This window comes from Pristiophorus japonicus, chromosome 8 (genome assembly GCF_044704955.1).
Source record: "Pristiophorus japonicus isolate sPriJap1 chromosome 8, sPriJap1.hap1, whole genome shotgun sequence".
Classification (NCBI taxonomy): domain Eukaryota; kingdom Metazoa; phylum Chordata; class Chondrichthyes; family Pristiophoridae; genus Pristiophorus; species Pristiophorus japonicus.
Window position 1 is genome coordinate 54,350,130 of NC_091984.1, and position 288,358 is coordinate 54,638,487.

General features: G+C 44.8%; 3 protein-coding genes and 1 non-coding gene across 10 annotated transcripts; 2 read left to right on the top strand and 2 right to left on the bottom strand.

Moving 5' to 3' along the window:
- Positions 1-41,940: 41,940 nt before the first annotated feature.
- trnav-aac (transfer RNA valine (anticodon AAC)) lies at positions 41,941-42,014 on the bottom strand. Its single transcript has one exon. It is a non-coding gene; the product is annotated as a tRNA-Val (tRNA).
- A 19,088-nt stretch (positions 42,015-61,102) lies between these two features.
- LOC139268527 (dual specificity testis-specific protein kinase 2-like) lies at positions 61,103-178,422 on the top strand. 4 transcript variants are annotated; one of them, XM_070886799.1, is made up of 11 exons: positions 61,103-61,247; positions 95,450-95,737; positions 101,413-101,534; positions 115,352-115,400; positions 132,146-132,292; positions 142,754-142,833; positions 149,089-149,173; positions 154,055-154,138; positions 155,714-155,800; positions 159,397-159,538; positions 168,938-178,422. In XM_070886799.1, exons 2-11 carry the CDS (start codon positions 95,525-95,527, stop codon positions 169,978-169,980), a joined length of 2,052 nt encoding a protein of 683 aa, XP_070742900.1. In that variant the 5' UTR covers positions 61,103-61,247; positions 95,450-95,524; the 3' UTR covers positions 169,981-178,422. The 4 variants fall into 4 exon arrangements, with proteins under 4 accessions (XP_070742900.1, XP_070742902.1, XP_070742901.1 ...); XM_070886801.1 differs by lacking the exons at positions 61,103-61,247; positions 95,450-95,737 and adding an exon at positions 101,702-101,782 and having other exon boundaries at positions 101,464-101,534; XM_070886800.1 differs by lacking the exons at positions 61,103-61,247; positions 95,450-95,737; positions 101,413-101,534 and adding an exon at positions 109,990-110,260.
- A 2,713-nt stretch (positions 178,423-181,135) lies between these two features.
- toe1 (target of EGR1, exonuclease) lies at positions 181,136-193,213 on the bottom strand. 2 transcript variants are annotated; one of them, XM_070886808.1, is made up of 8 exons: positions 193,083-193,213; positions 191,288-191,461; positions 191,163-191,203; positions 189,081-189,177; positions 186,199-186,357; positions 185,111-185,370; positions 183,191-183,362; positions 181,136-182,047 (listed from the first exon to the last, which is right to left on the bottom strand). In XM_070886808.1, the coding sequence occupies exons 2-8, from the start codon at positions 191,396-191,398 to the stop codon at positions 181,346-181,348; spliced, it is 1,542 nt and encodes a 513-aa protein (XP_070742909.1). In that variant the 5' UTR covers positions 191,399-191,461; positions 193,083-193,213; the 3' UTR covers positions 181,136-181,345. The 2 variants fall into 2 exon arrangements, with proteins under 2 accessions (XP_070742909.1, XP_070742908.1); XM_070886807.1 differs by lacking the exon at positions 193,083-193,213 and adding an exon at positions 192,891-193,057.
- Positions 192,949-226,117, top strand: LOC139268528 (adenine DNA glycosylase-like). Of its 3 annotated transcripts, XM_070886803.1 has the most exons (16): positions 192,952-193,417; positions 195,825-195,944; positions 197,872-198,005; positions 198,123-198,162; positions 199,042-199,115; positions 199,212-199,253; positions 209,050-209,121; positions 209,497-209,610; positions 210,376-210,473; positions 213,551-213,695; positions 214,910-214,997; positions 215,610-215,801; positions 216,330-216,475; positions 216,735-216,902; positions 218,090-218,140; positions 223,862-226,117. In XM_070886803.1, the coding sequence occupies exons 2-16, from the start codon at positions 195,833-195,835 to the stop codon at positions 223,997-223,999; spliced, it is 1,614 nt and encodes a 537-aa protein (XP_070742904.1). In that variant the 5' UTR covers positions 192,952-193,417; positions 195,825-195,832; the 3' UTR covers positions 224,000-226,117. The 3 variants fall into 3 exon arrangements, with proteins under 3 accessions (XP_070742906.1, XP_070742904.1, XP_070742905.1); XM_070886805.1 differs by lacking the exon at positions 215,610-215,801 and having other exon boundaries at positions 192,949-193,417; XM_070886804.1 differs by lacking the exon at positions 218,090-218,140 and having other exon boundaries at positions 192,953-193,417.
- Positions 226,118-288,358: the final 62,241 nt, after the last annotated feature.

Here is a 288,358-nt window from a genome sequence, read left to right on the forward strand (position 1 = left end):
GTTCGCAACCTAGGCATCATATTTGACCCTGAAATGAGCTTCATTTCATTATCCACCACATATCTGCGGCATAACTAAAACCGCTGATTTGCACCTCTGTAACATTGCCCGCCTCCGCACCTGCCTTAGCTCATCTGCTGCTGAAACCCACGACCATGCTTTTGTTACCTCCAGACTAAACTACTCCAACGCACTCCTGGCTGGCCTCCCACATTCTACACTACGTAAACTTGAGGTCATCCAAAACTCGACAGCCTGTGTCCTAACTCGCACCAAGTCCCAATCACCCATCACCCCTGTGCTCGCTGACCTACATTGGCTCCCGGTTAAGCAATGCCTCGATTTCAAAATTGTCATTCTTGTTTACATATCCCTCCATGACCTCGCCAGTGCTCCCTATCACTGTCATCTCTTTCAGCCTCACAACCCCCTGAGATGTCTACGTTCCTCAAATTCTGCCCTCTTGATCATCCCTGATGATAACTGCTCAACCATCGGTGTCCAAACCTTCAGCTACCTGCGCCCTAAGCTCTGTACCTCCCCCCCAAACCACTTTACCACTCTACATCTCTTTCTTCCTTTAACATAGAAAATAGGTGCAGGAGTAGGCCATTCGGCCCTTCGAGCTTGCACAACCATTCGATAAAATCATGGCTGATCATTCCCTCAGTACCCCTTTCCTGCTTTCTCTCCACATCCCTTGATCCCCTTAGCCGTAAGGGCCATATCTAACTCCCTCTTGAATATATCCAATGAACTGGCATCAATAACTCTCTGCGGCAGGGAATTCCACAGGTTAACAACTCTCTGAGTGAAGAAGTTTCTCCTCATCTCAGTCCTAAATGGCTTATCCCTTATCCTAAGACTGTGTCCCCTGGTTCTGGACTTCCCCAACATCGGGAACAATCTACCCGCATCTAACCTGTCCCGTCCCATCAGAATCTTATATGTTTCTATGAGATCCCCTCTCATCCTTCTAAACTCCAATGTATAAAGGCCCAGTTGATCCAGTCTCTCCTCATATGTCAGTCCAGCCATCCCGGGAATCAGTCTGGTGAATCTTCGCTGCACTCCCTCAATAGCAAGAACGTCCTTCCTCAGATCAGGAGACCAAATCTGAACACAATATTCCAGGTGAGGCCTCACCAAGGCCCTGTACAACTGCAGTAAGACCTCCCTGCTCCAGTACTCAAATCCCCTAACTATGAAGGCCAACATACCATTTGCTTTCTTTACTGCCTACTGTACCTGTATGCCAACTTTCAATGATTGATGAACCATGACACCCAGTTCTCGTTGCACCTCCCCTTTTCCTAATCTGCCACCATTCAGATAATATTCTATCTTCGCATTTTTGCCCCCAAAGTGGATAACCTCACATTTATCCACATTATACTGCATCTGCCATGCATTTGCCCACTCACCTAGCCTGTCTAAGTCACCCTGCAGCCTCTTGGTATCCCCCCTCACAGCTCACACCCAGTTTTGTGTCATCTGCAAACTTGGAGATATTACACTCAATTCCTTCATCCAAATCATTGATGTATATTGTAAAGAGCTGGTGTCCCAGCACTGAGCCCTGCGGCATTCCACATGTCACTGCCTGCCATTCTGAAAAGGACCCATTTATCCCGACTCTCTGCTTCCTGTCTGCCAACCAGTTCTCTATCCTCATCAGTATATTACCCCCAATACCATGTGTTTTGATTTTGCACACCAATCTCTTGTGTGGGATCTTGTCAAAAGTCTTTTGAAAGTCCAAATACACCACATCCACTGGTTCTCTCTTGTCCACTCTACTAGTTACATCCTCAAAAAATTACAGAAGATTTGTCAAGCATGATTTCCCCTTCATAAATCCATGCTGACTTGGACTGATCATGTCACTGCTTTCCAAATGTGCTGCTATTTCATCCTTAATAATTGATTCCAACATTTTCCCCACCACTGATGTCAGGCTAACCGGTCTATAATTATCCGCTTTCTCTCTCCCTCCCTTTTTAAAAAGTGGTGTTACATTAGCTACCCTCCAGTCCATAGGAACTGATCCAGAGTCGATAGACTGTTGGAAAATGATCACCAATGCATCCATTATTTCTAGGGCCACTTCCTTAATACTCTGGGATGCAGACTATCAGGCCCCGGGGATTTATCGGCCTTCAATCCCATCAATTTCCCCAACACAATTTCCCGCCTAGTAAGGATATCCTTCAGTTCCTCCTTCTCACTGGACCCTCGGTCCCCTAGTACTTCCAGAAGGTTATTTGTGTCTTCCTTCGTGAAGACAGAACCAAAGTATTTGTTCAATTGGTCTGCCATTTCTTTGTTCCCCATTATAAATTCACCTAAATCCGACTGCAAGGGACCCACATTTGTCTTCACTAATCTTTTTCTCTTCACATATCTATAGAAGCTCCCTCCTCCTCACGCCTGCTGGGCCTTAAGTAGGCCTCCCGAACTCCCTGGACTCGCGCTGCTCCGAGCTCCCACCTCCTCACGCTTGCTGGGCCTTTATAGGCCTCCCGAACTCCCCGGACTCGCGCTGCTCCGAGCTCCCGCTTCCTCACGCCTGCTGGGCCTTAAGTAGGCCTCCTGAACTCCCCGGACTCACGCTGCTCCGAGCTCCCATCTCCTCATGCCTGCTGGGCCTTAAGTAGACCTCCTGAACTCTTGGACTCGCGCTGCTCCGAGCTCCCTTAGACGCTCCTTAAAACCTACCTCTTTAACCAAGGTTTCGGTCATCTGTTGTAATTTCTTCTTATGTGGCTCGGTGTCAAATTTATTTGTTTTGTCTTATAACAGAGCTGTGAAGCGCCTTGGGACGTTTTACGATGTTAAAGGTGCTATATATGCATGACGACAGACAAAAACTTAAAGCAGATATCATCGAAAAATCGGAACTTGGCAAGTACTGTAAACAAGATTGTATCGTCGTTTGGCAGAACTGCATATGGCAGGGCTTACTCGACTGCGTAGGCGAAATCTGTGGCTGCCCAAAGTCCGCCAACGGGAAAGAATCCGATTTCACCATGTTGGCATTGTGGGGGCAATCATCGACCTCATCAGTGTCGGTTTAAACAGTACATTTGTAAAGGCTGTTTGAGACGGGAGCATCTCCAGCGCATGTGTCCGCAACTGAGCATGCGTGCTACGACACACCACGTGGAGGATGATGACCAGTCTAGTGTGGATCCGGATATTCAATCCGAGATACCAGAGGGGGAAGTGTATGGACTGTATTCATTCCTAACAAAGAGCCAACTGATAATGATTAATGTGAAACTTAACGGTGTGCCGGTACCGATGGAATTGGACCCAGGTGCGAGTCAATCAATAATGGGCCAGAGGACATTCGACAAGCTGTGGGATACTAAGGCTGTGAGGCCTAAGCTGAGTCCAGTCAATGCCAAGTTGCGTATGTACACTAAAGAACTCAGAACGGTGATTGGCAGTGCAGTAGTCAAGGTGTCGTATGATGGTGCGGTTCATGATTTACCGTTATGGATTGTTCCAGGTAATGGTCCAACGTTGTTTGGCAGGAATTGGCTGGAAAAAATCAAATGGAATTAGAACGATATTAAAGCATTGTCGTTGGAGGAGTACTCCATGTGCTCAAGTGCTGAGCAAGTTCCCCTCGCTGTTTGAACCAGGCATCGGCAATTTCACGGGAGCCAAGGTGCAGATCCACGTGGACTCGGATGCAAGACCTGTCCATCATAAAGTTCGGGCGGTTCCGTACATGATGAGGGAGAAAGTCGAAATCAAACTGGACAGATTCCAGCGTGAAGGGGTCATATCACCGGTCGAATTTAACGAATGGACCAGCCCCATTATTCCTGTGTTGAAAAGTGATGGCACTTGTCAGGATTTGTGGAGACTACAAGGTTACAATCAACCGAGTTTCGAAACAGGATCAATAGCCGTTACCGAAGGCTGATGACCTGTTGCAACGCTAGCCGGGCGAAAGTCGTTCACTAAACTGGATCTGACGTCGGCCTACATGACACAGGAGCTGGTCGAGACGTTGAAGAAACTTATGTGCATCAACATAAAGGACTGTTTATCTACAACAGGTGTCCTTTCAGAATTCGCTTGGCTACAGCCATATTTCAGAGGAACATGGAGAATCTACTGAAGTCCGTCCCTAGAACCGTTGTGTTCCAAGATGACATCCTGATCATAGGCCGTGACACCGCCGAACATCTAAACAACCTGGAAGAGGTTCTACATTGTCTGGACAAAGTGGGACTCAGACTGAAACATTCGAAGTGCGTCTTCATGGCACCAGAAGTCGAATTCCTGGGGAGGAAAATTGCTGCTGACAGCATCAGGCCTACGGACTCGAAAACCAAGGCCATCAAAAATGCACCCAAGCCTCAGAATGTGACGGAGCTGCGTTCGTTCCTTGGTCTACTCAACTACCTCGGTAATTTCCTACCTAGATTTAGCACCTTATTAGAGCCACCGCACATGCTGCTAAGAAAAGGCGACAACTGGGTTTGGGGTGCACCTCAAGATAGAGCTTTTGAGAAAGCTACTAATCTGCTTTGCTCCAATAAGCTGCTGGTACATTATGATCCGTATAAGCATCTAGTATTGGCCTGTGATGCTTCATCATATGGAGTTGGTTGCGTGCTCCAACAAGCTAATGAGTCAGGTAAATTACAACCTGTTGCGTATGCTTCTAAAAGTTTGTCAAAGGTGGAAAGAGCCTACAGCATGGTAGAAAAAGAAGCATTAACCTGTGTCTATGGGGTTAAAAAGATGCTTCAGTACCTGTTTGGTCTTTGGTTTGAACTGGAAACAGATCACAAGCCACTCATTTCATTGTTTTCAGAAAACAAAGGTATCAATACCAATGCATCATCCCGCATCCAGAGGTGAGCGCTGACATTATCTGCTTATGATTATGTCACTTGCCATAGACCTGACACCGAGAATTATGCCGATGCACTGAGCCGTCTGCCGTTGCCCACACCGGAGGTGGAGACGCCACAACCTGCAGACCTGTTAGTTGTGGATGCTTTTGAAAGTGAAGGAACCCCTGTCACGGCTCAACAAGTTAAGACCTAGACCAGCCAGGACCCGATATTATCGATTGTGAAACGTTGTGTCCTTAGTAATGATTGGTCTGTCATACCCAAGCAAATGGGTGATGAGACCAAACCTTACTACCATCGCAAAGACGAACTATCCATTCAGTTAGATTGTTTACTGTGGGGTAATTGCGTTGTTATGCCGAAGAAAGACAGAGAGAAATTTGTACATGATCTACATAGAACTCATCCCGGTATTGTCATGATGAAAGCCATTGCCAGGTCTCATGTATGGTGGCCTGGAATTGACTCTGATCTGGAATCATGTGTGCATCAGTGCAACACTTGCATGCAGCTAAGTAAAGCACCAGCGGAATCGCTGCTGAGTCTGTGGTCGTGGCCATCTAAACCATGGTCCATGATCCACATCGACGTTGCAGGTCCCTTCCTGGAAAAGATGCTTTTAGTTGTGGTGGATGCACATTCCAAGTGGATAGAGTGTATAATCATGTCATCCAGTACATCCACAGCTACCATTGAGAGCCTTTGTGTCATGTTTGCACCCATGGTCTGCCCGACATCGTTGTAAGCGACAACGGATCATGATTCACTAGTCTGGAGTTTCAAGAGTTCATGAAACTCAATGGTATCAAACATGTCAGGTCAGCACCGTTCAAACCCGCATCTAATGGTCAAGCAGAGCGTGCTGTCCAAACCATCAAGCAGAGTATGAAACGTGTAACTCAAGGTTCATTGCAGACTCGCTTATCATGCATATTGCTTAGTTACAGGACAAGACCCCACATGTTTACCGTAGTCTCCCCTGCTGAACTATTGATGAAGAGAGGTCTCAAGACCAAGCTCTCTCTTGTCCACCCTGACTTGAATGATCATGTTGAATACAGATGTCAAAGTCAGCAGTGGTATCATGATCACGCTGCTGTGTCACGCGACATTTCTGTTAATGATCCTGTGTATGTACTAAATTATGGTTAAGGTCCCAAGTGGATCACTGGTACTGTTACAGCCAAGGAGGGTAACAGAGTGTTTTATTGTCAAGCTCAAGAATGGGCAGACATGCAGGAAACATGTTGATCAGATGAAGCTGTGGCACACGGATGAACCAGAACAGTCTGAGGAAGACACAATCGGTGACCAACCAACCTACCCTCAGTCATCAGAGGACTCCTCTGTCATCAATGAATCTGGACTTTCAATCACTGACGTGGTCATTGCCACTCCCATCAGATCGGTTACCCAGCCCCCAGTCATAACAGACTCAGAACGCTCGCCCAAGGCTGGAGTTGAACTGAGACGATCAACTCGGGAGCGGAAAGCCCCGGACCATCTCAGTTTGTAAAAAGACTGTTACTAATATCTTAAAGGGGATATTGTCATGTATGTATGCTTGGGGTTACTAGCCACCAGGTGGCGCCACTGTCGAAGGTCATTGGACTGTAAGCACGTGTGGGCGGCCCAGGTATAAAAGGCAAGCCATCAAGTAATGTAATCACTTTGTGTCCTAATAAAGCAGAGCCAGGTTTGTACCTGTGTTAGTTTACAGTATTCAGTCTATCGATTTATTACATACACAACAGGAACTAAATTATGTCGAGGAACGAGTGTTGGCTCAAATTGGAGTACCAGCTCGGGCAGTTGTCTGGGGCGATGCTGAGCCCCCTTCGGGTCGTGAGGGTATGTAAATGGATAGGGCGCCTGAAGAGTCTGCATTGAGACATCTAATGAAGTGGCAGCGGGCCTTCAAATGAACATGTACAGTGCCATCCTCCTCATGTCACCTTTCCCCCTCCCCTGCTGCTAACCACACGTAGGTGTTTTTGTACTTGCAAAAGATCAGCCTCAATCACGGCAGCATTCCTGGGATGCATCGACATTTGGCATTGGCGGTGATGATGAGGCAGTGGACACAATGAACATAACTGAGCTGCAGAGCCCACCAGTTGCCCCATCTCAACATTCGTCATCTGGCGGCAATGAGATTTTTGAGGGGTTTGCATCTTCGAAGGCTCATGGTCCCAGTCACCTACAGCAACGCAGTGCGAGAGGGCAATCTCGCAGGCCAGCTCTCTGGAGGGTGAGTCGGCAACGTCGGTCTGCTTAACGACAGGCAGACATGGAACTGGACTTGGTGGAAATGTCCAGGGAAACCACAGGAACACACCGTGAGCTTATGGATGCATTGGGCCAGATCCCAGAGAGCATCGACAAGCTTACTGCGACTGTTGCGGAGGCAGCGCCACAGATTGTCAGTGCGACCCAGGAGTTCAGCGAGGACATCATTGCCCACATACAGAGGTTGGTGGCCTCGAGCAGCGACAGTGGCATTCCAGAGTGTGTGGCGTGTGCCCTTGGACATGTTGCAGCATTGATCGCATCGCAGGCACAAGCTATGCTTCACCTTGGTGATGTGATGCAGTCGATAACTGGTGCCATCCTCTCTGCATTCCCCACTGTCCAATGGGGAAGGGACGGTGCCAAAGCAGAGCAGCAAGTTATGGAGACACATCGTGCTTCGGATGCTGAGGCCCAGCCCCGTCGGAGAGTCAGTGGCTCCCAGGAAATGCAAGGTGCTGTCCTTGCTCAGGATGATAGCATTCCGGCTCCCACCACTGATTCGCCAACCATGCACCAAACATGGTTGACATCCTAGCCATCAATGACTGCTCCCGCCGATGATGAGGCACAGCAGTCCATAGCCGGGCCTTCCAGGCAAAGAGCTGGTCCAGGGCGTCCTCAGACGCCGTCTGCATTATCTGCCTCCCCGCAACACAGCAGCCCTCTAGCAGCTATGCTGTAGGCACTGAGGCCTCATTGAGAAGGAGCAGCAGGCATGTGAGGGGGCTGACAGGCAGGGGGGTGGGGGTTAGTGTTTCTAAGAGGCATTAATGCCTGGTGCAAGTTTGAGCTCATGTGGAATTGTTAACATTGCAAATAGTTGGATCTTAAGAAATGTGTTTGTTTGCATTGACTTGCTGCAGGAAGCAGTTTTGCATTTATTTCGTTTTGGTTTTATGATTGTATCATTTTGGATTGTTGGGGGGGAGGTATTGTTCCTTATTAATGTTCATTAAAATGTTTCTTGCACCTTTGCCATTGGTGTCTTGTGTCTCATTGCAGAATTCATTGTCGATGAGCCGTCATGGTGGCACAGAGTCGTGAGTCAAAGCTGCAATCCCACCTTCCCCATTCAAGCAAACCGGTCAATGATGAGCGAGCAACGTAAGGCTCTTGCTGTGGCCACATCTCCATGCTGCCTCCCCTGTAGTTGTGGTGGTTCCACAATGGATTCTTCGCCAGGCTCCTCCTGAGGTGGTCCTGCAATCCCCACTGGCAATGCCTGGCCCCTCATGATGACTAAGTTGTGTAGCATGCAGCACACCACTATGAATTCAAAGACCTGTTGAGGGGAGTTTTGAAGGCTCCCCCAGAGCGGTCCAGGCATCGGAAGCACTGCTTAAGCACCCCAATTGTCTGTTCGATGATGTTGCAGGTGGCTGCATAGCTGTCATTGAAGCGCTGCTCGGCTTCTGTGGCGGGGTTCCGGAGGGGGGTCATGAGCCAGGTGGCCAAGCCATAACCTTTGTCCCCGATCAGCCAGCCTTGCCCTTGTCGCTGAAACATTCATGAGAGGAAAGCATCATATGCGCTCTCTGGATAGCGGGCATTCACTGTGAGGATGCGCTATGTGTGGTTGCAGACCAGCTGTACGTTTAGGGAGTGGTATCCCTTTCGATTTCTGAAAACCTCGATGTTGTGTAATGGTGCTCGCAAGGCGACGTGTGTGCAGTCAATGGCTCGTTGAACCTGGGGAAACCTGCAATTCTTCCAAACCCCAAAGCCCTCGCATTCTGGCTGTCCCTGCTTATTGGGAACTTAATGAAGTCCATTCTGCATGCGTACAGTGCCCTTATAACCTGGCGAATGCTGCAATGTGCAGCGAGCTGAGAGATGCGGCATATGTCCCCTGCTGCTGCCTGAAAGGAGCTGGAGGCATAGAAGGCCATTGCCACAGTGACCTTCACCTCGACGGGCAGCGCAGTCCTGTTGGTGCTGGTAGACTGTAAGTCTGCCTGTTGGAGCTGGCATATCTAATTAGAACATAAGAACATAAGAAATAGGAGCAGGAGTAGGCCATATGGCCCCTCGAGCTGGATCATGGCTGATCCGATCATGGACTCAGGTCCACTTCCCTGCCCGCTCCCCATAATGCCTTAATCCCTTATGTTATGTCCTTAGATGCTCTGATATTGACTCCACGAGATAATGTGTTGTACTTGAACTGTAGTGACCTTAGTCCTTTATTGATAACTTCAGAGTGAGGATCACACCTGCCTTTTTTATACTAGGCCAGGCACACCTATACAGGTAATCTACAAGTCTCCCACTGCTGTGTCCTCTGGTGGCACACCTTGTGTTAGTACAAACAGTAGCCATGTAGGATACATGACATCACTCTCTCCCAAGCCGTTAGTGCAAATCGCCTCTGCATTGACTGTGCTCCGGGCTTAGCTCTATCTGGTTGACCCTTGGCGCGTTGTTTCAATCTTGGGTGAGTGGTTGGTGGTTGCTGTTTGTGTGTGTCCCTGACCACTCCCCTACATATAGATTATGCCAGAGGCTCATTGCATTCATATACATTCAAGTCCATAAAAACACGTTTGCATTACATTTGTGGTTCAGTTGTGAGACAAGTACGTTAGAATGGTGAGATACACTATCGATGCGTACTGGGGATCGGTAACCAGTGCGTAAGGACAAGCAAGTTCCAGAACTGCTGGATGGCGTCCAGGCAGTCTGGTGGCGGCGTGGTGCCCAGTGCTGGCAGTGGGAACCCAGTTGGCTCAAGTTGCGGACAGGTTCACAGACGCCTGTGACCTCCCTGTCCTTTCTTTGCGCCCTGGGTCACTGCTGCTCCCTGAGGAGCTGTTGTCTAGCAGTGCACAGGGAACTGCTGACTCGCTAGCCTGGCGTAGTTTGGTTTGGGATCCTGTCTGGTCCCAGTCCCCTTTAGGAGGACTGTTGTGGGTGACCTTTCGTTCCCGGGTATGGCCTTGGTGGCGATGGGTCATCCCAGCTGGATCATCTCCACGCAGTCGTGCTGGGTGGTCTGTGCCTCGGGTGCTGTGCTGGTCTGCTCTCTGGTGCTGGATTCAACCTCAGGTGAGGGCTTGCTTTGCCTCTGAGCGCGGAGGACGTTGATCGCTGGAGGGGTGAAGTCTTCCCACTTCCAATGGATCTTCTCCATCCACCTTCTTCCGAGTAGCGTTGGTCCATCGCCTGCAACAATCCACAGAAGTAACTTGTGCACTGCGCCATCATGGAGTACCTTAACATCCGCACTACCAACGACTAGGATAAGTTCATCGATGTAGGTGCCAGCTTTGCCTGAACCGGGACCAACTTGGGTCGTTCAGTTTGATTGTCCCATAGCCTCTGAAAGGCTTCTTGATTATTACTGACTGGCTCGCCCCCATGTCCACTTCCATGAAGACTGGAACGCCATCTATCTCGACTTCCATCCTCAACGGGGAACACTCGGTGGTGCAGGTAAACATGCTATATACTTCGTCGTGGGGCTGAGCTGCCTCTCTGCCTATCATTTCATAATCCGCGCTGGATTCATGGCCATCTGCAGACTCTTCATCGACACAGTGCGTCATATTTCTCTTACACATTCGCTGGAGGTGGCCCTTTGTGCTGCAGCCTTTGCATATATAGTCTTTAAAATGGCACTGGTGAGCTTTGTGATTCGCTTCACAATGCCAGCATGGAGCTACTCGATTAGCCCCCCTCGGCGGACTCTGAGTTAAGGAACTCGGGGGCCTGTTCTCTCTTCCCTGAGAGGTTTCGTGTTCTACAGTCCAGCCTCTAAAAGGCGCCACTCTGTGCACAGTACTTGCCGGGTTTGAGTCCTGAGGGTGAGTCATCTGTCTAGAGCCGCAGGTTGAGGTCATGAATGTCCGGCTCACAGAGATGGCCTTCTGCAGTGTGACTGTGGTATCCGCCGACAGTAGCTTATGAAGAAGGCCCTCGTGGCCGATCCCAATGACAAAAATATCCAGCAGTGCTTCGGTGAGGTGGTCGCTGAAATCACATTGTGCCGTCAGCCTCTTGAGGTCTGCAGCGTATTTCGCGATTTCCTGGCCTTTGGGCCTTCGGTGGCTATAGAACCGGTGTCTGGCTGTGAGGATGCTCTCCTTGGGCTTGAGTTGCTCATGGATCAGTGTTACGAGCTCCACGTACATCTTGGTCATTGTCTTTGTTGGTGCTAGCAAGTCCCTGACGAGGCCATAGATGGTGGGCCCACAACTGGTTAGCAGGATAGCTCTGCGCTTGCCAGCCAGTGTGGCCAGATTGTCTCCTGTCAGGTCGTTTGCAGTGAAGAAATGGTTGAGCCCCTCCACAAAGGCGTCCCAATCATCACCATCGGCGAACTGCTGCAACGTACCATGGGTAGCCATTTAGCCATTTTCTCGTGAAAGTCCGTAATCTCGTCGCCAATTGTTATGTCCTTAGATGCTCTGGTAATAACTCCACGAGGCAATGTGTTGTACTTGAACTGTAGTGACCTTAGTCCTTTATTGGTAACTCCAGAGTGAGGATCACACCTGGTGGCCTGCTTTTTTTATACTAGGCCAGGCACACCTGTACAGGTAACCTACAAGTCTCCGACTGCTGTGCCCTCTGGTGGCACACCTTGTGATAGTACAAACAGTAGCCATGTAGGATACATGACACCTTATCGGTTAATCTATGTCAGCACTTCTTTTCGAAAGAGCAGCCTTCTAACTCACTGTGCCTCAGAGATCTGGAGGTATGAGCGATGTTCCCTGTAAACCCGTGGAGAGATAGGCCTCCTCCCCATACGTCTGCAATCTCTTCGAATCCGTGGTCCAACATGGCCATGAACCCTTCTTCCAGCTTGAAGCCGCCTGCCAATAGCAATCAGTATGATATGCTGGCGAACTAGTATTGCCCCCATTGAAATCTCTCATTGACCTTGTAAACAAAGGGTCATGGCACATTAAAGTGCCGTTTGCAACTCGGAGCCTCACGCAGCGTTCTGCGCTCAACTGTAGCAGTCACTGATAACTGCGATATAAGATCCTCCAGCTTCCCTTTAAATATGTTGCCAATAGCGCCTGCTGTACCCTGGGACTGCCTGTTTTTTTCAGCCGTTTCCTGGGGCGGGCATTAAATGAGGTGTGAAGGCTGATAGTTCCATCCGGGGTGCTAGCGCAGCCTAGCATGACAATTGATGTCATAATCACGCTGAAAACGGAGGGCGGGGCGGTAAGTTTTTGTGCTGGCACAAACCAATAGCTGAATCTTATGACTGGGCGTTAAATCCTGGATGCCCGGCATAACGCCCAAAAACAGCCGGGACGTTACCCGGTGCAAATTAGCCAAAGATCTAGCCCAAAGGGGTCATTTTCAGGTTGGCAGGCTGTTACTAGTGGGGTGCCCCAAGGATCAGTGATTGGACCTCAGCAATTTACAATCTATATTAATGACTTAGATGAAGGGCCTGAGTGTAATGTATCCAAGTTTTCTGACGATACAAAGCTAAGTGGGAAAGTAATCTGTGAGGAGGACACAAGAGGGCCAATTTTCATTAAGGCCTCCGCCGGCCCAAAGTGCTGCCGATGGCCGCCGAGATACTGTACTTTGGGCGGGATATTCATGGCCGAGGTCCCTCGAAGGTTGGCGGGCAGCAAATCAACGACGTAAGCTGCCAATCTGGGCGGCAGCGGGCAGAAGGTCTCACTCTCGGCGGCAGAGGCGCTTGCCGCCCAAGTGCCGCCGAGGATGGAGTCGGGCCCCCGGAGGGTGGAAGACCTGAAAAAAAAAATCAACACTAAAAAATTTAAAAAACTATCCGAAGACCTTCAGGGGATCCCACACAGGTAAGTCGCTGTTGACATTTTTTTTATTAAACGTTCACTTACATTTTTTTCAGGTTCTTCCTACTTACCGTCGGGACAGACCAGCCTCCAGCTAGCGGTCCACTCCCCTTCTGCCGTTGAGTCTTGCCGACTCCCGCCCGCTGGACTCTGGGAGCTCGGCGGGTGGGAGCTCAGTTGCATCACTTGGCCATCCGCTGACGTCAGCGGGCGGTTCCCGGCGGCTCTCCCCTCCCGCCCATTCTAGCCCAAATGGAAAATGGTACTGGACGGATCAAGAAGAGCAATGTCGGCGGCAGTGGGCGGCAGCGGGCGGCGAGTGATTAATTTCAGCCCCAAGTAGTCTGCAAAGGGATATGGACAGGTTATGTGAATGGGCAATAAGGTGGCAGATGGAGTATAATGTGGGGAAATGTGAGGTTATTCACTTTGTTAGGAAGAATATAGAAACAGAATATTTTTAAGTGGCGAGAAACTATTAAATATTAGTGTTCAGAGGGATTTGGTTGTCTTACATAAACACCGAATAGACAAGCGGTTACAGCAAGCAATTAGAAAGCAAATGGCATGTTGGCCTTTATTGCAAGGGGTTAGGAGTACAAGAGTAAGGAAGTCTTGCTGCAATTGTACAGGGCTTTGGTGAGACCACACCTGGAGTACTGTGCACAGGTTTGGTATCCGTACCTAAGGAAGGATATACGTCCCTTAGAGGGGGTGCAATGAAGGTTCACTAGATTAATTCCTAGGATAAGAGGGTTGTCCTATGAGGAGAGATAGAGTAGAATGGGACTATGCTCTCTGGAAGAATGAGGTGATCTCATTGAGACATACAAGATTCTGAAGGGTAGATGTTGAGGGGTAGTTTTCCCTGACTGGAGAGTCTGGAACTAGGGGGAATAGTCTCAGGATAACAGGTCAGCCATATAGGATTTAGGTAACAAGAAATTTCTTCACTCAGAGGGTTGTGAATCTTTGGAATTCTCTACCCAGAGGACTATGGATGCTCAGTCAGTTTTCTGGCTCCCATAATAGCTGACATTGTTTATGGTTCTCTCTCCTCAGGTACTGCACCCCCCTGTTCCTAAAATCTGCCGTCCACTCCTCTCCTCAAAAAACCAACCCTCAAACCCTCCGTCCTTGCAAACTACCACCCCATCTCCAACCTCCCTTTCCTCTCCAAAGTCCTTGAGTGTATTGTCGCCTCCCAAATCCGTGCCCATCTTTCCCACAATTCCATGTTGGAATCCCTCCAATCCGGTTTCCGCACTTGCCACAGTATTGAAACGGCTCTCATCAAAGTCACAAATGACATCCTTTGTGAATGTGACAAAGGCAAACTATTTCCCCTCGTCCTTCTTGACTTGTCTTCAGACTTTAACATGGTTGACCACTCTATCCTTCTCCAACGCCATTCCACCATCGTCCAGCTGGGTGGGACTGCACTTAACTGGTTCTATTCTTATCTATCTAATCGTAGCCAGAGAATCACCTGCAACGGCTTCTCTTCCCGCCCCCGCCTCTTTACCTCCTTGGCTCCTCCTATTTCTCATTTACATGTTGCCCCTTGATGACATCATGCAAAAACACAGTGTCAGTTTCCACATGTACACTGATGACACCCAGCTCTATCTCACTATCACTTCTCTCAACCCCTCCATGGTCTCTAAATTGTCAGTCTGCTTGTCCAACATCCAGGTCTGGATGAGTAGAAATTTTCTCCAATAGAATATTGGGAAAACCAAAGCCATTGTTTTCGGTCCCTGCCAGAAACTCCGTTCCCTAGCCACTGACTCTATCCCTCTCCCCAACTTCTGTCTGAGCCTGAACCACACTGTTCTCAACCTTGGTGTCATATTACACCCTGAAATGAACTTTTGACCACATATCCACAGCATAAGACCATCTATTTCCACCTCTGTAACATTGCCCATCTTTGCCCTTGCCTCAGCTCATCCGCTGCTAAAGTTCTCATCCATGCCTTTGTTACTTCTAGTCTTGACTATTCCAACGCACTCCTGGCTGGCCTCCCACATTCTACCCTACGTAAACTAGAGGTGATCCAAAACTTGGCTGCCCCTGTCCTAACTCGCACCAAGTCCCGTTCATCAATTACCCCTGTGCTCGCTGACCTACATTGGCTTCTAGTTAAGCAATGCCTCAATTTCAAAATTCTCATCCTGAATTTCAAATCCCTCCATGGCCTCACCCCTCCCTATCTCTGTAATCTCCTCCAGCCCCACAACTCTCCGAGATGTCTGCGCTCCTTTAATTCTGCTCACTTGAGCATCCCTGATTATAATCACTCAACCATTGGTGGCCGTGCCTTCTGTTGCCGAGGCCCCAAGCTCTGGAACTCCCTGCCTAAACCTTTCCGCCTCTTTATCTCTCTTTCCTCGTTCAAGACACTCCTTTAAACCTATCTCTTTGACCAAGCTTTTAGTCACCTGCACTAATTTTTACTTATGCAGCTCGGTGTCAAATTTTTTATCTGATAATACTCCTGTGAAGCCCCTTAGGACGTTTCACTATGTTAAAGGTGCTATATAAATACAAGTTTTTGTTGTTGTTATATTCAAGGCTGAGATCGATAGATTTTTGGGGCTAGAAATTGTGTAGCGCCCCGTTTGGGCTGATAACTTTTCAGGGAGCGCAAAAGTATCGGCAGACGACAAAGAATTTTTGCTCTCAGGAACTTCCGTTTTAGCACTCCAAGAGGGAAGTGGACCACTAAATCAAGCACTGTCCCTTCTCTTAGAATGCTAAAGTGAGTGAGGGGGCAGTATCGGCAGAGCGCTTTGCAACGTTTGGTGCAGTGCTGCCGTCTTTACAGGCTCCTTTCCTCGCTTAAAGAGAAGGGCCAATGTTGGTTTTGAATCAATCCTCATGTTATCTCTGTGGGGCACAGGGCCTGCACTACGTGTGTAACAGCGCCAAGCTCGCTAAGAGAGTACAGTGCTGAGGAATTGCGGCTTCAAAACAAATCAGGAGGCACCAGAATGGGGAGATAAATATATTTTGCCCTACCTGACCACCACTGCCTTTAAATATTGATCCCCAAGTGGCCAGCCAAGGTGACAACGCCTCCTGCAGCTGCAGTTGTTGCTGCAGGAGGCGGGAACGAATATTACATCCGGGACGGTAACAGGGTGCTGCGCACCAGATGACATCATGATCTACAGGTGCAAGAAAACGAGGTGGCAAGTGTTAGCACCAGCGCAAAACTGCCAGGGAAGTTCCCGGTCGGTAACCCCTTAGTGCCTGTTACCATCCCCCGCAGACGCTAACGGGAGGCGCAAACCAAGCCAATTTACCCCCCTTGGACTCTAAGGGAATCAAGGGATACGGGGATAGGGCAGGAAAGTGGAATTGAGGTCGGAAATCAGCCAAGATCTTAATAAATGGCAGAGCAGACTCACGGCTCCTATTTGTTGTGTTTTGCTGAAAAGTTTTTGTTAAAATTGCCACTCAGATGGATTTATATGAGTTAACAGATACAGTTGAGAATGATGCACGCACCTGTGCCACTGAGTGACTGGAAATATGATCACCAATTTTATCTGTTTAAAAAGCTTCACATTTGGCAATAACTTCATCCCACAGATCTTTTAACAATTGTGAACATTCTGAAACTTACATCTAGTGCCAAAATAGCTTTTAATATTTGCCACACAGTACACTTATCAGCAAATCATATTGCATTGTTCATTATCCTATGCATTCAATGTGACTTGAATACCTTTGAAAAATGCCTAATATACAATGTGTGCTGTAAAGAATCAAAACTAAATCAAAAGTATCACTTGGAATTACATAGAAAATACAACATGGAAACAGACCATTTGGCCCAACTGGTCCAAGCTGGTGTTTATCCTCCACACGAGCAGTAGTCCTAATCCTATGTGCTTGCTCTGTTCTCATGTGCATTTATCCTCCTTTTGTTTAACAACCTATTCCTAAAAACCGACATGGGGCTCAATTTCCCTCTTTGTTGATTTTTGGCACCCAAGAGGATTAATGGACGATTTGTTTGTGCCCCATTGCGCCGGAAAAAAATGTTGGAACTTTCGCCAAAGTAAAATTTCATTTTGGCGCTGCGGTACCCGAAGTTAAATCTGGGGGTGGAGCTTCAAGTCTGTGCCAAAAACTGAGGTGGCCAGGGTAATGAGAGACACACTGAGGGCTGAAGCTCCACGGCCAGGGCTTGCAGTGACAGGGGAGCAGGGGAGTGGGGGTGGGGGGATTGCGCGGAACTGAAGTGGGGCCAGGAGCGGGGGGGCCAATCGGCCCGGGATTGGAGCAGGGCCGGGAGCGGGAGGGGCCATTCGGCCCGGGATTGCAGTGGGTCCTTTTGGCCCGGGATTGCAGCGGGACCGGGAGTGGGGGGCCAACACCAAAACTAGTAAGTAATCTTTAATGTAAAGACATGCAAGGAACGTACTAAACCTGGTCATTATAAACTATCTTTATAAACAAGACTAAAATGCAAAGAAACAGCTCCGATACAGACCTGAATTCCGATTTCCTTCACTTAAGGTACGGTTTTTCTGATCGGTACTTAAGGCCACTCTGCGCCGTCCATAAAAAAATCAGTATTGGGGAAAATCGCTTAAATGGCCAAAAATGGCCAAAAATGGCACGGAAATCAGGTTTCATCCAGACCTGCAGCAAAAAATCTGGCGTACAAAAAATCCGGCGCTGACAGTTGCCGCCGGCTTACAAACTTTGAGGAAAGTTGCAAAATCAAGATTGCTCAAAAAAAATCAGCGGATGTCAATAAACGGCGCCCACTGGTGGCGAAAATTGAGCCCACTGTCTCTAGTTCAATCATTAACTCTGGCAGTGCACTACATTTTGTGTAGAAAAAAAATCTTCTGCTCTCTGTCCTCAACCTGTTACATTTTTAACCTTGTACCTATGTCCCTTGTTCTAGACCCTCAACCACTGTTTCTATCTACTCTTTCTTCATAAATTTTCTTCATAAATGTATACATTGCTATCAAATCACCACTGAATTTGCTCTGCATCTCTGGAGGGTGCTCCTAAGCAGCCTGGTCGTGCTTCCCACGTTCCGCTGTCATGGTGCTCTGAGAGGGAAGGCTGGAGTCCTAGCATGCACTGTTATCTTGAGAGACAGCAGTATCAGGCTGCTGCAGTGAAAATTAAAATCCTTATATGTTCTCATCAATTTTCTAATCATCGTGTGGCTGATGTTAGGTGTTTCCCCAATAGATACTTCAGACTTGTGGTAAGCAATCTTACAGAACTCCAAACAGATACCCTAACTTTCATTTGATGCTTCCTTAATTAATCTTAAGAGAATAGAGAAAATCTTCCATGATTTGACAAATTTTGTTTTGTAGGAAACTAGTAAACTGTTACAATGTATGTTCTTAAACACCTAGGGGCCGATTTTCGGCAAGGCCTCCGCCCGCCCAAGTGCCGCCCAAAATGCCGCCGATGGCTGCCGAGGAACCGGACGGTACTTTGGGTGGGATTTTCAGGAAGAAGGTCCCTCGAAGGTCGGCGGGCGGCAAATGGAAGACGTACGCCGCCAGTCTGGGCAGCAGCGGGTGGGAGGTCGCATTCTCGGCGGCAGAGGCACTTGCCGCCCAAGTGCCGCCGAGGATGGAGTCGGGCCCACGGAGGGTCGAAGACCTGAAAAAAAAAACCAACAGCAAAAAATAAAAAATGTATCCGAAGACCTTCAGGGGACCACATACAAGTCAGTCGCTGTTGAAAAAAAGTATTAAAATGTTCACTTACCTTTTTTTCAGGTTCCTCATACTCACCGTCAGGGATGGTCCAGCCTCCAGCCAGCGGTCCACCCCCGTTCTGCCGCCAAGTCCCGCCCACAGAAATCTGGGAGCTTGGCGGGCGGGAGGTCAGTTGCACCACTTGGCCGTCCGCTGACGTCAGCGGGCGGTTCCTGGCGGCTCGCCCCTGCCGCCCGCTCCAGGCCGCCCTGAAAGTGGCACTGGGTGGATCTTCAAGAGGAATGTTGGCGGCAGCGGACGGTGAGGTGCTGAAAATCGGCCTTCTAGAATTAAATTTAAAAAGGTTAAGTTAATGTTTGATGCGGTCTCACCAAAATTATTGGTTCTGAAACACCGTGGATCACATTCCCAATGTGACCCATAGGATCACAGCCACTGGTGCCTTCCAGAGCTGTTCCTACTGGAGTTTGTGGGGGCAACAGGACAACAGCTCATTTACATAGGATAGGCGGGTACGAGTGCTACTTTGGGTGTAACTTCACCTCCCTCCCCTACCCATGATTGCCAGATATTCCAGGGCCCACTTGCCCTCGCGAAGGATTTGCCCAAGCCCCTTCCAAATCCATCCATGATTCCCTCAACCCCCTGGTCAAGGGGCTTGATTTGCAAAAATGTACAAAAACTTCTTTGCAGTCGAGGCTGCTGCTTTGGGGCCCACATCTGTTCTTATGGAGGTAAATGTGTCTCCACTGATATGCTAGATCTCAGCGAAGCCGAAGGAACGGGAACTCCTGACATATGGATTCCCTGTCCACCTGTCATTTGCCTTGTAGGGACTGTACGGAGGTTTTGATCCTTTCAAGGTAATTGGGAAACTTCCAGAAACAGTGGAGATAACAGATCCCCAAAGGAACTTCAGTGCCATATTGTTTAAAGTAATTCAGTTGTTTCACGAGAAAGCTCATTAATTTGTATTTATTGATATTTAGTGCATTTTGTTGTGCATTTTAAAGTTAATTTTTCATCTCTTTTAGTTTGCACCTGTCCCACTCCCTGACTAGCACCAATCTTTAAGGGGAACAGATAGGTTAGATAGAAACTATTTCCGCTGATTGAAGAGTCGAAGACTAGGAGGCATAGTCTAAAAATTAGAGCCAGACCTTTTAGGAATGAAATTAGAAAACACTTCGACACACAAAGGGTGGTAGAAGTTTGGAACTCTCTTCCGCTAGACCAATTATTCATTTCCAATTGGAGATTGATAGCTTTTTGTTAACCAAAGGTATTAAGGGATATGGGCCAAAGGTGCAGTTAGGTCACAGATCAGCCATCATTGAATGGCAGAACAGGCTCAAGGGATTACTCCTGTTCCTACGTTCTCCCAATATAATTTTTAAGTCATCCACTCGGAGATGTATGAGAGCAGCTCAGAGAGTGGCTGTCTCTCAGATTTTCTATTTTCCCTTTGTGGGGAGGTCCTGGCCTCAGCTCATTATATCCTCCTGCTGGCAGGTCTTGCATCCTACAGGTCCAAACCTGTATCATACTGCTGTGACAAAATGTGTTGCTGCACTGACCTGCCTGCCATTACTTCATCGATTTTACATTAAAAACTGAGCAGTGTCATATTTTTAATGATATTACACATGTAGATGGCACATTGAGTGTAACATTGTGTGACTCATTAACTTGAGTGGAACTCCCCCTAATGTCATGTGACAGTCTCTCGTGATCTCCCTCCATCACCCAGACATTTGAGAATCTTTATTGATCTTTGCATTTATAAGTTATAGTGGAAATCCCTAACCTTATGTTGCATATACAATTGCCCTCGTAGTTTGGGATAGGGGGGGGTGGGGGAGGGAGGGATGGGGAGAATCCTGTTCACTGAACTCGGTTGAAATGTGCAAATGTGTAATTGTTGGGTACCATTGTGATACCTTTCATAGTCAAATAACCCAGCTCCAGCCATCATCTAGGCTAATGCATGAAGAATGGTCACGCGGGAGAGGTACTGGAGAGCGACCAGACTCTATGGAGCCTTGATCGAAAAAAAGTCAGATAAACTGCCTCAATAATTTCATTTTTTACTTTAAAACATTTTTTTTGTTAAATTAAGATTTGTAAAGTTGCTTTAAAAAATCCTGATGCTGAAAATTACTAAACGCAATCACTGTACATCACAATGATGTATTTACCTTGCTTCCCCTTAAAGGCATGATGGAGAACGGAATAGAAGCATATGCTGATAGGGTTAGATGAAGCAGCATGGTAGGTGGCTCGTGTGGAGCATTAGCACCGGCACAGACCAGCTGGGCCAAATGACCTGTTTCTGTGCTGTAAATTCTATGTAATTCTATGTAAAAGTTAAAATACAAGTTGACCCTATTTCTTTTACTGCCCCTCTCCAATTCTGTGAACAGCACCAACCTATGTGCCCCTCCTTTCCCTCTCCCCCATTTCCATTTCTGTCCTTTCCTCTCTTCTGCTGGTCTCCTCCCTCCTCCTTCTCTATCCCTACAACCTACCTCGTCCCTACCATCCCCTTTCCTGCCTTGGTCCAATTTCCCCTATGTCATCTAACCCTACTTACATGAGCCAAACCCCCTTGGGTTTGACTCCCTGTATGCAATGTCATGGGAGATTGACTAGTGGTATTGTATATTTCAGTACAACACCCAACTCAAGTCATATGTCAGTTTTCCTTATTGAGAAAGCTAGGTGAATGGCAGGTATACTGACCAGTAGAAACTTGCTTGTACGATTGTCCAGTAAGTCTTTCCTTGGCCATTTACTTTAAAGGGAGCAAGGGTTTACATCTTTCACACTCAAGGCTTGACACTGGATGAGAAATGCTCCATTGCTTTCTGTGACATTATAAGAATGCTCCGATAAAGAGGTTGAGTGCTGAAGCGCTAGGTTTCAGCATCCAGACTTGGGGACAGCACAGAATTGTGACATCGTCAGGGCAATCATTACAATATTAAAACACAAATCCTTCTTAGGTTTTAAGTAAGATTTGAAAACAGTAAAGAAATGAACAAATTGAACAAATATTTAAGGATAGGTGTAATATTTCTTTAAAATAATAATAATTAAAGAAAGTTAAAGCTAAATATTCATTTCCACAAAGGTGGAGTGATAACGAACAGTACGGGGAGATGGGAGTTAGATACATTCTGTAAAATTTTGTAGTACTCAAATAAATTCAGCTGCTGTCATATTTAATGGATTTATTTTTAATTGAAGTATCAATTTTTCCTCTTTCCCCTCGGTAGTCTTTCTGCTCAACACACCATCTTCAACTGAAGGATGGGCAGGCAATAGTCTCCATGCCCAAAAGATACCCATTACATCAGATCCCCTGATCACAAAACTCTGTTCAACCATCTTTTGGGTGCTTTCCAGCCAGATGAGAGTTTAAGGTAGTTAGACAGATTGACACAGGCAAAGTAACTTCATAAACTGTTTCACTGTAAGGTAACAGATTAGTAGAATGCAGAACTCATGCTTGCAGTTTCTAATCTTGATTGACTCTTTGTCAGTGGGACTGGGCAAAGGTGAGGCATTTCCCTGTGAGGGCACTCATTTTTCCTGAAAGCATTCAGTGTGGAGCAGAAATAAAAACAGAACATGCTGGAAATACTCAGCAGGTCAGGCAGCATCTGTGGAGAGAGAAACATAGTTAACGTTTCAGGTCGATGACCTTTCGTCAAAACTTGTCAGTTTGGAGCAGGATTGGTGGAGACCGTGAGCAGGTTTGAGGTACCCAAAGAAAGAAGAAAAAAAAAATTAAATGGGTAAAACAGCGGAGTGGAAAGAGAGGAAATTAAAGGGAAAGTCCAGGGAGACTCCTGGTAATGATATTTTTAGTTCAAAGCTTAGTTTTTATGGAAGGAAATAATCTTATCATAAATGTACTTGATTTTTTTTTCAAATGTTATTTTCTTAACATCATCCTTCTCTGATAGGTCACAGTGGTGATGTCAATTACAGGAAACTCCCTGTGTATCATAGATTTACTCTATTGGAAACAATGATAAAAAGACTTCAAACTCACCTGGGAGCTGCTGCAGTGTTACCTGACCTTGGGAGACCACCCCACAGGATAGGCGTTCTGCATTTCTAGATTTTCCTCCCCATTTAAGGTTAAGCAAAAATTAAAATTTCTTCAATGTTCACATGTAAAAATATTTGATGTCAGCACTAGATGTTCCTGTTATCCTTTAGATCTGAACTCAGTGTTACATTTCAAGGAAAACATCCCTTTTCTACATATCTTAACATTTATTACAGATACTGTGTACCAAAGCAAGGAAAACCTTTTGTAAACAAATAGGTCACCGAACACTAAGTGAACCGTTTTGGAACTTTGCTTAGCCACGGACAAGTGGCAAAGTGTAATTTTGTCTCCAGCACCGGAAAAGCAACACTTGATAGCTAGAAGTGAATAGCAATACATGGGAAGTTCTGATAACATCGTCACAAACTGTTGGAGTGAAATTGGTACTTATTCCTTGATCATATATTTATTATTTTCCTTCTATGAGAACACAGACAGGCGACCTACTCTTGGCTCCTTGCTAATGCCACGTGTGACTCAATACTTGGAGTCATGTGAGAGTGATTTGGAGTAACCCATTCACCCTACCTCTGTGAGGAAATACAACCCTGTCCGTAGGTCTCCATTGATACTGCAGACCCCCACCCCACCATTCTATTGCACAGTGCATTGGTATTCATTGGTCTTGTACAGTCTGTGTATATTATTTCTGCATATACTATAAATTCCTGTAAAACTACATTAATATGTTAATGAAGCATAAAGAACTGATTAGTAATGTAGTCCAATTTAAAAGTGTTCATTTTCGGCTGGTGATGGGCTGAAAGAAATTCTGAAATCCTAGACACTTTGGATTAGACCAGTGATTCCGTGTTTTAATATACAATGGACCAGAAATTGCTGCAATGGTGCATCTCATGGTGAATGCCATCACTTGGACATTTTACCTCACCGTTCACATTGCATTATTTTTTGCAGCAAACTTCTGGGACGCCAAAACAATCATGGTGCAGTGATGTTACTGTCACATCTGGGACCTTTTGAACGTTAGGCCTAATGGTCTATCTCAATGACCAACCACATGGCATGATAAAAAGCTGAAAACAGACGACATAACTCAGTTAAGGTGTGGTATTGAGAGGTGAGTAACCTGTAACTTCTGAAATGACCGTAAACCAAGTTGAAAAAGTTGCTAATTTTTTTTTTAACTTTAAAAAAATCTTTCTAACAAAGCAGTAGAAGGTAATTAACAGTGGTTTGCATTTACACTTTTTCACAGAAAAAAAATGTCTCAAGAAGGGGTTCCACAACTTTTTGGACGGGGACCTGCGACGAAGTGAGAAGAAGGTGTGAGCATCTGGTGGAGATGGAGAAGGCAATTTTAAAACTCAAGTCTATCTGCCTTTATACAGTGCTGGGAGTTTTTTTGGCTGACTAATTGTTTGTTCAAGGTTGAAGGCAACAGCAAGAAAGTCGTAAAAATCATTTGCTGGGGCAGTCAGCCTTTCCAAAGTAATGAATTTCATATGTCTGCTGAAGAGAGAGCTGATTTGAATGCATGAAATAAAACCTTTCACAGAAAGCAACCCATATGATGGTTTCTCTGTTTTCTCCACGTGGGGCAAGAAGTCCCGTCATTTCACACTCCAATTGTTGTTTCCACAACTCTTCCTGGAAGTTGTTTCCATAAGTTGATAACTCTTTGTATGAAGAAGCATTTCCTTACTGTAAAGACCTGTCCCTGCAGTACAGACTTACACGAGGCACATGCTGAAGTCAAGGTCACTCTGGACCTGCACCTTTATTTCACAGCTCTGGTGTGCCTCACTTGCCTGAGACCTGCCTTCATATATCTGTGTGGAACAGGTATGCAGTGTCTCCTGCAAGAGCACCCCTGGTGGTAAAGGATGCTTGTGGTTACAGGTCAGAGGGAAACAAAAAGGAGACAAAAGCAAAAGACAGAAAGGAGATGAGTAAAAGTGGAGGGCAGAGAAACCCAAGGCAAAAAACAAAAAGGGCCACTGAATATAAAGGGGCTGCAGGAGGGGTCAAAACTAAAAATCATGGTTTAAAAACTAGGATTAAAACACTCTACCTAAACGCACGCAGCATTCGAAATAAAGTAAATGAGTTGACGGCACAAATCATTACAAATGGGTATGATTTGGTGGCCATTACAGAAACATGGTCGCAGGGTGGCCAAGACTGGGAATTAAACATACAGGGGTATCTGACGATTCGGAAAGATAGACAAGAAGGGAAAGGAGATGGGGTAGCTCTGTTACTAAAGGATGATATCAGGGCAGTTGTGAGAGACGATATTGGCTCGAATGAACAAAATGTTGAATCATTGTGGGTGGAGATTAGAGATAGTAAGGGGAAAAAGTCACTGGTGGGCGTAGTTTATAGGCCCCCAAATAATAACTTCACGGTGGGGCGGGCAATAATCAAGGGAATAATGGAGGCGTGTGAAAAAGGAACGGCAGTAGTCATGGGGGATTTTAACCTACATATCAAATGGTCAAATCAAATCGCACGCGGTAGCCTGGAGGAGGAATTCATAGAATGCAAACGGGATTGTTTCTTAGAACAGTATGTTACAGAACCTACAAGGGAGCAAGCTATCTTAGATCTGGTCCTGTGTAATGAGACAGGAAAAATAAACGATCTCCCAGTAAAAGATCCTCTCGGAATGAGTGATCACAGTATGGTTGAATTTGTAATACAGATTGAGGGTGAGGAAGTTGTGTCAGAAACGAGCGTACTATGCTTAAACAAAGGGGACTACAGTGGGATGAGGGCAGAGTTGGCTAAAGTAGACTGGAAACACAGACTAAACGGTGGCACAATTGAGGAACAGTGGAGGACTTTTAAGGAGCTCTTTCATAGTGCGCAACAAAAATATATTCCAGTGAAAAAGAAAGGCAGTAAGAGAAGGGATAACCAGCCGTGGATAACCAAGGAAATAAAGGAGAGTATCAAATTAAAGACCATTGCGTATAAGGTGGCCATGGTTAGTGGGAAACTAGAAAATTGGGAAAATTTTAAACAACAGCAAAGAATGACTAAAAAAGCAATAAAGAAAGGAAAGATAGATTACGAAGGTAAACTTGCGCAAAACATAAAAACAGATAGTAAAAGCTTTTACAGATATATAAAACGGAAAAGAGTGGCTAAAGTAAATGTTGGTCCCTTAGAAGATGAGAAGGGGGATTTAATAATGGGAAATGTGGAAATGGCTGAGACCTTAAACAATTATTTTGCTTCAGTCTTCACAGTGGAAGACACAAAAACCATGCCAAAAATTGCTGGTCACATGAATGTGGGAAGGGAGGACCTTGAGATAATCACTATCACTAGGGGAGAAGTGCTGGACAGGCTAATGGGACTCAAGGGAGACAAGTCCCCTGGTCCTGATGAAATGCATCTCAGGGTATTAAAAGAGATGGTGGAAGTTATAGCAGATGCATTCATTATAATCTACCAAAATTCTCTGGACTCTGGGGAGGTACCAGCGGATTGGAAAGCAGCTAATGTAATGCCTCTGTTTAAAAAAGGGGGCAGACAAAAGGCAGATAACTATAGGCCGGTTAGTTTAACATCTGTAGTGGGGAAAATGCTTGAAACTATCATTAAGGAAGAAATAGCGGGACATCTGGATAGGAATAGTGCAATCAAGCAGACGCAGCATGGATTCATGAAGGGGAAATCATGTTAACTAATTTACTGGAATTCTTTGAGGATATAACGAGCATGGTGGATAGAGGTGTACTGATGGATGTGGTGTATTTAGATTTCCAAAAGGCATTCGATAAGGTGCCACACAAAAGGTTACTGCAGAAGATAAAGGTACGCAGAGTCAGAGGAAATGTATTAGCATGGATAGAGAATTGGCTGGCGAACAGAAAGCAGAGAGTCGCAATAAATGGGTCCTTTTCCGGTTGGAAATCGGTGGTTAGTGGTGTGCCACAGGGATCGGTGCTGGGACCACAACTGTTTACAATATACATAGATGACCTGGAAGAGGGGACAGAGTGTAGTGTAACAAAATTTGCAGATGACACAAAGATTAGTGGGAAAGCGGGATGTGTGGAGGACACAGAGAGGCTGCAAAGAGATTTGGACAGGTTAAGCGAATGGGCTAAGGTTTGGCAGATGGAATACAATGTCGGAAAGTGTGAGGTCATCCGCATTGGGAAAAAAAACAGCAAAAGGCAATATTATTTGAATGGGGAGAAATTACAACATGCTGAGGTGCAGAGGGACCTGGAGGTCCTTGTGCATGAAACTCTTTTGGAGTAAACAAAAACATTAAACCGCGGCCCCCCGATCTGGGGGACGCACCAAACATTTACAACGCCCATTTTTCGTTTTGTTTTTTTTTTTGGCACTAAAATAATATTATTTTTCTAAGTGCCCCCTATAAAAGGGGAGGAGGACACTAAAAAAACACCGGCAATTAAAACAAATTAAACTTTAAAACATAAAATCAAATTAAAATTTGGTTGCCGGGCGTGACGATGCACTCCAGTCCCTCCGCGAGCGTACCGGTGGACACCGTGTGCTCCATCTCCAAGGACACCCTGGACCGGATGTACACGCGGAAGAGAGGCAGGCAGTCAGGTTGAACGACCCCCTCGACCGCCCGCTGCCTGGACCGGCTGATGGCACCCTTGGCCGTGCCCAGGAGCAGTCCTACGAGGAGGCCCTCGGACCTACCCGCTCCCCTCCGCACAAGGTGCCCAAAGATCAGGAGTGTGGGACTGAAGTGCAGCCAGAATTTCAGGAGCAGCCCCTTTAAATAACAGAACAGGGGCTGCAACCTCGTGCACTCAATAAAAACATGGAACACGGACTCTTCCAGACCGCAGAAATTGCAGGCGGCCTGGGAGACCGTGAACCGGCTTAAAAATTTATTGCACGGCACTGCTCCGTGCACCACCCTCCAGGCCAAGTCCCCGACAAATACTGGGAGGACTCCCGCGTAGAGTGCCCTCCATCGGGGACCACCGCCTTCTCCGGACGGCAAGATGGTACGCCATGGCGTGTCCGGACGGCAGGCGAGGATGGCAAAGTTGAGAGTGTGCAGGAGCAGTCCGTATAGGAAACCCCTCCGCGCGGAACTGAAAGGCACGGAGGGGATTTCCTCAAGGCGGCTCAAGTTGTGAGGCGCCGGCTCCCGAGGGAGGTTCCGGGGTTTGGCGCCGATGAGGAATTCCGTCCGGACGGGGGTCAGTTCGGACGGGATCTCCCCACGTGCGTGAGCCTCCTCGATGCACCTAACAGAGTCGGGGCCCAGAGCTGTTTTTAGCAACTCGATGGCATCGGCCGCGCGGCGGACGTTGGCAAAATTTAGGCGCCGCGCCAGCGTGTCTGGCGCCATCCAGCCCGCTCCTCCGCCATCGAGCAGGTCCCTGACCCTGGTCACCTCACCAGCCACAGCCCTCTCGTCCGACCGCCACCTAAAACCTCGGTCGTGGAGGTACGGATTCCCGAGCAGCGGCTCCTGCAGGACAGCCACCACTCCAGCCGGTGGAGAGCTGCGCTTGGTGGAGACTTTGTTCCAGACCCTGATGAGTTCCTTGTAAAAGACAGGCAGCTCCCGGAGGGCGGTCCTGACGCCCCCCACACTCACAAACAGGAGCTGCGTGTCGTAGTTGAGGCCGTGCTGCTGGCGGAAGAAATACGTCGCCAGAGCACACCACTTAGGAGGGGGCTCGACGTAAAGGTATCTCTGCAGGGTCTGAAGACGGAAAGTCGCGAGCTGGGTGCTGACGCACACCAACGACTGACCTCCCTCCCCAAGCGGGAGACTCAAAACCGCGGCAGAGACCCAGTGCTTCCTGTTGTTCCAGAAGAAGTCCACCAGCTTCTTCTGTATCTTGGCGACAAATGCAGGGGGAGGGTTCAAAGTGACCAGCCGGTACCACAACATGGCGGCCACCAGCTGGTTTATGACTAGCGCTCGACCCCTGTAGGACAGCACTCGGAGCAGTCCTGTCCAGCGCCCTAGGCGAGCGGCGACCTTGGCCTCCAGCTCCTGCCAGTTCGCCGGCCAGGCTTCCTCGTCGGGGCTAAGGTAGACTCCCAGATAGAGGAGATGGGTCGTGCTCCAGGCAAAAGGCCTGAGCTCCTCCGGCAGGGAGTCCACCCGCCACTGACCCACCAGGAGTCCGGAACATTTCTCCCAGTTGATTCTGGCGAAGGATGCGGCCGAGTAAATCTCCTGGCACTCACGCATCCTCCGCAGGTCAGCGGGATCCTCTACCGCGAGGAGCACGTCATCGGCGTAAGCCGAAAGGACGACCTCCACGCCCGGACCTTGCAGAGCCAGTCCCGTCAACCTCGTCCGCAGGAGGCGCAGGAAAGACTCCACGCAGACGGAGTATAACTGGCCGGACATGGGGCATCCCTGGCGCACCCCTCTCCCAAAGCGAAGGGGCGCCGTCAAGGACCCGTTAACCTTTATCAGACACTCCGCGGCGGCATACAAAAGTCGGATCCGGGCGACGAAATGCGTCCCGCACCCGAAAGTGCGAAGAGTTCCGAGCAGATAGTCGTGATCCACCCTGTCGAACGCCTTCTCTTGGTCGAGGGATAGGAAGGCGACCGACAGACCAGCCTCCTGGGAGTAATGGATGAGGTCCCGGACCAGATGGATGTTATCGTGGATTGTCCGGCCCGGGACCGTGTAGGACTGGTCGGGGTGGATCATGTGGTCCAGCACGGCACCAAGGCGAGCAGACATCGCCCTGGCGAAGATTTTGTAGTCCGTGCTGAGGAGTGAGACCGGGCGCCAGTTCTTAAGGAGGCGGAGATCGCCCTTCTTAGGCAGCAGGACGATGACTGCCCTGCGCCAAGAGAGGGGCATCTCCCCGGTCGCCAGACTTTCCCCCAGGACCCGCGCGTAGTCGCCCCCCAGGACGTCCCAGAACGCCCTGTGGAACTCCACGGTCAGCCCGTCCAGCCCCGGGGATTTTCCCCTCGAGAGCCGGTTGAGGGCGCCGGTCAGCTCCGCCAGGCTTAGCGGAGCTTCCAGATTTTCGGCGCACTCCGGGCTGACCTTCGGCAGGTCCTCCCACAAAACTCTATGTGCTTCCTCGCTGGACAGCTCCGGAGAGAACAGGGCCCCGTAATATTCACGGGCCCTGTTGTTGACGCCCTCCGGATCCGAGACGAGAGAGCCGTCGTCGGCCAGCAGCGTCAAGAGCTGCTTACGGACACCCTGTCTTTTTTCCAGCGAGTAGAAGAAGGGGGAGCCGCGATCCAGATCCCACAGGAACCGGATCCGCGACCTCACGAACGCGCCTCGGGACCCGACGAGCTGCAGGTCCTTCAGCGCGGCCTTCTTCGCTTCGTACACCGTCCGCAGGGCCGGGTCCCCAACGACTTGACCGAGACGGGACTCCAGGTCGAGCACCTCTTTTTCTAGGCGCCCGACCCTGGCCACCCGCCTCTTGGTCGACCCCCTCGCGTACTCTTGACAGAAGACGCGGACGTGAGCCTTGCCCACGTCCCACAATAGCCTCAAGGAGGGGAAGCCCCCCTGCTTCCTTCTCCAGTCGGCCCAGAATCGACGGAACGAGTCCTGGAACCGCACGTCCTCCAGCAGCCGGTTGTTAAAGTGCCAGTACCCGGACCCCGTCCTCGCGCGGAGCGAAGCGAGCTCCGCCCACACCAGGTGGTGGTCCGAACACAGCACCGCCCGCATGGAGGCCGCTGGGACGCAGGAAACGTATGCCCGAGACACGTAAAGGCGGTCGACTTTGGACCATCCTACTCCAAGCCTCACCCAAGTAAAGGCGCTGGAGTCGGGATGGAGATTTCGCCAGACGTCCACCAAGTCGAAGGACCCGACCAGGTCCCTCAACTTCTCCATCGCTGTCATGCTCTGCGGGGCACCGGAGCGGTCCCTCGCCTCGAGGGTGCAGTTAAAATCCCCCCCGAGGACAATGCAGTCGCCGACATCGACGGAGCCAAGAAGAGCGGACACCTCTTCGAAGAAGCGCGTTTGCTGCGGGCCGGGCTGAGGGGCGTACACGTTCACGAGATGGAGCGGCACGTCCCCCAGGCGAACCGTTACGTGCAGCAAGCGGCCTGGTACGGGCTCCTCGACCCCCAAGATCTCCGGCTGAAAATGCGGGTCCAGCAAGATGGCCACCCCATTAGAAGTGGCGGTGAGGTGGCTCATGCGGACCTCTCCTTGCCATTCCAGGAGCCACGTGGCTTCGTCTCCCGGAACGGTGTGGGTTTCTTGCAGGAAGCACACCGCATATTTCCCCTCCCGCAGGAGCGAAAAATTGTTAACTCTACGGTGTGCCTCTCTGCTGCCGTTGATGTTGAGGCTGGCTATGGTTATCTTCATGATAAGGGCCCGCCCGCGGCCATGGTTTTAGCGGCGGCGCGGACGGAAGCGATGAGCAACACCGGCTCAGACCATCTTTCCAGGGCCAGACGGGCTTGGTCGCGGCGACCCCGGCACTGGACCAAAAAGTCCCGGAGTTACTCTACGGGAATGAGGAGGGTCTCAGCGGCAGACGCGAGCAGATCCACCGCCTCACTGGCGATGGACTCTAGATCTTCTCCCGCGTCCCCCACCGAGTCCCCGTCCTCCCCCGGGAGGTCGCCGCCAGCAGCCGGCCCATCGACCGCACGAGGTATGGCAAACGGCCCGGCCGCTCCATCCGGCCCTGGCTCTACCCCGATCCCACCCCCAGGATCGTCGGCAGAGCAGTCCCCACTGGGCTCTTTTAAAAGTGGTGCTGGGTCGGGAAGCCACAGGGGAAGGGGGTCCTCCCCCGCCCCAGGAGCCGGGGAACACGGAGAGACCTGGTTTAGGAAATTCTCCAGGTCCACCAAGTCCCTCAGCTCCAAAGTAGGGGGCGAGGGTTGTTGTTCTTCCCCCTCCCCGCCGCCACCCCCCGGCCCAACGTGTGGATGTATATTACAGTTTTCTGCAGTGTCATTTTCTGCCGAGTCGAGCAAGTCCCGGGGGAAGTCGGTTATTGGCTGTGCGGGCTCAGGTGCGGCCTTTTCGGCCCCGCCCACCTCAGTGCCCGGGACGCTCGACCCGGTGGCAATGCATTCCTCCGCTGGCCCCACGCCCCCCATGAAAGGCAGATCTTCCACGCCATCTCCGGGAGGCAGAGGCTGGGCAGCCTCGACTGCATCACCCTCCCCGGGGACAGATTCCTCGTGCCTATGGCGCAGTTTGGGGGCGCCGGTGGGGGACGCGGGACACGCGGCGGGCACCGACTCCTCCGTGGAGGGATGTTGTTCCCCCCCGCCTCATTGGAGCGGCGCCTCCTTTTGTTCCTGGGGGTGCGCGGAGGCAGGGAGACCTCCATGTCTGCCGAGGTCTCTCGCTCCGCCCCCCCCTTTTTCTTATCTTGCCCGCGCCCGAGCCCCTCTGCGGTATTGGTCAAGGGCTCGGGCATGGGCTCAGGGCTCCCCGCGCTCGCCGATGACTGGGTTGGGCTGAGCGCGGTAAACAAATCGTCTGGCGCACCGAGGGGACCCGCCTCGAGATGTTTCGCCTTCCTCCGCGCCTTCTTTCCGATCGGACGCTCTCCCTCCCCCCCTTGAAAACAAAGGCCCCCGACGATGCCCGCGCACCCACAGCTCCCGGCACGCGGACGCTACTAGGGGGAGGGGTGGCGGCGGCGCCAGCCTTGGCCGCCCTCAGTGGTTTGGCGGCCTTGGAGGCGGGGCAGTTCTTACGAACATGCCCCACCTCCCTACAGGCATGGCACCGCACGCCGTCCGACGTCCAGAAGACGCGGTAGGCAGTCCCCTCGTGCACCACATTAAAATTTCCCTCCGTCGTCTCCTCCCGCGCCAGCCGGACAAAAAGCTGGCGGCGGAAGGAGAACACGTGGCGCAGGCTGCTCTGCCTGAGGCCGAGCGGTATGGGGTTGATCCCTGACCTTACCTCCCCCAGTTGGTGTATGTGAGGGAGGAGGAGCCCAGCGGGAACAAAGGGCGGGACGTTCGATAGAATGACCCTCTGCACGGTGGCCTCGAGAGAGAGAGAGAGAGTCCACCGGCAGGAACGCCCCGCCCACCGTGAGCCCCTTTTCAATGGCCAGGGACACCGCTCGCTCCGACCCCAGGAAGAACACAGCCTTCCCAGACATATTGGAGGCTGCGACAATGGCCGAGGGGCCGACTACCCCAGCCATCGCCCGCATGCACTCCTCAATGCTCATTGTGGGGTGAGTGTAGCTCTTGACCCCGTTTTTCTTTGTAATGAGTCTGAAAGGTGGCAGGGCAGCAGGAGGCGCAGGACGTGCCGTGGATGTGGACGCCGCCTGCGCATATGTCCTAGCTGGCCCTGCCACCGGCGTAGATGGGGTCGCCATCACGGGGTCCCTTTAAGGGCCACACCCACCCCAAAGTCACAGGCCTTAATGGTCTTAAGTGGCCTCGTTTGAATGTATGAACAGAGGGAGCTCTGAAAGAGGCATACCTCTCCCCTAGTTGGCAATTGGGGAGGGGCCTTGCTCCCTCTGCTCAGTTGTTTTAATTGTTTTTTATTAAAAAATTAGGAGGAAGGGCTCTCAGAGAGAGAGGGGAGAGACAGAGAGAGAGATAGAGGGAGGGGGTGTGGGAAAGAGGGAGGCTGCGAGGGCAGGTCTCCCCTCACAGCAATGGGTGGGTGCACTCCCCAGATGGCAAACAAAACACAGTCTTTGGGGTGGTCTTCGGGTGGGGGGAGAAGATGTCTTCACCTGGGGCAGCTGGAGCCACACAGGCACACACTCCCAACGATGTTAACCAGGGTAATCAATAGTTATCAGCCTGGTAGCTCCAGCTATCCCAGGCTAGGCAATGGGGGAGGGGTGCTTCAGTGGTGTGTGGGGCCTAGTTGTAAGCAAGACCCCCACACACACTTCCACACACACACACCCCCTGCGATGTTCCAGCCCTCGAAAGGTCTTCCTTTCTCCCCCACCAATAAAACAATGTCTTTCGGGGAATGCACCAACACCCACCTGTAGAATATTGCAGAATCTTCCTCCTTCCACACAGGTTGTTGCTCTTTCCACTCTCTCCAACTCTCTGTAGCAGTAATAAAGTTGGTAATTTTCCTGCGCTCCACCTCTCCCTCCGGATGTTGATTGGGTGGCAAGCCAGCCCTTTTCCTCCTATTCCTGGGCTGTTCTCAAGGCTCACTCCAGGCTTTCGAGACAGGAGCTAAAGCAGGGAGTTCCTTCTCTCTCAGCAGCACAGCTCCAATTGAATAGGCCACGCCTCCACTGCTCCACCATTGGCCCTTGTGCATGAAACTCTTTTAGGAGTAAACAAAAAACATTAAACCGTGCCCCCCCGATCTGGGGGAAACACCAAACATTTACAGGCTCTTTTATTTTTTTGTGGTATTTTTTGGGGGGTTTTTTTTGGGCACAAAAAACATATTTTTTCTCCAAGTGCCCCCTATAAAAGGGGAGGAGGACACTAAAAGCACCGGCAATTAAAACAAATTAACTTAAAAACATAAAATCAAATTAAAATTTGGTTGCCAGGCGTGATGATGCACTCCAGTCCCTCCGGTGCCCACCTCTCGCGGAAGGCCGCGAGCGTACCAATGGACACCGCGTGCTCCATCTCCAAGGACACCCTGGACCGGATGTATGCGCAGAAGAGAGGCAGGCAGTCTGGCTGAACGACCCCCTCGACCGCCCGCTGCCTGGACCGGCTGATGGCCCCCTTGGCCGTGCCCAGGAGCAGTCCTACGAGGAGGCCCTCGGACCTACCCGCTCCCCTCCGCACAGGGTGCCCGAAGATCAGGAGTGTGGGACTGAAGTACAGCCAGAATTTCAGGAGCAGCCCCTTTAAATAACAAAACAGGGGCTGCAACCTCGTACACTCAATAAAAACATGGAACACGGACTCTTCCAGACCGCAGAAATTGCAGGCGGCCTGGGAGCCCGTGAACCGGCTTAAAAATTTATTGCACGGCACTGCTCCGTGCACCACCCTCCAGGCCAAGTCCCCGACAAATAGTGGGAGGACCCCTGCGTAGAGTGCCCTCCATCGGGGACCCCCGCCTCCTCTGGACGGCAAGATGGTACGCCATGGCGTGTCCGGACGGCAGGCAAGGATGGCAATGTTGAGAGTGTGCAGGAGCAGCCCGTACAGGAAACCTCTCCGCGCGGAACTGAAAGGCACGGAGGGGATTTCCCCAAGGCGGCTCAAGTTGTGAGGCGCCGGCCTCCGAGGGAGGTTCCGGGGTTTGGCGCCGATGAGGAATTCCGTCCGGACGGGGGTCAGTTCGGACGGGATCTCCCCACGTGCTTGAGCCTCCTCGATGCATCTAACGGAGTCGGGGCCCAGAGCTCTTTTTAGCGACTCGATGGCATCGGCCGCGTGGCGGACGTTGGCAGAATTTAGGCGCCGCGCCAGCATGTCTGGCGCCATCCAGCCCGCTCCTCCGCCATCGAGCAGGTCCCTGACCCTGGTCACCTCACCAGCCACAGCCCTCTCGTCCAACCGCCACCTAAAACCTTGGTCATGGAGGTACGGATTCCCGAGCAGCGGCTCCTGCAGGACGGCCGCCACTCCAGCCGGTGGAGAGCTGCGCTTGGTGGAGACTTTGTTCCAGACTCTGATGAGTTCCTTGTAAAAGACAGGCAGCTCCAGGAGGGCGGTCCTGACGCTCCCCACACTCACAAACAGGAGCTGCGTGTCGTAGTTGAGGCCGTGCTGCTGGCGGAAGAAATACGTCGCCAGAGCACGCCACCTAGGAGGGGGCTCGACGTAAAGGTATCTCTGCAGGGTCTGAAGACGGAAAGTCGCGAGCTGGGTGCTGACGCACACCAACGACTGACCGCCCTCCCCAAGCGGGAGCCTCAAGACCGCCGCAGAGACCCAGTGCTTCCTGTTGTTCCAGAAGAAGTCCACCAGCTTCTTCTGTATCTTGGCGACAAACGCAGGGGGAGGGGTCAAAGTGACCAGCCGGTACCACAACATGGCGTACACCAGCTGGTTTATGACTCGCGCTCGGCCCCTGTAGGACAGCACTCGGAGCAGTCCTGTCCAGCGCCCTAGGCGAGCGGCGACCTTGGCCTCCAGCTCCTGCCAGTTCGCCGGCCAGGCTTCCTTGTCGGGGCTAAGGTAGACTCCCAGATAGAGGAGATGGGTCGTGCTCCAGGCAAACGGCCTGAGCTCCTCCGGCAGGGAGTCCACCCGCCACTGACCCACCAGGAGTCCGGAACATTTTTCCCAGTTGATTCTGGCGGAGGATGCGGCCGAGTAAATCTCCTGGCACTCACGCATCCTCCGCAGGTCAGCGGGATCCTCTACCACGAGGAGCACGTCATCGGCGTAAGCCAAGAGGACGACCTCCATGCCCGGCCCTTGCAGAGCCAGTCCCGTCAACCTCGTCCGCAGGAGGCGCAGGAAAGGCTCCACGCAGATGGCATATAACTGGCTGGACATGGGGCATCCCTAGCGCACCCCTCTCCTAAAGCGAAGGGTCGCCGTCAGGGACCCGTTAACCTTAATCAGACACTCCGCGGCGGCATACAAAAGTCGGATCTGGGCGACGAAATGCGTCCCGAACCCGAAAGCGCGCAGAGTTCCGAGCAGATAGTCGTGATCCACCCTGTCGAACGCCTTCTCTTGGTCGAGAGATAGGAAGGCGACCGACAGACCAGCCTCCTGGGAACAATGGATGAGGTCCCGGACCAGATGGATGTTATCGTGGATTGTCCGGCCCGGGACCGTGTATGACTGGTCGGGGTGGATCATGTGGTCCAGCACGGCACCAAGGCGAGCAGACATCGCCCTGGCGAAGATTTTGTAATCCGTGCTGAGGAGGGAGACCGGGCGCCAGTTTTTAAGGAGGCGGAGATCGCCCTTCTTAGGCAGCAGGACGATGACTGCCCTGCGCCAAGAGAGGGGCATCTCCCCGGTCGCCAGACTTTCCCCCAGGACCCGCGCGTAGTCGCCCCCCAGGACGTCCCAGAATGCCCTGTGGAACTCTACGGTCAGTCCGTCCAGCCCCGGGGATTTTCCCCTTGAGAGCCGGTCGAGGGCACCGGCCAGCTCCGCCAGGTTTAGCGGAGCTTCCAGATTTTTGGCGCCCTCCAGGCTGACCTTCGGCAGGTCCTCCCACAAAACTCTACGTGCTTCCTTGCTGGACGGCTCCGGAGAGAACAGGGCCCCGTAATATTCACGGGCCCTGTTGTTGACGCCCTCCGGATCCGAGACGAGAGAGCCGTCGTCGGCCAGCAGCGTCAAGAGCTGCTTACGGACACCCTGTCTTTTTTCCAGCGAGTAGAAGAAGGGGGAGCCGCGGTCCAGATCCCGCAGGAACCGGATCCGCGACCTCACGAACGCACCTCGAGACCCAACGAGCTGCAGGTCCTTCAGCGCGGCCTTCTTCGCTTCGTACACCGTCCGCAGGGCCGGGTCCCCAACGACTTGACCGAGACGGGACTCCAGGTCGAGCACCTCTTTTTCTAGGCGCCCAACCCTGGCCACCCGCCTCTTGGTCGACCCCCTCGCGTACTCTTGACAGAAGACGCGGACGTGAGCCTTGCCCACGTCCCACCATAGCCTCAAGGAGGGGAAGCCCCCCTGCTTCCTTTTCCAGTCGGCCCAGAAACGACGGAACGAGTCCTGGAACCGCACGTCCTCCAGCAGCCGGTTGTTAAAATGCCAGTACGCGGACCCCGCCCTCGCGCGGAGCGAAGTGAGCTCCGCCCACACCAGGTGGTGGTCCGAACACGGCACCGGCCGCATGGAGGCCGCCGGGACGCAGGAAACGTACGCCCGAGACACGTAAAGGCGGTCGACTCTGGACCATCCTACTCCAGGCCTCACCCAAGTAAAGGCGCTGGAGTCGGGATGGAGATTTCGCCAGACGTCCACCAAGTCGAAGGACCCGACTAGGTCCCTCAACTTCTCCATCGCCGTCATGCACTGCGGGGCACCGGAGCGGTCCCTCGCCTCGCAGTTAAAATCCCCCCCGAGGACAATGCAGTCGCCGATGTCGACGGAGCCAAGAAGAGCGGACACCTCTTCAAAGAAGCGCGTTTGCTGCGGGCCGGGCTGAGGGGCGTACACGTTCACGAGATGGAGCGGCACGTCCCCCAGGTGAACCGTTACGTGCAGCAAGCGGCCTGGCACGGACTCCTCGACCCCCAAGATCTCCGGCTGAAAATGCGGGGCCAGCAAGATGGCCACCCCACTAGAAGTGGCGGTGAGGTGGCTCATGCGGACCTCTCCTTGCCATTCCAGGAGCCACGTGGCTTCGTCTCCCGGAATGGTGTGGGTTTCTTGCAGGAAGCACGCCGCATATTTCCCCTTCCACAGGAGCGAAAAATTGTTAAATCTACGGCGTGCCTCTCTGCTGCCGTTGATGCTGAGGCTGGCTATGGTTATCTTCATGACTGGAGCATAGTGCAACCTCTACCTAACCTATTGTGGGGGGAGGGGAGTGGAGTCGTTTGTTGACCTCCACTCCTTCAGCAGCCCAGCGAGGAACTTTTTGAACCGGCGCAGCTCAAGACCTTGCGCCTTTGATAAGGGCCCGCCCGCGGCCATGGTTTTAGCGGCGGCGCGGACGGAAGCGATGAGCAACACCGGCTCAGACCATCTTTCCAGGGCCAGACGGGCTTGGTCGCGGCGACCCCGGCACTGGACCAAAAAGTCCCGGAGTTCCTTTGCAGGAATGAGGAGGGTCTCAGTGGCGGACGCGAGCAGATCCACCGCCTCACTGGCGATGGTCTCGAGATCTTCACCCGCGTCCTCCACCGAGTCCCCGTCCTCCTCCGGGAGGTCGCCACTAGCAGCCGGCCCGTCGATCGCACGAGGTACGGCTAACGGCCCGGCCGCTCCATCTGGCCCTGGCTCCGCCCCGATCCCACCCCCAGAATCATCGGCAGAGGAGTCCCCACTGGGCTCTTTTAAAATTGGTGCTGGGTCGGGAAGCGACAGCGGAAGGGGTTCCTCCTCCGCCCCAGGAACCGGGGAACACGGAGAGACCTGGTCAAAGTAATGTTCCAGGTCCACCAAGCACCCCAGCTCGAAAGTAGGGGGCGAGGGTTGTTGTTCTTCCCCCTCCCCGCCGCCACCCCCCAGCCCAGCGTGTACAGATTCATTAAAATTCAAAATTTCCGTTTCTGCCGAGTCGAGCAAGTCCCGGGGGAAGTCGGTTATTGGCTGGGCGGGCTCAGGTGCGGCCTTTTCGGCTCCGCCCGCCTCAGTCCCCGGGACGCTCGGCCCGGCGGCAATGCATTCCTCCGCTGGCCCCACGCCCCCCACGAAAGGCAGATCTTTCACGCCATCCCCGGGAGGCAGAGGCTGGGCTGCCTCGACTGTTTCACCCTCCCCGGGGACAGATTCCTCTCGCCTACAGCGCAACTTGGGGGCGCTGGTGGGGGACGCGGGACATGCGGCGGGCACCGCCTCCTCCGCGGAGGGATGTTGTTCCCCCCCCGCCTCATTGGAACGGCGCCTCCTTTTTTTCCCGGGGGGGCGCGGAGACAGGGAGACACCCGTGTCTGCCGAGGCCTCCCGCTCCACTCCCCCCTTTTTCTTGTCTTGCCCGCGCCCGAACCCCTCTGCGGTATTAGTCAAGGGCTCGGGCACGGGCTCAGGGCACCCCGCGCTCGCCGGTGACGGGGTTGGGCTGAGCGCGGTAAACAAATCGTCTGGCGCACCGAGGGGACCCGCCTCCAGATGTTTCGCCTTCTTCTGCGCCTTCCTTCCGATCGGACGCTCTCCCTCCCCCCCGCCGGAGGCCGTGAAAACAAAGGCCCCCGACGAAGCCCGCGCACCTACGGCTCCCGGCACGCGGACGCAACTAGGGGGAGGGTCGCGGCGGCGCCAGCCTTGGCCGCCTTCGGTGGTTTGGCGGCCTTGGAGGCGGGGCAGTTCTTGCGAAAGTGCCCCACCTCACTGCAGGCATGGCACCGCACGCCGTCCGACGTCCAGAAGACGCGGTAGGCAGTCCCCTCGTGCACCACATTAAAATGACCCTCCGTCGTCTCCTCCCGCGCCAGCCGGACAAAAAGCTGGCGGCGGAAGGAGAACACGTGGCGCAGGCTGTTCTCTCTGAGGCCGAGCGTTATGGGGTTAATCCCCGACCTTACCTCCCCCAGTTGGTGTAGGTGAGGGAGGAGGAGCTCAGCGGGAACAAAGGGCGGGACGTTAGATATGATGACCCTCTGCGCGGTGGCCTCGAGAGGGTCCAACGGCAGGAACGTCCCACCCACCGTGAGCCCCCTTTCAAGGGCCAGGGACACCGCCCGCTCCAACCCCAGAAAGAACACAGCCTTCCCAGACATCTTAGAGGCTGCGACAATGGCCGAGGGGCCGACTACCCCAGCCATCGCCCGCACGCACTCCTCGATGCTCATTGTGGGGTGAGTGTAGCTCTTGACCCCGTGTTTTTTCGTAATCAATCTGAAAGGTGGCAGGGCAGCAGGAGGCGCAGGACGTGCCGTGGATGTGGACGCCGCCTGCGCATATGTCCTTGCTGGCCCTGCCACCGGCGTGGATGGGGTCGCCATCATGGGGTCCCTTTAAGGGCTACACCCACCCCAAAGTCACAGGCCTTAATGGTCTTAATTGGCCTCGTTTAATAAGACTGAGCAGAGGAGCTCTTAACGAGGCACCTCTCCCCTAGTTGACAATTGGGGAGGGGTCTTGCTCCCTCTGCTCAGTTGTTTTAATTGTTTTTTAAAATTAGGAGGAAGGGTTCTCAGAGAGAGAGGGGAGAGACAGAGAGAGAGAGATAGAGACAGGGGGTGTGGGAAAGAGGGATGCTGCGAGGACAGGTCTCCCCTCACAGCGATGGGTGGGTGTTTTTCTTGGGGTGCACTCCCCAGATGATGGAAAAAAAAAGAAACACAGTCTTTGCGGGTGGTCTTCGGGTGGGGAGAGAAGATGTCTTCACCTGGGGTAGCTGGAGCCACCCAGGCACACACTCGCAACGATGTTTAATTCGGGTACTTAAATATTCTTCAGCCTGGTAGCTCCAGCTATCCCAGGCTAGGCAATGGGGGAGGGGTGCTTCAGTGCTGTGTGGGGCCTCGCTGTAGGCAAGACCCTCACACACACTTCCACACACACACACACCCCGCGATGTTCCGGCCCTCGAGTGGTCTTCTTTCCTCCCCCCATCAATACAACAAAGTCTTTTCGGGGGAATGCATCAAAACACACCCACCTTTGGTTGTTGAAGTTTCTCCCTCCTTCCACACTGGATGGTGTTCTTTTTCCTCTCTCTCCAACTCTCTGTAGCAGCAATAAGGTGGTTGAATTTGCAGCTCCCCTCCTCTCCCTTCAGATGGATTCGAATTGTAGAAAGCCCCTTCTCTCCTTCTCTTCCTGGGCTGGTCTCAGGGCTCTCCAGGCCTTCCTAGGCAGGCGCAAAGCAGGTAGCTCCTTCCCTCACTGCAGCTCAGCTCCAACTGAATAGGCCACGCCACCACTGCTCCACCATTGGCCCTTGTGCATGAAACTCTTTTTGGGAGTAAACAAAAAACATTAAACTGTGCCCCCCCGATATGGGGGAAACACCAAACATTTACAGGCCCTTTTATTTTTTTGTGGTATTTTTTTGTTTTTTTTTTGGGCACAAAAACATATTTTTCTCCAAGTGCCCCCTATAAAAGGGGAGGGGGACACTAAAAGCACCGGCAATTAAAACAAATTAACTTAAAAACATAAAATCAAATTAAAATTTGGTTGCCGGGCGTGATGATGCACTCCAGTCCCTCCGGTGCCCACCTCTCGCGGAAGGCCGCGAGCGTACCGGTGGACACCGCGTGCTCCATCTCCAAGGACACCCTGGACCGGACGTATGCACGGAAGAGAGGCAGGCAGTCTGGCTGAACGACCCCCTCGACCGCCCGCTGCCTGGACCGGCTGATGGTCCCCTTGGCCGTGCCCAGGAGCAGTCCTACGAGGAGGCCCTCGGACCTACCCGCTCTCCTCCGCACAGGGTGCCCGAAGATCAGGAGTGTGGGACTGAAGTACAGCCAGAATTTCAGGAGCAGCCCCTTTAAATAACAGAACAGGGGCTGCAACCTCGTGCACTCAATAAAAACATGGAACACGGACTCTTCCAGACCGCAGAAATTGCAGGCGGCCTGGGAGCCCGTGAACCGGCTTAAAAATTTATTGCACGGCACTGCTCCGTGCACCACCCTCCAGGACAAGTCCCCGACAAATAGTGGGAGAACCAATGTTACCGCCCGGTTTCGAACCGGGGGCCTTTCGCGTGTTAGACAAACGTGATAACCACTACACTACGGAACACTGTGGCAAAATTTCACGCAGCAAGCTCAGTTGACCGCGGCAGGACTCAAACCTGCAATCTTCTGATAACTTCGCGGTTATAATCGAAGTCAGACGCTTTATCCATTAGGCAACGCGGCCTCTTGTGCATGAATCCCAAAAAGTTAGTTTGAAGGTGCAGCGGGTAATCAGGAAGGCAAATGGAATGTTGGCCTTCATTGCGAGAGGGATGGAGTACAAAAGCAGGGAGGTCCTTATGCAGCTGTATAGGGTATTGGTGAGGCTGCACCTGGAGTACTGCATGCAGTTTTGGTCACCTTACTTAAGGAAGGATATACTGGCTCTGGAGGGGGTACAGAGACGATTCACTCGGCTGATTCCGGAGATGAGGGGGTTACCTTATGATGATAGATTGAGTAGACTGGGTCTTTACTCATTGGAGTTCAGAAGGATGAGGGGTGATCTTATAGAAACATTTAAAATAATGAAAGGGATAGACAAGATAGAGGCAGAGAGGCTGTTTCCACTGGTCGGGGAGACTAGAACTAGGGGGCACAGCCTCAAAATACGGGGGAGCCAATTTAAAACTGAGTTGAGAAGGAATTTCTTCTCCCAGAGGGTTGTGAATCTGTGGAATTCTCTGCCCAAGGAAGCAGTTGAGGCTAGCTCATTGAATGTATTCAAATCACAGATAGATAGATTTTTAACCAATAAGGGAATTAAGGGTTACGGGGAGCGGGCGCGTAAGTAGAGCTGAGTCCACGGCCAGATCAGCCATGATCTTGTTGAATGGCGGAGCAGGCTCGAGGGGCTAGATGGCCTACTCCTGTTCCTAATTCTTATGTTCTTATATCTAGTTACAGTCATGTATAGCATGGTAAGATACAGTTATATACAGTAGTGTGAGATACATGACATCACCCTCCCCCAAGGTCTTATAGTCTTTATAGATTCAATCTCTCAAGTGGTCTACGCTCTCGCGTGGAGCGTCTTAGTTGTGGTTCAGTTGTTTGCCTTGGTGCCTATTTTTCTTTTGGTGTGATTGCTGGAATCTCGCCTGGGCTGTCTGTTTCATTCAGTATGATTGATGGTATCTCGCCTTGGCTGTCTGTTGAGACTGCCCTTTCCTCAGGTTGTTCCCTCTGTCTGTCCACCAGGTGTGGTGTGAGTTCCACATTGTAGTCTGCCTCTGGTTCTGCAGTGTTGTTGGTGAATCTACTTTTGACTTGGTCTACATGCCTCCGGCAGATTTGGCCATTGTCCATTTGTACAACCAGTACCCTGTTTTCTTCCTTGCCTGTTACTGTCCCTGCAAGCCATTTGGGAACCCTGCCATAGTTTAGCACAAACACTTTATCCTCTATCTCATTCCACCTCTCTCTCGAATTTCGGTCATGGTACTCAGTAAGCTTCCGGCGCTTTGCCTCAACAATTTCATGCATGTCTGGGAGGATTAACGAGAGCCTAGCCTTTAAGATCCGTATCATCAATAGTTGCGCGGGGGGAGCCCCAGTCAACGGATGCGGACGAGATGTGTATGCCAGCAGCAGTCGCAACAAGCGGCTCTGCAGCATGGAACCTTGGATTTTTAGCATTCCTTGTTTAACGATTTGCACTGCTCGCTCCGCCTGGCCATTGGAGGCCGGCTTGAATGGTGCCGTCTTAACGTGATTTATGCCGTGGTCAACTATAAAATCTTGAAATTCTGCGCTGGTGAAGCACGGACCATTATCACTGACCAATATGTCAGGGATTCCGTGCGTTGCAAACATGGTTCTAAGACTCTCCACAGTGGTGGAGGTGGTGCTCGAGTTTAAAATGGTGCACTCAATCCACTTTGAAAATGCATCAACGACTACGAGGAACATTTTGCCCATGAATGGGCCCGCATAGTCTACATGCACCCGCGACCACGGTTTGGTGGGCCAGGGCCAGGGGCTTAGGGGGGCCTCCCTGGGGTCATTGCTGAGTTGGGCACAAATGGTGCACTGCCGGACGCAGAGCTCCAAGTCCGCGTCAATGCCAGGCCACCAGACGTGGGATCTGGCTATGGCCTTCATAAGGACGATCCCCGGGTGCTCGCGGTGGAGCTCCCGGACAAATGCCTCTCTGCCTCGCAAGGACATAACTACTCGGCTGCCCCATATCAGGCAGTCTGCCTATAGTGATAGTTCATGCATGCGCCTATGGAAAGGTTTGATCTCCTCGGGGCAGGCATCGCGAGCCTCTGCCTAGTCACCAGTTAAAACACATCTTTTGACGAAGGATAACGTGGGGTCGCTGGTCGTCCAGGCTCTGATTTGGTGAGCTGTCATGGGCGAACCTGTGAATTCAAAGGCATTGATTGCTATGACCATCTCACAGTCCTGTTCGTCGGACCCTTCCGTGGTCGCCAGGGGTAGCCTGCTAAGTGTATCGACACAGTTGTCTGTGCCTGGTCTGTGCCTTATTGTGTAGTCGTAAGACGCTAACATGAGTGCCCACCGCTGAATGCGCGCCGAGGCGTTGGCGTTTATTGGCTTGCACTCGGATAGCAGGGACGTGAGGGGTTTGTGGTCGGTTTGTAACGCGAACTTGGTCCCGAAAAGGTATTGGTGCATCTTTTTGACACCGTACACGCACGCAAGCGCCTCCTTCTCAACCATACCGTACCCGCGCTCCGCCCGCAAAAGTGACCTGGAGGCATAAGCAATGGGTTGTAATTTACCCACATCATTGACATGCTGTAAAACGCACCCGACCCCGTACGCTGACGCATCACGTGTAAGAACTAGCTTTTTACTTGGGTCAAAAAATGCTAAAACACTGTTGGAACACAGAAGGTTGCGTGCCTTATTGAAGGCGCGTTCTTGGGCGTCCCTCCAAAACCAATCGCACCCCTTTCTGAGGCTCCAGCAGCCTGCTCAAGTTCTGCATAAAGTCCCCAAAGTAATTGAGTAGCCCGAGAAAGGCGCGCAGTTCCAAGACATTCCTGGGCCTGGGTGCCAGACGAATTGCTTCAGTTTTGGATTCTGTTGGGCGGGTTCCATCAGCGGCAATCCTTCTGCCCAAAAATTCAACCTCGGGCGCGAGAAACAGACACTTGGATTTCTTAACTTTTAGGCCTAACCGATCCAATCAACTTAGTACTTCCTCCAAATTGCGGAGATGGGAGTCGGTGTCCCTGCCCGTGATGAGTATGTCATCTTGAAACACAACCGTCCTCGGGATGGACTTGAGCAGACTCTCCATGTTGCGCTGGAATATAGCAGCTGCCGACCTGATGCCAAATGGGCATCGATTGTACACAAAAAGGCCTCGATGTGTGTTGATGGTGGTGAGCAGCTTAGACTCTTCGGTCAGTTCTTGCGTCATGTATGCAGATGTGAGATCTAGTTTCGAGAAAAGTTTTCCTCCAGCCAATGTGGCAAATAGGTCCTCCGCTCTGGGCAGCAGGTATTGATCCTGTAGGGAGACTCTGTTTATGGTAGACTTGTAATCCCCACAGATTCGTATGGATCCACCAGGCTTCATGACGGGGACGATGGGACTTGCCCAGTCGCTAAATTCCACGGGTGAGATAATGCCTCCCCGCAGAAGCCGGTCCAGTTCATGTTCAATCTTTTCCCTCATCACATAAGGCACAGCTCTAGCCTTGTGATGGACCGGTCTGGCATCCTGTGTGATGTAGATTTTAACTTTGGCCCTTTGAAGGTGCCCACACCTGGCTGAAAGAGATGTTCAAAATGACTTAGAACTGTTGAGCAGGAGGTCCGTTCCTCTGACGACATGGCGTGAACATCATCCCATTTCCAATTTAGTTTTGCCAGCCATCTTCTCCCCAACAGTGCTGGGTGATCTCCGGGGACAATCCACAGGGGAAGTCAGTTCACCATCCCTTTGTGTGTGACTGAGAGCATGACGCTGCCGAGGACTGGGACGATTTCTTTGGTATAGGTCCTTAGTTTGGTGTCGATCCTTGTGAGTTTTGATCTGTTGCTTTTGTGCGGCCACAGCTGTTCAAATTGTTGGACGCTCATGAGCGATTGACTAGCTTCCATGTCCAGTTCCATGTTCACGGGTATCCCGTTGAGTAGGACCCTCATCATTATTGGAGGCGTCTTGTTGTAAGAACAGTGGACATTGATCGTGTTGACCCGCTGTACATCGGCGTCCCGGGCACCGTCCCCACCGTCTTCTGGCCCGCTTTCCGACCCTTCCGATTCGTATACCAGCCGAGCTGCTGTTTTTCTGCACATGCAAGCCAGATGCCCTGTATAGTTGCAGTTTCTGCAAACAGCATGCTGAAATTGACACCCCCTTGTTGAGTGCCTTCCCCCACATCTCCAGCACAGACCGCTTCCATTGTTTCCAAAGGATGAACTGCGTCTGGCTGATCTCTCTTGAGCTTCTCTCAGTCTGTAATTGATTGCTCACATTGTGGGTTGATGAGGTGTGAACGGCCGTTCTTGTGGCCCTTGATGGCTTCTGGCGCCACTGCCTGCTGTTGAAGGCCTGCTCTCCTGCCTTTGCCTGTGTATGGGGGTAGCGGCTTGTTTCACGCTGTGAACTCCTTGTTCCGATGTTTTGTTAGTTGTCGTACCCGCAGTATAGATCAACCTCGTTTCTTCTTCTCCTGCCAAGAATGTCTGTGCAACCAGTGCTTCTGCCTCTAGGGTCAAGTTCTTGGTCTCTATAAGCTTTCAGAATATGCCTGCGTGGCCTATTCCTTCAATAAAAAAGTCTCTCAGTACTTCTCTCCTTAGTTCATCGGAGAACTCACATAAACTAACCAGCCTCCGAAGTTCCGCCACAAAGTCGGGTATGCTCTGGCCCACACAGCGTCTGCAGTTGTAGAACCTGTGTCTGGCCATGTGTAGGCTGCTCGCTGGCTTCAGGTGGTCTCTCACCAGTGTGCTCAACTCCTCAAACGACTAGCTCGCTGGTTTCTTGGGTGCCAGCAGATCCTTCATTAAGGCGTATGTTTTCGAGCCACAGCTGGTCAAGAGATGGGCTCTTCTCTTGTCTGCCTTATCGTCGCCCAACCGGTCTTTGGTTACAAAGCTTTGCTGGAGCCTTTCTATAAAGTCCTCCCAATTGCCTCCAGCATTGTATTTCTCATCTGAGCCATTGGTAGCCATTCTGTGGATTCTGTGATCCCGTAACTCATCGCCACTGTAAAGTCCTGACCCTGCAGTACAGACTTACATGAGGCACATGTTGAAGTCAAGGTCACTCTGGACCTGCACCTTTATTTCACAGCTCTCGAGTGCCTCACTTGCCTGAAACCTGCCTTTATATACCTGTGTGGAACAGGTATGCAGTGTCTCCTGCAAGTGCACACCTGGTAGTAAAGTATGCTTGTGGTTACAGGTCATATCTAATTACAGTCATGTATAGCATGGTAAGATACAGTTCTATACAGTCGTGTGAGATACATGATACTTACATGTAAATGTAACTTTTACTATTTTGAATCTGTGTCTCCGTGTCTGACTCTCACAGTTTAATTCCCAGAGAATAGTAGCCCTCTGGAACAGGCTCTCTGCTCATGTAGTGGGCGCCGATTTGCTGAATTCCTTCAAGCGAGAGCTGGACCAGTTTCTGGCTGGGGTGGAGATCACTTACAAAAGGTAGATACTGCATAGCGTATCTAGGGCCAGGCTAGTTTTGATCACCAAAGGGGCTCGGAAAGGAATTTCCCAGATCTTTTCCCTTCCAAATTTACCTGGGTTTTGATCTGTTTTTTGCCACTCCCAGGATATCACATCCAGTTATATCATCCACGATCTTATCTCAGAGGTGAGGAGGGAGCGGGGTGTGGCGGTGGGGGTGGGTGGGGCAATTTTGTGATCAGGAACCAGGAAGAACAGGTTTCCCTGAGGTCCTGATGAATTTCCATTTCCTGAATGCAGCCAGCCAGATTGAGAGACTGGCTAGCTGATAGGCAGGTTAGCCTTTGGCACCAGGCCGCAGTCAGAAAGCCGGTGGGGGGGGCGGGGATGGGAGGGGCGGCGGTAGGAAGATCGACGGTAGGAAGATCGAAGGTCAGAGGGGAGATCGGGGTCTGGAGCTACAACAACAACTTGTATTAATATAGCGCCTTTAATGTAGTAAAGCATCCCAAGACGCTTAACAGACAAAAAATTTGACACCGAGCCATATCAGGAGAAATGAGGGCAGGTGACCAATAGTTTAGTCAAAGAAGCAGGTTTAAGGAGCGTCTTCAAGGAGGGGAGAGAGGTAGAGAGGCAGAGAAGTGTAGGCAGGGAATTCTAGAATTTAGGGACTAGGCAACAGAAGGCACAGCCTTCTGATTATAATCAGGGATGCTCAAGAGTGTAGAATTAGAGGAGCACAGATATCTCGGGGGTTGTGGGGCTGGAGGAGATGACAGAGATAGGGAGCAATGAGGCCATGAAAGGAATTGAAAACAAGGATGAGAGTATTGAAATCAAGACATTGCTTATCCGGGAGCCAAAGTAAGTCAGCACAGGGGTGATGAGTGAACGGGACTTGGTGCGAGTTAGGACGCAGGCAGCCGAGATTTGGATGACCTCAAGTTTATGTAGGGTAGAATGTGGGAGGCTAGCCAGGTGTGCATTTGAATAGTCAAGTCAAGAGGTAACAAAGGCATGGATGAGGGTTTCAACAGCGGATGAGCTGAGGCAATGGGCGGAAACGGGCGATATTATGCAGGTGGATATAGGTGGTCTGAGTTCTGTGGCAGATATGTGGCCAGAAGCTCTTTTAAGACTCAAATATGAAACCAAGGGTGCCAACAGTGTGGTTCAGCCTCAGACAGATGTTAGGGAGAAGGATGGAGTCAGTGGCTATGGAACGTAGTTTGTGGTGGGGACTGAAAACAATAGCTTCGGTATTCCCAATATTTAATTGGGAAGTGTTTACATATGTGCCGAGTGGATGATCCATATCGGCTTCCTCCTGAGGTCGCCATCATCACAGAAGCTAGTCTTCAGCCAATTCGATTCACTCCATGTGATATCAAGAAACGGTTGAGCGCACTGGGTACAGCAAAGGCTATGGGCCCCAACAACATCCCGGCTATTGCGCTGAAGACTTGTGCTCCAGAACGAGCCGTGCCCCTAGCCAAGCTATTCCAGTATAGCTGCAACACTGGCATCTACTCGACAATGTGGAAAACTGCCCAGGTATATCCTGTCCACAAAAAGCAGGACAAATCCAATCCGGCCAATTACCACCCCATAAGTCTACCCTCAATCATCAGCAAAGTGATGGAAGGTGACGTCAACAGTGCTATCAAGCGGCACTTACTCACCAATAACCTGCATATCGATGCTCAATTTCGGTTCCGCAAGGACCACTTGGCTCTAGACGTCATAACAGCCTTGGTCCAAACATGAACAAAAGTGCTCAATTTCAGAGGTGAGGTGAGAGTGACTGCCCTTGACATCAAGGCAGCATTTCACCGAGTGTGGCATGAAAGAACCCGAGTAAAACTGAAGTCAATGGGAATCAGAGGGAAAACTCTCCACTGGCTGGAGTCATACCTAGCACAAAGAAAGATGGTTGTGGTGGTTGGAGATCAATCATCACAGCTTTAGGACATCGCTGCAGGAGTTCCTCAGGGCAGTGTCCTAGGCCCAACCATCTTCAGCCGCTTCATCAATGACCTTCCCTCCATCATAAGGTCAGAAGGGAGGATGTTCGCTGATGATTGCACAGTGTTCAGTGCCATTCGCAATTCCTCAGATAATGGAGCAGTCCATGCCAGCATGCAGCAAGACCTGGACGACATTCAGGCTTGGGCTGATAAGTGGCAAATAACATTCGTGCCACACAAGTGCCAGGCAATGACTATCTCCAACAAGCGAGAGTCTAACCACCACCCCTTGACATTCAACAGCACACACCATCCTGACTTAGAAGTATTTCGCCGTTCCTTCATCGTCACTGGGTCAAAATCCTGGAACTCTCTCCTTAACAGCACTGTGGGAGTACCTTCACCACATGGACTGCAGTGGTTCAAGAAGGCGGCTCACCACCATCTTCTCAGGGGCAATTAGGGATGGGCAATAAATACTGCCTTGCCAGCGACGCCCACATCCGATGAAATAATTTTTTAAAAATTGGAGAAAATTTCTGCTCATCTAGAACTGGATGTTGGACAAGCAGTCTGATAAGTTAGAGACCCTGGAAGGGTCGAGAGAAGTGGTGATGAGGTCGACCTGGTTGTCATCTGTGTACATGAGGAAATGTGTTTCCGGATGATGTCGCCAAGGGGCAGCAAGTAGATGAGCAATAGGATAGATCCTTGGGGGACACCAGAGGCAACAATGCAGGAACAGGTGGAGAAGCTGTTGCAGGTGATTCTCTGGCAACTATTAGACAGATAAGAATGGAACTAGGTGAGTGCAGTCTCACCCAGCTGGACGACAGCGGAGAGGCGTTGGAGAAGGATGGAGTGGTCAACCGTGTCAAAGGCTGCAGACAAGTCAAGAAGGACGAGAAGGGATAGTTTACCTTTGTCACAGTGACAAAGGATGTCATTTGTGACTTTGATGAGAGCTGTTTTGGTACAGTGGCTGGGGCAGAGACCTGATTGGAGGGAATCAAACATGGAGTTGCAGGAAAGATGGGAATGGATTTGAGAGACGACAACACGTTCAAGGACTTTGGAGAGGAAAAGGAGGTTGGAGATGGGGCGGTAGTTTGCAAAGATGGTGGGGTCAAGGGTTGTTTTTTTGAGGAGAGGGGTGACGGCAGATTAGAGGGAGAGGGGGACAGTTTCAGAGAAAAGAGAACCGTTAACAATGTCAGTTAACATGGTATGGGAAATGGTCCACGTTGACCAGGGCCGCGCCGTGGATCTTGATGATTGGGCGGCCTCTTATCAACCAGAGCAGACATTGATGACGAGATTCAACACCGCCTCCAGTGCGCCAGTGCAGCCTTCGGCCGCCTGAGGAAAAGAGTGTTCGAAGACCAGGCCCTCAAATCTGTCACAAAGCTCATGGTCTACAGGGCTGTAGTAATACCCGCCCTCCTGCATGGCTCAGAGACATGGACCATGTCCTGTAGATATCTCAAGTCGCTGAAGAAATACCACCAACGATGTTTCCGCAAGATCCTACAAATCCCCTGGGAGGACAGACGTACCAACATTAGCGTCCTCGACCAGGCCAACATCCCCAGCACTGACCACACTTGATCAGCTCCACTGGGCAGGCCACATTGTTCACATGCCAGACACGAGACTCTCAAAGCAAGCGCTCTACTCGGAACTCCTTCACGGCAAACGAGCCAAAGATGGGCAGAGGAAACGTTACAAGGACACCCTCACAGCCGCCCTAATAAAGTGCAACATCCCCACTGACACCTGGGAGTCCCTGGCCAAAGACTGCCGTACAAGGAGGAAGTGCATCCGGGAGGCCGCTGAGCACCTCGCTGAGAGCATGCAGAAATCAAGTGCAGGTAGCGGAAAGAGTGTGCAACAAACCAGGCTCCCTGCACACCCTTTCCCTCAACGACCATCTGTCCCACCTGTGACAGGGACTGTGGCTCTCGTATTGGACTGTTCAGCCACCTAAGGACTCATTTTAAGAGTGGAAGCAAGTCTTCCTCGATTCCGAGGGACATATGATGAGGAACATAGGAACCAGAAAAGGAAGTTGGGTGGTCAGCAGTTTGGTGGGAATAGTGTCAAGGGATCAAGAAGTGGAGCAGGGGGGAGATCAGAGGCCAGAGGGCAGGTCGGGTTTATTAGTGATAGGATTTATTAGTGACTATCTTATATTTATGGGCTCTCGTGGAAACATTTTCTCCACGTCTACCCGAACAAACTCTTTCATTATCTTAGAAACCTCTCTCAAGTCACCCCTTAGCCTTCTCTTTTCCAGGAAACAAGGCCCAGCCTGTTCAGTCTTTCCTGATAGTTCTAACCTCTCAGTTCTGGCATCATCTTTGTGAATCCTGTTTTACAGCTTCGTCTTTTTTGTAATATGGAGACCAGAACTGTGCACAGTACTCCAAGTGTGATCTAACCCAGATTCGATACAAGTTTAATATGAATTCCCTGCTTTTCAATTCTATCCCTCTAGAAATGAACCCTATGTTTGAATCTCTCCAATCAGGTTTCTGCCCCTGCTACATATCCGTGGTATAACTAAGACGGCCTATTTCCACCTCCTCAGCATTGCCCATCTCCGCCTTTGCCTCAGCTCATCTGCTGCTGAAACCCTCATCCATGCCTTTGTTACCTCTAGACTTGACTATTCCAATGCACTCCTGGCTGGCCTCCTACATTCTACCCTACGTAAAATTGAAGTCACCCAAAACTCATCTGCCCGTGCTCTAACTTGCACCAAGTCCCGTTCACCCATCACCCCAATGCCCGCTGAGCTACATTGGCTCCGGATTAAGCAATGCCACAATTTCAAAATTCTCATCCTTGTTTGCACATCCTTTCATGGCCTCGACCCTCTCTATCTCTTGTTATATATGTAAACTTGTACTCATCCCCTGGTGTCCCAAGGGATCCCATAATTCCTTGGGAGCACAGGTATTTAACGAGGCTTCACAGGTTGGAGAAGCACTCTCGAGACCTGCAATAAAAGACTACGGTCACACTTCACTTTGAGCTCACAGTGTTCAGTCTGACTCTTTCTCCATATACAACAACTGGCGGCGAGATACAGATAGTGAACCCAAAGATGCAGAGAACAGTGGGAATCCTGGAGAAATTCTTGGAGGGAGATGATTGGGAAACTTTTGTGGAGCGACTCGACCAATATTTCATGGCCAACGAGCTCGATGGGGAAGAGAGCGCTGCCAAATGAAGGGCGATCCTCCTCACCGTCTGTGGGGCACCAACATATGGCCTCATGAAGAATCTGCTCAATCCAGCGAAACCCACTGAGTAATTGTACGACAATTTGTGCACACTGTTCCGAGAGCATTTGAACCTGAAGGAAAGCATTCTGGTGGCGAGGTGCCGGTTCTACACCTACAAAAGGTCTGAAGGCCAGGAAGTGGCGAGTTATGTCACCGAGCTCAGACGCCTTGCAGGACATTGCGAATTTGAAGGACATTTGGAGCACATGCTCAGAGACTTTTTCGTACTTGGCACTGGCCACAAAACCATACTTCGCAAACTTTTGACTGTCGAGACCCCAATCTTGAGTAAGGCCATAGCGATAGCCCAGGCGTTCATTGTCACCAGTGACAATACGAAGCAAATCTCTCAGCACACAAGTGCTGCTATAAATACTGTGAACAAAGTGATGTTGTTTTCGAAATGTAACATACAGGGCTGCAGCTACACGTCCGCAGATGTCTCAACATCAAGGGTGATGAATGCAAGGCCATTAACACCTTGTTGGCGCTGCGAGGGTGATCATCGTTTCCATTCATACTGATTCAAAGAGTACGTTTGCAAGGGCTGTGGAACAATGGGACACCTCCAACGAGTGTGCAGGCGAGCTGCAAAGACTGTTAAACCTGCAAACCACCATGTTGCAGAGGAGGACAGATCCACAGAGGATCACGGTGAACCAGAGCCTCAGATCGAGGAGGCAGAGATACATGGGGTGCACACATTCACCACGAATTGTCCCACGGTAATGCTGAATGTTGAACTAAATGGACTCCCGGTGTCAATGGAGCTGGACACGGGCGCAAGCCAGTCCATCATGGGCAAAAAGACATTCGAAAGTTTGTGGTGCAACAAGGCCTCAAGGCCAGTTTTAACTCCAGTTCGCACGAAACCAAGAACTTACACAAAAGAACTGATTCCTGTAATTGGCAGTGCTACCGTAAAGGTCTCCTACGATGGAGCGGTGCACAAGCTACCACTCTGGGTGGTACCGGGTGATGGTACCACGCTGCTCGGCAGGAGCTAGCTGGGAAAGATACGCTGGAACTGGGACAACGTCCGAGCGCTATCGCCCGCTGACGACACTTCGTGTGCCCAGGTCTTAAACAAATTTCCTTCGCTGTTCGAACCAGGCATCGGGAAATTCCAAGGAGCAAAAGTGCAGATCCACCTAATTCCGGGGGCGCGATCCATCCATCACAATGCGAGAGCAGTACCGTACATGATGAGAGAAAGGGTAGAGATCGAGCTTGACCGGCTGCAAAGAGAGGGCATCATTTCACCGATCGAGTTCAGCGAGTGGGCCAGTCCTATTGTCCCAGTCCTCAAGGGAGACGACACTGTCAAAATCTGTGGTGATTACAAAGTAACTATCAATCGTTTCTCCCTGCAGGACCAATACCCACTACCAAAGGCCAATAACCTCTTTGCAATGCTGGCGGGAGGAAAACCGTTCACGAAGCTGGATCTGACTTCAGCGTACATGACGCAGGAACTGAAAGAATCATCGAAGGCCCTCACCTGCATTAACACGCACAAAGGTCTTTTTGTTTATAACAGATACCCATTTGGAATCCGATCAGCGGCGGCGATATTCCAAAGAAACATGAAAAGTTTACTGAAGTCGGTCCCGCACACCGTGGTCTTCCAAGACGACATCTTGGTCACAGGTCGGAACACAGTCGAGCACCTGCAGAACCTGGAGGAGGTTCTTAGTCGACTCAACCGCGTAGGGCTCAGGTTAAAACGCTCGAAGTGCGTTTTCCTGGCGCCTGAAGTGGAGTTCTTGGGAAGGAGGATTGCGGCGAACGGCATCAGGCCCACCAACGCGAAGACGGAGGCAATCGAGAACGCACCAAGGCCACAGAACGTGACGGAGCTGCGATCGTTTCTGGGACTCTTGAACTACTTTGGTAACTTCTTTCCGGGTCTCAGCATACTGTTAGAAACACTGCATGTCTTACTACAAAAAGGGGGCGACTGGGTTTGGGGCAAAAGCCAAGAAAATGCCTTTGTAAAAGTGAGAAAACTATTATGCCCAAACACTTTGCTTGTGCTGTATGATCCATGTAAGTGTTTGGTACTAGCATGTGATGCGTCATCATATGGCGTCGGGTGAGTATTGCAACAAGCTAATGATTTCGGGAAACTGCAACCGGTTGCTTATGCATCTAGGAGTCTGTCTAAGGTTGAGAGAGCCTACAGCATGATTGAGAAAGAAGCGTTAGCGTGTGTCTATGGGGTAAAGAAAATGCATCAATACCTGTTTGGGCTAAAATTCGAATTGGAAACTGACCATAAGCCACTCATATCCCTGTTTACCGAGAGTAAAGGGATAAATACCAACGCATCGGCCCGCATCCAGAGATGGGCGCTCACGTTGTCCGCCATCTGCCACAGGCCAGACACAGAAAACTGCGCCGATGATCTCAGTAGGCTGCCATTGTCCACCATGGGGGTGGAAATGGCGGAGCCCGCAGATCTAGCCATGGTTATGGAAGCATTTGAGAGTGAGCAATCACCCGTCACTGCCCAGCAGATCAAAATCTGGACAAGCCAGGACCCCTTATTATCTCTAGTCAAAAGCTGTGTACTTCACGGGAGCTGGTCCAGTGTCCCACTGGAAATGCAGGAAGAGATAAAGCCATTCCAGCGGTGCAAAGATGAAATGTCTATATAGGCAGACTGCCTTCTGTGGGGCAATCGAGTAGTGGTCCCCAAGAAGGGCAGAGACATCTTCATCAATGACCTCCACAGTACCCACCCAGGCATCGTAATGATGAAAGCGATAGCCAGATCCCACGTATGGTGGCCCGGTATCGATGCGGACTTAAGAGTCCTGCATTCACAGATGTAATACATGCTCGCAGTTAAGCAATGTACCCAGGGAGGCACCGCTAAGTTTATGGTCTTGGTCCTCCAAACCATGGTCTAGGGTACACGTCGACTATACAGGCCCATTCTTGGGTAAAATGTTCCTTGTGATTGTTCACGCATATTCCAAGTGGATTGAATGTGAGATAATGTCGGCTAGCACGTCCGCTGCTTATACTGAAAGCCTGCGGGCCATGTTTGCCACTCACGGCTTATCCGATGTCCTGGTGAGCGACAATGGACCATGTTTTACCAGTGCTGAGTTCAAAGAATTCATGACCCGCAACGGGATCAAACATGTCACATCTGCCCCATTTAAACCAGTGTCCAATGGTCAGGCAGAGTGCAAACCATCAAGCAAGGCTTGAAGAGAGTAACTGAAGGCTCACTGCAAACTCACCTATTCCGAGTCCAGCTTAGTTACCGCACAAGACCCCACTCACTCACTGGGATCCCACCTGCTGAACTGCTCATGAAAAGTGTACTTAAGACAAGGCTCTCGTTAGTTCACCCTGATCTACATGAACAGATACAGAGCAGGCGGCTTCAACAACGTGCTTACCATGATAGCGCAAATGTGTCACGCGAGATTGAAATCAATTATCCTGTATTTGTATTAAATTATGGACAAGGTCCCAAGTGGCTTCCCGGCACTGTCGTGGCCAAAGAGGGGAGCAGGATGTTTCGGGTCAAACTTTCAAATGGACTCATTCATCGAAAACACTTGGACCAAATCAAACTTAGATTCACAGACTATCCTGAGCAATCCACTTTGGACCCGACCTTTTTTGATCCCCCAACATACACATTAGTGGCAACCGGCACTACGATTGATCATGAAGCCGAACCCATCATCCACAGCAGCCCAGCAGTGCCCAACACAGCAGGCAGCCCAGCAAGGCCAGCTGCACAGCAGCCCAGCGAAGGCCTAACAAATGATTCAACAATACCAGCTTTCATACCGAGACGATCAACCAGGACAAGAAGGGCACCAGATCGACTCACATTGTAAATAGTTACACTATAGACTTTGGGGGGGAGTGTTGTTACATATGTAAACTTGTATTTATTATGTACAGCCACCAGAGGGTTCATCCCCTGGCGTCCCAAGGAATCCCATAATCCCTTGGGAGCACAGGTATTTAAGGAGGCTTTACAGGTTGGAGAGGCACTCTGGAGACCTGCAATAAAAGACTGAGGTCGCACTTCACTTTGAGCTCACAGTGTTCAGTCTGACTCTTTCTCCATACACAACATCTCTGTAATCTCCTCCAGCTCCACAACCGCGCCCACCCCCCCCCGCCCCCGAGATATCTGCGCTCCTCAAATTCTGCCCTTATGAGCATCCCTAATTATAATTGCTCAACCTTTTATGGCTGTGCCTTCAGCTGCCTAGGTCCTAAGCTCTGGAACACCTTCCCTAAACCTCTCCACCTCTCTAAATCTCTTTCCTCCTTTAAGATGCTTCATAAAACCTACCTTTTTGACCAAGCTTTTGGTCATCTGCCCTAATTTCTTATGTGGCTTGGTGTTAATTTTTTTCTTATAACATTGCTGTAACGCGCCTTGGGACGTTTTACTATGTTAAAGGCGCTATATTAATAGAAGTTGTTGTTGTTGTTGCTGATACCCGAGACAACGAAAGAGACCAACAGATAGAAGCAAATGTCTTTCCTCATTCTAATTTGATATCTTTAAAAATTAGTGAGGGGGCATTGGCAATGGGGTAGGGAATAAGATTGGGGAACACAGTTTCCTTGCAATCTCTGCTGGAAAAGTAACCTGCAGCTGTCAATTCCTCCTTCCCCACTGCCCACCAACACCCATCTAAAAGAAATACAAATGAGAGAGAAGCAGAAGAGGATGGAGAGAAAAAAAGTTAGGGAGACAGAAATAGAAGAGAGAAAGAGAGACAGAAGCAGAAGAAAAAAAGACAAAACAGCAAATGAAGGCGAAACAATTAGAGAGGACCATATTTTCTGACACGCAATGTGCAATGTCACAGGAGATCCACTAGTATTATTAAAAATGTTTTATAGGGCATAGCTGCCTGCCCACAAATCTTACTTTTTGCAATCACTAATTTTGGTCAAGCTTTTTTGTCAATGTCATCCATTCAATTGTACTATTTCAATTGTCACAATGTAATTGTAGACTCTAGCTACTAGATGACTCTGTGGAACAAGGTTCTGACGTCTCTCTCCCAAGTCGATTGCCATCTTGTATATAAAATTTCTTATATTCAGCAACTGACAGTTGCAATATGTAAATGTGGATTCTACATAATGTAATGGGGATATGTCAAAAATGATATAATCTGTAAATGTACATGAAATATGATATATTAGCATGGATAGAGGATTGGTTAACTAACAGAAAACAGAGAGTCGGGATAAATGGGTCATTTTCCGGTTGGCAAACAGGTGCCGCAGGGATCGTGCTGGGTTCTCAACTATTTACAATCAATATTAATGACTTGGATGAAGGAACTGAGTGTAATGTCGCCAAGTTTGCTGATGATACAAAGATGGGTAGGAAAGCAAATTGTGAGGAGGACACAACAAATCTGCAAAGGGATATAGACAGGCTAAGTGAGTGGGCACAAATTTGGCAGATGGAGTATAATGTGGGAAAATGTGTGAGGTTATCCACTTTGGCAGAAATAATAGAAAAGCAAATTATAATTTAAATGGAGAAAAATTGCAAAGTGCTGCAGTACAGGGAGACCTGGGGATCCTTGTGCATGAAACACGAAAAGTTAGTATGAAGGTACAGCAAGTAATCAGGAAGGCAAATTGAATGTTGGCCTTTATTGCAAGGGGGATGGAGTATAAAAGCAGATAAGTCCTGCTACGACTGTACAGGGTACTGGTGAGGCCACACCTGGAGTACTGCGTACAGTTTTGGTCTCCATATTTAAGGAAGGATATACTTGCATTGGAGGCCGTTCACAGAAGGATCACTAGGTTGATAGGTTGAGTAAGTTGGGCCTATACACATTGGAGTTCAGAAGAATGAGAGGTGATCTTATTAGAACTTATAAGATAATGAGGGGGGTCAATAAGGTGGATGCAGAGAAGATATTTCCACTCATAGGCGAAACTAAAACTAGAGGACATAGTCTTAGAATAAGGGGCTGCCCATTTAAAACTGAGATGAGGAGAAATTTCTTCTTTCAGAGGGTTGTAAATCTATGGAATTTCTGCCCCAGAGAGCTGTGGAGGCTGGGTCATTGAATATATTTAAGGCGGAGATAGTCAGATTTTTGAGCGATAAGGGATTAAAGGGTTATGGGGAGCGGGCAGAGACATGGAGCTAAGTCCATGATCAGATCAGCCATGATCTTATTAAATGGTGGAGCAGGCTCAAGAGGCCAAATGGCCTTCTCCTGCTCCTATTTCTTATGTTCTTAAATCTTGATGAGAAGTATGTATAACAAAATATGTTTCAATCTGCACCCTACCTTCGACTCCAAAAAATGAATGAAAAAATAACTTGCATTGATATAGCAAAGGCCATCCCAAATTGCTTTCCACCGAATGGATTATTTTTGAAATGCCGCTATGTATGTGTACGCCTGTGTAAAGGCCCGATGATCCCAGGGATGCAGGTGGTTCGGAAGCACTCCTGGGATTGCGTGGGCCAAGTCCTCCACTGAGAAAGGAGGATTCCATTGCTGTCATTTCCGAATTGAATCCTCTAATGACAAGGAATGGAATCCCCAAATAATTACAGAATTTAGACAACTTTAATAAAAAATAAATGTTCCCATTTTTAAATTTAATTAAAAGTGCCTTCAATACATAGAATACAATAAAAAATTAAATTTTTGAAAAGTATTTTTAAAGATTTTAACCCTGGCCAAAATTTGCATAAAGTAATTTTAAATGTTTGTGCATTTAAGATTTATATTAACCCTTACGCTGGTGAAAGCAAACACTACGCATGCTTTTCTCAGCCGTAAGAGTTTTGTGGACATTTGCGTCAGAGAAAGCGATTTTACGCTTGGTTCAGTAGATCTGTTAAGGCATACCTTGGCAGATCGCAAGTTCTGGGTTATGCACATGCGCAACACATGCAGAATCCCGGAACTTGTGAGACCTTTCTGGGCCATTATCTGCTTTTGGTGGTATTGGTTGAGTTAGGAATGTTGGCCAGAATATTAGGAGAATGCTTAACATCTTCTTCCAATAATATCATGGGACATCTTTATGACCACCTAAGAAGATAGACAGGGCTTTGATTTAAGATTTCACCTGAAAGATGGTGCCTCCAACAATGCAACACAATAATGATCAACAGGAAGGCAAGGTATTGTATGGGTGCTGGTGCCTGTGGAATTGTATCCCACTGTCAGTTGCTGCTTTCAGACTGGAGTTAAAAGAAAGGACATTCCTAACATTTTCACAATATATTAACACTTCTGGCCCACAGCTGGGCCTTGGGGCCTAACGCCCAACAACAGCCCTCATTGCTCTAACAGTTCCCTCTCTGCAGGGCGCTGTGGAGCCCCGCTCCTTTCCTGCTCGTCACTTTATTTTACTGCCGCACGATTCCACCGAACTTGTTGGCTCGCGCAAGCTCTCAACTCTTACCGGTGGGCACCGGAGGGGCTGGAGTGCATCACCATTCCGGGGAATAAAATTCTGATTTAATTTATTAAGTTTCCTTTTAATTTTGGTTGTTACAATTTTTGGGGATTGTTCCCCTTTAAGAAGGGGAAACATGCTTCCCTCTAAATTGGTGATGACACAAGCCATTAACCAGTGCATAAGAAGACAATCCTGTTACTTGAAGGGGTTGCTCCTCAATTTTCAGTTGCACTTCAGTCCCATACTCTGATCTTTGATCAACCAGTGTGGGGGGTTGAACAGGCAAGTCAGAAGATCTCCTCGTAGGATTGCTCCGGGGCCTGGCGAAGGTAGCCATTACCAGGTCCAGGCAGCGGGCGGTCGTTTGGCCCGATTGCCTACCTCCCTTCTGCGGCTATGTTCGCGCCTGGGTGTCCCTGGAGATGGAGCACGCGGAGTCCATCGGCCCGCTTGAGGCCTTCCGTGACCGGTGGGCATCGGAGGGACTGAAGTGCATCATCACCACCAGGGAATAGAATTTAAGTTTCCTTTTAATTTTGATTATGTTAGGTTTTTTGTGTGCCCCTTTCGGAAGGGGGAACATGCCACTTAAATTTAAATTGGTGCTGGCACCAGCCATCAACCAGTGCAAGAAGAGTGAGGTCTTCTTGTTGCTCCATATATTGGGAGAAACGGGCGGGGCACGTGGTGTATATTGCCCCGCGTGGGGGCGTGGAGAAACGGGTGGGGCACATGGTGGAGAGTGCCCCGCTCACCTTCGCCCCCTCCGCTTGGGGGGAGAAGCGGTTGGGTCACGTGGTGTAGAGTGCCCCGCCCACCTTCGCTCCTCGCTTGCTGAGTGGCCGAGGGCCGCTGGTATTGGACTGTGCGGTGGGCGCGGGCAGAGAGAAGCAGTTGCGCAGCCCAGCGACAAAAGTACCCCCGGAAGGGCTGGGACACATAAAGAAACAGTAAGGTGAGAGCGAGTCAGGGGGGGTGGGGTCCCTGGGAGCCTCGATTAAAGGCCCTCCGTTTGGGCTGCTGGCGAAAAGGGTCCGTTTGTTTATTGCGCTGTGTCCGGTTCTCCTCCGGGAGTCAGTCCAGGGCCCGGGGGCCGAGCCGCACTCTCCAATCGGGTAACATAGGCAGCCGCAGTTCACACTCGAGGAGCCGGGGCCCGGGCGTCACTGGCTTCCTATTTACACTGGGATCAGGGAGGTGGTGGAGGCGGAGTTGCGGGTCAGGGGTGATTAAGCTTTCTGGTGTCTGAAGTGTGAATTGAGAGGCCCCGAGTGAGAGCCCATAGCCGCCTCCGCCGTTTGTGAATGTTTACATTTGTTGTGAATTTCAATATTTCAGCAACAAAAAAGGTGAATGTTTTTAAGTCCTACGTTACCGGGTGTAATGAAGGCAACTTCTGTTTAAATATCTAATGTTGGCATTTTTTTAAATTTAATTTTCCAATTTTCAAGAAGCTGTAGAGATTTTTTGGGTGGGCGAAGGTTGTATATTAGCAGATTGTCGATCACTTTGTCCCTCCGACCTTTGTTCTGGTAATTATATCACGTTATGTTTTGTGTCACTTGACAAGAAAAGTTGAAATTTTCAGCAACACCCGCATTCTATCTAGTCTAAAAGATGAGATGTAGGTGGCAGTAAGTTGATATGTGTTCAGTTGATATTTACGAGGTTTGCTTTTCTGCTGTGACCTCTGAACTGTGAGTGGAGTGCTGGCATCTGTGTCTGTCCCATTGTTGTAAACAGTAATTTTGCTGCCCAACAATGTGATAATTCTTGTAGCGAAATAAAGTGGCCTTCAAGTTTCAGAGATTGCACTTAGATTTCAGATAGTAAGATTTCAGATAATAAGATTAATAAAAAATAATTTGGACACTTTGACATGGGAAATTTTATTTCAATGTAGAATACCTTGTGACGCTGGAAATGAAGCATGATACTTTACTGTTGCAGAGTTCTAACTGAATTGAAAGGGTGCTGATCTTCATCATAGGCAGTTCCTTGAAATCGAGGAAGACTTGCTTCCACTCCAAAAGTGAGTTCTCAGGTGACTGAATAGTCCAATACGGGAATTACAGTCTCTGTCACAGGTGGAACAGATAGTCGTTGGAGGAAAGGGTGGATGGGAAGACTGGTTTGCTGCATGCTCCTTCCGCTGCCTGCGCTTGTTTTCTGCGTGCTCTCAGCGACGAGACTTGAGTTACTCAGTGCCCTCCCGGATGCTCTCCCTCCACTTGGGGAAGTCTTTGGCCAGGGATTCCCAGGTGTCTGTGCGGATGTTGCACTTTATCAAGGAGGCTTTGAGGGTGTTCTTGAAACATTTTCTCTGCCGACCTGGGGCTCGCTTGCCATGTAGGAGTTCCGAGTACAGCCTATGGCATCTTAAAGTGTGCAAAAATATTTTGAGTGGTATGTTAATTGTCATCTGAACCCCATTAAACACTCTGCTACCCATAATAATCCATTATATTTTACCTGTGTTGTGTAATGATTGGTTAAACTGCATAGCCAGCAGTGTTTGCAGAGAATGTTATTGTTGCCTCTGTAGTAACGCAATGCATAATAACAATATAAAGCAAAAGTTAATGTCTGTCCCAAACTGTGTGTCTCATTGACAGTTTTAAGATTGCTTTTATTTAAAAACCCCTCTAGTGATGCTGTTTGTATATCCTGTGGCTACAATTAAAAGTTGGTTAGCTAATGTAAATTATTGACCATTTGAAAATTCAACAGGTCCCAGTATAGGAATATATTTCAGAAGTATTTTTTGTGCGCTGTGCTGGATTCAAGGTGAAGCTGTTGCTCTGGAGCTTTCACAAAAACTGAGGGTTTTGCTGTTTTGACAATTTAGTCTTGGTAACGGGCTGAATAATATTCACACAATTATTTCCTTACTGCAGTTTGTCTTTGCGTAGATTACAAAGACATCCATAAACTTGGAAGAAAAGAATAGGGTCAGCCATGGTGCGATGATAACTGATTTAAGCTCAAAAGTCACAAATGTGTTGTGGTCAGCCTTGCGAGTGGAGCTATTTGTTGTATCTTGCTACTGATAACAGTGTTGTTTTCACCGCATTTTGACAAGTTCTCTTTTTATTTAATCAATTAACCATTGTGTAGATTTATTTCCCAGAGCATTGATGCAGTATCCTATATTTGGAGTACATCTTTTGTCCACTGCTTCAATATGGCACAGCAAAGAAACAATTATTTTTGACAGTTGCATATAATATTTTGGGAAGTGGTTTAAATGCCATCTACAAGTGACGTTTATTTCTCCTAGTGTTGCTGCCATTCTTGAATTCAGTTACTTAGATTTGAATAATGTTAAATTGGGTGGCAGCTTTAGAAGGCCTTCCCCAAATGGATATTCATCATGTGTGAACCTTGTCAAAGTATTGCCAAGTATCACAGCAATCCTTATAAAAGAATTACAGATGTATTTTCAGGAGGATAACCTCTGAATTATTTTCCCTTATACTTTTGTTATCTATCCTGTCTTCTCAGCAATGAGGAACTTCAGTTATGTGGAGTGACTGGACAAGCTGGGATTTTTCTCCTGTAGAGCATAGACGATTAAGGGGAAATTTAATGAGCTGCTCACAATTAAGAGGGTTACAATAAAAGTGAATAAGGAGAATCTGTTTCTACTGGTTGATGGGTCATTTGCCAGAGGACACAGATTTATGATCATTGGCAAAAGAACCAGAGACTTTTATGCAACAAGTTATGATTTGAAATATACTGCCTGAAAGGGTGGTGGAAGCAGATTCAATAGTAACTTTAGAAAGGGAATTGGACATGCATTTGAAAAGGAAAACAATTGCAGGGCTGTGGGGGTGGGACTAATTTGGATAGCTCTTTCAAGGAGCCTGCACAGGTATGATGGGCTAAGTGACCTCCTTCTGCGCTGTATGATTCTTCTCTTTCTCCCCACGCTCCCCCCTAAAACCCCAGAAGAAGGTATGTGGAATGCTGTTGGAGTATCCCTGGAAGATACCCAGCTGAGAATGACTTGACATAGCAGGAATTGAACTTTGGACTTTTTTGGCCTTTATCCATACCATGCAGTGCATTTAATCACAACGATCAGTGGACTACACCATTAAAACAAGTCGACACGATGAATCATTGCTAGAAACTATTTATGTTGCATTCATGGCATTCCATAACCATTGATTATTACGCAGAATTACATCGAATATACAGCACAGAAACACGCCATTCAGCCCAACCAGTCCATGCTGGCGTTTATGCTCAACTCTAGTCTCCCATCCTTTCTCATCTAACTCTGTCAGCATAACCCTCTTATTCCCTTCTCCCTCATAGGCTTATACAGCTTCCCCTTAATTGCATCTGTACTATTTGTTTCAACTATTCTGACCGAGAGTTCCAAATTCTCACCACTCTCTGGGTAAAGAAATTTCTTCTGAATTCCATATTTGACTTCTTGGTGACTATCTTATAATGGCCTCTAGTTTTGCTCTTTCCCACAAGTTGAAACACTTTGTCTAGTCTTTCATAATTTTAAAGACCTTTTTATTGGGTCACCCCTCAACCTTCTCCAAGAGAAGAGACCTCCAGCCTGTTCATCGTTTCCTGATAGCTATAACATCACAGTTCTGGTATCCTCCTTGTAATTTTTTGCACCCTTTCCAGTGCCTTTTAATGATATGGCAAACAGAACTGTACACAGTATGTTGGGGTATGCAGCCAGAGAAGCTGTAGCAAGGAGAGATGCATAATGAGTTTGGTGGTGTTTGTTGCTGCAGTCACAAAGATTAGAATAAATTGTGCTGGAGTATCCTACAGCTTAATGCACGCTCCAGCTAATGTTTCAACATGTGATTAGCTCTGCATTTGAACTTTACAAGGGACAAAGTTTCAAGCATTAATACTATTGCACAATTGGAGAAGCAGTACGTGAAGCTCTGCTGCTGGCAATTCTTTGCAGATCTTTTTGGACTGAATGTCAAGCTGGTGTAGTCCTTATTTTTGGAAGCACTAAGCACCTTTACAACAATGATCCAATTGTATCCTTGTAGATATTTGATTGCCCAGCTGTGTATGCCTAATGATTAGAACGTCTACTGGCTTAGCACTATACAGGAGCAAGGGATGTCCTATCCACTCTAGCATAGAACCCCTGTCTTTTTGCAGCTCCTTGCCCATCTTTTCCCTGTTGCCCCCCCCCCCCCCTCCCCCAAACCCTCTGCAAACTCATCTCATCCAAGTAACTCACTTCTTGCTCACTGATCCTCCAAATTCATCTCTTCACCACTCAAATCCCTTTCACCGGCCCACATGCTGACTGACATCGGCAACAGTTTGTTTTTCTTGGGTGTTGTCCCTCTTCACAAAACCCATTCTCGACGCATGTGTCCTCTGCAACTATTGCCCCATCCTCCACTTTCCTTTCTTCTCTTTGGGTCTTTGATGGTATTGTTGCTTTCTAGCTCTGCCCCTTCCAAAATGAATTGTTCAAATTCCTTTAGTCTGTCTTCTGGTGTTCTCTCCTCCCACATTATTGCCTCCAGGGATCTCTCCTTGTTTCCCTCTTCCTTATCTCCAGGCAGCATAATTTGCAGCCAGGCCTTTCACATGTTTGCTGATAATACCTGGTCCAGCTTGTCAGACATGTTCTGGATGTCAGACCTTCCTCCAGCTTAACATTGGAAAGACCAAAGCCATCATTTGGGCTGCACCACAAACTCTGCTCCATTGTCACTGATACTTTCCTGCCCATTTGTACCAGGCCGTTTGCAATCTTGGTGTCCTGCTTGATCCTGAGCTGAGTTTTAAATCCCACGACTTATTTCTATCTCTGCATATTTCCTGCCTCTGCCCCATTTCAGCTAGTCCACTGCTGAAACCCTTATATCTGTCTTTATTATCTCCAGTCGCAATTACTCCCAACATTCTCCTTGCTAGGGGCCTGCCATTCTCCACCATCTAAACTCAATCTGTGCCTCCTGATCTGTTTTCCCATCCTCCTGACTTTACTGGCTCCCTTTTCCTCAACTCATTATAATTAAAATTATTATTTTTCTCATTTTATAAATTCTTTAGTAGTTTTGCTCCACCCAATTTCCTCCAGGCCTATATCATCTCTTGAACACCATGTTCCTCTGATTTCAGCCTTGTCTGTCTTAGTTTAGTTGTAGTCTTCTAACTTCTGAGTCACAATGTTGTGGGTTCAAGCATCACTCCAGAGACTTGTGTGTAATCTAGACTAACACTTCAGTGCTGCACTGTCTGATGTGCTGGCTTTTGGATAAGGTGTTTAATCAAGGCCCTGTCTGCCCCCTCTGATTCCATGACACTATTTGAAGAAGTGCAGGAGAATTCTGGCTAATATTTATTCTTCAACCAGCACCATCAAACTAGATTACTTGGTCATGTATCTGATTGCTGTTTGTGAGACCGTTCTATGTGCAAATTGACTGCTGCATTTGTGTACATTAGCGAGGACACTTCAAGATTGCCTAGGAACATAAGGACAAGAGTAGGCCATACAACGCCTTGAGAACCTGTTTGCCACACTATTAAATTATAGCTGATTTTATACCTAAACTCCATTTACCCACTTTTTTCCATATCACTTGATTCCTTTTCAATCTTAAAAATTTCAGTTGATTCAGCATCCACATTGAGAGTGTTCCAGATTTCTACTACCCTTTCTAATTTTAAGATTGAGGGGCAAAGAGAGCCACTTTGAACTTGGGGTTGTGGGAAGAAGAATTTGTGAATTTGAGGATGGAAAAGGGCAGAAAAGTGCCAATACAATTGGGCTGTATTTTAAAATGTAAATTTTAATTTAAAAAAAATTGCTTTTAAAGATATTCCTTGATATATTTAAGAGTGGTAACTTAATGCAATTTGATTAATACAGCTGAAAATAGGTTTAATCACAAAATAAGCATTTTAACTGTCAGTCCACTACCTGTGAGTAACCTGGTTTATAAATTACTGAAAGATTTTTTTAAACTGGTACATAACAATTGGAATCATAGAATAGTTACAGCACAGCAGGAGGCCATTGAGCCCATGTTGGCTCTCTGCAAGAGCACTTCAGTTAGTCCCAATTCCCTGCCTTTTCTCCAATAGAATCATAGAATAGTTAAATAAATGTTGCAATGGAATTTAAACCCTTGGGGATCAGAGGTGGGAGAGTCAGATCAAAGTCAATCATAATGAATTATTCTCTGATCCCTTCAATGCTGAAAATAAATGCTTGCTGTTCAGTTCTATCCATGTCAGTCTGCAGTGATTAAATTATTGCTTGTCTTTTAGGTGGGGCATTAACTACTTTGCAGAGGGAGTTTTTGTTTTGTTACTTTTCATGATCACTAAGTGACTGAAGGTGAGAAACCAATTTGATATAAGTATGCTTCCTTCAAGAGCTCCCCTGTCAGTGGTGTGATAAGATACTGAACATATTTTTGTCACAATCTGATATTTATACGAAGGAAGTTATACATCCAGTCTGCAGCTTACAGATATGGTATCAAGAGGCAGCTTCACAGTGAGACCAAGAAACTTTAGCCTACCAAACACTGAAATATTCTTGATGTGTTGTGCCTTGGGATGCTTTTCTATGTTAAAGGTGGTACAGATGCAGCACCTAAAATCTGGAATCCTTAGAATCGAGGCGGTTCCGGATTCCGGGCTTTCGATTTGGTTTCTGACGTCACTAATCCGGAAGCACCCGGGCCCAGGTTCAGGTATTTCTGGATTTTGGAAAGGTGTGGGGAGGGGCGTGGATTCCCGCCGAGAGGATGTCGTCGGGCCAGTGAGGAGGCCCCGAACTAAGGGCAGTGGCGGTGAGGCTCGAGGTTAGCAGGGTCGTCTGTTCTGGATTCTGGAACATTTTACGGATTCCGGATGACCCTGCCACCGATCGTCCCGGATTCCTGATTCTCAATGCTGCACCTGTATATAAATACAAGTTGTTTTTGTATTCTTTGCATTTTTGAGCCAGTATGAACAGTAGTATGTTTATGCTGGGGGTGGCGGGGGACTGTTTATGCTGGGCGGGGGGGTGAGAAACTCGTGTGGTGTCATGCGAGTCCTAAGTTTTCCAATTCACATTCATATGAATGACTTTATATTTGACAATAGAAATGTTAAATCAAAATTAGCTTCAGTTATGCTATGTTTAGAATAAACTGAGATCAGCTGATATGAAACAATTTTGGGGCTTTTGTTGACAACAGAAAATTAATGTATCTGCCTGAACCTAAAATAAAGGGCTTTTGTTAGATCCCATTTGCTGCATCCAGAGGTAGGATGATATTTTAGTTCAGATTTTTATAATTCATTGCGAAAACATGTTCTGTTTTAAGTCAAAATAAACTTCTAGATTTGGTGTACCTGCTGAAGAGAGTTTCGAGACATGTTGAGGTGAGACAGGCAAAAGTAAATCAAGAGTTTTGAAATGCCCCCTGTGGATCACATTCTGGTTAAGTAAACAACTTCTCAATACTGTTGAGGTGCAATGCTGGAGCAGCAATGCACGGTGACACCAAGTGGGCAGATAAAAATCGTTCTCAATTAGAGATGTACTTGTGGATAGCAGGTGAAACGGTTGGTATAAGCCTGATTGTGTGACTAGCTCCATTACATTTTCTTTTGTGGGGGACAGTAAATGGGGGGGAATAGCAATGCCGTAAGGTCTCATTGGGCTGTATTTCAGCATAGTTCAGCACTATGGGGATAAACATGACAAATTCAAAAATGATTAGGTGAAAATTGGAGAATGAACATAAATAGGAGAAGGTCATTTGGCCCCTCGAGCATGTTCCGCCATTTAATAAGGTCATGGCTGATCTGATCATGGACTTAGCTCCACTTCCCTCCTCGTTCCCCATAACCCTTTATTCCCTTATCGCTCAAAAATCTGTGTATCCACCTTAAATATATTCAGTGACCCAGCCTCCACAGCTCTCTGGGGCAGAGAATTCTCTAGATTTACAACCCTCAGAAGAAATTCCTCCTCATCTCCGTTTTAAATGGGCGGCCCCTTATTCTGAGACTATGCCCCTTAGTTTTAGTTTTCCCCCATGAGTGGAAATATCCTATCTGCATCCACCTTGTCGAGCCCCCTCATTATCTTATGTTTCAATAAGATTATTCTCATTCTTCTGAACTCCAATAAATATAGGCCCAACCGATCTTCATAAGTCAACCCCCTCATCTCCGGAATCAACCGAGTGAACCTTCCCTGAGCAGCCTCCAATGCAAGTATATTCTCCCTTAAATATGGAGAACAAAACTGTACACAGTACTCTAGGTGTAGCCTCACCAATATCTTGCACAGTTGTAGCAGGACTTCTCTGCTTTTATACTCTATCCCCCTTGCAATAAAGGCAACATTCCATTTGCCTTCCTGATTACTTGCTGCACCTGCATACTAACTTTGTGTTTCATGCACAAGGATCCCCAGGTCCCTCTAATGCAGCACTTGGCAATTTTTCTCCATTTAAATTATAATTTGCTTTTCTATTTTTTTTTTCTGCCAAAGTGGATGACCTCACATTTTCCCACATACTCCATCTGCCAAATTTTTGCCCACTCACCTTAGCCTGTCTATATCCCTTTGCAGATTTTTTGTGTCCTCCTCACTATTTGCTTTCCCACCCATCTTTGTATCATCAACAAACTTGGCTACATTGCACTCTGTCCCTTCATCCAAGTCATTAATAACTGCAGATAGGTTACTGGAGTATGCTAATTGTTTTCTTGCATTAAAATTATATTGTGCTGGTGTGCAAGTATTAGCTGTTCAATTACACGTACAGTGAAACTAAAACTATCTTCTGCAGGAAACCAAACCATCCGATGAGCAATTCATTTCTGTTGCCGTTCACTACATTCAGCTCTATTTCAGTCTTTTTGACTTGTCACAGAAAATGCAGAGATAAGAGTGAGCAGCTGACAAGAGGCAAATATCCTGGCAATAGTCCTGTATTATAATAGGAGGCACAATTCTAAAACTGTTAATGCAGTACGTTTTGCTGCTGTGCCCAAACTAGATACTTGGCTTAAATAAAACACTTTTGTCATACTTTTTTGTTATAAAATGGTACAACTTTTGGTTTCAACTTGTATTTTCAGCTTTCAAACGACATGTTTCTTTTATCGAACTAATTTTCTGCAGGTTTAAGATGAGTGTTCTGAAATCGTATTCATGATTAATGGTTTCCCTGTGCCATGACCTGAAAGATGCATAACCTGTGTTAAAAGGCCTTCCCGTAGTGAATATTTCATTGCTGAAATTTGGTCTAGTCACAATTTCTCTGCTTAACATCAAATTTTCTTGTTCTTTTATTATTATTCCTGTAGATTTGTGTGGTTGCTTTTCTATCCTAGCCTCCCCACAACTTCCATGCAAAAAATCTCTCTTTAAAAGTTAACAACCAATGGAGTTTTGGTTCAGGCAATGCCTGTAGAATTGGAGAAACATAGGGGGGAAATTGCAGTCAGAGGCTTCCTTCGGACAAACGCCTTCGACCTAAAATATTTTTGCAAAAATACCTGATGGTCCCAGAGGAACGTTGGATTCCGGTCGGAGGCCTAGATTCGATGTGCAGTGTACGGGGCGATGACTTTCCCGTACGTAGGAAATGCTGGAGTCATGTGGGCCTGGACCACCAATCGCTAGATAGTATTCTTATTGATAAGAATGAGAACTCTTTTTATGAGTTCCCATTACTATCAATGAGAAGACCCTCCTAAAACAAGAAACACTAAATAAAAAAAAAACACCTCGCATATTTAAAATTAATTGTAATTAAATGTTTTAGGAAAAATATATATTTTTTGAATGTGTTTTGATAGGGTTAAAAATTACCTTAATGGACAGGGTTTTTAACATAACAATGAATGATTAAATTAAATTTTTATGTTTTAAAAGTTTTATGCTGGTAAAAGTAGACTATACGACTACTTTTACCAGGTGTAAGAGTTTGAAGTACATTCGCTGGGCATGAGATGGGCAAATAGCCCAATCTCTGCCGTGCAAATGTCCTTCCTGCGGGGATGCGTTTGATCTGTCAAACGCAATCTTGACAGATTGGAAAAGCCAGTTTTCGGCGCATGAACATCGCGCCCCAAATATCAGCTTTTGCGAGGCCTCGCTGGGGGCGTGCGTACTTTGTACGGACCTGGCGAGGCTGCAACTTTTGGCCCATAAACAGTGTGCCTGAAGAACTAATGAATCTCAGGACGTTGGCAGAAGATTATTGTATTAAACATAGCTTGTTTTTTAATGTGGCTATTTTCTTGGCTAGTTGCAACCAGGATAATGGTGGTAAACTTCAAAATGCCTCCAGATTGCTCTTAGGTGATTTGCAGATAAATGAAATGTTGCAGATAAAGTTGAGAGATTGCATTAAGTAAGTAGCAATTTTTCAAAGTTAAGGATTAGTTTAGCCTGAGCAAGGGTTAGGTGTAAGTAAATACAGGTTTTAATGGAATAATTTGATATGGGAAGCATTTAAAAAAGAAAAATCGCATTTGTGTTATTGGTTCCTTCCTGCACCACTACCTTTTTGAAGTCTGTGTCCCCAATAAAACCCTTGCTCTGTTTCCTGTGGTTGTTTCCCCACGGTATATCACCGATGTTATCATCTTATTCCAATAATGTCATGGTGTATCTTATGTCCACCTGAGAAGACAGGGCATTGATTTAACACTTCATCTGAAAGATGGCATCTCCAACAATGAAGCACAATAATGATTACCAGAAGGGCAAGGTATTGTATGGGTGCTGGTGCCTGTGGAATTGTACCCCACTGTTAGTTGTTGCTTTCAGGCAGGAGAAAAAAGAAAGGTAATTTCTAACATTTCCGCAATATAGTAATTCGGGCACAGCTAGGCCTTGGGGGCCTAGCGCCCAACAGCTCTACTTGCTCTAACAGTTCCCCCTTTGCAGGGCACTGTGGAGCTTCGCTCCCTGCTGACTCCCTTCCTGCTTGTTACACTATTATTGCCACATGTTTCCACCGAACTTGTTGGCTCGCGCGAGCTTGAGACTCTTCTTGCTCCTACTATTGGCCAGGAACGGTGGAAGAGAACACACGGGACACGTGGTGTGGAGTGGATTGAGCATAATCTGAGTAACAATTTGAGTTGGTATATTGTCACTTGAAAGAATGAATGCTGACATGTCGACATGTTTCTGCTGTTTTGTTTTCAGCCAGTAGAGAGAGTTGGGTTTTGGTCAGATAGAGAAGAGGGAAGAAATTATCTGGCATGAGTTCTGAAAAGAGCATGTGGAATTAATTTATTAATTTCCACTCAGTGGCCCCAAGTTTCCACATGTGGCAAAACAGGTGCCCCTCCGAGCTGGGCGCCCGTTTTTCGCGCCTGAAAAAAAACGCGCTATTCTCGAGCGCTTTGCAGCTCGATGTCAGCTTGGCGCGGCGCCTAGGGGGCGGAACCTACCACTCGCGCCGATTTTGTAAGTAGGAGGGGGCGGGTACCATTTAAATTAGTTTTTTTTGTGCCGGCAACCCTGCGCGTGCGCGTTGGAGCGTTCGCGCGCGCGCAGTGTGAAGGAAACATTGGCACTCGGCCATTTTTGTAGTTCTTTGTAGCTGTTTAATATTTTAACATTTTTTAATACAATCACATTGCCCTTCCATGATCAGCACTGAGGCTTCTTGCAGCAGTGAGAAGGCTGCAGGAAGCCTCAGAAGTTGAGGCAGCCGTTTCCCGACTGGCCCGACCGACGGCAGGGCACCCCCCCTGCCGTCGGGAACGGCTGCTGCCGTCGGTTGGGCCCTCATGCCCCCCCCCTGCCGCCGTCGGGAATGGCTGCTGCCGTCGGTCGGGCCCTCACTGCCCCCCCCCCCCCCCCCCCAGCCCATCGGTCGGGCCCTTACTGCCTTCCCCCCCCCCTCCCCCCCCTGCTGTCGGGAACTGCTGCCTCAACTTGAGACTTCCTGCAGCCTTCTCCCTCCCTGAAAGGCCTGCCTGAAGCACTTTCACACAGGTAGGAACATGGTTTATTTAATCTTTTCTTTGCTTATAAATTTTTATTCAGGTTGGAATTATTTGTATAAGTATAACTAAGGATTTATTGCAGAATGTAATGACTTCCCCCCCCCCCCCACACCTCGTTCCGGACGCCTAATTTGTAACCTGCGCATGATTTTTTTTAATGTGTAGTCAAGGTTTTTTCAGGCCTACAAAAATCTTCACTTGCTCCATTCTAAGTTAGTTTGGAGTACGTTTTCACTGGAAACTTTCAAATCAGGTGTCAGTGGCCGGACACGCCCCCTTTTGAAAAAAAAATTCTGTTCAAAAGTGAAACTGTTCTACATGACTAGAACTGCAGAAAACTTAAATGTGGAGAATTGCGATTTCTAAGATACTCCGTTCTCCACCAGTTGCTCCTAAAAATCAGGAGCAAATCTTGTGGAAACTTGGGGCCATAATGTGCATCTGAAGAGGATGAGAGGAACAGCACTTAAAGGAAGATGAAAGCTCTTCAAATAATTTCCCTCTCTTGTTTGTTTTTAATCAGGATGTTAAAATGGCATTCTTGCATACTTGTGCTGCCCCCAGAGTATTTTTTAAGGATTTTTAATTTATCTTATGGGTCTTCAGTAATGAATGGTTTGTTACTGTGTTTCTTTAATGGTTGAAAAATAACAATCTATATAAATATCAAAGGCAAGGAATTACTGCAGCTTGTCGTGTCAATTCATTTTTGACTAGTGGCATTTGTTTTTGTGCATTCAATTTTATAGAGCAAAGTTGCTTTTCAAAATTTTGGTGTTTTACATTTCTATTAAAATAGTTTTACCTGCTTAAAACGTAGGGTCTCAGAAAACCAATAGGGACAATGGGTTCTAAGTTATGGCTGTTGATGTTGGCAATTGGGGATAAAAATCGTTTGTTACTTTAGTTTTATGCGTCTCTAAAAGTCTACATCAAAGATATTTTGAGGGCATGTGTGTATTTAAAAAAAAAATGTGGACATTATTCCTGTCCACTCTACTCTGATTAGAATTGCATTCATATAAAACAGACATCTATTAACAAATTTGAAATCCAACACCTTGTGGATATGAGTGAACCAAATTTTTTAATGAGATAAATCTGTAGATGCTGGCTTTTTTCAAAAAAAGTACAGATGTTTATAGTAAATCCATTCTTTGAGCAGGTTTGTTGTTGAGACCTATGGTAAATGTTGGGTTTGGGTTTAAAGAATGTTTAATTGAGACTACTTTCTTTAGCATGTTTTTTTAAAATAGGTATTTTCTTTGGCGTGGCTCCTTGTGCTGCATACCATATTTGTCTGAGATAGTGGGCAGGTGACATGACCTCAATGCTAAATTTTCTTTGCTCTGTATTGTTGCTCTTCATTAAAATAAAGTAACTGGGTGCTGTTTTGTCAGATATTTAACGCCCAATTTATGTTCCAGAACAGCTTCAAGTTATGAACTGAATCCTATGGTGCTGAATTCACTCGGTTGAACATAAAAAGAAAAAAAGACTTGGATTTATATAGCGCTTTTCATGATCACCGGATGTCTCAAAGTGCTTTACAGCCAATGAAGTACTTTTTGAAGTGTAGTCACTGTTGTAATGTAGGAACACTAGTAGGCCATTCAGCCCCTTGAGCCTGTTCTGTCATTCAATTAGATCATGGCTGATCTGTATCTTAACTCCATCAATCACCTTGTAGGGCAAGTGGATTCAGAAACATACTACAAAATTGCTTTTTCAACTTTATTCTCCTGACGTCAAAGGGAGGTCCATATTGATGATATCTAATTGCATTGTTGATCTGTGTGAGTGGACTGAGTTCAGCCTGCCGATGGCCGAACATCAAGTATTAAGGTTAAGAAAGCATGTGGGATACTTTCCTTTATTAGCTGAGGCATGTAATATAAAAGCAGGGAAGGTTAAACTTGAACTGTAAGATGCTAGTTGGGGCCACAGCTTAGAGTGTTGCGTGCAATTCTGGTCACTACATTACAAGAAAGATGTGATTGCACTAGAGAGGGGGCAGTAGAGATTTACAAGGATGTTCCCAAGACTGGAGAATTGTAGCTATGAGGAAAGATTGGCTAGGTTGGGGTTGTTTTCTTTGGAATAGAGGAGGCTGAGGGGAGAGTTAGAGTGGAATATTTTCCTTAGCAGAGAGGTCAATAATCAGGGAGCATAGATCTAAAGTAATGGGTAGAAGGATTAGAGTGGAGTTGAGTTTTTTTTTTCACAGAGGGTGGTGGGGGTCTGGAACTCGCTGCCTGAAAGGGTGGTAGATGCAGAAACCCTCATTGCATTTAAAAAAAGTACTTGGATATGCATTTGAAGTGCTGCAACCTATTGGGCTATGGACCAAGAGCTGGAAAGTGAGATTGGGTTGGATAGCTCTTTTTCTGCCGGCACACACAATGGGCAAAATGGCCTCCTTCTGTACAGTAAATTTCTATGATTCTATTGCTGTTTTTACCTTTACTTCCAGAAAGCCCCCTTTGGCATAACATAACAAATAGGAGCAGGAGTAGGCCATTTGTCCCCTGCTCCATGCTTCACCATTCAATAAGATCATGGCTGATTTGGTCATTGACTCAGCTCCACTTCCCTGCCAGCTCCCCATAACCCTTTATTCTCATCGCTCAAAAGTCTAAATATATTCAATGACCCAGCCTCCACAGCTCTCTGGAGCAGAGAATGCCATAGATTTGCAACCCTCATCTCGGCTTTAAATGGGCGGCCCCTTATTCTAAGACTGCGTCCCCTAGTTTTACATTCCCCTATGAGTGGAAATATTCTCTCTGCATCTACCTTATCGAGCCCCCTCATTATCTTGTATGTTTCGATAAGATCACCTCATTCTTCTGAACTCCAGTGTGTATGGGCTCAACCAATATAAGTCAACCCCCTCCTCTCCGGAATCAACCTAGTGACTCTTCTCTGAACAGTCTCCAATGCAAGTATATCCTTAAATACAGAGACCAAAACTGTATGTAGTACTGCAGGTGTGGCCTGACCAATGCCCTGTATAGTTGTAGCAGGACTTCTCAGCTTTTATACTCTATCCCCCTTGCAATAAAGGCCAACATTCAATTTACCTTCCTGATTACTTGCTGTACCTGCATACTAACTTTTTGTGTTTCATGCACAAGGATCCCCACGTCACTCTGTACTGCAGCACTTGCCAATTTTTTGCCATTTAAATTATAATTTGCTTTTTTCTATTTCTGCTAAAGTGGATAACCTCACATTTTCCCACATTATACTCCATCTGCCAAATTTTTGCCCACTCACAGCCTGTCTTGTATCCCTTTTGTTTTCCCATCCATCTTTGTATCATCAGCAAACTTGGCTACATTACACTCGGTCCCTACATCCAAGTCATTAATATAGATTGTAGATAGTTGAGGACCTAGTATCGATCCCTGCGGCACCCCGTAGTCACTGTTTGCCAACTGGAAAATGACCCATTTATCCCAACTCTCTCTTTTCTGTAAGTTAGCCAATCCTCTATCCATGCTAATATATTGCCCCCAACCCAGTGAACTTTTATCTTGTGCAGTAATCTTTTATGTGACACCTTATCGAATGCCTTCTGGAAATCCAAATACACCACATGCACTGGTTTCCCCTCATCCACCCTGCTCATTACATCCTCAAAGACCTCCAGCAAATTTGTCAAACATGATTTCCCTTTCATAAAACCATGCTGACTCTGCTTGATTGAATCATTCTTTGAATGGGTCTTGTACCATTGTATAATGCCTCATTTATATTGCACTATTGTAATATAAATAGAACCTTAAGTCACATTGATGGCAAGCCTCCCAAGGCAGTTAATGTGCATAGCACTTTTCTCTCATTCTTTTATTCTGTATTTGCTGTAGTAACTGACATGTTTTCACTTTGTGCCAGTAGTATAAAACCACAATTTTAAATTTTGAGTAAATTGTTAGGATGGAGCAGTGCTGCTACGTAATACTCCGCAAAATCATATTTGATTCCAGCTCTGGAACAGCTTGTATAAATACAAGCTTAACTGCTGAATGGAGCACAAAATGTTAGCCATAAATAGTAAGTTATTCTGTGCTACTTTATAAAAAAAAAACTTTGAGTAGAAAGTGAAAAAAGCAGCCTTTGGCATTTTTTGCTTTTGACAATTTAGCTGTACAGAAAGAGTGATTATTTGCAAGGTCTTCTGCGTCCTTCTGCTCATGAGTACCATATTGAGGTGGAGTCTACACACTACCACCCTCCCCCCCCCCCCCCCCCCCCCCCCCCCCCCACCCCCAAAGGAACCGGGCATGCACACCCGATGTTTCGGCTGTGTATGTATACCAGAGGGGATATCGGGGAGGGTTGGGGTGAGGGAGAGGGATTGGGGATGGAAGGAGGAGGGGGTGGGGGGGAATGATTGGGGGGGTGGGGGGGGCGAATGAATGAGGGGGATGGGGGTAGGAGGAAGGGGAGGGGGGTGAAGGGGAGGAACAGGAAGATGTGACTGCGACTCTGGCAGGGAAGGGAACTCCAGGTGCAGTGTTGGAGGAGCTTCAGCCTTTGCTCTTGTGCAGCAGGTATGAGGTTCTTGCTGCCTGTTTGCATGGCAGCAGAATCTGCAGGATGGATGAGCAAAATGACCATGGCACTGGTACAGGAAGTCATTCAAGTAGGGGGAGTGAAAAGGAATGTTGTAGTGGTAAGGGACAGTATACTCTGGGGATAGCGACTGTTCTCTGCAACTGCGACCGGGAGTTCCGAAGGCTGTGTTGGCTGCCCGATGCCCGGATTAAGGATATCTCCACGAGGCTCGAAGAATTTGGAGTGGGAAGAGGAGAATCCAGTTGTCATGGTCCAGGTAGGAACCAATGACATGGGTAGAACTAGGAATGAGTTCTGCAGTGAGATTTAGAGGAACTAGGGTTGAAATTTAAAAAAAAAACAGATCCTCAAAGGTAATAATCTCTGGATTGTTACCTGAGTCATGCACAAATTGGCATGGGGATAAGCAGATCAGAAAGTTAAATGTGTAGCTGAGTGGTGTGGGACACTGGCACCAATACTGGGGAAAGAGGGAGCTGTTCCATTGGGATGATCTCCAGTTGAACTGGGCTGGGACATGTGTTCTGCCAAATTAAATAACTAGGGTTGTAGATGGGGCTTAAACTTTAAAAAAAAAAAAGTGGCCAGGGTGCGTGTGGGAGGAAGGAAGGAAAGAGCGAAGGGTCAGGTGAGGGGAAATTTAGAAATCTGAAGCAAAAAGTCAAGTCAATTAAGCAGTGTAGTGATTTTTGGGTGAAAATAAGCAGTGTGTGAGACAGGAAGGGACAGAGTTTAACAGTAATGGTGCATCGGTGAATAAAGTGAAAGCAGGAAATAATGGTGAAAAGTTAAAATTAGTGGCACTAATAGAGCTAAATGGATTTGATCTAATAGCCTTAACAGAGACGTGGTTGCATGGTAACCAAGGTTGGCAACTAAATATTCCAGGGTACTTGACGTTTTGAAAAGTCAAGCAGAATAGAAAAGGAGTTGGGGGCTAGCCCTGATAAAGGCTGACATAAGGACAGTAGTGAGAAAGGACCTTTGCTCAGATGATCAGGAAGTAGAATCGATGTGGGTGGAAATGAGAACTAACAAGGGACAGAAAGCATTGGTGGTGGTAGTTCATAAGCCCCCCAGCAACAGCTACAGTTGGGCAGAGTATTAATCAACAAATAATAGAGATTATTACAAAGGTAATGCAATAATTATGGGGGACTTTAATCTTCAAATTGGCAAAGGTAGTCTGGAGGACAAGTTCATGGAATGCATTCCAGACAGTTTCCTAGAACAATATGTTGTGGAACCAACTAGGGAACAGGCTATTTTAGATCTTTTATTGTGTAATAAGACATGGTTAGTTAGTAAACTCATAATCTTTCATCTACAGAGAAGGTGGCAGCATCTACCATGACCAACTCTGAGGTGTTTAATGGTTTCCACTGTTTGCGAGGAAGGTTTGATCCTTCAGGTTGTACTGTGCGATCCTCTAAGGAATCCATTCCATATGTCCCAGTTCTTCCAAGCATTTCGCCATCAGTCAACAAGGCTGAGGGGAAATCACCTGAAGGGCTTTGGCGACGGTCCAAAATGGCTTTCTAGATTTGAGACTGATTGGTGGTACGTTGTTCAATCCTTCTTGAACAACCTAAGAGCCGTGCAAGTTCTGGGTTTTCACGTGCAAAGTGCATGCGCAAAAAGATCGCAAGTTCCGGATATCAAGAATTTTCTTGCGGAGTCTAATATATCTTTGGGAAAAGGACGACGAGTTGGGCTGTTTTGTTGAGATAAACTTATCTGTAGTCTTTCAAATAATTAGGATCGAGTGCAAGCCAATATGGTGGGTCTATTGTGTAATAATCTAAGTTTAGGACTGAATATAACACTCGTAATAAGCAAAAATATATGACCGCGACAAGTAGCTGGTACCGGACCTGATTGGACAGACGACTGGCGTGCATGAACAACTCTTATTCATTCTATATCTTGTCTTGTGTGTGTCTCTTCTTGAACTACAGAGTGTTAGACCAGGGTCAATATGGGTCCACCCTCGGAAGAGTGTTAGACCACCTGATCCATTCTTGGGAGCTCGCCGCTCCACTGTCTAAGAGTTCTTTAGGTCTTCCTTTTATTCCCTATTTAGGGCTGGTCCTGAGGTAGAATATGAACAGGACCATTTAACCCCTTACAACAAGGTGTCCAATGGCATGTAGAATTCTTTGTCTAAACTTGTAGATAAAGACCCTCAAGGGGTGGTCTTCACAACCATTACACATGCTTCCTTATTGATACATTTTGAAGGCCAATCCATCTGGATCCCTCTTAGCTCGTCTGGCCCCCTCCTTCCAAAGCTATAATCTCTTATCTCAGTTAATAGCCCATACACACAAAGCTTGACCTTCAGACTCCTTCAATCAGAGGCTTCATTGTTCGTAACTAGTTATCAGTTGTTCATGTTCATGCAGCTGGTCGTGCACACTAACTAACTATTTCATTTCATTATCAGACTGTTGTATCATGAAATAAATCATTAAATTCTATTCTATTCTTACACACTGGTTAACTTGTGCATCTTAGCAAGCAATTCTGTTGAACAAACCCCAATTCCTAACTTAGCATTATAATATGGCTATTAACGATAATAGAAGAAACATGGGTTGGACCTTCATTGGCCAAATTAAAACTACATTAAACAAAGTCAGAACCTAACTTACAAGCAACAGGCAGCTAGCCTGGAAGAGTAAGGCTGTGCTATTGGCCTCCATGTAGAATGTCATGCATCATCTAATCTAACTAGCTACAACACGGTTATACTTGTAATAAATGGTGAGACTGAGTACTGTGTAATGAGCAAGTGTGACCTTGGCTCCTTTATTGTAGTTCGAGTGCAGGTACCTCGTGGGTGGCCTGCTTATATACTGTACTCCCAAGGGATGCTGGGATCCCTTGGGACTCCAACAGGTGGGCCCTCTGGTGGACAGATGTGATGCAGGTTACAAGGGGTTAAATACACAACAAACACTGTCTGAAATTCTGATACAAGTTTACCCAGAAATTAAACTTGCACAATTCCATTAAGACACAACTTGTACATTAGCCCTTTACTTGTCTCGAGCATGAATACAATCATTTAAACACCGTATTGTTCGTGTCACGGCTTCATTCACATAACCCTATACATATTTAGGTACCCCTAATTTCTAACAGTTTGCCTAACTTCTGCCTGGCGAATGCCGGTTAAATTCTTACTCCTGGTAAAAGCAGGCATACTTTTTACCAGCGTAAGAGTTTGAAATTATTTTTGTTCTTTTAATCATTTATACATTAATTAATAAACCTGTGGAAAAAGTTTATTTTTAGCCCCATTAAAACATTTACCTTTATTTTTCAAAAAATTTTAATTTTTGTCTTAAATATTTAATTAAATGGCATTGGAATTCATTTTAAATATGTAATTTATTTATTTATTTTTGTGTAGATGGATTTTTGGGGATATTCCCATTCATGCTTATGGGGTTTCCATACGTACAGAATCCCCATAAGCATGAATGGGGATTCCCTTTTATTGGTTGGGTTGACCAATGTGACCACGGGGGCGCTTGCGAATCATCGGCGCCCCGGGATACGTGGGCCTCTATCCTGTGGGGACCCGGAGAGGCCCAGGACTGGGACTCTCCATACCTCCTGGACTACAAAGTACGGGCATTTTATTTGCGGATCGGAGGCACTTCCCCGCGGGAAGCCTCCGACCACAATTTTAGGGCCAATGTAATAGAATTTCACATTGAGTTTGAGAGTGAAATACTCAAACTAAAGTCTTAACTTCAAGCCAATTACAAAGGTGTGAGGAGCAAATTTGCTAAACTATATTGGGAAATTAGATTAATAGGTATGATGGTAGATAGGCAGTGACAAACATTTAAATACATTTTTCTAACCGTCTCGATGAATATACATTCCATTGAGAAATAGAAAATCCATGGGTAAAATGATCCATCTGTGGCTAACTAAAGAGGTTAAGGATGGTGTTAGATTAAAAAAGGCTTATGTTGTGAAGAATAATAGTAAGCCTGAGGATTGGGAGAGCTTTAGAAACCAGCAAAGGATGACGAAAAAATTGATTTTAAAAAAATTGAGAAAATAGAATGAGTAAATGAGCAAGAACTAAAAAAGCAGATTGGAGGAGCTTCTGCCAGTAGGCAAAAAGTAAGCATTGGTCCCTTAGATGCTGAGACAGGTGAAATTATATTGGGGAGTAAGGAAGGTTGTGAGGTTGAAGGAGGTTAGAGGTGGGGGGGTGAGGCCATGGACGGATTTGTAAACCAGGGTGAGAATTTTGACATCGAGGCTTTGCTTAACCAGGAGCCAATGTAGGTCAGCGAGCACAGGGGTGAGTTGGACTTGGTGTGAGTTAGGACACGGGCAGCCAAGTGTTGGATCACCTCTGGTTTACATAGGGTAGAATCTGGGAGGCCAGCCAGGAGTGTGTTGGAATAGTCAAGTCGTCATCATAGGCAGTCCCTCAGGAGTGGAAGCAAGTCTTCCTCAATTCCGAAGATAGAGGTAACCAATGCATGGATGAGGGATTTCAGCAGCTGAGGCAGGGGCAGAGACGGGCACTGTTACGGAGGTGGAAATACGCAGTTTTAGTTATGCTGCAGATATGTGGCCGGAAGTTCATTTCGGGGTCAAATATGACACCAAGGTTGCGAACACTCTGGTTCAGTCTCAGGCAGATGTTAGGGAAAGGGATGGAGTTGGTGGCTAGGGAACGCAGTTTGTGGTAGGGACCAAAGACACTGGCTTTGGTCTTACTAATATTTAATATTAACCCAAGGGGCTAATGAGAATGAAGAAATTAAAGTAATTAATATCAGTAGCGAAAAAGTACTCGAGAAACTTGTGGGACTAAAAGCCACCAAATCCCCAAGATCTGATGACCTACATACTAAGGTTCTAAAAGAAGTGGCTGCAGAGATAGTGGAAACATTGGTTGTGATCTAGAATCGAGGGAATTTTGGAAGAACAGTCCCAGTGGATTGGAAGGTGGCAAATGTAACCCTGCTATTCAAGAAATGAGGGAAAGAGAAAACTGGGAACTACAGGCTAATTAGCCTGATATCCGTTGTAGTGAAAATGCTGGAATCCATTATTTTGGAAGTTATAAACGGGCATTTAGAAAATCATATGATTTAGGAAGAGTCAACGTGGTTGTCTGAAGGGGAAATCGTGTTTAACAAATTTTAGTTTTTTGAGGATGTAATTAGCATGGTAAATAAAGGGGAACCAATGGATGTAGTAAATTTGGATTTTCAAAAGGCATTTGATAAGGTGCCACATAATAGGTTGTTAGGCAATATAAGAGCTAATGGGGGGGAAAATATATTTGCATGGATAGAGGATTGGTTAACAAACAGAAGAGAGAGAGCAGGGATAAAAGGGTCAATTGGCAGGACAAGGATTCAGTGCTTGGGCCTCAGCTATTTACAGTTTATATTAATGACTTGGATGAAGGGACTGAGATGAGGAATTTATTCAGAGTTGTGAATCTTTGGAATGCTCTACCCCAAAGGGCTGTGGATGCTGAAGCGTTGAGTATATTCAAGGCTGAGACAGATATAGATTTTTGGACTCCAGGGGAATCGAGGGATATGTGGGCAGAAATGTTAAGGTCGAAGGTCAGCCACGATCTTACTTTATGGCGGAGCAGCCTCAAGGGCCGTATGGCCTCCTAATGCTTATGTTCTTATGAATGTTGGCATTTATCTCAAGGATGGAATACAAAAGTGAGGAAGTGATGATTTAGTTGCACAGAGCCTTGGTCAGACCCCATCTGGAGCACTGCATTCAGTTTTGAACACCAAATCTCAGGTGAGATGTATTGGTGTTGGGGAGGGGTTACTTCTCCAATTCACCAGAATGAGACTGGGCTGAAAGGGTTGAATTAAGGGGGACAGATTGCATAAATGTAGTTTGTATTCACTCTAGTTTAGAAGGTGGAGGGGTGATCCAATCGTGGTATTTAAAATGATACAGGGATTTAGAAGGGTAGGTACAGAGATGCTATTCTTAGATGGGAGAATTCCAGAACAAGAAGGCATAATCTTGAAATTAGAACTAGGCCATTTAGTAGTGAAATGAGGAAGCACACTTTCCACGCAGCGGGTAGTGGAAATCTGGAATATTCTTTGCCTAAAAGGCTTGGATGCTGAATCAATTGAAATTTTCAAGACCGATCGATAGATTTTTGTTGCACAAGGGTATCGTGGGATATGGAGCAAAGGCGGTTAAAGTTGATGTTCAAATCAATAGCGGAACAGACTCAAGGTGCTGAATGGTCCAGTCCTGTTCCTATTGGCATGTGAGTTATTACTGAATACTGCCTTTGATTTCATAGAATAATACTGCACACAAGGAGGCCATTCGACCCATCATGCCTGTGTTGGCTCTTTTGAAAGAGCTGTCCAATTAGTTCCATTGAGTAAATCGATGGACAGCATCTATTGTATTAAAGAGTAATTATGTAAGCCGCTGAATAACATTCATTTGATGTTTTAGCTTATGCTGGCATAAATTTTCAAAAATATTACTTGAACAATCTTTGTTCATTCATGGGATGTGGGTGTTGCTGACAAGCCCATTCCTAATTGGCCTTGAAAAGGTGAACTGCTGCAGTCCTTGTGGTGAAGGTACTCCAAGGGAGTTCCAGGATTTTGACCCAGTAACAATGAAGGAACGACGATATATTTCTAAGTCAGGATGATGTGACTTGGAGGGGAACTTTCAGGTGATGGTGTTTCCAATCATAAGAGCATAAGAAATAGGAGCAGGAGGAGGCCATTTGGCCCCTTGAGCCTGCTCTGCCATTTAATAAGTTCATGGCTGATCTGAACATGGACTCAAACCACTTCCCGACCCACTCCCCATAACTCTTTATTCCCTTATCACTCAAAAATCTGTTTATCTCCGCCTTAAATATATTCAATGACCCAGCCTCCACAGCTCTTTGGGGCAGAGAATTCCATAGATTAACAACCCTCAGAAGAAATTCCTCCTCATCTCAGTTTTAAATGGGCAGCCCATTATTCTGTCCCCGAGTTTTAGTTTCCTCTGAGTGGAAATATCCACCTGCTGCCTTTGTCCTTCTAGGTGGTAGAGGTCAACGGTTTGGGAGATGCTTCCAAAAAAGCCTTCATGAGTTGCTGCAGAGCATCTTGTAGATCGTACATACTGCAGACATGGTGTGCTGGTGGCGGAGGGAGTGAATATTGAAGGTGGTAGATGGGGTGTTAATACAGTGGACTGCTTTGTCTTGGATGGTGTTGAGCTTTGAGTGTTGTTGGGGGTGTACTCATCCAGACAAGTGGAGAGTATTCTATCACATGCCTGACTTGTGCCTTGTAGGTGATGGAAAGGCTTTGGGAAGTAAGGAGGTGAAACATTTGTCGCAGAATACCCAACCTCTGACCACCTCTTGTTGCCACAGTATATATGTGGCTGGTCCAGTTAGGTTTCTGATCCATGGTGACATAGAAACATAGAAAATAGGTGCAAGAGTAGGCCATTTGGCCCTTCGAGCCTGCACTGCCATTCAATTAGTTCATGGCTGAACATGCAACTTCAGTACCTCATTCCTGCTTTCTCACCATACCCCTTGATCCCCCTAGTAGTAAGGATGACATCTAACTCCTTTTTGAATATATTTAGTGAATTGGCCTCAACAACTTTCTTTGGTAGAGAATTCCACAGGTTCACCACTCTCTGGGTGAAGAAGTTTCTCCTCATCTCGGTCCTAAATGGCTTACCCCTTATCCTTAGACTGTGACCCCTGGTTCTGGACTTCCCCAACATTGGGAACATTCTTCCTGCATCTAACCTGTCTAAAACCGTCAGAATTTTAAACGTTTCTATGAGATCCCCTCTCATTCTTCTGAACTCCAGTGAATACAAGCCCAGTTGATCCAGTCTTTCTTGATATGTCAGTGCTGCCATCCCGGGAATCAGTCTGGTGAACCTTCGCTGCACTCCCTCAATAGCAAGAATGTTCTTCCTCAAGTTAGGAGACCAAAACTGTACACAATACTCCAGGTGTGGCCTCACCAAGGCCCTGTAAAACTATAGTAACTCCTCCCAGCCCCTGTACTTGAATCCCCTCACTATGAAGGCCAACATGTCATTTGCTTTCTTAACCGCCTGCTGTACCTGCATGCCAACCTTCAATGATTGATGTACCATGACACCAGGTCTCGTTGCACCTCTCCTTTTCCTAATCTGTCGTCATTCAGATAATAGTCTCTCTCTGTTTTTACCACCAAAGTGGATAACCTCAAATTTATCCACATTATACTTCATCTGCCATGCAGTTGCCCACTCACCAACCTATCCAAGTCACTCTGCAGCCTCATAGCATCCTCCTCGCAGCTCACGCTGCCACCCAACTTAGTGTCATCTGCAAATTTGGAGATACTACATTTAATCCCCTCGTCTAAATCATTAATGTACAATGTAAACAGCTGGGGCCCCAGCACAGAACCTTGTGGTACCCCACTAGTCACTGCCTGCCATTCTGAAAAGTACCCATTTACTCCTACTCTTTGCTTCCTGTCTGACAACCAGTTCTCAATCCACATCAGCACACTACCCCCCAATCCCATGTGCTTTAACTTTGCACATTAATCTCTTGTGTGGGACCTTGTCGAAAGCCTTCTGAAAGTCCAAATACACCACAGCAACTGGTTCTCCCTTGTCCATTCTACTGGAAACATCCTCAAAATTCCAGAAGATTTGTCAAGCATGATTTCCCTTTCACAAATCTATGCTGACTTGGACCTATCATGTCACCTCTTTCCAAATGCGCTGCTATGACATCCTTAATAATTGATTCCATCATTTTACCCACTACCGATGTCAGGTTGACCGGTCTATAATTCCCTGTTTTCTCTCTCCCTCCTTTTTTTAAAAAGTGGGGTTACATTGGCTACCCTCCACTCCATAGGAACTGATCCAGAGTCTATGGAATGTTGGAAAATGACTGTCAATGCATCCGCTATTTCCAAGGCCACCTCCTTAAGTACTCTGGGATGCAGTCCATCAGGCCCTGGGGATATATCGGCCTTCAATCCCATCAATTTCCCCAATACAATTTCCCGACTAATAAGGATTTCCCTCAGTGACCCCCACGATGTTGATGGTAGGGGATTTGGCAATGGTAATGTCTTTCAATGTCAAGGGGGAGTGGTTAGACTCTCGCTTGTTGGAGGTAGTGATTGCCTGCCACTTTTGTGGCATGAATGTTACTTGCCACTTATCAGTCCCAGCTTGAATGTCATCCAGGTCTTGCTGCATGTGGACATCGGCTGCTTCATTATCTGAGGAATTGTAAGCGATCCTGGAGGAACCATCCGTGCTAACTAAGGAAATCCAGGATGGTATCAAATTGAAAACAAGGGCAGACAAAGTGGCCAGGACCACTGGGAGGCCAGAAGATTGGGAAACTTTTAAAAGTCAGCAAAGAATGACTCAAAAAAAATGATGGAGGGGGAAGATAGATTGATGAAAGCAAACTAGCTTGAAATATAAAAACAGTAAGAGTTTCTACAGGTACATAAAAAGGAAGAGTGGATAAAGTAACTGTTGGTCTCTTAGAGGATGAGACTGGGGAATTAATAATGGGGAACAGGGAAATGGAAGAAACTTTATTGGTCTTCAGGGTAGAAGGCACTAATACATCCCAATAGTGGATAATCAAGGGGCTATAGGGAGGGAGGAACTTAATACAGTCACCATCACTAAAGAAGTAGCACCCGGTAAAATAATGGGACTAAAGGCAGATAAATCCCCTGGACCTGATGGTTTGCATCCTAGGGTCTTAAAAGAAGTGGCTGCAGAGATAGTGGATGCATTGGTTGTAATCTACTAAAATTCCCTGGATTCTAGGGAGGTCCCAGCGGATTGGCAAATCACAAATGTAATGCCCCTATTTTTTTTTAAAAAAGGCACAGAAAGCAGGAAACTATACAGCAGTTAGCCTAACATCTGTCATTCATTAAATGCTGGAGTCCATTATTAAGGAAGCAGTAGCAGGACATTTGGAAAAGCATGATTCAATCAAGCAGCCTCAACATGGTTTTATGAAAGGGAAATAATGTTTGAAAAATTTGCTGGAGTTCTTTGAGGATGTAACGAGCAGGGTGGATAAGGGGGAGCCAGTGGATGTGATGTATTTGGATTTCCGGAAGGCATTTGATAAGGTGCCACAAACGGTTACTGCACAAGATTAAAGTTCACGGGGCTGGGGATAATATATTAGCATGGATAGAGGATTGGCTAACTAACAGAAAACCGAGTCGGGATCAATGGGTCATTTTCTGGTTGATAAATAACTAGTGGGGTGCCGCAGCGATTGGTGCTGGATCCTCAACTATTTCCAATCTATATTAATGACTTGGATGAAGGGACTGAGTGTAATGTAGCCAAGTTTGCTGCTGATACAAAGATGGGTGGGAAAGCAAGTTGTGAGGAGGACACAAGAAATCTGCTAAGGGATATAGATAGGCTAAGTGAGTGGGAAAAAATTTGGCAGATGGAGTATAATGTGGGAAAATGTGAGGTTATCCACTTTGGCAGAAAAAATAGAAATGCAAATTACTATTTAAATGGAGAAAACTTGCGAAGTGCTGCAGTACAGAAGGAACTGGGGGTCCTTGTGCATGAACCCCACAAAGTTTGTAGGCAGGTACAGCAAATAATCAGGAATGCAAATGTAACGTTGGCCTTTAGCTTGCAGGGAACATAAAAACTGACTGCAAAAGCTTCTATAGATATGTGAAGAGAAAAAGATTGGTGAAGACAAATGTAGGTCCCTTGCAGTCAGAATCAGGTGAATTTATAATGGGGAACAAATACTTTGGTTCTGTCTTCACCTAAGGAAGACACAAATAACCTTCCGGAAATACTAGGGGACCGAGGGTCTCGCAAGAAGGAGGAACTGAAGGAAATCCTTATTAGTCAGGAAATTGTGTTGGGGAAATTGATGGGATTGAAGGCCGATAAATCCCCAGGGCCTGATCGTCTGCATCCCAGAGTACTTGAGGAAGTGACCCAAGAAATAGTGGATGCATTGGTAGTCATTTTCCAACATTCTGTAGACACGATCAATTCCTATGGATTGGAGGGTAGCTAATGTAACCCCACTTTTTTTTTAAAAAAAAAGGAGGGAGAGAGAAAACAGGGAATTATAGACTGGTTAGCCTGACATCGGTAGTGGGGAAGATGTTGGAATCAATTATTAAATATATAATAGCAGTGCATTTGGAAAGCAGTGACAGGATCGTTCCAGGTCAGCATGGATTTATGAAAGGGAAATCATGCTTGACAAATCTTCTAGAATTTTTTGAGGATGTAACTGGTAGAATGGATAAGGGAGAACCAGTGGATGTGGTGTATTTGGACTTTCAAAAGGCTTTTGACAAGGTCCCACACAGGAGGAGTGTGCAAAATTAAAGTGCATGGTATTGGGGGTAATTGACTTGGATAGAGAACTGGTTGGCAGACAGGAAGCAAAGAGTAGGAATAAACTGGTCCGTTTCCGAATGGCAGGCGGTGACTAGTGGGGTATTGCAGGGTTCAGTGCTGTCACCCCAGCTATTTACAATATACATTAATATTTAGATGAAGGAATTGAATGTAATATCTCCAAGTTTGCAGATGACACTAAGCTGGGTGGTGATGTGAGCTGCGAGGAGGATGCTAAGAGGCTGCAGGGTGACTTGGTTAGGTTAAGTGGGCAAATGCATGGCAGATGCAGTATAATGTCGATAAATGTGAGGTTATCCACTTTGGTGGCAAAAACAGGAAGGCAGAATATTATCTGAATGGTAACAGATTAGGAAAAGGGGAGGTGCAACGAGACCTGGGTGTCATGGTACATCAGTTATTGAAAGTTGGTGTGCAGATACAGTCGGTGGTGAAGAAGGCAAATGGCATGTTGGCCTTCATAGTGAAAGGATTTGAGTATCGGAGCAGGGAGGTCTTACTGCAGTTGTACAGGGCCTTGGTGAGGCCACAACTTGAACATTGTGTACAGTTTTGGTCTCTTAATCTGAGGAAGGACATTCTTGCTATTGAGGGAGTGCTGCGAAGGTTCACCAGATTGGTTCCCGGGATGGCAGGACTGACATGAAAGACTGGATCGACAAGGCTTATATTCACTGGAATTTAGAAGAATGAGGGGATCTCAGAAACATAAAATTTTGAAGGGATTGGACAGGTTAGATGCAGGAAGAATGTTCCTGATGTTGGGGATGTCCAGAACCAGGTGTCACAGTCTAAGGATAAGGGTAAGCCATTTAGGACCGTGATGAGGAGAAACTTCTTCACTCAGAATTGTGAACCTGTGGAATTCTCTAACACAAAGTTGTCGAGGCCAGTTCGTTAGATATATTCAAAAAGGAGTTAGATGTGGCTCTTGGGGCTAAATGGATCATGGGGAATGGGGTACTGAGTTGCATGATATTGAATGGTGGTGCAGGCTCGAAGGGCCGAATGGCTTACTCCTGCAACTATTTTCTATGTTTCTGTTACCGCAAGGGGGGGGATAGAGTATAAAAGCAGAGAAGTCCTGCTACAACTGTAGAGTATTGGTGAGGCCACACCTAGAGTACTGTGTACAGTTTTATTTTCCGTATTTAAGGAAGGATATACTTGCATTGGAGGCTGTTCAGAGAAGTTGATTCCGAAGATGAGGGGGTTGACTTATGAAGATAAGTTAGGCCTATATTTATTGGACTTCAGAAGAATGAGGTGATCTTATTGAAAGATGTAAGATAATGAGGGGGGGCTCGACCAGGTGGATGCAGAGAGGATATTTCCACTCATAGGGGAAACTAAAACTAAGGGACATAGTCTCAGAATAAGGGGCAGCCCATTTAAAACTGAGATGAGGAGGAATTTCTTCTGAGGGTTGTTAATCTAGAGAATTCTCTGCCCCAGAGAGCTGTGGAGGCTGGGCCATTGAATATATTTAAGGTGGAGAGAGATTTTTGAGCAATAAGGGAATAAAAAGGGTTATTTTAGCGGGGAGGGAAGTGGAGCTGAGTTCATGATCAGAGCAGCCATGATCTTATTAAATGGCGGAGCAGGCTTGAGGGACCAAAAGGCCTACTCCTGCTCCTATTATGTTATGTTCTTAACCCAAACTGAGCATTGGTGAGCAGGTTATTGGTGAGTAAGTGGTGCTTTATAGCACTATTGAGGACACCGTCCATCACTTTGCTAATGATTGAGAGTAGACTGATGGGCCGGTAATTGGCCAGATTGGATTTGTACTGCTTTTTATGGACAGGACATACCACATTGTCGGATAGATGCCACTGTTGTAGCTGTACTGGAACAGCTTGGACAGAGGTGTGGCTCGTTATGGAGCACAAATCTTCAGCACGACAGCCGGGATGTTGTCAGGGCCTATAGCGTTTGCTGTATCCAATGCACTCAGCCATTTCTTGATATCACATGGGGTAAATCAAATTGGCTGAAGACTGGCTTCTTCGATGGAGGAGTAATGGGCACCAGGAGGAAGCCAATATGGATCATCCCTTCGGCACTTCTGGCTGAAGATGATTGCAAACTGTCAGCATATCTGATGGGGTACTAACTTTTAAATGTAAATGTTGGGGTGCGTGCATGTGATGCATGCACACACCTTCTGTACTGAAAGGCAGTCATATGCTGAAAAGCAGGCAAACGGAAACGGGCTCCTCTGGCTCTTCATGCAATGGAATGTAACAGAACCAACCAGGGGGCAGGCTATCTTAGATCTGGTCCTGTTTAATGAGACAGGATTAATAAACAATCTCCTCGTAAAGGATCCCCTTGGAATGAGTGATCGTAGCATGATTTGAATTTCAAATTCAGATGGAGGGTGAGAAAGTTGGATCTCTAACCAGTGTACTAAGCTTAAATAAATGAAGGTATGAGGGCAGAGTTGGCTAAAGTGGATTTGGAGAATTGATTCAAGTGTAGGACGGTTGATGAACAGTGGTGTACATTTAAGGAGATATTTCACAACGCTCAAGAAAAATATATTCCAGTGAGGAGGAAAGGGCGTAAGAGAAAAGATAGCCGTCCGTGGCTAACTAAAGAAATAAAGGATGGTATCCAATTTAAAAACAAAATGGCCAAAACTAGTGGGAGGACAGAAGATTGGGAAGCGTTTAAAAGCCAACAAAGAATGACTAAAAAAAATTAAGAAAGGGAAAATAGACTATGAAAGTAAACTACCACAAAATATAAAAGCAGATAGCAAGAGTTTCGAAAGGTATATAAAAAGGAAGTGACTAGAGAAAATGTTGTGCCCTTAGAGGATGAGACTGGAGAATTAGTAATGGGGAACATGGAGATGGCAGAAACTCTGAACAAATATTTTATATCAGTCTTTATGGTAGAGGACACTAATAATAATCCAACAGTGGATAGTCAAGGGGCTATAGGAGGGGAGGAACTTAAAACAATCACAATCACCTAAGGAGGTGATAATGGGACTAAAGGCAGATAAATCCCCTGCACCTTGATGGCTTGCATCCTAGGGTCTTGAGAAGTAGCGGCAGAGATTGTGGATGCATTGGTTGTAATTTACCAAAATTCCCTGTATTCTGGCAAGGTCCCAGCAGATTGAAAAACTGTAAATGTAATGCCCCTATTTAAAAAAAGGAGGCTGACAAAAAGCAGGAAACTATAGACCAGTTAGCCTAACATCTGTGGTTGGGAAGATGTTGGAGTCCATTATTAAAGAAGCAGGACATTTGGAAAAGCAAAATTCGGTCAGGCAGAGTCAGCATGGATTTATGAAGGGGAAGTCGTGTTTGACAAATTTGCTCAAATTCTTTGAGGATGTCACAAACAGGGTGGATAAAGGGGAACCAGTGGATGTAGTGTATTTGGACTTCCAGAAGGCATTTGACAAGTTGCCACATAAAAGGTTACTGCACAAGATAAAAGTTCACGGGGTTGTGGGTAATATTAGCATGGATAGAGGATTGGCTAATGATCAGAAGAGAGCAGGGATAAATGGTTCATTCTCGGGTTGGCAATCAGTAACCAGTGGGGTGCCACAGGGATCAGTGCAAGGACCCCAACTATTTACAATCTATTAACGACTTGGAAGAAAGGACTGAGTGTAACATAGCCAAGTTTGCTGACGATGCAAAGATGGGAGGGAAAGCAATGTGTGAGGAGGGAGGACACAATCTGCAAAAGGACATAGGCTAAGTGATTGGGCAAAAATTTGGCAGATGGAGTATAATGTTGGAAAGTGTGAAGTCTTGCAATTTGGCAGAAAAAAATCAAGGAGCAAGTTATTATTTAAATGGAGAAAGATTGCAAAGTGCTGCAGTACAGTGACACCTGGGGGTACTTGCGCATGAAACACAACAGGATAGTATGCAGGTCCAGCAAGTGATCAGGAAGGCCAATGGAATCTTGGCCTGTATTGCAAAGGGGATGGAGTATAAAAGCAGGAAAGTCTTGCTACAGTTGTACAAGGTATTGGTGAGGCCATACCTGGAATACTGTGTGCAGTTTTGGTTTCCATATTTACAAAAGGATATACTTGCTTTGGAGGCAGTTCAGAGAAGGTTCACTAGGTCGATTCCAGAGATGAGGGGGTTGACATGCAGAAAGGTTGGGCCTCTACTCATTGGAATTCAGAAGAATGAGAGGTGATCTTATCGAAACGTATAAGATTATGAGGAGGCTTGACAAGGTGGATGCAGAGAGGATGTTTCTGCTGATGGGGGAGACTAGAACTAGAGGGCATAATAGAATAAGGGGCTGCCCATTTAAAACTGAGATGAGGAGAAATTTCTTTCAGAGTTGTGTGGATCTGTGGAATTCGCTGCCTTAGAGAGCTGGGACATTGAATACATTGAAGGCAGAAATAGACAGTTTCTTAAACAATAAGGGGTTATGGAGAGCAGGCAGGGAAGTGGACCCGAGTCCATGATTGGATCGTCCATGATTGGATCAGCCATGATCGTATTAAATAGCGGAGCAGGCTCGTGGGGCCGTATGGCCTACCCCTGCTCCTCTTTGGTTCAAAAGCAGCACAAGAACATGTCGTTCTAATAGGATGTGCTACTTCCGCTTAACCTTCTCTCGTGAAGAATCGTAATTACAGGAGTGAAGCATGAATCTGCAGCAGCAATTGAGTTAAATGTACAAATAGTAGAAAAATAGGAGGGGTATCCCTTAAGCACTTTGAGGAAGAGTGGAGCTGTTTATAACTGCACTTGACCTAGCCTTAGAATATAATGCTATCTGAAGAATATATTGAATCTGAAGAAAACTATTTCTGTTCTTTATAAACTGATGTCTGGTGCCTTATGTACACAAATGATCAATCTTAAAGGGAAGTGCTGCCTCAAAATGTAGGGTATAAAAGCTTCTTGTCTGACCTTTCATCACTAGTTTGCTAACAAAGGGCCCAAATTTCCCCCTCTGTTTTTTTTTGGTGCACTTACCTGAGGTGCGCCGACTTTCTGCTCCCAAAATGGTACCCTAAATGTAGCTCCGTATTGTCCCCACTCCTTGGACCGTCCTAGGTCTTGGCGTGGTGTGGCAAAAGCCGTATGGGGTGGAGCTAAGGCCGTGCTGCTGAAACAGCCGGCAGCTGCGTGCATGCGCAGTGGAGTCTGCGCGCATGCGCAGTAGCTCCTCGCCCTCCCAGCGCGTCCTGACTCTGGACCCGATGTTAACCGTCCCTATCCCTGGCCGAAGGGACGACCCAATGTTCGCCGACCTTATCCCTGGCTGAGTGGCCTGCCATACAGGCCGGCTGCTGCCTTCCTGTGCTGAGTGCTACAAGAAACAGGTTGGTGTGGGGAGACTTTTGATCGAGAGGAGAGGAGAGGAGAATGGAAACATCACTCGGCTTAACTTGTTTTAGGGAGATCCCTGTACAGGTTTTTAAAAAAAAAAGATTGTGAAGGATACCTGTAAAAATGAGCAAAGTAACGAGTGACATGAAAAAAAGCCCTGTACATGTAAGTAGCTGCTTGTGTTTAAACAACTGTGATTGTGTTTGCAGAGTTTCTTTATTTTCTTTCAAGCTTTCCTTAAAACTTTCTAAGAATTTGGTGCTTTAGGTGCAGGTCTTCTCCGCTTCCTTCTATTTTTTTAAATGTTATTGAATGCATTTTGTGCTTTAGTGCTTTGTAAGTCTTGGTGCTTTAGAATGTACTAAAGTGAGAATGTAAGAATGCGCTGATTTCTTAACTCTCGGGTTTTCTGTGCGGCCACATATGCTGGCCTAAGTTAGTTTGGAGCAACTATTAGCTGTCCAAACTGGCTTAAATGGCTAAAACAGACGTAGGTGGCTGGTAACACCCCCTTTTTTGGAAAAAAGAATGAAACTAAAAAAAATCCTAACTCACTTCCACTAGCGCAAATTAAATGTGCAGAATGGGGATTTTTAAGATACTCCAGAAAAATCAAGTGGCTCAAAAAAAAAATGGAGCAACTCCTGGGGAAATTTGGGCGCAAACAGTGGTAATTTGTTATTGCTGTTATGGGAAAGAGGTAAGTCAATAGACTTGTCTATTGAATGACTAAATGTGTTTTTTTTTTCTCCTTCAGTTTGAGTCAAACTAAATCATTGAAAAGAATTCTGGATGCTAAAATGTGAGAGCCATTTTTCTTTAACTCTTTGGAATGGATCGCAACAAAAGGAATTCGATAGCGGATCTACCATCAAGATATGAGCGACTGGAGGATTTCGATGGCAATAGAGAAGGTGATGCTCTGTCAGGGAGAGCGTTCCCTTCATCCTACAGAGCCCTGAGTAGTGCTGTCTCCAGACTTACTCGGCTTGATGACTTCACCTGTGAAAAAATAGGATCTGGGTTTTTCTCTGAAGTCTATAAGGTTAGTGCATGTTATTACTCACAAGTTGTAAGATGTAACTGGCAGTGAAAGACCTTTAAACTCTGAAATGTGATTTATAAAAAAAAAAAATTCCTTTTTCCCCCCCCCCTTATTTGTACTGTTAATCAATACTATATAGAGAGCAGACAAAAAGGAATTGGGAGCAGGGAGAACACTAATCCATGCTCCTCAATGGCTGTAATGCTGTGTAATTTTGAAGCCTGCCTTGTAGTGAAATACTTTTGAAACCTGAATCAGAACTAATGACACATGAAAAGCATGGTTAATTCTCTGATCTCTCCATCCTCTGCCTCTTGTACTGTTGCAACGAAGCTCAATGTAAGCTGGAGGAACAGCACCATATTTTTCCATTAGGAATTTTGCAGCCTTCTGGACTCAACATTGAGTTCAGCAATTTCAGACCATAACCTCTGCCCCTATTTTTTTTTTTGGATGTGCTTATTTGCAACAGAAAAATGCTCTGATTGGGTCTCCTTTATCACATGACCTGATTGCTGATTGGTCCCCTTGTAGGATGACACACCCAGAACTGCCCACCCCAAGTTCTCAGTGACTTTGCAAAGTGTAATTTGAGCCATTCTGACTGCCGACTCCAGACAGGAGAGAGCTCCTCTCTCCCCGCCCAAGTTCGTTGCTTTTCGAAAGCTAACCAAAACCCCTAGTAGCTGGCAATAGTAACTGACCCAAATGATGCAGGCTGAATCAAACACATGACACAGAAATAATGTTAAAAATGTAATGACATTTATTGATGCGGTCGGCAGCAACTCCGGGGTGGGACTCACAAAGCAACACAGCTGGCAGGATCACAGCTCCTCATGATACAGGCCCACTTCCAATTTCGAGCTTGAGTAGTCTGCGCATGAGCGGGACAGAGTCCAAAAGATCGTGCACATGCATAGCATGTCGTGGGGTGGAGTCCAGGGTGTGCATGTGCAGAAGGACACACAACTGCCAGAGAGGGAGACAGATACTGGGGATGCCCCGTCCCAGCACGCTGTTGAAGGGCTCCTGGTGCTGCAGTCGGTGAATAGAAAATTAATTATTTATTTATTTTTTACATTAATTTAAAAATTTTTTTTGATTTAATTGGTTGATTTATTTATCATTTATTAGTGATGGCTCTTTATTTGTAAAAGTGAAATGTTTAAAGTTTGTAAACCTCCCTCTTCTCCCCCATCATTTGTTCTCCACGCCTGATTTCTAAGTGTAGGCAAGGTTTTTCTGAGCATACAAAAATCTACACTTACTCCATTCTAAGTTAATTTGGAGTAAGTTTTCACTGCCTAAACTTGCAAAACAGGTGTAAGTGACTGGACACGCCCCCTTTTGGGAAAAAATCTGTTCTACAATGAAACTATTCTAACTCACTCGAACTGGAGCAAACTAAATGCCGAGAATTGCAATTTCTAAGATGCTCCATTCTAAACTAGTTGCTCCAAAAAAATAGGAGCAACTCTGGCCGAAACTTGAGCTCTTTAACTCTGTTTCTCTCTCTCTCTCTCTCTCTCTCCTCAGATGCTGGATGATCTGAGCATCTCCAGCATTTTCTGTTTTTTATTTCAGATTTCCAGCATCTGCAGTATTTTGCTTTTGTGACAGCATGGATATTATAAGGTGCAGCGTCCCGATTCCGAAACCCTTGGGCCCGAGGCCATTACGGATTTTGCATTTTGCCGGATTTTGGAACGTCTTTATGACGTTACGAATCCGGAAACACCTGAGCCCAGGTTCGGGTACTTCCGGATTTCGGAACATCAGAAAGGTGGGGTGTTTGGGTTGCCGGGCGTGGCCTCGCTGCCGTGGAGTTGTTCGCGTCAAGGTAAAGGGGAGGGAGGGGGTGGCCGGGCGAGGTCGTGGCAGTCGGTGTTGGGTGCGGGGGGGGTGGGGGGGGGGTGGTGTGAGTCCGGGTATCGGAACTTTTTCCAGACGACCCCGCCATGGATCGACCCGTAACTCCGAATTATGGAGGTCTAACCTGTATATAGTAAATTTAATCATTTTGCTCCTGGGTTTCTTCCAGTGTTCATTTTCTTGTGATGTTCAAAGCACTTTGCACATGGCAAACACAATAATATGCAATGTCCTTTTGATCAGGATATATATTGCTGGAAACTGAATTGAGGAATGAATTTCAGCAACCATACTCTGAGATACTAACCAGTTGTAAAGATTTCTCAATTTTACTTGTCTATTTCTGCATTTTGACTTTTTTTCTTTGGTGAAATGACAGTTAGCTCTTGCAGCCAATTGGCACTGCTTCTGAAATTGCCCAGGTAGCTGAGTTTATTGTGGCCAACTTGCTGCCTGGGATAATACCTACGGTGTACAAGGAACCTCTTGTGTCCATTGCGCTTCTGGACTGCTGCTTCCTCCTGCTGCCCTATGTCCTGGCCAGTACACCCATGCTATTCAGTTCTGTTACTGTTGTGCCAATAGGTTACATTCTTTGGTTCACACAGCTTGGGCTGAATTTTTGCCACCATTGGCCTATGCTGTTTTTTTTTTGGAGCAGCCTAAAATCTGCAAGGTTCACCAAAGTTTCTGCGCCATACTAAACTACCGACTATTTCTTTAGTTCCTGATTTTTTTGACGTCACTGCAGGTGACGACTGCACTATTTCTGGCCATTTAAATGAGTTTGACTAGGTAGAATTTTTTCCAAAACTGCGCTGTGCACCATTCTGAAAAACCTTACCTGCACTTAAGAAAATCGGCGCCAAGAAGAGAAAATCGGCAGAGAGAAGATGCCATTGTTTTAGCAGCGCTGAAGACACTGGGGGCGGGGGGGGGGGGGCCTTTTGGCCTGGGATAGCAGCGGCACTGGCACTTGGGGCGGGGGGGCCTTTCACCCCAGGATAGTACCTGCATAGAGGAGAGGAGAGGAGAGGAGAGGAGAGGAGAGGAGAGGAGAGGAGAGGAGAGGAGAGGAGCTCCATTCGGCCTGGTATACCACCGGCAGGGGGTGGTTTGGGCATTTGGCCCAGGATCTACAAAAAAGTGATAACCTAATGTGCCATTGTGTGTGGAATGACTTTCATTTTATTAAACCTGTTTCATCTAAAATTAAAGAAATAAATATTGCAGAATATGATTGTTTCACTACAATCTTCCAATAAACAGAAGCGAAGAAATCTTGGCAATGGTAATCTGTACCTGCATCTGTCTTGCTGCATCTTGTATGTTTCACTTTGCAGCCTCAGCCCTTCAGTGTGTCCCTCATTACCCTGGCAACCTCAGTTTTTCGGCACAGAGCTTAAGGACAATCTGTGCCACTCCAAAATGGAAGGTTATGTCGGCGAAACTTGGGACTTTTTTTTGGCGCAGTCAGCCACTAAAAAATCGGCTTGTGGAAAATTGGCCCCATTAGCTCCTGGTTTGATCTGGAGTAACCTTTTGATTTCACTGCAGCTGTGAAATGCTGCAGAAGTGCCTGGTTATTGGCTCAAGGAACATACATTGGCTTTTTCCTCCTAACAATTTGCTAATCTTTATCTCCTCCTGGTGGGGGGGTGGGTTAGGAATGCTCTAAATATGGATGAATTGTGCATTAGTGCTTTCTACTTGTATTGTGCCCTGTTTTATGCCCCCCTACTTTTTTAGCTAAAATTAGCTAATGAAAGAAATTGCAAACCTTAATTTTCCCTCCCGTTGTGGCTGAGCCACATCCTCCTAGACTCGTCTAATGCTACTGTAAAGCAGGGCATTAGGGGCTGTGCGAGGGTGGTGTGATGACAATTCTACATCCACTATTTTTCTTTAATCACAGTGCAGGTCATTGGAAGGTGTGTTAAACTAGCATCCCACCACTCATGACTCTGAACATACAGGTTTTTTTAATGCTATTTGGAAGTAGTGTATGGTTTGCTAGGTTGACCAGTAATCTCATAATCGTGTGATCAGTATGTTATGATATGCAAAGTGATCAGTACAGGTTTTTCTGAAAAAAAAATGAATGTTTTAATGTGAATGCATATTTGAATTAGCAAGAATAATGTCTTGTGAATTTGGCAGTGTTCCACTGTTTGCCATTCCACAGCAAAGTGATGAAAGATCTGAGACCCGTCGTGTTTTGAGTTTCCTTTAGTGTTTTCCATAATCTTCCATCTACATGGGAAACATCAATTTTCTTTGCCGACCGAAGTTGAGCTTCTGAGTTTTGTATTTGGTGTTGCACAACATTTACAAGTACAGTTTGTGACACTTATTCCATAATATAGGGAAAGAACAGGGGATTGGGATTAATTGGAGCATTTGGTGGGACATTGCTGTGTGCAAATTGGCTGCCATGATCCCTACATGACAACAGTGTCTATTTTTCACATTTACTTAATTGCCTGTAAAATGCTTTGGGACATTGAAGTTGTGAAAAGCATTATGAATGCAAGTCCTGTCCTTCACCTGGATTCCCACGCTTATTCATAAACAATTAAAATCATAGAATCCGAATAATATAGCACAGAAGGAAGCCATTCGGACTATCGTGCCTGTGCAGACTCTTTGAAAGAGCTATCCAATTAGTCCCGTTTTCCAGCCCTTTTCCCCATAGCCCTGCAAAATTTTCCCCTTCAAGTATTTATCCAATTCCCCTTTTGAAAGTGATTAAATCTGCACTTTCAGGCATTGCATTCCAGATCATCATAACTCACTACGGGGGTTCGCCTCGCCTTGCCTCTGGTTCTTTTCCAATTACCTTAAATCTTTGTCCTCTGGTCACTGACCCTTCTGCTACTGGAAACAGTTTCTGTTTATTTACCCTATCAAAACAGTCCATGTTTTTGAACACTTCCCTTAAATCTCCCCTTAACCTTTTCTGCTCTAAGGAGAACAGTCCCAGCTTCTTACTACTTAATTGAAGTCCCACATCCCCGACACCATTATAGTAAATCTCTCTGCACTCTCTCGAAGGCCTTGACATCGTTCCTAAAATGTGGTGCCCAGAATTGAACACAGTACAACAGCTGGGGCCTTACCAGTGATTTATAAAGGTTTAGCATAACCACCATACTTTTGTACTCATCAGATCGGAGAAATTGCGCTTGCGCAAATCTTTGAATAGGCCGCACAGCCCATTAAAGGGATTGTGCACCCAAAAGAAATTAGGGGAACTTTGGATGCTTCCCAGCCAGATTGGGTGACCTATCTCCTTTTAAGTACGGGCAGCCTTCCTAGTACCTCCTCTTTTTATCTACTTTTATCTTGTCCAGTATCCATGCAACCTCCTTGACTTTGCCAAAGCTCTTCCTTGGTAAACACCGATGCAAAATACTCATTTAGTACCTCAGCCATGCCTTCTGCCTCCACCAGTAGATCTCCATTTTGGTCCCTAATCGGCCCCGCTCCTCTGACAACCCTTTCACTGTTAATATGCCTATAGAAAACCTTTTTATGTTCGCCACAAATCTATTCTCTTACTTTCTCTTTGCCCCTTATTTCCTTTTTCACTTCTCTGTACTTTTTATATTCAGCCTGATTTTCCCTTGTATTATCAAGCTGATATGTCATATGTCTAGGTATAGTTTATGCCATGTATCCTGGAGTTTGAAGCACAGCCTTTCTTTACTCTTTTCCTTTGTCTCTCCTTCCCACAGATTGGCTGTAGGTATAATTTTATCTTTTAATGGGTACATTTGTACTAAACTTTTTTTTTACAGGTGCGGCACAGAACATCAGGCCAAGTAATGGCACTGAAGATGAACAAAATGATCAGTAACAGAGCAAATATGCTGCGGGAAGTGCAATTATTGAATCGTCTTTCTCATCCCAACATTCTCAGGTAATTCAAGAGTAAATGGTGAAACCGCTAGTCCTGAAGAAAATTCACTTTTTCTATTTTTTTTTTTGGCTAATCCAGAACTTGATTAGCCTGTATTGATCATTAAAAGTTCACTCAATTTTATTTTAATCCTTACGGCCTAAAAACTTTAACTTGCCTTTTTGCAGGTCTTCATTCTTATGGCTGCTGGCAGGGCTGCACCGATGGGTTTGACGGATCCGGGTCCCGAGAGCGCCGAAAGTACGACGGTAACGCAATCCATGGCGTTTCACGTTGGCGCACCTCTCCCTGGCGGTACATGAAAGCAGACATAAAGGCCGAAAGTTAGGCCTAAAAACGGTAGTGCAGCGACAACAGTAATTTTGGCATAAAAATACTGTTTTCCAAACCGAAAATCTAGCCCTTTATGTTCTTTTAAGCCGACGGCAGCAAATTTTGATGTTGGTAGGATTTTATTTCTTTGTAAATAGCTTGCATTAAGAAAGATAACTAGCTCTAATTCTTGATTTTTCTTTAAGTAAAATGTAATTTTTTTACAATTTGTGAAAGGTGTTGAATGTTGTCTTTGTGTTGCATTCATATGTTTCAACCCGTTGAGTGCTTGAAAGGTTTGTACTTTGGTTTAGACTTTTGTGACCGGGTTTTTGCTGCAATTTGACGTTTCATGGCGAAAACCCGTCGCCGGGATCCTCGGTGACCCCTCTACGGTGGCGCTTTCGTGTACCGCCAGGGAGAGGTGCGCCGACGTGAAACAATGTGCAACGCCGCAGATTGCGTTACCGTCGTACTTTCGGCTCTCTCGGGACCCATACCCGTCAAACCTGTCGGCGCAGCCCTACCAGCAGCCATAAGTATGAAGACCTACAAAAAGGTAAGTTAAAGTTTTTATTTTCTAATTATTTCTCAGCGATTTAGTAGGTAAGGGTTTTGTGAATGTTTTTTGAGTGTTTGTTTATTTTTTCCCCCCCTCGCAGTGCTACCGGCCCCGGACTAAAGTTGCCGAAACTCGTGGTTTGCACCGCGAATCCTCGTGCAATGCCAACTTTACCGCAGACAAAGGCCGAAAGTTAGGCCTAAAACGGTAGTGTAGCGACAACAGTAATTTTGGCGTAAAACTACTGTTTTCCAAACCGAAAATCTAACCCTATATGTTCTTTTTAAGCCGACTGCGGCAAGTTTTGGTAGAATTTTATCTTTGTAAATAGCTTGCATTAAAAAGATAATGAGCTCTAATTCTTGATTTTTCTTCAAATAAAATGTAATTTTTTACAATTTGTGAAAGGTGTTGAATGTTGTCTTTGTGTTGCATTCATATGTTTCAATCCGTTGAGTGCTTGAAAGGTTTGTACTTTGGTGTTTGAAATGAAGTCTGAACATTGAATTACTGCTGTTGGACATTCTTCTCTCTCCTTTCTCCCTTTTTTGAGGTATTTTCATGGGGGATAGCTCTGGCAGCCAGAAAGCCAGTTGATCTTGTGCAACTTTGTATGTGCACATTACTTTTATGTGGCTGAGTGCTCTAGAATCTGTCTGATGTAAATGAGATGGATTTTATGTCGTCAATATTGCAGAAGAACATCTGTTTTGAAGGGGTATTATAACAGAGGCAATCATTTTCAACCACACAGATTTATTTAACTTTGCTCTATAGTTATGAAATGTTTTGAGAGGAACTATGCAAGTTAAGAATTATGTGAAATGTTTGAGAAATTCAAGAATATGTTTAAAATTTATTGTAGAAGGGGAAGGAAAAGATTTTGCTCTATTTTCAATTAAAATTTACTCATTAAAATACAACAGGGAAGGTGGCTCAACCGTGGCTTACAAGGGAAATTAGGGATAGTGTTAAATCCAAGGAAGAGGCATATAAATTGGCCAGCAAACCTGAGGACTGGGAGAAATTTAGAATTCAGCAGAGGAGGACTAAGGGTTTAATTAGGAAGGTGAAAATAGAATGACAATCAGCTTGCAGGGAACATAAAAACTGACTGCAAAAGCTTCTACAGATATGTGAAGAGAAAAAGATCAGTGAAGACAAATGTAGGTCCCTTAGTCAGAATCAGGTGAAGTGATAATGGGGAACAAAGAAATGACAGACCAATTGAACAAATACTTTGGTTCTGTCTTCACTAAGGAAGACACAAATAACCTTCTGGAAATACTAGGAGAACGAAGGTCTAGCAACAAGGGGGAACTGAGGGAAATCCTTATTGGTCAGGAAATGGTGTTGGGGAAATTGAAGGGACTGAAGGTCGATAAATCCCCAGGGCCTGATAGTCTGCATCCCAGAGTACTTAAGGAAGTGGCCCTAGAAATAGTAGATGCATTGGTGGTCATTTTCCAACATTCCATGGACTCTGGATCAGTTCCTATGAATTGGAGGGTAGCTAATGTAACCCCACTTTTTTAAAAGGAGGGAGAGAGAAAATAGGGAATTATAGACCGGTTAGCCTGATGTCGGTGGTGGGGAAAATGCTGGAATCAATTATTAAAGATGTAATAGCAGCGCATTTGGAAAGCAGTGACAGGATTGATCCAAGTCAGCATGGATTTATGAAAGGGAAATCATGCTTGACAAATCTTCTAGAATTTTTTGAGGATAGAAACATAGAAACATAGAAAATAGGTGCAGGAGTAGGCCATTCGGCCCTTCTAGCCTGCACCGCCATTCAATGAGTTCATGGCTGAACATGCAACTTCAGTACCCCATTCCTGCTTTCTCACCATACCCCTTGATTCCCCTAGTAGTAAGGACTTCATCTAACTCCTTTTTGAATATATTTAGTGAATTGGCCTCAACAACTTTCTGTGGTAGAGAATTCCACAGGTTCACCACTCTCTGGGTGAAGAAATTCCTCCTCATCTCGGTCCTAAATGGCTTCCCCCTTATCCTTAGACTGTGTCCCCTGGTTCTGGACTTCCCCAACATTGGGAACATTCTTCCTGCATCTAACCTGTCTAATCCCGTCAGAATTTTAAACGTTTCTATGAGGTCCCCTCTCATTCTTCTGAACTCCAGTGAATACAAGCCCAGTTGATCCAGTCTTTCTTGATAGGTCAGTCCCGCCATCCCGGGAATCAGTCTGGTGAACCTTCACTGCACTCCCTCAATAGCAAGAATGTCCTTCCTCAGGTTAGGAGACCAAAACTGTACACAATACTCCAGGTGTGGCCTCACCAAGGCCCTGTACAATTGTAGCAACACCTCCCTGCCCCTGTACTCAAATCCCCTCGCTATGAAGGCCAACATGCCATTTGCTTTCTTAACCGCCTGCTGTACCTGCATGCCAACCTTCAATGACTGATGTACCATGACACCCAGGTCTCTTTGCACCTCCCCTTTTCCTAATCTGTCACCATTCAGATAATAGTCTGTCTCTCTGTTTTTACCACCAAAGTGGATAACCTCACATTTATCCACATTATACTTCATCTGCCATGCATTTGCCCACTCACCTAACCTATCCAAGTCACTCTGCAGCCTCATAGCATCCTCCCCGCAGCTCACACTGCCACTCAACTTAGTGTCATCCGCAAATTTGGAGATACTACATTTAATCCCCTTGTCTAAATAATGTACAGTGTAAACAGCTGGGGCCCCAGCACAGAACCTTGCGGTACCCCACTAGTCACTGCTTGCCATTCTGAAAAGTCCCCATTTACTCCTACTCTTTGCTTCCTGTCTGACAACCAGTTCTCAATCCATGTCTGCACACTACCCCCAATCCCATGTGCTTTAACTTTGCACATTAATCTCTTGTGTGGGACCTTGTCGAAAGCCTTCTGAAAGTCCAAATATACCACATCAACTGGTTCTCCCTTGTCCACTCTACTGGAAACATCCTCAAAAAATTCCAGAAAATTTGTCGAGCATGATTTCCCTTTCACAAATCCATGCTGACTTGGACCTATCATATTACCTCTTTCCAAATGCACTGCTATGACATCCTTAATAATTGATTCCATCATTTTACCCACTACCGATGTCAGGCTGACCGGTCTATAATTCCCTGTTTTCTCTCTCCCTCCTTTTTTTAAAAAAGTGGGGTTACATTGGCTACCCTCCACTCCATAGGAACTGATCCAGTCAATGGAATGTTGGAAAATGACTGTCAATGCATCCGCTATTTCCAAGGCCACCTCCTTAAGTACTCTGGGATGCAGTCCATCAGGCCCTGGGGATTTATCGGCCTTCAATCCCATCAATTTCCCCAACACAATTTCCCGACTAATAAGGATTTCCCTCAGTTCCTCCTCCTTACTAGACCCTCCGACCCCTTTTATATCCGGAAGGTTGTTTGTGTCCTCCTCAGTGAATACCGAACCAAAGTACTTGTTCAATTGGTCCGCCATTTCTTTGTTCTGGTAGAGTGGATAAGGGAGAACCAGTGGATGTGGTGTATTTGGACTTTCAAAAGGCTTTTGACAAGGTCCCACACAAGAGATTACATGGCATTGGGAGTAATGTATTGATGTAGATGGAGAACTGGTTGGCAGACAGGAAGCAAAGAGTGGGAATAAATGGGTCATTTTCAGAATGGCAGGCAGTGACTAATGGGTTTCCAACAGGGTTCAGTGCTGGGACCCCAGCTGTTTACAATATTAATGATTTGGACAAAGGAATTGAATGTAATCTCCAAGTTTACAGATCACACGAAGCTGGGTGGCAGTGCGAGCTGCGAGGAGGATGCTAAGAGGCTGCAGGGGGACTTGGACATGTTGGGTGAATGGGCAAATGCATTGCAGATGCAGTATAATGTGGATACATATGAGGTTATCCACTTTGGTGGCAAAAACAGGAAGGCAGATTATTATCCGAATGGTGACCGCTTAGTAAAATGGGAGGTGCAATGAGACCTGGGTGTCATGGTACATCAGTCATTGAAGGTAGGCATGCAGGTACAGCAGGCAGTAAAGAAAGCAAATGGCATGCTGGCCTTCATAGCGAGGGGATTTGAGTATAGGAGCAGGGAGGTCTTACTGCAGTTGTACGGGGCCTTAGTGAGACCACACCTTGAGTAATGTGTGCAGTTTTGGTCTCCTAATCTGAGGAAGGACGTGCTTGCTATTGAGGGAGTGCAGCAAAAGTTCACCAGACTGATTTCTGGGATGGCAGGACTGACATATGAGGAAAGACTGGATTGGCTAGGCTTATACTCACTGGAATTTAGAAGAATGAGAGGGGATCTCATCGAAGCTTACCAAATTTTGACGGGACCGGACAGGTTAGATGCGGGAAGAATGTTCCCGATGTTGGGGAAGTCCAGAACCAGGGGTCACAGTGTAAAGATAAGGGGTAAGCCATATAGGACCGAGATGAGAAACCTTTTCACCCAGAGAGTTGTGAACCTGTGGAATTCTCTGCCACAGAAAATTGTTGAGTCCAGTTTGTTGGACATATTCGAAAGGGAGTTAGGTGTGGCCCTTACGGCTGAAAGGATCAGGGGGTATAGAGAGAAGGCAGGGGTGGGGTACTGAGATTGCATGATCAGCCATGATATTGAATGGTGATGCATGCTCAAAGGGCAGAATGGCCGCCTCCTGCACCTATTTTCTATGTTTCTAACTCGCCAAGGCTTTTTCGGCAGCACCTCCCAAACCTGTGACACTACCACCTAGAAGGGCAAGGGCAGCAGGCGCATGGGAGCACCATCACTTGCAAGTTCCCTTCCAAGTTGCACACTATCCTGACTTAGAAATATATCATCGTTCCTTCATCATCGCTTGGTCAAAATCCTGATACTCACTCCTTAACAGCACTGAAGGAGTACCTTCATCACAGGGACTGCAGCGGTTCAAGAAGGCGGCTCACCACCACCACCTTCTCCAGGGCAATTAGGGATGGGCAATAAATGCTGGCCTTGCCAGTGACGTCCACATCCCATGAATGAATTAATAAACAAAAAAAAAACCTACACCCCCAAATTCGATGCTATCCACAAGTTTTGAAATTATACTTCCGATTCCTGAGTTCATGTAAATGGTGAACGACGATGATCCTTGAACATGATTTTCCCCTTTTTGCCAGTCTTGAGTTATTACCTTTATCCCCTAATCTCTGTTTTCTGTTTGGTAGCTAGCTTGCCATCCATTCAGCTACTTGTCCCCTGACTCCATGTTCTGACCGTAGTGATGAGTCCACTGCCTTATGAAAGTGTAGAACTGCCACCAATGATGTTTCCGCAAGATCCTACAAATCCCCTAGGAGGACAGATGCACCAATGTTAGTGTCCTCAACCAGGCCAACATCTCTAGCATTGAAGCACTGACCACACCTGATCAGCTCCGCTGAGCAGGACACATCGTTCGCATGCCAGACACTTGACTCCCAAAGCAAGCGCTCTATTGGGAACTCCTTCACAGCAAACCAGCCAAAGGTGTGCAGCGGAAACGTTGCACGGTCACCTTCAAAGCCTCCCTAATAAAGTGCAACATCCCCACTGACACCTGGGAGTCCCTGGCCAAAGACCGCCCTCAGTGCATCCGAGAGGACGCTGAGCTCCTCTAGTCTTGTCACCGCGAGCATGCAGATATCAAGCGCAGGCAGTGGAAAGAGAGTGCGGCAAGCCAGTCCCACCCACTCCTTCCCTCAACGACTATCTGTCCCACCTGTGACAAAGTCTGTAGTTCTCGTATTGGACTGCACAGCCACCTAAGAACTCAGTTCAGGAGTGGAAGCAAGTCTTCCTCGATTCCGAGGGACTGCCTATGATGATGATGACTATCAAAATTCAAATATGTTGCGTCTACTGCATTACCTTATCTACCCTTTCTGTTGCTTCAAATAATTCAATAATGGTCAAGCATGAGCTTCCCGTTTGAAATCCGTGTTGACTTATATTAATTTGTACATGTTTTTCTATTATCTTTCCTACCAGCGATGAACTAACTGGTCTATAGTTCCCTGGATTGTTCTATGATCACATTTGCTGTTTGCCAGCCCTCTGGCACTATTCCCTTTTCCAAATGAATTTATGTATGTGTATGTATGTAATAGTCCTTCTGCTATCTTTTGCCTAACTTTTAATATTTGCAGATGTAATCCATCTGAACATGGGATTTTATCCTCTTTGATTTATCAATAACCTCTCCCCTTTTTATCTTGAATGTCTATCTTTTTTGATCACTTAACGTCCACTATGTTGGTCTCCCTGGTAAATACTGAGGCCAAGTAATTGATATTTCTGCCATTTTACTGTATTATCTGAGTTTATCGTATATATCCCTTCGTGGCCCTATCCTTATCTTGGTTTTTCCTTTGTTTGTGTCTTTGGAATGCTTTACTATTTCTTTATATATTTCTGGATAATTTAATTTTTAAAGTTTGTCTTTGCCTTCCTAATGTTTTTTTAAACTTGTTTCCTCCCCTTTTCGTAATCTCTCATCCTCCCCTTTTTGTTGTCTATGTACTGCCTTTTTCTTTAGTTTCAATTTTGCCCTTATTTCTTTATTCATCCATGGTGCCTCATTACTGGCTAGTTTGTTATTGCTTTTTTGTGGGATATATTTCTTCTGGATTGCATTGATCACTGTTTTAAATGTTTCCTACTGCTGTTCCATTTCTTTGTCAGTAAATGTTTTCACTTTATTTTCCCTGGTTCCATTCTCATCCCCTGAAAATCAGCTTTTTTCTGATATTACTTTGGGTTTTGTCTGTCTTTTATTCTTAATGTTTATCTTAAACCTTATGTTGTGATTGCTATTGCCTCGATGTTCCCCTATGCTTGCTTCTTTGTTCTGGTTAATTTCCCATTACTAGATCCAGCAATGCTCCCTCATCTGTTTGCAATGTGAATGGTAGAGGCTAAAAGTCATCTTGCCATAGTGATTAATTACGCCTTGCTGTTTGACATCTCTGGTGTATATATGAACCTGGTATTTTTGATGCACAGATGTTTGTAATCATGTCTGCTGTCATTCTGGTTTTTAGGAGCATATCTTTGTTAAATTCAGAATTTTAGCTTCTCATCAACAGCATTTGTACAGCTTCAAAACTATATTTATTGACTCATCCCTGAAATTCTTCAGTTATATTTAAGTTACTATAAGTTTTATTGGCCAGGAATTTGTGGTCAGTGTCGAACCGATGGCGATCGCTGCTGACCTTTAAGAAAGCTGCCCATGAAGATCTAGCGATTTCTGTGGTACCAATTTCAGCTCTCCTGACCATAGTTTGAATCTGGGGTGAAATCAAGCGAATCGCCAGCATCCAGCAACAGTGATGCCATCAAGTTGGTTAAACAGCTAATCACATATTAAAGAATTCTCTCAGACAGCAAACTAGGAAGTAAAATGCACAGATTATAATGCACTTCTAATAAATTTTACAAAGAGTGAAATAAAGATTGCCACATACATGTAGGATTAAAGTAGAAGCGTAAATATCATAAACTTAAAAAAAAAATACTAATTTGTAATATTCATGGAAACATTTGACGTTCCATAAAATATAAAATTACTTTTTCAGGACCAGAAAACTATTGTTCAGTCAGTATGCCATTTTAAAAACTCAGTTGCACATCTTTCAACAAGGCTTAATGTATTTAGGGGATTTTTAACAGCGATATTCCATCATAAAAGGGGACGTTTTCATCAGTTCAAGTGATTGGAATTGATTGGCTCTGGAGTTCCACAGTGCAGCCTTTGTCAGAGCATGGAATGACTGACCGCAACTTCAGGATTTCTGCGCGTGTGCTAACTCCTGGAGTCCGATCAGTTTCAGAGGGGTAATGATGGCAAATGTTGACAGTTTCACTTTCATTACCACCGCAATGTAACATTACCTTGTGTAAATCATTATTTTTGGCTCCAATCTATTTTGGAGGTGGGATCAGATTTTTTTAAATGGCTTTTGTTTGGCTGAAATTGTGATTTTAGATGTTAACCTTCAATACAGTGAAACCTATATAACTCTTAAGGACACCTTAGGGACTGGCATTAGCTGTCTTTTTTTTAAAACAGGTATCCTTATTTTATTGAATGTACTTTTTATTTTTTAAAAAAAACCCCACTTAATCCAGCATCCAAAGCAGCAGAGTTACTGCTCCTTCTTTGGGATAGAACCGTGCAAGCAGTCAGTCTCTGAGATAGTGATTTATCTGCTGCTATGCTTGCTAGGTGAAGTGTTTTCGATTCCACAAAAGCCATTTCTCACTAAACTCACGGCCACCTCGCATGGACTGCACTGACCTCACAAGAATTTGGGGGCAGAAAGGAAGCAAGCTGTAAAGGGAAGCGCCAGTGATCCTGACTTGGGAAAAGTTCCATTTTGCAGTGGCGTGTGTCCCACATTTTGAATTGTAAAAGGGCTTGGTGCATTGAAGGCTGTTTGTAATAAGAGTGTCCATGGTTTTAGAGTGGATCTTGTATATTTACCATTAAGTTAAAAGTGAAACCTGTACAAATGGACATGTAAAACATGGAGACTGATTTACAGTCCTAAATAACTTGCACTGTAATAGATACAAGCTGCACCTTGACACCACGGACACTTGTAAATTACAAAGTACGGACAGCTTTCAATGGTCCAAATCCGTTTACTAAACACGGGACACTAGGGTAAACACGAGGCGACAACGGCTGAAAAAATTTTGTTTTTTGTAGAATGGCGATCTCTCTCTACCCAGCATCGGTAGCAGCTGAGAAATCGCTCTAAGCCTAGGACAGACCCATGCAATCATTGAATCCCAGAGATGGAGCGGTTTCTCAGCAGCTATGGACGCTGGATAAAGAACTTGGTATTCTACCTCGCCTTTGAGTTTAGATTCAAATGCCTCTTGTACTCGGCTTAACTGTAATCTCCCGTCTCTGGCCCGGTGATGTCAGCTCCACTGCCACAGAGAGTTGGGACTTGAGAATAACGCGTTACCACGAGCGCAGATATCCGGAACAATTGTTCCTTGGGAGTCCGAGGCAGCTTGGTAATTGGGGGGTCTCGGGAATCTGGTTGGGGAGAATTCAGGAGCCGGCAGTTGGGGGAGCTTGGGAACTGGGGTAGCTCAGATGAGAGCATTTAGTGGGCCATGAGTCGGGCTTCAGGGACAGATGGAGACTGGGGGCTGGGAAAGAGGCCTGGCCGGGAGGTGGAAGTGGAGGTGGAGGCTGGGGAATGGGGGCTTGTGATCAGACCTCCAGAATTCCCTTCAACCAGAGTTGGAACCCTCGACATCTCACTCCACCAGTATGTTAGTTAGTCAGTCAGTTAATGATCTTCTAACAGCCCCCTACTCCCCCGCCCCCACCACCCAGCACTTCAAACATTAGCAGCTGCAGCACAGAGAAGGTGGGAGTTCTAAACGGGTCTACAGGACATGAATCCCCCTCAGACCCCTTATTTGGCTTGGATCTCCCAGGCATTCTGGCCCAACAGCAGCCACCTCTTCCTGTGCAGGCTGCCAATGTCGCAGATTCCAGGAGCAGGTTAACCCTCCCTCAATGGAAAAGGATCTGGGAAGCAATGAACTGGGAAATGCAATGAACAGAAAAGTAACTGAAATCCTATCCCGCTGGCAGAACTCCAGAAATAGGCACAATCCCAGATCTAAAAAAGGAAAGTTGTATGGAATACAGACAATCTTTGGATATTTGACTCATCCGGATTGCTGCACGTACAATGTTCATTTTGAAAATAAGGACACCTGTAAATAAAGGACATCTGATGCAGGTCCCATGGGTGTCCTCTTTAATGTACAATTTTAACTATATTTGGGTCTCAATAGGTGTCTGTTTTTTGAGTGACAGTTTATACAGCTTTCATTATGTTGAGTCCTACCTTGTCGGGACTGAATTTCTTCCAACATGTAATAAATGATGCAGCACTAGCCTGGGAACAAAAATAAAATGATGACTCTACAGCCATGGGCAAATGTAGGATCTTGTAGTACAGTGTAGTGTGACTTTACCAAGGCCCATTTGGCAGTGGTCCTGGATTGGATTTGGGCCATATTTCTTTGTGCTCTAAGCTCTGAGAACCTTGCTATGCATTTTGACTGCCTGTATTCCAACTACTAGACAGTCATACTACATACCTAACTAATATATCTGCCCGGGCAACACTATCCTTTATTTGCTACATTAACAGTACAAACTATATTGGACTAATATTTGCTGCTTTTGTAAGGGCTGTATTGACACTCCAGATGTTTCACATTGCTTTGTTTGAGAAGAGTACTTCCCATACTTGACCTGATATCTCTTGCTGGTCCAAATTTGATGAATTATGTTCCAACTGATCAGAACTTTAAAAAAAGAACTGGGGAATTCTGAATTATTTTATCTGTAAAGACTGCATTTTACACTTGAGTGACACCTCATGATTGTGTATAATGGATCTCTCGTCTGGGCTCGGCATTAATTGTTTTGTGGTGAGCTGGAGTGATGTATGTTTTGCCAGTTACCTGACATTTCTTATTTTTTGTGATGTTTGGAGGATTGAGAATATTGTGCACCATTTCCATCTAGAATGTGTTGTGTAACTTGATACTCGACTAAATTTTCCTGTAAAAGTTTAGATTGCTTTTAACATAGATCTGAATCTCTCCTTTTGTGTTCAATTTCAGCTCTGATTTAATTTGTACCTGGCTCCAAGTTTTTCATCCAGGCTAGATCCCTTTCTTTTAGAACTGTTGTGTGTGTCATTATTTGCAGTTTTACTTTCTTCATTCCTGAAGAGACTGTAGAGCAAAGTATTACGATTAGATGTGATCTTGTCCTCTTTTTGCCCCACCCCCACACAAAAATTAATTAACTAAACAAACTGAGATGCTTGCCTGGTTGTTTAATCTGGATTGTGCTCATTTTAGTTCTAGATTGGCTCCAGTGGTCAGTTAGAATCGTTCTGGTTTCATTTAAAATCATTCAGGGATTTCATAAGAGGAACTGACTACGGTTGTGTTCAAATCATTTTTGGAACATATCTAAACTTCCCTTTTTTAAAAAAAAAGTAACTCTAAACTGACATAAGATTATTGGAAATAACTTCTGACGAACCCATGTGTGTTTGAGTTACCATCACTGGCCTTGGTATATGTGCGATAGGAGTAGGCAGAACACAATTGTTTTTCTTTTTAGTGAAGGGGGAATTTGAATGGGTTTACTTGATGAGAATTTTTGCTTCCCCTGAAGGTTAGGTTTGCTGGATTGCAGTCCGTTTGCTTATTTTAGCCCTCCAGCTCTTCACTGCAGAGCAGCTGGGAGATGCTCTGCAACACGATTACTTCACATTGTGATGGTGTAGGAGAGCAGTACAAGTGCCATCACTGGCGCACACTTTCTCATATTTTATTAATTAAAGTACATGTCACCAGTGATTTTCTTTTTTTGTATTCCTCATTCCAACCTCTTCCGTTGTGCCAGGTATGAAAGAAAGACTTGCATGAATATAGCACCTTTCATGACCATCGGATGTCTCAAAGCGCTTTACAGCCAATGAAGTGATTTTGGGGTGCAGTCACTAGCAATGTGGGTAACTTGGTAGCCAATTTATGCACAGCAAGCTCCCACAAACAGCAATGTGATCATGCCCAGATAAACTGTTTTTGTTATGTTGCTTGAGGGATAAATATTGCATCTGCTCTTCTTGAAATAGTGCTATGGGATCTTTGATGTCCACCTGAGCGGGAAGATGAAGCCTCGGTTTATTGTCTCATCCGAAAGATGGCATCTCCAACAGTGCAGCACTCCAGCACTGCACTGGAGTGTCAGCTTAGATCTATGTGCTCAAGTTCCTGGAGTGGGACTTAAACTCAGTCTTCTGATTCTGAGGCGAGTGTGATACCCACTGACTCCAGACACTTCCCTCATATCCCCATTGACTTTATTTTTACTGAAGTTCCTTGGTCCCACGCTCAAACAAATGGTGCCTTGATCTCGAGCAGTTACTCTTGCCTCACCTCTGGAATTCAGCTCTAGTGTCCATGTTTGGGCCACGGCTGTCATGAGATCTGGAGCCCAGTGGCCCTTGTGGAACCCAAACGGAGCAGGTTATTGGTGAATAGGCTTCTGTACCTCAATGTTCCATGTAAATTCAAAAAGTTCTTATTGAATGTTAATATCAAGGCTTCACATTCTTTCTGCTGCCTGTGGAACACTAAGTCACTGTTGATTGGAACCCCACCTTTGCATGCATAAGGTTAAATGCAGAGCTATCTATCATTTGCTTGAGTGTGAACAAACTAATTGCATTTTGGTGTCAGAACTAGTAATTTTTCCTGTGATTTGCACTTGTTTAAAATAACCACCTCAAAAGGACTAGGACAGTCAAGTTAATACAGAATATAAATCAGCAGCAATTCCTATGGCATTGTGCAGTTTCCACTGAAGTAAATTTTTATGGGATCTTGTTTTTTGAATCACCTTGAATTTGGACTATTTAATTACCCATGAATTTAGAGTTCAGACTATTTGTAACAAAACTTGTATTATGTAACAGTACGTTGGAGAATATGCTATTTTGGAACAACTGTTACAAATGTATTCGGCCCATTTTTTAACTACATTTTTGTCAGACAATATAACATGATGGGCAGACTTCAATTCTGGAAATATGATGCATCATCAACAAATTCAACAGCTCCTGGAAATGGTACTTTCTTCCATTGACTTTCTTTTGATTATTGCTCTCTGTAGTACCATAGGATGTTTTTCTATGTTTTAATGGGCTATTGCAAGTTGTTTCCCTTACTTTAAATATAACTTAAAAAAAAAACAGAATTTATAGATTCACGATGTAGCCTTAGCAAAGGTTTTATTTTTCAGTGGGCCCTGTGTGATGTAGTTCAAATATGGCACGATGTTTATGATTAATTTCTGTTTTGCAGATTTATGGGTGTTTGTGTTCATGAAGGCCAACTGCATGCATTAACTGAGGTAAGTTGCTAAGTTTGTAACCAGCAGTGGCTACATAGTAATGTTACACTAGTAATATTATAGGGTGTAGTTATGTGGTGGTTCTCAATTTATTGGTTGAATGGCCCCTTTTCAAATGGATTAGTAATCACAGTCCGCTCCCATCTAAATTATAATGCTATAAACTTGCACTGTTACATTTCTGATTGCAAAGTTCATCAATATCCTGTTAAAGGGACTTGCATGAAATTTTGCCAGGGCTGTCTGATGTAGTGACCATTGATGTGATTGGTGATGTGAAAGCTTTTATCTTTGCTTCAGCTGAAAGGTAACCCTGTAAGTTCAGGGACATGCCTGTTGAATACAACACTGCACCACACCTCCCTGCTCTTAGAAAAGCAAAATACTGCAGATGCTGGAAATCTGAAATAAAAAGAGAAAATGCTGGAAATGTTTAGGTCAGGCAGCATCTATGGAGAGAGAGTTAACATTTCAGGTTGATGACACTTTGTCAGAACTGGAAAAAGTTAGAGATGTAACAGATTTTTAAGCAAGTGTAAGGGCAGGGAAAGGGAGATGGGGAGGAAAGAACAAAAGGCAAGGTCTGTGATGGAATGGAAGGTAGAAGAGATTAAATGACAAAAGGGATGATGATGATGATGCAAGGCAAATGGTAATGGGACAAGTTTTTAAAAAAAAACAAGCTGAGTCTACATGAGTTGTAAATGGCAGAATCACCAGCTGCAATGGGCAGAGGTGGGGGGCAGCACAGGGGCAGAGGTTAGCCTATTTTGTTAACTTGCCCTATTACCATCTCCTTTTGCCTTGAACCATTCTCTCTTTTGTCATTTAATCACACCTGCCTTCCACTCTATCACAGAACTTCCCTTTTGTTCTTTCCTCCCCATTCTCCTGTCCCTGCCTCTCCACTAATTTAAAAATTTGTTACATCTCTAAATTTTTCCAGTTCTGATGAAGGATCATCGACCTGAAATGTTACCTCCTGTTTCTCTCTCCACAGATGCTGACTGACCTGAGTATTTCCAGCATTTTCTGCTTTTACCTCCCTGTTCTTGCTGGAGTGGGATTAGGCTCAGTGGCTCCTGTTGGGAACACTGGCACCATTTCAGGTGTAATCCTCCACTGCCTGCCGACTCACTGCACAGCTGCTGAGTACTTCAGTGTTCTCTCTTCCCCCCCCCCCCCCTTTTTGCTGTTTACCTGCTGCTGTCATATCTAATTAACAAATTATAACAATAGTGTTCTGCTTCACCTTAGCCATTGCTACATTGAGGTAATGGCATATAAAGTCACATCAGTTAACTGGTGTGGGCTTACCTACGGGAATGATTTTTGACACCAGACTCCAGAAAACCATCTGGTGCAGCCAAAAAACTTTACCCTCCTCACCCTCTTTCCTGTCCCCCTATCCATCGTTCTCTTCTCTTCTTTCCTGACTGCCTATCTATCAGTTTCCTCCCTTTCTTCCCGCCCGCCCTTTGTGTGTGTGTGTGTCTCTCTCATTTTTCTTTCTCCCCTGTGCAGCTGGTCGGTCTCCATGACTGGTCTGATTTCTCTCTTCTGCCCCCCCTCCTTCCATGTTCCCTCGCTCACATCTGTCAATTGCTTTCCCATCTCTCTGCCCTTTTTCTACTATCTGTTTCATTGTCACACCCCCCCTTCTCTGTATCTCACTATCTCTTCCCTCCCCCCCCCCCCCGCCCGCCCGCTCCTCCCTCCCTTCCCCCTCACTCCCTCCCTCCGCCCGCTCCTCCCTCCCTCCCTCCCTCCCTCCCTCCCTCCCGCCCGCTCCTCCCTCACCCCTCTCCGCCCGCCCGCTCCTCCCTCACCCCTCTCCGCCCGCCCGCTCCTCCTCCTCCCCCCCCACCCGCTCCTCCAGATCAATAGATTTTTGGAAAAATAATGGAATCTAGCGATATGGGGACAGCGTGGGAAGGTGGCGTTGAGATCAGCCATGATCTTATTGAATGGCGGAGCAGGCTCAAAGGGCCAAATGGCCTACTCATGTTCTTATTTCTTGTGTTCTTGGGTTCTTATGAATAAGGAAAGACGGTTTCCTCTGGTTGGAGTTTGTGATGAGGGATTGTGAATATTATCACTAAGGGAGTATAAACTGTTGGGAGAGAAAACTCTGTTTCTAAAGCATTGTTGTAGCATGGAATGCTTTATGAAAGGGAGTGATTTTGGCACACATTGTTTATTTGAAGGAAATATTGGATAAGTAAGTGGAACGAGTATGGTGAACAACATAATTGCAAATGACAGTAGAAAGGTGGTTTACCTATCACAGTTTTATGAGTTAAATGAGAGGGGTAAATTTTAAACATTGTCATCTCGAAAGTTACTTGTATTGATGTGTGCAAAATGCTATGATTACATTGTCAATGTTAGTTTTTGTTTCCTTTGTTGCAAACTCATTCTACTCTGGTTCAAAGCTGCCAACAATTTCTGTAAGCCTACAGTCAGTGTGTCTTTACCTGCCCAATATCTAGGTATATGACAGCAAAACCCAGGGATCAAACAGAATGCGTTCCACTATACGTCGGCTTGCTGGAATATCCCAGGTGACGTGTGATTCTTCTCTCCAATAGGTGGATTGAAGAGGCACTCTCAGACTAAGACTTTGGCTGCAAACTAACCTATTGTAGCTAGATGAACCGTATACAGCACAAAACACATTACAGTAATTTACAAACTTCAATATCATCCTCAATTTATCAAAATAAGAAATATGCTTCCCCGAACTATATTTCAATGTGCAACAGACCTTGAAAACTAATGTTCATGCATGGTGAACCATTGCTATGGAGTAAAACTAGTCCACTTTTGTTGTGTATCTGTAAAGCATGCACTCCCATGTTCTGCCACCAGAGAGCGCATCCCCTGAAGTCCCAAGGGATCCCAGCATCCCTTGGGAGCACTGTATATAAGCCGGCCCCTAAGGCCTGTTCCTCACTCTGGAGTGTCCTATTAAAGACTGAGGTCACTGTTACTTTGTGCAGTAAAGTAACTGTGCAGTCTCATCTGTGTTAGGAACACTAACTTTCTTTTCTGGTGGCAGACTGTGTCTGATGAGAGAAGCACAAGTAGCCCAATATAACCCTGAAAATGTAACCATTGGCTACAGTCTGTTGTCTGTTTACAGGGCTACAAAGAAACTTTGGTTCTTCCCTACACAAAGGTCTGACCCATGTTTTCTCTCGGGCAGATTTCAATCAAAAGATTACTATCTCTGCTGGGCCTGACCAGGTCATCTGGTACAGATAAAGTAGAGTTACATGTGAAGACATGTCGGAACAAAAGACATGAACAAACTAGCTTCTTGTGCTTGGCTGCCATTCTTGGTGAATTAAATAGAACACTTGTCCTCCAGGTTGAAATGTATGAAAATTGGAAAACCATGTGCAACCTTGTACGCCTCTATTCCATCTGTTAGTATAGGTAAACCACACTTTTGTGTTGGGGACCACACAGACTTGCTGATCACAAGATAATTACAGCTGAGGATGGCCATTTAGGCCATCTTTGGCTGTGTTTGGATGGATAAATTAACACCATCACTCCCTGCTGCTGTAGAATCCAATTATTTTTATTATTTCTAGGGTTTTTGCATCCTCTACTCAAGTTTATTTCACACATTGATCACACTACAAAAATGCTCTTTCAACTTGCGTCCCTAGTTCTACTTCTGCAGTTTAGTTGTGAAACAGATTTGTGGCTCTTCTCTGCTCTGCCCCCAGCACTTGCATTTCTCTGTGGTATTTAATGTGTGATCTACGAAGCACTACGAAGTTTGATCATTGCTTCCCTGGAGCACTATGAAGTTTGATCATTGCTTCCTCTGATTTGTATTCTTTTTTTGGCTATATTGTTCAACATCTTACTGGCTATGTTGATTTCTCTGCGTTTGTTGGACATATTTAGCATAGAATTTACTAAGATGCTGAGGTCTCCTTCAGTTTCATCCATGGCTATTTCAACACCATTCATGAAATATGTGTTTCATGTTTTTTCTTGTGCATACCCACAGGTATTTTGTCCAACTTATTCTGTAATTTCTGTGCTGCCTCCTTCAATTGCACTAGCTGAAGGGTACAGAACAAATGAATACCCAGTGGGGGAGTTGTTGGGTTGAGGGTGGTGATACTGATTGGGGTGCCTGAGGGCTTGGTATTGTTTCCACTCGACTGGTACCTTCCTAGTGTCCATTGATTCCCTCATAATTGTTAGTGCTTCACAAATCTCTTCCCAAGTGTTTCTTGGTGCTCTGTGATATGTGCCATCTGTCCCCGAAGAGTTAATTTGTTTTGAGCCCATTTGGTGCCTCTGGGACTTCATTTATAATGAAATCATTGATGAATAATACCCTATTGTTTCATGGAAACCAAGATTCTAACACCTATTAATCGACCTTTGTCTGCTAGAACGAAAATGTACAACTCTGCCTTGTGGAGACTGCTCACAGAAACCATAATTAACCCTGTATATACTTAGTTCTAAGGAATTCAAGTCAGTAATCTAATGCAGACAAAAACACACTTGTTAGGTGCATCATGCCTTAGAATAACCATAATTTGGGATATTTTGATCATAAACTCGAAAATGGTGATAGACTAGCCATACAAGAGAGAAACACCAATGCACTTGTCAGCCACATGCCAAGAAGCAGCTATGAATTCTGCTGCTAATACGTGCTCAACAAACTGACCTTGGTGTACTGTAGGCCAAAAAATAAAATTGAAATAGGTTTGAGGGGAAAAAAATGGTACAGGCTTTTTAAAAATTGTAATATATTAGTGAACCATTGCTTGCACAGCTCATGTCTTTTATCAGTAATTTTTGCCAGCTTCTGGTCCTGTTGACTATTATAAACAGCTATTGCGTTCAAAAATGATGGATCTGAATTCAATGAGTGTTAAGATTTTTTTTCCTTGATTTAACTCTCTGCAAGTCAATTTCATTCACAACTGGATTTGAAAACTTGCAAAATAAAGGTCATTTTCATTGAAACAATTAGCAGTGCATTCTGACCATCACTGTTTTATGCTCAACTTACAATTTAAACAGCAATGACCTTAATATGTAGTGTGCCATCTCTTTATATATTTTATCTAAGCAGTTCCAACTGGTTTGAATCTGGTGCTGGAAGTCGGAATTCCTCCTTCCTGAGCTGCCAGAGCAGGAAGCCTGGCTCTAAATTACCTCTACTGTTTAGAGATAAACCTTTCAATGTTGATATTGTATTGAATCAACGGTGTCGTTTTGTGTGCAGTTGGATTTATGTTGAAAGGTGGTGTATATAGCTGTGTGTTCAGACAGATCTGTTAGCAGATCTCTTGTGGCATTGCTCATGGTGAGTCTGAGAATACACTTTTATAATTATAGCAGTGTTTATGTAGGGGATAACTTCAGGGCCATTGATTAAATGAATAAGTCAAATTCCACTTGTTAAAAAATCAACACTTTTAATAAAATAATTTTGCATTTATATATCACCTTTAACATAGTAAAATGTCCCAGGAGTTAAACTCCACAACCTCTACATTATTCTGAAAACTAAATGGCTGGTGCATTGTTTCCAAATGGGAATTTACCATTCTCTAAGTTTGTCATCCATTGGGATATCGTCGGACATCCCCAGAAATCGGCGTGGTCCTGGCCTGCAAGACCATCAGCAGGCCGGGGCCATTGGAGGGAACAATGTGCGGCGGCATACCACTGCAGGGAGCAGCGTGTACTGCTGCAGGAGGGCAACTGCTACGAAGCCAGGTCGCTGATTGCAGTGTGGGCAGTCACAGCAGGAGGGGCGAAGGAGCGGCAAGAGTGAAGTGACCGGGGCCCAGGAGAGGCGTGAATCTGGGGCCCAGGGGCAGCACGGGCCAGCCCAAACTGCGATATGTGTGCGCCCTCAGTCTGTGCAACAGAGCTGGTCTCCAGTTAGTCTTGGGTAATCCTTGCCACTGGACCAAGACCTACCTCTGTCAAGCCCATGTGGTGGCTGGTGTGCAACGACCACCACATGTTTAAAAAATCCAAACACGGGCATCTTCCACCCTTCAAGATGTAGTTCGGGATCTGGAATATTAGGTCCTTCATTGAAACACCTGTGAACTCATCCCTTTTTGGTCTGGAAGCAAGTCATCCTTGCTTTGAGGGACTGCCTATGATATCCAAAAATCTAATTTTATAGCTGCTCAAGAATAACATTTCAATTTGGTTGATTTAAAACTAGTTACTCCAAGGAATCATTTGAATAATGCAAGTTGAATGGGTAAAAATAAATTTAGTTCATTTCAAATGAGTCCATTAAGTTTTTGTAGTGACAGACTTGATGGGAGCAAGTATTAAATATATATCCTACTTAAAATTCTGAGGCATTACCTTTTGGCATACTAGTTTTGTGGCTGATTGATGAAATATTCAAATGGCACTTAATACAGTCACATTTTGATTACTGTGATAAGAGCAGAAATGAACGACATTATAACCACTTAATGAGTAATCTGCAGTGAATCGTTTCATTTATTACCAATTAAAATGCTTTTGTTTGACCAAATTAATTGTAACAAGTATTGTCAAATTTAATATGATTGGTGCAACTCACAATACCAGGTTCTGTGCACACATGTTAATAGTGGATTTAGGGGAATGTGGGCAGCTTTCAAGAAGTGGCCTTGCCATGGGATGCAAGGGTGTACAGGACTATGTTGCGAACAAGAAACTCTGTTGAACTAGGGGTGTCTTTCCTCATCCTGTGAGTTTTTTGCTTTTTTCCAAAAGACTAATGTTTTTTGTATGAAAATGTGGAAACTACAATAATGAACTTTTGAGCATTTTGAGGTAAATTTTTGTTAAAGAAAATGTATACACATCAGCAAACTCAAAGAATGCACTGCTAAAATCTAATAACTGGCTGATGAGGGGAAAAAGTGGGAAGATGCTGCTTGACACTCAACAATGGACAGTTGGGGGGAAAGATTGATAGGTGGGGATGTGGTGGGGTAGGGGCACCTGATAGTTCACAAAGGGCCAAAAGTAATTTGGGCCTTTTTCTTGTTGCACCCCAAAGCAGCTGTCCTGCAACACTGCCAGGCCCTCTCTTTCCAGTCCTCAGACCCTAGACCTGAAATCCCATCCCAATTCTGCTAAGTCTCTGGTCCCTTTTTCAGTGTTTGCAGATCTCCGGGCCACCCCCAATGCTAATAGATCAGTGCTTCTCATCATACTATGTGGCATATGGGCCAAGAAATCCCAGTCGGCTGCTTCACGCGGGGGATCGGGTAAAAAAAAAAGTTGAAGATGCGCACTTATCTGAACCTGCTACGCCCCGAGAGATCCCGGTCCTAAGGCCTCCATTGACTGCGCATGTACGTCGGGACAGTTGGAGCTGCAGTCACATGGCTTTGGGCAACCAATCCAGCTAAAGCATATACTCATTAATAATAATGGGAACTCCGCAAGTTGGAGTTCCCATTATTCTTGAGAAACACCCAAAACACTTTTTAAAAAAAAAACACATTTTTATTAATTTAAGTTTAGTTATTTATGTATTAAATATATTCCAATTTAGAAAAAAATTTAAAATTATGGTTTAAAGTAAACTTACTGTAGTGAGGAGGGTTTTTAAACAATAAAATGTTTAATATTTTTGTGTGTTTTAAAACTCTTATGCCTGTAAAAGTTGGCTATGCGCCTGCTTTTATCAGGCACAAGAGTTTTCAGGACATTCGCTGGGCAAGATGTGTGTAAATACTGCAATCTCTCCCATGCGAATGTCCTGGATGTGGCGATACGGAGGATCTGTCCAGCTCCAGCTTGACCGATCGGAAAAGCCGGTTGCGCATGCGCTGAAAACCAGCTTTTGCGATGCCTTCCCGAGTTGTACAGACCCGGGAGGCCGGAATTTCTGGGCCAATGGGCCCAAGTTTCGGCCTCAGTTGCTCCTGATTTTTTTGGAGCAACTGGTGTAGAACGGAGTATCTTAGAAATTCAAATTCTCGGCATTTAGTTTGCTCCAGTTCTAGTCAGTTAGAACAGTTTCACTTTGGAACAGAATTTTTTTTTCAAAAGGGGGCATGTCCGGCCACTTACGCCTGTTTTCAAAATTTTGGCAGTGAAAACTTACTCCAAACTAACTTAGAATGGAGTAAGTGAAGATTTTTGTACGCTCGAAAAAACCTTGTCTACATTTTAGAAAATCAGGCGTAGGGAATGGGGGGAGGGGGGGTTTAAAGGGAAGTTTACAAACATTAAACACTTCAGTTTTACAAATAAAGAGCCATCAATAATAAATGATAAAAACATCAATAAATCAACCAATAAATCAATCAAAAAAATTTAATAAGAAATAATTTTTAAAAAATCAATAAATAAAACATTTTCTACTTACCGACTGCAGCACCTGGAGCCCTCCAACAGCGTGCTAGGATGCCCCCCACAGTGTGTGTGTCAGTGTCTCTATCTCTGTCTGTGTGTGTCTCTCTCTCTCTCTCTGTCAGTATCTGTGCTTCTGACAGTGAGGGGGGGGTGAAGAGAGAGAGATCGGGGGGAGAGAAGAGGAGATCATCGGTCGGGAGCGGGGAAAGCGGAGGTCGGGTCGGGGGGCGGGGGGCGAGTAGGAGTCAAGTCGGGTCCAGAGGAAGCTGGGCGTGGGAGGCAGCCTTATGCACGCAGCCCCAGTGAGGCCATTCGGCCAGGGCTAGGGGCTGCGTGCTTCGGGCCCCTCCCACACAGTTTTGGTGCCTGGAGCTACTGCACATGCGCGCCCACTGTTTTCAGCGCAGGGACCTGGCTCTGCCCCCTACCGCTCATGCTGCGCCGCGCCGAGCTGCAAATGACCAGCAGGGAGCCGGAGAATCTGGAAGTTTTTTTTGTGGCGCGAAAAACGGGCGTCCAGTTCGGGGCTGCGCCATTCTAGGCGCGGCCCGAAACTTGGGCCCAATGTGTCTATTCTTAAAACCCCTGAATCAACTTGAGCAATGCTACAGAACTTCAACTAATACAAGTGTTTGGATGAAGGTTTGCCATGAAGCATGCCCTGATTGTAAGTGTCATGTTTGCTTTCTTTTTCTGTCATGCTATTTCAGTCAACACAGAACACATAGCTTTGTGTTCTTAAATAGTCCTGTACCCCCTTCCCATTTTTCTGTTTATTATATTAAGCTGCAAATCACTCCTATTTGAGAATCCAAGCTTGGAGGTACTGATCCATTGATTGTATCAAGTCATCAACTCAGCAGGGGTGGGGGCGCGGGTGTTAGGATGGCGGTGAGGGAAGAATCAGAGGATATGTTTTTCGCTACCTGATTTAACATATGACCTGACCTAAAACTGCATCCAATAGCTTCCTGCCAAATCCTCGATGCTCACTGGCCACCCATCTGGTGGTCAGCTGGCACAGGTGATTAATGTAGGAGGATAATGATGCAAGTGGTGGCAAGTCGAATAACAGAAACTCGTAATTATATAGCACCTGGATAAAGTCCTGAGGGCTGTGTACACAGATGAGGCTGATGCAGATCTTGGGTCTGACAATGGCGGGTCACCGGGGGAGACTAGGTGAGCAGGCTGGTACACGAGACCAGTAAAGGGGGAGAGGGGAAAGAACGACACGCTGGCAAAGTGGGTCGATTGGAATTTCAGCCTCATGGTAACTATCAAACTACAGAATTAACAATTATGCTGCTGATTTTCCAAACAATAAATTTGAAGTTAATGTGTTTTTAAAAAAAAAAATAGGCTACTCCATGTTTGTACTTGTAAGGTATTTAAATTACGAGTGATACCAGTGCAGAATCTGTGATTTTAGACTAGTATGAAGTCACTGTTGGCATACGATTAACAGTCCACTATGCAATGCTGTTCTTCTGCCAGCACACATGATGCCACCACTGTCATCTTGCACTGCTGCACAGCTGGATTTTAAGTTACAAATATTTTAGGGATGTAAATGTTTTCCTGTGTTAACAGTATCATTTGTGCATCCCTCAGTGGCAGTACACTCGCCTGAGTCACATCATGGTTGAAGCTCCACTCCAGGACTTGAGCGCACAATCTAGGCTGCCATCTCAATGCAGTACTTGAAGGAGTGTTGCATTGTTGGAGCTGCTGTCTTTCAGATGAGCCATGAAACCGAAGGCACGTCTTCCCCCTCCGGTGGACATAAAAGATCTTATGGCACTATTTGAATATCAGAGTTTTCCTGCTGTCCTGGCCAAAATTTATCACTCAACCAATACCGAGAGCAGACGATCTGGCCATGTATTTTGCTGCTGTTTGTGGGAGCTGCTTGTGTGCAAATTAGCTGCCACATTTCCTACATTACAATAGTGAGTACACTTCAAAAGTACTTCACTGGCTGTAAAGCGCTTTGGGGTGTCCTGAGGTCCTGAACTAGAAAATTTAATTCACTTTGCATCCAATTTCCATCCTTCCCTTACCTTCACATGGTCCATCTTCGACTCTTCCCTTCCCTTCCTTGACTTCTCCGTCTCCATCTCTGGGGATAGGCTTTCGACCAGTATCCACTATAAACGCACTGACTCCCACAGCTACCTGGCCTACACTTCCTCCCACCCTGCATCCTGTAAGGACTCCATTTCATTCTCCTAGTTTCTCAGTCTCTGTTGCATCTGCTCTGACGATGCCACCTTTCTCACGAGTGCCTCTGACATGTCTTCCTTTTTCCTCAACAGAGGATTCCCCTCTGCCGTGGTTAACATGGCCCTCAACCGTTTGTTCTATTTCCCGCACCTCTGCTTTCACCCTTTCCCTTCCCTTTCAGAACCATGACCGGGTTTCCCTTGCCTTCACCTTTCACCCCACCAGCCTCCATGTTCAACGGATCATTTTCCGCCACCTCCAGCGTGATCCAATCACATCTTCCCCTCCCCACAGCATTCCAAAGGGACCGCTCCCTCAGTGACACCCTAGTCCATTCTGCAGTCCCTCCCCAGCACTCCCTCCCCTTCCCACGGCACCTTTCTGTGCAAGCACGGGAGATGCAACACCTGCCCTTTTACCTCCTCCCTTCCCACTATCCAGGGCCTCAAATACTACTACCAGGTGAAACAATGATTTACTTGTACTTCTTTCAATTTAGTATACTGTATTCGCTGCTCACAATGTGGTGGTCTCTACATTGGGGAGACCAAGCGTAGATTGGGTAACTAACTGCTTTGCGGAGCACTTCCGTTCAGTCCGCAAATGTGACCCTGAGCTTCCGATCGCCTGTCACTTTAATTCTCTATTCCATTCCCACTCTGACCTCTCTGTCCTCGGTTTTCTACTCAGTTCCAACAAAGCTCAGCACAAGCTTGAGGAACAGCACATCCTCTAATTGAGGCACTTTACAGCCTTCTGGACTCCACATAGAGTTCAAAAATTCTCCCCCCTGCCCCCCCCCCCCCCCCCAACCCAGCCTGTTTTTTTTTTTCCCTCCTTGTCTCTAATGGCAGTTTGTCATTATTCTGCCATTCATACCATATCTTTAATGTTTTTCTAACTCCTGGCATTACCATTTGAATTTGGGCCATCATCCCTTTTGTGTCTCTAATCTCTCCTGTCTTCCAACCTATCACAGACCTTCCCTTTTGTTCTGTCTTCCCCTTCCCATTTCAGTGCTTGTTAAAATCTGTTCTTTCCAAACACACTCCAGTTCTGACGAAGGGTCATTGACCCGAAAGATTAACTCTGCTTCCTCTCCATAGGTGCTGTCTGACCTCCTGAGATTTCTGTTTTTATTCCAGTATCTGCAGTATTTTGCTTTTGTTTTATATACACTTTGTTTGGCTTGGAAGAAATGGGTGTACCCATGTAGATTGAGCTTCCAGACTAGACTTATTTCTGAGGCTTTTTTGAGCCACAATCTAATGTACCAGGGATTTCGATGCCCCTGGCTTTGAACGAGCCAGCAGAATGCTTGCAGTAACAAACTTTTAACACCACTTGGAAAAATAAGCGACTGAGTTATTTGTGGACTAATAAGGAAGTATTGCAGAAGATACTCTGGTGAGGCACTACTTTTTACATATTGAGCAATTCACTTGGTTCAAGGGAATTGAATGTACAATCTTGAGTCCTGGCCCAGCAGCCATTCTGTCAAATGAAGTAAATTTCACTCCGACATTACAGCTTTCATCAAAACAGGAACAACAGAATTTTACTCTGGATGCTTCATGGCCATTGACTTTTTTTGGTGCTAAATTAGATTAGACTAAACTAGATTTTTTTTTTAAAGTTTATGTAAAAAAAAAATTGGGTGGCCAATGTAAAAATGGACTGATCAGATGATTGTCAAGATGCAGTAGACCTTAAAGATGTGTATTTCCATATATCAGTTATAACCAAGACAATAATTTGTGGTGGTCCACATACAAGGAGAAAATTACTAGTACTAAGGAACTTGTTCAATCTCACATCTGTGAGTGTTTACAAAATGGTTGAGAGATTGCATCTCATCAATGGCTATAGTAGTCATCCATTTGTCTGTGTAGATGGTTGGTTCATCCAAATTACACCAAGAGATGTGAGGACTGTGTGATCCTGTGTTTGTGTTTTGCATTTCTTGTGAAGTGCAAGAAGTTGAATTGGAGCTGATACAGTATTTTGTGTTCATGGTGCCGTTTTTCAAATGTCTCTGGTAATAGTCTCCTTTTCAACAGACTACTTCCTTGTGCTTCAGAGTTACGTGCTGTTACATGGAATAAGAATTATAAGAAATTGGGTGGTGGATGGGCATGCATACTGTATTTTCTCCTTTTAGACAAATGTTTGAATCTAATGAGATTAAAGTTTCTTTGCCAGCTGTAAGAATTGGAAGTGAAATAGGTTTTGGTACACAACCCCATTTCTACTGGGTTCCAGTCCCTAGAAAAGACTACACAATTTAATATGACTTGGCAATCTTAAGCAATGAGGGAGTGGGAATAGAACATCGTGCCAATGGAAAGGGAACTTCAATCTGCTCGGTAGCTTATTTAGGATTACTTGATGCTGGTTGTCAAAATGGAATAGCATTCTATTACACCAGCACTCGGGTCTCATCTTGATCAGCACAAAAATTGGGAAACATCTTTGAAATAAAGAATTGAAAATTACTTTCTATATTTGATCACCAAAATGAACTGTGCCTGAGTGTTGAGACTGGAACAGATTCTAAACATTTATAACATAATTTACACAACCATCTAGATCTCTGATATTGTATTACAGCTTTGGTAGTTGCTGCTAAAAGCTGCCATTATAATTGCCATGTTTTGAAGTATGGTCACAAAACAGAGGTATCTAAGGTTTTTCGACAAAATAATAGTATGAGGAATAACAATCCTTTGTTTTTAATCTTGCTCAACATCCTCCATTTTATTTCTCTATTAATGCACCTATTTTGGTTGTGACACAGACATTCATCATTGTTGGACTATCTAAGAGCCATCCAATTTGTTTCTCTTGATAGGGAATTATTTTGATTTGTCCACTTAATTTAGTTAGAAGAATTATACCTTGTCAAAAATTCTGAGAGCTTCATGCATGCCTATACTGCCAGTTATTCAGCATTGTGTTCAGTTTGGTACACTTAGAACAATTTCATCTTTAGTACTAGAAGTTGACATCTGCAGGAGAGAATTTTCTACAGGATTGCAGGCTGATCTTGCTTCCAAGCCAAGTTGCAAAAGTGTGGGAAAATACTGTACCCAAGCTAAATTGAAATGGCTAAACTACTGGGGTTGTAGATCTTGTGTTTGGATAAAGATGGGGTTAGTCTGCTGGCAAATATACCAAGCGGAGCTGTTCTACCAAAGAGCTTCCTAGGTTTAGTCTTTGAGCATTGCTACTCAAACCCTGCCGCGCTCCCCCCCCCCCCCCCCCACCCCCGGATAGCTTTCTAGATCAATGTTTTGTCGTAAAAGATTGAATGTGCCTGCTGTATTGCTTGGCTGAGGTCTTCAAGCAGACAAATACTTCAAGGTATTGAAGATGCCCTTTTTCAATTCTGGTCACTTGGTCCACATCAGTAGAACCTTAAGATTGTTTTTCAGGTGACTTCAAGTAGTTAGTCAAATCTTTGTTTAAATTTGTATATCTGTTTTAGCTCTGAGTCAGATTCCTGCAGGATGAGGGGGATGTTGAATGAGCACAAGTATCAGATTATCTAATGTGGTGGTCTTCATATGCCAAGACCTAGTCAGATTCTTGGATCCCTTTAAGAATGCATTGTTTATAAGCTATACATTGATCTTGTATAATATTGATTATATGTGCATTGTTTTTAAACCACAGTTCAAAAGAAGTGTTCTTTCGGGGAGATGTACTATGATGTGGTAAAGGAGTTAATTGGGTAATAATTCCTTGGAGGGGCTGCACTCATATTCCATTTGTTGATAACCTGAGTTTAAATCAAAGACAATACCTTAGGAAATATTGCTGTTGGTTTTAAATATGTATTTAGCATGTTACATATTTTCATAGTATCTTCATGAAGCCAATTTATTCAGTTTCTCTTTGCAGCTAACAGCATAATCTGATATTATATCTTGTTTGTAAAATGTTAATTCTCCAGCTAATGAACTGCAGACACACACTATTCAATTGTTTTGCAACGGTACCAGTCATCTGTGGATTGGATTTGATTTGACAGGTGGTGTGTCTGGAACAGCTCATTCTGCTTGATGGCACATTATCTACATAGCTAATGTTTTAATTTAGTAATTAGCTGCTCCATTCTTTATCATCTAACGCATCAATTTATTTGTGGAGAATTTCTTTTGGATATGCATCGTTTCATTCTTGCAGTCAATTAGATGGTTGTCTGGGTTTTTTTTTAAACTTGCCAGAGCAGTTTAGGATTAAATAATACTTAAATTGCATTACTTTGATTCTTCAGCCACAACAGTAGAATACAAGTCAGGAAGTAGTGATCAAACATGTGGCACTCTGACTAAACCACACCTTGAATAATGTGTCCACTTCTAGAACTCAAAATTGCCCAGCAGTTGCTTTGCTTTTTTTTTGGAGCAACTTGATTTTTCTGGAGTATCTTTAAAAAAAAAAATCCCCATTTTGCACATTCAATTTGCGCCAGTGTAAGTGAGTTAGTTCGGATTTTTAAAGTTTTTTTTTCCAAACGGGGGCATTACCAGCCACCTATGCTTGTTTTGGCCATTTAGGCCACTTTAGACAGCTAATAGTTGCTCTAGACGAACTTAGGCCAGCGTATGTGGCCACTTGTGGCTGCACAGAAAACCCTTGCAGAGTTAAGAAATCAGTGCAGGTAGGTATATCGGAGACCACTCCGAAAGGGGTGGGAAGGATAGCGGAGAGGACCTTGCAAAGCACAACAAGTAATAAGCATTCAAGAAGACATATAAAAACATTCAAGAAGAAATAAAAAATAAAACGAAGTCCTACATTCCTATCAAAAATCGGCCCAGAAGTCAGTGGGCCGGCAGGTGCAACAGAAATAAGTCCAGATTTCAACTCCCACGGTGCCCTATCTCAGCCCCAGCTCCCAAAGAATCCTCTCTGTCTGACCCCACTCCGTTTCTACTCAGCTTATCTAAAGTGCTTTCCACAGTGGGCCCGGCCAGTGTGTGAGACCACTCGGTCAGGGATAGGGGCGGCGAGCATCGGGTCCTTCCCACACAAGCAGCAGGATGCGCTGGGGGCGAGGGGCTACTGCGTATGCGCGTGCACACTAATGCGCATGTGGAGAGCTGCTGGCACTGTTCCTCACGCAGGGCCCGAGCTCCGCTTCCCAATCGACTCGCCAAGTCTCTGGCAAGGCAACAAAGCGGCCAGAATTGGGTGACATTTTTTCGGGGCCGTTTTCAGCCCACAAAGTCGGCACATCTCTGGTGAGTGCACCGAAAAAAGGGGTGAGCCAAATTTGAGCCCCTAGTCACGGAGAAACAAGGGAGACATTCAGGTACTGGAAACGGTTCAGAGAAAAGCTAGTCTGTGGCATGAGGAAAGATTGGAGAAACTTGGGCTCTTCAGTCTGGTAAGGAGGCATTAGAGAGGTGATTTATTTTTTGTTCTGGGATGTGGACTATGCCAGCAAAGCCATATTTACAGAGGTATGTGATACTTCAGTGAAAGGATTAGGTAAATCTGGAATGCTACTGTAAATTAAATTGTGGGAGTAGGAAAAGAGGGCACAGGCTTAAGTTAGTAAAAGGAAACTTTAGAACAGATACCAGGAGACCAATATTAGACTAGAAGTCTAGATGGGTAGTGAAGGAGAAAACCCTTTATGAAACAATTAAATGTTGCAATGGGGATCTGTGTTTTTTGTCTGGCTGGCATTCCTTATCTGAAATTATCTTTTGATCTCGTAATCTTTAACACATTGCCTCCCAATAAATGGCATTGGCAGGGATGAATAACTAAGTCTATTGATTTCATATGCATAATCCTATTATCTACTTTGGTGTCTAATAATCGTTCAGTGTTTCTAATAGTATGAGACTCTGAGCTGAATGGCCTGTGTTGGTATGCCTGAAAAGTCAAACCTTGAGTTGTCCTATGGCACTCGAGTACACCACCTAATAACTGATCAAAGTGAGGTTTGGCAGTAGGTTACTCGGAGAATTATTTGGAGAAAAAAATTATACTAATTGAGAAGATTTTTTTTTTGGTCAGTGTAGCAGTCTTTTTAGATGGGATATAGGATATTTTTAGTTGGGAAGTGAGCACAGCATGAGACCACTTAAGGTAGTGATTTACTGTCCTATATGTTTTCTTTTCAGTACATTAATAGAGGCAACCTCGAACAGCTGCTGGACGGCAACGATCATTTGTCCTGGCCTGTCCGGGTGAAAATAGCGCATGACCTTGCCCGTGGACTCAGCTACCTGCACTCAAAGGGTGTCTTTCATCGGGACCTGACTTCTAAGGTATAGTATATGGAAAGAGAAATCAAATGAATGCTATTTTTTTGGGGGATGCTATTTCAATATTGTCACTTGGGCAAATGGATAAGTAACTTGTATTGAGTGTATTCCAAAATTATTTACAAACTAATGGAGCAAAAGCACGTAATAGGCATCATCATAGGCAGTCCCTCAGAATAGAGGAGGACTTGCTTCCACTCTTTAAAATGAGTTCTTAGGTGTCTGAACAGTCCAATATGAGAACCACAGACTCTGTCATGGGTGGGGCAGATAGTTGTTGAGGGAAGGAGTGGGTGGGACTGGTTTGCCGCACGCTCTTTCTGCTGCCTGCGCTTGTTTTCTGCATGCTCTCGGCGATGAGACTCTGTTCGGCGCCCTCCCGGATGCACTTCCGGCACTTAGGGCGGTCTTTGGGCAGTGACTTCCAGATGTCAGTGGGGATGTTGCACTTTATCAGGGAGGCTTTGAGGGTGTCCTTGTAATGTTTCCTCTGCCCAACTTTGGCTCGTTTGCCATGAAGGAGTTCCGAGTAGAGCGCTTGTTTTGGGAGACTTGTCAGGCATGCGAACAATGTGGCCTGCCTGGCGGAGCTAATGATACACTTGTCAAACTTCATAAGAACATAAGAATTAGCAACAGGAATAGGCCATCTAGCCCCTCGAGCCTGCTCCGCCATTCAAAAAGATCATGACTGATCTGGCCGTAGACTCAGCTCCACTTACCAGCCCACTCCCCATAACTCTTAATTCCCTTATTGGTTAAAAATCTATCTATCTGTGACTTGAATACATTCAATGAGCTAGCCTCAACTGCTTCCTTGGGCAGAGAATTCCACAGATTCACAACCCTTTGGAGAAGAAATTCCTTCTCAACTCTGTTTTAAATTGGCTCCCCCGTATTTTGAGGCTGTGCCCCCTAGTTCTAGTCTCCCCGACCAGTGGAAACAACCTCTCTGCCTCTATCTTGTCTATCCCTTTCATTATTTTAAATGTTTCTATAAGATCATCCCTCATCCTTCTGAACTCCAACGAGTAAAGACCCAGTCTACTCAATCTATCATCATAAGGTAACCCCCTCATCTCCGGAATCAGCCTAGTGAATCGTCTCTGTACCCCCTCCAAGGCTAGTATATCCTTCCTTAAGTAAGGTGACCAAAACTGCACGCAGTACTCCAGGTGCGGCCTCACCAATACCCTGTACAGTTGCAGCAGGACCTCCCTGCTTTTGTACTCCATCCCTCTCGCAATGAAGGCCAACATTCCATTCGCCTTCCTGATTACCTGCTGCACCTGCAAACTAACTTTTGGGGATTCATGCACAAGGACCCCCAGGTCCCTCTGCACCGCAGCATGTTGTAATTTCTCTCCATTCAAATAATATTCCCTTTTACTGGTTTTTTTTTTTCCCCCAAGGTGGATGACCTCACATTTTCCGACATTGTATTCCATCTGCCAAACCTTAGCCCATTCGCTTAACCTATCCAAATCTCTTTGCAGCCTCTCTGTGTCCTCTACACAAACCGCTTTCCCACTAATCTTTGTGTCATCTGCAAATTTTGTTACACTACACTCTGTCCCCTCTTCCAGGTCATCTATGTATATTGTAAACAGTTGTGGTCCCAGCACTGACCCCTGTGGCACACCACTAACCACCGATTTCCAACCCGAAAAGGACCCATTTATCCCGACTCTCTGCTTTCTGCTAGCCAGCCAATTCTCGATCCATGCTAATACATTTCCTCTGACTCCGCGTACCTTTATCTTCTGCAGTAACCTTTTGTGTGGCACCTTATCTAATGCCTTTTGGAAATCTAAACACATCCATCGGTACACCTCTATCCACCATGCTCGTTATATCCTCAAAGAATTCCAGTAAATTAGTTAAACATGATTTCCCCTTCATGAATCCATGTTGCGTCTGCTTGATTGCACTATTCCTATCTAGATGTCCCGCTATTTCGTCCTTAATAGTTTCAAGCATTTTCCTCACAAGCATATTTGTTGAGCACACTAGTAGTTAAGTCTTTCTTGATCTGAGGAAATCATGTGCCTGGCACATGTGCATTCACAAGTATCATGAAGTTGCAGATGGGTGGTACTGCATATGATGATGTACTCTAACATTGTATAACACTCGAGGCATTATTGCATGACTACACTTTTCTCCAGCTAAAAATGTAGTGTTCCAGCTCCTCACATTGCCTCTCTGGAAGAATTGGGGAAAAACGTCTGGTTTCTCCTTCGGAGTAGTCTAGATTAAATCATCCTTTGCAGGTTTATAAGGACATAATAGAAGCAGGATGAGGCATATGGCCCATTGGGCCTCCTCCGCCATTTAATAAGATCATGGCTGATCTTTGACTTCAACTCTACTTTCCTATCTGATCCCCTTATCCCTTGATTCACTAAGTATCTAAAAATCTATCTCGGCCTTGAATATACTCAGTGACTGAACATCCACAGCCCTCTGGGATAGAGAATTCCAAAGATTCGCAACCCTCTGAATGAAGAAATTCCTCCTCATCTCAGTCCTAAATGGCGGACCCCTTATCCTGAGACTGTACTAGTTCTAGACTCTCCAGCCAGGGGAAATGGCTTCTTAGCATCTACCCTGTCGATCCCCCTCAAAATCTTTTATGTTTCAATCAGATCACACCTCATTCATCTAAATTCCAGAGAGTATAGGCCTATTCTACTCAACTTTTCCTAAATCTAGTGATTCTTTATTGCACTGACTCTTAAGGCATGTATGGAGATGGCAGAAACTCTGAACAAATATTTTGTAACAGTCTTTACAGTAGAGGACACTAACAATATCCCAACAGTGGAAAGTTAAGGGGCTATGGGGGGGGGGGGGCGGAGGAAATTATCACAATCACTAAGGAGGCGGTACTCAGTAAGATAATGGGACTAAAGGCAGATAAATCCCCTGGACCTGATGGCTTGCATCCTAGGGTCTTAAGAGAAGTAGCGGCAGGGATAGTGGATGCACTGGTTGTAATTTACCAAAATTCCCTGGATTCTGGGGCGGTCCCAGCAGATTGGAAAACTGCAAATGTAACGCCCTATTTTTAAAAAAAGGCTGACAAAAAGCAGGAAACTATAGACCAGTTAGCCTAACATCTGTGGTTGGGTAAATGTTGGAGTCCATTATTAAAGAAGTAGTAGCAGGACATTTGGAAAAGCAAAATTCGGTCAGGCAGAGTCAGCATGGATTTATGAAGGGGAAGTCATGTTTGACAAATTTGCTGGAATTTTTTGAGGATGTAACGAACCGGGTGGATAAAGGGGAACCAATAAATGTGGTGTATTTGGACTTCCAGAAGGCATTTGTCATATAAGAGGTTACTGCACAAGATAAAAGTTCATGGGGTTGGGCATAATATATTAGCATTAATAGAGAATTGGCTAACAAACAGAAAACAGAGTGTCGGGATAAATGGTTAATTCTCGGGTTGGCAATCAGTAACCAATGGGGTGCCACAGGGACCAATGCTGGGACCCTAACTATTTACAATCTATATTAACGACTTGGAAGAAGGGACTGAGTGTAACATTGCCAAGTTTGCTGACGATACAAAGATGGGAGGAAAAGCAATGTGTGAGGAGGGCACACACAATCTGCAAAAGGATATAGACAGGCTAAGTGAGTGGGCAAAACTTTGGCAGATGGAGTATAATGTTGGAAAGTGTGAGGTCATGCATTTTGGCAGAAAAAAAATCAAAGAGCAGGTTATTATTTAAATGGGAGAGATTGCAAAGTGCTGTAATACAGCGGGAGCTGGGGGTACTTGTGTGTGAAACACAAAAGGATAGTATGCAGGTACAGCAAGTGATCAGGAAGGCCAATGGAATCTTGGCCTTTATTGCAAAGGGGATGGAGTATAAAAACAGGGAAGTCTTGCTACAGTTATATAGGGTATTGGCGAGGCCCACCTGGAATACTGCGTGCAGTTTTGGTTTCCATATTTACGAAAGCATATACTTGCTTTGGAGGCAGTTCAGAGAAGGTTCACTAAGTTGATTCTGGAGATGAGGGAGTTGACTTATGAGCAATGATTGAGTAGGTTGGGCCTTTACTCATTGGAATTCAGAAGATTGAGAGGTGATCTTATCGAAAAGTATAAGATTATGTGGGGGCTTGACGAGGTGGATGCAGAGAAAATGCTTCCACTGATGGGGGAGACTAGAACTATGGGGCATAACCTTAGAATAAGGGGCTGTCCATTTAAAACTGAGACGAGGAGAAATTTACTTTCTCGGCTGTAACTCTGTGGAATTCGATGCCATAGAGAGCTGTGGAAGCTGGGATATTGAATAAATTTAAGACCGAGATAGACAGTTTATTAACCATTAAGGGGTTATGGGGAGTGGGCAGGGAAGTGGACCTGTGTTCATGGTCGGATCAGCCAAGATTGTATAAAATGGCAGAACAGGCTCGAGGGGCCGTATGGCCTACTCCTCCTATTTCTTACGTTCTTATGTTCTTGTATTCTTCCTTGGGTACAGAGACTGAAACTGTACACAGTACTTCAGGTGTGGTCTCGCCAAAGCAAGACTTCCTTGCTCTTGTACTCCAACCTCTTGCGATAAAGGCCAATATACCATTTGCCTTTCTAATTGCTTACTGCACCTGCATGTTAACTTTGTTTTGTGTACAAAGACATTTTTCTTCTGAAAACTGACATTTAATAGTTCTCGCCATTTTAAAAAGTGTTCTATTTTTCTATTCTTCCTACCAAAGTGAATAACCTCATTTCTCCACATTATGCTCCATCTGCCAACTTTTTCCCCACTCATTTAACCTGCCTATCCCTTTGCAGACTCTTTGGGTCCTCTTCACAGCTTACTTTTCCACGTAGCTTATTAACGTCAGCAAACTTTTCAAGCGGGTCTAGTCTGGGTTTTTTCCCATTATATTTTCGTTTTTTCCCTGCGAATTGAGGTGTTTGACTGCTAAGCCTTTTTAATGAATATAAATAAAAATGTTTTCTTCAGGACGTGCATAGAATAAAACAGGAAAATAAAACATGAATAGTGTTAGCATGGCTCAAATTTAGTCAGCTATCAACAACCACATACTGGTAGGCAGTCATTTTAAAAAGGCCTAAAGCAAAGCATAAAATGGGAATTTACAGTTAGTGAATAGTGTGCCCCACTGAGTTATTATTGATCTGCTACAATTGGATTGACAATCCTGTAATTTGTGCAATATATTGCCTGCATCAATCCAAATGAGCATCTCCTCAGTTGGAACCCCCTCTGCCAAAGATTTTAAATATTATAAAATGTAATCGTTTATTCACGATACATAAAACACTACCTGCCACGTTTTGTCTTTGGTGCTCCAAGTGCATTGGCAAGAGCATCTTATCCGTTTGTAATATATTAAGGGTAAATTCAAAACCTAAAGTATAAGAAAGGTTCCCAAGTCGGGAATGTTGATCTGTGTATCCCGCCTCTTCAAATTGTGTATTTCTGAGCACTCGCTGGCACTGATTGGTGCAGAGAGTCGACCAGAATTGCTTGGTGCCAAGTATTCCTGACCGAGCGCATTGGTCCAGAGTGCCAAAGGCAAAATGATTGCTCTCTGAGAATTAAACTTTTAGATGCTCAAGCATAGGGACAGCCAACAGAGAAATTCTGGTCACTCTCAAACTTGTTGCTGACACTGCTTGATACTAATCAGCTTCTGGGCTACTCAACTACAGAGAAAATAGATTTTTAAAAAAACCCCATAAAACTCACCAGAATTGCCTCTAAGGCTTAGCTATAAAAATTACTAGGGAAAGTACCTCAAACCAGACCCTGCTTGATTTCCCCCAGACCTCTTCTGTGCGGGATGGTTAACCCAATACAAACTGCAGAAGAATGGTCACCATTATTACCTTATTTTTAAGGAGTAGTTCCCTCCGACGCATTCATAGGAAGCTGATTTGAGAATAGAGATTATCTGAGCATCTTTTCCAGGTTGATCATCATTATTGTCACAACTGCTTACTTGCACCCACAACTCGCTTCATAAAATTACTGTGAAGGATGCCTGGGTAAATTAGTCAGATTTTCTGGAACAGGATTGGTTGAACCATGGAAGTGTCTGGATGAAGATGATAATTCTCTAAACAAATCCAGTTGCACTTTAGTTGATTTAATAAAATATGCTACTTAAAAAGGAATAGACTGAATCTGCACAGCTCGTCAATCCACAAAGTACTACTCGAGAATTACCCTTTCCGCCCTTGGTCTGCAGGTGATTGGAACAGGACTATCTAGTAGATGAGAAGGATGAAGAAGAGGGGAGCATACGGAGGGAAGCAAAGTTCTAATTTTACAGGGGCATTTAATGTGTGGATCACTCGGAGCCTCCACATATTTTAATCCAGAGGCCCCTTACCCCAGAGGGACCATTTCTCCAAATTTTGCATAGACTCCAGCAAGTGACTTTCATGGGGTTTCTTATAACTATCTTTCTTTGGGCCACAGTATGGGTATAGTAATAGGGGCCTGGGCTGATAGCAACTTATTGGAGATCAGTTCCTAAAATAGACTCAGATTAGAAGATTCACTGAGTGCATCTCTTGATTTGACGGTTGGTCCCAGATTTTCTTGACATGGGAAATCTACACAGGTGTTAATTTTGAGCCCCTGATGATGTCAAATGAGTTGGGCAATTAATTTACTGGCAAGGATCTAATTAAGTTGTTCCATCAAATCAACTGTTTAGTTTGATGTGGGTATCTAATATTATCATTGTGCTTGCTGTTAACTGTTTGTATTTGAGGTTACCTCTACAGATTCAATAGGGGTGTCATTTCACTGAGTCACATCAGTTTTACGGAGTCCTAGCAGTTGTTCGAATGGCTGGAGTTTGTCTCAAACTGGGTAAATCCCACTTGTGGTCCAGCATAAGACCTATAGGTGAGGCCAATGTGTTATTTTGCAGCCATTCAAAAAGAACACTGCACAGCTCAAGTTGGGTCCAGAAAATTAGTGCAGTATTACCCTTGTATCATAGGGCAAATTTATGCCATCTTTTTGATGCCATATGATGTGCTGTTCATGTTCCTCCATCTGAATCTTAGAAAAGTGATCTGTGTATTTGCTACTGTCTTTGGAAGTCATGCTACAAGAGAGTGTCAGTGATCAGAATTTCATAGTGTGGTGATCCTACATGGAGGTGGTTTGGAATCGAGGCTGCTTCTCCAAAAAAAACACAAAGCATACTGTATCAAAAGTCTAACACTTTGTGTATTAATAACTGTTTTGGTGAGGGGTGTGGAACAGAAGTGGATGGTCTTCATGCCCCAACTCTTGTCAGTTACATCAACAAACCAAGTGGATCCTTTCCCTTAACAATGTCGAATTTTCAGTGTTGGATAAATTTAGCTCAACAGCTTGCGTATGTGTTTTCAGACTCTAGTAGCAGATGCCATCAAAAAAGCATGGTCTAGCTGCATGAATATACCTTTAAATTCCATTGAGATGATCAATCTAATTTTTGACACATTGAGCTATCCAGAGTCACTATTCAGGGAGGAAAAAAAGTTGATGGTGCTTTATTCATGCAGCAACATGACAGTTGCCCTTGAGAGCATGCTCGTCTCAAAGCAGCCAAGGTTTGTGTGTGTTTTTACAGTTTCCCTTTTAGCAGTTATTCACAAGATTCCAGTGATCATTCTTGTGCCTATTGATCAAGGAAGAAATGGTTCTTGGACCTTTTGGCCCAGTGCGATTCTGTGCAGAGGATTTCTTCACTTGTGTTCAGGTACAGTGGCATTGAACTTTAAGTTGATGGCTTACCTTTGGAGAGAGCCAGCTCAGAGAATTGAGTCCCATCAGTTTGTGGTTACCACTTCACTGGCAATGCCAAGTATTTGTTCACTGGTCTTAGGACAGCTTCAAACCTTTTGGACATTGTTAGCAATTGTTAGACTCTCTCCAATCCTATTAAGAGCGCACATTGCTGCTGTTATTGTACCAATTCCTTTTATTAGGGATGGCACCTAGGATTCATCCCAATGGTGCCTTATGAAAATATAGTTAGTTGCTTAGAATTGATTTTTCATCCATTTTGTTGATTTTGTGCAGGAATTCAATTTGGTTTTGAGCAAATCTTTATTAGAATAATTGGAGCCTCTATTAAGGTTTTTTGGTTTCTTCCATTCAACATCAATAGCCCTCATCACAGCACAGAGACTTGGCAAGCTGCATGTGTTTGTAGTGGACCCACGTTACCTCGGTTTGCATGTGGGTAGGGCAGTTGGTCTTCATTCCAAAAATGTTTGCTTATGATGTTGTGCCAAAATCTTATCTTGAATTTTGTCTTTCAAAGGAAGAAAGTAATTGTAAATGAATTGAGCTGCACAAGGCACTAACCTTTTTACATGGATTGTGGAAACACTTCATATTATCAAGGCAATTAAGACTTTAGGCAAATGCACAGCTAGCTGTATGAATTAGCAGATAGTATAGAAGAGTTTATTTCCATGTGTTATTCCTGGGTAGAATAGGAGCTGATGGGAAAAGTCAGAGCTCATTTTACTTGATTAGCATTCAAAGGGCTCCTCTTCAGGCCATCTGAACTTCCTCATATAAGTTTCCTCAGCCTACCTGTTGGCCTTTCTGACAGAGCATGCCTTGAAACCGTCTTACTGCTTACTTTAGATGTTTGTGCGATCGCTGTTAATTAGTCTCAGTGCTGCCTCCGGTCAAAGAATTAAAACATACGTCTGGAACGTGACCTGATAGTCAGTGGAGCAGCAGGAGGCTGCTTGACTGAAAGCAATGCAGATTTCTCCTCGGTCTTTCAACTGTGATGATGCATGTGCAAGTGAAATTTCTCAAACAATGAAAAAGACTCTATCTGCTAAGTAACATACCATATTTGTGGGTAAGATGCTTGCAATGATTTATAGGTATTCATTTTTATTTCAAAAACTGAAACATGCTGAATGCCATTAGGATGTGCTGTGATATCAAATCAGTAATTATAACATCACAGGGAAATGGAAATTATATAAAGTGTAAATGAAGAATACATGGTTTTGTTCATTGCTTAATGGGTGAACATATGATTGAAATGCCTGTAAATAAATGTATCCAAGGGGTGTGTTCCATGTACTCTATTTTTATATAGGTGGTGTTAACATATTGTTTCTAACCATGGGCACTTTTAATTGGCTGATTTCAATAGGGTGTTTTAGAAACATAGAAAATAGGTGCAGGAGTAGGTCATTCAGCCCTTCGAGCCTGCACCGCCATTCAATGAGTTCATGGCTGAACATGCAACTTCAGTACCCCATTCCTGATCCCCCTAGCAGTAAGGACTACATCTAACTCCTTTTTGAATATATTTAGTGAATTGGCCTCAACAACTTTCTGTGGTAGAGAATTCCACAGGTTCACCACTCTCTGGGTGAAGAAGTTTCTCCTCATCTCGGTCCTAAATGGCTTACCCCTTATCCTTAGTGACACAACAGCAATATAGTTTAAAGAACATTTGTTTTTAAGTGTAGATTTCTGTAGCACTTGCTGTAAATGAAGGGAGTGCTTATTTGTACAGCCAACAAACTCCACCCTTTGTCTGATTGGTCACCTTGGAGGATAACTCTCTCTCTCTCTCTCTCTCTCTCTCTCTTTCTCTCTCCCTCCCAGCCTCCCCCCCCCCCCCTCCCCCTCGCTCTGGGGAAGAGGAAGGAAAGAGAGTGTCAGAGCCTCAGGTCCTGCTTCTCGGCACACTGGAGGGAATGATTCGGCCAGGAGTGGGGGCGGAGCTTGTCGCATGTCTGTCAAAAAAGTGCGGGGGAGAGAGGCTGCGCAGACGCCTGTCTGTCAAAAGAAAAAATGCAGTCCAAATAGTTACATCGATAAATGAAGGCTGCTAAGTGGGAAAGTAGTAACATAAGCTACACACAGTTGAATTTGAGTGTGGTCTCGTTGTTTAAACAACAAACATTTTAAGTATGTAGTTCAGTGCTGATGCTGTGTATTCCCAATCAGATCCACTAACATGACAGAAAATATCTGTAGCTTGTATGCATGTATACAATATTTTTTAGTTTTAAGATTAGATGCTAGTTTATGGGGCTGACTAGATTAATAAAATACTCTACCTGATATGCATCTAGCAAATGGAACTTTACAAAATAAGCAGCTGTATTAATTGACAAAGGGTCAGTTTTTTTTAAAAAAAAGCTGTTTTCAGCTAAGATTAGGAGCTCACCACCTGGTGGTCATTGATCCAAACTTTTACAGCTCTCCACATGGTGGAGTTAAATGTTTTGTCTGCAAAGGATGAACGGTTATAGCTTGATTGCTCTAGATGGAATTTAAATCTTTTATTTATAGATAATAAAAATATCTGAAGATGTCCATGGATACATTTTCTGGAGCATGAGGGCCTAAAGAATTGTATGTACAGTAATTGTCCTTTAATGTAATAAATTGTGCTTTTATCTCCTCTTAGAACTGTTTAATTAAAATGGAAGAGAGTGGATACACTGGAGTGCTGGGTGACTTTGGGTTGGCAGAGAAAATCCCTGACAAGTAATTTTATTTCCTTTTCTTTTAAATAAAATTTTCTGAACAGTAGCAGAATTAAATTAACTAGTGTAACTGACAAAAATGATAATTTGTAGAAATGTTTTTGTTCATTTGCATCTCTTCTAAAAAATGCAAGTTTTTAAAAGTGGTTTTCTGCAGCGTGAATGCACATTTCCATTAACCAACATTATATATTATATATGCTTTGCTCATGGACAACATATTAAACACCATTTTTAAATATAAAAATTGTTTTTGGTGGCTGATTGGTTCTCCAGAATTTTCACCACTGTTTTGGGGTCACATACCATGAGTCTGCTGATTTACCATTGATGTTATCGTGGCCAAGTCAAATTCTGTTTTTGTATTGTGGAAATCTGTGATCGTTATGGATATCTTGGGGATAAAGTGCCCAAATTTCCCCAAACCCTTTTTTCGGCGCACTCTCCTGAGATGCGCCGACTTTGTGCGCTGAAAATGGCGCCGAAAAATGTACTCCCTATTCTGACCGCTCTGATGTGTGTCCCGGGTCCTGGCTCGGTGCTCCTCGTGGAGTGGGGAAGGAGCTACAGCCCTGCGCCGAAAACAGTGCCGGCAGCTGCGCGCGTGCGCAGTAGAGCGGGTGTGTCTGCGCAGTAGCTCCGGCTTGTGATTGTGATGGTGCCTGCAGAATGCGTCCAGCCCCTATCCGAGGCCGAATAGCCTGCCGCACAGGCCGGCCGCTGAGGGTTACAAGATACAGGTTGGTGCAACTGAGTTTTGATCGGGGCGAGAGAGGTGGGGGGAGAGGTTGGTCATCTTTGGCTGCAGTCTAGTGGTTTGGACCGAGGATAACTTGTCGTGTAGCGACGTCGCTTGCCATGCTGGACTGGCTTTGCGTTTGTTTGGTTGGGTGGCGGTCATATCATGTTAAAGAAGCACATATACAGTGACCGCCATGTGCTTAACCTACATTCCATCCTTTTGTATCGATAAATAACCAGCAACGGCAGTTGGGTTGTATTATAAATAATTTATGTGTGAAGCTCTTTGAAGATGTCAGTGGGCAAAAAGGGAAAAAGGGAAAAAATTCCCGCTCAAAGGGTTGAAAGTCGGTGGGTCGGCAGCGGCGTTCTCCCTCCCCTATCCCAGGCCGAAGGGACTCCCGCACGGCCAGCCGTGCTGAGTTTAGTTGAATGTAGGATTTACTGCAGCTCTTTATTAATTTAATTATTTACTTCAGTTCTTTAGTTTTTATTTAATGGTTATTACTGCTTGTGCTGTTTGGTGCTTGAAATGTTGTTTAGGTGCAGGGTTCCTTCTATTTTATTTTTTATTTATTGATTGCTTATTACGTTGGTCTTGGTGCTTTAGGTGCAGGGTTCCTTCTATTTTATTAATTGCTTATTACTTTTTGTGCTTTGTTTGGTGCTGCTTGGTGCTTTAAATGTATTTACTTGCACCGATTCCTTAACTGTGTAAGTAAGGTCTTTCTGTGTGGACAAAAATGGACATATATGCTGCTCTAAGTTAGTTTAGTACAACTTTTTTCTGGCCAAATTGGCATAGATGGTGTTAGTGGCTGGGAACACCCACCTTTAGGGGGAAAAAAACTGACCTAACAAAAAAACTAACTAACTCACTTACTTACACTGGCGCACATTAAATGGCCATATTTGCAACTAAAAAGATACACCAGAAAAATCAAGTTGCACCAAAAAAAACAGTGCAACTCATGGGGAAATTATTGTTCTGCAATCCCGTTCTGTGAAAACAGTAGATTAGTGGCCTGTTACTGTCCAATTGTTTGTATTTATTTGCCTTTCCATATCGACTTGCTTTTTAAATGGTCTTCTCTAATGTTTGACTTGTGTTTCTCAATTTACTTTTCTGACTTTGCTTTAAAGGAGGTTTACTTGTGGAAAATGGCCTTTTTGCTTAACAATTTGTACATATGTTGCTTAAAATTTATGTTTGCCCCTTCACAGCATAGGTTGTGATTAAATATCAAGCTTTTTATTAAAGCAATCAATAAGTTTGGTAATTTTTTTTTAAACAGAAAAGGAAAGACTTGCATTTATATGCTGCTTTATCACAGGTTTGGAAGCACTTGATATAAAATGAATTTCTCTAACATGCAACCACTATTAAGCACGATGATGCAAATGACTCTCTTTGGTCATTTTTGGTTGAGGGATGGTAGCCAGAACACTGGGACATTGGAACCAGTTCTGAGGGAAGTGGGACCTGTACAAAAGGGACGGTCTTCACTTGGGCAGGACTGGAACTGATGTCCTGGGGGTAACATTTGCTAATGCAGTTCGGGAGTGCTTAAACTAATATGACAGGGGGATGGGAACCTATGCAGTGAGACGGCGAAGTAATATGGAGTCAGAAACAGATGGTAGAAAGGTAAAAAGCAATAGTGGAAGGCCGAGTAAACAAAGGCAAGAAACAAAAAGGGCCACACTACATCATAATTCTAAAAGGACAAAGGGTGCTAAAAAAACAAGCCTGAAGGTTTTGTGTCTTAATGTAAGGAGTATTCGCAATAAGGTGGATGAATTAACTGTGCAAATGGATGTTAACAAATGATGTGATTGGGATTACAGAAGCGTGGCTCCAGAATGATCAGGGCTGGGAACTCAACATCCAAGGGTATTCAACATTCAGGAAGGATAGAATAAAAGGAAAAGGAGGTGGGGTAGCATTTCTGGTTAAAGAGGAGATTAATGCAATAGTTAGGAAGGACATTAGCTTGGCTGATGTGGAATCTATATGGGTAGAGCTGCAGAACACCAAAGGGCAAAAAACGTTAGTGGGAGTTGTGTACAGACCTCCAAACAGTAGTAGTGATGTTGAGGAGGGCATCAAACAGGGAATTAGGGGTGCATGCAATAAAGGTGCAGCAGTTATCATAGGTGACTTTAATATGCATATAGATTGGGTTAACCAAACTGGAAGCAATAGGGTGGAGGAGGATTTCCTGGAGTGCATAAGGGATGGTTTTCTAGACCAATATGTCGAGGAACCAACTAGGGGGAGGCCATCTTAGACTGGGTGTTGTGTAATGAGAGAGGATTAATTAGCAATCTCGTTGTGCGAGGCCCCTTGGGGAAGAGTGACCATAATATGGTGGAATTCTACATTAGGATGGAGAAGGAAACAGTTAATTCAGAGACCATGGTCCAGAACTTAAAGAAGGGTAACTTTGAAGGTATGAGGCAAGGATAGATTGGCGAATGATACTTAAGGGGTTGACAGTGGATGGGCAATGGCAGACATTTATAGACCGCATGGATGAACTACAACAATTGTACTTCCCTGTCTGGCGTAAAAAATAAAAAAGGGAAAGTGGCTCAACCGTGGCTATCGAGGGAAATCGGGGATAGTATTAAAGCCAAGGAAGTGGCATACAAATTGGCTAGAAATAGCAGCGAACCTGGGGACTGGGAGAAATTTAGAACTCAGCAGAGGAGGACAAAGGGTTTGATTAGGGCAGGGAAAATAGAGTACGAGAGGAAGCTTGCAGGGAACATTAAGACGGACTGCAAAAGCTTCTATAGATATGTAAAGAGAAAAAGGCTAGTAAAGACAAACGTAGGTCCCCTGCAGTCAGAATCAGGGGAAGTCATAACGGGGAACAAAGAAATGGCAGACCAATTGAACAAGTACTTTGGTTCGGTATTCACTAAGGAGGACACAAACAACCTTCCGGATATAAAAGGGGTCAGAGGGTCTAGTAAGAGGGAGGAACTGAAGGAAATCCTTATTAGTCGGGAAATTGTGTTGGGGAAATTGATGGGATTGAAGGCCGATAAATCCCCAGGGCCTGATGGACTGCATCCCAGAGTACTTAAGGAGGTGGCCTTGGAAATAGCGGATGCATTGACAGTCATTTTCCAACATTCCATAGACTCTGGATCAGTTCCTGTGGAGTGGAGGGTAGCCAATGTAACCCCACTTTTTAAAAAAGGAGGGAGAGCGAAAACAGGGAATTATAGACCGGTCAGCCTGACATTGGTAGTGGGTAAAATGATGGAATCAATTATTAAGGATGTCATAGCAGCGCATTTGGAAAGAGGTGACATGATGGGTCCAAGTCAGCATGGATTTGTGAAAGGGAAATCATGCTTGACAAATCTTCTGGAATTTTTTGAGGATGTTTCCAGTAGAGTGGACAAGGAAGAACCAGTTGATGTGGTGTATTTGGACTTTCAGAAGGCTTTCGACAAGGTCCCACACAAGAGATTAATGTGCAAAGTTAAAGCACATGGGATTGGGGGTTAGTGTGCTGACGTGGATTGAGAACTGGTTGGCAGACAGAAAGCAAAGAGTAGGAGTAAATGGGTACTTTTCAGAATGGCAGGCAGTGACTAATGGGGTACCGCAAGGTTCTGTGCTGGGGTATCGCAAGGTTCTGTGCTGGGGCCCCAGCTGTTTACATTGTACGTTAATGATTTAGACGAGAGGATTAAATGTAGTATCTGCAAATTTGCGGATAACACTAAGTTGGGTGGCAATGTGAGCTGCGAGGAGGATGCTATGAGGCTGCAGAGGGACTTGGGCAAATGCATGGCAGATGAAGTATAATGTGGATAAATGTGAAGTTATCCACTTTGGTGGTAAAAACAGAGACAGACTATTATCAGAATGGTGACCGATTAGGAAAAGGGGAGGTGCAACGAGACCTGGGTGTCTTGGTACATCAGTCATTGAAGGTTGGCATGTAGGTACAGCAGGCGGTTAAGAAAGCAAATGGCATGTTGGCCTTCATAGCGAGAGGATTTGAGTACAGGGGCAGGGAGGTGTTACTACAGTTGTACAGGGCCTTGGTGAGGCCACACCTGGAGTATTGTGTACAGTTTTGGTCTCCTAACTTGAGGAAGGACATTCTTGCTATTGAGGGAGTGCAGCGAAGGTTCACCAGACTGATTCCCGGGATGGCAGCACTGACATATCAAGAAAGACTGGATCAACTGGGCTTGTATTCACTGGAGTTCAGAAGAATGAGAGGGGATCTCATAGAAATGTTGAAAATTCTGACGGTTTAGACAGGTTAGATGCAGGAAGAATGTTCCCAATGTTGGGGATGTCCAGAACCAGGTGTCAGTCTAAGGATAAGGGGTAAGCCATTGAGGACCGAGATGAGGAGAAACCTCTTTACCCAGAGAGTGGTGAACTTGTGGAATTCTCAACCACAGAAAGTTGTTGAGGCCAATTCACTAAATATAGTCAAAAAGGAGTTAGATGCAGTCCTTACTACTAGGGGGAATCAAGGGGTATGGCGAGAAAGCAGGGATGGGGTACTGAAGTTGCATGTTCAGCCATGAACTCATTGAATGGCGGTGCAGGCTCGAATGGCCTACTACTGCACCTATTTTCTATGTTTCTAACTCCCTGCTGCTCTTTGAATAATACCCTGTGATCTTTGACATCCACATAAATACTGGAAAAGGGAGATGGAGTAATTGTTTAAAATTGTACATGAAGGTTGGAAATGCAGCACATCTTCAATACTGCACTAGATTATGACTCCACAATTGAAGGAGGGAAGGCTGAGAGGAGTGACACTGAAACAAGGATAGCGGGAGGTCCAGAGATGGTCTATGAAGGGAGACTTGTCGGTGTGGGTTGCCTAGGAACTTTGAGAGCAGACTTGGGTGGAGGCAGTCAGACTGAGGCTTGCGTTGGGAGGGAATGATAAATGATGGCACCTGGGTCTTTTATAGAGTAGGAGGAAATGAGTGCGGATGTCTGGACTGGAGCTGTGCTAAAGTTAATGAGAATTGTAGAAAGGTTGCTTGTTCTGTCACGTCGGCCTCTTGTGATGGAGATTGGGTACATGGTGGCTTGTGGGAGTTGTCGTGTGTTTGATTTGGCTGGACCTTGAAGTATTGGGAGAAGGTGTGCCAAAATTTGGGGATGTTCACATGAGTGGTAGGTATTATAGCTGAAATTGATATGTGATGATGCCTGTACTGAATGATTAATGATTGTGATGTTTAAATGTGGGAACTTTGCTAAGTGATGATCTGCAGCTGATGCGAAATGAAATTGGATGGATGATGTGTACTGGCCATAGAATCTTCTGATAATCCAACTGAAAATAATTTTTCAATAAACCTGGTCACATTGCATATCATTACTGTCCTCATGCACTGAAGGTCAATGTCTGCACTAACAACTTCCTAATCCTATGTCAAAGAAGCCTTCTTAAGAAAACTTGTGTTTTCTAGAATAACCATGCTATTTATCTTTTTGTTTTCATCCCATTAGCATGGATGTAGAAAAACTGTCGGTGGTTGGATCACCTTTTTGGATGGCTCCAGAGGTGCTGCATGGTAAACATTATAATGAAAAGGTAGGTGTTCTGTTCTGAGATGGGTAGCAGACTTCTTTTCAAATAGAAAGCTGATTTAAATGCTTAATTCTATATATTTCTCAGTTCTACTTTAATTTCAGCTTCCTTTTTTAAACCACTTGTGTTGCTGTTACATAATAGAAAAGCTATGTGTGTTTTTAAAAAAAAAAAGTCCTGAAAAGCTAACCGAAGAAACATTTATTTCAATGTATTCTTTCTATCTGTAAATGCTTTTACATAGCTACATTGGTTTTGGCCGGGGGGTGGGTAGTGCTGTATTGACCACCTCGTGTCGCTCTCCCCTTTTATATATCTACCCAGGGCTGTTCTCAGTCAGGCACTGGGCAGCAGCATATCGGCACAGTTCACATGACCCTGAAAAAGTGGGTTTCAACCACTGCTAGTTGGAATAAGGCAACTTCAATTTCTTGTACAATCAGTGGCAAATTGTTTGTCAAGTTTTATCCAGGAACAATGATGTATTCTGAGGGAAACACTAAATAGTTTACAATGCTTTATCTTTTATGTATTGACTTATTTGGTAGTATGCATGCCCATGTCTGAGGGAAATTAACTTTTTAATTCAGCTTTGAAGATGTGCATTAGCTACAGATGTGTGAAGTGTTTTCATTCAAGCAAGTTAGTGCATTTATGACTTCTGTCTTTAATTGAATGTAGATATGAGGTGCTATTGATTTTGTCTGGGGACCTCTACAGAAGTACTGGTTCTGACAACTAAGGAGTTGCAAGCAATTTTCAAAGTGCGCAACAGTGCTGTGTTGAAACAGAGAAATGATTTTGGGGAGAAACACTCAGTTGTTTACCCGAGTTCTAAGCTCCTGCTGTGAGAAATTACTTATTCCGCAATTGAAAAAGAATTTTTAAGCATCATATGTGCACTGCTTATACATAACTACTTTGTGTATTCTGGTCACAATTCCTTAGTGTGGTTACAGTTAACTCATGACAAACCTATATCTCTTGCGATGGAATGTCCTGATGTAAGGATATAACATTGTCACCTAACATCATTGTGGCTCCCAAAATGGGAAAACTGATGTGTGACAGGAAAGAATATGGTTTTGATCCTCATGATCTTTGTGTTGTAGCATTCGGCAGTATTGAACTTGAAAGGGCTGAGTGACGTGACAGAAATGAAGAATTTTTGTGTAGCAGTTACCTTGGTGTTGGCTTTAATTTTGTCATGGTACATGGGTTAGAAACCAGCTTCATTGACTGTATTATGTCCCAGCATTTTGATGCATTGTCAGGCAGTTTACTTGAGAGAGGAGCAAAGTGATTTAATTAATTTCAAACATGCTATGTGATCTGTGCAGATGTGTCTGATTGGCATTCTTTTGACTTTAACTGTTGCTCAAATTCATAAACCTCTGGTTACTGTTTCAATCTGCCCGTTTCAAATTGATGAGTTTTGACAAAGGGGCCTGTGACTGACTCGAACTTCTGAAGATAGGCCAGAGAACTTCTGTGAAGAGGATTAAAGAACCACTAATTTTTTTTTTTACAGTAATTATAATATAGCTATAGTTGAGAATTGGGAACTATATAATTTTCAACGATACAAGTAGTTAGCAAAATTTAACTACTGTAAAATATTTTATTATTGCTCTGTACTGTTCAATACTGTTCGGCAGTTAAAGCCTAAAACAAGAACTAGTGTATTGTTACTTAGCTTTCAAAGACTAGGAGGGTCCCATGAGGCATGGCATAAAGTCAGTAGCTAAAATAATCGTTGGGGTGCACTACAATACTTTTTGAATATTGGGGCAGCTGGAAAGTTCTCTAACACGGAGGCTCATATTCAGATAAGAGAATAAACTCTGGTCACATATGCCAGTTCAGATGAACATAAGATCCTGTGGCAGTGTTTGAAGAGCACTGAGTTCTCCTGGCATTGTGGCCAAAATTTATGTCTCAACCAACATCACCAAAATAGAGTAACTATTTTTTTATTATTGCTATTTGTGGAACTTTGCTGTGTGTAAACTGGCAATAGCTTTTACCTGCGTAACAGTAATTACCCTTCAAAAGTAATTCCTTGCCTGTGACGTACTCTGGGCCATCCTGAGGACATAAAAGGCACTATATAAAAGCAAATTAATTTACTTTCATCTTTTGGATGAGATGTTAAACTGAGGCCCCGTCTGCTCTCAAATGGACGTAAAGGATCCTATAAGCACTATTTCAAAGAACAGCAGGGGAGTTATCCCCGGTGTCCTGACAAATATTTGTCCTCAATTAATATAAGATTATCTGGTCATTATCACATTGCTGTTTGTGGGAGCTTGCTGAGCACAAATTGGCTGCTGTGTTTCCTAAATTACAACAGTGACTGCACTTCAAAAAAAAAGGACTTAATTGGCTGTTAAGTGCTTTGGGATTCCCTGTGGTTGTGTATTAGGGATGGTTTTCTAGACCAATATGTCAAGGAACCAACTAGGGAGCTGGCCATTCTAGACTGGGTGATGTGTAATGAGAAAGGACTAATTAGCAATCTTGTTGTGTGAGGCCCCTTGGGGAAGAGCGACCATAACATGGTAGAATTCTTTATTAAGATGCAGAGTGACACAGTTAATTCAGAGACTAAGACCCTGAACTTAAGGAAAGGTAACTTCGATGGTTTGAGGTGTGAATTGGCTGGAATAGACTGGCAAATGATACTTAAAGGGTTGACGGTGGATAGGCAATGGCAAACATTTAAAGATCACATGGATGAACTTCAGCAATTGTACATCCCTGTCTGGAGTAAAAATAAAACTGGGAAGGTGGCTCAACTGTGGCTAACAAAGGAAATTAAGGATAGTGTTAAATCCAAGGAAGAGGCATATAAGTTGGCCAGAAACAGCAGCAAACCTGAGGACTGGGAGAAATTTAGAATTCAGCAGAGAAGGACAAAGGGTTTAATTAAGAGGGGGAAAATAGAGTACGAGAAGAAGCTTGCCGGGAACACAAAAAATGACTGCAAAAGCTTCTATAGATATGTGAAGAGAAAAAGATTAGTGAAGACAAACATAGGTCCCTTGCAGTTGGATTCAGATGAATTTATAATGGGGAACAAAGAAATGGCAGACCAGTTGAACAAATGCTTTGGTTCTGTCTTCACGAAGGAAGACACAAATAACCTTCTGGAAGTACTAGATGACCGAGGGTCTAGTGAGAAGGAGGAACTGAAGGATATCCTTATCAGGTGGGGAAATTGATGGGATTGAAGGCCGATAAATCCCCAGGGCCTGATAGTCTGCATCCCAGAGTACTTAAGAAATAGTAGATGCATTGGTGGTCATTTTCCAACAGTTTATTGACTCTGGATCAGTTCCTATGGACTGGAGGGTAGCTAATGTAACACCACTTTTTAAAAAGGAGGGAGAGAGAAAGCGGGTAATTATAGATCGGTTAGCCTGACAAAAGTGGTGGGGAAAATGTTGGAATCAATTATTAAGGATGAAATAGCAGCGCATTTGGAAAGCAGTGACAGGATTGGTCCAAGTCAGCATGGATTTATGAATGGGAAATCATGCTTGACAAATCTTCTGGAATTTTTTGAGTATGTAACTAGTAGAGTGGACAAGGGAGAACCAATGGATGTGGTGTATTTGGACTTTCAGAAGACTTTTGACGAGGTCCCACACAAGATCGGTGTGCAAAATCAAAGCACATGGTATTGGGGGTAATGTACTGACGTGGATAAAGAACTGGTTGGCAGACAGGAAGCAAAGAGTCAGGATAAATAGGTCCTTTTCAGAATGGCAGGCAGTGACTAGTGGAATGCCGCAGGGCTCAGTGCTGGGACCCCAGCTCTTTACAATATACATCAATGATTTGGATGAAGGAATTGAGTGTAATATCTTCAAGTTTGCAGATGACACTAAACTGGGTGGCGCTGTGAGGGGGAAGCTAAGAGGCTGCAGGGTGACTTGGACAGGTTAGGTAAGTGGGCAAATGCATGGCAGATGCAGTATAATGTGGATAAATGTGAGGTTATCCACTTTGGGGGCAAAAACGCAAAGACAGAATATTATCTGAATGGCGGCAGATTGGGAAAAGGGGAGGTGCAATGAGACCTGGGTGCCATGGTTCATCAGTCATTGAAAGTTGGCATACAGGTACAACAGGCGGTGAAGAAGGCAAATGGTATGTTGGCCTTCATAGCTCGGGGATTTGAGTATTGGAGCAGGGTGGTCTTACTGCAGTTATACAGGGCCTTGGTGAGGTCTCACCTGGAATATTATGTTCAGTTTTGGTCTCCTAATCTGAGGAAGGATGTTCTTGCTATTGAGCGAGTGAAGCGAAGGTTCACCAGACTGATTCCCGGGATGGCTGGACTGACACATGAGGAGAGACTGGATCAACTGGGCCTTTATACATTGGAGTTTAGAAGGATGAGAGGAGATCTCATGGAAACCTATAAGATTCTGACGGGACAGGACAGGTTATATGCGGGTAGAATGTTCCCGATGTTGGGGAAGTCCAGAACCAGGGGACACAGTCTTGGGATAAGGGGTAGGCCATTTAGGACTGAGATGAGGAGAAACATCTTCACTGAGTTGTTAACCTGTGGAATTCCCTGCCGCAGAGAGTTGTTGATGCCAGTTCATTGGATATATTCAAGAGGGAGTTAGATATGGCCCTTGCAGCTAAGGGGATCAAGGGGTATGGAGAGAAAGCAGGAAAGGGATACGGAGGGAATGATCAGCCATGATCTTATTGAATGGTGGTGCAGGCTTGAAGGGCCAAATGGCCTACTCCTGCACCTATTTTCTATGTTGCAAGTCTTTGTTTTACTTTTCTAAATAACTTTAGTGGCTTAGTAGATAAGTTATCTATAGGCTTTGTTTCTAACTGTTTCTAATTTAATGGCAGGCGGATGTGTTTTCGTATGGCATTATTCTATGTGAGATTATAGCCCGAGTACAAGCTGATCCTGACTATCTCCCTCGGACAGTGGTAAGGAGTGAGCTATTTGGTGCTGCTTCTGATAAGATAAGACGCAAAGCATAATTGTCAAAGATGTTCTGTCACTTCTGTGGTTTAACAACTACCTAAATTTTATATTAACAAAATGCATCTTCTTTAAAAGGAAAGTGTATTTGTAGGAGACTTTGAAAATTGAGCATCTTTCTCCTTCATTTAACATTGGCATACAGATGAATGGACAACATCCAAATGAGAATATTAATGGGAGTGCTGTTCTATTAACAGTTTGTCAAGTTAGTTATATCTCAGCAGTCTAGAGTAGTACCAGCCAGTATAAGAGTACTGGTTAACTGTGCAGCAGCGATAGAATTTGTGAATATCTCCTATTTCTTTTGTCAGAGCAATAAGCATGGACACAAGTGGATGGGGGTGGGGCAGGTTATATTACTGCTTTTCCAGTGTTCATTCACCAGTTAGGAAGAGCTGAACACGTGCAGCATCTCCTGTAATGTATAAGATTAAGAACGCCTTCATAGAATCATAGAAATTTACTGCACAGAAGGAGTCCATTTGGCCCATCATGCCTAGTGATGCCATGTGCCCTACTATGTCATTACATAGTTTGTTGCTGTCCAGTATTAAAAATTGAAGAGATAACGATTGATGATTTTTGCTATTAACATGGAATACAAATGTTATATTGCAACATTTTAGTATTCTGTCTTTATTGCAGATATTAGTTTCCTTTCTGAGCTATAAATCCCCCCCAAATTGTGAGAGTATAATTCCTGGGATTAGCTGAACAATATTCATGCTGCTGCCCTGATTATAGAAACCTGTGTGGCGTAATAGTGATTCCATTGATCAAAAGTGACCTTTAGTTTATCAAACTTTCTAATTATGTAACAAATTCTATTCCTTAAAATATTCTGGTTTTAATGCATTTAGGTAGAAGTAACTCACTCCAATTTAACAACTTAAGTATATATCATGCTCCAGAATGTTATTTATTCATTCTTCGAGCGCAGACATTGGTGGCAAGGCCAGCATTTATTGCCCATCCCTAGTTGTCCTTGAGAAGATGGTGATGGGCCGCCTTGAACCATTTTAGTCTGTGGTAAAGGTGCTCCCACAAATCTTTTGTCAAACAGAACCATTTCCTACCCAAGTCAGTTTTAATTTTGTTCTTCAAAAGAAATTGCAGCTGTATTTTTACCTAAAATTCTTAATTTAAAAAAAATCAAATGCTCAATGCTAATCTGTTCAGTTCCTGAATTTGTGATGGAAGTGCCTGTAGTTTATATGCAAACATGAAATTAGGAAATTGCTGCGCTGTCCTTTAATTATGCCATCAGGCTTGCAAATCGAATATGAATGGACAGTTCAGTGGCTTTGGTTAGACATTGACATCTTTCACTCATTACTTATAATCTAAAACTGAATAGATTTAATTGTGTGTAATTTATGACCTCATATTTTTATGTATGATGTGATAGTAAATGTACATCCTGCTTGGACATGCTTACCCTCTACAGCATATGCATCTTTTAGCTACTGAATTAAATTTTCCTCTTTTCATCTAATCCCCTTCCATCAAAAATGTAGAACTTTGGATTAGATTACGATGCATTTCAGAACATGGTGGGGGACTGTCCACCCAGCTTTCTTCAGCTTGCCTTCAACTGTTGCAATGTGAGTATAGTGTGATAAAAGTGAGCTATTTCTAGATAATCCTGTGGATGAATAAGGGAAATGTTTCCTCTGGAAGAAGCCAGCACACACTTGCTATAATATTTCTGTATCTGATAAGATAGCACTGGAAAAGGTTTGCCGTGGGTATTTTTTGATAAATGCAAAAGGGCACTGATGAGGGTAGTGGACTACTCCTATTAAGCCTGAAGTTGAGACCATGAAGTAGAAATCATATATCCTCTGCCAATAAGGGTAAAGTACTCTGTGATCTGTCAAACTGTTTGTTTTTACAGTGTATAATTGTAAATTAAAATGAAAAGTAAAAGGCTCTAAAAGTTTACTTTATGAATGCTCCTGCTTTTTGGCAAAGTCAGTGGGAACAAAATATAGATTTAATATTCATATGTTAGTGTTTTCAAAAAAACACAATGCTGGAAATATAACATTTTAGGTATGTATCCTTCATCAGAGTATAACATTAGAAATGCATTTCACTTGGAAATATAAAAAAAGTCTATTGATTGTAACATGCATTTTGCTTTGCTTTATTCTCCAATTAACTTTATGTACTGCAGTGAATTCCAAATAAATATGTATTTGTTCCAGTGTTCAAAACCACTTTTTTTTTGAACCCACTCATTCTGCTTGCATGATTAATCAGTAGCTTGATATTTTATAGTTGATATGCAGACTTGTGGCAATTACAAAAAATTAGTTTTTTTCACTGTCATTTGTTCAGCAAATGCTGCTGGCTGTCTGTTTCCTGAACTTCTCCATACTAAAATTCTCATCCTAGTATTCAAATCCCTCCACTGTCTCCAAGAACCTGGTGTTCTTCCAATGCTGGCCTTGTGTCCATCCCCCCCCCCCCCCCCTCCACTTCCTTCACCCCACCAATGGCAGCTGTGCCTGCATCTGTCTAAGCCCTAATCTTTGGAATTCTCTCCCTACACTTCTCGACCTCTAAGACTCTCCTTAAAATGTATGTCTTTGACCAAGTGTTGGGTCTCCTGTCCTAATGTCTCCTCCTTTGGCTCGGTGTCAATTTATTGTCAGATCACGTCCCTGTGAAGCACCTCAGCAATGATTTACTATGTTAAACATGCTATATAAATGCAGCTTGTTGCAGTTATCTTTGCAACTGTGGCAGCTCGCCACATGGGCCTCTTTCCACTCTAATTATCTCTTCCCAATCTGCCCTTGTATACCTCTTCTCTTCTCCTGCATCTGTGCATCAAGCCTCTCCTTAAATGCTCAATGTTAACTTGTACTAAATTTATTTTTGGTTATATTTTATTTTCCTGCGCCACACAGATGAAAATAAATAAATATATTATGTTAACGGCCTATAGCAGTCTCTAAGGTCTGCCAGTTGGGGCACAGAAGGAACCAGAAAACTGAACAAATCATGCTCCACTCAGTTTCTGTCCAATTTCAGAGAGGGGTCCTTAATCGGGTGTTAGGCTCCTTGGTGGTAGATTTGAGGGCCTGGTCTTCGAACACTCTTTTCCTCAGGCGGCTGAACGCTGCACTGGTGCACTGGAGGCGGTGTTGAATCGCCGCATCAATGTCTGCTTTTTTTGACGAGGCTCCGGAGGTATGGGAAATGGTCCATGTTGTCGAGGGCCGCACCGTGAATCTTGATGACTGGGGGGCAGTGCTGTACAGCGAGGACAGGCTGGTGGAGGATCTTTGTCTTATGGATGTTAAGCATAAGGCCCATGCTTTCATATGCCTTGGTGAATACATCGATTATATCCTGGAGTCTACAGGGCTGTAGTAATACCTGCCTTCTGTATGGATCAGAGGCATGGACGATGTACGGAAGACACCAAGTCGCTAGAGATATATCACCAATGATGTCTCTGCAACATCGTGCAAATCCCCTGGGAGGACAGGCGCACCAACATTAGTGTCCTCGTCTAGGCTAACATCCCCAGCATTGAAGCACTGACCACACTCTATCAGTTTCACTGGGCAGGCCACATGGTTTGCATGCCAGACACTAGACTCCCTAAGCAAATGCTTTATGCGGAGCTCCTTCACGGCAAACAAGCCAAAGGTGGGTAGCGGAAATGTTACAAGGACACCCACAAAGCCTCCCTAGCAAAGTGCGACATCACCACGGACACCTGGGAGTCCCTGGCTGAAGACCGCCCTAGGTCGAGAGAGTGCATCCGGAAGGGCGTTGAGCTCTTCGAATCTCAACGCTGAGAGCATGAAGAGGTCAAGTGCAGGCAGCGGCAAGAGCGTACGGCAAACCAGTCCCACCCACCCACCCCTTCCCTTAACAACTACCTGTGACAGAGTCTGTGGCTCTCGTATTGGACTGTTCAGCCACCAAAGAACTCAGTTCAGGAGTGGAAGCAAGTCCTCCTCGATTCCGAGGGACTGCCTATGATGATGATGATGATGATGGTTGGGCTCCTTATTCGCCAATATGAGAGAGGGCATATTTCAGGCATCTTTTGGGGCATGGCAAAATTGGACTTTTTTATTCCCTTGTTTTGCACTCAAGAAACATGCAATACTAAGTTAAATTTTACCCTGCACCCCACCCCCACCTGTTTGTTTAATCTGAGACATTTTCGGTATCTTAAATTACTAATGTCGTCTTCTAAATAAATGGTTAAAAATATCTAATTTAGTAAGTTCCTGAAAACTGTAGCTGAGTGTGTCCATAACTCAACCCATAACTCGGTGCAATGAAGATTCACCAGATTGGTCCCTGGGATGAGAGGTTTGTCCTGTGAGGAGAGATTGAGTAGATTAGTAGTACAGGTGATTTAATTTTTAACCTGTTGCAACTTTGCAGCATTTAAAATATACAGAGCAACTGTAATGGAACATGGATGAAAGAGTCATTCAGAGGTGGGTTCTTTTCTGGTGGTGGTAAAATCAGCTGTTAAAAGTGGAAGTTTCAGTTATAATAGTGCTAAATACACACACAATCCAAATTTGGCTATCGCTTAGTTAAGGTGAACTTGCGCAGAAGGTGACCATTTGGACAACCATGGCTGTGTCAGCTTTTTGTTAGAGCAATGCAAAATTAATCCAATTGCCTTGCTGTCTCTCCATAGCCATTTATTTTCCTTTGTTTCAAATGCGCGTCAACTTTTCCATTCAAGATAAATTGTTGCTTTCTTATAGAATTTTAAATTGAGGTCCTCTCTAACTCCCCAGAGGAAATGGGCTTTCTCTTCACCCTATCTGAACCCTTCATAACTTTAAATCCTCTTGTTGAGTCTTTCTTTTTTGTTCCAGTAGAATTAATCCCAGTATCTCGAAACTCACTTCAAAGTATAATTTATCATCCTGGTGAATCGATCATTGCCTTGTACAATTTATCATCTCAGTAACAGTAAACGTATATCCCTGATATATCCAGTCCCTGTGATAGGACCAACCTCGTACTAGTACATTTCTATTGGTGCTTTAGTGAATTTTAAAATTCACTAATGTGGAATAGTAAAATTGTTTTCACTTTAGATATTGCCTATATAAGTTACTGGATTTCAAAAGTAATTCATTGACTGTGAAGCGCTTTGCGGTGGTTGAACATGAAAAATGTTATATAATCAATTTATTTCTTTCAGGTAGATCCAAAGCTCCGTCCGTCCTTTCCAGAAATAGTAAAAATGATGGAAGAGATTATACCAAATCTACAAGATGGGGGACAAGAGAGATGTGTCAACTGTGAAGAAGGTATAGAGAGCAAGCCAATAAATCTTCAGAAAAGTAAGCATGCCTTTTTTTATTGATATTAAATAGATGCCTTTTATTTTTTTTTTTAAATCATACAGGCTACTGAGTGCCATGATGTGTTACGAATCTGAATTGAATTTTTACAGCATTAGAATCTTGTAGCATTGTTGTATTTTGAACTGTACAGAGCAATAGTATTGGATCCGACTACTGAGAATCTAGTGCAACCATAAACACAATGGCGTAGAGTTTCTGCTAGTTTATGCTAATATCAGCACAACAATGGTGAAATCAACCAAACCAGCACAAAAGATCAGGCAATTTTAAATGGAAATTACGCCAAGCGTACATTGCATTTCCACGATCTTTAACGCTGGTTTAAAAACCATTTGCCTGAAGCTGGCCCATCCCACAAGACTGGCCACACCCCCAGATTGAAACAGAGGATGACAAGTTTCTGCTGATTGTGCCCATTTGTGGCTGTTCGAGGAGGCTTTTCAGATTGAGCTGTTTTTTTTGAGCTGTTGGTGTGTAGGCACGTTTTTAAAGTTTTTGCATATTAAAAAATATTTTATTTACGAAGATACTGACTAGTGTACACCAATGAAACTAGTAAATGGTTCAGTATAGTTTTTTTTGATGTTCAGTGATTTTAAAATCAAGTTACCAGTATTCCCAACCTCCCCCATCAAACATCAGGAGACAAATTCTTTAAAATCATGAGTTGCTATTTATTTTCCTGACCCGACCCCTCACTGACCTTTGCTCCCGGACAGGAAGCGCATTCGGCAGTCACTAACTAATTACTGACATAAGAACACAAGAGATGAGAGCAAGAATGGGTGGAACGGTGGCCCCACTGTCACGTCACTCACAGACCAGCCTTGCTCTCTGCCTTTGACCGTTACTTTATCCGGAACGTAAAACATCTTCTCTACCTCTAGCCTATCAAACCCCTTTTATAATTTTGAAGACTTCAACCAGGTCACCCCTTAGCCTTCTCTTTTCTGGAGAAAAGTGCCCCAACCATATCAGTCTTTCCTGATGGGTATAACCTCTCAGTTCGGATATCATATCTTTGCAAATCTTTTTTGGACCTTCTGTGCACAATTGGCTGTGGAGCACATTGAGACAGCTTGATGTGAGTTATTTCTTTTATAATATGGGAATGGTAGCATAGTGGTTGTTATTGGACTAGTAGTCCAGAGGCCTGGACTAATGATCTGGAGACGGGAGTTTAAATCCCACCAGGGCAGTAGAGTTTAAATTTGGTTAGGGGTGGCAGGCACACATGACTGTAGGGGTGAGGGATTTTTACTTTTTACAGTTCCCAACTGTTGTGTGGTCCTAATGGAACATGATTCAGTTTTAATGCAAAATATCTTACAATGCACTTCAACAACAGCAAAGAAAGGCTGCACCCATCCCTCACCCACATCTTGGGGAAAGTGCACTTCCTCATAGGGTCGGTGGTGGGGGGGATTGGGGGCCCGGCTTTGGTCTCACCGGTGGCTGGTGCGTGGATTAAAGTGGGAGTGGCATTTGAGTATCCGGCCTTTATGCCCTTATTGCAGCAGCTAGCTCCCTCATGGCATCTGCCATTGTTTGCACACCCTCTGAAATGCCCGCCCTCAGTTCCCGTCTCAGTGCTGATATTTCTCCCGACAGTGTCACTACCTTATCACGCACTCCACTGACGGTCACCACGAGTGATTGATTGGGTAAGGGCATTAGTCTCCTCATCCAATGACACAACCTGATTAACATCTGATGAAGGCTGCATCTCAAGAGACTGGTCAGCTTCTCCTTCCCCTCGCCCTGGGTCTGACTAGTGGCACCTCTCCAGTGCGAGGCGCAGGCTGGGACGGTGGGGCACTGGGTGTTCCAACATGCATTTCACCATCGCCACTGGGACCCGCAACCTCGGAAGGTGTGAAACCATGGAATGTCGCCGCGGAGCTCATGAAGATTTCTGGCAGTGTGATGCCCTGTACTATGGACTGTTCCATATCACGATCAGCATTCTCCCGTGAACACATTTCCATGGACCCTTCCTCCCCCCACCCGCCTTGGTCTGGAGCGCACGCATCTGGATCTTCTGGTGGATCTTCAGGATGTTCAGGATTGTCTTCGTCTTCTGCAAAATACAACAGAACAGTCAAATGGTTAGCAGCACAGGAGTGGGCTGGATGGGTGACATGAGTAGTCTCACGCGTAGCAGGCCAGTCAGCAGGTTGATTTTGAAGGGCGACGATGCATTCTCATGACTCATTCTCACCCTCGCGTGTGGGTCCAGCTTGTGCAGAGCTGATTCTTTTTTTGCAGGTGTGACTCAGCAAGGCAGCAACCCTCTGTTCCAGGGGTGATAGTTGGTGCAGATTTGGCAGCCCTCCTCCTGTTCTAAGTCTTTCCCTTTTCTTCAAAGATGAAAATATAACTTTTCACACATGGTGTGCTTCTGATGGGTGGGACATATATAGATGGTCACATTTACAATTGCAATTCCATTTAAAGATGAAGATATTACTTACACTCACTACTTGACCAACGTCCTGCCATTTCTTTTTGCACTGGCTTCCAGATCTTGTGGTATCCACCCCTGCGGAGTATTCTTCTGCAACTAGGTTCCATTGTCTTCTCATTTCTTTGGGTGGAACTTTTGTGGGACCACTCTTACTGATATCCAGCTCCAGCCATTTGTCCTCAATGACAGTGACTAGTTTCTCCACTTCCTCATGGTGGAAATTCTTTGTTCTTGTTGCACGCTCTTGCGTCATTGGTGTATTGGACTTACACTCAGTAAATCTTGAAAAATCACAGTTCTCACCTTTCTTCCACCTATGCAGCACTCCTTTCCACTCCCTCAGCCACCCAAAAATCACTATTCACACGTTACCTTTTATATATGGTCCATTGCCAATGATGCTGAGGCATTGAGGATGCTTTCCCTTTAATTGGCCGATTGCCAAGCTTCCTGCTCCATTGAGCATGCGCGCACGCTCAAACGGACACGCGTCCCCCTGCCGGCACTCAAACGCTGGGCCCAAGCCCCGCCCCCCCCCCCCCCCCAGCCGGCTACGCTGAGCAAGTGCGGCCGAAGCTCCGTCCCCTGCAGGCTCTGCAGTGCCACGCCACGGGGTCAGAATGATGGAGCGGCCAAATTAAGAGGTACATTTTCGGCGCGTTTTTTGCCCCACAAAGTAGGTGTGCCATGGCTAACTACGCCGCTCTAGGCGGCTGGGGAAATTTGGGCCCAATGAAACTACCAGATAAAAACCCATCTGGTTCACTAATGTCGTTTCGGGAAGGAAATCAACCGTCCTTACCGGTCTGGCGATTCCAGACCCACAGCAATGTAGTTGATTCTTAACTGCCCTCTGAAATGGCCAAGCAGGCCATTGCGTTGTCAGGAAGGCAGCTTACCACCACCTTAAGGGAAATTAGGGATATGCAGTAAATCCTGTTTTCCCAGCGACACTCACATCCTGTGAATGGATTTAAAAAAATTTAATTTTTGAATTAAAAGAAAATTGCAGCACATTACAGTATCCACGACCTCCGAGGAGGGATCTGGATCGCTCAGTTGATTTGTTCACTGGTTAATCCTAGCCCTTGTGTTTGTGTGTGGCCTGTGGACATTGATGCAGCAGAGTGAAGAGGAACTTAGTGGGTGTTATGGAAAGCCCTCAATCTTTTTTGTTCTCGCGCGCGTGTGCAAGTTGCCTATTTTATTTAGTGCATGCGCAAATTGGCATATTACTCCCACCGATTACAGCGTCGGAGATCCCCTGGCATGCTCTCCTCCTCCCAGATAAGAGATTAGGTCGTGGGTTTGCACAGAGTACTTCGCCGCCATGCTTTAGTACGTCGGCAGGGATTTCATCTGCTCCTGAGGCCTTGTTTTTCAGTTGTCGGATGGCCTTTTCAACCTCATGCAGGACTGGGATTGTGCTGAGGTGGATAGCATGCTGTGGGATGGAGTCAAGGACACTCGTGTCAAAGACAGAGTTTTGGTTGAGGTGATCCTCTAAGTGCTCCTTCCAGCGGGCACTGACTGCTTCTCTGTCCTTGATGAGCACACCTCTGTTCTTGGCTCTCAGTGAAATAGGACCCTGAGTGCTTGGGCTGTAGATGGTCTTGACTGCGCTTAAAAAAATTCACACACGTCATGGTTGTCAACTAGTTGCTGGATTTCCTGTGCTTTTTCCACCCACCATCTGTTCTATAAGTCACGAGTTTTTTGTTTGACCTCTGCCTTCAGTTGTCTGTAGATCTGCTTTTTTTTCGCTCGAGCTCCTCCCAGGGTCGCAATGCGGATTCTGCCCACTAAGAGGCATATCGGACATGATCTTCACCATCTAAGAAAAATGTAGGGAGCAGCATCAACCTCTCTACATGGCTTTCTTTAACCTGACGAAGGCCTTCGACTGTCAACTGAGGGATTATGGAGTGTCCTTCTCAAATTCGGCTATCCTGAAAAATTTGTCACCATCCTCCGCCTGCTTCATGACGACATGCAAGCCGTGATTCTTACTAACGGATCCACCACAGACCCAATACAAGTGCAGACTGGGGTCAAGCAAGGCTGTGTCATCGGACCAATGCTCTTCTCAATCTTCCTCACTAATGCTACATCTCTCCTTTTACAAGCTCCCCACTGAAGTAGAGTTATCTACAGGACAAACGTTAATTGTTCAACCTCTGTTGCCTCCAGTCGAGATCCAAAGTTGTTCCAACCTCTGTCATTGAATTACAATATGCAGATGATGCTTGCGTTTGTGCACACTCAGAGTCCGAATTCCAAACCGTCGTTGACACCTTCACTTGAGCGTACGAGTCTGGACCTTACATTAAATATCAGTAAGACAAAGGTTCTCTACCACCCTGCTCCCGCCACACACTGCTGCTCCCCGATTATCAAGATCCATGATGAGATCTTGGACAATGTGGACCACTTCCCATACCTTGGGAGCCTACTGTCAGCAACGACAGACACTGTCTTCCGTGTGCCAGTGCAGCCTTTGGCCGCCTGAGGAAAAGTGTTTCAAACCTGGCACCAAGCTTCATGGTCTACAGAGCAGTAGTGATAGTCGCCCTCCTATATGGCTGAGACGTGGACTATATACAGCAGACACCTCAAAGCGTTGGAGAAGTACCACCAGCGCTGCCTCCGCAAGATCCTGCAAATCCATTGGCAGGACAGATGCACCAATGTCAGTGTTCTCGCTCAGGCCAGCATTGAAGCATTGACCACGCTCGATCAGCTCCATTGGGTGGGCCACATCATCCACATGCCCAACACGAGACTCCCAAAGCAAATGCTCTATGTGGCGCTTTGACACGGCAAGCAATCCCCAGCTGGGCAGAGGAAACTCTTCAAGGAACATCCTCAAAGCCTCCTTGACACAGTGCAACATCCCCGCCGACTCCTGGGAATTGTTGGCCCACGACCGCCCAAAGTGGAGGAAGAGCATTCGGATGGGCGCTGAGTACTTCGAGTCTCATCGCTGAGAACCAGCAGAAACCAAGCGTAGACAGCGGAAGGAGCGTGCGACAACACAGGCTCCCCGACCACCCTTTTCCCTCAATCACACTCTGCCCCACCTGTGACCGAGACTGTAGGTCCCGCATTGGACGACTCAGTCACCTGAGAACTCATTTTAGTGTGGGAGCAAGTCATCCTCTACTCTGGGGACTGCCTATGATGATGATTACCCCCACCCCTGCCCCCGAAAAGTCTCAAAATTTAGGCGTTGGATTGCAAGTGATGCTTTATTTCACGCCGAAATCGTGTCTCCCACAACAGATTTGTGAGAATTGTCAATATGGAGTTACTCATGGGTGGAGGAATATACACTCTTGCTAAAAATGCTTATTTTTTTGTAATAAACCCATTTTCAACTGTTAAGCAACAACCGGTTACCACTAAGGACGTCAACGAATATTAATGCAAAGAAACAAAACAATGACGTTCCATTACGTTGACTGCACTAGCTTATGGAAGATTTTATGTTTGTGATTAAGCAAATGAATTTGGACGGAATCTTGAACCATAACTTCACTTTGGGGGAAAATGGAGCAATTTCACATGCAACCTGCACCCAGTTTCCCGATTGTGCCCAAAGTGGAAACTGTACACCAATATATGTTCTGAATGTTACTATCACTTCTGAATTTGCAGTGTTCCCTTGCATGGATCCAGAAAAGTTTGCATTTTTCATGCAGTCCGAATTGTCTCTTGTTTAGAAAATTGTCACTTAATTCTGTGAAGTGAGAAACTTTTTAGCCATACCAAAATTCCCCAAGCCTTCCATCTACTTGCATTGCTGTTGAAACTGGTCACTATGAACTGGGCAGCATGTCTCTCCTACTTTTGTTGAGTTCTTTAAATGATCTAATAAATTTATAATTAAAATAGTTGTCATTCAGTTACACTTTTCAGCCCATGTGTAATCTTAGTATGAGGGTGGCACAGTGCATTGATGCTTTAGCATATTGTCACTGAGCAGTGGAATGCAGGTTTATGATCAAGCATTCACCCTAACTGAGTTAATGTATTCCCTGATGTGCAGGGGAGAGTAACAAGTGACTGCCAGGCATGTAAAAAAAATTCAACTCTGGCCAGTCCTGTTTTAGTGATCAATTCCAAGATGGAGACCGATATTTAGAGCAGGCTATTTTGCATGAGAAAAAACTAAATACGCATACAAATAAATTTAGTACAAGTCAACAGTGCACATTTAAGTTGAACTTTCAGGGTTGAAGCCATTGGAAATGCCCACCTGAGTTTGTCACAATGACATTGTTTATACTCTTATTTCTGATTGCCATAAATGGGGAACTTATAATTTCAGATGCAAGTTATGCATAACTAAAATACTTTCTACTGTTGGGAAGAGAATAAGCATATGTACAAAATTAAATTTTAAAATCTTCCCATTTTTGCAGGTTCTTAAGTGTTAATAAGGTTAGAATTATTTTCCTAACACCTATACCTCCAGGGGATGATGAGAGCAAAGTGAGCTGAAACACCAGCAGTCTGTAAATAATGCAATCTGTCATCTGTAGTCACATTTACTATACCTATCAAGGTCATTATCAGCACTGGGTACTGCAGCACTTTTTCTTGATTTCAACTATTGTCCAAAGCCTTTTGCTGAGGAGTCCTAAAATGAGGTTGATTTTTAAAAAATGCTACGAACATCAGTTGACTTGACTTGCACATTACTGAGCTGAAGTAAATGGAGGTAAATTTAACTTTGGGTGATGGTATAAAATGGGCGATATCTAATCAGTTGTCAGATTAACTTCAATGTAAATGAAAATGGAGCAGTGCGTGAAACGGATGGCTGGTCCATTTTCTACCATCGCTCAAAGTTCAAATTACCCCCAATGAGTCTGTATACTTGCAATCTCCTTGAACAGTTCTTAAAAAAAAAGCATTTGTAATTTAAATTGTTTTTCTACAACAACCATATTGGGAATGGTGTTGCATAATACACAGCTAGTTGGGTGAAGGAGCCCAGAGGAAGCTAGGTTTCACTTGCTGCTTTTCATTGAGTTTTAGTGTGAAGATTTTTCTTCAGTCTTTTCTTCACTGACGGGACTAAGTTACATTACTACCACTAAGCGCAAAACTTGGGATACAAGGGATTTACCTAGCGTGCTCAACTCCAGCCATCCACTGGCCTTCCTGCCTCCTGGGCTAGGGAAGGGAAAAATAAAGGGAGTTAGATGTAACCCTTATGGCTAAAGGGATCAAGAGGTATGGAGAGAAAGCAGGAAAGGGGTACTGAGGTGAAAGATCAGCCATGATCTTATTGAATGGTGGTGCAGGCTCGAAGGGCCGAATGGCCTACTCCTGCACCTATTTTCTATGTTTCTATTCCGATTCTTGACTATCCAGTTAGTTCTGGAAAGTATATGCATGTGGAAAAATTTGATTCGGCTTGACTTTGATACTTTCCATGGTCCTGTAGCCAGGGACGTTGTCTAAGTTGATGCAGGAAGAATGGTCACTTGGATGGGTTACGGGAGGGCTGCCAGCATCTGTGGAACTGTACCTCTGCCAGAGTCTCATCATCTGGCGAGGGCAGATAAAATTGGGGGGAAAAAAAGTACTCCAGTCTAGCAAATAGATGGTTTATTATTTAAAGCCATATGCTTAAGGATCAGATAGTTAAATGGCTTTGTCCTCATTTGCACTAAGAGCTGTGTATTTTTATTTAAAAAACAGGTACCCCATTACATTGCATTATTGCTGCCAGATGCAGCATTGTAATGTAAATGAGGTGGCACGACTGCTGGAGGAGGTAAGCACTAACTTGGTGGTTTTCCAAGATTCTTCCTGTGCCACTGGTGGAAAATGCAAACATTTGGGCTGCCAGCCATTTTATTTTCTGTCCTCTGTTGGGCTAGGCATGGTTTTAATATTGCTGGGCTCTATAGACCTTCTCCCCGCCCCCCCCCCCCCCCCCCCCAGGATATGTTGGGAAACATCTGTAGTTTGAAAACAAGTTGTAGAATCATAGGTTGTTACAATATTGAAACAAACCATTTTGGCCCATTATGTCTGTCCTAGTTTTGTCCAGGTAGTTTTATTCCACTCTTTTGCTCACTCCCCATACCCTCTAACATCTTTCTTGTTCAAGCAACCAATTCCCTTTTTAAATTACGCTGCCAAGTCCTGAGAAACCTGACTAGCAGCTATGAAATTTAAATCAGGCTCTCAATTACACTGATTAATGAAGTTTTCCGCCTCCCCAAGACAGGACACATGCACAACATGCAACCCATTGTCTTAATAATGGTAACAGGTATGTATGGCAAGTTGGGGCGCATTCCCAGATTTTAATTTTTGACCCCCTCCCACCTGCATAGGGGTGTTAATATCAAGTACCATGTGTGTATCTGAAAATGGCTACATTTGAATTCTGATTGGGAGGAGAGGCATTTTGTATATATTTAAAACAAAAACCTCAAAACTTGCATGTTTTATTAAAGATTATGTAGTGGAGTGTATTTTACAGGGAGCTTAATGCTATTCGAGCTTTTTCTGTATTTAATAATTAAAAAAAAACAGTGCTGTCACTGGGAGGGGGAAGATTTCTCCCTCCCCCCACCTTCTGGTATGTTGTACAGTAGAAAGTACACCTGCTTTTACTTAAAACATTTGTTTAAAATTTATCTGGGAGTTGCTCATGTTTAAACTGGAATTGCTTGCTTTTTAGATACTTCACAAATAAACTGACTAGAGCTATTTCATTTCTTAACAGAATGATGGTAGTTTTACTGCCACCTGGTTGTTTTATATAAGACAGTCAGGTCCTTTTGGATTAGGAACATGTTAGTAGCAAATATAACTTGAAATAGTCTTCAAGCTGTAAGCATAGTACTTTCAGTTGTAACACTTATTTTTGTGATCATTTGTAGGTGCTGGAGAGAAAGGACAAGCAATAAAAAGGTGCAGCCCTCTGGGACTTCCAGGTGACAAGATTTCACCCAAATCGCCTCGGCCTCGGCGTAATATATGGCTTTCTCGTAGTCAGTCTGATTTCTTTACCCGAAAAGGCAGTCGGAAGATTAGTGTTCAAGATCCATACTACACTCCTAGTAAGGGAACGTTTCGTAAGATTAACCCCTTCATTGCCAGACAGGACCTGAAGGGTGGAAAGACAAAGTTTGTGGACACACCAAGTAAATCAGTAATATCACTTACATTTGACCTACCATCACCTGATGCTGTAGACTACCCTGTCACTTCAGTAGCCCAGGCCAAGCAGCACTGCAGTGGGGATTTTCAGGAAACTTTTCTCTCTGAGCGACGATATCGATCCCTTCCAGTTTCACCTGAATTTTCAACAAAAGAATGTCACAGTTTTGGGCCCTTTTCATTAACGTTTGGGAAGTGTGATCCTGTGCAGCTGGGAACTGATGTGCGGCAGAAAGTGTCGAGCAGCTCCAAATACTCCATGTTGGAGATTCCACCATTTAAGTTCAAACCTCAAACGCCGGAATCTGCATCATTAGAACAGTTTGATGCTATGGACTGTTCAGGGAGTGAGGACCTACAGGACGAAAATGAAGTGTACACAGAGGACAGGACTCTACTAAAAAAGTTAAAAATGAGTGAAAGCTTGGCTGTTCTTGGCCCAGAAAGTCTGAATTATAATAGTATGACTGAAGGTGATGGGCCAAATTTAGATGGTACATCATTCAGTAACTGGGATAGCTCAGTTTCTGGTGAGGAAGTGGAGGCACAAGAGATGCAGAGGGACATGTCTAAATTAGCGATACCAGAACCGAAGTCATCTTTCAGTGTTAGTATCGCACTGGAGCGAGATGGTAAAGTGGACCCAAGTAGCTGTCCTGTTTTTTCAGCTGAAGCATCTGACATGGAAGGGCATTCATCTGTAGTGCTGACTCCATGCATGACTTCAAATCCATGTCACCTTCAGTCAAAATGTGATATTTGAAAAGCACATATGTATCAATATTGTACAGAGAGGCTATTTCCGCCTAATAAACATCCAATTACTTTTATTTTGTCAGAAAAGGTATGTGTGAGACTAGAATTCCAAAGTTATTTCAAACAGGTGGGTGCTGGTACCATGGACGTCAGTCCGTTCTGATAAATTATTTGGTTTAATATGTGATGGTAGACCAGTATTATAAATTGTCTCATTCGGGTGAAGATTTTGGATGCCCTGCAAGTTAAGTAGTTTTATAAAACAGCTAAGTCTATCCTCTCTTTTAATATCATCATCATCATCATCAGTGTACATGCAGTATATCCACTAGCATCTTTTCCGTATTTGTCAGATCACAAGTGGTTTGAACAAATCTGTTAGACGGCCATTCCTTTCTCAATTTGAATGCAATTAAATTATTTTTAGTAAGTTTTTCTCAATTCTGATATGCAGTTTGCTGTATCATCTATTGACCTGTAGCAGCCATATTGAATTTTTAGTGAGAATCTATTGGGCATATTAATGTGACATACCAGTTTTTAATGTATTTTCCATATGTGGGAGATTTCCCCATTAACTCAAAATGATGCCCTTGCTTTATAAAGATTATTTGAGTGCATTTGATCATAGTTACTTCATGTTTGCACCCAAGTCTGCCTGAAATAAGATTACTATGTTCGGGGCATAGTGTCATTGTAAGAATAGCCTGCATGTTCCAGGGTACCAGTACATAATAAACCATGTTGGGTGTCAATATGATTTTTCCTTGGTCCACAAAAAGGATGTAATTTTTTTTGTAAATTTAACTGTTTTACTCATTGAAGAGGTGGACCACCAAGATTTCTTATACAAGAAAAGCACTTCATCACTTTCTTTCCTATAGCTTGAAAGATGTTACTACTGTATATTTTGTATTACAACCTGGACTACTGTAACTGGAGTCAGATGTATAGCAGCATGGTGCCATGTAAATTATAGTTAATGATGGGTCAACTCACAGGATTAACGCAAAGAATTTTTACTTTACAAAAAAAAGTGTATTTATCTTTTTTTCACCTTATGCGATGCAATTCCATTATAATATGGAGATTTTGTTTTTATTAGATTTCTCCCTCTTCCTCTCTCCCAAAAATGTCGCGCATTATGTTTCCACACATTCTTTGCTGCTTTGTAACTGGCTGCTCGGCTGTGTGTCAAATGTAAATTTGCCTTCTCTCTCACGCTCTTTTCTGTACCTGTGCTGAAGTATCTTGCACATGCGTTTACTGCTCCACTTCATAGAAAGTAGATTATCCTGTTTTATTTAATCAGTTAATTAAATTTGAACAATGAATGTGAATTACAAAACAATGGTTCTTTTAAACTAGGGCTATTGGTCTGGATCTAATCTGGATTAAAAATAAATCTATTATCAAGATAAATTATTGCATTTAATTTGCACCTGAGCCAATGCTGGATTCACTTCAGATTATCTGCAATTAACTTGACTTGTGGTTCAAACATATTCCAGGTTTTCCTACGGCTATGTATGTACTGCATTGTAGATTTAAATTTGATGTTACTAACCTCAAATCAGCTGTGATGTATAATGAACAGAAGAATTGATGGGGAATGTGTTAATGTTCAGACCCATGAATTTAAGTTCATGAACAGCACTTGCTTCTAATTTTCTTTCAGTATCATTGTTTTAGTTGATCAAAAAGTTAATTTTATTTGTGTATATATCCATTTTCATATCTTGTGACTTGACCAGCTATCTTTTGAATAGCATCCAGTCTGACTCTCCAAATTACAGTACTCTAATGGTGAAGCAACAGTCCAGTGTTAGTCTGCTTACTCTTTTTTTTTTGTTTAAAAACTAGAGACTTGTTCAAACTGCAAATTGTGTTTGACTCATTATGTTGGTTTGGTAGGTGTGCTATTTACATCATGTTGTGTTTTTTTTTGTATTAAATTTCCACAGTTTTTGGTTCACTTAAAATTCACTCCACAAACCTACTGTTGGGACTCCTTAAGGGTGTGAATTGCTTAATCTTGTACGATTTTGTTTTTAATCTCAAACATTCTTAATATCAATGATTATTTCTCTTCCCCTGTGCAAGTAATTTGCAAGAATAGCACACAGTTCTGTTTGCCAAGGTGAAAAATTCTCTGGTTAGATTCATTCTTAGTTATGACATCGAAGTTAGGAAGCATGACCAAATACCAGAGTGAACAAAGGTCCTTGTAACTTCTGCTCAATTTACCATTTTAGTAAAGATGGTGATGGAAGTTACAGTTCTGCATTCATCATAACTGCTAACTTATATATTTTTACAAATTTCAGCTTTCGGTGGGGAAAATTGCTGTATTATAGCATTTCAGCATAGTGCCCCATAATTTAATGTGCTTTACTTCAAGATGATTCATTTGTTTTGGCACCATCTTTCAATACCCAGTCTTTATTTTGGCCATGGTTTGGGTTATTAAAACAGCATTATTTGGTTTAAGTGAGAATCCATGCTGCTTTGTGTTCGTAAACCATGTTGGGATCCCAGGAAGTGACTTAATTCTGATCTAAAACCATAACTTTTGGTGTAAATTAGTTGTATTATGCGGTTATGAATCTGTTTCCTGAGTAGAATGTTCGTGTGAAACTATAAAGTTCATGGGTTACTGATTCCAAGTGTACAGAAATACTATGTATTGCATCTGTGTACTAATCAAGGGGAGTTACCAGCACGTTCGGTTTATAATATCCAAATCAATCAAAGTTAACCATATGCAACAAAAGGAAGAATTATTGCAGTGAAAATACAAGAGTACGCTTTGGGGAAAAGGGAGGGGAAGATGGCAGTGTCTCTACGTGCGACTGTCACAGTATTGCTATTGATACTTGAATCTGGCTACTCCTAACATTTTGGGGCGAAATAAATCTGATGCCACCTGTAAGATTATAGACTTTTAAGTTCTGGTTAGTCCTTGTTTTATCCCCTCGAGAATTTCCGTCCCTCTCTGGCTCTCGGAAGAAGTGTGACCAGATGTGAAGTTTGGTTCCATTAGCATCAAGAACATTGTGGTTTCTTGCCCAATAGCCTTTATTTACTTGGAAGCTTTGACCTGGAGTATGGAGATGTTGTAGCTAAACCTGATACTATCCCTCAGCTGTGTATATTTGACAAACATTTCCTGAAGCATGACCAGGTTTCTACTATTTAACAGTGAGGGGAAAGATAACTTTGTTAACGGAAGCATAGGACTGTGTAGATGCTTTGGGTTTTTCATAATGTGTATAGAGTATACATAAGGTCCCATTTATATTTGTGTACAGATTTTTTAATTGAATTTGGGGGGGTTTTGTACAGAAATGTGCCCAAACCTTTGTATACATCTTTGGATATAGTACGTACTATGTAAATGCAGATGCCCATTTGTAGCATGCAACAGTTGGGTGCTATTTCATTAAAGAAATGCACATATTTGTACAGAAGTCTTGCACCATTTAAAACTGCTATAATAGTCCAAGATACCAAACCAATCACTGACCCTCAACCAACACTGCTTGCTCTCATCTCAAACATTGGATCCTGTTCTTTTGCAGGTATTGTGTTTGCTTGGCTTGTAGTGTACACATTCAATAAATTATGCAGACACATAAATTAGGTAAATTTCTAGCTTTTAACTTGGTTATGTTAAAATTTCACAATTCAGAGAATGTTGAAAATAAGATTTTGCAATAGATAAAGCAATAGAATTCTTGCAATTTTACAATCCTTTAATGGGAACCAGGTATTAAAGTGTAAAAGGGCTGGAAACCAAGTGGGATCTCATTTCAGTAATGCCTTGTGGTTTTCTTTTTGAACTATGATAAGTGTGCAAAAGAACAAAGCTCTTGCATCCAAAATCCTCCAGCCTTACAAACTGCTGCATTTGCACTCTTAGAAAAGTTTTTTTGGCCAAAAGCAAGGAAGATGTATTACACAGCTGTTCGTGTGTAGCTGAACGGAAGGCCATTTGGTTAAAGCATCAACAAATAAGCTATGTTTAAAAAGGTCATGTTTCTTGATATGACCACCCTTGTATTGAATGTTATATATGACTAAGCAGAATGACAGGAATCTGATCATTTGGCCTCATCTTACGGCTTACACAAAATACATTTCGCAAAATGGCATGTAACTAAAATATGGTAAATTATTTTGAATCTCTGGCTACTTCAAGTCATTTCCCAGTAATGCCATAGAGCAAGCTCAATGTCCAAGCACTTAATTACTGGAATTGGTCAGACAGCTGAAGAAGGAAAAACTGCAGTTTTTACTGTGGAAACCTATCTAAAATAATGGAATGAGTTTTGGCCAGGAGTCAATTAATTTCAAGGTTTATGTATATAAATTGCTCAACCCTCTGCATAGATTTATGATGTCCTTGCAATTGCAGGATTAATTAAACTTGTTCATTTCTGATCTGGAGGAATTTGAGCAAAAGGATTGTGACTATATTTTGAATGTACTTGCCCTTTATCTCCATCTATTTGTGGTGTAACATAAAACTTGTAGAGATATCTGAAGTGTTCCCAGGAGTGCCATTTTGATTGGCATCTGTTGTGGTATCAGCCTTGGCTCAGTGGTAACATTTTCACCTCTGGGTCAGAAGGGTGAGAGTTCAAGTCCCACTCCAGGGACTTGAGCACATTAATGCAGGCTGACATTTCAGGGAATGTTGCTGTCAGATGTAGTCTTTCGAATGAGATGTTAAACCGTGCTCTCAGGTGGGTGTAAAAGATCCTGTGACACTATTCAATAAGTGCAGGGGAGTTCTTCCTGGTGGTCTGACCAATATTTATCCCCCAACCAATCATTTTATAAAAAAAAGTGACATGTATCTCATTGCTGTTTGTGGGTCTTTCCTGCGTGCACGTTTGACATTACACTTCAAAAGTACTTCATTGGCTGTAAAGCGATTTGGGACAGACCAAGGTCATGAAAGGCACTGTATAAATGCAAGTTACTTCATTCATGGGTAGTTTGCCCATATACAGGTGTATAGAAATGAGTGTTTTTCAGTTTATTTGGATTGATTCAGAGGAAAGCACTGCTTTAAAACTGAAAAGTTCTTCTGATCAAAGTGCCAGTGTTGAAATTACTCTTCAGTGCATTATTTAGGAATTCTGTTTCTCGGATTATGCTTGAGCCGTATGTATCACGGCTTTTGAACTGAGGCGCAGGTTTATTTATTAGGTATTTCTCCTTCTCCATTAGTTTCCTTGTGACACTTTCATGTTTCTGCCAGTGTTGCTCTGTACATGGGTGTTAAAGTGTGCACAAGTACTCTGCCCATGCACGTGGAACTGCTTTCCCCTCTGCACAACAATACAGGAATTCAGTATGGGAAGTTGATGTTGGAATACCAAATGTGCTGTGCAACTCGAGCTCTAGTCTGTGCATTTTTTGAACATAAACATACTATTTCAAACATTGTGGAGGGAGGATGGAGAGGTATAGGGAGGGGGACATCTTTCAATAAGCCACTATGTGGCTTTGGGCCTTGTAACCCATCTGGGTTTGCATGTAATTTTAAAGAACTGGGTCCCACTAATCTATCTAGTTTTGAGTCACAAAAGGCTTTTTTAAAAAAAAATATAATTTACCAATCTGAAATGGGTATCTGATCAGTACAACCTATGCTCAGGGAAAAACAATTTCCAATTTTAATTTTTAAATGGAATGAACACTTGACACTGATCTGTCTGGAAGCTCCAGCTAGGACCTGTAAATCCTCCTCCATTTGTAGGTGGAGAAGAAATGGGGGGAGGTTGGCAGCAACTTCATGTGAAGCCTGCCAATTGACAAGTGATAAATCTGGTTCATTTAACTTTTGAAAAAAATGATTCAGGAACCATTTATTACAATAATTGTTAATGGACGGAATTGCTTTGTGATTCAGCTGCTGATTGGATGGATGTAATACGAACAATAGTTTGATTATTTTCTCACAGCAAGATTCTTTTGTTTATATTGGCACTAACCTTTGAGCCTTCTATTTAAATAATGCTAATAGTGAGATCACACACATTCCCTGCTCCGAGTGAACTGTTCAAATAAATGTACCATGCATTATTCAGTAAGTGTTCGGCAAGATGGGAGCCATGTAATTTTGGCAATAAAATTTAAGGTATTGATATCAAATTTCAGAAGTATTTTTTTAATGAAGTGGCTCAGTTGTTGTCATAACTTAAGTTGTATTATTATGGTTGGAACAGAATTGTTTTTATTTCAGATGAACTCCATTCAAAATTATCATGTTTGGGATGGACTTTAGATTGTCAATGGGTGGTCTTCCACTGAAGCATTTCACTGATTCATTCATTTACTGAATGTCATTTGGCACTCAAAAGTAGATGGTCTTTTTATGCATTTAGCAAATCTGTCTAGATGAAAAATTAGATGATCATTTTAAGTTTGCCACTTAGTAGTTCGATTTGCTTCCCACCTTTTTACCCCTTCCCCATGTAATTTTCAGAAGGGGGAAGTTAATATATATATCTAGCACTCTGTTCAAAATGATCTTGGTGTAAAGATCAACCAAAGTCTCTGGTTGAACATTTACCCGATACCTTAATCAAGAGCTTTAAGGGAAACTTCAGGCTCCAAACAACCATTTAATTCACAGGAAACTGCTGTTTATCAAATTTATAGCAGTAAGTTATACAATTTAATTTGCACATTTCAAACCAGTCTTGAGGATGCTTTCTCATTGCACTAGAGAAATAGCCAACAATTTTTGGCACCAGATCATCATGTGTGGCATACTTGCTGAAATTGTACAAAAATCAAGGACCCCTGTAGATATGTGTCTTTTCCAAAGTGTAGACAAGCCATTCCATTTAGTTATTATAATTCTGGTTTATGGTGCCTCTTAATTTCAAAAATCAATGTTGGCATTTTTCCAATGTAAAATATTCTACAGCAACAAACTTTTTTTTGCTGATCATGATGAAACATTACTGCTGTTAAATAGATGATTGGAGTAGGTATTCACTGTATTAAATAGAAGTTATTTGGAGTGTGCAGTTTCCATCATGGAAACTACTAGTCATCCTATTGTATCTTTTTTTTTAGTTCATTGGAAAAATGGGAACTACTTGCATGTTTGTATTAAAATTTGCAAACAAACAAACATTCTTGCAAGGGCATTGTCATAATTGGAAAATCAGAAGTGAAAGTCTACTTTTAAACTTAATGCCTGTGAACAAAATGATCTTTTCTAGAACTCTCTGAATTCTTCTATGTGTTAGGAAACTTTAGTCACAATAGTCAGTTTTTATTTGTAGGCATTTGAAGCCTGCTGGAGATTGAGAAATGCTTTATTTTTGTAATTATTATGGAAAAATCCTTGTGAATTTTAACTTTGTTTGCAATGGTAACATATGTACCAGCCAACAAGTAACTATTAATAATGCAGTCCACCAGTAAATCACTACACCAAGAACTGCAATTGTACTCTGGCAAAAAAGTAGTTTATAAAAACATTCATTGTTTTTGGACACAAATTCAAATTTCCAATAAGAATCTATCTTGTGATTATTGATGTATTCACGTTCCAAAATAATTCGTTGTACCATTAGTAAATGGTATGTGACATCCAATACATGAAGTGCTGGTACACACACACCGAGCTTTTTCATGTCAAAGTTATTTGTAAATTTTGCAGAAAATTCTATTCAGTTTCCTGTAATCACCTTCCCCTCCCTGCTGAAATGTTGACATGATCAGAGGGCAATTTGTAGTTGCAAAGGAAGAATACTCATGCTTAAAATGACCATTTTCACTCCAATCAATAGCTGCATTTTGTTTTAACTGGGTCGATGTCAAGTGGAAAATAGTGATCTTTTGTTTTTGTTAAAAGGAAAGGAATATTGTTTCAGAAACTTAACCCCAAGTTCCCAACCCAAGGTGCACAATATGCTGCTGTCATGTAGGTTCTGAAATATTTATAGCTAAGTTAAAACAGGAAAGTTATTGGAAAGGATGTGTTCTAGAACAGGAAATACTCCTTTTAAAGGCTATACTCTAATCTAAAGAGGCATTGGTAAGGGCAGAGTAGGGCCTGTTCTGTCTAGGTATCAATTCTTGTAACACTTGCATGCAGAAAAAAAATGCTAAGGTATTTGGGAACATTATTTAATATAATTTTGAACTGTGGATCTGAGTGCTTTCCTTATAAACATAGCAAAATGATTTACCTTTGCAAGCTTGTTATAGACTGCAGCAAAGTTATAGTGGTCCTTTGCCAGTTTGCAGTTGAGGCACTTGAATAACTAGATCATTTGCACTTGTAATAATAAGCCCATACATTGTGTCATTACATTTCTATGCAAAAAAAATTTCCTCTTTTTGCAACGGGAAGAAAAAGATGTTGATTGTAGATCTATTTTCTTATTTATGAAGGAGTTTTTGCAAAATGTCTTAATATTCAGACCTCTAATAAAAGCTATAATTAAAGAACCATGTTGTGGAAAGTTTTGTGACTGTTTAATTACTTTCCTGTTGGACAGAGACTTACAACACACAAATTACTCAACTAAATGCCAATTGGTGCTAAATTTAAAAAAAAAACCACAGGATGACTGCTGTGGAAAGTGGGGTGGAGATGAAAACATTTAAACTTGTACAGACTAGGCTAAAGCTCTATCTGAATACTTACCTTACATGTGTTTTGTTTGTTCCATTGCATGAGACACTTTATTTCAATCACTGGGTTTTTTCACAAGTTTTTATAAAATAATAAACAGCAATGTCTTTGAATTTGATCAATGCTGAAGAGGTGTCAACAGCATACTATCCTGACTTGGCAATATCACTTCCTTCATTGCTATTGGGGAGGGAGTTTGAGAATTTTCACCCAGCTACAGTGTCCATTGACTGCAGCAGTTGCAAGACTGCTCACTACCACCTTCTCAAGGGCAACAAATACTGGCCTTGGCAGTGATGCCCACAGCCAATGAATTTAAAAAAATGCTGACCAATCCCCATCTAGTGAAAAAAGATGTATTCATAGCCAATTAATGGGGGGAGAAGGGAAGAGAAAGAGGGCGGGGGGGGGGGGGGGGGGGGGGAGAAAAGAGAGAAAGAGGAGAGAGAGGGGGGGGAAAAGAGAAAGAGCGGGGGGGGGAGAAGGGAAGAGAGAGGGAGGGGGAGAAGGGAAGAGAGAGGGAGGGGGAGAAGGGAAGAGAGAGGGAGGGGGAGAAGGGAAGAGAGCGGGGGGGGGAGAAGGGAAGAGAGCGGGGGGGGAGAAGGGAAGAGAGAGCGGGGGGGGGAGAAGGGAAGAGAGAGCGGGGGGGGAGAAGGGAAGAGAGAGCGGGGGGGGGAGAAGGGAAGAGAGAGCGGGGGGGGAGAAGGGAAGAGAGAGCGGGGGGGGAGAAGGGAAGAGAGAGCGGGGGGGGAGAAGGGAAGAGAGAGCGGGGGGGGAGAAGGGAAGAGAAAGAGGGTGGGGGGGGGAAAAGGGAAGAGAAAGAGCGGGGGGGGGGAGGAGAGAGGAAAGAGAGAGCGGGGGGGGGAGAAGAGAAAGAGCGGGGGGGAGAAGGGAAGAGAGCGGGGGGAGAAGGGAAGAGAGGGCGGGGGGGAGGAGAAGGGAAGAGAGGGCGGGGGGGGAGAAGGGAAGAGAAAGAGGGCGGGGGGGGAGAAGGGAAGAGAAAGAGGGCGGGGGGGGAAGAGAGCGGGGGGGGGGAGGAAAGAGAGAGCGTGGGGGGGGGGGGAAGAGAGAGAAAGAGCGGGGGGGGGGAGGGAAGAGAAAGCGGGGGGGGGGGAGGGAAGAGAAAGCGGGGGGGGGGAGGGAAGAGAGCGGGGGGGGGGAGGGAAGAGAGAGCGGGGGGGGGAGGGAAGAGAGAGCGGGGGGGGGAGGGAAGAGAGAGCGGGGGGGGGGAGGGAAGAGAGAGCGGGGGGGGGGGAGGGAAGAGAGAGCGGGGGGGGGGGGGGGGAGAGAGCGGGGGGGGGAGGGAAGAGAAAGAGCGGGGGGGGAGGGAAGAGAGAGCGGGGGGGGGGGGGAGGGAAGAGAAAGAGCGGGGGGGGGGGGGGGACGGGTCGGGGAACAGGGTGTCGGGGTGGGGGGGGGAAGAGAAGGGGGGAGAGAGAGAAAGAGCGGGTCTCTGGTCGGGAGGGGGGCGGGGGAGCTGGCCGTGGGAGGAGCCTCATTCACGTAGCCCCAATGAGGCCATTCAGCCAGGGCTAAGGGCTGTGTGCTTCGGGCCCCTCCCACACAATTCCCGCCTGGAGCTACTGCACTTGCGTGCCGACTGTAGCGCATGTGCAGAGGTCCCGGCGCTGTTTTTAGCGCAGGGACCTGGCTCCGCCCCCCCCCCACAGCTCGTGCTGGCTGCGCCGAGGGCCAGAGGACCTGTAAGTAGGTGGAGAATACCGAGGATTTTTTTAGGCGCGAAAGACGGGTGCCCAGCTTGGAGGGGCACCTGTTTTTTTTCTTGTGGAAACTTGGGCCCAATAATAATGAATGTTACCTCACAGCACAATGAAGCAGTCTGTACCCATCTGCAGCAAGACCTGGGCCACATTCAGACTTGGGCTGGTAAGTGGCAAATAACATTTGCACTACACAAGCAGCAGTCAATGACTAACTCAAAGTGTCTAACTACCTCCTTGACATTCAATGCCATTACCCTCAACATACTGATGGGGTCACCATTGACCAGAAACTTAATTGGACCAGCCACCCACTGTGGGTACAAGAGCAGGTCAGAGGCTTGGTATTCTGCAGTAAGTGCCTCAGCACCTGACTTCCCAAAAGCCTTTTCACCATGTACAAGGCACAAGTCAGGAGCAATGTTCCCTATAAGCTGCACAGCTATGCAGCCCAGGACTGGCTTTTGCAATATTAAAGTTCGTATATGCACAAAACTGAATGGGCTGCACACCCAATAAAAAAATTACAGTGAACATTGATCAGGAGTGTGATGGAATACTCCCCACTTGTCTGGATGAGTAACTTCCAAAACAATACAACCAGCTTGATTGGCACTCCAGCCACCGCCTTAAATATTCACTCCCCTGGTGCATCGTGGCTGAGTGTACTATCTACAAGATACACTGCAGCAACTCACCAAGGCACCTTCAAGGGCAATTAGTGATGTACAATCAGCAACACCCACATCCCATAAATGAACACAATGAAGTAAGCAAGGAAATCTAAAATTTAATAAAGGAAAGGATTTTCTGTGACATTTACACAATAGAAAGACAATGCACATTTAATAGTATCCCTCTTACTAGTTCTTCGGTTTTAATATTTTAAACATTGATCACATCCTTTAAACAAGTTTACAAGGTTGTTTTCCTGGAACTCAATTTTTATTTAAAAAACTTGACTGCCATTGGTTCACACCTCAATGCTTCCCCCAAACCAATTCAATCTTGGCCTGGTGAGCTTTTGAGGATTTTGAAAATGAACTTTTACAAATCTGTAAGGGCATAGCCTTCCCACTCAGATAAAGTTTATTATAGCAGTCAGGGAGCCATGGGTCCATCCTTGTGCTTTCATTGCCACCATTTTTCCACATCAGAATGTAAGCCATTATAAATCCAGTCATAAAAGCATCAAACCCTGCTCTGTGGGTACCACCCTCGTATTTTTCCATTTTGTTTTTTTCCACCACCTCTTCAGTTTCTGTAGATTTTTGATCCGCCGGGTTGTTTTCCTTTTCTTTGCTGTGGCTTAAAAATTCCCTGTGTGTTTCCGCTCCACCACCGAGATTATCTTCACTTTCCTTATCACCCAAGAAGTCCTCTGGGGATTGTGCATCACTTAAAAGCTTCCCCTGTACTACCTCTCCAGTGTCCATTATTTCTGGCTGCACACCGGAGTTGTCACACGGTAACTTATACGGCGGGACATCATTAGGAGACATGTTATCTGCAGCTGCAGATTCAGTGGGGTTGTCGCTTAATTCCATTGTGTTCTGTCTCCTCTTTCTCCTGGCCTTTCTCTTCTTTCTCTTATCATCTTTGATCCGTTCATCTTCATCAATGATGAGGTCAGTGTTGTGCGACAGGGAGCATTTCACACCATTTGGACACCAGCCATAAGCCTTTCAAGAGTCATGCAAAGACATTTACAAGTATGCCATCATGGAACTCACTGCCCATTATCACTATGTATTAAATTGTGGCACAGCACATGGGAACAGTCATACTGTGCTAGCTTGTATCCATAATTCCCCATACAGTGAGTTCCTGAACTCATCCCCATCAGGAAAAATTTAAAAAAATTAGAAGTCAGGTTATTCCAGGCTGCTTTGTGCCCCTAATTGATTGGTTCAGGGACATTATTTAGAGAGGCTTGAAGCAAATCATCTATTTGGTCTCTTGCTTTGAAAGTGTCTGACTCAAGGAGATTTATGAATAGGGCACCGACACCCCTCATTTTATAAGCACAAAGTTATCCACTTTCGCAGAAAAAATAAAAAAAGCATTATTTAAATGGAGAAAAATTACAAAGTGCTGCAGTACAGAGGGACCTGGGCGTCCTTGTGCATGAAACACAAAAAGTTAGTATGCAGGTACAAGTGATCAGGAAGGCAAATGGAATGTTGGCCTTTATTGCAAGGGGGATGGAGTATAAAAGCAGAGAAGTCCTGCTACAACTGTACAGGGTATTGGTGAGGCCACACCTGGAGTACTGCATACAGTTTTGGTCTCCTTATTTGAGGGGGGATATACTTGCATTGGAGGCAGTTCAAAGGTAGTTCACTAGGTTGATTCCTGAGATGAAGGGGTTGAGTAGGTTGGGCCTATACTCATTGGAGTTCAGAAGAATGAGAGGTGATCTTACTGAAACATATCAGATACTGAGGGGGCTCGACAACATAGATGCAGAGAGGATGTTTCCACTCAGGGAATCTAGAACTGGGGGCATAGTTTCAGAATAAGGGGTCGCCCATTTAAAACTGAGATGAGGAGGAATTTCTTCTCTGAGGGTTGTAAATTCTCTGTCTCAGAGAGCTGTGGAGGCTGGGTCATTGAATATATTTAAGGCGGAGACAGACAGATTTTTAAGCAATAAGGGAGTAAAGGGTTATGGGGAGCGGGCAGGGAAGTGGAGCTGAGCCCATGATCAGATCAGCCATGATCTTATTGAATGGCGGAGCAGGCTCGAGGGGCCAAATGGCCTACTCCTATTTCTTATGTTAAAATTCACCAAAAATTTAAAATTTAATGCCAGTTATACTCACAGAAAACCGTTCGCATATTCCCACTTTTCTCTGTTCTGTAACTTCTTTGTCAGCCTCTGGGAGGTTGCAATACCGATAGTCAATGTAACCTGTGAACATCTGTTGATAGTTACAGAACTCAATGGAGAGATGGCTGTTGTTAGCATTAATTAATCTGGTATTCTCCCTTCTGCTGCAAATTGAAAAGATCAACTTACTGTTAGTAGAGTCAGGATAAATAAATTGCAACTACTTTTCTAGGACTTCAGTCATTAGACAAGAAAGGGCATCATCATAGGCGATCCCTCAAAATGAGGATGATTTGCTCCCACACCAAAAAAAAGGATGAGTTCACAGGTGTTTCAAAAGAAGAACCCGAACTACATCCTCAAGGATGGAAGATGCCTGTGCGTGGATTTAAAAAAAAACGTGTAGTGGCCGTTGCACACCAGCCACCACATGGGCTTGACAGAGCTAGGTCTTGGTCCAATGGCAAGGATTACCCAAGACAACTGCTCTGCTGCACGGAGCCAGTGCGCACACATTAGTGTGGGCTGGCCCGTGCTGGCCCTGGGCCCCAATCACATCCCTCCACAGAAAGGGCCTAGTATGTTTCAAACCACCAGAGGTTCTCAATGAGCTTTGTAAACAGCAGATCGCCCTCTAATGGCAACAAAGAGGTACTGCATTCATTTCCAAATTTCTATTCAGATCAAATAATTATTGTGGTCAAAAAAAATGTTTTTTGCACAGAAACCAACCCACAAAATATACTCAATGCAACATTTTAGAGCGCATGGTGTAGAGTTTGGAACATCAATCTTTTGTAGTAAAAATGCATCTCTCTCGCCAGTGTCAGCTGTGGCTCAGTGGGCAACACATTTGCCTGAGTTGGAAGGTTGCGGGTTCAAGACCTACTCCAGGAACTTGAGCACATAAATCTAGGCTGACACGACAGTGCAATGCTGAGGGAGAGCTGCTCTGTCAGAGGTGCCGTCTTTCGCATGAGACATTAAACCGAGGCCCTGTCTGCTCTCTCAGGTAAAAGATCCCATGGCAGTATTTTGAACAGCAGGGGAGTGATTCCTTGTGCTCTGACCAATATTTAGCTCTCAATCAACATAACAAAAACAGATTATCTGGTCATTATCACACTGCTGTTTTATGGAGTTTGCTGTGCACAAGTTGGCTGCTACATTTCCAACATTACAACAGTGACTACACTCCAAAAGTACTTCATTGGCTGTAAAGCTCTTTGAGACTTGCTCTATAAATGCAAGTCTTTCAATTTTAAAGTGCTCTAATGTTTTGCTATTTACTTTGCTCAAGGTTGGAGATGTCTGTACTCAGGAGTGAAACACTTTTCCACTCGTCGTCTGATTCAATCAAGTGCCAAGTAAGGTTCCTGCCACTCTTCCAAAAGAGTGCCTTATTTTGCTAGCCTGGGCTCAGTGTTAGCACTCTTGCTTTTGAGTCAGAAGGCTGAAGATTCAAGCTCCACTCCAGAGATTTGAGCACATGGTCTAGGCTAATACTTCAGTGCAGTACTGACTTTCGGATGTAATGTTAAACCAAGGCCATGTCTGCTCTCTAGGATAGACACAAAAGATCCCATGGCATTATTTTAAAAACAAGGAATTCTCTCAATATCCTGGCCAACATTTATTGGCTAACCAATATGACTTTAGTTTCATAGTTTTAATGAATTATTTCACTTGTATTGAAAGTGTAAATACTGCTGTGATTAACAACATGAGCTGTGCTTCTACTTCAGCTTTTCAATAAGGTAATTTACAATAACCAAGTTTCCTATTAAAAAAAATTTGTCAGATTTTTGGGGCTTTAAAATGAACATTATTTGTCCTATTCCCATTATGTTTTCCTATTGCTTCCCTGCTCCCCTAACGAAAAAGAAAATGATAACCAGTTTATGTCACTTACCACTTTTTGTAGGCATACTCCAAGTAGGAGGACACAAAGCGAGTCTCAAATTCTGAGGCGTATTTGGTATCATAAACCCCAGCTGGAAACATTTCAGACAGGTCGGCTGTGAAGGTCATGAGTTGGTCTGGCAGGTGGGCATAAAAACACTGGTACAGAAACGCCAAGTCGATCAGCCCATTGTGAAGAATTAAAGGCTTCTTTGACTGAATAATTTCTAGGAATAGAGCTCTAATATTCTGCCCACGACATTCATTAAGCTGTGGAGAAATACATTATAAACAGATGAGTTGTAAAAGTAGAAATAATTGGATGGCAAAGTGGGTTAATTACTGGCCTTTCAAGCCTGGGCTTAAACTGTTGCTGGTTGTTATACGGGTCTTAAATTAAATGATTTTGGGCAGTATTCTTCCAGTTCCTGGACATAGGCTCATAGGCATAAAACTGTCTTTAATGTGTGACTAGACTGGCAACCTCCTTGAATGGCTAGTTCAGGGAACCGCAAAAAGTCACATTGGTGCAGTAGAGAATCTTTTTTTAAGGTTGGGGCAGATTAGAGAAAGCATTACTTTGAATGTAACCATGGTATAGCTGCTCAGGGAGTGCTAAATACTGGCAATGGGTGCCTGAAATGGGAAACATTCTCTAACATTGTACAGTGCATCCTGGCAGGTGACAATGGGATTGCATTGAGCTGTACTATGCAATGAACACCACACCTCATGCACCAATAAATAAAATTACACACAAATCAGTAAAGTCAACATCCTTCCCACTCCTACCATGTATGCAGTAGTGATTGAGACAGCATGGAGTTAGAAAGGTACCAGAAACAGACTTCCGCAGCCGGTGAGCACTAGCGGAACAAGAGTGCTTCATCTTCTAAAACCAAATGTTAATTTTATTTATTAAGTTTACTTTAAATTTGGTTTAATTTATGATTTATTAGTTGTGCCCCTTTAAAGGGGGGAACTTGCTTTCTTTTTATTGATCAATTAAAGTAATCAGCCAATAAACAGCAGCAAACACAGAAATAGTGACAGGGTTAAAGTATTTTATATAACATTCAGAAATTAAGTTGCTGTTACCTTGTCATTCCCTTTGTGGTATGGAATCCCTTTAGCATACTGTTTATTGAAATCAAAGCCATGCTGGACCAGGAACTGAACAGACTGTGGCTCAATTATATATTCATCCATGCACAGGAGGGTGAGGTTGTACACCTGGCTCAAGTAGGTACCACCTGGCTGAAATATTAACAGCTGTGATTAACCAATTATAAACACACAAAACATGCATCATGAGCATCCAGAGCTATTATATATTATAATCGAGTGGGTCAAAACATTCCATTTCAACATACTTTGAAAAGTCCTATTTCATATGGTCTCAATGGGAAAATGCATTATAAAAGTGTTGACATTTATCAGACATACAAGTTACACATACAGCTTTCCAATGTTGAATGTCAGACAACAATAGCTGCTAAAGCACCAGCAGCTGCAGTCTCTGGCCATCAAGTATCGCCTCTGAGCGGCCCTAAACGTTTTGAACCCCTGTAGGCTTAGTCAGCAGAGATGTTTGTATAGGTAAGCAAAAAGTATTACAGTATTAAAATATATTGAAAACTTGTGAATAGTTGCTTTCTGCAGCCCTCCTGCAATTCTCCACCCACACCCAACAACAGGCAAACCTTTCTGTGCAGCACAAACTATAGCATGATGGGACTGTTATCCACTGGCCCACTAAACATCTGATCCCCACACCCTGCACTTGAGCTGTCCCCAGGAGCCTGGTCTTATGCCCCTTCCCGCCCCCCACCACCACCAGTGCTGCCTTGTTCACGCACTCCTCCCTCAAACATCCACTTACCCACTTCTATCAGAGGGTTGTAAATCTGTGGAATTTGCTGCCTCAGAGCTGTGGAAGCTGGGACATTGACTAAATTTAAGACAGAAATAGAGAGTTTCTTGAGCGATAAGGGGATAAGGGCTTATGGGGAGCGGGCAGGGAAGTGGAGCTGAATCCATGACCAGATCAGCCATGATCTTATTGAATGGCGGAGCAGGCTCGAGGGGCCTTATGGCCTACTCCTGCTCTTGCTCCTATTTCTTATGTTCTTATGATCATAGCCATCTGACCTGGACATGGGCTTTGTAGGCTGCCTGGTATGTTTGAATGCTATCTGCAGCTCAACCTTATTGTCCCCATTTCCCACGAAGAACAAAATGGGAATCGCGACAGGAAAATTTAAGATTCACCACAAGCCTCAAAATTGGGATCTGGGTGGAAGGGTAGATAACCCCTTCTCCCACTCCACCAATGAGAGGAAAATGGGGGACAGAGGAGATAGGAAGAGAAGGTAACCACTGCTGATATGAAACTGTACATAAGAATATAAGAAATAGAAGTAGGCCATTTGGCCCCTCGAGCCTGCTCTGCCATTCAATAAGATCATGGCTGATCTGGTCATGGATTCAGCTCCACTTCCCTGCCCGCTCCCCATAAGCCCTTATCCCCTTATCGCTCAAGAAACTGTCTATCTCCGCCTTAAATATATTCAAAGACCCAACCTCCAAAGCTCTCGGGAGCAGAGAATTCCACAGATTTACAACCCTCAGAAGAAATTCCTCCTCCTCTCAGTTTTAAATGGGTGACCCGTTATTCTGAGGCTATGTCCTCTAGTTTTAGTCTCCCCTATGCGTGAAAACATCCTCTCTGCATCCACCTTGTCAAGCCCCCTCATCACCTCTCATTCTTCTGAATTCCAATGAGTAGAGGCCCAACCTACTCAACCTATCTTCATAAGTCAACCCCCTCGTCTCCAGAATCAACTTAGTGAACCTTCTCTGAACAGCCTCCAATGCAAGTACATCCCTCCTTAAATATGGAGACCAAAACTGTACGCAGTACCCTAGGTGTGGCCTCACCAATACCCTGTACAGTTGTATTGTAGTTCCCCTCCCACTTGGGTAGTTTTAGTTTTTGTGCCTTTCTTCCCTTGTCCCTCTCCGCTGTCATCCATCCCCTCATCATCCTGTCTTCTTTTACTTTCCCCTAGAGGCAAGGTAGCTCTTGCTCAGATCCATCATCACCCCAACTAAGAAGAACTTTTTGACCCTGTTGGGAGGTACAGTATAGCTCCATACAATTCCACCCCTCAAAAATGAGGGCCTGGGAGGAGAGAAGGTTTAGCTCACCACAATCCCTCTCCCTACTGAGAATAGTCGGGCCAGGCTGGAATGAAGCACAACTCGTCACTGCCCCTTCTATGCGCATATGTAAATCCAGGACTCTCCTCCCTGCTAAGATAGTTTCCCTCCACACCCACCTTGCCCCCTCTCCTCTTCCAGTCTAATTATCCCGTGCCCCCTAACCATACTTGACCTGAATAGGTTGTTTGGTCAACTACCAGTGTGCAATCCTGGTGATCGACTGGTATGATTCTAAAGTATTCATTCACTGGTTCTGTAGGTTTGCAGGGAGGAGGTGGGGTCATGTCAGCTAGACCCACATGGAAAGCTCCCAATTTTGGCCATGGACTAGAGCAGTGGCTGGACACGGCACCAGGGAAAAATGATATAAAAATACACACAGGATAGTCACTCTGAACCAACCTAGTCACTAATTAGTCAATCTAGCAGCTACCGGAGCGGCCAGACAGCGGTCAGGTACCAGGCTACTTTTATAGCTTAAAAGGTCAAGGAATAGTACCAGGGGGATCTGAAACCAGGAAGAAAAGGGCAAAATACTGTTATCTGGACGGATTACATCACAACAGGGTCAAGTGTGCCTTCTGGTGACCTCTTATGAAGGGATTTTAGTGATGGGTACCGAGAACCTGGGAGGCCAATATCAACCCAACTTGTCAGCAGAAGGTAAATGCAGGCAGGTCATAAAATGTCGCTTCAGAGGAGTTTTCCGATAAGCACAAAGGGATTAAATTGAATTTCATTTGAAAGGCTCTTACTTTGTCTGATAGCTCTTTGAAACTTGCTATCCCGAGAGAAAGAACAGAACGAGTTCTGGCAGCGTGGCATATTGCTTTGTATCGGTCTTCAATTGACCTGTTAGACATCCAAGTAAACATGAATTATTCAATCTACCATTAGAAATACAGATATTTGATCCACTACAGCAGAAGGAAGGACAATTTATTGCTAGAGATTTTTTCTCTCCCTTTAATAAGTCATTTTGCTCAGTCAACAGCTTAGTAGAGAAATCAGTCAAGGAAATTAATTTTAAGAGTGCTTGTCCACTTCCTATTACTGACAATTTGTTTGCAGAACACTTGTGTCTTTATCCTCACCACCCACTCAGCTACTAAAACTCAGCAGAAAGCGGTGAAAAGCAAGGCAGCTCACACTGACACCAATATTTGAAAGTAGGCTTACCCTAGCAAGATTTAACTGGCTATCGTGAACACATTGTCCCTTTCACTACTCAAGGTTACAAGGCTAAAAACAGACCTTTGTGGAGAAGACAGATCCTCGGTCTATAAATTTTAGCTAAATCTAGAAGGGAGATCATAGACATAATCACTGCGACATGTCTCTCCCAACATACACTGAAAAATTTGTGGGAGTGGCTTTATTTAATTTTGGGTCCTTCTTTTCCAGTACTAGCCATTAAGCTTTGCCAGCTGCTGCAGCAATGTGGCTGATGCACACCAAATTTACTAAGTTTATTGAGTGATAAATCAATGATTATGGCAAAGCATCCTTTTATCAATACCAAGACTACGATTCTGATCATGCTACAGGTGCTATGTGAATTAATTGTATTTAAGGATTTTCAAAACTCACCAGTACCTGTTTTCAATTTCAAGACATTTAGGCAAATGAGTAAATATAGATTTTAAAAGAACATTTACTAGTGCAGTTGCTATCTTAATGGGCCAAGCATGGAGTTGTTGGATGGGGATCTATACTTGTACTGGGGTAAAAAGACTTTTCTTCAAGGTGGACTTTCTGAAACAAGGAGTTGACACACGCCCGTATAGCGACCATGGAATCACTCAGACGAAACCTTGGTTCAACCGATCTTTATTCAAGCATATGCAGGGGAAGAGTTCAGGAATGAACCTTCAAGAAAACAAGGGTTCCACATGCAGTTATACAGTTTTTGAGGTGTGCGACCCTCCTACAAAACCTTCTATGACCACCGGTTGATCTATAGCTTATCAGAGGAGCTTCATTGATTCGTTGGCCCTTATCAGACTGGCTGCTAAATGGTTTCTCAACCTCTCCATCTCCCATGGCATCTCAGCCTTCTGGAATGTGTTGTTCTACAGTGTTAACCTTGCCTTGGTTTCCCATGGCTAGTTCTGTACCTGGTTTCTTATCAGACAATCCCTTTCCCATGAGCTCAGCTGCTGCTGCTACTACTACAACAGTATTATCCTATCTATGTTCCCAGACAGCTTACTCCCTACTATCCTTGGAAATTTATTAGTAGGTGTTGTCAACTCTGCCCTTCATTCCCTTAAATGTACTGAATATGTAAAGTTTTCATTTTATGTTATATGGCCATTTTCTATCATTTGTAAGTGAGTTTTACATACAATCTGTCAATAGGCGATATATTACAATCCCTACCTCGAGGTGGAGGAACTCTCGACTCCTCACAACCTCCTAATACTGATAAGTCCTTTTACTCAACCATCTTACGTGACTGATCAATTCACTACCTTCAGTATCCCTTTGGTGACCATCTGTCTGTCTACCCTACACCTTACACTCGTAATTCCTTATTTTCAGAGTTCCTGTGCCATTATGGGGTCACAGTGAGCAGAGGACAGATATTTCCCGAGATGGAGAGGCGAGGAAAGGGAATGAAAACACCTGCAAGTTATGTCACAGAGAAAAGAACTGAGATTGGGTCATTTACCTCCCCTTAAGTCAACAATTTTCTTTTTTTTAAATAAATGATAGATAGAAGCCACCATTAATTTGTAAGATCACCACAATACTATAATAACATTCAAGTATATCTTACACAACTGAACATAGAGGGATAGGCTCCTTTAACCACAACTCAAGTTTCTACTCACTGTGCCAGCAAAGCTTTTCGTGTCCCGAGTCCACTCAGTTCCTGTGAGGAAAACAGTCCAATATAAATGTTGTCATTTAAATTTTTTTTCAAAAGGTAGTAAGGGACAACAAATGCTGCACTCACAGTATCCAGGGCTATGAAACTCGCTGTCCTTACTGCAAGTAGCATAGATGGCCAGGTCTCCTTAAAATTGTCAATGTGGACATCAACGACAGGCACTTTCATAAAGGACATCTTTACCAGATTCTCAATGTAAAATAATTTGTATACTTAAACGCATTTCATCTCATTCACGATCTAAAACAAAGAAGGTACATGTTAATAAGACAATAGGAAAACTTTTGACACTATTAGCACATCTTTTATAAGGGCAATATATATGTCATTGAACTAGAGTATTTTCTTTCAATAAAATCTCATCTTCCTCTTCAGCTACGCCTCATTATATTGCTTATCCATTACAAGCTTACGAAACATTGAGCCCAATTTTCCCCAGTGATTTGCACCGATTTTTTGGAGCAGGCAGCTTTTTTTGGCCTAATTTTAAAAACCAGTTTCCCCGATCAATTTGCACCAGTGTAATTCAGTTAGTTACGATTTTTTAAAGGTTTTTTTTTCAGCCAAGACAGGGCGTAACCTGCCACCCACACCAATTCTGGCTATTTAGGCAAGTTTGGCCAGCTGAGAGTTACTCCAGTTCTTCTAGGTGGGGGGAGGAAGGGGACTTTAATAATTTAATGGAGGTAAGTTGCTGCAATGTATTTTAAGGTGTTTGTGCAAGATGTGAGCTAAGCTGTAAGTGTCACTTTCCAGCCTCAGCCCTTATTGTGCCCCTGGTTACTGTGGCAACCTGAGCTTTTTGGCGCAGATCAAGGCTCCACCCCCAAAACTAAAGGACAAATTAGGCTGTGCCAAAATGAAGAAATCAAACGGAGAAACTTAGAACATTTTTTTGGGCGTACTTGGGCCCCCAAAAAGAAACGTAACTATTCAAGTAACCCCAAAAGAAACTTTGGGGAAAATTAAGCCCATTATTTTCTTGACATGACAGAATCAAGGAAAACCTTAGCAACAAAGTACAATTACAGGAAGTTCAAATGGCATTGTAAACGGCTCCAACTTTGATCTCAGTTCACCACCAAATCAGGCTCCAAATGTATTACAGCCTTGCTGTATTTTTTTTAAAATCAAAATTAATAGTAGCAGTATTTGTTCTCCTCTTCTAGGTGACATTAGTAACTATTTCGGAGGCTTATTCCCTAGCCAGGAACGTTGCAGATATGCCAATGCTGGACAGCAACTTAGGATGACTTGTGCTTTAGGAAGCGGCATCTAGCTTCTGCTCGACTCGTACCAAGTTCAAAATACTCATCCTTAAATGTAAAACCAAAGCTGGTTTACCCAGATTGTGCACTGGCTTTGCACATTTGAAGCTAAACTCGGTTCTCCCAAGTTCCTCTATGCTCCCCCAGATAATTTCCATTTTTAAGAAAGCTTTGTGTAATTTTGAAGAAAAGAAAGAGAATATGTAGGAGCACAAACATAGACAATGGCCCCAAGCATTGCGAAGTTCAGGCAGGTCGCACAGGGCCGTTTACACAAACCCTGAGACAACCAAACCCCTCACATCATTTGGGTCTCCCTGTTGCTGCAGTTGTTGGCTCTTCCCTTCCCTTCCCTCCCCTCCTTCCCTCCTACTTCTCCTCTCTCCCCTCCTCATTCTTACTTTTTAATACTCATTCCCTCTCTTTTCTCCCCAATGGATGTGTGTTTAAAGTCTCATTCATCAGACATAGAAATGATGCACTATCGCGACAAAGCCAGAAGCGAAACTCTGATTCAGACATCGCCACACCCGGTGCCCCCGGCCCCTTGCCTCCCTGCCTCCCCGGTCCCCCGGTAACCGCCCTCCACCAACCTCCGTGCGGCGCCGGTCCTTCCTATCGCGAGTCGCGCCCTGATGCGAAATGGCGCGCTCACAGTTTTGCCCACAACTCCTCCCGGCGTTAAACTCGGAGATAAAATTAACACCATTCGCTTTGAACGAAAGATTGGCGGCCGCACCCGTGCCTTGGCCCGGCAAGAAGTTGGATGTGATCTGCCAGGACTGACTGACTGACAGGCAGGCAGGCAGGCGAACGAGCAGACCGCGCTGCCGGGGCCCTTCCCCGGCCACAGCCGCCTCAGAATAAAGTCTATCAGGTGGGCCGGTGCTTCAGGGAGTTACCCAGAGCCAGGGCTCAGGCTCGCAAGGTATGTGGTGCGCCAGGTGGTCCCAGCTGTAAATCTGCTCTAGTTTTGATTGAGCTTTATATTGTAAACCAGAATTAAACCCCGGTACTAAGATTTCAATAAAGCACAATGGTCAACTCCTGAAACGTTTTTTTTCTACTTCTACCTGAATTGGGAAAACAAGACCAAGCAGGATAATTAGGATCTTTACCTTTTCAAAACTGCGTTGTGTTTGGAGAGCATTTTGAGCTGCACGATAACAGGGTGAATACTGGTGGTTATAGATCTGTCACAACTCTTTTTGTTGGAAACAAATTAACAAATTGAATCAAAAGTGCTCCCTTATTAAAGGGGGAGACACTTCAAACACTTTTCAAGTGCCCTTTTTTTTTGTATAGCTCTGTCACATAATGGAGGGAAAAGTTCAAGGTGATGATTTAAGAGTAATTTGTGAAAATTGACTTCTTCCAGCTGCTTGCATATTGGTACCAATGCTTTAAATAAGTTGAATTGGGAAAGGCAATCCCAAAATGTATTGTGCAATTAATAGGACAAATAAATAGAGTTAGACACATAGAAGTTTAAAGCACAGAAAGAAGCCTTTTGTGGATCTGCCAGCTCTTTGCTAAAGTAATCCCACTACCCTGCTGTCTTCCCCATAGCTTGTATCTTCCTCTGCTTCAAATATTTATCAACCTTCCCTGAAAAGGTACAACGATCTCTTCAACTACTTCCTGCAGCATATCATTCCATGCTCCATGTGTGAATACATTTTTGCTAACACCCCTCCTCACCAGTTAAATAAGTGTTGCAGTTTACCAGTTGTGCACAATGTACGTATGTATTTTGTAATTATGCATATTTTTAATAATCCTTTGATAAAAATTAGCATAAGATATATTGGACTAATGTTGGAAAGTGTGAGGTCATGCACTTTGGCAGAAAAAAATCAAAGAGCAGGTTATTATTTAAATGGAGAAAGATTGCAAAGTGCCACAGTACAGTGGGACCTGGGGGTACTTGTGCATGAAACACAAAAGGATAGTATGCAGGTACAGCACGTGATCAGGAAGGCCAATGGAATCTTGGCCTTTATTGCAAAGGGAAGTATAAAAGCAGGGAAGTCTTGCTACAGTTGTACAGGGTATTGGTGAGGTCACACCTGGAATACTGAGTGCAGTTTTGGTTTCCATATTTACAAAAGGATATACTTGCTTTGGAGGCAATTCAGAAAAGGTTCACAATGTTGATTCTGGAGATGAGGGGGTTAACTTATGAGGAAAGGTTGAGTAGGTTGGGCCTCTACTCATTGGAATTCAGAAGATTGAGAGGTGATCTTATCGAAACGTATAAGATTACGAGGGGGCTTGACAAGATGGATGCAGAAAAGATGTTTCCACTGATAGGGGAGACTAGAACTAGAGGGCATAATCTTCGAATAAGGGGCCGCCCATTTAAAACTAAGCTGAGGAGAAATTTCTTCTGAGGGTTGTGGATCTGTGGAATTCGCTGCCTCAGAGAGCTGTGAAAGTTGGGACATTGAATAAATTTAAGACAGAAATAGACAGTTTCTTAAATGATAAGGGGATATGGAGAGCGGGCAGGGAAGTGGACCTGAGTCCATGATTGGATCAGCCATGATCATATTAAATGGCGGAGCAGGCTCGAGGGGCCGTATGGCCTACTGCTCCTATTTCTTATGTTCTTATTCAGGAAGCATTTTGGTGCTCATTGGATTACAAGAAAGAGATCTTATAATTTACATAGCATTGTTCACACCTTCAGGATATTCCGAAGCACTTCACAGACAATGAAGTACTTTGAAGTATAGTTACTTTTGTAATGTAGGCAAGTGTCAGCTGTGATTTTTGTGCTCAAATCTCTGGAGTAGGGCTTAGAACCCACTACCTTCATGATAGAGGTGGGAGTGCTACCATTGAGCCAAGACTGACATCTTTATTAGGCCCTACCTTTCCCTTCCATAGAACTGAATGCAGGGCTGACTTTTGGGATTATTTGGTGAGTTTTGATACACATAGATGAGTGGTAGAATCCATGATAGAAACATAGAAACATAGAAAATAGGTGCAGGAGTAGGCCATTCGGCCCTTCTAGCCTGCACCGCCATTCAATGAGTTCATGGCTGAACATGCAACTTCAGTACCCCATTCCTGCTTTCTCACCATACCCCTTGATTCCCCTAGTAGTAAGGACTCCATCTAACTCCTTTTTGAATATTGAAGATATGCATCTCTGTGAGTGTACAGCCTGGAATTAGTAGTGACCTTTTCTTTCTTCACTCTGGCAGAATAATGTTCATTTCAGGAGGTACAGGGCAATTGCATTACATACAAATGTTTACTCTTATACTATAAGTTTCCTTTATCACTGAACAACATTATAGAGCTTTGAACACATTTATCTCCAGAAAATATAATGAGCAAGTTGAGAACCACAGTGATGGGCAGAAAAACATCATTAAAAAGAAAGGAAAATGTGATGAATTCTCCACAAAGGAAGAGATCATGTCATGAACAGATCAAAGCAGGTGGGTAGTAAGGTTTGAAATTGTTGCTAATATTTAATGTAATCTTTTTTAATAATATTTATTTACTGACGAGTTGAACTGATTTTTGTAGTTTTCTGAAATTTGTGTTTTCTCTATTTTTGTGCAAACACTTTTGGTGTTTTTTTTTTAAGTATGTGTTTTTGAAGCCGATGGATTCTGTGCACTCAGCATCCTTATCGAGCAGTCCCAGGTCAGCTATAATGTGGGAAAAGTGCACAGCTTCATAAGTGTCCCTTCACTTTTCATGTTAGCATTTCCATCACTCACTCCAGTCATTCTTATGGGTTCTGAAGAATGTTTGCAAATTTTTTTGCTAGACTCTAGGAGTTCCGTGATGTGGACTTGCGCTCACTGGGATTTCTGTAATTACTGCTATGCTCAATACATCCAGCCATCAAAAAGAACAACATTTGACTTGACTGTGGCACGGTTGCTCTCTCCCATGCCACTTCCCAGAAATGCACAGATTTGTGTTTTTTTTTCAGCACAATAGAGTTTCAAATGTATTAAAAACTCTCAAAATGCTGGTCTGGAAAACTGCCAGGTACCCCTTTTTGGGAGCTTAAAGTTTTGGGTATGTCCTGTGCCAGAGCTTTCCAGTTGTGGAATACCTTTACATTTTGGAACAAAGGATGGGATAATTGGGATTGTACCAGAAGCAGTGTCGGGTCAGCAGAACAGGAGCGGGGCAGTCTATGTTTGGCGGCATTTAAAATTGGAGTGAGGAGAGCGTGAGCGATGATTGCTTGAGCAGGGTGGAGGAGGAGGGTGAAATGAGGGATTTACATCTGCAGTGAAGCAAGGCAGTTTTAGGGATGTTGCAATGTGCAATGTGCAACTGCTTAAAAAATCTGGAAAATGGTGCGAAACTTGGGACTTGGTGTTGGGGGTGAATACTGCTTGCCAAATAGATACTGTTTGGCCTCATGACTGTAACAGGCGCTAAAATTAATAGCTTGTTAGGGAGTAAAAATCTTAATCTTAGCAAACTAATCAAGTCTTGTTTGTTTGAGACTCAGTTAAAACTTGATGTAATACATCGTCTTATGTATCTGGGGGAAAGAAAATGTCACTCCTTGGGCCCGAGTTTGGTCAAACCTAAGTTCCGCCCATGAACCGTCGAAAGGACCGCTAAGATCCTGACGGTACTTTGGGCGGAGGTTTGGTGGAAAAGTGCAAATAAAACTGCCCGGTGGAAAAAAATGGGCCTTACGTGCCGATTCTGGGCGGCAGCGGGTGGTAGGTTGGCTTCTGGGCGGCAAATACGATCCTCGGCAAAGTAACGCCGAGGATAGAGTCGGTCCCAGGGAGGGGGGGGAATGGGAAAACATTTTTTTTTCAACAAATGAAAAACAATCTGCAGGATATTACAAATCCTTCAGAGGACCCTATCCAACAAAATCGCTGCAAAAGAAATGAAGAGAACAAGTGCACTAACCTATTCTTGCAGGTCTTCATATTTTCCGTTCAGGTAAGACTGCCTCCACGCGGTGGTCTTTTCCCCTGCTGGAACGGAGGACCGCCCGGACCAATCTCGGGAGGGGGGGCTTTTGTCGGCGTTGCACGCCAGCGGACGCTCCCCAGCGGTCTTCTCTCCCTGCCGGCGTGAGAACCTCACCAAATTCACTTGGAGGTGAGAGCGTCCAAAAAACGAGGAGACTGCCGAGAAAACTCGGCGGCAGTCAGCGGTAAGTCCACCAAATTCGGGCCCATGCATATGTTTAAATGGAATTGCAACCAGTCTCACTATGTTTGATTATATATTTCACTTCCAATATCCCCTGGCATTAATATTGTGTTAACCTTCAGTATCTAAAATAAGTGATTGTGGCCTGCAATTCTCTGTATGTCTATAATAACTGTCCAATATTTCTGATTTTGTTTGCTGTCTCTGTTGTCTTTACAGAGTTACTAAGGGTTGCATCTGACAAGGAAATTGGCTACCATTCTTTTAAGGATCTCGTTGAAATCCATTCCATTAGGGCGAGCCTACTCTCCTGGTATGCAAAAAGCAAAAGGCAGTTACCCTGGAGGAGAATGGTATGACCTGAGTGTAGAAATTTCACTGACCCTCCTCCTCAGTTGTTTGAAGCTAATTAAATTACAGTCTGTTGTTCTGTAGCATTTCATTTAATTAATTAAGCATTTTATTTCTAGGCTGTGACAGAGTCTGATTTGAACAAAAGGGCTTATGCAGGTACTGTGAACCCTATTTTATTATTTTCTACTGCTTCTCATTGCTTTTGCCTTTTGTTATTCCATCACATTTCCCTAGCCAAGAAGGCAGGCTGGTGATGTGCTTCTGGGCCTCTGTGAATGTTACGCTTTAACAGAATCAAGAAAGTGTATGAGTTCACCCTTTTTTGTTGCAGTACTTGGTCTTTGCCATGAAGCCAATACCAAATTCCATTCCCCATAATGACACAATACAGCGTTGCTGTATATGGACAAGCTTCTGCCAGTCGCTGAGCTGACCAGTATTTGCTCATTTTTAGCTCCCCTTATTGCTGTCTTTACAATGTCCTCTGCCTGGGAAGGTATGAGAGGCTGGTTTGCGCATTTTTTCTTGCCCACTGTATTTAGCAAAGAGCCACAAGGAGATGGACTTTCTGACTCTCCTTCCAGTATAAATACTAAAGTTTATTCAGTCAATTGTTCTGCCATTTATAGGTCCCCTTGCTCATTTGACCTTTCCTCAGCCTCTGTTGCAAGGCAATGCCAATGCTGCTCTGGCAGTGAGAAAGTGCGTGAGAGCTACTTAATAACTGGCCCTTTGCTTTTTCTCTCCATGGATAAATAATTCAGCACCTCCTAATAACACTGCTGAGATCATCTGAGATCGTAGGCGCCACTCAGGTTTTCCTCGTGTCATCTCTGGCTCTGTTGTAGACTGATTGCTGTGATTAGTCAACAACTCCAATATAGTTGTATCATGCGACTACCAGAATGGTCAGAGGCGAACTAGATGAACCGTAGTCTTTTTTCGTCTAGCAATTGCTACGTTCCTATGTGTCTTTTTCCTTTTTATGAAAATGTTTTGATTTTTTAAAAATCTTGGCTTTATCCTCCTCCACAGTTTGGGTGTCTGAGATCATGTTGCAGCAAACACAGGTTGCCACAGTGATCAACTACTATAACAAGTGGATGCAGGTAAAAAAAATCCAAATCTTCTCATTAGCCTGATTCTGAGAATAGTTTTGGTTGGCGCAGGCAGTCTTAACATTCTGTCACTACTTTCACTTTCAGAGATGGCCAACCCTGCAAGATCTCGCTAAAGCCACCCTTGAGGTAAAAGGTGCTTCACTCATCTGTTTGTATTCATTTCCATGAACCCTTTGAAAACGACAGTTGTGTTTCAGTAAAAAAAACTCAATTTTTTTCTTTCAAGTATTTTATTGAACAAATGCTGTGAACTGAGAAATTCTTCTAAAGACTTCCTTAATTCTGTGTAAATGTTGTGGACATTATGTTCTAAAAGAGAAGAAAGACGTGAGCATTTTTATAGCACTTCATTGTATCTTTCTGAAATGTTTCAAAGTGCTTCACACAGTGAATTAGGAAACACTAGCTATGTAAAGCTTCTCTGCTTACCTTTGCCCATGCCCAACACAAAAGCCAGCTTTACATTTCCATCCCAGGATGGCCGAAGGGCGCTCTGCTTCTTCCTCGAGCAGAGGCCCAACCAGGCCCCATCCACCACCACCCTCCTCTGCCTGGCTGAACTTGTTCTCACATTGAACAGCTTCTCTTTTGACTCCACTCACTTCCTCCAAATTAAAGGTGTTGCTATGGGAACCCACATGGGTCCTAGCTATGCCCGCCTTTTTGTGGGATATGTGGAACATTCTGTGCCAGTCCTACTCTCATCCCCTCCCTCACCTCTTTTCCCGGTACATTGATGACTATCTGTGCCATTTCCTGCTCTCGCCCTGAACTAGAACATTTCATTCACTTTGCGTCCAATTCCCACCCTTCCCTCACCTTCACATGGTCCATCTCTGACCCTTCCCTTCCCTTCTCTTCCTCGACTTCTCTGTCTTCATTTCTGGGGATAGACTATTGGCAAACATTCACTATAAGCCCACTGACTCTGACAGCTACCTGGATTACACTTCCTCCCACCCTGCACCCTGTAAGGACTCCATTCCATTCTCACAGTTTCTCCGACTCCATCGCATCTGTTCTGACGACCCCACTTTCCACACTAATGCTCTGATATGTCCTTCTTTTCCCTCTACTGAGGATTCCCCTCCGCCATGGTTAACATGGCCCTCGACAGTGTCCGTTTTATTTCTCGCACTTCTGCTCTCACCCCTTCCCCTCCCTCCCAGAACTACGACAGGGGTTCCCCTTGTCTTCACCTTTCACCCCACCAGCCTCCACGTTTAACGGATCATCCTCTGCCATTTCCACCACCTCCAGCATGATCCCACCACCAATCACATCTTCCCCCCACACCCCTCTCAGCATTCCGAAGGACCACTCCCTCCTCGACACCCTGGGTCCATTCCGCAGTCACCCCCAGCACCCCCTCCCCTTCCTACTGCACCTTACCGTGCAAGTGCAGGAGATGCAACACCTGCCTTTTTACCTCCTCCCTTCCCACTGTCCAGGGCCCCAAACACACTTTCCAGGTGAAACAGCGATTTACTTGTACTTCTTTCAATTTAGTACAGGTTGGACCTCTTTGGTTCGGCACCCTCGGGACCTGACGGGTGCCGGAACAGAGAATTTTCCGAACCACGCGAGGTAACGCTTATCGGTACCTGTCAACAGCGCCCGGGCTCGTGTGTGTGTGTGTGTGTGTGTACGTGCTGGCAGCCTGTGGGCGGCTCCCTCAACATCCGCGCACACACTCACTGACCGACAACCGCTCTCAGCCAATCACCACACGCACTGCAGCAGCTACCGAGCCCGCTTTCTAAGACACCGTTTAAAGTTACAAACCCACGGCACAGCCCTCGGTCAGCGCCTTGCACACTGAGATTGCACAGATAACACATTGCAACACTCACTGATATGGCACAGATAACTTCAGACTGATAAACTCACTGAGATTGCATTTCAAACTCCGGCTGCAAAACGTTTTTTTATAAAGCCTCCTCTCCCTCAGGCCCAACTAATGCTGAACCACGGATATTTCCAAACCAGAGAGTCCTGGATCAGAGCGGTCCAACCTGTATACTGTATTTGCTGCTCACACGCCTTAAATATTGTGTACAGCTTTGGTCCCCTAATCTGAGAAAGGACATTCTTGCTATTGAGGGAGTGCAGCTAAGGTTCACCAGACTGATTCCCGAAATGACAGGACTGACATATGAAGAAAGACTGGATCGACTAGGCTTGTATTCAGTGGAATTTAGAAGAATGAGAGGGGATCTCATCGAAACATATAAAATTCTGACAGGATTGGACAGGTTAGATGCAGGAAGAATGTTCCCAATGTTGGGGAAGTCCAGAACCAGGGGTCACAATCTAAGGATAAGGGGTAAGCCATTTAGGACCGAGATGAGGAAAAACTTCTTCACTCAGAATTGTGGGCATGTGGAATTCTCTACCACAGAAAGCTGTTGAGGCCAGTTCGTTAGATATATTCAAAAGGGAGTTAGATGTGGCCCATACGGCTAAAGGGATCAAGGGGTTTGGAGAGAAAGCAGGAATGGGACACTGAAATGCATGATCAGCCATGATCATATTGAATGGTGGTGCAGGCTCGAAGGGCTGAATGGCCTACTCCTGCACCTATTTTCTATGTTTCTATGTTTATGTTTCCTCTACATTGGGGAGACCAAACACAGATTGGGTGACCACTTTGCGGAACACCTTCGTTCAGTCCGTAAGCGTGACTCCAAGCTTCCAGTCGTCTGTCACTTTAATTCTCCACTCCAATCTGACCTCTCCGTTCTGCTCCTGCAACACGTGTTATGCTCCTCCTGTACTATGTGGGAAATGTCCCTGACGACTATGTATGTGGGAAGTGTATCCACCTCCAGCTCCTGATGGACCGCATTGCGAAACTGGAACTGTGGGTGGATTCACTCTGGAGCATGCACGATGCTGAGAATGACGTGAATAGCACGTTTAGTGAGTTGGTCTTACCGCAGGTAAAGGGTCCACAGCCAGATAGGGAATGGAAGACCAACAGGAAGAGCAGCACAAGGAAGGTAGTGCAGGGGTCCCCTGCGGTCATCCCCCTGCAAAACAGATACACCGCTTTGGGTACTGTTGAGGGGCATGACTCATCAGGGGAGGGCAGCAGCAGCCAAGTTCATGGCACCGTGGCTGGCTCTGCTGCACAGGAGGGGAGGAAAAAGTGTGGGCGAGCGATAGTGATAGGGGATTCAATTCTAAGGGGAATAGATAGGCGTTTCTGCTGCCGCAACCGAGACTTCAGGATGGTATGTTGCTTCCCTGGTGCAAGGGTCAAGGATGTCTCGGAGCAGGTGCAGGACATTCTGAAAAGGGAGGGTGAACAACCAGTTGTCGTGGTACATATAGGTACCAACGATATAGGTAAAAAACGGGATGAGGTCCTACGAGATGAATTTAAGGAGCTAGGGGTTAAATTAAAAAGTAGGACCTCAAAAGTAGTAATCTCAGGATTGCTACCAGTGTCACGTGCAGTAGGAGTAGGAATCGCAGGATAGCTCAGATGAATACGTGGCTTGAGGAGTGGTGCAGAAGGGAGGGATTCAAATTCCTGGGACATTGGAACCGGTTCTGGGGGAGGTGGGACCAGTACAAACCGGACAGTCTGCACCTGGGCAGGACCGGAACCAATGTCCAAGGGGGAGTGTTTGCTAGTGTTGTTGGGGAGGAGTTAAACTAATGTGGCAGGGGGATGGGAACCTATGCAGGGAGACAGAGAGAAATAAAATGGAGTCAGAAGCAAAAGATAGAAAGGAGAATAGTAAAAGTGGACGGCAGAGAAACCTAAGGCAAAAAACAAAAAGGGCCACATTACACCAAAATTCTAAAGGGGCAAAGTGTGTTAGAAAGACAAGCCTGAAGGCTCTGTGCCTCGATGCGGAATAAGGTGGACGAATTAACTGCGCAGATAGCAGTTAACAGGTATGATGTCATTGGCATCACGGAGACTTGGCTCCAGGGTGACCAAGGCTGGGAACTCAACATCCAAGGGTATTCAGCATTTAGGAAGGATAGACAGAAAGGAAAAGGAGGCGGGGTGGTATTGCTGGTTAAAGAGGAAATTAATGTAATAGTAAGAAAGGACATTAGCTTGGATGATGTGGAATTGGTATGGGTGGAGCTGCGGAATTCCAAAGGGCAGAAAACGCTAGTGAGAGTTGTGTACAGACTGCCAAACAGTAGTAGTGAGGTTGGGGACAGCATCAAACAAGAAATAAGGGATGTGTGCAATAAAGGTACAGCAGTTATCATGGGTGACTTTAATCGACATATTGGTTGGGTGAACCATACTGGTAGTAATGCAGTGGAGGAGGATTTCCTGGAGTGTATTGGGGATGGTTTTCTAGACCAATATGTCGAGGAACCAACTAGAGAGCTCGCCATCCTAGACTGGGTGATGTGTAATGAGAAGGGACTAATTAGCAATCGTGTTGTGCGAGGCCCCTTGGGGAAGAGTGACTATAATATGGTAGAATTCTTTATTAAGATGGAGAGTGACACAGTTAACTCGGAAACTAGAGTCCTGAACTTAAGGAAAGGTAACTTTGACGGTATGAGGCGTGAATTGGCTAGAATAGACTGGCAAAGGATACCTAAAGGGTTGACGGTGGATAAGCAATGGTAAACATTTAAAGATCACATGGATGAACTTCAGCAATTGTACATCCCTGTCTGGAGTAAAAATAAAACGGGGAAGGTGGCTCAACCATGGCTAACAAGGGAAATTAAGGATAGTGTTAAAGCCAAGGAAAAGGCATATAAATTGGCTAGAAAAAGCAACAAATCTGAGGACTGGGAGAAATTTAGAATTCAACAGAAGAAGACAATGGGCCCAAGTTTCGGCCTCAGTTGCTCCTGATTTTTTTTGAGCAACTGGTGTAGAACGGAGTATCTTAGAAATTCAAATTCTCGGCATGTAGTTTGCTCCAGTTCTAGTCAGTTAGAACAGTTTCACTTTGGAACAGAATTTTTTTTCAAAAGGGGGCGTGTCTGGCCACTTACGCCTGTTTTCAAAGTTTCGGCAGTGAAAACTTACTCCAAACTAACTTAGAATGGAGTAAGTGAAGATTTTTGTACGCTCGAAAAAACCTTGTCTACACTTTAGAAAATCAGGCGTAGGTTACAAATCAGGCGTAGGGAATGGGGGGAGGGCGGTTTAAAGGGAAGTTTACAAACATTAAACACTTCAGTTTTACAAATAAAGAGCCATCATCAATAATAAATGATAAAAACATCAATAAATCAACCAATAAATCAATCAAAAAAATTAATAAGAAATAATTTTTTAAAAAAAATCAATAAATAAAACATTTTCTACTTACCGACTGCAGCACCGGAAGCCCTCCAACAGCATGCTGGGATGCCCCCCCAGTGTGTCTCTGTCAGTGTCTCTATCTCTGTCTGTCTGTCTGTGTGTGTCTCTCACTCTGTCTGTCAGTGTCTGTGTTTCTGACAGCGAGGGGAGGGAGAGAGGTGGGGTGAGAAGGGGAAGGGGGGGTGAGAAGGGGAAGGGGGGGTGAGAAGGGGAAGGGGGGGTGAGAAGGGGAAGGGGGGGTGAGGCTGAACGGTGGAGGGGGGGAGGCTGAACGGGCCGGACCCGGCTGCCGGGCCCAAGACTTCGGGCAGGGCCCATCCCCAGCACCAGATTTACAGGTAGATGGCGTCGGGTCCGGGGTCGGGAGCGCGGGTCGGGGCCGGTCTGGCGGGGGGGCGGTCGGGAGCACGGGTCGGGAGGGGGCGGGGGGGAGGGAGGTCAGGTTGGGTCGGGTCCGGTCCGGGTGGGGGTGGGGTCAGGAGTGCGGGGCGGGGGGGGGAGGGGCGGGGGAGCGGGAGTCAAGTCGGGTCGGGAGCGCGGGTCGGGGCCGGTCTGGGGGGGCGGTCGGGAGCACGGGTCGGGAGGGGGCGGGGTGCGGGGGGAGGGAGGTCAGGTTGGGTCGGGTCCAGTCCGGGTGGGGGTGGGGTCAGGAGCGCGGGGGAGCGGGAGTCGAGTCGGGTCGGGAGGAAGCAGGAGCTGGACGTGGGAGGAGCCTTATGCACGCAGCCCCAATGAGGCCATTCCCACACAGTTTTGGGCGCCTGGAGCTACTGCACATGCGCGCGCCCACTGTAGCGCGCATGTGCAGAGCTCCCGAAACCGCCCCCCACAGCTCGTGCTGCGCCGCGCCGAGGGCCAGAGGACCTGCAGGGAGCCGGAGAATCTGGAAGTTTTTTTTTAGGCGCACTTTGTGGCGTGAAAAACGGGGCGCAGCCCGAAACTTGGGCCCTAAGGGTTTAATTAAGAGGGGGAAAAGAGAGTACGAGAGGAAGCTTGCAGGGAACATAAAAACTGACTGCAATAGCTTCTATAAATATGTGAAGAGAAAAAGATTAGTGAAGACAAACGTAGGTCCCTTGCAGTCGGATTCAGGGAATAAAGAAATTGCAGACCAATTGAACAAATACTTCGATTCTGTCTTCACAAAGGAAGACACAAATAACCTTCCGATTGTACTAGGGGACCGAGGGTCTAGTGAGAAGGAGGTACTGAAGGATATCCTTATTAGGCGGGAAATTGTGTTAGGGAAATTGATGGGATTGAAGGCCGATAAATCCCCGGGGCCTGATAGTTTGCATCCCAGAGTACTTAAGGAAGAGGCCCAAGAAATAGTGAATGCATTGGTAATCATTTTTCAACAGTCTATCGACTCTGGATCAGTTCCTATGGACTGGAGGGTAGCTAATGTAACACCACTTTTTAAAAAAGGAGGGAGAGAGAAAGCGGGTAATTATAGACCGGTTAGCCTGACATCAGCAGTGGGGAAGATGTTGGAATCAATCATGAAGGATGAAATAGCAGCATATTTGGAAAGCAGTGACTGGATCGGACCAAGTCAGCATGGATTTATGAAAGGGAAATCATGCTTGACAAATCTTCTGGAATTTTTTGAGGATGTGACCAGCAGAGTGGACAAGGGAGAACCAATGGATGTGATGTATTTGGACTTTCAAAAGGCTTTTGACAAGGTCCCGCACAAGAGTTTGGTGTACAAAATCAAAACGCATGATATTGAGGGTAATGTACTGACGTGGATAGAGAACTGGTTGGCAGACCGGAAACAGAGAGTCGGGATAAATGGGTCCTTTTCAGAATGGCAGGCAATGACTAGTGGAGTGCCGCAGGGCTCAGTGCTGGGACCCCAGCTCTTTACAATATACATTAACGATTTAGATGAAGGAATTGCGTGTAATATCTCCAAGTTTGCGGATGACACTAAACTGGGTGGCGGTGTGAGCTGTGAGGAGGACGCCAAGAGGCTGCAGGGTGACTTGGACAGGTTAGGTGAGTGGGCAAATGCATGGCAGATGCAGTATAATGTGGATAAATGTGAGGTTATCCATGTTGGGGGCAAAAACACAAAGGCAGAATATTATCTGGATGGCGGCAGATTAGGAAAAGGGGAGGTGCAACGAGACCTGGGTGTCATGGTTCATCAGTCACTGAAAGTGGGCATGCAGGTACAGCAGGTGGTGAAGGCAAATGCTATGTTGGCCTTCATAACTCGGGGATTTGAGTATTGGAGCAGGGAGGCCTTACTGCAGTTGTACAGGGCCTTAGTGAGGCCTCACCTGGAATATTGTGTTCAGTTTTGGTCTCCTAATCTGAAGAAGGATGTTCTTGCTATTGAGGGAGTGCAGCGGAGGTTCACCAGACTGATTCCATGGATGGCTGGACTGTCCTATGAGGAGAGACTGGATCAACTGGGCCTTTATTCACTGGAGTTTAGAAGGATGAGAGGGGATCTCATAGAAACGTATAAGATTCTGATGGGACTGGACAGGTTAGATGCGGGAAGAATATTTCGATGTTGGGGAAGTCCAGAACCAGGGGACATAATCTTAGGATAAGGGGTAGGCCATTTAGAACTGAGATGAGGAGAAACTTCTTCACTCAGAGAGTTGTTAACCTGTGGCATTCCCTGCCGCAGCGAGTTGTTGATGCCAGTTCATTGGATATATTCAAGAGGGAGTTAGATATGGCCCTTACGGCTCAGGGGTTCAAGGGGTATGGAGAGAAAGCAGGAAAGGATCTTATTGAATGGCAGTGCAGGCTCGAAAGGCCGAATGGCCTACTCCTGTACCTATTTTCTATGTTTCTATGTTTCCATGTTTCTCGGCCTCCTACACTGTTCCAATGAAGCTCAACATAAGCTCGAGGAACAGCATCTCATCTTTCGTTCAGGCACTTTGCAGCCTTCTGGACTCAACATCGAGTTCAACAATTTCAGACCATAACCTCTGCCCATGTTTTGTTCCCTTTCCACCCTTTTTTTTTTACAATACCCCCCCCCCTTTATTTTTATTTTGTTTCTCTTTGTTTCCCATGACAGCTGGTAATTATTCTGCCATTCACACCCTATCTAGACTCATCTTTTGTTTCCTAATTTGTGCCATTGCCCTCAATTTGGCTCATCATTCCCTTTATCTCTCAAATCTCTCCAGCATTCTACTCTATCACAGATCTTCCCCTTTGTTCTTTCCTCTCCTCTCCTTTTCAGGGCCCCTTGCACTTCTTTAAGAATCTGTTACATTTTGAACTATTGCCATTTCTGACAAAGGGTCAACGACCTGAAACGTTAACTCTGTTTCTCTCCACAGATGCTACCTGACCCGCTGAGATTTCCAGCTTTTTCTGTTTTTATTTCAGATTCCAGCATCCGCAGTATTTTGCTTCTGTACAAAAGCCAGCTCCATGGGCATACTCATGCTTCCTATAAAGTTAGATCTTGTATGCAAATTAACTTGAGATAGCATGCCCAAGCTGGACAATGGACCCATTTGTTGTCTGGATTTAAGCGGAGGATTTCTCCTATGTGTCCACGTCACTTCAGAAAACTTAATATCAGTCACAACAGATGCTTCAATAACAGACTTGAGTATGAAGTCGGTTTATTCATTGACAGTCATTCACAGAAGCAAGCAGAAATAACAATTTGCTGAAGTCAGTCCAAATATCACAGCAGCTTTAAACCAGTTTATGAAAGGGTTATGAACAGATCCACCAGTTCAGTTGCTTTAATTGATTTACTTTACAGATTTTTCTTAAAGGTCAAAAATTAATTGATGTATCAAAATTGTTACTCTTTTATCTATAATTCCCTTTGATATAGTCTCGCCTTTGAAAAGTTGGTTTGCACCAAATTTGTACCTTGAATGATAGAATCATAGAAATTTAAAGCATAGAAGGAGGCTATTCGGCTCATCATGTCCGTGCCGGCCGACAAAGAACTATCCAGCCCAATCCCACTTTTCAGCTCTTGGTCCGGAGTCTTGTCGGTTACAACACTTCCAAGTGCATATCCAAGTACTTATTAAATGCTGTAAGGGTTTCTGCCTCTGCCGTGCTTTCAAACAGTGAATTCCAGACCTCCACACCCTCTGGGTGAAACGGTGAGCTTCTTAACATACACCAAAGCAAGCCAATGGCCACCTGTGGTGGGCTGATTTGATTAGATTAGGTTCCAGATATTTCTAGCACTTGGGTGTGTTTGGTAATGGTTTAACAACAACTGTGAGCATCTGGAAAATCAGCTGTATTAACTTGACTGGTGCTTTCCATGTATACTTCATGCAGAATTAAAAGGATAGAAGCCATTCTCTCAGTATGCAATTGTAAACACCATTTTAAGTGTAGTGTCTTTCTTGTCCTATTTTTACACTAATATAATACAAACAGAGAAAACCTCTTTTAAAAAAAAAATTGAAATACCATATTTTATGAAATGATGAAACATGACCAATCTCATTTCTATTGAAGTAAAGTGTTAACCTGGCGTTAATTCAATGAAGTGAACCTGCAGGCATCAACAGTAAAATTCAAGTAGATCTGTTGATGTATTTACTCTGATACTTTCATGGTGTAATCTAATAAATTGTCTCCTTAATGCTGTTCTTGCAGGAAGTTAATGAAATGTGGTCAGGACTTGGATATTACTCTCGAGGAAGAAGATTGCATGAAGGAGCTCAAAAGGTATCTGAGACACTCTTACACAGCTGCTATGGTTCAGTTGGCCTTTTCATCTGTGCTTTTAATTTAGAAAAAAAGGTTGGCGATTTGGTTGCAGAGGAATTTATAAATACATTTTAAAATATTAAATTCAGGCAGTGTGCAGTAGTAAGTGTAGCAGAGTTTGGGCACTGCTATGCCACACGATGGTAGGAGTGTAGATTGCACCCATTATTCTCTGTGTTCCTAATCACAGTCACGGTCTGAATATCACCTGTCCCATCCTGTGAACCAGGGACGGTGCCGAGCACCCAGAAATGCTAAAAAGAGGAAATAGACAATACTTTATTAAAATCCTGCAATGTTATGCAATCTTTAAATGCTTGTCCCTCCACATAGGTTTTGTCAGAGTTCAAAAGTGAGATGCCAAAGAGTGCAGAGGAGCTGCAAAAGCTGCTACCTGGGGTTGGGAGATACACAGCTGCTGCAATTGCATCAATCACATTTGGACAGGTGAGAAAACTGCATGTCGGGGCCCTTCTCTTTATGTGTGCTGCGACGCTCCCATATTTACTGTCGAGTGTATTCTATAAAACTCGCGTATATCCATATCATTAAGCCCTCTTATTAGGGAAACTAAGCTTTATAGTGCAAAATCTACTTGCTTGTTAAGTAACCAGTTCGCCTTGTGTTATTAATCGAGGGCTCTGGGATGGGGCAATACTTTATCATCCAGTACTCAGCAGAAAAATCCAATTCCATTTTCAATTTTAAAATAAATAAATGGACTGTATTGAGTTGTATTGATTCGCACTGTCCAGGAAGATCATAAATACTGAGCTAGCTGGTTTTAGTCACTCACCCTCTGGACTTAAAGTTGAAGTTTTGCCATGGAACTGTATTCAAGCAAGAGTCAGCAAGAGAGTAACATATTTAGGCAGAGCAAAACAGAGTGATACAGAGGTGCTTGCTTGTTATACTTCACAGGAATATTTTCTCCCAAGTTAAGACCCTTAGAATTATGGACCAAGAACCAAAAGAATCTTTAAACCCTGGACCATGTCACAATAACAGAAGCATAATAGGCACAAAGGTACCAGGGAAATATATAATAGAGGAAAAAAACAACTATTTATTGGTTGGGACAATACATATTTCAATGATGTGCTTCTAAATCATTATGAATTATTTTTTCTCTTTTAATAAATCAAAAAATCCCTGCTTTCTGCTGGAAAAATTAGCAGCAGAGATTTGAACTTGATGCTTTTCTTCTTGTAGGTGACTGGTGTGGTGGATGGGAATGTAATAAGAGTGCTGTGTCGTACTAGAGCGATCGGAGCTGACAGCACCAGCCCAGCAGTGACTGAAGCCCTTTGGTAAGATTTACTTTTACTGATGTATTGGCCCGGATTTTGCGGTCACTGGCAAAGATACTGCGCTCACCACTGACCTCAAAAACCTGTCCGTCAAAATTTAGCGGGCTCTAGAACGTTGATTTGTCCTATTCCGACATGACTTTGAATCTGGCGTCCAGCAAAAATGAAATCATCAGGCAAGCTTATCAGCCAATCAGATTGTAGAATTCTCAGACAACAAAGCAGGAAGTAAAAAGCATGGATTATAATTCACTTTTTAAACATTGTACAGAAAGTGAAATAAAGATTGGGACATAAACATGGGATTAGGTAAAAGCTGGAATATCATAAACAAACTTAAAAAAAAGTTTTATTATTTAAAAAAATCATTTCATTTTTAACTGTTACTCTGAGAGAATGACACTCCACGCTTATAAAATTAGTTTTTCAGGGCCAGAGAGGTTGTTCAGCAATTATTATGACTTAGTACACCGTTTAAAAACTCAATTACACCTCATTCAACAAGACTTAACATTTTCGATGGTTTTTACAGTGAGAATAGTGCATAAAAAGTTGAAGTTCACGTCAAATCACTGATTGTGTTGATTGCATCTGTGGAGACTGCAACATTGCACCCTGTGGAGGAGCAGGGTAACACCGACAGCAACTTCCGGATGTCCGCCTTTAAATGCGCATGTGTGTACGGCAGACGTTGCTGTCAATTTTACACAGGAATGACAGCGAGCGCTGACAGTTTTGCCATCATTACAACTGCAAATTCTGGGCTAGTGTTAATACTGATGTTAAGGACTGGGGCCGGGACTTTTATCGCCCAGCCAGCAAGTCCTGTCCCTGACACGGAATTGGGCCTTGCGCCCCTTAAAGGAAGTGGAGGGCTATCTCCGGCACTCCGTTTCCTTTGGGGGGCGGGGCGGTAGCTAACGTGCTACAACATCCCTACCCTTCCATTAAAGGGGAGGGCCGCTGTGCACTCTACATGGCTCTTTGGTGGCTGCCACTAGGGACATGTGAGACTGGGCCGGCAGCCAAGACGCTGCACGACCCAAGAGTCGGCCGACCAACAAAGATGGCGGTCCGGGGCGCTGCAGGCCTCCCCTTTAAACAGCGCCCCGGGAGCAGATGTCTACCCACACCAACCTTGTGGCCCGTGGGTCAATTTCCCCGTGGGGCGGTAAGGGTTTGGCGCGGGGCGGTGAGGGGTCACTGCACACAGCAGTGATGTCATCGCCGGTTGCGGAGCAGAGCGCTGCTGGGACAGCGCCTCCAAAACCTCCCAGGGCAATCTCCCGGGAGGCGGCAGTGGCCTCTTCTCCTGGGCGAAAACTGCCTGGAGGCACTAATGGGGTGCAAAAAAGGGGCCCCCAAAGCGTTTCTTTTTTTCAGATTTTTTTTTTTGTTGCAAATTTCTTCTTCCCAGCAACATTCTCCATCCAGGTGGGTGGGTGATTATGATCACAGGCCTCTGACAAAACTGTTTGGTAAGAGGCAAGGAGCTAGTGTAACTTGGGCAATTTTTTAAATTACATCGAGTTGCATCGGGTCAACAACACAGAAACCAGCCATTTGGCCCAACTGGTCCCTGCCGGTGTTTATGCTTCGCAAGAGCCTCCTCCAATGCCACTTCATCTCACCCTATCAGCATATTCTTCTATTCCTTTCTCCCTCATGTGCTTATCTAGTTTTTCCTTAAGTGCAGCAGCGCTATTTTTCATTTCAGCAATTGGGATAATTCTGAATAATGTTAGGAACTTATCTGTGGGGAGTTTTGCTCCTGTTGTATAATGATTGCTGTGCTATTCGGTCTTTGTGTAAAGATGGAACAGGTTAAACGCGGGATCTGAAGTAGCCAATTTTTCATTACTCATTGCATCGTTGTTCATCCAGTTTCAGTTTATTTTCTCCCCTTAAATTTTTTTCATGCTTCTTTATATTGTGCAGCATTCCTAGGCTGGAAGGATAGGCTAGCAGCCTGCTCCCAGGTCCTTGCCTGTAATTGGTGACATGGAGGTGTGTGAATCAGATTGAATATTTCTTCCCACTCCTCTCCAGCCCCCCAACCCTCCTCATTGGGCTCTAACTCTGCAGAAGATTGTGTGTAATGAAATTGTAAACCTAGTTTTCATTATGCACAGCACTCACAAAGTCCTTCCCCAAATGTAAGGTGTTATCTTTTGGATCTTTTAAAATCACCTTCCTCTAAAACTTTGGCTTTCGTATCGTAGATCACTTTCTTGGGTGAGGGTCAACTTCCCATATCTTCGAGAGTGATTATCCTTGCCTTGAGATCTAGGTAAGCTTTTGGTAACATATCAGGGAAACAAACTGCAAACTCTGTTTGATAATTATTATTAGCGACTGGACTATCTTTATGCCTCCAAAAGTTCTCACTTCAGTGCTTGGAAATATTAACCTGCTCAGAGATGTTCAGTTTGGGTTCTGCCAGGGCCATTTGGCTTTCAGACCTCATTACAACCTTGGTTCAAACATGGATACAACCTGAATTCTAGAGGTGAAGTGGGAGTAGCTGTCCTTGATAGCAAAGCAGCATTTGGCCACATGTGGCAAAAAAAGTCCTAGTAAAACTGACGTGAATGGGGATGAGTGGGAAAACTCTCCACTCCTAGAGTCATACCTGGCACAAAGGAAGCTGGTTGTGTTTGTTGGAGGTCAATCATCTCCGCCACCGGACATCATTGTAGAAGTTCCTCTTGGCAGTGTCCTAGGTCCATCTATCTTCAGCTGTTTCGTCAATGAATGTCCCTTCATCATAGTGTTAAAATAAATAATATAGGATCATGAATTTAACTGAACAAATCAGGCAATCTGTGATTGTTCCAAGTTAGCTTGGCTCATCCACTGAAACATACAGTTTGGAAACGAGTTGAAACAGACCTTGCAACCTGTGTATCAAATAAGCTTGAACTACTGTCAGTTTTTTAACTGCTTATGTACAGTGACTGGATTTCAAAAGGTATCCACCAGCAAAGAGGTCAGAATGCATAGTTTGTGTCACCGTAGGGAAGGCTCGTGATAATGTATATTTTAAACCTACTCTTTATGGTGTTGTTTCGTTATAGGATGTTGGCCAATATCTTGGTGGACCCAGTTAAACCGGGAGACTTTAACCAGGCTATGATGGAGCTGGGCGCTACCGTCTGTACTCCCAAAGCTCCACTTTGTTCAGAGTGCCCTGTTCAGGCCCACTGTAGAGCTTACCAACGGGTAAGTTTTGAACACTTGATGAAACAGATAATGGGACAGACTATGATAGATAAACCGTGCACTAATGATCAACTATTGTGCAAGTAACCAAGGAAAAGACCCGCAAAACTATGGTTTATTTCATCAGTTGGTTGACTGTGCCATTCATGAACACTTGTGGGCATGAGTGAGTGATCCAGAACTTTTCACAAGTGCAGTACAAGTCAAGATTTTAGTCCCCAGCAAGCATGTGTCTGGATTGAGCACTGCTGACTCACCCCTGAGGAAAATCCTATCCCCATATTTCTTTTCAATGGAAATTCACAACACCCTCCCAGTATTTCCACACCCTATGAACCCCTCTCCACAATGTACCCTCGACCGGCCATTCCGGTGCTGCCATAGCCTATGTTCACCCTCCCACCAATGCCACATCCAGCATTCCCCCTCCTGCTGCTGCTTTATCTCTGCAGACTCCCAATACTGTCATACCTTGATACCCTCGCCTATCGGACACAGTTATCTATTTCTAGGTCTGACCGGCCCTTCCAGTGTTCCCACATCCTGAAACACTCTCCAGTGCAAACCAAATCCCCATGACCCCATCTTCCAAACCCTAGCAGCACCCTCCTAAGACTACCCCCCCCCAACTTCACATTACTCCTACAACCCACCTCCTGCCTACCTGAAACATCTTCCTACTATAATCCTTTGTACCCAGAACATTTAAAAATGCAAGTGATATCACTAGGTGTCACATTTGTATGTTGTATGAGGTGAGCTTCTCACAGTAGGGTAGTGTCGAGAGAACTTTACTCTGCATCTTATTGCTGTTAAACATCATCTTGGAGCTCTTGTGGTTGCTGCTGGACAAAAAGTGGAAAGGTTTCCATTCTCAGACATTAACATCCTTCGACCTTTTGGGTTTATTCAATATAGTCATTCATGTGAAAATAAAGCCTGGAGACTTTAAGCTGGTTAAAAGCCCTCAGAGCAAACTGTGTTTTTTTTTTTTACTGTGCAGTGGGGGTGGGGGTTGGTGGAGAGAATGACTAATAGTGTACGGTACGTAATGCCTCATGTGACCAGCTTTGTTTCCGACATTACAACAGCGACACTTCAAAAGTACTTAATTGGCTGTAAAGCGCTTTGGGACGACCTGTGAAAAGTGCTATTTAAATGCAAGTCTTTTTATAGTTGAAGTACAAAGAATTGGTGTGTGTATGCCCTTTCAGGTTAAGAAGGAACAGGAAAGCATTTCAAAGAGACTTCTGGGTAATACCACATCAAAGCTCTCCTCCACCTCAGACATCGAAGAGTGTGGTAAGAATGATCAATAAATACTGTATAATCTTGTGTATTGGTTACCTTGTATTACCAAGGCTATGTGGGATGATTCATTTCATTGAAACATTATAACAGCAGGAACACATTGTTCATGTAAGAAGTAATTTTTAATTTTGCGTATTTTTTTAAAAAGATTCATTCCTTTTTAAATCCTCTTCTGAGCCAAACACTAGGAGGTGTTTGAAAAAAGCCGGAAGAACTCGCCCTTGGATTTAAAATTCTATTTTGCTTTTTCCTACTCTCCTGAGAAGAAAATCCTGGTTTTTGCCCAGAACCATTCGGTGAATTGTAGAAAAGTTTTCCCCACTGATCCCTCCACATTGTTATTCTCTGGGAGCTGCAGTATTTGCACACAACCTTCAATTGTCTGGCAGCAGGGATGGCAGGAATCCAGCCCAGACTGATTGAATTAAAATCCATCAGAAGCAGCTTGCTATTACTTGATCCAAACCCTGACAATGTGCTGACCTTGAGCTCCTATCCCATAAGTTTCCAAGGCAGGACACGCCAATGTCCCACATTGCTTTACGATAGTCCATCTGTGAATATCCAATAAAGTATTATTAATATTTCCATCTGACGTTGCAGGTAGTGCAGGGGGCTGCCCTTTATGTTTACCTGACAAAGAATCCTGGGATAGTGATCTCGGAGTAAGGAATTTCCCAAGGAAACCTACGAAGAAGCCACCGCGAACAGAGCGAACACTGACCTGTGTGGTGATGCGGAAGAGAGTTAATGATGATACAGAAGAATACTTCCTAGTTCAGAGACCCAACTTTGGTACCTACTGCCAATTGAAAACAATTTGGAGGGGGTTGGGGGGGGGGGGAAGAAGAGGGGAGAGAAGTTGTAATGCTATTGTGTTTGCTTTCCACCTGCTTGAGAGTTATAGCAATAGTAGTAAAAGATGGAAATGACTTCAAACTTGCATGTCTCTGGCATCAATACCCTCGCTTTTGGTTCTGGGAAAATATTCTACTGAATCTGTGAGAGCTCCTAGAGCAAATTCACATATTTCACAATATGTTTAGCTAAACTCCAATGAATTAAGGGGAACATAGCTCTACAGATAAAAGTGGGCACAAGTGTGAAGTAAAAGGATTACTGTAATATGGCAAAAAGTGGTGGTCTCAATCAGAGGTTGTCTTGTGTGAGTAATAGAAATGTTATCAATGATGATGTGGTAGGTTTTCTTGTGAGGTTCTTTCCTTCTTTTTCTTTCTTTTTTCATTTTCTTTTCTTAAAGTTTCACAGAAACTGGAGCTATGAAGCCATTCATTCATTGTGGTGTATCCTTCTGATTGTCAGGACTGTTGGCTGGAATGTGGGAGTTCCCCAGCATTCTATTGGAAGCCGAGTTGACGGAAAAGAAGCAGAAGCACCTAATTTTCGATCGGCTTACAGAATTAATGGGGAGTTCGGTTACAGAGGCAAATTTACAGCGCATGGGGGAGGTGAGTTTGGAAGCACCATTGACTGAAAATTGAAATCGCGCTCAATATTCAGGAGCCTAGAATTGGATTAAAGTCATCAAAGTAAAGCAAATGTCATTGCAGTAATAATGTTAAGCCTCTAGACATCTTTAGTATGATTTGATTGAATGGTAAAATATCATAGTGTTTACTGTGTTCTGCTGACATCAACTAACCAATGCACCAACCATGTAAGGCCAGGATCGATTACCCATTTTATTTTTCTCTTTTTTTTTTATAGGTAGTACATATCTTTTCTCACATTCACCAGACCTACCATGTGTACGGTAGTTCACTTGTTGATGCAACCGCCGATGCTGTGAAGCAGGAGGAGACAGAACATCCTTCCTTCCGCTGGGTACCCGAGGCTGAGTTTCATCAATCGGCTGTGTCTACGGCCATGAAGAAGGTAAAAGCTCTGGATATGTTTAACTGTTATCTGTGGAATCTGCTGAATCGCATGAGTGAAGAAACAAAACGAGAAGGTCAAGGCTCTGTAGCTATGAACACTATCGGTCTCTTGGCTGATGCCTTGAGAGCTCCTTGGTGATGATTTGTCACATCTGAGCAGCTCCTGTCATTTACTCTTGCTGATCTTCACCTGTGAGGAGATTATATTTTTCTTGGGTTAAAAAGAGCTTCAACGACCATTTTGAATGATCTAAATGGGGAAAGTACTTTATACAGAAATCACTCTTTCCTTTACCATCTCCACTACTATCCTTACAGGGCAGTCTGTAAACCTTGTACAATAAATGTGAACTCTCAAAGTCTTAAATCTGTGCCTTCAATCTAAGACTGAAGGCGATTTGCAAAAGAACCAGAGGCAACATGAGGAAAAACACTTTTATGCAACGAGTGGTTAGGATTTGGAATGCACTGCCTGATAGGGTGATGGATAGATTCAATAGTAGAATTCGAAAGGGAATTGGATACATACTTGTCGGGGAAAAAATTGCAGGGATATGGGGAAAGTGCGGGGGAGGGGAATAATTGGATTGTTCTTTGAAATAGCCGGCTCAGACTTGATGGACTGAATGGGCTCTTTCTGTGCTGTGTACTAATCTATGATTCAAAGCAGCATTGAATAGCAGAGTTAGGGTTTGGCACCAAGGAGGGAGGGAGTTAAAAATGGACCTGATCAATGTGAGCTAACTGGGCTGCATGGTCTTTCTCAATTCATGCTTGCTAAGATTCTAAATTTTGTTACTAAGATGGTGATGTTAAGGCCTCAGCCTTTTATAATTGTGGGTACATCCATCACATGGCTCCACTAGGAATAAATAGAGCTCTTCTTGTTACCTCTAATCTGCCTGCACCACACATCTCATCCAACTGAGAGGATAAGCTGGAGGCCCATCGGTACCTCTGCCACTGATGTTCTACAACCTATTATAAGAGTGGCCGTCCAATTTTCACTCATGTATTGGCATGATTGAGATGAGCAACAGCTATTTGAAGAGTTGTGGGCTTGAACCCACATCCTCCTACTCCATGGGATAACAAGCTGGAGCTCTGTGTCAGTAGCCTCCTAGGGTGAGTGATTTATATGTTTGGCTCAGTAAAATGTTTTAACTCTTTTCATCACACTTTCAGGTATTCCGAATGTTTAAACACTCGAGTAGGAATGAGAAACTGTTTGACAAGGTAAGGTAGCTGTTGTAATTTATTTTTGGATTTTCCAATCTTTTTCCCCATGTTATTTTCTACACTCTCTCATTTTAGTTTGTTGTGAAAGTAGGTTTAGACACAAAGGGCTGGAATTTCAACGTGGCCAGGGGCATTACCCCGCATCTGCACTCAGATATTCTATCAACGAAGCCTGTATGCACTCGGGTTTGGAGGCCGAAACCGTCTCAAGCGATTTCCCCCCTACGGATCCCGGTACATCTGATGAATACACCTACTATGAAGGTGTAAGGAGCGAGTCATCTTGTTGACCATAACAGCCTGACGGACATCACAATCCATCACCTTCCCGACGGCTTGTTCTGCCACGTTTGTAACGAGGTATATCAAACCGTTGGGTTGTTCAGAATCCACCTCCAGAGCAAACATCGAATCATGTCTTTTAAGACCGTATGCGCCAAATGCAATAACTCTTAGCGAATATAGATCCATCGCCTGCCACTATGCCAAATGTAAAGGCAATGGGCTGCCTACACCAGAAGGCATATTCTCCTGCACGGGATGTGAGGCCAAATTTTCTACCCAAAGTGGCCTCAGCCAGCAAGAGAGACACGAACATCCTGCCGTAAGGAATGAGAAAAGAATAAGAGCTCTCATTCACCAGACGAAATCTGGTAGAAAGGACTATGTGTGATCGGAGGAGGAAGCAACTTTACTTGCAGAACTGGAATTTCAGTTCCAGGGCTACCGTGATATCAACAAACAAATCGGTAGCATCCTGAAATCCAAAACTAATGAGCAGATTTCAGACAACTGCCGTGCCCTCCTGAAAGCAGCCGAAAAAGCAGCAACAACGGCCACGAGTAACCCTACAGTGGTAGGCAATGATCACAGGCCCTTTGTCGCAGATGCTATCGCCGACTCCGGCCAACTTACAGTACTGCTTGTCCGGCAGAAAAGGATACTGCGCCCATCGGGGAGCACTCCTAGACACGGAGCTGGATGTACTGTTTATGAAAGCTGAGGAAATACACCGTGGTAGGAAAGGCCCAGAAAGCAAGGGCCTTGTGCCTCGGTTTAATTGAAAACATCACTGAGTCGGTGCTTGGAAAAACCTAAGTCCAGGAAGACCACTTGGACAAAAACGGGTAATGCAAAATAAACGTGAAAAGGGAACAGCCTATAACTCTGGCGCCAAAAAGAGACGGACTGCCAAGAAGGCCGCATTTAAGAGAGTGCAGACATTGTACCTGACAGACCAAAAAAGACTGGCGTGTCAAATCATGGGAGCACCAGACAGTACAAGCTGACCTCTGTCTAAGGAGGAACTGAAAAAATGTTTCATGGATAAGCTATCGAAGCCTAACTACAAGATGAGCATAAACAAATTTGCAGTATATACAGGCCGCAAAAATTACGGGGAATTTATGAGGGTCATAGAGTGTAAAGAGATCTTGGGTATCAACGAGGCAACCGCAGCCGGGCCAGACGCATGAAAATCGATCACATCACAGACATCTCGCTCTACTCTTCACTCTGTGGCTCAGGACTGCAGCAACACCAGAATACCAGAACACCACTGCGATATGTGTGCGTACTAGGTCCGTGCAGCAGAGCAGGTCTCCAGTCCTGATTCAACCCTTGCCACTGGATAAAGGCCTAGCTCTGTCAAGCCCATGTGGTGGCTGATGTGCAACAGTCACCACACGTTAAAAAAATCCTTGCACAGGTATCTTCCACCCCTTTAATTGGAGTTCAGGACTGGAACCATCAGGTCCTTCATTGAAACATCTGTGAATTCTTGTGGAAGCAAGTCATCCTCGTTCGAGGGACCGCCTATGATGATGAATATCAGATGTATTGAAGAAAAGCTGTACTGTGCTCATCCCTAAAACCGAGAATGCCGAACACCTTAAGAACATTGACCACTGGCGTCCAATTACGATCGGACCAATATTGCTCTGATTATTCACAAAGATCTTGGCCAAAAGAGTAAGTGAAGCCATCGACCTTAGTCCCAGGCAGAAGGGCTTTATTGCGGCCACTGCCGGGTGCAATCAGAACATCGGCATTTTACAGAACATCATTAAGGGAGCAAAAAGAAAAATAAGAAGGAACTAGCCGCTGTCTTTGTTGACTTGGAAAAGGCATTCGATTCTGTTGGGCACAAACTGATTTCCAAGGCCCTTGGAAGGATGGGTGTGCCTAAGGGATTTATACACCTTGTCGAAGACCTGTACACCAACCAGTACCTCAACTGAGATAGAGGGGGACAAATTCAAGATGAATCCAATCCCCATAGGGCGAGGTGTTAAACAAGGTGATCCTCTCTCATCAATTTTGTTCAATATCACTATGGACCCCATTTTATGCTCGCTTGATCAAGCTAATATGGGTGTGGTGATGCAGTCAAATAATAAATCCATCAATTGTGTATCACTTCCCTTCGCTGATGATGTAGCAGTCCTCAGTGACTCCTATGCAGGGATGATTAAGAACCTAAAATTCGTTCTATCATACTGCGAAAATGCGGGGCTAAACATCAGCCTCAAGAAGATTGCCAGATTCCACTTCATAAGGCTAAGACCATCTACAACCACCAAGAGAACTGGTGGATGAATGGGAACCCCGTAATTTACATCCACCCCCCAGGAGAAATACCTGGGAGCCTGGATTGATCCATGGGCAGATGGTGCTGAAGATAATTGGGCCGAAAATGGATTGCAAGTCTGAAAAAAGCCAAATTAAAGCCCACCCAGAAATTTGAACTTCTAAAGACCCATACCATTCTGAGGATGTACTATCATCTCATCCTCACTGAGGCCTTTCAAAACACCCTAACCAAGCTTGATCAATTGATCAAAAAGACCATAAAAGAGCTACTACGCCTTCCTGCCAATGTCACTGATGGAATCCTGTACTCCGCCAATAGAGAAGGTGGCCTGGCTCTTCCAAAGCTGGAAGTCCAAATTACATCCGCGGTCATCAGGAAGCTCGAGGCTCTCAAGATATCCAACAACGAGGTGATCCAAGTCATCCTTCCAATTCTGTGCCGAAAGCACCGTTAACACCGTATCCAAACTTGGGGACCTAAAAGCCCTTGGGGAGCTGGAGGAGTTCTTAAGAATAAAATACGGCAATACCGAGGGTTGTGACTTAGCCCTCGGTCCTGAAGAAGCATTGGCCATAGGCGGCGCCTGCGTCAATCCTCCTAGTGGGAAAACAAAACCCAGGAACTGGTATGCAGGGAGAAGAGAATGGGAGTTTAAGAGGTGCAGAACCTCCAATGCCAAGGCCCCGGCATTAGATACTACCAGAGCGACAGGATATCCAAATCATGGACCAACACCTTCCATGGGATGAAGTAGTCACGGTTTATCAAAGGGTTGCTGTTAAGATGCACCCTATCCTATGGCCAAGCCAATATGATCAAAATCTGTAGGAGATGTAATGGAGCTAACAAAACCTTGGCACACATCACTGGGAGGTGCCTTGCAGTTAAGAACGCAAAAAAAAAAGGCCACAACAAAATCTTAGCCTAAATGATCTAGTTGCTAAATATGGATGGACACCATTCATTAGAAGCGAGGATCATTTCACTGGATGGTACATTATGGAAACCGGACATTCTATTGAGTCAGAAGTTGCGGTTGTAGACGTCACATTGAGGTGGGAGAACAATAACATGACGCTTGAGAAAGCATGGGATGAGAAGGTCGAAGTCTGGCCATTTAACACAACAGGTTATAGATATAACAAAAGGTGCCTCCATTAAATAATTTGACTTTGTTATGGGGGCCAGGGGCAAATAGTTCGATAGGAATAATTCACTTATGAAATTCTTGAAAATTGAGAGGTTCAGGACTTTTGCGAAAAATACCTCCAGGCTGACCATATCACTTACATTAGAAATACTTCAAATTTTCAATGGCAGGTAATCAGGTACAATGCCTACAGATGAGACCTATTGTTAACACCAGTGATTCCCGAGTAACCACTGACGATAAGGGTAAGTACGGTTTACCAACAAGACGGCCCCTTAATCAGAATCTTGGGCAGGACATATGACCAATTTGTAAGTCTCGGTTCCCAACGTCCGAGTGTATATTAGGGCTTATAACCTGCCTGAGCAGGCCCCGCCCAACCCAACTCCCCCTACCAACACCCTTTGCCGAGTCCTTGCACTGGCTGGAAATACAAAGTGGACAAGACATTTAAATATTTGAAAAATGCACTCGTTTAATGGATCATTGGTCCTGTGTCTTCAAATAGCGATCGGTGGAAGGTTGGGTGGGAAAGTGTTTGTTTTCCCCAGCAGGCTGGGGACGCTGCTGTGAACCCGCCGCCATGCGCCTTTACCAAATGTCAGGTCTGTTAGTGCTGAGCATACATGTCACGCAGTGGCGGGGGAGGCAATTAAAATCATTAGTGGCTTGTTTACAGTCGCTTATCAATGATTTTTTCCCCAGATTTTTGGATTTGACAGGTCGCCCACCGGTTTCCCGCTGTGCCTCAACCTCGTCTGTGAAGCTGAGGCAGGAGGTCAGTGGCCATTGAATTAGCTGATGAGTTGACTGCTTCAAATGTCAAGTCAAAGCTCCCAGCTGATTGAGATATGTTCCCTTGACCACTAGCTTCTCTAACCCGCATTTCCACTACAGATTCAGGATGCTGTCAATTACCTCTCCCACCATTAGATCGCTTCTGTCATCTCTACTTCACCTGCCATCTATTCCATCAGCATGGGTGCCCTTGAAACACATTCATCTTGGTCCTCAGTATTTCACCATGATCAGCCCAACACCAGCATCACCAGGCATACCACCAACCTTCTCCGCAATCAACTGATGCTGCACAGGATATAGGGCATCAGCACCCGATCACATTGCTGCCCGGGAAGCCAGGGATAGCCTCACCATGGCCACATTTACTTCACTTGATGTTGTATACCCTGGCTGCCACATGATGGGCTAGGTTGGCACCACCCCACACCAACACCATAAAGTATCCCTACAATGCCCAAGCCATTCCTTTCACACTCGACACCATTGCGGGGGTACCGTTACACTACAACTCACTAAGCCACTTCCAAAGGTGTGTACAAATCTGTCCAAGAACGCAACGTGTTGAAAGTACAGGTTTCAATGTTTGACACCATATTAACAGAAACGTTACATGAACATTGCATAGAATACTCAAGTGTCTACCCTTGTGTGTTGTTAGTTTGTATGATTGGTGTGAGTAAGGATGTGCAGGAGTAGGGTAGGGAAGGCAGAGTGATGGTGATGAGAGGCACATCAGGGTGAGGTTGAGAGTGGCTTTGTATTAATATTTTGTGATCTACTAAGATCATTGAAATGTTTGCAGCACTGGACAAGAGCTTGCTCCATGACTGAGTGTGTCAAGTGAATAGTTGAACCATGCAGTCCAGGAAGGTTCCTAGTTCGATGTCTGGTTTGTGCTGAGCTAGATGGTCTTGGCTAGGTGACTTTAAGGATGTAACAATTGTCCTTAGTACTCCAAATTAGTCAAGACTACAGCTCTTGGTTGTTTTCTGTGAGTGTGGATGTGTGAATGTTGGGTTAGGATTGGATTTGACTGTGATTCCCTTTGTAATCATATAGCCAGTTGATAGAAGGATTGTACATGAATAATGGCCACTTGGTTTTCCATAATACCACTAATCTAGAATTTCCAGTTAAAACTAATATTGTAAATTTGCATTTAATCCCTCTGCAGGGTAAGAAGCAAAAGCATGGCCCTGAAAAGAATGGAGAAGAGCAAAAAGGCAGAAAACACAAAGCTCCAAAGGACAGTGGGGGGAGACAACTCTCAGTGGACAATTTTTTCAGACCTGCTGTGAAAGAACCTCTGTAGTTGGCCAGAGAGAGCAGTCGAACAATTCTTCACCTATCTCCTTTCGACATCAAGCTCAGTCCAGGACAAGACAACCTAGATAGCTGGCAGGTGAATGAGAATGAATGCTCTGTTCATGTCACAAGAAGCCCATGAGGCTAATAACATTAGAGCAACATTTCTGAGTTGGTGATGTGCAAGTACGTTACAGTCTCAAAAGGATTCACACCACTAATAGCAGTCCAATAGTACAGGATTGGCTTCCCTGCTCCAGGTGTCAGCTATTTATAATTATGTTGCAGTTCACAACTAATAATCAATTTTAAACCATGAATACCTGGCTCTGCCTTGTACTGCATACTCTGCCTTGCAAGGTGGCTTTTAAAATTTTATTTTTATATAAAATACACTGACAGTTGTTTTCCAGTAATCAATTGTTTTTCAGTTGATATACATTGTTCTCATTACAGTTGTTATTCCTTCGGCATAGACAACATCACACACAGTGTGTGGGTGCACTGCTTGTCACTGTCCGACAGGGCATCCACCAGAAGCACAAATGTTTACCCAAAATGGAATACCCCTCTAAATTTTGATTTCAAAGCTCTGAGTGATGGAGAGCCCTGCATTGAGTGTGGACTCTACACAATAGGAAGTGACCCAAACTGGATGTCAGTACTAGTCATCACTGCCAGCACAGAAACCAGTTTTGTTTTTTAAGTCATTCTTGCAGTACATAAGTGTCAAAGATGTTTAATCTTGGAGGTCAGATGACCGTTATAAATGGCTGAAGCTAGGGTTTTCATTTTATTATCCGATTTCCCCCACTCGGATACGTTAGAACCTTTTGATCACTCCCAAGTAACCAGTTCTCTCGAGTCTGAATTCTTTGATTAGATTACAGACTCTCTTCAGGTTTTGTCATCAGGAAAAAAATTTCCACATGGTGCAGATAAAAAATAAAATAAATTCTATAAATCATGCAACTGAAATGACTAACTAATAGTATTTTTACATATCATTTAAATTCATCTGTTTCTTATTTTTGCACAAGTATGAAGAACAGATGTCAGTGCAGTGCCTCACACAAACTTTCAGCATACACAGATTGTATATAAAATTGATCTTTACTTCTAATTTACTGCATTTTTAAAAGTAAATATTTTTTAACTGTATGTTCTTAATTGGTGAAAGCTAGGATAATCCTGGATCATCCCTCACATGGCTTAACTCTACCGTAATGCTATTAGCTCAGGCCACTACCTCGCAGGTTCTGTCTTTTGTGCTGATATTTTTCTGCTTGTCAAAGCTTAAAAGATCTCGAGCCACATTTGGGCCAGTGGAAGCCTCAACGCCCAAAGTCACTAGATGCTCTGAACATACGGCACGATGCAGAGATGTTACACTGCATCATGGCTATAATTTCCCTGCACAGCTTGGTCCTGATCTGAGAAGGAAGTGTTAAGCAAAGGCTCAAAGCCTCCTCCCTCTGCCTGTACTGGAAGGGAGAGATAGTCGGAGGGTGAGCTGTTACCATCCGTCTCTGGAGGTTCTCAAATCAGCCAATGGCTGTGTCAGGAGAAACTGGCCATCCCTTGCAACAAGTTGGATGTTGCATAACATGGGAAGGGAGAAATAAAAATGAATCCAAATTTGAAAAGGAATTTTAATGCTCTAATTCATTCAATTTGTCATTTGTCACGTCCTTGTATTCTTTGTCAAATCAATTCATAATTGTCTGGTTTTCGATCAAACATCTTATCAAATTTCACTTTGATTTTAAACAAACCTGCAGCATCAGAGAGAGCTCCTGTTGTCATAAATTGTACTACTGTGGTAGGACCTAAATAATGTTTAGATAATTTTTATACCAATAATAGTGAAGCTAGGGATTTCTACTATATGTGTGCATTAAAAGAAACCTGTGTATGTTCAAGGCTACACTTGCGAGTACTGGAATTTGTCCTCTCGATATAGTGTCAGCTGCTATTCATTGTTTGCATTCATAAGCTAGGAGTGGTTTGTTTCTAAGAGAACAAATATGCCTCTACTTTGGTCTGTGGAGCATCTTCACAACACCTTTTTACCTGTATTACTGATGACAAGTTTTGTACCTTTTTAATGATCCTCGTTTTCCAAATAAATGTCTGGAATATGTTTTGCTTTTCTTTCAATTCACAGTCTGAAACTTCCTAGATACAGGACAGCACTTACTGAAGGCAATACAAAAGAAGGAGCTTGCATTTATATCGCGCCCTTCATGATCTCAAAGCTAATGAAATATTTTTGAGGTATAGTCACTGTTGTAATGTAGGAAATGTGGGAGCCAAATTGTGCACAGCAAGTTCTCGGAAACAGCAACGAGATAAATGACGAGATAATCTAATTTAATAATATTGGTTGAGGGATAAATGTTGATCTGAACACCAGGAGAGCCCACCTGCTCTACGAATAATGTCAGGGGGTCTTTTATGTTTCTCTGAGAGATCAGATGGAACCTCATCTGAAATAGGCCTTTTTGCCCAGGAGCGTCAGCCTAGATTATGTGCTCAAGTCTCTGGAGGGGAGTGTGAGCCCACAACCTTCTGATTTAGCGGCAACAGTGCTACCACTGAGCCAAGATTGACACATTAGCACATTTTGTCACAGCTGAGGAATATTATCTCCCTCATTTCATGTGGTTTTTTAAGGGCCCAAGTTTCGGATACCCGGTAGAAAGGCGCATCTCGGAGAGGCCCGCCTATTTTCTAGAACTCAAAAAGCGCCAGAAACTTACCTCGCGATTCTCCGATAGCTGTAGGCCCGTTTCCAGCTCAGTGCGGCGCAGCAGGAGTTGCTGGGGGCGGAGCAAATGGCGTTCTGAGCAAGCACTGCAGGCAGGAGGGGCGGGGCTAGGGCCCAGTGTCAGTTTGAGTGCTGGTAGCGTGCGCATGCGCGTTGGTGCATGCGCAATGGCGCACAAACGTTGGCAATCGGCCATCTTTAAAGAGACATGCAGAAAAGTGATTTTTGGGTGTGTGGATCTATGCAAAGCCTTCTGAGTGATTTTTTGTGCCTGAAGGAGTGCTGTTAGCAGTACTGTGGAAGAAATCAGCTGCTGGAATCAGTGAGTGCTGTTTGTTGCTGCTAAACTTCCAGAACAAGTGCTGCATAGGTGCATGCAAAATCACTGAGTGTCAATTCAATACAGCAATGGAACAACGTCCACCAAGAATGAAGAATTTCTTGCATGAGGAAGTGGAGACATTAGTTAACGTCATTGAGCAGAGATGGCAGGAGCTGGATACCAGCAACAGAGGTCGCACAAAAGTGCCACCCAAAGAAATGAAGAAACGCTGGAACCTAGTTGCAGAAGATTACTGCGCAGTGGTGCATACCAGGAGATCTGGAAGCCAGTGTAAAAAGAAATGGCACGACCTTGGTCAAGTAGTTAGTGTAAGTAATATTTTCATTTTTCAATGGAATCTTAATTATAAATGTGACTATCTGAATATGTCCCACCCTGCAGAAAGACACAGTCTGTAAAAAGTTATATTTTAATCTTTGCAGAAGAAATTGGCCCACAACAAAAGGGAAAGAACTCGAACAGGAGGAGGCGTGCCAAATCTACATCCACTGACACCCTTGGAACAGCGAGTCGCTGCTTTGATGAGTCGTATATGGAGAAAAACAATCAGTACAGCACAAGCGAGGGAGAGGGTAAGTCCTGAAAATGCATTGTGGCCCTTCAAATCAACCTGCTGCCTGGCCTGCTATGTGAGAGACTACTCATGCCACCCATCCTGCCCCTCCTGTGCTGCTAACCATTGGACTGTTCTGTTATATTTTGCAGAGGATAATACCAATCCTGAAGATCCTGAAGATACAGAAGAAGAACCAGATGTGGACGATCCAGACCAAGGTTGGGTGCAGGGTTTTACTGAAATGTCTTCAGGGGAGACTTTTGAACTTAATATGTATCAGTCCACATTAACGGACATCGGTGTTTCAAACACTTGCATAGGTTCTGGTCCGACATTCTATGGTTTCACAGATTCCGAGGTTGCGGGTCGCAGTGGTGGTGGTGGTGGGGGTGTAATGCAGCATTTTACACCCAGTGTCCCACCGTCCCAGCCTGCGCCTCCCACTGGAGTGGTGCCGCCTGCAACACCAAGGGCCCCACCGTTCCAGCCTGCGCCTCCTGCTGGAGTGGTGCCGTGAGGCAGACCCAGGCAGAGGAGAAGACGATTGGAAACACGCTCTCCTGAGATGCAGCGTGCAATAGATGTGGCTCAGGTTGTGGCATTGGGTGTGGAGAGCAATGACCTTACCCGATCACTCGTGGGCAGCATCAGTGCGGTGGGTGAAGAGGTAACGGTACTGACGGGAGAAATAGCAGTAATGACACGGGAAATGAGGGAGGGAATGTCCGAGGGAGTGCAAGTGATGGCACTGGCCGTCAGGGAGGGCATGCAAGTGACGGCACAAGTCCTCATGGAGGTAGCTGTTGCAATAAGGGCACACAGCCCGACCAAACAAATGACACCCCCATGAAGAAGTGAACATTCACCGAGATGTGGATGAAGGATGGTTGCAGCCTTTCTTTGCTGCTGTTGTTCTTGTTCTTGATGTAACTATAGTAATGTTTTTCAAATTGAAATTCTTTTTGTAACTTTTGTAACTTTACAACTTATAAGTGATTTTAGGATTTTTAAGTGATCTTATAGTGTAAATGCTCTCACATTTTGTAGCTTATTGAATTTTGCACCTAAAACGTGATCTTGAAGTTTGTGATAAGAGTATAAAATTTTTCACATTGAAATTGTTTTGTAACTTTTGTAACTTTACAAGTTTTTAAGTAATCTTAAAGAGTCATATTAAAGTAAGGTTTGATACAACAAATATTTGATCACAATGTACTGCACATTAGTGTAAACGTTTCAATAAAATATATTTACATTAAAATTGAATCATGTTCCATTAACACAACACAACATAGGAAAAACTCCAAAAAATAAACATGTCCTTGCGCAACAGTTGTCGCTGAGCCCTCAGGCCTCAGTAATTGAAGCGTTCACGGATGAGCTGCTGGTGCAGGGCTCGAGCAATCGTTGAAGGAGCACGATGGACCACCCTCCTCCGGCATCAGGCACTTGCATGCTTTCCTGATTGTCGTCATCATCCTCATCCTGCTCTTCCAAATTACTATCATTAGGCACTCTCACCTCATGTGGGTCTTCTGGTTCCACCACCAGCTCCTGTTGCCTCATGCTGGCTAAGTTATGCAGCATGCAACACAACAGTGAACTGACCGAGAATCTTAGAGAGTATTGCAAGTGGCCTCCGGAATGGTCCAGGCATCGGAAACGCTGTTTCAAGATGCCTGTGGTCCTGTCTATGATGCTGTGTGTCGCAATGTGCGCCGTGTTGTATTGATGGTCAGCTTCCGTCCGTGTTACGCGTAGGGGCGTCATGAGCCAGGTGGCAAAGCCGTACCCTTTGTCTCCCAATAGCCAGCTCTGCCCTTCTGGCTGCTGCTCAAACATGTCAGATATAACGCTGTTGCGTAGGATGAACGCATCATGGGTGCTGCCAGGGTATCTCGCATCGACTGACATGATGCGCTGCATGTTGTCACACACGAGCTGCACATTGATGGAGTGGAAACCTTTTCTATTCCTGAACTGCTCGGCATCTTCCACAGGTGCTCGCAAGGCGATGTGGATACAATCAATGCAGCCCTGTACCTTTGGGAAGCCAGCAATCTTTGAGAACCCCAGAGCTCTGTCCTACATTGCTTGACCGGTCATTGGGAACTTGATGAAGTCATTCCTCCGTGCATACAGTGCAGCCATGACCTGGTGAACGCAGGCATGTATTGCACGTTGAGAGATGGCGCACACCTCTCCAGTTGTAGCTTGAAATGATCCTGAGGCATAGAAGGAAAGTGCAGCTGTAACCTTCACTTCAACAGACAAGGCAGTCGGCATTCTGCTTCTCGGCTGTAAATCTGCTCTCAGCATATCACAGATCTCAATGACAACTTCTCTGTGGAAACGCAGCCTTTTAACACAATCAACCTCGCTCATGTTCAGGTACGAACGCCTGACTCGATATTGTCTGTGGGTAAGGCCTCCTGCACATCAGCCTACGGGTTATGACGTTCCTGGTGCGGTGAGCTCTAATCAATTCTCTCCTATGTAGCGAATTGATGGAGAACCATTGTATAATGCAGCACCCATACTTGAAGTAAAACTTAAACTTTCAAAGGTGCGTGCTGGTTGGCTGGCTGACTGGCTCTCCCTCCAGGTATTTTTCAGGCCTCCCCTATCCCTTGGCCGAATGGCCGAAAGATCGCAGCTCAGTGCCTGCTCCCACTGCTTCGATGGTGAGGTAGGAAAATTAAATGTTTTATTTTTTATTTATTTATCATTTATTATTGATGATCTGTATTGGTAAAAGTGAAGTGTTTAATGCTTTGTAAAATCCTCTAACTTCCCTTCTCTCCCCTATCTCTCGCTACCTGCGCTTAATTTCTAAAGTGCAGGCAAGGTTTTTCTGAGCATACAAAAATCGACACTTACACCGTTCTAAGTTAGTTTGGAGTAACTTTTCACTGCCTAAACATGTAAAGCAGGCATAAGTGGCTGATAACGCCCCCTTTTGGGAAAAAAATACTACTAAAACAAAACTATTCTAACTAACTAGAACTGCAGCAAACTAAATGGCGAGAATTGCGATTTCGAAGATATTCTATAGAAACATAGAAACATAGAAAATAGGTGCAGGAGCAGGCCATTCAGCCCTTCTAGCCTGCACGGCCATTCAATGAGTTCATGGCTGAACATGAAACTTCAGTACCCCCTTCCTGCTTTCTCGCCATAACCCTTGATCCCCCGAGTAGTAAGGACTTCATCTAACTCCCTTTTGAATATATTTAGTGAATTGGCCTCAACTACTTTCTGTGGTAGAGAATTCCACAGGTTCACCACTCTCTGGGTGAAGAAGTTTCTCCTCATCTCGGTCCTAAATGGCTTACCCCTTATCCTCAGATTGTGACCCCTGGTTCTGGACTTCCCCAACATTGGGAACATTCTTCCTGCATCTAACCTGTCTAAACCCGTCAGAATTTTAAACGTTTCCATGAGGTCCCCTCTCTTTCTTCTGAACTCCAGTGAATACAAGCCCAGTTGATCCAGTCTTTCTTGATAGGTCAGTCCCGCCATCCCGGGAATCAGTCTGGTGAATCTTCGCTGCACCCCCTCAATAGCAAGAATGTCCTTCCTCAAGTTAGGAGACCAAAACTGTACACAATACTCCAGGTGTGGCCTCACCAAGGCCCTGTACAACTGTAGCAACACCTCCCTGCCCCTGTATTCAAATCCCCTCGCTATGAAGGCCAACATGCCATTTGCTTTCTTAACCGCCTGCTGTACCTGCATGCTAACCTTCAATGACTGATGTACCATGACACCCAGGTCTCGTTGCACCTTCCCTTTTCCTAATCTGTCACCATTCAGATAATAGTCTGTCTCTCTGTTTTTACCACCAAAGTGGATAACCTCACATTTATCCACATTATACTTCATCTGCCATGCATTTGCCCACTCACCTAACCTATCCAAGTCACTCTGCAGCCTAATAGCATCCTCCTCGCAGCTCACACTGCCACCCAACTTAGTGTCATCCGCAAATTTGAAGATACTGCATTTAATCCCCTCGTCTAAATCATTAATGTACAATGTAAACAGCTGGGGCCCCAGCACAGAACCTTGCGGCACCCCACTAGTCACTGCCTGCTATTCTGAAAAGTACCCGTTTACTCCTACTCTTTGCTTCCTGTCTGACAACCAGTTCTCAATCCACGTCAGCACACTACCCCCAATCCCATGTGCTTTAACTTTGCACATTAATCTCTTGTGTGGGACCTTGTCGAAAGCCTTCTGAAAGTCCAAATATACCACATCAACTGGTTCTCCTTTGTCCACTTTACTGGAAACATCCTCAAAAAATTCCAGAAGATTTGTCAAGCATGATTTCCCTTTCACAAATCCATGCTGACTTGGACCTATCATGTCACCATTTTCCAGATGCACTGCTATGACATCCTTAATAATTGATTCCATCATTTTACCCACTACTGAGGTCAGGCTGACCGGTCTATAATTCACTGTTTTCTCTCCCTCCTTTTTTTTAAAAAAGTGGGGTTACATTGGCTACCCACCACTCCATAGGAACTGATCCAGAGTCAATGGAATGTTGATAAACTAAACTAGTTGCTCCAAAAAAATAGGAGCAACTCGAGCCGAAACTTGCGCCGGCAGCTCATCCGTGAACGCTTCAATTACTGATGTCTGACGGCTCTGTGACAACTGTTGTGCATGGACGTGTTTATTTTTTGGAGTTATTCCTATGTTATGTTGTGTTAATGGAACATGATTCAGTTTTAATGAAAAAATATTTTATTGAAAAGTTAACGTTGGTGTAATAAAATATTTGTTTTATCAAACTTTACTTTTTAATATGACTCTTGAAGATCACTTAAAAACTTTAAGATCATTTATAAACTTGTAAAGTTACAAAAGTTACAAAGCAATTTCAACGTGAAAAATCTTACGCTCTTAAAGATCACTTCAAGATCACTTTTCAGGTGCAAAATTAAATAAGATACAAAATGTGAGAGCATTTACACTATAAGATCACTTAAAAACCCTAAGATCACTTATAAGTTGTAAAGTTACAAAAGTTACAAAAGAATTTCAATTTGAAAAACGTTACTATAGTTACATCAAGAACAAGAACAACAGCAGCAAAGAAAGGCTGCAACCATCTCTCATCTACATCTCAGTGAATGTTCACTTCTTCATGGGGGTGTCATTTGATTGGTCGGGCTGTGTGCCCTTATTGCAGCAACTACCTCCATGAGGGCCTGTGCCGTCGCTTGCACTCCCTCGGACATTCCCTCCCTCATTTCCCGTGTCATTACTGCTATTTCTCCCGTCAGTACCCACTGCACTGACGCTGCCCACGAGTGATCGGTTAAGGTCATTGTTCTCCACACCCAATGCCACAACCTGGACCATATCAGTTGCACGCTGCATCTCAGGCGAGCGTGTCTCCAATCTCCTTCTCCTCTGCCTGGGTCTACCTCGCGGCACCGCTCGAGTGAGAGCCGCGGTCTAGATGGTGAGGCCTTGGTCTTGCATCCGGCTCCACTCCAGTGGGAGCAGCGGACTGGGATGGTGGGACCCTGGGTCTTGCACACGGCAGCACTCGAGTGGGAGCCACGGACTGGGATGGTGGGGCAGTGGGTGTAAACTGCTGCATTACATCAGTAGCACCACTGGGACCCACAACGTCGCAATCTGTGAAACCATGGAAGGTGGAACCAGAACCTATGGAAGTGGGAGGCGCAGGCTGGGACGGTGGGGCAGTGGTTGTAAACTGCTGCATTACACCAGCAGCACCACTGGGACCTGCAACGTCGGAATCTGTGAAACCATAGAATATGGAACCAGAACCTATGGAAGAGTTGGAAACACTGATGTCCGCTAATGTGGGCCCATAAATATTAAATTCTAAGGCCTCCCCTGAAGACATTTCAGTCAAAGCTTGCAGTCACCCTTGGTCTGGATCGTCTGCATCTGGTTCTTCTGGATCTTCAGGATTGACATCATCATATTCTGCAAAATATATCAGAGCAGTCAAATGTTAAGCAGCAGAGGAGGGGGCAGGATGGGTGGCATGAGTACTCTCACACATAACAGGTTGCTTTGAAGGGTCACGATGCATTTTCAGGACTTGCCCTCTCCCTCGCGTGCGGGCCCAGCTTATGCTGTACTGATTGTTTTTCTCCATGTATGACTCATCATAGCAGCTAGCCTCTGTTCCAAGGGTGTCAGTGGATGTAGATTTGGCAGGCCGCCTCCTGTTCGAGTTCTTTCCCTTTTGTTGTGGGCCAATTTCTTCTGCAAGGATTAAAATATAACTTTTTACAGACTGTGTCTTTCTGCAGGGTGGGACATATACAGATAGTCACATTTACAATTAAGATTCCATTGAAAAATGAAAATATTACTTACACTAACTACTTGACCAAGGTCGTGCCATTTCTTTTTACACTGACTTCCAGATCTCCTGGTATGCACCACTGCGCAGTAATCTTCTGCAACTAGGTTCCAGCGTTTCTTCATTTCTTTGGGTGGCACTTTTATGCAACCTCTGTTGCTGATATCCAGCTCCTGCCATCTCTGCTCAATGACGTTAACTAATGTCTCCACTTCCTCATGCAAGGAATTCTTTATTCTTGGTGGATGTTGTTCCATTGCTGTATTGAATTGACACGCAGTTATTTTTCACAGTCCTTATTTTGCATGCACCTATGCAGCACTTTTTCTGGAAGTTTAGCAGCAACAAGCAGCACTCACTGATTTCAGCAGGTGATTTCTTCAACAGTGCTGCTAAAAGCACTCTTTCACGCACAAAACATCAGCAAAATTCACTCACAAGCCTTTCCACAGTTCCACAAAACAAAACAGCACTTTTTCCTCATTTAGCTTTAAAAATGGCCGCGTGCCAATGTTTGTCTCACACTGCGCCTGCGCGCACGCTCCAGCGCGCATGCGCAGGGTTGCCGGCACTAAATCTGCTGCTGTGAGGTAGCCCCGCCCGCCTGCCGGCAGATCTTCAGCTCCACGCTTTGGCCCCACCCCCCACAGATGCTGGTACACCGCGCCGAGCTGGAACGGGCCCGAGAAGGAGCGCAGAATGCCGAGGTAGGCTTTAGGCGCACTTTTTATTCCAGGAGGTGCGCCGTTCTGAAGGAGGGCCGAAACTTGCCCCCATAGTTACTAATGGTGAGCATCATTTAAAACTATGACGGTGTTCTTACTGGCAATACCTCCACATCAGCGTGGCTCAGTTGTAAGATTCAAGCCTTGCACCAGGATTCAAGCCATAATCTAGTCTGACTCTCCAATGCAATGCTGAAGGACTGCTGTATTGACAAACCATAATTCCCTTTGGCTCTTACAATGGCACAGATGGGCATCCCATGGCAGAGTTCTTCCGGTGTCCTAACCAACATTTCACCCTTAAACTAACCCACCAAAACAAAACATTAACTGGCCATAGCACTCCCTAGTACTGCACTGAAGTGTCAGCTTGGATTATGTACTCAAGTTTCTGGAGTGAGGCTTGAACCCACAACCTTCTGACTTAGAGGTGAGAGTGGACCCAATGCTCTGGAATTCCCTCCCTGAACACCTCTGCCTCTGCACCTCCCCATCTCTTTTAAAGGCCCTCTTAAAACCCTTCTCTTTGACCAAGCTCTTCGTTGCCCCTCCTAATAACTCTTGGCTTGGCGACCATTTTTTCCCCCAAGTACACCTCTGTGCTTTGGGATGTTTTTCTACATTAAAGGTGTTCCATAAATGCAAGTTGTTATTAATTATAGTTATTTCTATTTTTAAAAGGGATCCCAATGGTGAGATTCCTTCCTTTATGTTTTATATTGCATAGATTGTCCACTCTTTACCAAATACTTCTGCTCCTACTTCTTCAAAATAAACGTCTTTTGTGTTAGTCAAATTTCCATTTAACCAAATAAAATGCCCAGGTTTGTTGGGTAGAGATACATAATGCAACAAATACGGTCATGATATGTTCTTTTTACTTGTGTCATGGAAACTGCTGGACAGATGGCAGAAGTTTCCTTGCTTCATTCTGGTGATGTGGTTGTCCACTGCTTTATATGAGCACAAATGTTTTCTTATTACAGGCGTAGGAAGTGCTCTGTTACATGCTGGGTTAGTGTTGCTGGCTAGCACCACTGGCATACTTGTCAGGTTATTAATATTAGTCTCATGGTTACAGCTGTTCTTCATGGGCTGCTGAGACTCCATGCACAGGTTGCCCTCGGGCAGAAAACATGGTTTAGTGGACTGTGTTGTACAGATGCATCCGCAAGCTGGGAGAGACCTTTGGTGGGTTTGCATTGTGCAGAGGTGTGTGTGGTACCGTGTTGAGGCTGGAACTATTTGTTTCTGTTTGCAGAGAGAGGTGTCTGGAGAGCAAACGCTGTAAGCAATTGATTTCCGGTACAGCATTTTGTAGTGCCATTGATTTATTGGGACTGCATAAGTTAAATTCCTTTTTTTACCCATATGAATTCTGGAATTTTTACCATTTTTTCGATATTTGAGATGTCACAAAGTGCTTTACAGCCAATTAATTACTTTTGTTTGGTAGATAAATGTGGCAGCCGAGTTACACACAGCAAGATCCCACAAACAGCAAATAAATGTCTGATCGGTTCATCTGTTTTGGTGGTATTGATTGAGGGATAAATGTTGCCCAGGATACCATTCTTGCTCTTGGATTAGTGCTATGCCCACCTGAGATGGTTGACAGAGTCTTGGTTTAACACCTCATCAAAAAGGTGGCACCTCTTATAATGCCTTGGCCTTCAATTCTGCACTAGAGTGTCAGCCACTTTATGTCCTACCCACGAACAAGCGTGCTACCACTGAGTCAAGGCTGATGGAATAAATCAAATTCTGTTTTTATTATAACATATTTTAGAATTATGTAGAATTTTTTTTACTGGTGTTTCAGGTATCGTATTCTGTGATTCCATCCATTGTTTTGTGAATTCTGTTTTTCCATGAAAACTATGAACTAACTATTGGTTTTGGAAGTGCTTCTTGGGATGTAGTTCTCTCCTCTCGCACTAGATGGCACTATTATATAACATACTTTATGCAGCATTCATGGAGCGTTTCCAAAGCATGAATTGTTAGAGTGGAGACTAGAAGTGCACCATATGACTGAAGATGATTTAGGCACTGTTCACAGAACTTCTCCTCTGAGCACTGAGCTGTGTGGCTTTGTCAGATTAAAAACTCTGCTGTGGGAGGCATTCCATACAATTATTATTGTGAAATTGTGGTCAACTGCATTTTGTTCTCTCCCCTTTGTTTCAGTCAAACCTAACAAACACACTATATATTTATGAAGAAATATTCTGCTTGAATTTCAACCGTGCCTTGATCAAGTTTTTTTTTAAAGTTCATACCACTATAGTTTTAAGTTTTATGTATATTCACACTGATGCATATTATTCAATATTATTATGTTGCTAAGATATATTAGCATTGTAAAAGTAAGTATTCAACCCCCAACACACCCTTTCTGAGAACAATGCAAAAATGATTTTTGTTGTGCTACGACTTGGCTTCTCAGTTTACTGACAGTGAATCGTGGAGGCGAAGTTGTGTTGCTCTGTAAGGAATGGGTTGTAAGGTTTGGTATTAGGAGCAGCTTCTTTAATGATTCATGTGGGCCAATACCTCTGTCTGGTGTTCTTACCTGACTCATTTCTCTGTCATCATAAGCCTTGCATATTTGGTCTTTTCCCTATTATTACTGTTTTTGCATATGCAATAAAAGACTTCCAAGTACATCATTTGAGAAGAAAAGTGAAGGCACTGACCATGAACTTGACAGTCATTTGCAGTGTTTTCCCAATAGTGCAGGTTGACGACAGGTCCAATTGAAGTTCTGTCACTGATGTTCTGTGCTGCCGAGAAGCTTGTGGATGGAATCTTCCTTGGTGATTGCCAGGTAGGGCCTTCAGATATGATTGCTGGTATAATAAAGTGAGAAAGTGAGTGTGAGCAGTCTGGTGCCTTCTGGTCCTCCTGACATGGCTTATTTCATCCTGTACCATTTCAACAATGAAACACTGTAGTTGGGGCTAACCTCCATTATTAATTTTTAACTTGACCACCATAGGGCTCTGGATCTTGCATATAGAGTTCCCATGAAAGCTTGTATTTTAAGGGCCTCTTTAAAATATCCCCTTTTTAAAAAAATTTAAAGTTCCTAATCTCCTGAAGTCTTTCAGATACTTCAATTACAATTTGGTGATTCTGTGGAGGACATTTGGCTGTTACAGTTTCAATATAAATATTCCCCACTGACCTGATATAAAAAAAATTTAAATTCTGCAAATAATAAATATGTTAAAAGAACAAAACCAGCAATGTGCGTAGCTCTGCTACAGCCAGGCAAAAAAACACAATCTAAAAGCATTGGAGATGGGAAAAATTAAAGAAGCAAATGGCAGGGGATTATTGTTTAAAGAAAAATGGTCAAAAGTTGTGGGTGATGATGAAGAGTTTCACAGTCTGTTTACAAATATTGTAAAACAAAGTCAAGAAATATCAGTAAGATTACACATTCTTAATAGTGGGAAAGAGCAGCACTCCCTCAGTACTGCAGTGATGTGTGCTACAGTCTCTGGAAATGGGTTTGAACCCATAATTTCTGACTGAGGTAAGAATGCTGCTACTGAGCCAAGGCTGACGCTGTTAAATGTGTAAAACATATATTAAATTGTATACAGTGGTACCATCCATGTGCTAAAACATCCAACACCTAATAGGTCTGTACTATCACAGTATTGGTACCATGCTTACTAGGGTACCATGGGCTAGGGTCTGTGTGTTATTCTAGCTGCTGCGGAAAATGCCATGTAATAAACAGGATGATTTCCACAGTACTGACGTACAAGATTATAACAGCTGTGCGTGGGTTTGAGTGAGTGAATGTTCCTCTTCCTCCCCTTAACAACAAATTCCATTTTGACCACCATTCCTGTCTGAAGGGAGAGGCGGTTGTATTACATAAAGGAAATGTTCTTTCCTCCCAACTCACCATCACTTCAGTCATAACCTGGTAATACTGCAACTCCTAAATCTCTGTTCCAAAGTACCTACAAATCCTAAATCTCTCAATGTTTTCAAGTGGTAGCAAAAAATAATGTTCTTCGCCTTTCTTTGCTGCCTGTTTTTTGTTTTAGGGTGCCTCGAGATGCATGTCCTGAAGACATACTAACCGTGAAATTATGCTGTGTGATAATCAAATTTATTTCTCATTTTAGTGGTGGTATTAACCCTTTTATTTTATGTTAAATTGGTTCATGCCTTTTCTAAAATAGTGACCAAAGGGGATTTCTTATAAACCTGCTATGTGTTCTTCAGTGAGTAATCCAATCAGAGGTTCAGAGGACAACCATAAGCAACTGTTGTCTTCTGTTCAGTGGATATTGGCAGCATCCAAACTCCGCTATAATATTCCTTTGTTTTGTCTTCTAACACTACTGTTGAAGCGCCTTGGGAAGTTTTACTATGTTAAAGGCACTAGATGAGCGGTGAAAGTTTATGGCGGAGGAGCGGTGAGAGGTTGTGGCGGAGATACGACAGATGAGGGTACGGGGCCCAGAGGAGCCAGGGGCCAGCCCACACTGCGATATGTGTGTGCGCTAGGCCCATGCAGCAGAGCAGGTCTCCAGTCGTCTTGGTTTACCCTTGCCACTGGATAAAGGCCTAGCTATGTCAAGCCCGTGTGGTGGCTGGTGTGCAACAGTCACCACACGTTAAAAAAAATTCACGCACAGGCATCTTCCACTCCCTCAATTGGAGTTCAGGACTGGAACATCGGGTCCTTCATTGAAACACCTGTGAACTCGTTGAAGCAAGTCATCCTCGTTCGAGGGACCGCCTATGATGAATATTCCTGATTTAAACTGCACCGCGGAGGCTGTGATCCTATGTAACAGCTCCAATGTATAAATCCTTTCAAGTCTGCCTTTTGACACTCCCCGCCATCTGTTCTTGTGTGTTTTTTCATGAGCAGCTTGATATGTCCTTACTATACAGTATAAATAAACTTGAGAGAAGGTCACTCTGTGACCAGTTATCTTTATTACCAAGACCTCAAGTGATGAAGGTGGGTGGAGCTTCCCCTTTTGTACCTGAAAGTCCAGGTTAGGAGTGGCTCCCACAAGTTCACCCCTTGTGGTCAATGTTCTCAAGATGTACAACTTAGGTCAGCTTATAACAGTTGATGTGGTATATTTGGACTTTCAGAAGGCTTTCGACAAGGTCCCACACAAGAGATTAATGTGCAAAGTTAAAGCACATGGGATTGGGGGTAGTGTGCTGACGTGGATTGAGAACTGGTTGGCAGACAGGAAGCAAAGAGTAGGAGTAAACGGGTACTTTTCAGAATGGCAGGCAGTGACTAGTGGAGTGCCGCAAGGTTCTGTGCTGGGGCCCCAGCTGTTTACATTGTACATTAATGATTTAGACGAGGGGATTAAATGCAGTATCTCCAAATTTGCGGATGATACTAAGTTGGGTGGCAGTGTGAGCTGCGAGGAGGATGCTATTAGGCTGCAGAGTGACTTGGATAGGTTAGGTGAGTGGGCAAATGCATGGCAGATGAAGTATAATGTGGATAAATGTGAGGTTATCCACTTTGGTGGTAAAAACAGAGAGACAGACTATTATCTGAATGGTGACAGATTAGGAAAAGGGAAGGTGCAACGAGACCTGGGTGTCATGGTACATCAGTCATTGAAGGTTAGCATGCAGGTACAGCAGGCGGTTAAGAAAGCAAATGGCATGTTGGCCTTCATAGCGAGGGGATTTGAATACAGGGGCAGGGAGGTGTTGCTACAGTTGTACAGGGCCTTGGTGAGGCCACACCTGGAGTATTGTGTACAGTTTTGGTCTCCTAACTTGAGGAAGGACATTCTTGCTATTGAGGGAGTGCAGCGAAGGTTCACCAGACTGATTCCCGGGATGGCGGGACTGACCTATCAAGAAAGATTGGATCAACTGGGCTTGTATTCACTGGAGTTCAGAAGAATGAGAGGGGACCTCATAGAAACGTTTAAAATTTTGACGGGTTTAGACAGGTTCGATGCAGAAAGAATGTTCCCAATGTTGGGGAAGTCCAGAACCAGGGGTCACAGTCTGAGGATAAGGGGTAAGCCATTTAGGACCGAGATGAGGAGAAACTTCTTCACCCAGAGAGTGGTGAACCTGTGGAATTCTCTACCACAGAAAGTAGTTGAGGCCAATTCACTAAATATATTCAAAAGGGAGTTAGATGAAGTCCTTACTACTCGGGGGATCAAGGGTTATGGCGAGAAAGCAGGAAGGGGGTACTGAAGTTTCATGTTCAGCCATGAACTCATTGAATGGCGGTGCAGGCTAGAAGGGCTGAATGGCCTGCTCCTGCACCTATTTTCTATGTTTCTATGTTTCTATACATGGGTTACAATGATAGTTGAGTACATGACACAGCTGAAGTGGCAATTTCATCATCATGCTTCTTCTCCGTTTATTTGAATATGTATCAAGAATTCTTTAAAATGTAGCAATTTAACCACCCTTCTGTGAAGTGGCACTGATTTTAAGAATTGTGCAACGTGTGTGATGAATCCTTGTTTACTTCCATTTTGCCACGACTATTTCTCATGTTAAGAGCCTTCTGCCACACACTGACGATCCACAGCAGCGTTAAAATCAAGGTCTGGCAATTCAGCAGCCCCTTCGCTCACCAAAGAAGGAAGCACAATTCCCAATACTCAAATTATTTTTTTCAACTGCTCAAGATACCTGCCAGCGCTCTGAGTTGTGATTATATCTACTCTGAACATAGAAACATAGAAAATAGGTGCAGGAGTAGGCCATTCGGACCTTCGAGCCTGCACCGCCATTCAATGAGTTCATGGCTGAACATGCAACTTCAGTACCCCATTCCTGCATTCTCGCCATACCCCTTGATCCCCCTAGTAGTAAGGACTACATCTAACTCCTTTTTGAATATATTTAGTGAATTGGCCTCAACAACTTTCTGTGGTAGAGAATTCCACAGGTTCACCACTCTCTGGGTGAAGAAGTTTCTCCTCATCTCGGTCCTAAATGGCTTACCCCTTATCCTTAGACTGTGACCCCTGGTTCTGGACTTCCCCAACATTGGGAACATTCTTCCTGCATCTAACCTGTCTAAACCCGTCAGAATTTTAAACGTTTCTATGAGATCCCCTCTCATTCTTCTGAACTCCAGTGAATACAAGCCCAGTTGATCCAGTCTTTCTTGATATGTCAGTCCCGCAATCCTGAGAATCATTCTGTTGAACCTTCGCTGCACTCCCTCAATAGCAAGAATGTCCTTCCTTAAGTTAGGAGACCAAAACTGTACGCAATACTCCAGGTGTGGCCTCGCCAAGGCCCTGTACAACTGTAGTAACACCTCCCTGCCTCTGTACTCCAATCCCCTCGCTATGAAGGCCAACATGCCATTTGCTTTCTTAACCGCCTGCTGTACCTGCATGCCAACCTTCAATGACTGATGTACCATGACACCCAGGTCTCGTTGCACCTCCCCTTTTCCTAATCTGTCACCATTCAGATAATAATCTGTCTCTCTATTTTGACCACCAAAATAGATAACCTCACATTTATCCACATTATACTTCATCTGCCATGCATTTGCCCACTCACCTAACCTATCCAAGTCACTCTGCAGCCTAATAGCATCCTCCTCGCAGCTCACACTGCCACGCAACTTAGTGTCATCCGCAAATTTGGAGATACTACATTTAATCCCCTCGTCCAAATCATTAATGTACAATGTAAACAGCTGGGGCCCCAGCACTGAACCTTGCGGTACCCCACTGGTCACTGCCTGCCATTCTGAAAAGTACCCATTTACTCCTACTCTTTGCTTCCTGTCTGCCAACCAGTTCTCAATCCACGTCAGCACATTACGCACAATCCCATGTACTTTAACTTTGCACATTAATCTCTTGTGTGGGACCTTGTCAAAAGCCTTCTGAAAGTCCAAATACACCACATCAACTGGTTCTCCCTTGTCCACTCTACTGGAAACATCCTCAAAAAATTCCAGAAGATTTGTCAAGCATGATTTTCCTTTCACAAATCCATGCTGACTTGGACCTATCATGATATCTACAAACAACATCATCACATGGAAATTTTAGGAGAAGGCAGTTTATATAAAATTCAATTCATCAAACTTTAAAGCATCACTTGCAAAGCTTTGGGATTATATCATTGTATATTAAATACAGTACATGACAAGACATGGTAGTTGTCACAAGTCAATATTTGATAGTTACTTTTCTGTAAACCACTGTGTATTGTTGGGTAACCTTTACCAATAATGATGTAGTGTGGATTAGAGATACGAAGGGGCCGAAGTTGCCCTTTCCGATAAGGCCTCTGGCTGCCTGTAGGTGGTAGACACCGGGTGGCAGGAATAGCCGCTGACTATCCGCAGAGGGCCAGCCATTTTGGAAATTGCCCTACCTCAGGTTTGGAGCAGTGTCTGGGACGGCTCTCTTTCTCTTTACCCCCCCCCCCCCCCTCCGTTTTCTCACTGCGGCATGCATGCGCCAACCCTTTACCGACTGGCAGGGACCCCCTCGGGGAATTGCGCCTTCTCAAAATAGCCCCACGGGAGCAGCTCCACTGCCGATTGGTGCCTCCGACAACTTTTGATGTCGCTATACTCTGTGTCATGGCGGCGCGGGTGCACTGTGGGGGCCGCCATGTTAACTTTTTTTGTCGGCCAACTGCCAGGTCAGGCCAACAATTACGGCCGTGGGTTCGGCCGGCAGTCTGGCACCTCCTCTTGGGTGCCAGGCCGCTGGCCCGGCCGAAACCCTCCCTGGTGGCCCAGTGTTTGCCACTAAAGTGGCTGCAGAGTTCGCAGCGGCCCTCCCTTTAATGGAAGGGGAGAGATGTTATGATGTGTCAGCGCGACGCTGATGACTGACTGCCTCGGCTACTCCGCCCCGCCCCCACTTCCGCCCAGCTAATGCTGGCCACTGCGCCCCCATGATGATGCCACTTCTGCCCCGCTCGGATAAAATCCCCGGAAGTGCTGCATTTTGACAGTTGGCCCACCCCAATGCATGGGGCGGCTAAGACCCACCAAAAACTGTAGGTGCGCCTCGTTTCGGGCGGTGGGCAATTTCGGCCCCTAAGGGTTCATATTACATCTGAATGGTTTACATCCCTGTCTTCTATCCAAGGTTGCTTGGTAGAGGTGATACTGTGAATTTGTCAATATTGATGGATGTATACATTAAATACAGCAGCTATTAACTGAGGTCATTGGTTTACCGGGTTAAAATCATTATGTTTTTATTAAAAGGATTCTGAAAATTCAGAACTCTTTTGGGAATCTTATTCTGTTCTATCTGGTGCTACTAGGGCCCACTGGTTTAAGGAAGGGACATCTAGGGCTAGACTTTCCACTTCACATCGCCCATCTATGGCCCACCTATCGCCCAAAACGGACCTCTTTCGCCCATTTTGAGCAAAAAGTGGAAACTAGGCCCAAAATATCGCTGGAAAAACAGGTGCCTAAGTTTCCACTTTGATCGCCAAGATGATCGCCCACACAAGGCCCATCCCAAGTTTCAGCACCTAGCATGCACTTCACTGGGCCGATGCAATGCCCAAAATAGTGCTGAAAAATAGTTGCTTTTTCTGGGCCTAAGAGAAGGAAATTGGCACTACTGATGACATTTTGAACTTCGGAGGAAGGGTGGAGAATTAGTTGTGAGTGATTTAGAGAGTTAAATTGAAGATAATTGTACTCAGAATATTGAGATGGAATATAAAGGTATTATCAACTTATTTTTGGTAAATAGTTTTTATATATTCAAATTATTTTGTAAATAGCTTTTACATAGTGAAGTTATTTACTGATATTGTTGGGGCCTATCAAACTGACTGGTATACAGCGTAGAGAGTGCAGAGTACAGTGATTAGAGAGTATAGAGTAGAGAGATTAGTGAAAGTAATTATTGATAGTGATTATGGGGCCTATGCTTTCCCTGCCTTTAATTGCAACTGCTCACACACTGGTTACTGAAAGGATCAATTGAAGAGGTGGCACTGTAACGTGTAGACGGAGACGAAGACAGAGGAGGAGACCGTATAGCCAACGAAGGTACTTGGAAAAGCAATCTTACCTGAACTTATCTGAAAATGCTTGTCTTAGGAGGCTGCGATTCCGGAAGGAGGTCATTGATGAGATATGTCAACTCGTCAAGGATGATCTGCAGCCTTCCAGCACCATCAGAACCGCACTGTCCATTGAGGTGAAGGTTACTGCTGCCCTAGCCTTTTACACATTGGGATCTTTTCAGGCTTCAGCTGGCGACATTTGCCATATCTCTCAGTACGCTACACACTGCTGCATTCGACAGGTGACTGAAGCCCTTTACGCTCGCAGGATGGACTTCATAAACTTTTCCATGACCGGGGAGGCGCAGACCGAGAGGGCTTTGGGTTTCTCAAGAATAGCAGACTTCCCCAAGGTGCAAGGAGCAATAGACTGCACACACATTGCCCTGAAAGCACCCTTAAAGAACGCAGAGGTGTTTCGTAACAGAAAGGGGTTCCACTCACTAAATGTGCAGCTTGTTGTCAACTACAATCAAACAATTTTAACAGTGAATGCTTCATTTCCTGGCAGCATCCATGATGCGCACATCTTACGTGAAAGTGCTATCCCTGACCTGTTTGTCAATCAGCCAGAAGGTCACGATTGGATGCTGGGGGTAAAGGATATGGCCTTGTCAGTTGGCTCATGACCCCTCTGCGTAATCCTGTCACTGAAGCACAGAAACGGTGTAATAAAAGTCCCATAGCGACTTTCAACATCGTTGCAAAGACAATTGGAGTCCTAAGGCAGCGCTTCAGATGCCTGGATCATTCTGGAGGCAGCCTGCAGTACCACCTTGATCAGGTAGCAGAGTTTATTGTGGTGTGTTGCATGCTGCATAATCTAGTTATAAAGAGAGGACAAATAATGCCAGATCATGTTGCAGGTCCACCTCCAGAAGGAGATGAGACAGAAGAGGCAGCCGGCGAGGATGAACAGGCAGGCGAGGACATAGGGGACCCAGCACCGGTACCACCCCCCCCTTTCCCGAAGACCAGTAGCCAGTGACCGTTACACGGCTGCTAAGCTTTTGCGTCAGCAGCTCATTAGTGAACGCTTTGCATGAACTATTATTGGGGATATTGAAATGTTCAATTACAGTTAGGGTTAATCAAAAGTTTCATTTCAGTGGGGTTTCCTTGTTGACTTTCCTGCACTGGCCTATCATCTGAATTAGTTTAAGTAAAGTTTAAAGTACTGGCAAAGTAAAAGTACTGGTATAACAACAGAATAAACAAACAAATATGCATGAAAAACTGTACATTTGAAAACTAATGTAACTAAGAGAAGGCACAAAAGTTGTTGAATAATTTTTTTTTTATTAACAAACATAATTTTTTAAATTAACTAATGAACAACACCCTCCCTCTAACCCCACGCCCCCCGCACCAACCCACCCTTCCCTCCCTCAAATCCCCAAAACGTTAGAAGAAGAAGAAATTGAACATTTAAGTTATTGTGTTCCTAACACAGATGAGGCTGCACACAGGGAGGTTAAAGTAACAGTGACCTCAGTCTTTAATAAGACACTCCAGAGTGAGGAACAGGCCTTAGGGGCCAGCTTATATACAGTGCTCCCAAGGGATGCTGGGATCCCTTGGGACTTCAGGGAATGAGCTCCCTGGTGGCGGAACATGGGAGTGCATGCTTTACAGATACACAGCATCACTTTCCTCCCCCCCCCCCCCCCCTCGCCCCCAAAGTCAAAGTGAAAACTATTTACAAGGTGAGGCGGTCGGGAGCCTTTCTTTCCCTGGTGGACCGCCTCGGTACAAATGTCTGTTCTGGTGTGTTGGCTGTGCCCTCGCTGGGCTGGCGTTTGGCCCTGCAGCGCTGCTAGGTGAGCCTGGTCTTGCTGGGCTGTTGGGCGTGATGGGTTCGATTTCCTGGTCCGGTGTGGTGTCGCTGATCCTTTGGGTGTGTGTTGTGGGCTCGAAAAAGGTGGTGTCTGTAAAGTCCTTACACAATACAACAAATCCACATGAGGCACATACGTTCTATGGACAAGGTCACTCCATGACCTGAACCTTTACTCACGGGACCAAGAAGTGATGACCCTGCGTGGGACCTCCCTTTTATATACCTGGGTGACCAGGTGAGGAGTGTCTCCCACAAGTTCACCCCCTGTGGTCAAGGTGTGCATTTCTTATGTATATACAGTATTGCAGTGTTACATAAAGGTTACATACATGACATCACTTCCCCTTCAAAATCTTATTGGGATCATAGGTTAAGTCTCTCAGGTGGTCTGCGCGCTCTCTCGTGGAGCGCCGCAGTTGGGGCTCTGGTTGTTGAGCCTTGGTATGCGTGTCTGTCACCTGTGGTGATTCCGGCCTGTCCGGGCTGACTGCAGGGACTGTGCATGCTGCTGAATGTTCTTGTTGCTCGTTCACTGGCGGTGGTGTGAATACCATCTCATGATCTTCCTCAGGCTCCTCAGTGTCTATGCTGAACCTTTTTTTTAAACTTGGTCCAGATGCTTGCGGGTGTCCAATCCCCAGTCAGGACACATTTCTTAATCAAGAATAGGAGGGGATCTCTTGGTCCAGATTTTGATCTGGCGGGCTGTGATGGGGGAGCCTGCGCTGTCAAAGGCATCGACAGCCATGACCATCTCAACGCTTTGCTCCGCTGCCCCCTCGGTGGTGGCCAGTGGAAGCCTGCTGAGCGCGTCAGCGCAATTTTCGGTGCCGGATGGTGTATTCATACGCAGCGAGCGAGAGCCCGTCGCTGTATGTGAGCTTGACGCATTGGCATTGACGACCTTTGCTGTCTGACAGCAGGGATGTTAACGGCTTGTGGTCCGCTTCTAATTCGAACCTCCTGCCAAAAAGGTACTGATGCATCTTTTTCACCCCATAGACACATGCAAGTACTTCCTTCTCAACCATCCCATATCCCCATTCCGCTTGAGAGAGCGACCTGGAGGCATAAGCCACAGGTTGTAGTTGGCCCTCAGCGTTACTCTGCTGCAACACACACCCAACCCCAAAGGACGATGCATCACATGTCAGAACCAATTTCTTACGGGGGTCGTACAGGTTCAACAACTTATTTGAACAAAGTAGGTTCCGCGCCTGATTGAAAGCCCGTTCCTGACAGTCCCCCCAAAACCAATCACAACCCTACGCAGGAGTATGTGTAGCAGCTCCAACAATGTGCTTAAGTGCGGCAGAAAGTTCCCGAAATAGTTCAAGAGTCCCAGAAATGAACGCAACTCCAATGTGTTGCAGGGCCTGGGTACTCGTCAAATCACCTCCGTTTTGGATTTGGTAGGCCGAATCCCATCCGCAGCAACCCTCCTGCCCAGAAACTCTACCTCGGGAGCCAAAAACACACACTTGGACTTCTTGAGTCGCAGGCCAACCCTGTCCAGTCGGCGTAGCACCTCCTCCAGGTTGTGGAGGTGTTCCTCGGTGTCACGACCGGTGATGAGGATGTCGTCCTGAAATACGATTGTTCCAGGAATGGATTTGAGCAGGCTTTCCTTGTTTCTTTGAAAAATCTCGGCCGCTGATCGAATGCCAAACGGACACCTGTTGTAAACAAACAGTCCCTTGTGCGTGGTGATGGTGGTCAGTAGATTAGATTCGTCGGCCAGTTCTTGGGTCATGTAGGCTGAAGTGAGGTCCAACTTGGTGAACAGCTTGCCGCCTGCCATCTCCCTCCGAGAATTTCTCCAGGATGCCCACTGTTCTCTGCATCTTTGGGTTCGCTATCTGTATCTTGTCGCCAGTTGTTATGTATGAAGAAAGAGTCAGACTGAACACTGTGAGCTCAAAGTAAAGTGCGACCTTAATCTTTTATTGCAGGTCTCCAGAGTGCGCCTCCAGCTTGTGAAGCCTCCTTAAATACCTGTGCTCCCAAGGGATTATGGGATCCCTTGAGACTCCAGGGGGTGAGCCCTCTGGTGGCTGTACAGAGTCAATACAAGTATACATATATAACAGATAACGCATTCCCCTGCTAACATAGAGCCCATTGCGTCTGCTGGCTCAACCCTCACTATGAGGCCTCTGTGGAGTACAGATTGAGGCTCTCGGGTCACTAGTAATCACTGCCAATGTCAGAAGAGTGAGTGAGAAACTTTTCACAAGTCCACAAAAGCTTTTACAATTCCGAAAAAATTTGGTCCAAATTAATGGTGATTCAACCAACACTGCTTTCACCTCTGCTGGCGGTCTCAAGCCGGCCGGCACAGTGCTGCGACACAAAGTTGTCTGGGGCACTGTCAGGCAGCAGGTTTCATTTTTTCTACTGGATATGGCTTCCGGGGCGGAGAGAACATAAGAACATAAGCAATAGGAACGGGTAGGCCATTTGGCCCCTCGAGCCTGCTCCGCCATTCAATAAGATCATGGCTGATCTGATCATGGACTCAGCTCCACTTCCCCACCCGCTCCCCATAACCCCTTATCCCCTTATCGCTCAAGAAACACTCTATTTCTGTCTTAAATTTATTCCATGTCCCAGCTTCCACAGCTCTCCAAAGCAGCAAATTCCACAGATTTACAACCCTCTGAGAGAAGAAATTCCTTCTCATCTCTGTTTTAAATGGGCGACCCCTTATTCAAGATCAAGATCTAGTTCTAGTCTCCCCCGTCAGTGGAAATATCCTCTCTGCATCCACCTTGTCAAGCCCCCTCATAATCTTATACATTTCAATAAGATCACCTCTCATTCTTCTGAACTTCAATGAGTAGAGTCCAACCTACTCAACCTTTCTTCATAAGTCAACCCCCTCATCCCCGGAATCAACCTAGTGAACCTTCTCTGAACTGCCTCCAAAGCAAATATGGAAAGCAAAACTGCACGCAGTATTCCAGGTGTGGCCTCACCAATACCTTGTATCATTGTAGCAAGACTTCCCTGCTGTTATATTCCATCCCCTTTGCAATAAAGGCCAAGATACCATTGGCCTTCCTGATCACTTGCTGTACCTGCAATACTATCCTTCTGTGTTTCTTTCACAAGTACCCCCAGGTCCCGATGTACTGCGGCACTTTGCAATCTCTCTCCATTTAAATAATAACTTGCTCTTTGATTTTTTTCTGCCAAAGTGCATGACCTCACACTTTCCAACATTATACTCCATTTGCAAATTTTTGCCCACTCACTTAGCCTATCTATGTCCTTTTGCAGATTTTTTTGTGTCCTCCTCACACATTGCTTTTCCTCCCATCTTTGTATCGTCAGCAAACCTGGCTACGTTACACTCAATCCCTTCTTCCAAGTCATTAATATAGATTGTAAATAGTTGGGGTCCCAGCACTGATCCCTGCGGCACCGCACGAGTTACTGGTTGCCAACCAGAGAATGAGCCATTTATCCCGACTCTGTTGTCTGTTAGTTAGCCAATACTCTATCCATGCTAATATATTACCCCCAACTCCGTGAACTTTTATCTTGTGCAGTAACCTTTTATGTGGCACCTTATCAAATGCTTTCTGGAAGTCCAAATACACCACATCCACTGGTTTCTCTTCTCTTTATCCGTCCTGTTCATTACATCCTTAAAGAACTCCAGCAAATTTGTCGAAGATGACTTCCCCTTCATAAATCCATGCTGACTCTGCCTGACTGAATTTTGCTTTTCCAAATGTCCTGGCTACTGCTTCTTTAATAATGGACTCCAACATTTTCCCAACCACAGATGTTGGACTAACTGGTCTATAGTTTCCTTCTTTTTGTCTGCCTCCTTTTTTAAATAGGGGCGTTACATTTGCAGTTTTCCAATCTGCCGGGACCTCCCCAGAATCCAGGAAATTTTGGTAAATGACAACCAATGCCACCACAATCCCTGCCGCTTCTTCTCTTAAGACCCCAGGATGCAAGCCATCAGGTCTCGGGGATTTATCTGCCTTTAGTCCCATTATCTTACTGAGCACCACCTCCTTAGTGATTGTGATTGTGTTAAGTTCCTCCCCCACTATAGTCCCTTGACTATCCACTGTTGGAATATTGTTAGTGTCCTCTACCGTAAAGTGGCAGCGGTGCGCGCTCTGATTGCGTCATTAAGGCCGCATCCACAATACCGCAGCGGAAGTGGGAGGAGCGGGGCAGAAGTGAGCACTGCTGCATAAACCCCCGAGGACAATTTCACTGGCGGCAGCCATTGGACCGCAAGTTGGCGGACACGTGATGCCGCCGCTTTCCGGCAGTAAGAGGTCGTTTTGAGAGGCTGAATTTTGGCCCCAGTATATTTTGGCAATTCTTTTTGCTTATCAAGCAGAAGGACCTCAGTGCTGAAGCATGTAATTCAGCTTGGCTCAGTTGGTAGAACTTTTGTCTGAGTCCAAAGGCTGGCGGTTCAAGCCCTCACTATGGACTTGGACACATTTGGCCCTGAAATTCTGGTCGGAGGCTTCCCGCGGGCAATTGCCTCCGACCAGAGAATTTTTACGAATCTACCTGGTGGTCTCTGAGGCACCCTGGATTCCGTTGGGGAGGCCTTCTCTTCTCGCGCTGTGAAGCGCGCTCCTGTCCAGAGGGTTCCCACAGAGAAGATACAGTCATGTGTGACGGCTCAGCCAATCAGGTACGTATTTCACAGCGTTCCCATTAATAGCAATGAGAACTCCGTTTCTAAGAGTTCTCATTGTTTTTTTTCCCCCCATTAATAGCAAACACACACTAATAAAAAAATAAAAAAACAGACCTCACATAATTAAAATTAATTGAAATTAAAGTTAATAAATGCCTTAGGAAAAAAAACAGTATTTTTACGATTTTTTAAAAGTTTTGTAATTCGGATTAAAAATAAACTTACCTTAGTGGGCAGAGTTTTTAACAAAATGTGTTTAATTAAATTTAATTATGTTTATGTATGTTTTTAAACACTTGCGCCTGTAAAAGTAGACTATGCGCCTGCTTTTTCAGGTGCAAAAATTTTGAGGACATTTGCTGGGCAAGATAAGCGTAAATCCCGCAATCTTGCCCAAGCAAATGTCCTCGCTCCCGATCTGCAGATGATCTGTCAAGCTCCAGCTTAACAGATCGGAAAAGCCGGTTTTCAGTGCATGCGCATTGGGCATTGAAAACCGGCTTTTCCGATGTCTTCCCGGGTCGGTAGAAACTTCGTATGGACCTGGGGAGGCTGCAATTTCCAGGCCATAATCTGGGCCAACGACTCAGTGCAGTACTGAGGGAGTGCTGGACTGTTGGAGGTGCCAGCTTTCAAATGAGACATCTGCCAGCTCAGGTGGATACAAATGATTGCCGTTGCCAACTTATGTGTTTCAACCAAACCACGAAAAATATAATATCTTGTCCTTTCTTGCTGTTATGGGAGATTGCTGTGCACAACGTGTTTGCCTACATAAAAATTACTGCATTTCAAAAGTCCTGAGGAAATAATAATACATGTTATAAATGCAAATGTTTTTCCTTTTTCCGACTTTTTATAACCAGAGTAAGCCACCGGATGAAGTGAAGCAAGGATACAGCATCGATCAGATAACGCTCCTATTTTCCCCCAACATTGTGCCTTAATTCTGGCTTCCGAAGAGTGCCCTACTATAGAAACAGAGAAACATAGAAAATAGGTGCAGGAGTAGGCCATTCGGCCCTTTGAGCCTGCACCATCATTCAATATGATCATAGCTGATCATGCAACTTCAATACCCCATTCCTGCTTTCTCTCCATACCCCTTGATCCCGTTAGCCGTAAGGGCCACATTTAACTCCCTTTTGAATATATCTAACGAACTGGCCTCAACAACTTTCTGTGGTAGAGAATTCCACAGGTTCACTATTCTCTGAGTGAAGAAGTTTCTCCTCAAATCGGTCCTAAATGGCTTACCCCTTATCCTTAGACTGTGACCCCTAGTTCTGGACTTCCCCAACTTTGGGAACATTCTTCTTGCATCTAACCTGTCCAATCCTGTCAGAATTTTATATGTTTCTATGAGATCCCCTCTCATTCTTCTAAATTCCAGTGAATATAAGCCTAGTCGATCCAGTTTTTCTTCATGTATCAGTCCTGCCATCCCGGGAATCAGTCTGGTGAACCTTCGCTGCACTCCCTCAATAGCAAGAATATCCTTCCTCAGATTAGGAGACCAAAACTGTACAAAATATTCAAGGTGTGGCCTCACCAAGGCCCTGTACAACTGCAGTAAGACCTCCCTGCTCCTATACTCAAATCCTCTAGCTATGAAGGCCAACATGCCATTTGCCTTATTCACCGCTATGCCAACTTTCAATGACTGATGTACCATGACACCCAGGTCTCGTTGCACCTCCCCTTTTCCTAATCAGATAATATTCTGCCTCCCTGTTTTTGCCACCAAAGTGGATAACCTCACAATTATCTACATTATACTGCATCTGCCATGCATTGACCCACTCACCTAACCTATCCAAGTCCCCCTGCAGCCTCTTAGCATCCTTTTCACAGCTCACATTGCCACCCAGCTTAGTGTCATCTGCAAACTTGGTGATATTACATTCAATTTCTTCATCCAAATCATTAATGTATATCGTAAATAGCTGGGGGCCCAGCACTGAACCTTGCGGTACACCACTAGTCACTGACTGCCATTCTGAAAAGGACCTGTTCATTCCTACTCTTTGCTTCCTGTCTGCCAACAGGTCTCTAACCACATCAATACCTTACCCCCAATACCATTTTGCACACTAATCTCTTGTGTGGGACCTTGTCAAAAACCTTTTGAAAGTCCAAATACACCACATCCACTGGTTCTCCCTTGTCCACTCTATTAGTTACATCCTCAAAAAATTCTAGAAGATTTATCAAGCATGATTTCCCCTTCATAAATCCATGAATCCGATCCTGTCACTGCTTTCCAAATGCGCTGCTATTACATCTTTAATAATTGATTCCACCATTTTTCCCACTACCGATGTCCGGCTATAATTCCCTGTTTTCTCTCTCCTTTTTTAAAAAGTAGGGTTATGTTTCTATGAGATCCCCTCTATACCCAGTATGACCCTTGATTTCCCCTTTAAACAAGAATATATACAAAATAAAAATAGACAGGAAAAAATGATGCAAGTTACAGTAATTCTATATTTTTCTGGAGGCTAATTTTTAAAAGGTAGTGATAACAAGCCTCCTTTATCAAATGTTTGTTTCAGTGTCTATCAGATTTCTGTTTATACCGATTGTTCATAATTTATTTTTAACCTGACAATATAAGAAGTTATTCAGCTCCCTGCAATTGCCAAAATGGCAAAACTGATAAGCTCATGAATGGTTTCCTAGATCTTTGCCAATATTTAATCACAAGCTCCTTACACGATAAGCGACTTTCCTGTTTTGAATTTGGTTTTGGTTCGGTCCAGACCAGTTATAGGGAATGGATAGCAACAATGGGTTAGAACATTTTATTTTTGATTTCTGAGGTTCTGGATTTGAGTTCAATTGAAACAGGAGAGGTTCCTCTTGTGCTGTTAAAGCATCTGAGTGATTTGAGATTAGTCAGTCCCCATCTTGGAGTGTAAGACTGCAGCACAAACCTACCCAGAAGATGTGCAATTGATGCCCAGTGAAAAGCTGAGGAAAGCATGAAGAAGTGGGTCAAGACATCTTTAAAGCATTTCACACACCACTCATGACAGGAACGAGGATAGAACCGAATTTACCATGTATAATCCTCAGTGTGCTAAGGAACTTTTCCTGCACTTCAACGTTAGTCTGACCCCAACTGTGATGTATTTGGGTCATTTTCCCTACCGAGCATCTTGGAGAAAGTGTCAGCTGCAGCAACATCTGCAAATGCTGCCCCAACTTCAGGTCAATGCCAACCAGATTGTATCCAGGTCATTCAAAGGGACTAAAGAATATTTGGTTGATTCTCAGGAACCTTTCTGATTCTGTGAAGTCCGTTCTCCCACTGATTGCTACTGGGACCAGGATTCTGGTTACCAGCAAAGAGATGCTGCTGTGTGTCTGCCTCAGAGACAGTTTCCTTTCACAGCAACAGCACAGAGAAGCACTCCACCCGTGCTCACAGAAGCCTTCATTCTTGCAGGACCAAGCTGCCAAGGAGCCCCCGATGAAGTGTCAACCTGTCCTGTGTCCATCCTATTATGTGGAGCTCCCGAGAGAATGGGCACCTCCATCCTAAGAGGCTCTTAATATTTTGCAGCAACTGCTGACATTTCAGACCCCAGGCTCCCAGGTAGCCCATTAGAAGTGTTAGAATAGGGCAGAGAAACAAAAGGATTATGCATGGTGACAAAACAAAATCATGATTGTGTAAACTATTGTAATCACTGGAATGTTTGATGTAAGAACTGTTTGGTGTTTAGTTTTCTTGTATGGTAATGAGGAACTCGTAACGTGTTGATGTTAAGGTTCAGGATTAGGATGTGATGGTTAGCTGTGACGAGCAAGGATTTTACTTCGATTTGGGCTGAGACCTCCAGATAATCGGGAGTGGACTGATTCCTCTGAAAATGCAATGGGATTCTCCTGGAAAAAGGGGGGCAGTGATAACATAGCGCTACGGAATTATTCCCGGGGACACTTGGAAAATCTCCTGACTTCCCATATGGCCAGTCTGCTCCTGCAAATAATAGTTCATCTATGAAGGTGAAGGTGTGCCAAATAATATTGTGTAACTGCCTTTGCCGCTGCACCACCTTCCTGTTTTTCCTGGGGGTGAATCTTCAGTGTTTTTATAAGGCTTTCTGGTAAGCTCTGGGACATCTACCATCAGTCCTTTCCTGATTGCAAAGTTATGAAGGTTTCTTAAGTATAAAAGTGAAATTTTTCCACTACCTGCAACAGTGCGTCCAAAGATATGGTCAAAGCCTCCACAAGCAATCTCAGTTGAGAACTGTCCCTTTTAACCAAGTGCTTCTGCCTTGTCAAACTGCGCCTTTTAACCAGTAGTGCACATTCTCAAGGGCGGATGGGAAGGCAATACAATTTTACTATGAGTAATGTCATCCCATTCTAATTCCATCACTTGCATGTGGCTGCCACTGGGAGGGTGAACACTGCTTCAGTGTACCATGAAACCAAATGGAATTTCTGCTGGAGTGCTTCTGCAGCGGACCTGCAGTGTACATTAACCCCATCAGAAATCCCTGGCCCTGCAAAGGCGTAATTGCCAGTTTACACCCCTCCTCCCGCCCCCCGCCCCCAATGCAGGAATTTGCTATCCTTAATATTCACAAGTTACCTCATGTACCACACACGCCCCTTTCCCAACCTCCAACTTGACACTCCTGCACCTTTTCCATCATCTCATTGTGTCTTTTCCTAGTGCTTGATACCAGAGTTAGTAGTTCAGATTCCAAATGGAATATATGGTTGCATAGCCTTCACGCTAAAGCATCCTTGCATTGGAATGATTGCAGACACCTGGGTGAAATTAAATATTATGCCAACCAGATGCCTTTCTCAATTTGTATAATTCTTGCAAAGGAAAATGTTGTTCATAATCAGTGTCAAAGAAGAGCCACGGGGGTAGGAACGGCAACCATCAAACCCTTAATTTCACATGAAGAGCAAAGTGCTTCAATTCCTCGAGAGACATACAGAAGAGGCACTGAGAGATGGGGAAGTTAGAGGTGAGCTGGCAGAGATTCTCTACATACAGTGCTCTCCAGATGTATACCCTAATTGTAAAGTCTCCTATCGCTGCTCAGTTATACCTTCAAAGTCACATGCGAGAATCCATGCTCCTAAAAGTATTCCCTTGTGGCCCTCCTAGGTGCTGCTCATCAAGAGGATGGCTAATCTTAAGAGCAGCCTAGTACCTCCAGCTTGACACTCCTGCACCAGCCTTACTAATGCCATCATGGTACCTTACCTACTTGACCAATAGCCCAAATACATCCACTCAGGAGGATTTAATTAGGATTTAGTCATGATGCACTCGGCACCAGTGAGAAAGAGTAGCTTGGAGTGGAAGGGGAGGGGCCAGATGCAGCTGACTGGAGGATGGAAAAACAACTGCCTTAAGGTGAGAAGCCTAGGGCCCCTGATCTCAGCTGCACCATTTTAAAGCAAAAGATGATAAAGAAGCAGCTGGTAGTAGAAGACCCACCTGAGGTGAGAGTGGCTGATGATGAGGAGGAGGAAGATGCAGATGACGAGGAGGAAGAGGACGACGAGGAAGCCATGCAACTACCTGAACCCAGATCACGACGGCAGAGAAGGGCGGGCCGTAATGCCTCTAACGATTGCTCAAGCCTTGTGCCAGCAGCTCATCCGTGAACATTTTGCCACCTGAAGACTCAGCGGCAACTATTCCAAATGGACCATGTTTACTGTTTGGACCTGTTCTGTAAAGTTTATTCTTTTGAACATCTCGGATAATGCACATTTCTTGATTGGGGGGGTGGGCAGGCGGTAATGTGGAAGGCCAGGCTTGGGCCTCTTCAGAGACTGGTCTGAGGATTGGAGTGGAAGTGGCAGTTGATTCCATCAATTCCCTCCCTCGTGCCCTGACAGTGTCTCAACTACCTGCAACATTCCCTCTCTCATGTTGGTCAACAGTGTTCCCATTTCTCGTGAGTGTGTTGTTACTTCTCCCGACAGTCCCGATACCTCATCACCCACCCCACTGATAGTGTCCAGGAGTGATTGCGTAAGGTCAATGCTCTCCTCACTCATTGCCATCATCTGAACCACTTCTGTTACATCCTGCACCTCAGGAGAGCACTATCGAGCTCTCCTTTCCCTCCTGGCCCTGGGTGCGGCACGCTGCATCCCACTGGAATCTGCAGCCTCAGAGGGTGGGGCCCTGGGTGTGACTTGCTGCACCCCACTGGGACCCGCAGCCTTGGACTGTGTGAAACCATGGAATGTCCCAACACTCGCACCATTCAGGAAAGAGGCTGGCACATCAATGGGCGAAACCAGCACCTCCTCCAGAGTGAGTATAACAGTGGGGGCGTCAGCCTCCCCCTCCCCCTCACCCCCATGCTCTTGGTCTGGAAGGTGGGATTGGAAGATGTTCTCCTTTTCAGGCTTGTCCACGCCTGAATCTTCTGCATCGACTTCAACCTCGTCAGGGTTGACCTCAAGATCTGCAGAATATAACAGAACAAACAAATGGTTAACAGCAGAGGAGGGGGCAGGGTGGGTGTTATGAGTAGGCTCACACAGCGCAGGCAGCAGGCTCATTTCAAGGATCACGATGAATGATAGCACATTGCATCAACCGAAGCGTAGCTGACGGAGACTGAACCGAAGCATGGCTAGCCCGTGCAGTCCTTAACACTTAGCAAAGCCAGACTGTGGAATTTGCAGGACTTCCCCTCTCCCTCGCGTGTGGGCCCAGCTTGTGCAGTGGTGGTTGCTTTTCTCCAGGCAGGACCCATCAAAGCAGCGACCCTCTCTTCCAAGGGTGTCAGGGGGTGCAGATTTTCCGGGCTTCCTCCTGTTCTAGTTCTTTCCCTTTTGTTGTGTGCCACCTTCCTCTGCAAAGATGAAAATATAACTTTTTAGAGAGGGTGTCTTTCTGCTGGGCGGGACATATACAGATGGTCACATTTACAATTGCAATTCCAGTGAATAAATGAAAATATTACTTACACTAACTGCTTGACCAAGGTCCTGCCACTTTTTGCACTGGCCTTCAGACCTCGAGGTGGTCACAGTAATCTTGGAAGATGTTCTCCTCTTCAGGCTCGCCCGCGTCTGAATCTTCTTCTGCATTGGCTTCAGCCTCGTCAGGGTTGGCCTCAAGTCCTGCAAAATATAACAGAACAGACAAATGGTTGGTTCCAGCATTTCTTCATTTCTTTTGCTGAAACTTTTAATTGACCTCTGCTGGATTCCAGCTCGTGCCATCTGGCCTCAATTACAGTGACCAGGGCCTCCACTTCGTCCTGTGAGAAATTCTTGGTCCTTGAGCCGTGTTGCATATTGCAGCTCTGATTTTTTCCACTCAGAATTAAAGTTCTCACACACAACTGGCTCTTTAAAAATGGCTGAATGCAGACCGGGAGGTATACTGGGCATGCGCGCCCATAGTCACTTAAAAAATAACACTTTTTTTTTTTTGGCGCATGCGCAGAAGGGGTGGCATCCTTTTTTCGGTGCAGACGTTAGGCTTCACCCCCCAAAGCTAAAGGACAGGCTGTGCGGCGCCAATTTCAAAAATTAGAACCGGGAAACAAAGTTTTTTTTTGGTGTAGTTGAGCCCCCAAAAAGCAGGCGCAACTCTGGAAATACGCCAAAAAATGGCATTGGGTAAAATTGAGCCCATAGTTTTAACTGTTTTACATGAGTTGGCTTTATTGAAAGTAGTTGGTAATAATTTCCTGGCCTCTATATTTAGCTGCAGGCAATGTTTTTTTGTGAAACACCTCATCCCCATTCTGGCTAACCACATCATTATCCGGCGGTGGTGGGTTTGTTTCTTTTTCCTCTGTCATTTTCCGCATCTGGAAGGACTGCTGACATACCGCCCAAAATCACAAATTTGTTCAAAAAATACCTACATACTGCCCACATACCACCTGCCGGGGAATTCATCAGCGACATACCGCCAGGCGGCATGCATACCGTCCACCCATACACAATGCCGACATACCGCCCAAAATTGTCAAATTGATCACTTAGCACCAACATACCGCTGACCCTGCAGACCGCCCTGGAAAAGGTGGTTTTAAGTTGATCTTCAGTCGGCGGTATGCAGCTTTACCTGTCAACATTTATTTTAACACTCACCACCCCCATTCTTTCCCACCCCTCGGTCTCTTTCCCCCTCCCCCCACAGCAATCTCTTCCCCCCCCCCCGCCCCCTCAAAGTAGTAATCTACCTCCAAGTAGTCATCTCCCCCCCCCCCCGCCCCACTCCCCCATATCTGCACAGCGCTCTCAGGCTGGCAGTCTCTGTGGATTCTCGTTGGTGCCTGTCTGGGGAGGCGTGGAGCTTCGCAGCAGCATGCGTGTGCGCACTCCGCTCCACCGGCTGTACTCCGCTCGGCATACTGCCGAGAAAAAAGTGACGCAAATCGCGCGCACTCCGCCCAGCAGTACCCAGCGGTATGAAACGACATACCACTGGCATACCGCCGAGAAATGGGCAGACCATCAGTTTTCACCAATTTCGTCCCCTAAGCCTTTCTAATTTGAATTGTGGTGCAGCATACAGCTGGCCACAATTAATCTTGATACCCTTGCGTGCCTGTATGGCTGGATTCCATCAGATCTATCCAGGCATCTGATGCAAGGGTGGTAATTTTAACCAAATATGGCGGGAGACTGGTTGGATTGGTCACCTCTATTATACGTTGCCTGATACTTTTTATTGACTTCGATAGAGAATAAAATCAGGCGGGGCGTAAAACAGGCAGCCGATCTGATCCTGTCAGTTTCGCGCGGGCCGGGTTAGATTATAATTACTCCCAAAACTTCAGCGTCCGATTTTTCGAATTGTTCCAAGGGTTTTATTATATGTGTTGCTGAGTATAGATCAACCAAGGCTGCAGGGCATATCCCTGGACTCCAATCGACTATGTTGCTAGTGTTTTGGCTCAATAATTGAGGCGGTTGTCAAATGGGGCCTTCAATGCTACATGAAGATGATCAATCGCACCCTGTCACTAGGGGAATTCTGTAGTCTCTAAAACTTGATTTTCACGCTCTTTGCTTTGCAGTTTTCACTGAGAATGTGATGAGTTGAGATGGCTGGCTGATCAGAGCACCGGTAACCACCTTAATACAGTGGAACTGACTGATGTGACTGAGGTCACCTGAGGGAACCTGGAAGGACCTGATTGCATAAAAATTCAATGCTGTGGTAACTTTTATAGCGACTTTTATAGCTCCTTGCTGGTGTGGGTTGCAGGTCTTTGGCCAACAGCTATTCAAGAGCCTTCATGGGGAAAGGCTTATAATGCATTGTTAGTTTGGGAAGTCAAAGTAAGACTTCATTGGGCAGTAAATCCTGTTGAGTGAGTATCCATGAGTCAGTGATAGACACCTTCTGTGAACATAAGAACATAAGAAATAGGAGTAGGCCAGTTGGCTTTTCGAGCCATTAAATAAGATCATGGCTGATCTTCTACCTCAACTCCACCTTCCCACACTATCCCCATATCGTTTGGTTTCCTTGGTATCCAAAAATCTATCGATCTCTGTCCTGACTTTACATTTCTCCACATTATATTCCATCTGACAAGTTTTTGCCCACTCACTAAACCTGTCTCTATCTCCTTGCAGCCTCTTTGTGTCCTCCTCACAACTTATGTTCCCACTTAGCTTTGTATCATCAGCAAACATTACACTTGGGGCTAGATTTTCCATTATTTTTGCATGCATAACGTCCAATTTTAACGCTGAAATGAGGTGCAACACCCATATATCACCCATTTAGCCACAAAATGGAAACTGACGCCCATTTCTCGGTCACTTATTGCCAAGTGTTACTTTACGCATGTGCGGAATCATCAGAATGGGCGATCCCAATTCCCATAATATCACCCAGCGTTACTTTCGCCATGACATTAACGCCGAGATTTAATAATATTGACCGGCCACTGTTTTTTGTCGTAAAGATCACATTTGCCGAAACTAACGGCCAATATATCGCCCATCCTTACTATCGGCACCTCGCACACATCTCATCGACAATATCGCTCGCCAAAAAAAAACACTGGGAAAAAGTTGAACTAACTAGAACTACTCAGCGGAATGGACGCCATGTTCGAAATCGCAGGTCGCATCATTTAAAAGGCTGCTCTGCTTCAACCTCGGGGGAGTTCGGATTTACTCTGGAGGTGTTTGGAGGTGATGTGATCACTGAACAAACATCTTTTCATAATGTGGACGATTGGAATTTAATAGGTGTTTTAGTGGGGACATTCATTCTTTGTGAACAATTGGTGGAAAACAGATAGCTATTGGAATGAGGCCTGTTATTTTTCACCCTCTCTTAGAAACATAGAAACATAGAAAATAGGTGCAGGAGTAGGCCATTCGGCCCTTCGAGCCTGCACTGCCATTCAATGAGTACATGGCTGAACATGCAACTTCAGTACCCCATTCCTGCTTTCTCGCCATACCCCTTGATCCCCCTAGTAGTAAGGACTACATCTAACTCCTTTTGAATACATTTAGTGAATTGGCCTCAACAACTTTCTGTGGTGGAGAATTCCACAGGTTCACCACTCTCTGGGTGAAAAAGTTTCTCCTCATCTCGGTCCTAAATGGCTTACCCCTTATCCTTAGACTGTGACCCCTGGTTCTGGACTTCCCCAACATTGGGAACATTCTTCCTGCATCTAACCTATCTAAATCCATCAGAATTTTAAACGTTTCTATGAGATCACCCCTCATTCTTCTGAACTCCAGTGAATACAAGCCCAGTTGATCCAGTCTTTCTTGATATGTCAGTCCCGCCAACCCGGGAATCAGTCTGGTGAACCTTCGCTGCACTCCCTCAATAGCAAGAATGTCCTTCCTCAAGTTAGGAGACCAAAACTGTACTCAATACTCCAGGTGTGGCCTCACCAAGGCCCTGTACAAGTGTAGTAACACCTCCCTGCCCCTGTACTCAAATCCCCTCGCTATGAAGGCCAACATGCCATTTGCTTTCTTAACCGCCTGCTGTACCTGCATGCCAACCTTCAATGACTGATGTACCATGACACCCAGGTCTCGTTGCACCTCCCCTTTTCCTAATCTGTCACCATTCAGATAATAGTCTGTCTCTCTGTTTTTACCACCAAAGTGGATAACCTCACATTTATCCACATTATACTTCATCTGCCATGCATTTGCCCACTCACCTAACCTATCCAAGTCACTCTGCAGCCTAATAGCATCCTCCTCGTAGCTCACACTGCCACCCAACTTAGTGTCATCCGCAAATTTGGAGATACTGCATTTAATCCCCTCGTCTAAATCATTAATGTACAATGTAAACAGCTGGGGCCCCAGCACAGAACCTTGCTGTAACCCACTAGTCACTGCCTGCCATTCTGAAAAGTATCCATTTACTCCTACTCTTTGCTTCCTGTCTGCCAACCAGTTCTCAATCCACATTAGCACACTACCCCCCAATCCCATGTGCTTTAACTTTGCACATTAATCTCTTGTGTGGGACCTTGTCAAAAGCCTTCTGAAAGTCCAAATATACCACATCAACTGGTTCTCCCTTGTCCACTCTACTGGAAACATCCTCTCAAAATTCCAGAAGATTTGTCAAGCATGATTTCCCTTTCACAAATCCATGCTGACTTGGACCTATCATGTCACCTCTTTCCAAATGCGCTGCTATGATATCCTTAATAATTGATTCCATCATTTTACCCACTACCGATGTCAGGCTGACCGGTCTATAATTCCCTGTTTTCTCTCTCCCTCCTTTTTTAAAAAGTGGGGTTACATTGGCTACCCTCCACTCGATAGGAACTGATCCAGAGTCTATGGAATGTTAGAAAATGACTGTCAATGTATTCGCTATTTCCAAGGCCACCTCCTTAATTACTCGGGGATGCAGACCATCAGGCCCTGGGGATTTATCGGCCTTCAATCCCATCAATTTCTCCAACACAATTTCCCGACTAATAAGGATTTCCCTCAGTTCCTCCTCCTTACTAGACCCTCTGACCCCTTTTATATCTGGAAGGTTGTTTGTGTCCTCCTCAGTGAATACCGAACCAAAGTACTTGTTCAATTGGTCTGCCATTTCTTTGTTCCCTGTTATGACTTCCCCTGATTCTGACTGCAGGGGACCTACGTTTGTCTTTACTAACCTTTTTCTCTTTACATATCTATAGAAGCTTTTGCAGTCCGTCTTAGTGTTCCCTGCAAGCTTTGTCCTCCTCTGCTGAGTTCTAAATTTCTCCCAGTCCTCGGGTTCACTGCTTTTTCTGGCCAATTTGTATGCCACTTCCTTGGCTTTAATACTATCCCTGATTTCCCTTGATAGCCACGGTTGAGCCACCTTCCCTTTTTAATTTTTTTTTGACCACGCACATGCTGCAGACTCGAGATGGCAGAAGCTACATTTGACAGCACCATGTGCCCAATGTAAGACATGCCAGACTGATGAGGAGGACTAGACGTTACACCCCCTACAAGTATAGGGAGAAGCAGTCTTACCTCGACTTGTGTGATACCACCTGCCTTCGGAGACTGCACTTCCTCAAAGAAATTATCAGTGAGATATGCCAGCTCATTAGGAGAGATCTGCAGCCTGCCAGCACCATCAAGACTGCACCGTCCATCGAGGTCAAAGTCACCGCAGCACTGTCATTCTACGCGCCGGATTCCTTTCAGGCCTCAGCTGGTGACATTTGCGGTATATCTCAGCATGCCACACATTGCTGCATTAGACAGGTCACTGAAGCCCTGTGCGCATGCAGGATGGACTTTATCAGCTTCCCTATGACCAGAGTGGCTCAGACTGAGAGGGCTTTAGGATTCTACCGAATTGCAATAGACTGTATGCAGATCGCGATGCAGGCACCTTTTCAGGATGCAGAGGTTTTCAGGAACCGCAAGGGATTCCACTCCCGGAATGTGCAACTCGTTGTTGACCACCAGCAAATTATTATGGCAGTGAATGCTAAATTTCTGGGCAACATCCATGATGCTCACATCCCGCGTGAGAGCACTGTATCTGACTCGTTTAACAATCAGCCACAAGGTCAATGCTGGATGCTTGGTGACAAAGGATATGGCCTCGCCACCTGGCTGATGACTTCCCCTGCGTGACACCCACACCGAAGTCGAGAAGTGATACAACGAGAGCCACAGATCCACTTGCAATATCGTCGCGAAAATCAGTGGAGTGCTTAAGCAGTGCTTTAGATGCCTGGACCTCTCAGGAGGCGAGCTCCAATACCACCCTGAGCAGGTAGCTCAATTTGTGGTGGTGTGCTGCATGCTGCACAACTTGGCTATCAGGAGGGGACAAGATTTGCCAGAAGGGTTTGACGGTTCACCTCAGGAGAGAGAGGAAGAGGAGGATGAGGAGGTGGACGCTGACATCAGGTAGACAATCGGGCTGCGCTGAAGCTGTGCCCCCGCCCCCCTGTAGACTGCAGGAAAGGGCCCGTGGTGGCATGATAGCTGCAAGACTCTTATGTCAGGAGCTCATAAATGAGCGCTTTGCTTGAAAGAACGTTGGTGGTATTTACAAAGCTGTCACATTGCTGGGTGTGTAGGTCATACATCAATGGTGTGCATCACCTTGGTGACAGTTAAAGTTTAAGTTGATTGAAGTTAAGTGTAATGATACTCTTTCATGTTAAGGAATCACCAGTGTGTAACGGTGCAGCTATCTGAGCCAATGCACAACAAGGTTATGTTAAATAAAAAACATTTAATCCAACCATTTACCTGAAATCATCAGTATATCTGTAAAAACCACCCCAGCCCACAACAAATTTATCACATTTACATCATTAGAATGGTCCCCATTTCCTGCAATACAGAACACAAATGCAAACCAACAAGGTAGCCCCCTCACCCCTTGCCCCGACCCTCCCACCAAAATAGCAGCTACAACCTAAAAATATGCCCAGACAACACCTGTAGCCATGTACCTCACTTTCCTCCCCCCACCCCCGCTTCTCCTCCCCACCTCTATGTCTTCCCTTTCCCCTCCTGACTGCAAGCTGCCTGGCCGAGGAGCTCCTCAAGCGATGCTTCATTGGGGGGGGGGGGGGACTGCTGCTTGGATGGATACGGGAGATGACGGTCCCGAGGTGGGAATGTGCTCTGAACCAGAAGCAAGATGTTGCTACTCGCTCTCGTGTAGCATTGGCAATGGGGGTGCAGTGCCGCGCTCCGGAACCACTGGGAGACCTCTGCCAGCATTCCTGGCTTACATCTCCAGGGCCTCCTCCATTCCTTCCATGTTATATATTATTTGTTGGACAAAAACTCGGTGTCAACTATGTTCTTGGTGCTTAGTAGGCTTTTTGTTGCTGGTGATCTCCCTCGTGCCTCCCTCAACAGCCAAACAAGCACACACCACATCCACACACGCTTTCAGTCCCTCTCTCTCTGTCTTCTCTTCTGTGCATGTAATGATGACCCCTGACCTCCTGAATCACGGGAAACGAGGGTCGCCATGCCGTTGCTAAGGACGGTGACACTTTATGGCAGAAGGTCAGAGAGATTTAACGCTAACGCCTATTTCAGATTGCTCGCGGTAACGTCCAATTTTTAAAATGGAGCCAAGGGGCTTTGAAAATGGACGACAAGCCGGCGATCTGAAAACCCATTTTTACCACCGACGCCGGAAACACTGTCCATTTTTGGGCGATCTGCACAAAAGTGTAAAATCTAGCCCTTGGTCCCTTCATCTAAGTCATTGATATAGATTGTAAATAGCTGAGGTCTGAGCATTGATCCTTGCAGTTCTCCACTAGTTACAGCCTGCCAACCCAAAAATGACCCGTTTATTCCTGCACACTGTTTTCTGTCCGTTAACCAGTCCTCAGTCCATGCTAATATATTACCCCCAATCTCATTATTGTGTTCCTAACACAGATGAGACTGCACACAGGGAGGTTAAAGTAACAGTGACCTCAGTCTTTAATAAGACACTCCAGAGTGAGTAACAGGCCTTAGAGGCCGGCTTATATACAGTGCTCCCAAGGGATGCTGGGATCCCTTGGGACTTCAGGGGATGCGCTCCCTGGTGGCGGAACATGGGAGTGCATGGTTTACAGATACACAACAACACTCCCCCGGCAAAGTCAAAGTGAAAACTACTTACAAGCTGAGGTGGTTGGGAACATTTCTTTCCCTGGTGGACCGCCTCGGTACAATTGTCTGTTCTGGTGTGTTGACTGTGCCCTCGCTGGGCTGGCATGTTGTTGGCCCTGCAAGGCTGCTGGGTGAGCCTGGCCTTGCTGGGCTGTTGGGCGTGATGGATTTTATTTCCTGGTCCGGGGTGGTGTCGTTGATCCTTTGGGTGTGTGTTGTGGGCTCGAAAGAGGTGGTGTCTGCTGTGGGTTGTTCAGGGCAGTCTGTGAACCGCAGCCACGCTTGGTCCAGGTGCTTTCTGCAAATTTGTCCATTGTCTAGTTTGACTAAAAACACCCTAATCCCTTCTTTAGCTATCACCGTGCCCGCGATCCACTTGGGACCATATCCATATTTTAGCACATACACAGGGTCATTCAGATCAATTTCCCGTGACACAGTGGCGCGACCATCGTTTACATTTTGTTACTGCCGCCTGCTCTCTACCTGATCATGCAGGTTGGGGTGAACCAGCGAGAGTCTGGTTTTAAGTGTCCTTTTCATGAGTAGCTCAGCCGGGGGCACCCCTGTGAGCAAGTGGGGTCTCGTGCGGTAGCTGAGCAGTACACGGGACAGGCGGGTTTGGAGTGAGCCTTCTGTGACTCGTTTGAGGCTCTGTTTGATTGTTTGTACTGCACGCTCTGCCTGCCCATTGGAGGCTGGTTTAAACGGGGCTGAGGTGACATGTTTGATCCCATTGCGGGTCATGAATTCTTTAAATTCGGCACTGGTGAAACATGGCCCGTTGTCACTGACCAGTATGTCAGGCAGGCCATGGGTGGCAAACATGGCCCTCAGGCTTTCAATGGTGGCTGTGGCGGTGCTTCCCAACATTATTTTACATTCAATCCATTTTGGAAAAGCATCCACCACCACCAGGAACATTTTACCGAGAAACGGGCCCGCATAGTCGACATGGATCCTTGACCATGGTCTCGAGGGCCAGGACCACAAACTTAGTGGTGCCTCTCTGGGTGCTTTGCTCAATTGAGCACACACGCTGCATTGCCTGTGATATCTTCACAGAGCACACACACACAGCTTCTTAAGATGGCATGCTCTCTGTCCGGAAGCCACTGGAAAGAACTGGTTCTGTTTATTATAACTCTGCAGCTGCAGTACACAATACGTCCATATCCACAGTATGGAGCTACAAACATTACAAGCTTACAGCACTTACAGACATCACACTTCTCCCTCCTTAATGAAAAAAGCCATCATAACAAATATCATAAATAACTTCATTTTTATATATATTTACAAATTTAACTTTACCACTTGTTTTCTGTTTTGAAGAGGATAACTTCGCTCTCGAACAGAACCTTTCAAACATGGTGTTGATTTCACACTCATTTGAGGCTCATCCTGAGGAACATTTTCCTCCACGGAATTTCCTTGATTTTCATTTGCACTCACTCTAACTTCAGGCTCTTTGTTTCCGTGACTTGGACTCAGACTTTCATTCTGATTCTCTCCTGGGTTTGTTTCCAGTACATTGGATTTAGGATTTGCTACTGGTGTATCAAAACTATCTGATGAGTCAGAAATAATTGAATCATTCCCACCTTCAACTCCTTCCATGTCTGTAGATAAAATATGATCAATATGGACAAACCTAACTGTCCATTATCAAACATCTTTACCAAATATGTGTGAGGACCACAAATCTTCACCACTCTTCCGGGTAACCACTTTAACCATTTATGGTGATGGTTCTTCACTCTCACCTTCTGGTTTAATTTCACTCTTCCCTCTCTTAATCTCCCTTTATCATGATTCTCTTTTTGTCTAATTTGTGTCTTTTCTGCAGACTGTGCCAAATTTTTCTTTAACAATGAGAATCTGGTTCGTGGCTGTCATTTGAGAAACAACTCCACTGGTGTTCTACCAGTAGTTGTATGAGGAGTATGTAATCAAAAAATTAGCCAATTTGTGATCCAATGACAACTGTCGTTTTCCTGAATTTGGATCTAACATTTGTTTTATGAGGGCACGTTTGACAATTTGTACATTGCGTTCTGCTGCACCATTCGAAGCAGGGTGGTATGGTGGAACCTTGGTATGTTTCACACCATTTTTGCTTGTGAATTGTGCAAATTCTTCTGAATGAAATTGTGGTTAATTTTCCGAAACAATTTCTTCAGGGAGGCCAAATGCAGAAAATAATTTTTGTAAAATGTCCAGTGTTTTACTTGTTGTTATTTTTCACATTGGAAACACCTCAATCCACTTTGAATGGCTATCAATTACAATGAACAATTGTTGTCCATCTAACTCAGCAAAATCAATATGTAGCCTTTGCCACACTCTGGGAGGCCATTTCCATGGCTGTAAATGGTACTGGTGGTGGTTGCTTGCTTACTGATTGACATGTCGTACACTGACTCACAATGTACTCTATATCTTTATCAAGACCTGGTCACCATAAATAACTGCGTGCAAAACTCTTGGTCAAGCACATTCCCAGGTGCTGGTTGTGGAGGTCTCCTAATAATTTGGACCTGAATTTCTTTGGTATAACCACTCTTGCACCCCACATGATACAATCTTTATCTATAGCATTCAGCAATTTCTAACGGTTTGGGGTTATAGTGCTGCTCCAGCTGCGTTAAAATCTCTAAGTGTTGTGTCCTTTGGCTCGTCAGGCACAAGCAGATTTACAAGGGTTTGGTATAATGCCGGACCTGCCATTGATAAGAAAATCGCTTTGTTCCATTCCAATACAGCCTGGCTTTGGACTGCATTGTCTGGAACTTCGATTATGTTATTTGCAGTGACCTACATTTCTAACCGATCCACATACGCTTTAAAACGTTCCTGGTCATGTCTATATTCACCCAAATATCCGATTACACCTGCCATTTTTAATCTCTAGCTGTTCACACCGTGTGCTGTAGTTTACCTCGGATTTTGTAGCTTTTTTTTCCAAAGACAGAAACTTCCAAAGTTCGGCTGGCTGAATCCTTCACCAACAAAATTAAGCTTTAAACATCCAAAAAATCTTCATTCTCAGTCGCCAACTGTGATATCTTCAGAGCACACACACACAGCTTCTTAAGATGGCAGGCTCTCTGTCCGGAAGCCACCGGAAAGAACTGGTTCTGTTTATTATAACTCTGCAGCTGCAGTACACAATACGTCCACATCCACAGTATGGAGCTACAAGCATAACAAGCTTACAACACTTAGACATCATACTGCCGTACACAGGATTCTAAGTCAGAGTCGATACAGGGCCACCACACATGGGATCTGGCTATCACTTTCATCATTACTATACCCGGGTGTGTGCTGTGCAGATCCGAGATGAACGTCTCCCTGTCCTTTTTTGGTAGCACTACGTGGTTACCCCACAACAGGCAGTCTGCCTGAATGGACAGCTCGTCCTTTCGCTGCTGGAATGGCTTGATTAGCTCTTGCATTTCAATGGGGATGCTGGCCCAGCTCCCATGTAGTACACAGTTTTTTTTTTACTAGGGACAGCAGAGGATCTTGGCTGATCCAAGTCCTAATCTGATGGGCCGTGACAGGTGATTTATCATTTTCAAACACTTCCATGACAATCAACAAGTCTGTGGGCTGTGCCACCATCAACAAGTTTGCAGGCTGCGCCATTTCTACCCCCGTGGTGGGCAATGGTAGCCGACTGAGAGCATCCGCACAGTTCTCGGTGCCTGGTCTGTGGCGGATGGTATAGTTATACACTGATAGCGCGAGTGCCCAGCTTTGTATGCGGGCTGAGGCATTAGTATTTATCCCCTTGTTTTCAGCGAACAGGGATATGAGGGGCTTGTGATCGGTTTCCAGCTCAAATTTGAGACCAAACAGGCACTGATGCATTTTCTTTACCCCGAACACACACGCTAATGCCTCTTTCTCAATCATGTTGGGGAGGGCATCAAACAGGAAATTAGGGGTGCATGCAATAAAGGTGTAGCAGTTATAATGGGTGACTTTAATATGCACATAGATTGGGCTAGCCAAACTGGAAGCAATACGGTGGAGGAGGATTTCCTGGAGTGCATAAGGGATGGTTTTCTAGACCAATATGTTGAGGAACCAACTAGGGGGGAGGCCATCTTAGACTGGGTGTTGTGTAATGAGAGAGGATTAATTAGCAATCTCATTGTGCAAGGCCCCTTGGGGAAGAGTGACCATAATATGGTGGAATTCTGCATTAGGATGGAGAATGAAACAGTAAATTCAGAGACCATGGTCCAGAACTTAAAGAAGGGTAACTTTGAAGGTATGAGGCGTGAATTGGCTAGGATAGATTGGCGAATGATACTTAGGGGGTTGACTGTGGATGGGCAATGGCAGACATTTAGAGACCGCATGGATGAATTACAACAATTGTACATTCCTGTCTGGCGTAAAAATAAAAAAGGGAAGGTGGCTCAACCGTGGCTATCTAGGGAAATCAGGGACAGTATTAAAGCCAAGGAAGTGGCATACAAATTGGCCAGAAATAGCAGCGGGGTGCCGCAAGGTTCTGTGCTGGGGCCCCAGCTGTTTACATTGTACATTAATGATTTAGACGAGGGGATTAAATGCAGTATCTCCAAATTTGCGGATGACACTAAGTTGGGTGGCAGTGTGAGCTGCGAGGAGGATGCTATTAGGCTGCAGAGTGACTTGGATAGGTTAGGTGAGTGGGCAAATGCATAGCAGATGAAGTATAATGTGGATAAATGTGAGGTTATCCACTTTGGTGGTAAAAACAGAGAGACAGACTATTATCTGAATGGTGACAGATTAGGAAAAGGGAAGGTGCAACGAGACCTGGGTGTCATGGTACATCAGTCATTGAAGGTTAGCATGCAGGTACAGCAGGCGGTTAAGAAAGCAAATGGCATGTTGGCCTTCATAGCGAGGGGATTTGAATACAGGGGCAGGGAGGTGTTGCTACAGTTGTACAGGGCCTTGGTGAGGCCACACCTGGAGTATTGTGTACAGTTTTGGTCTCCTAACTTGAGGAAGGACATTCTTGCTATTGAGGGAGTGCAGCGAAGATTCACCAGACTGATTCCCGGGATGGCGGGACTGACCTATCAAGAAAGACTGGATCAACTGGGCTTGTATTCACTGGAGTTCAGAAGAATGAGAGGGGACCTCATAGAAACGTTTAAAATTCTGACGGGTTTAGACAGGTTAGATGCAGGAAGAATGTTCCCAATGTTGGGGAAGTCCAGAACCAGGGGTCACAGTCTGAGGATAAGTGGTAAGCCATTTAGGACCGAGATGAGGAGAAACTTCTTCACCCAGAGAGTGGTGAACCTGTGGAATTCTCTACCACAGAAAGTAGTTGAGGCCAATTCACTAAATATATTCAAAAGGGAGTTAGATGAAGTCCTTACTACTCGGGGGATCAAGGGTTATGGCGAGAAAGCAGGAAGGGGGTACTGAAGTTTCATGTTCAGCCATGAACTCATTGAATGGCGGTGCAGGCTAGAAGGGCTGAATGGCCTGCTCCTGCACCTATTTTCTATGTTTCTATGTTTCTATGCTGCAGGCCCTCTCTACTTAGACAAGCTCCTGGAGGCATAGGCGATAGGTTGCAACTTCCCTGCAACGTTAGCTTGTTGTAATACACACCCGACTCCGTACGACGACGCGTCACATGCTAGCACAAGTCTTTTACACGGGTTATACAATACAAGCAGCTTGTTGGAGCATAAAATGTTTCTGGCTTTCTCAAAAGCAATTACTTGTTTTTTTTCCCTCATACCCAGTTCTACCCTTTACGCAATAACACATGTAGTGGCTTTAAGGGTGTGCTTAACCCCGGTAGGAAGTTACCAAAATAGTTGAGGAGTCCCAGGAACGACCGCAGGTCCGTAACATTCTGTGGCCTGGGTGCGTTCCTGATCGCCTCTGTCTTGGCATCTGTGGGCCGAATGCTGTCTGCTGCGATCTTTCTCCCCAAAAACTCCACTTCTGTTGCCATGAAGACGCATTTCGACCTCTTCAGCCACAGTCCTATGCGATCCAGTCGCTGGAGGACCTCCTCCAGGTTTTGTAGATGCTCGACGGTGTCCCGACCCGTGACCAATATGTCGTCCTGAAAAACCACCGTGCATGGTACTGACTTGAGTAGGCTCTCCATGTTTCTCTGGAAGATCGCTGCAGCCGACTGAATTCCAAACGGGCATCTGTTGTAGATGAACAATCCCTTGTGCGTGTTGATGCAGGTGAGGCCCTTTGACAACTCCTCCAGCTCCTGCGTCATGTAGGCCGAAGTCAGGTCGAGCTTGGTTGAACGTCTTGCCTCCTGCCAGCATCGCAACTGGGTCATCTGCCTTAGGTAGCGGGCGTTGGTCCTGCAGCGAGAAACGATTAATAGTTACTTTATAATCGCCGCAAATCCTGACCGTGCCATCACTTTTGAGTACTGGAACAATCGGGCTGGCCCACTCACTGAATTCCACTGGAGAGATGATGCCCTCGCGTGGCAGCCTGTCCAGCTCGATTTCCATTCTCTCCCTCATCATGCCCTGTGGTGAATGGGTCTTGCCTCTGGGACCAAGTGGATGCGCATCTTCGTCCTGGAAAAGTTTCCAATGTCTGGCTCAAAAAGGGAAGGAAATTTGTTAAGAATCTGGGTACATGAGGTCTCATCGACATGTGATAGTGCTCGGATGCCATCCCAGTTCCAGCAGGTTTTGCCCAGCCAGCTCCTTCCAAGCAGTGTGGGGCCATCGCCTGGGACAATCCAGAGTGGCAGTTCGTGCACCGTGCCCTCGTAGGTGACCTTGACCATGGCGCTGCCCAGGACAGTGATACGCTCTTTGGTGTACGTTCTCAGTTTCGTGTGGATGGGGCTCAGGGCTGGTCTGAGTGCCTTGTTGCACCACTGTCTCTCAAACATCTTTTTATTCATGATGGATTGGCTAGCGCCAGTGTCCAGTTCCATGGCTACAGGTAAGCCATTCAATTTTACATTTAGCATTATAGGTGGACATTTCATCGAAAATGTGTGCACCCCGTGTACTTTAGCATCTGCCTCCTCTCTCTGAGATTCAAAATTACTTTGATCCACCATAGACCGATCTTCCTCTGCCACGTGGTGGTTAGCAGGTTTTGCAGAGCTGCAAGCTCATTGGAGGTGCCCCATTGTTCCACAGCTCTTGCAAACATACCCTTTGAATAGGCTGAATGGAAGCCTCCACAACGCCAACAAGGTGTGAATTACCTTGCATTCATCCTTTGTTGCGGACTCTGAGTCATCTGGGTCACCTGAGGCCTGCTGGCAGTTGCAGTCTCGTGGTTTCTGCCCTGTACATTTCTGCTCACAAACACAGTACCAGTTAATTTATGAACATTGCTAGCACTTGTGTGCTGAGAAATTTGGTGTTATCACTGGTGGACATAAACGCCTGTACTATCGCAATGGCCTTACTGAGGGTCGGTGTCTCTACAGTCAAACATTTTCGTAGAATGCGCTCGTGGTCAATGCCCAGTTCAAAAAAGTCTTTGAGCATTTGCTCCAGGTAGCTATCAAACACACATTGTCCTGCAAGTCGCCTTAGCTCGCGACGTAGCTCGCCACTTCCTGACCTTCAGATCGCTGACATGTGTAGAACTGATACCTCGCCATCAGCACACTCTCCCTCGGGTTAAGATGCTCCCGAACCAGTGTACATAGCTCCTCATACAACTTATCTGTGGGTTTCACCAGAGCCAGAAGATTCTTCATGAGGCTGTAGGTCGGTGCCCCGCAGACCGTGAGGAGCACCACTCTCCTTTTTGCAGCGCTTCCTTCTCTGTCCAGCTCGTTAGCTACAAAGTACTGGTCTAGCCGTTCGATATAGGCTTCCCAGTCCTCACCCTCTGAGAACTTCTCCAGGATGCCCACAGTTTGCTGCATCTTTGCATTGGATTCGTATTCTTGTCGCCAGTTATTGTGTTCCCAACACAGATGAGACTGCACCCAGGGAGGTTAAAGGAACAATGGCCTCAGTCTTTAATAAGACACTCCAGAGTGAGGAACAGGCCTTCGGGGCGGGCTTATATACAGTGCTCCCAAGGGATGCTGGAATCCCTTGGGACTTCAGGGGATGCGCTCCCTGGTGGCGGAACATGGGAGTGCATGCTTTACAGATACACAACACCCATGAGTCCTAATTTTGTGTAATAACCTCTTGTGTGGCACCTTATTGAATGCTCTTTGAAAATCCAAATACACTACATTACTCGTTCTCCTTTATCTACCCTGCTAGCTAAATCCTCAATAAACTCTTAACAGTTTAATCAAACACAATTTCCCTTTCTTAAATCCATGTTGACTCTGCCAATCATATTATGCTTTTCTAAGTGATGCCTCACTCTCTTTGCCTCCATTTTTACCTCTTCCATATTCACATATCCTTCTCTTCATAACATGGGAATCAAAGATGATTCCATAAGAAAATCCATTATTTCTCTGAAAAATTATTTTTATTTTTCTGTGCTCACTTTAAATTTCAGTACTATTAAGAAGTAATAAGTAAAAAGTCTCCAAAAACCAGTTCCATCTCAGTCTTGTAAAATCTGCAGGTCAGAAACTATTCCAAAGGCTATGGGCTGCATTCAGCTCTACTGCCTCTGGAACATCGTACTGATATTCACATCACCACATTTGTGGAGGTTATTTCCTGGAAGTGGCAGTGAGTGGAAATAGCAGGGGCCATCAATTCACATCCACCATTGCTGATTACAAGCAGTGCCGTGGCATAAGGGCTGGTGTTGTAAATCACTGGTAGTTTTCCCAGAGGAAAATAATAACCGCTATTTTTTTGGGCTGGAGTTGTAGCGGAAAGCTTCACTGGCCACTTCCCTTCATTACCACTGCTAAACCACCCAAATAACAGCAGTTTTACTGAGGAAAATCCTAACCTTGTAGTTTATCAAAAACTGGATAAGACTAACTTACCTATAATTATCTGGCTTACCACTGTCTACCTTTTTTGAAAGAAATATCACATTTACCACCGTCCAGTCCTCTGGCACAATTTTCCGCTCCAAATAATTGAGGAATTGTTAGTCTCTTCTAGTTTTCCTCAGGATCCTCAGATTTAAGCCATCAGGTCACTGTGATTGGACCGTCTGCCCAATATACACTTGAAGTGAAAATCACCCTCCGCTTTCTACAGTCTAAATACTGAATCTAACTATATTGGGAGCAGTACTTCCCAATTATTCCCCTATCTTCTGGTCACAGAATTGCTTCACTTCATTACTCAGAATCAGGTGAATTCACTTCCTTGTTAAGGTAACAAAATATTGTTTGAGGAAACAGTCCTGGATACATTGTAAAAAAAAAAAAAAATCCTTCCCTTTCTCACCATAAATATTTTCCCTAAAATCTCCTACAATCATAAATCTATTGTTATTACATACCTCTCTAATTTGTCTATGAATTTCATCCTCGATCCTCTTCCTACTGTTTGGTGGTCTATAATATACTCCCAGAATTATGATTGATCCTTTGCTATTCTTTAGCTCAATGGACAGGGATTGTGTTTGGACCACTTCCCTATTTAAACCCTTATGTTGTGTTGCTGTGACACTGAGCGAAACATTTAACTTTGGCGGGGGTGTGCAACAGGCGATATCGATCGGCCGCCGGTTATACACATTGCCCGACTTTCCTTTCCATAACTTCTAAGGTAATCCGATATCATCCATGTCGTGCAGTTAAAACTTTCTGCCATTATATCTGATTAATATTGCTAAACCGCCTCCGTTTCCTACCCTATGCCTTCTGAAAGTTTTGGAATTCAGAATATTCCATTAATAGTCATGATACAGTAGTAGACCTGGTTCAATTGCAGCTATTTTGTCATGATTTTCTATTTTAATTAGTGACTCTATTTTCAAGTTTTCTTCTAATACTTTGTACATTAACATTTTAGTTTGGATTCCCTCTGGCAATTTCTCCTTCATTTTGCTGTCACATTTACTGATTTTTTTTTTAAACCTCTTTCAAACCTTGTTTAACCTCTTTCAAACTTTCTACTTCCTTATTACCCATACATCTGGCGATTACTTTTCCTTCCAAGCTGCCTACTCCACTCGCTTCTTTACCCCTCCCACCTAAACCCTCCCTGAAACCCTGTGCTGAGGCCAGTATTATGAGAGATGGTTGACTCCTATTGCTCTACAAAAGGCTCACGGACTGACAAGGCCCTTTATCTCCTGGCCGCTTGCTCCTGGCAGAGAGCCGCATAACATTACATCCCGTGCCCCTTCTGGTTCAGGCTACATGGGACAACTCAATAATAATATTGAATGATTTTGGAAAAAACTGCAACAGTCTGTCTCTAGTAATTATAATCACAATTAGTATATGGTGAGAGCAACATAAGAACATAAGAAATAGGAACAGGAGTAGGCCATACGGCCCCTCGAGCCTGCTCCACCATTCAATAAGATCATGGCTGATCTGATCATGGACTCAGCTCCACTTTCCCGCCCGCTCCCCATAACCCCTTATCCTCTTATCGTTTAACAAACTCTCTATTTCTGTCTTAAATTTATTCAATGTCCCAGCTTCCACAGCTCTCTGAGGCAGCGAATTCCACAGATTTACAACCCTCAGAGAAGAAATTTCTCCTCATCTCTGTTTTAAATGGGCGGCACCTTATTCTATGATCATACCCTCTAGTTCTGGTCTCCCCCATCAGTGGAAACATCCTCTCTGCATCCACCTTGTCAAGCCCCCTCATAATCTTATACGTTTCAATAAGATCACCTCTCATTCTTCTGAATTCCAATGAGTAGAGGCCCAACCTACTCAACCTTTCCTCATAAGTCAACCCCCTCATCCCCGGAATCAACCTTGTGAACCTTCTCTGAACTGCCTCCAAAGCAAGTATATCCTTTCGTAAATATGGAAACCAAAACTGCACGCAGTATTCCAGGTGTGGCCTCACCAATACCTTATATAGCTGTAGCAAGACTTCCCCGTTTTTATACTCCATCCCCTTTGCAATAAAGGCCAAGTAAATACATCAAAGATTTATATTTTTTCATTTATTATAATAATAATAACTTTTATTTATATAGCGCCTTTAACGTAGTAAAACGTCCCTGTGCACTTCAACAGTGTTACAGATAAACAGGTAAATTTGACACCGAGCCACAGAAGAAATTAAGGCAGATGATCAAAAGTTTGATTAAAGAGGTAGGTTTTAACGAGCGTCTTAAAGGAGGAAAGAGAGGTAGAGAGGCGTAGAGGTTTAGGGAGGGAGTTTCAGAGCTTAGAGCCCAGCTGAAGGCACATCCACCAGTGGTTGAGCAGTTATAATGAGGGATGTTCAAGAGGCCAGAATTTGAGGAGCGCAGACATCTTGTGGGATTGTGAGGCTGAAAAAGACTACAGAGATAGGGAGGGGCAAGTCCATGGAGTGATTTGTAAACAAGATTATTATTAATTATTAAGTATTTATAAGCCTGACATTTCATAGGATGGCCTATGACAAACCTTATTCCTGTCATTTCAGATTCAATTTCAGGACACGTTTTATTAATGCGTTTGGAATGAAAATATATAATTAACCACAAAGCTATGCATGTGTATAATTACACTCATTTATTTAATCACTAAACTATGACAACAATGTCTCTAAAGTTGCACTTTATACAGTTGATCGAGTTACTTTTCTTAATACAAAACTCATGATAAAGGCCAGAAATGTATCTTAAAATTAATTTGTTTTCAAAATGTTTTCAATTACTTTATTTTAATTGATATTGCAATTGATTTAATTCAATTTAATGAAAATTCCGTGACTCAAATAACTTTAATGATAAGGACCTTGTTGCTCATATTTTCCTTGCCACACTCATGTTCATCAATGGTATTAATTCCAACAACTTAATGGGGCAGAATTTCCAGTCCGTATGACGGTGCACTCTCAGAGTACTCTGAGTACTCTGTCATTGCGCCTTTGAAATGGACCGCACGTTTGGAATCAATCCCGAAATTGAGATCTGTCAAGTTCCTACTTGACAGATTATCCGTTCCGACACTGAAATCCTAAATGCTGGCACAGAGTTGGGCTAATTGCCCACTAACTGCCCAGCAATCACGTCGGAAAATTTTACGGCTGGTGCAAACAAGCTCAGGGCCTATTTGCACAGTGTAAAGGGACACCTCCTGACAAATCTTAGTATATAATTTTAAAAGCTTTAACTACAAGCCAGTCTTTCAAACTTACCATCAGGTGGGTGGTGTTCTGAGTGGGGCTGCTATCTTTGAGATTCTGAGGTTGGAAATGGAAACATTTACATATGATCCACAGGATTATTACAGTTATATTTATTGTCCGTGATAAGTATTTATTGTTCATGAAAAGTAAAGAAATGTCTTCCCATAGCTTTTTGAAGAAAGCATTATTCTCCGGTTTCTAAAATGGTTTGCTAGGAGGAAAAAAATGAAAATGACTTGCAAAATAACTGCATTCTGCACACAGTCAGACCCCCAAATCACAAATGTAAGTATATTTTCAAAGTACTGAAATTTAAATGGAGAATAGCCTAATGATCTCTAATAGTATGAATGAGAGACCTTCTGTTTGCTGACTTGGAGCACCGGCCCACATGATCCCAGGTACACTTACGCACATGTGCAACCCTGGGATCTGTGGGCCACTACGCTGCCCTCTACTCTGCAGTTTATGACAGCAACTTCTTGGAGGAGGGTTCCCAGGAGGTAAGTACGCATTTGGTTCTGAGGCCTCAGAGCAAATTTTTTTTTTTTTCCCTCAACAAATCTCAATTTAAACTATTTATGTTAGACACAGAAAGTCAAAATGAAATGTAATTCATGACAGCTCATAGGAAATTACTGATTAAATTACTTTAATTCCTCAGACTGAACTTCTCGTTTGTCCCTTTTGCTTAACTCACAATTTTATTTCAAATATAATTTTTGCTGATGCTGCTATGGGACCAGAATATTGTTTACACAGGTTATTGATACAGTGAATGTTTATCTTTAACTGTTTTATGGGCCTAAACCAGGGACAACACTCACCAGTTTAGCAGGGCAGAGCCCCGTGCCTCACCTGCATGTGCGTTTGGGCCACTGCTAAATTAGTTCGAGTGCTTTTTCTAGGTGGCCCTGGTGGCTTCTGAAATGAGTACAACATTGAAATGAGGCTCCCGCATTCATTTCCAACCCGGATTGGTAATTTCGTTTACACTAGTCAGAGATTGTGATGCACAAGCTCTGACTGGTATTTCCAGGTCTTGAGAATCCTCACCAGTGGACCATTGAGGGACTGCTGGAGGCCCCACAAAATAAAAATTGTTTTTTGTAGAGTTAGAAGGAGCAGGAGCCATCCTCTTGGCTCCATAAAACAACTACGAGCACTGTCAGCTTGGCCTCGCCCCCTTCCCAATTGCCTCCACCTCTGTACTTACCTGTGGCTCTGGTGTGGGGTGAAATTGGTAAGACCCTTAAAGGCGAGATGTGATAGGGTGCCCACAGCTCACTTGAACTATTATTATGAGGCTTGAGAAATTTAGTTCCTTCCTGGGCCTCTCCATTCCGGTACATCGTTGCTGGGCTCTGCTGGAATTGTGGCTGGTTTGGGCCGCCAATTTAGGCCCCCAAGTGGGTAAAAGTTTCATTTTTTAGCGCTAACATCCTCTTGCCTTGAACACAAAAATTCACCAGAGGAAAAGGTTACAGTTACAAGTATCACTCATATCCGCCCAAATATTATGTATCTACATTTTGTTTAGAAATACAATAACCCAATTAAAATAAAGTACATGAGGCACAAATTCTTAAGTGCAGCAGCCACAGTAGGGACAAGACCCATGCACTGCCTCAGCAATGTTGAAGTTCTGCTTTTAAGTTCTTTTATCACTCTAGATATTTTTGACTTCAGTATGTCAGATCATTCTTGCTGGTCAACCTAGCTTCTTAAGTCTTCAATGGAAATCAAAATTGGGCAGTTTCTATAACGAATGCGTGATCCACTCCATCAGTTTACCGGCCAAGCGGTGAAGATGAAAATGATGCCCTCCCTATAGAAAATCCAGGAAAATCCTATTCTTGTAGGATAGTTGACCATAGGAGCATTTCAGCTTAACCCAAACTGTCCTCATTCTGCATACACACACGCAAACATATACATTACAGCAAGGGTCACTAGACGGTGATCACTAGCAGGAGCCCTGACTAATTTTATTCCAATCCCTAGGCTAAGGCAGTGAGGCCAATTGTGCCATGTGACTGCGACCAACTGTGCTCAACTGAACAATAATGTATCACCACAAAATTTAATTTAAAAGTGCTTTGAAGCTTACAAAATATATAACCCTAGTAATTATCACTAAATACTCTTACATGCTGATTATCTACATCAATTGTTTCAGACTTATTAAAGGATACTTTGCTTTTACTATGGACACCTCATCATGAAGGAAACCCCTGAAGAGACAGGATGCTGCTATGTCTTTCCCTGCAGTGTTCCCAGTTATTAGAGTTTTTAAAAGATACATCTGTTTTTAAAAATGTATTCTCAGGATATGGATTCGCTAGTAAGATTGGTATTTATTGCCCATCCCTAATTGCCCTTGAGAAGGTGGTGGTGAACCACTGCAGTTGGCGAGGTGAAGGTATTCCCACAGTGTTGTTTGGGAGGGAGTTCCAGGATTTTGACCCAGCGACGATGAAGGAATGATAATATATGTCTACGTCAGGATGGCGTGTGACTTGGAGGGGCACTTAAAGGTGATGGGTGGTCCCATGCACCTGCTGTCCTTGTCCTTCCAGGTGGAGGAGGTTGTGGGTTTGGGAGGTGTTGTTGAAGAAGCCTTGGCAAGTTGCTGCAGTGCATCTTGTAAGTGGTACACACCAGGAAGGTGTTCGATGGTCTAGGTACACTAGGAACAGGCCATTCAGCCCCACAAGACTGCTCCCCCATTCAATTAGATCATTGCTGATCTGCCTTTGATCCATATCCCTTGATGCCTTTGCCCAACAAAAATCTACCTATCTCAGTCTTGAAAGCTCCAGTTATCCTAGTATCCACAGACTTTTGCGGGAGCGAGTTCCAGATTTCTACTACCCTTTGTGTGAAAAAGTGCTTACTGATTTTACTACTGAATGGCCTAATTTTAAGATTATACTCCCTTGTTGCCCACCAGAGGAAATAGTTTCTCTGTATCTACCTTATCCAATCCTTTTAACATTTTAAACATCTCCATCAGATCACCCCTCAATACTCTATGATCAAAGAAATACAAGCCAGGTTTATGCAACGCTCTAAGCCCATTCTGAATATCTGTCAAGCAAGCGGGCTGCTTTGCCCTGGTGTTAAGCTTCTTATGTGTTGTTGGAGCTGCCCCCATCCAGGCAAATGGGAAGTATTCAGTCACACTCCTGACTTGTGCCTTTTAGCTGGTGGGGGGCAAGGCTTTGGGGGGTCAGGAGGTGAGCCACTTGCCACAGAATATCCACCTTCTGTCCTGCTGGAGTAGCCATGGCATTTATGTGGCTGGTCCAGTTAAGTTTCTGGTCAATGCCAATCCCCAGGATGTTGACAGTGGGGGATTCGGCAATAATGCCATTGAATGTCAAGGGGAGGTGGTTAGACTCTCTTTTGTTGGAGATGGTCATTGCCTGGAATTTATGTGGCACAAATGTTGCTTATCAGCTCAAAGCTTAGATGTTGTCCAGGTCTTGCTGCATACAGTCATGGACTACTTCATTATCTGAAGAATTGTGAATGGAGCCGAACACTGTGTAATCATCAGTGAACGGCCCAACCTCTGATCGTATGATGGTAGAAAGGCCATTGATGAGGCATTTGGGCCTAGGATGCTGCCTTGAGAAACTCTTGAGTGACTTCCTGGGGCTGAGAAGATTGGCCTCCAACAACCACAACCATCTTCTTCACCAAAAGACTAATTCTGTTTAATCGGAAGGTTGGACTGATAGCTGTAATGCAGTATAGGAGGATTAACCTATGAGTTTGTTTTGCAATCGCTAAGCCTAGCCTCAACTTTACAGCAGAAAGTATATGTTTGTTTATTGTTGCTTAAACAAACCTGTACATTACAATACAAAAGCAAAATATTCCGGATGGTGGAAATCTGAAATAAAGTAAGAAAATGCTGGAAATGCTCAGCAGGTCAGGCAGCAACTGTGGAGTGAGAAACAGAGTTAACATTTCAAATGGGTATGAAGAGTGACTTGTTCTAATAATACCTTGTCACTGAAGGGAAGAAGAGAGAAAATGATTTAGCTTCGTTTTTGTGAAGAAAATCGTATACTAATTACTTGTAGAATTGATACTTGCAGCATAGAATAATGGGGATGCTTGTGGGGATTATGGGACCGATTTTGGTTCGCCAATAAACAGGCAAACAGTGAGGAAAAAAAAAGAAAGTCTTGCATTTATATAGTGCCCATCACCGGACATACCAAAACAATTTACAGCCAATGAAGTACTTTTGAAGTGTAGTCACTGTTGTAATGGCAGCCAATTTGCGCACAGCAAGCTCCCACAAACAGCAATATGATAATGACCTGATGATCTGTTTTAGTGATGTTGATTGAGGGATAAATATTGGCCAGGACACCGGGGATAACTCCCCTGCTCTTCTTCGAAATAGTGCCATGGGATTTTTTACATCCACCTGAGGGAGCAGACTCATCCAAAACCACTGCACCTCCGGCAGTGCAGTACTCCCTTCAATACACCACTATAGTATCAGTGTAGATTTTCTTGTGCTCAAATCTCTGGAGTGAGATTTGATCTCTCAACCTTCTGACTCAGAGGTGAGGGTGCTACCCACTGAGCCACAGCTAACACACAGGGCAGATGGTGGGTGTTATATATGCAGACTATGGATGTACTCTCTGTGCAGTCACTGTGTGGTTGCATAAGATGGAGACTTGTTTACCTTATGTAATATCAATGTTTACACTGTGTATATACCTGCTGGCACCACTAGAAGGTGCAACTGGTGGAGACCGGGGGTTTCCTGCCCTGGTGGCAGGGTCCAGTATAAAAGACTGCACACCATGCTTGTGCCTCACTCTGAAGTTTGGAATAAAGGACCAAGGTCACCACAGTTTGAGTACAACACATTGCCTTGTGGAGTCATTCATAAGTACACGACAGACATAATGGCCCCAAGTTTCAGGCCGTGCCGAAAACGGCGCAGCCCCGAGTTGCACGCCTGTTCTTCGTGCATGAAAAAAACTGCGAGATTCTCTGGCTCCTTGGAGCTCGATCTCAGCTTGGCGCGGCGCGCACTTCACAGCGGGGGCGGAGCCAAACACTCACGCCGATTCTGTAAGCAGTGGGGGGTGGGTCTAATTTAAATGAGCCAACGTTGTTCCGGAAATCCTGTGCGTGCGCGTTGGAGCGTGCGCGCACGCGCAGTGTCAAACAAACATTGGCACTCAGCCATTTTTAAAGGGACTGGAGAAAAAGTGAAGATTTGTCTCTTGGACCCCTGGAAAGGCTTGTAATTTAATTTTTGTGATATTTTTGTGTGTGAGGGAGTGCTTTTAGCAGCACTGTTGAATAAATCACCTGCTGAAATCAGTGAGTTCAGCTTTTCACTGCTAAACTTGCAGAACCGGTGCTGCATTGGTACATGCAAATTAAGGACTGTGTGTTTGGAGAAATAAGAGTGCCAATTCAACTTTGCAATGGATCAACGTCCACCAAGAACAAATAATTTCTTGCATGAGGAAGTAGAGATATTAGTCAACGTAATTGAGCAGAGATGGCAGGAGCTAGATACCAGCAACAGAGGTCGCATAAAAGTGCCACCAAAAGAAATGAAGAAACGCTGGAACCAAGTTGCAGAAGATTACTGCGCAGTGGTACATACCAGGAGATCTGGAAGCCAGTGTAAAAAGAAATGGCACGACCTTGATCAAGTAGTTAGTGTAAGTAATATTTCCCAATTTTAATTTAATCGTAATTGTAACCTGGCTATCTGTATGTCCCACCTTGCAAACTGACACACTCTGTAAAAAGTTATATTTTACTCTTTGCAGAAGAAATTGGCCCACAACAAAAGGGAGGCAATTCGGACAGGAGGAGGCGTGCCCAATCTGCATCCACTGACACCCTTGGAACAGAGGGTAGCTGCTATGATGAGTTGTACATGGAGAAAAGCAATCAGTACAGCACAAGCTGGGCCCGCACGCGAGGAAGAGGGTAAGTCCTGAAAATGCATAATGGCCCTTTAAATCAACCTGCTGCCTGGCCTGCTTTGTGTGAGAGTACTCATACCACCCACCCGGCCCCCTCCCTTGCTGTTAAGCATTTGACTGTTCTGATGTATTTTGCAGAACATGATGATGATGATGATGATGATGACGATGCTGCTGCTGCCAGCCCTGAGGATCCTGAGGGTACAGAACAAGAACCAGTACAACCAGCTGCGGACGAACCAGACTGGATGATGGCAGCGATGACTGAAATGTCTGCAGGGGAGAGCTTCCAATTTAATGTTTGAGCCCCCATTAAGGGGCATCAGAGTTTCAACCCCTAGCATAGGTCTTGGTTCCACCTTCCATGCTTTCACTTCCGATGTTGCGGGTCCCAGTGGTGCTGCTGGTATAATGCAGCATTCGACAGTCAGTGCACTACCGTCCCAGCCTCTCGCATAGATTCTGGTTCCACCTACTATGGTTTTGATTCCAACTCTGCGGGTCCCAGTGCTGCTGCTGATATCATGGAGCAGTTTACACCCATTCATCCAACATCCCAGCCCATGGCTCGCACTCGAGTGCTGTCGTCTGGAACACCGAGCGCCCCACCATCCCAGCCCGAGCCTCTCCCTCTAGTTCTGCCGTCTGGAACACCGAGCGTCCCACCGTCTGTGCCCGCGCCTCCCAGTGTAGTGGTATCACGAGGCAGACCCCGGCAGAGGAAAAGGAGATTGGAGACACGCACGCTGCATCTCAGGAGAGCAACAGATGCGACTCAGGTTGTGGCATTGGGTATGGAGACCAATGAGCTTACCCGATCACTCATCAGTGGCGTCAGTGCAGTGGGTGAAGAGTTGACGGTCCTGACGGGAGAAATAGCAGTAATGACACGGGAATTTAGGGAGGGAATGTCCGAAGGAGTGCAATTGACGGCACAGGCCATCAGGGAGGGCATGCAAGTGTCGGCACAGGCCGTCAGGGAGGGCATGCAAGTGTCGGCACAGGCCGTCAGGGAGGGCCTGGTTGAGGTGGCTGCTGCAATAAGGGCACACAGCCCAGCCAATCAAATGACACCCCCATGAGGAAGTGAACATTCACTGAGATATGGATGAGACATGGTTGCAGCCTTTCTTTGCTGCTTTTGTTCTTGTTCTTGATGTAGCTGTAGTAGCGTTTTTCAAATTGAAATTGTTTTGTAAGTTTTGTAACTTTACAACTTATAAGGGATCTTATGGTTTTTAAGTGATCTTATAGTGTAAATGCTCTCTCATTTTTTTGTATCTTATTTAATTTTGCACCTAAAAAGTGATCCTGAAGTTTAAGTGTTCTTCTGAGTGTAAGATTTTCACATTGAAACTATTTTGTAAGTTTTGTAACTTTACAACATATAAGTGATCTCAGGGTTTTCAAGTGATCTTATAGTGTAAATGCTCTCACATTCTGTAACTTATTTAATTTTGCATCTAAAAAGTAATCTTGAAGTTTAAATGATCTTAAAGTGTAAAATTTTTCACATAGGAATTGTTTTGTAACTTTTGTAACTTTACAAGTTTATAAGTGATCTTAAAGTTTTTAAGTGATCTTTAAGAGTCATAGTAAAAAGTATAGTTTGATACAACAAATATTTTATTACAGTGACGTTAACTTTTCAATAAAATATTTTTTCATTAAAACTGTTTCATGTTCCATTAACACAACACAACGTAGGAACAACTGCAAAGAATAAACATGTCCATGCGCAAAAGTGGTCGCAGAGCCCTCAGGCATCATACGTGGTGTTGACAATGCAGCACCCATTCTGCAAATTTAAATATAAAACTGTCTATGTGGCTGCCTCTCCCTGTCCAAATGGCCTCAGTCCCCCTCACAGCTCGAAGGCTGCTGCTGTATCTTCGACTGCCGTCGAGCCACTGACGCTGCCCCTTAAGCGTGGCCGAATGGCCTCAACCCCCTTAAAAAGCTGCGTCCATCCAGTGTTGATTCTTCGGCTGCCGGCCAGCCACTGACGCCGCACCTATCCCATGGCCGAATGGCCTCAATCACCTTGGAAAGCTGCGTGCGTCGGTGTTGATTCTTCGGCTGCCGGCCAGCCACTAACAGAATGAAGGCCTACCTGAAGCACCGCAGCTCAGCTCGAAGGCTGCTTGCTGCCGCTGTTGGGGCTGCCGTCGAGACACTGACGCCACACCCCTGCCTGTCTCCAACATGAAAGGCCTGCCTAAAGCACAGCAGCTCGAAGGCTGCTGATGTTTCACACAGGTAGGAACGTGGTTTATTTAATCTTTTCTTTACTTATAAATTTTTATTCAGGTTGGATTTATTTGTACAATATTTGTATAAGTATAACTAAGGATTGATTGTAGAATTTAATGACTTTCTTTCCCCCTCCCCCGCCCTCATTCCCTACGCCTAATTTGTAACCTACGCCTGATTTTCTAAAGTGTAGACAAGGTTTTTTTGAACGTACAAACATCTTCACTTACTCCATTCTAAGTTAGTTTGGAGTAAGTTTTCATTGCCTAAACTTTGAAAACAGGCGTAAGTGGCCGGACACGCCCTCTTTTGGAAAAAAATTCTGTTCCAAAGTGAAACTGTTCTAACTGACTAGAACTGGAGCAAACTAAATGCCGAGAATTCAAATTTCTAAGATACTCCGTTCTAAACAAGTTGCTCCAAAAAAACAGGAGCAACTCAGGCCGAAACTTGGCCCCAGTAACTGGTGATGAGAATAAGGACTTTCACGCGATCATGGCTACCTTTGGCACACTAAAAGACTTCGCAGAGGGTGATGATTGGGATGCCTTCACGGAAAGGCTCGAGCTATATTTCATGGCAAACGACCTGGCAGGGGAGACTGACGCATTGGCGGAGAAGCGCAAGGCTATACTGCTGACCAGTTGTGGGCTCGAGGTCTACCACCTCGTCAGGGACTTGCTGGTACCCACGAAGGCTAAAGATAAGACATACAATGAGCTAACTGAACTAATTCGCGACCAATTAAAACCAAAAGAGAGCATCCTCATGGCCAGGCACAAATTCTACACCCACAGCAGACCTGAGATTGCAAAATATGCTGCCGACCTCAGGAGACTTGCGGCACTGTGTGATTTTGGCACTCACCTCAATGAAACATTGCGAGACATCTTTGTTATAGGAATTGGCCACGGGGACCTCCTTCACAAGCTATTATCTGCCGACACCACAGTCAACCTGCAGAAGGCCATCAGCATCAGTCAGGCGTTCATGACCTCGACCTGCAGCACCAAGCAAATTATTCATCCTGTGGACTGAAACCCGGCAAGTACTGTATACAGAATGGTGCCTTTCACAGGCAAGACTGCCCAAGGCAGAGAGCACAGAATTCAAGGTTCCAGAACTCAGAGTCCGTCGAGGGGTGCTAATTGAGTAGCACAATGCTGGCATTGCAGAGGAAACCATAGGGCTCACCAGTGTCGGTTTGCTGAGTACGTATGCAAAGCCTGTAACACGAAGGGCCATCTCCAGCGTATATGTAAAATAAATACGACTCACCGTCTAGCAGAGGAGTCGGTAGATGACTTTGAATCCAGCGGGGAGTATGATGATTTGGCCAGAGAGGCAGCTCAGCCCCAAGAAGAAGTGTATGGAGTGTATACCCGACCACCAATTGTCCTCCAGTGAAGATGGAAGCCAAGATAAACGGCGTTCCAGT

Excerpts from the sequence above, each read along its gene's own strand:
- LOC139268528 (XM_070886803.1), top strand. The coding sequence starts at position 195,833 with ATGAGCAAGTTGAGAACCACAGTGATGGGCAGAAAAACATCATTAAAA. Across the intron at positions 198,006-198,122 it reads AGTTACCCTGGAGGAGAATG|GCTGTGACAGAGTCTGATTT; the intron begins GTATGACCTGAG and ends TTTTATTTCTAG. Across the intron at positions 214,998-215,609 it reads CTCAGACATCGAAGAGTGTG|GTAGTGCAGGGGGCTGCCCT; the intron begins GTAAGAATGATC and ends CTGACGTTGCAG.
- LOC139268527 (XM_070886799.1), top strand. The coding sequence starts at position 95,525 with ATGGATCGCAACAAAAGGAATTCGATAGCGGATCTACCATCAAGATAT. Across the intron at positions 115,401-132,145 it reads AACTGCATGCATTAACTGAG|TACATTAATAGAGGCAACCT; the intron begins GTAAGTTGCTAA and ends TTTTCTTTTCAG. Across the intron at positions 154,139-155,713 it reads ACTATCTCCCTCGGACAGTG|AACTTTGGATTAGATTACGA; the intron begins GTAAGGAGTGAG and ends TCAAAAATGTAG.
- toe1 (XM_070886808.1), bottom strand. The coding sequence starts at position 191,398 with ATGTCCTTTATGAAAGTGCCTGTCGTTGATGTCCACATTGACAATTTT. Across the intron at positions 189,178-191,162 it reads CGAAAAGCTTTGCTGGCACA|GTCAATTGAAGACCGATACA; the intron begins GTGAGTAGAAAC and ends GATGTCTAACAG. Across the intron at positions 183,363-185,110 it reads GAGTATGCCTACAAAAAGTG|CAGAAGGGAGAATACCAGAT; the intron begins GTAAGTGACATA and ends TTCAATTTGCAG.